The sequence below is a fragment of the Sparus aurata genome, chromosome 2 (genome assembly GCF_900880675.1).
Source record: "Sparus aurata chromosome 2, fSpaAur1.1, whole genome shotgun sequence".
Classification (NCBI taxonomy): Eukaryota; Metazoa; Chordata; class Actinopteri; order Spariformes; family Sparidae; genus Sparus; species Sparus aurata.
Window position 1 is genome coordinate 12,221,127 of NC_044188.1, and position 283,378 is coordinate 12,504,504.

The 283,378-nt window shown below is 41.0% G+C and overlaps 27 protein-coding genes, 1 long non-coding RNA gene and 2 pseudogenes across 28 annotated transcripts in view; 16 read left to right on the forward strand and 14 right to left on the reverse strand.

The window, feature by feature from the left end:
* Positions 1-1,222: 1,222 nt before the first annotated feature.
* LOC115571099 (extracellular calcium-sensing receptor-like) lies at positions 1,223-6,721 on the forward strand. Its single transcript, XM_030400169.1, has 8 exons — positions 1,223-1,329; positions 1,687-1,981; positions 2,082-2,371; positions 2,683-2,978; positions 3,908-4,113; positions 4,232-4,453; positions 5,607-5,730; positions 5,823-6,721. The coding sequence occupies exons 1-8, from the start codon at positions 1,223-1,225 to the stop codon at positions 6,719-6,721; spliced, it is 2,439 nt and encodes an 812-aa protein (XP_030256029.1).
* A 2,401-nt stretch (positions 6,722-9,122) lies between these two features.
* Positions 9,123-19,337, forward strand: LOC115571949 (extracellular calcium-sensing receptor-like; annotated as a pseudogene).
* A 1,842-nt stretch (positions 19,338-21,179) lies between these two features.
* On the forward strand, positions 21,180-27,771 carry LOC115571104 (extracellular calcium-sensing receptor-like). Its single transcript, XM_030400184.1, has 8 exons — positions 21,180-21,286; positions 21,805-22,099; positions 22,197-22,486; positions 22,729-23,024; positions 23,668-23,873; positions 23,990-24,211; positions 26,670-26,793; positions 26,873-27,771. The coding sequence occupies exons 1-8, from the start codon at positions 21,180-21,182 to the stop codon at positions 27,769-27,771; spliced, it is 2,439 nt and encodes an 812-aa protein (XP_030256044.1).
* A 681-nt stretch (positions 27,772-28,452) lies between these two features.
* Positions 28,453-42,456, forward strand: LOC115571126 (extracellular calcium-sensing receptor-like). The gene is made up of 8 exons (XM_030400221.1): positions 28,453-28,553; positions 28,842-29,136; positions 29,241-29,530; positions 29,798-30,093; positions 31,331-31,536; positions 31,631-31,852; positions 41,347-41,470; positions 41,558-42,456. Exons 1-8 carry the CDS (start codon positions 28,504-28,506, stop codon positions 42,454-42,456), a joined length of 2,382 nt encoding a protein of 793 aa, XP_030256081.1. The 5' UTR covers positions 28,453-28,503.
* Positions 42,457-43,362: 906 nt separating this feature from the next.
* LOC115571090 (extracellular calcium-sensing receptor-like) lies at positions 43,363-48,955 on the forward strand. Its single transcript, XM_030400158.1, has 8 exons — positions 43,363-43,469; positions 43,842-44,136; positions 44,236-44,525; positions 44,797-45,092; positions 45,679-45,884; positions 46,017-46,238; positions 47,850-47,973; positions 48,051-48,955. Exons 1-8 carry the CDS (start codon positions 43,363-43,365, stop codon positions 48,953-48,955), a joined length of 2,445 nt encoding a protein of 814 aa, XP_030256018.1.
* Positions 48,956-51,507: 2,552 nt separating this feature from the next.
* Positions 51,508-55,611, forward strand: LOC115571951 (extracellular calcium-sensing receptor-like). Its single transcript, XM_030401633.1, has 8 exons — positions 51,508-51,551; positions 51,963-52,257; positions 52,345-52,634; positions 52,950-53,245; positions 53,460-53,665; positions 53,783-54,004; positions 54,507-54,630; positions 54,707-55,611. Exons 1-8 carry the CDS (start codon positions 51,523-51,525, stop codon positions 55,609-55,611), a joined length of 2,367 nt encoding a protein of 788 aa, XP_030257493.1. The 5' UTR covers positions 51,508-51,522.
* Positions 55,612-60,419: 4,808 nt separating this feature from the next.
* Positions 60,420-64,818, forward strand: LOC115571121 (extracellular calcium-sensing receptor-like). Its single transcript, XM_030400206.1, has 8 exons — positions 60,420-60,463; positions 60,951-61,245; positions 61,346-61,635; positions 61,963-62,258; positions 62,659-62,864; positions 62,983-63,204; positions 63,714-63,837; positions 63,914-64,818. The coding sequence occupies exons 1-8, from the start codon at positions 60,435-60,437 to the stop codon at positions 64,816-64,818; spliced, it is 2,367 nt and encodes a 788-aa protein (XP_030256066.1). The 5' UTR covers positions 60,420-60,434.
* A 2,753-nt stretch (positions 64,819-67,571) lies between these two features.
* LOC115571132 (extracellular calcium-sensing receptor-like) lies at positions 67,572-72,118 on the reverse strand. Its single transcript, XM_030400231.1, has 9 exons — positions 71,997-72,118; positions 71,350-71,644; positions 70,951-71,240; positions 70,507-70,621; positions 70,326-70,389; positions 69,497-69,702; positions 69,138-69,359; positions 68,577-68,700; positions 67,572-68,476 (listed from the first exon to the last, which is right to left on the reverse strand). The coding sequence occupies exons 1-9, from the start codon at positions 72,101-72,103 to the stop codon at positions 67,572-67,574; spliced, it is 2,328 nt and encodes a 775-aa protein (XP_030256091.1). The 5' UTR covers positions 72,104-72,118.
* Positions 72,119-76,515: 4,397 nt separating this feature from the next.
* Positions 76,516-82,844, reverse strand: LOC115596716 (extracellular calcium-sensing receptor-like). The gene is made up of 8 exons (XM_030442071.1): positions 82,426-82,844; positions 81,757-82,051; positions 81,379-81,668; positions 80,761-81,056; positions 80,260-80,465; positions 78,366-78,587; positions 77,727-77,850; positions 76,516-77,649 (listed from the first exon to the last, which is right to left on the reverse strand). The coding sequence occupies exons 1-8, from the start codon at positions 82,707-82,709 to the stop codon at positions 76,745-76,747; spliced, it is 2,622 nt and encodes an 873-aa protein (XP_030297931.1). The 5' UTR covers positions 82,710-82,844; the 3' UTR covers positions 76,516-76,744.
* A 13,750-nt stretch (positions 82,845-96,594) lies between these two features.
* LOC115571953 (extracellular calcium-sensing receptor-like) lies at positions 96,595-106,938 on the reverse strand. Its single transcript, XM_030401645.1, has 9 exons — positions 106,204-106,938; positions 105,699-105,920; positions 105,156-105,306; positions 101,159-101,258; positions 99,949-100,244; positions 99,079-99,284; positions 98,729-98,950; positions 98,245-98,368; positions 96,595-98,159 (listed from the first exon to the last, which is right to left on the reverse strand). Exons 1-9 carry the CDS (start codon positions 106,936-106,938, stop codon positions 97,255-97,257), a joined length of 2,961 nt encoding a protein of 986 aa, XP_030257505.1. The 3' UTR covers positions 96,595-97,254.
* A 6,513-nt stretch (positions 106,939-113,451) lies between these two features.
* LOC115573664 (extracellular calcium-sensing receptor-like) lies at positions 113,452-117,812 on the reverse strand (annotated as a pseudogene).
* Positions 117,813-118,601: 789 nt separating this feature from the next.
* On the reverse strand, positions 118,602-125,922 carry LOC115571960 (extracellular calcium-sensing receptor-like). Its single transcript, XM_030401660.1, has 8 exons — positions 125,816-125,922; positions 125,009-125,303; positions 124,622-124,911; positions 124,090-124,385; positions 123,578-123,783; positions 123,267-123,488; positions 119,603-119,726; positions 118,602-119,506 (listed from the first exon to the last, which is right to left on the reverse strand). Exons 1-8 carry the CDS (start codon positions 125,920-125,922, stop codon positions 118,602-118,604), a joined length of 2,445 nt encoding a protein of 814 aa, XP_030257520.1.
* Positions 125,923-126,595: 673 nt separating this feature from the next.
* LOC115572902 (extracellular calcium-sensing receptor-like) lies at positions 126,596-131,473 on the reverse strand. Its single transcript, XM_030403391.1, has 8 exons — positions 131,361-131,473; positions 130,683-130,977; positions 130,297-130,586; positions 129,746-130,041; positions 128,910-129,109; positions 128,591-128,812; positions 127,743-127,866; positions 126,596-127,654 (listed from the first exon to the last, which is right to left on the reverse strand). The coding sequence occupies exons 1-8, from the start codon at positions 131,465-131,467 to the stop codon at positions 126,750-126,752; spliced, it is 2,439 nt and encodes an 812-aa protein (XP_030259251.1). The 5' UTR covers positions 131,468-131,473; the 3' UTR covers positions 126,596-126,749.
* A 1,311-nt stretch (positions 131,474-132,784) lies between these two features.
* On the forward strand, positions 132,785-138,416 carry LOC115572897 (extracellular calcium-sensing receptor-like). The gene is made up of 8 exons (XM_030403377.1): positions 132,785-132,891; positions 133,240-133,534; positions 133,646-133,935; positions 134,155-134,450; positions 134,812-135,017; positions 136,230-136,451; positions 137,312-137,435; positions 137,512-138,416. Exons 1-8 carry the CDS (start codon positions 132,785-132,787, stop codon positions 138,414-138,416), a joined length of 2,445 nt encoding a protein of 814 aa, XP_030259237.1.
* Positions 138,417-139,312: 896 nt separating this feature from the next.
* On the forward strand, positions 139,313-147,424 carry LOC115571963 (extracellular calcium-sensing receptor-like). The gene is made up of 8 exons (XM_030401674.1): positions 139,313-139,356; positions 140,251-140,545; positions 140,649-140,938; positions 141,456-141,751; positions 143,859-144,058; positions 145,240-145,461; positions 146,318-146,441; positions 146,520-147,424. The coding sequence occupies exons 1-8, from the start codon at positions 139,328-139,330 to the stop codon at positions 147,422-147,424; spliced, it is 2,361 nt and encodes a 786-aa protein (XP_030257534.1). The 5' UTR covers positions 139,313-139,327.
* Positions 147,425-148,283: 859 nt separating this feature from the next.
* Positions 148,284-155,182, forward strand: LOC115573557 (extracellular calcium-sensing receptor-like). Its single transcript, XM_030404376.1, has 8 exons — positions 148,284-148,390; positions 148,835-149,129; positions 149,233-149,522; positions 150,053-150,348; positions 150,956-151,161; positions 151,289-151,510; positions 154,083-154,206; positions 154,284-155,182. The coding sequence occupies exons 1-8, from the start codon at positions 148,284-148,286 to the stop codon at positions 155,180-155,182; spliced, it is 2,439 nt and encodes an 812-aa protein (XP_030260236.1).
* A 1,460-nt stretch (positions 155,183-156,642) lies between these two features.
* On the forward strand, positions 156,643-160,815 carry LOC115573567 (extracellular calcium-sensing receptor-like). The gene is made up of 8 exons (XM_030404388.1): positions 156,643-156,716; positions 157,173-157,467; positions 157,571-157,860; positions 158,104-158,399; positions 158,714-158,919; positions 159,012-159,233; positions 159,718-159,841; positions 159,917-160,815. Exons 1-8 carry the CDS (start codon positions 156,658-156,660, stop codon positions 160,813-160,815), a joined length of 2,391 nt encoding a protein of 796 aa, XP_030260248.1. The 5' UTR covers positions 156,643-156,657.
* Positions 160,816-162,204: 1,389 nt separating this feature from the next.
* Positions 162,205-169,411, forward strand: LOC115573162 (extracellular calcium-sensing receptor-like). The gene is made up of 8 exons (XM_030403832.1): positions 162,205-162,326; positions 162,739-163,033; positions 163,135-163,424; positions 163,701-163,996; positions 164,338-164,543; positions 164,663-164,884; positions 168,309-168,432; positions 168,507-169,411. The coding sequence occupies exons 1-8, from the start codon at positions 162,220-162,222 to the stop codon at positions 169,409-169,411; spliced, it is 2,445 nt and encodes an 814-aa protein (XP_030259692.1). The 5' UTR covers positions 162,205-162,219.
* Positions 169,412-172,231: 2,820 nt separating this feature from the next.
* Positions 172,232-176,073, reverse strand: LOC115572278 (extracellular calcium-sensing receptor-like). The gene is made up of 9 exons (XM_030402202.1): positions 175,937-176,073; positions 175,514-175,808; positions 175,289-175,375; positions 174,782-175,051; positions 174,344-174,556; positions 173,987-174,253; positions 173,531-173,758; positions 173,315-173,438; positions 172,232-173,236 (listed from the first exon to the last, which is right to left on the reverse strand). Exons 1-9 carry the CDS (start codon positions 176,044-176,046, stop codon positions 172,323-172,325), a joined length of 2,508 nt encoding a protein of 835 aa, XP_030258062.1. The 5' UTR covers positions 176,047-176,073; the 3' UTR covers positions 172,232-172,322.
* Positions 176,074-178,481: 2,408 nt separating this feature from the next.
* LOC115572269 (extracellular calcium-sensing receptor-like) lies at positions 178,482-182,402 on the forward strand. Its single transcript, XM_030402190.1, has 12 exons — positions 178,482-178,631; positions 178,830-178,979; positions 179,111-179,263; positions 179,348-179,548; positions 179,810-179,956; positions 180,101-180,310; positions 180,437-180,567; positions 180,722-180,818; positions 180,987-181,110; positions 181,217-181,689; positions 181,782-181,862; positions 182,046-182,402. Exons 1-12 carry the CDS (start codon positions 178,482-178,484, stop codon positions 182,400-182,402), a joined length of 2,274 nt encoding a protein of 757 aa, XP_030258050.1.
* Positions 182,403-183,678: 1,276 nt separating this feature from the next.
* LOC115571970 (extracellular calcium-sensing receptor-like) lies at positions 183,679-187,729 on the reverse strand. Its single transcript, XM_030401686.1, has 11 exons — positions 187,478-187,729; positions 187,147-187,299; positions 186,866-187,066; positions 186,485-186,730; positions 186,116-186,331; positions 185,859-185,989; positions 185,626-185,722; positions 185,311-185,434; positions 184,651-185,123; positions 184,469-184,549; positions 183,679-184,276 (listed from the first exon to the last, which is right to left on the reverse strand). The coding sequence occupies exons 1-11, from the start codon at positions 187,727-187,729 to the stop codon at positions 183,923-183,925; spliced, it is 2,328 nt and encodes a 775-aa protein (XP_030257546.1). The 3' UTR covers positions 183,679-183,922.
* A 4,004-nt stretch (positions 187,730-191,733) lies between these two features.
* On the reverse strand, positions 191,734-204,139 carry LOC115596379 (extracellular calcium-sensing receptor-like). Its single transcript, XM_030441441.1, has 8 exons — positions 203,820-204,139; positions 201,488-201,621; positions 200,495-200,783; positions 194,860-194,946; positions 194,437-194,628; positions 193,638-194,171; positions 193,352-193,558; positions 191,734-192,635 (listed from the first exon to the last, which is right to left on the reverse strand). Exons 1-8 carry the CDS (start codon positions 204,012-204,014, stop codon positions 191,754-191,756), a joined length of 2,520 nt encoding a protein of 839 aa, XP_030297301.1. The 5' UTR covers positions 204,015-204,139; the 3' UTR covers positions 191,734-191,753.
* Positions 204,140-205,802: 1,663 nt separating this feature from the next.
* On the forward strand, positions 205,803-212,739 carry LOC115571978 (extracellular calcium-sensing receptor-like). Its single transcript, XM_030401699.1, has 8 exons — positions 205,803-206,026; positions 206,168-206,516; positions 207,118-207,405; positions 209,738-210,289; positions 210,376-210,597; positions 210,892-211,015; positions 211,771-212,243; positions 212,317-212,739. Exons 1-8 carry the CDS (start codon positions 205,803-205,805, stop codon positions 212,737-212,739), a joined length of 2,655 nt encoding a protein of 884 aa, XP_030257559.1.
* A 2,687-nt stretch (positions 212,740-215,426) lies between these two features.
* LOC115571986 (extracellular calcium-sensing receptor-like) lies at positions 215,427-220,752 on the forward strand. Its single transcript, XM_030401709.1, has 8 exons — positions 215,427-215,653; positions 215,795-216,143; positions 216,640-216,927; positions 217,545-218,096; positions 218,183-218,404; positions 218,744-218,867; positions 219,783-220,255; positions 220,330-220,752. The coding sequence occupies exons 1-8, from the start codon at positions 215,427-215,429 to the stop codon at positions 220,750-220,752; spliced, it is 2,658 nt and encodes an 885-aa protein (XP_030257569.1).
* Positions 220,753-229,754: 9,002 nt separating this feature from the next.
* LOC115572008 (extracellular calcium-sensing receptor-like) lies at positions 229,755-232,858 on the reverse strand. Its single transcript, XM_030401742.1, has 6 exons — positions 232,770-232,858; positions 232,386-232,671; positions 231,703-232,275; positions 231,214-231,336; positions 230,868-230,991; positions 229,755-230,662 (listed from the first exon to the last, which is right to left on the reverse strand). The coding sequence occupies exons 1-6, from the start codon at positions 232,856-232,858 to the stop codon at positions 229,755-229,757; spliced, it is 2,103 nt and encodes a 700-aa protein (XP_030257602.1).
* A 1,310-nt stretch (positions 232,859-234,168) lies between these two features.
* On the reverse strand, positions 234,169-236,240 carry LOC115572012 (piggyBac transposable element-derived protein 3-like). Its single transcript, XM_030401756.1, has 4 exons — positions 236,205-236,240; positions 235,638-235,870; positions 234,705-235,429; positions 234,169-234,611 (listed from the first exon to the last, which is right to left on the reverse strand). Exons 1-4 carry the CDS (start codon positions 236,238-236,240, stop codon positions 234,169-234,171), a joined length of 1,437 nt encoding a protein of 478 aa, XP_030257616.1.
* Positions 236,241-239,964: 3,724 nt separating this feature from the next.
* Positions 239,965-243,211, reverse strand: LOC115572508 (extracellular calcium-sensing receptor-like). The gene is made up of 6 exons (XM_030402657.1): positions 242,933-243,211; positions 242,285-242,822; positions 241,998-242,212; positions 241,667-241,888; positions 241,420-241,543; positions 239,965-241,220 (listed from the first exon to the last, which is right to left on the reverse strand). The coding sequence occupies exons 1-6, from the start codon at positions 243,209-243,211 to the stop codon at positions 240,307-240,309; spliced, it is 2,292 nt and encodes a 763-aa protein (XP_030258517.1). The 3' UTR covers positions 239,965-240,306.
* Positions 243,212-244,828: 1,617 nt separating this feature from the next.
* On the reverse strand, positions 244,829-252,684 carry LOC115572021 (extracellular calcium-sensing receptor-like). The gene is made up of 8 exons (XM_030401767.1): positions 251,964-252,684; positions 251,313-251,378; positions 247,843-247,993; positions 247,460-247,745; positions 246,533-247,348; positions 246,195-246,416; positions 245,951-246,074; positions 244,829-245,751 (listed from the first exon to the last, which is right to left on the reverse strand). Exons 1-8 carry the CDS (start codon positions 252,682-252,684, stop codon positions 244,829-244,831), a joined length of 3,309 nt encoding a protein of 1,102 aa, XP_030257627.1.
* A 14,770-nt stretch (positions 252,685-267,454) lies between these two features.
* On the forward strand, positions 267,455-272,849 carry LOC115597230 (uncharacterized). Its single transcript, XR_003987047.1, has 4 exons — positions 267,455-267,783; positions 271,223-271,354; positions 271,449-271,540; positions 272,693-272,849. It is a non-coding gene; the product is annotated as an uncharacterized LOC115597230 (long non-coding RNA).
* A 4,537-nt stretch (positions 272,850-277,386) lies between these two features.
* LOC115572026 (extracellular calcium-sensing receptor-like) overlaps positions 277,387-283,378 on the reverse strand; it is a 6,661-nt gene continuing 669 nt past the window's right edge. The window contains exons 2-6 of the mRNA XM_030401781.1: positions 280,152-280,422; positions 279,195-280,007; positions 278,817-279,047; positions 278,412-278,535; positions 277,387-278,300 (exon numbers count right to left, since the gene is read on the reverse strand). Coding sequence (XP_030257641.1) covers positions 277,387-278,300; positions 278,412-278,535; positions 278,817-279,047; positions 279,195-280,007; positions 280,152-280,422 — 2,353 coding nt within the window. The remainder of the gene's footprint in view (positions 278,301-278,411; positions 278,536-278,816; positions 279,048-279,194; positions 280,008-280,151; positions 280,423-283,378) is intronic.

The following is a 283,378-nucleotide window of genomic DNA, read 5'->3' on the forward strand; positions in this document are numbered from 1 at the left end:
CGAGAGCGGCGTGGACACCGCTGTTCAGTAGCGCCGAGATCGAAAAGTGGCTAAAGGTATGTCGATTGCTGCTTAATGGCATATACCGATCCCTAGAATGGCATACCGATCCCCAGACTGACATACAGATTCTCGGAGTGGTATATACCGATCCCCAGACTGACATACAGATTCTCGGAGTGGTATGCTGCTATTATGCCGCTGTTATTCCACCGACACATGACGGTATGTGCCGCTTGAGATTGTTACGGCGCTAAGAGACTGTTGGATGGGTACCGCTCCCTAATGAATATGCAAATGTAATGCCACTGGGCTGGTTTGACAGGTACAGCCGTAAACATATACTTTTTTTTTTTTTTTTTTTGTCTTTATTGACAATGCTAACTTAACACTTTACCGCAAGTAATGTTATGTTGTTGGATTGTAGGCATATAGACAGTCATTACACGTGGGACTCTTACGATATGATAGAAAAGCAATATGTCTAAATGTCCGCCTATAAACTACTTAAAGCTAATGAAAGCGCTAAGCTTAGCTAACATGGCTAATATTAGCCCAGTTGTTTATAAGTCATATAAGTTGTTTATTTATCAAATTTAATTGTTAATGTCTGTTGCTAAGCAGAAAATTGCTGTTAAGCAGAGAGAATCAAACTGATCAAGCTAGTTCTAACATTACAAGGGACATTTTTTCCCCCTGTACCTGTGTTTATATGATGTTTTTTTTTTCAAGTTAAGAAAACATATGTAATCTGAGTTTAAACAGTAAAAACAATTAAGATTCAGACAAAATTAAGATGATATCTGGTGTTTATAGAGGGAACTTGACAAGAGGAGAAAAGAGACAATGACTTTTAACAGAGGAAATTCGACATGTCACCAACAGAAAACAAACTTCAGTTCATCAAAAACCAAGGGGAATATGCTCTATGATGTATAGCTGGCTGACGTACAGTAGAAGGAGGGATGCTTTCATCTGTAAAATCTATTTAAACTACTCAAACACACACACACACACAGTATGCTCACATGCAGACACTTGAGTGATGGAAATCTCTTCTCTCTTTATTGGCCTGATCCTGTCTCTGAGTTTGTGTGAGTTGAACTCAGGTCTGAAACAAAGCACTTGGCTTACAGAGGAAAGGTCTGGTGCTGGGGTCAGCAGTGAGACCTCATCTGTGAAATGTAAACTCCAGGGTACCATTCGTCTACCAGTATTCTCAATGGATGGTGACTACGTTATTGGTGGTGTTTTTGCCATTCACCATTACAAGCACACACCGGTGCATAATTACACAGTCATTCCTGAGCCACTAAAATGCACAGGGAGGTTAGTAAGAGGGCAGAGTGTTGGATAACATGATGTTATGCTATATGGCGTTAGAAATGTTTTGCTTTGTATGATGTTTTAAAGCTTTTGTATGAAATTTAAAATGTTTGGAAATGTATGTTTCATTACCTGAATAAGAAAAAAATTATACTATTTTCAAATTACCATATTGACTATTTTTGTGCATTATGGACAGATATCTGTTCCTGTGTTTGATTTGTGCTAGTCACTAGTTGATGCAATGCAGCCATCAGTGATAATTCCCATGAACAGCAGTTCTGCTTCACTGTGTCTTATCTGTTAAAAATGTGTCTTAATCACATGTAGATTTGAACAATGAACTCTTTCTGTGTGCAGCATTGACTCTCGTGAACTGCGCTTCTCCCGTGCAATGGTCTTTGCTATCGAGGAGATTAACAACAGCACAGAGCTGCTTCCAGGGATCAAACTTGGTTATCAGATCCACGACTCATGCACCACAGTGCCTGTGGCGATGCATGTGACATTCCAGCTTTCAAATGGCCTGGACCCGGTGTTTAACACTGGTGACAATTGCTCGCAAGCTGGTATGGTGATGGCTATTGTCGGTGAGTCTGAGTCCACGTTATCCATCAGCATGTCACGTGTCATCGGCCCCTTCAACATTCCTCAAGTAAATATCATGAGTTTATTTTAAACAATTTCGTCAGTATTGGCAAGTTCTTTTTTTTCTTTCTGTCCTGTAAATGTATTACAATGCTGAATTTCTTTAGGTGAGCTACTTTGCCACTTGTGCATGCCTGTCTGATAAGCAGCAGTACCCAAGTTTCTTCAGAACAATCCCCAGTGACCAGTTCCAGACTGAAGCACTTGCCAAGCTGATAAAACATTTTGGCTGGACATGGATAGGTGCTGTCCGGTCAGATTCAGACTATGGCAATAATGGCATGGCCTCCTTCCTGGATGCAGCACGCAAGGAGGGGATCTGTGTGGAATACTCTGAATCTTTACACCGGACCCACCCACGTAGCAGAATACAGAGAGTAGCTGACGTTATCCGCAGGTTTCTAAATCACTGTGTGTGCTTTTGTTGCCTGTGTTGTCACTGACTATGTGCACACAAAACCACAAAAAACATGTAATGTTCAAACATAAGAGTGGAAACAATTTGATTATCTTAGTGGCAAATTGGGAATGTAGGTCCACATTTCTTCATGATGAGACCAATACCCTATATTCAACACAAAAAATAATAATTTAATCTCTCATGTTTATTATTTTATTAATCAGGCAGCGTAACTCTAATTTTTCTATATCTTAAGAATCTTTATGAAGTTATGGTATAACATAATATTTACTATAATGTCCCTGCAGGTCGACTGCTGTGGTTATTGTGGCTTTTACAGCCTCTGCAGAATTAACACTCCTGCTGGGAGAGCTGTCGCTCAAGCCTTCTCCACCTCGCCAGTGGATAGGCAGTGAATCATGGGTAACAAACCGAGACATGCTGAAGTTTAATTTCTGTGCTGGAGCCATTGGATTTGGCATTCAGAAATCTGTCATCCCAGGTCTCAGAGAATACTTGCTAGATCTGTCTCCAACTAAAGTGGCTGCTTCTCCAGTGCTCACTGAGTTCTGGGAGGATGCATTCAACTGCAGGCTGGGAAAAAGTGAGAAAGTTGTACATTCCTGACATTCATAGTTGGGTCCATGTGGTTGGGTTTAAATATTTGGGTATTGATAGTCTCTTTGAGGGGGCCTCTTGTTTTAAAATGGCAGCAGCTGCTTTAAGATGAAACATCAGCTTCTGAGAGGGAAATCTATTGATTGTCCTTTATAAATGTGACTAATAGAGGTCCTACCTTCTTATATAGATTTATTAGAACAAATATTGATACACAATACACAATCTTAATAATAATGCACCACAATGGCCTTTGTGCTCTTAGTACTGTATTGTATTTTCGTTTATTTTATCTTATTTTCTAAAACTTATGGGGAGATGTGTCTGTTGTCTATTCAGATGACCGTAATATTCTTCTATTTCTATTTTGACGTTTGTAGAATAACCTTGCTAGAACAACAGCAGTTTTAATTACAATTCCATTTGAGCAGTAGTACATGAGTTTCTACAAGGCATGTTCTGCAGTTGAAATAAGTGAAAAAGAAAGCAAAAAAGAACAATACACACACAAGAAAGAATAATATCACATTCTCTGAGATACTTTATTTGCACACAACAGCTGAAGTCAGTCTGTAAGTAATTCAAAATTTGGGGAAATGTTTTGCCTTTAAAACTTCACATCATACTGATTACTGATCCATGGTAATTGCACTTGGTAAAAATCACCTCCAACACAGCATGAATCAGAAAAGTGAGGAAAGTAGATGAAAGCATGTCTGCAAAATTTTACGTAAAATAAGCATTTCTCATAAATAAATCCGAAAAATATAGATATGTGTGTTTTAAGGCGTTGTTGGCAGTTTAAATAAATAATAAATAGAAATCATAAATTAAATATAATCATAGCAAACTTGTGCATATTGTCATAAGGTGCAACATATAAAAACATGGTCTCCTTCCTTTGTGTGCTTTTAGATGTAGCCAAAGATGAAACTGTGTGTGATGGAACTGAAGACATGCAGACGCTACAGAGCCCGTACACTGACACATCTCAGCTCCGAGCCACTAACATGGTTTACAAGGCTGTTTATGCAATAGCACATGCCATTCATAATGGAGTGTGTGAGGACACAAATTCTACAGCTCACTGTGACAAATTCACTAGGATGGAGTCTAAACAGGTCAATGAAAGTGATTACATGAACATAATGTCATGTTACCACGATAATGTAGTTCATAAAATGTAGGTTAATGTGTTCCCTTCTCTACCTCCTTGTCTCACTTTACTTATCCTCACAGGTTCTTACCCAGCTCAAGAAAGTGAATTTTTCCAAAAATGGTTATGACATGTCATTTGATGTCAATGGGGATCCTGTGGCCATATACGAGCTGGTTAACTGGCAACAACGTGAGCATGGCAGCATAGAAATGGTGACAGTAGGGCTTTATGATGCATCACTGCCGGAGGGCCAGGAGTTCCGCATCAGCAGGAATCTCACTTGGATGGATGGTGGCACACATGTAAGGAGCACAACCGCAATAAACTATATAACTACTATATTAGAATTTCAAATTTGGTTATCTAAAAGAGTACAACATTTACCTTGACACTGGAAAATGCAGATTGGTCACTCCAGGGTTTGGGAAGGAGAGTCTACGAAGATGGATCCTCCTTTAGGCCAGAGACAAAGCCTGAAATGCCTCTGAAGGTCAGGTTGGTGAGAGGTGAAGTGGAACCACTCTGGAGGTCTTATCAAGGTCTGGTGATGGGTCAGCACAGGTTGCCAATGAGGGCTCAGGGAGTTTTGGTTTGCTGTTAAGAGGGGTGGTGAATAGGGGCTTTGGAGAAGGTGGCAGCTGTACCTCTTAAACGGAATCAGGAACGGGTGTTGGCCAGGTTACCAACTGGAAATCAGGAGCACAAGTTGGCTGGACTGCCAATGGGGAAACAGGAATAGGGGTCAGCCAGAAAACAAACGGGGAACCAGCAGCAGACATCAGCCGAACTGATGACTGGGAACCAGCAGCAAAAGACTCAGGAATTAAGCAGATGTCATATTCAGACTCAGGAACAGTCTTTGGACCTGATGTGTCAACCAAAACAGGAGCAGGAGAGTGTTGTCTGGCATGGGAACAGGAGAGGTGTCGACAGGAACGGACAAATGTCGATTGATACTGGGCAGTCAGGGTTCAGGGTCACTAGGTAGTAGAGGCTCAGTGATGATGGGCAGCCAGGGCACAGGCTTCTGGGTAGCTGGGACTCAAGCTCACTGGGCAGCAGGGCCTTCACAGTGCAGGGCAGTTGTGAGGACGATGAGCTGGGCAGCAGAGAGGCTGAAAGTTGGCAGGAGTCCCGTTTCTTTCTGAAGGGCTTCCCAGACAGTTGCTCCAGGGCAGTATGAGTAAGGGAACTATCTGGATCTGTGCTAGCCGGAGGTAAGCTGACTGAAAGCTAACAGACAGGAAACTGACAGGCTGTAGGTTACGATGCTGCAGGTTAGCAGACTGTGAAGCAAATGAGGCTGCAGTGACTGGCTGTTTTGGCCAGCATGCTTGTGGCCGCCACGGTGCAAATTAGCTGACTGAAGGCTTGCATACTTCATACAATCTTTTTATTCAAGGACCTGCACAGAACACTAGAATATGTGTGAATTTGTTTGTATTTATGTGCCAGGTGCCTGTGTCAGTGTGCAGTGAAAGCTGTCCTCCAGGAACTCGTAAAGTGCTTCAGAAAGGAAAACCCATATGCTGTTATGACTGTATACCTTGTCCTGAAGGAGAGATTAGCAATAGTACAGGTATGTTTTTCTTTTTTCTTTTATTTTACTTTTTTAGGGCATGTCTACGACATCAACTTTATTATTGCTAAAAGCTTTCCTTTTCATTTCAGATTCCCCCGATTGTTTCCCATGCCCCAAGAAGTTCTGGCCTAATACAGAGAGAGACACTTGTTTCCCCAAGCCTGTAGAGTTTCTTTCCTTTGACGAGGTCCTGGGAATCATCCTGGCTGCATTCTCAGTTGCTGGTGCCTGTCTTGCCATTTCAACAGCTGCTATCTTCTTTTGTCACAGAACATCTCCTATTGTCAGGGCCAACAACTCTGAGCTGAGCTTCCTGCTGCTCTTCTCCCTGACACTATGTTTCTTATGTTCATTAACTTTCATTGGAGCACCCTCTGATTGGTCCTGCAAGCTGCGACACACAGCATTTGGGATCACTTTCGTCCTCTGCATCTCTTGTGTTCTTGGGAAAACTATAGTCGTGTTAATGGCCTTCAAAGCTACACTCCCAGGTAGTAATGTCATGAAGTGGTTCGGCCCTCTACAGCAAAGGATGACTGTAGTATCATTCACATTTATTCAAGTTTTAATATGTACAATTTGGCTGTGTCTCAGTCCTCCTTTTCGATTGGAAAACCTAACTATATATAAGGAGAGAATCATCCTAGAGTGTGCATTAGGATCCGCTATTGGGTTTTGGGCTGTGCTTGGGTATATAGGCCTACTGGCTCTTTTTTGCTTAGTGTTAGCTGTTCTGGCTCGGAAACTTCCTGATAATTTTAATGAAGCCAAGTTGATCACCTTCAGTATGCTGATATTTTGTGCAGTCTGGATCACTTTTATCCCAGCATATGTCAGCTCTCCTGGGAAGTTTACTGTGGCTGTGGAGATATTTGCAATTTTGGCATCCAGTTTTGGACTGATACTGTGTATATTTGCTCCAAAGTGTTACATCATATTGTTTAAGCCAGAGAAGAACACCAAGAAACATTTAATGAACAAAAATTAATACTAGGACATCTGAGGTTTGGAAACATTTAATATTTAACATTCAGTAAAGAGCTGACCTATTTAAGTGATGGCCTGTCCCACCTGTCCCAAGAAAAACATCAAATAAACGTCCTTATCAAACTTTCAAAAGATGTCCACTGAAGAGACAATGGAAAAATGGAAAGAGTGAACATTTTTGCAGCATCTTTTTTAGATACCCATTAAAAGTTCAATATTGACCTCCAGGTAACTTTCTTATATCGTTCAAAATGAAACATTTTGCAACTTCTTTTTTTAGACGTTTTTTTAACGTTCACTCAGGGAATCCTGACATCCTTACAGGGTTCAAAATGAAAGCTGCAATGGATTCAGCTTCGGGGTCAGGCGCTTTACCATGTGAGCTGTATAGTAAGTTTCTTTAATCTATTCTTCATCGTAATAATCTATGAAGAGTAATGACTGAAGCCTAAGTGCTTAACTGTCCTTTTCGCTATAATGTCATTATTTATCTTAATTTAAACACCTATTTTAGTTTAAAATAATGGCAAAAAGATTGCTTCAGATGTTGAGCCTGCATTAGTAGACGTCCAAAACTTCTTCTGGATAGACGTCAAGATATTTAGCTTGCTTGCATGTCCACAAACATCCAAAAAGGGTCCTATCTTGACGGTAGGATATTTAACCTTTTTTGCACGTAAACAGACACCAAAAAGGGGTCCCAGTCAGACGTTCAAGTATTGAACCCATTCTGCACATAGTTGTCCAAAGGGATCCCAAGCCAGAAGTTAGGATGTTTGACCCGTGTTGCATGTCCAAAATTGTCCAAGACAGGTACAGATCAGATGTTCAGATACCAAACCTGTTTTGAACATCCATAGCAGTCTTAAATGCTCCCTAGAAAGACAATGATATTTTGTCTGTGTGCAGGTCCACAGGCGTCCAAGAAAGGACTAAGTCAGATGCCCAGATAACACACCTGTTTTGAATATCTACAGATGTCCAAGAGGTTCTGTAACCAGACGTTTAAATATTTAGCCTGTGTTGCACATCTATAAACATCTATAAACATCTATAAACAAACATATAAAAAGACAGGTTCTTGTCAGACATTCAGATACCCATTCTATGGTAAATGTCCAAAGATGTTAAAGTGGTTCCCTAGCCAGATGTTTAAATATTTAAAAACGTTTAAAAACGTCCACAGACGTCCAAAAGGGGTCCTAGTCTGACGTCAAATAATAACTTGTTCTGAACGTTTGTGAGATGTTCAAAAGTGGGCCTGGACTCACAGACATTAAAAGACATAAACATCTCCCTGACGTCACATATTTGTTGGGATCGGCTGAAAGCAGCCTTTTAACAACCTCATTCCAGCCCTTCCCTTTTTTAGTTGGCTATTTACCCAATTCATTGTTTATGTCTGTTGCCAAGCGCACAATTTCTCTTAATTCATTAGAAAGCTTTAACCCAAGCTATGTAAGCACAGAGATTTTACAAGAATCAAACAGATCAAACTAGTTCTAAGATTAAAAGGTACATTGTTTTTCCCCTGTACTTTTGTTTATATAATGCTTTTTCCACTTAGGAAAATGAGTAAAGAAAGCTGAAAAAAAAAGAAAACTGCTTAAAGTTGTTTAATTTGTTGTAACAATAACACATTTAAATTCCAACCTCTACAAGTCAGATATTGGTAAAGTAAAAATCAGACAGCCCTTCAACACAGTCTTCAGCTGAATTGACAAAATATATACATTTCGAGGATTTTTTTGTACATCATATTTTTTTGTCTTTGTGTCTTGTGCTTTTACTATCATCTTTCACAACACATGTCAAGTGCTTAACAAAGCTTAATATATTGAAAAGTCTTAGCAGAACAAAAATTCTGGTGATGTTTTAAAAATTGTGTTTAAATAACCTGTTAAAGATGTAAATGTATTAATCTCTATGTATGTAATATTAGTTCAAACAATAAAAAGGTTTAAGAGTCGGACAAAATTAAGATGATATTTGGTGTTTGTAGTGGTAACTTGACAAGAGTATTAAAGAGACAGTGACTCTTAACAGAGGAAATTCTCCATGTCACCCACAGAAAACAAACTTCAGTTCATCAAAGACCAAGGGGAATCTGCTCTCTGGTGTGTAGCTGGCTGACGCACAGTAGAAGGAGGGAAGCTTTTCTCTGAAAATCTATATAAACCTGTGCAAACGAAAGCACAGTATGCAAATATACAGACGCTTGAGTGATCGAGATCTCAGCTCTGTTTATTGATCTGGTTCTGTCTCTGAGTTTGTGTGAGTTGAGCTCAACTCTGAAACAAAGTGCTGGCCTTACAGATGAAAGGGCTGGTGCTGGAGTCAGCACTGAGGCCTCATTTCTGAAATGTAAACTCCAGGGTACCACTCGTGTACCTGTATTCTCAATGGATGGTGACTACGCTATTGGGGGTGTTTTTGGCATTCGCTACTACACGCACACGCTGGTGTATAACTACACCACCATGCCTGAGCCACTAAAGTGCACAGGGAGGTAAGTAAGCGGAAGAAGTGGTGGATGAGAAGATGTTACAGTATGTGGAGACAGAAATGATTTGATTTGTATGATGTTTAAAACGGTTTATTGTGGTATTTACAATATAGTTTAAGTTATAGTAATACGTCTTCTTTACAGGACAGAAACATCTAATCCTGTATTTAGAATTTTGCTGTCCAGTCTGATCCCAGATAGCAAAATTTGATTGAATCAACACTGAGATATTGTCAGGCTGAAGATTGTAATCAACATTGATGTCAGATATTGAAATATACATTGAAAGTGCTCGCTATGATCAACATTGGAATAACGTTGAATGTCAATCAATTCTGAAAATGAATCAACCTTTATTCAACTATGATATGATCAACTTTGAGAGAATGTAGAATTAAATCAACATTGATTCATCTTTATATATGCATTGCATTATACATTGAAACAAGGTTATTTTTAAAGGGCCATTTCAACACTTTTCAACCTTCCTTGCTGTCACTCCCTCCAGGAAATACACGGGACCACAATTCTTCAGTTACAGATTACTTTATTCTTCTCCTTCGTCATACACCACCATAAGTCAATGTCGAACTGTTAAATACATAGCGTATAATTTTAAGACAAAATTTGTATGTGACAGAAATACGGAATATAAACACATATGCACGATACAATGTGACAGAAATAAACATACCTTGCTGGCTGCACACAACTGAGAGCGAATGAGTCCACTTCAGAAATCTTGCAAAAACAAAAATGAAATGTCCACAAAACGTAATACTTAGTAGAAAACATATTTTCAATTGAGCAGTAAATACCTCTGCAAACTTAAGGTTCAAACATATTTTCGGAAGCTTGCACACTTCTCCTGCTTTTCTTCCTGAGTGACTTGTAATGATCAAATTTGTCCCACTTGCAACACAGGTTGAAAATAAGTTCCTACTCATTCTTAGACAAATAAAAATAATTATCCATGAAAATAATAGTACAAAAATAAAATATATAACAAACCATTAAATAATTACATAAATAATATTTGTGGCAGTTAAACTTTGTATGTTTTTAATATGCCTCATTAAAAACCCCATTAGATTATTTCAGTTCTTTTTAAGAAACCAACAGCTGCTTTACTGCATGCTATGAACAAAAAACCCCTGACAAAACAGACCATTATTCAATAAGTCATCTATTAAATATTCAAAAGCAATTACGCTTTTGTACTTTTTTTTTAGCACACACCTTTTCATCTTTCATCAGGTTTCCTGCCTGGCTTAGGTGGAGAATTATCTATTTGCCCCGAAACTCCAGGGGAAACAAACATGGCAAATGTCCTTCAGAAATAAGACCACAGTTCGACATGAACAAACAACTTAATGAATTACCTGGCTACCTTTGCCCTGAAAATCCAGGGGACACAAACATTACAATTAGGACCCCAGTTCAGTATGAACTGAACATAAGAGCACAGTAGCTTTAAAGCAGGCATGTCCAAACTATTCCACAAAGGGCTGGTGTGGCTGCAGGTTTTCTCTTCAACCAAGCAGCAGCACACCAGACCTGAATCATTTAATCAACTGATCTCAGTCTTCAGAAACTTGATTGTTTAAACTGTGTGCTCTTGACTGGTTGGAACAAAAACCTGCAGCAACACACTGGTTCGGTTCTCCAATAATACAGCCCTGATACTACCTCCATAGGCGGATCAGGGCCGGAGCGAAATTTCACCCCTCGCGGCCTCCGATAGATTCACACTAAGACGGAGGCGGAATTGGTGAAATAAAGCCGCACCCAAAAGCCAGTGTGAATGGGGCTACTGAAACGATGTTGATTAATTGTAGGGCATTTCAACATTGAAAAATCATCATCTATACTACATTGATTCAACAACAGTTTTTCAAACGTTGAAATGTTAACTGTGATTAAACATTGCATCCAGTGTTGGGAAGATTACTTTGGAAATGTAGTTGGTTACAATTACAAGTTACCCTGTTGAAAATGTAATAGTAGTGTCACTATTTCAATTACTTCCTCAAAGTAATGTAACTAATTACATTTGATTACATTTTGATTACTTTTCTTAATTTTGAATGAAATCTCTCAACTGCTAACCATTTTCACATTTTAAGACCTATAGTGTGATAAACCTTTCAGTTCAAAGGTTTCACCATATATTATGAGTCTGACCTTAGGCCTGACCTGCGAAGGAGGCTCACTTCCTCACTAAATGGAGCGACAACGGGCTGATTTCAGCCAAGAGGAGCAGGTTGTTTTAATGGAGAGAGTATGAGGATACAAAAAAAGCCTGATCACAGCCTGAAGCAACAGTGTTGCTGCAAATATGACAAGAGGAGGCTGATTTTAATTTCTGACAGCTCTACATTGAGCTGCTTTTAAATATGACGCTTTAGAGCAACAACAACTGTTGTTTTAAACTGTGTTTTATATTGTTTTCATATATTTCACTGATCGCAATTATAAAATGCCAGTGTGTGTTTTATTGAAAGCGAGGCTGGGTGTGCGTATGAAAATAGGTTACAGTGGGTTTTTTAGGTGCTGTAGCTACAAGCAAATCTCATGTTGTCTCTGTACAAAGACCTTTTTAAATGTGAGAAAACAGAGAAGACCTACTCAAGATTTGCGTTTGGGCAACACATAACAGGCGAAACAAATAATTTATTCATGGCCACATTAAGTTAAATTATCTGTCCTGCTGCGAGCGCACAACTTCTTTCAGTGGTGACTGACTGTATATAAAAGTAAATAGGCTATAGCCTAATAAATGACCTCCTGACGTGAGTCGGATCATCAGCTGAGCAGCGTATCCCCTCAGCTGAACATCTGTAGGCGGAGACGCGGAGAGAAAGTAAACAGCAGCGGATCAGCACGATCTCTCCCTCCGTACAAATGCTCCGCTCTGATCCAGCTCCACTGGACTTTCAAAGTAAAGGTGACGCCAGCTGTAAATGAGTTAAATCGTGAAACAGCGGCGCTTTTATAGCCGATTTAAAGCTGAAAGTCTGAACAGAACCTGGTCGGGACCAGGTTATGAGCTAACCATAAGTTACCATGGTGATCTAGCCGGGTTAAAAGAGAGCCACCTTTGTAATACAGGGATACGATTTTTCATATGTAACTTAAGTTGTAATCATTGAAATTTCCAAAAGCAACTGTAATTTAATTACATATTTTCTCCCAGTAATGTAACGGATTACAATTACGTAAATTTTGTAATTAAATTACGTAACGTCGTTACATGTAATTCGTTACTCCCCAACACTGATTGCATCAACATAGATTTTTCAACCTCAACCAAAAATAACCAGTCTGACCAAAATCCAACAATGAATTAATGTCTTTTGCTATCTGGGATGTGCATTAGGTTCACAAATTCCCATGAACTGCAGTTGTGCTTAATTTTGTTTTTTGTCCTCATCGCATGAAGATTTGAACAATGTTATGACTGTCTGTGTTCAAAATTAACTTCCTTGTGCTGCGCTTCGCACTTGCAATGGCCTTTGCCATTGAGGAAATTAACAACAGCACAGAGCTGCTGCCAGGCATCAAACTTGGTTATCAGATCCATGACTCATGCACCACAGTGTCTGTGACGATGCAAGTCGCATTTCAGTAATCAAATGGGCTGGACCTGGTGTTTAACACCGCCGACAAGTGCTCGCAATCTGGTATGGTGATGGCTATTGTTGGTGAGGCCGAGTCCACAGCATCAATTATCATGTCACGTGTCATTGGGCCGTTTAATATCCCTCAAGTAAATATTATGAATTTGTTGAAAACTGTTTCTTTAGTGCTGATCTTTTTTCTGTCCTGTCAAATATTTACACTGTTGTTTTCTATAGGTGAGCTACTTTGCCACTTGTGCATGCCTGTCTGATAAGCAGCAGTTTCCAAGCTTCTTCAGAACAATACCCAGTGACCAGTTCCAGACTGAAGCACTGGTCAAGCTGATAAAGCACTTCGGCTGGACTTGGATAGGTGCTGTCCGGTCAGATTCGGACTATGGCAATAAGGGCATGGCTTCTTTCCTGGAAGCAGCACAGAGGGAGGGGATCTGTGTGGAATACTCTGAATCTTTACACCAGACAAACCCACAAAGCAGGATCCAGAGAGTAGCTGATGTTATCTGCAGGTTTTTGTGCTCTCACACATTTGCACACAAAACCACAAAAATGTGTGTATATATATATATATATATACATATATATATATATATATATATATATATATATATATATATATTATTCACAATATTTCCTATACTGTCCCTGCAGGTCAACAGCTGTGGTTATTGTGGCATTTACAGCCTCAGCAGAATTAAAGCTCCTGCTGGAAGAGCTGTTGCTCAAGCCTTCTCCAGCTTGCCAGTGGATAGGCAGTGAGTCCTGGGTAACCAACCGAGACATGCTGAAGTTCAGCATCTGTGCTGGAGCCATCGGATTTGGCATTCAGAAATCTGTCATCCCAGGCCTGAGAGAATTCTTGCTGGATATGTCTGCCATTGGCTGCCTCTCCAGAGCTCACTGATTTGTGCAAAGTTGGCATTCAAATTCTGATCCTTGTGGTTTTGTTTCATTCATTTTTTGTTTGGGCGGGGCCTCCTGTGTTTTAAATGTCAGCAGCTGCTAAAGATCAAACCCAAGATTTCTGTTGAAAGGAAATTCTATTGTTTATAGAACAGAGTGGACATTTTTTTCTTTTACAAATGTGACTAATTGTGTGATTACATCTTTCATAAAAACTGAAAGAAGTGCTTAAAAGTTAATAGATAAAAGAATGTCTGCAAAACAGTTTGTCCCACATTTAAATGTAATGTAACATAAGTCTGTCTTATAAATTGATATGAACAATATGGATAAACACTGTGGAACCACCACATGTTTAAAAATAGATATTTACTACAATGGTCCTTTATATCATCTTTTGGGTAGGGGGGTCTGCTGTCTGTTCATATGACAGCACTATTCCTATATTTCTGTTTAAACTCTACTAGAGCAGCACACTTGTTAATTCCAAGTAACAGGCATTATTGTGCCTATTATTACCCTGAAACAGGAACTTAGATCAACCAATGCAAAGTTTCCAGTTTTTAAGTATTGACATGAGATTTCTTATATTCTTATTTTTCCGTTGCTCAGAGACATCTTTTTACTTTTCTGTCCTTTAAATCCATGTTCTGTTTTTGTGCAAGATAAAATTATTTTCTAAAAACTAAAAACTGTTTTGAATTTGTGTGGTCACTGTGATGTAAATTTGGATCACAGAAGCAGTGCAGCTATCAGTTATAATTCCCATGAGTTCTATCTAATCGTGTGTTTTCTGTTAAAACTTTGATGTGTCCTCATCACATCCAGATCTGAACAATGAAATTACTGTCCATGTGCAGAATTAACTTTCATCTAGTCCTCCCATCTACCTGACTATATTGAATCAGACTGTTGGGGTAGATAGATGATTCCTAAATTTGAAGTAGAAATGTATGGGTTTCTGTAAGGAATGTTTTGTGATTGAAATACATTAACTATACAGTTAAGAACATTTCCATAATATTGGTGAAAATCATTTATCAGATCATTTATTTATTTAAACACTGACACAGGTAAGGTCAGTATATAAGTAATGAAAACATAGTTTTTTGCCTTTTACGAAAGATCTTATTATCTGATGGCTGATTTGTGTTATCTGGACTTGGTATGCAAAAACGCCACCACAGTATGAATCAGCTTTTGTTTAATATATAATTAGTAACAATATAGATACATGAATTTAAAGGCATATGTGGCAGTTTACATAATAATAATAATAATAATAATAATGATTTTAAAAAGAATAATAATATGATATTGTTGTCAAATCTAAAAGGCCGTTTCACTATGTCTGTGAGCTTTCAGGTGCAGCCAAAGATGAAACTGTGTGTGATGGAACCGAAGACCTACAGACTCTACAGAACCAGTACACTGACACATCTCAGCTCCGAGTCACTAACATGGTTTACAAGGCTGTTTATGCAATAGCACATGCCATTCATAATGCAGTGTGCAAGGACACAAATTCTGTTACTCAATGTGACAAAAACACCAGGATTGAATTCAAACAGGTCAGTCAAAGTGATTACGCGAACAACACTGCAATTTTACCACTACATTGTTACTCATGAAATGAAGGTTAAAGTAGTCCCTTTTCTACATCATTGTCTGACTTTACTCATCAGGTTCTTGGTCAGTTGAAGAAAGTGAATTTTTCCAAAAATGGTTATGATGTGTCATTTGATGTCAACGGGGATCCTGTGGCTACGTATGAGTTGGTTAACTGGCAAAAAAGTGAGAGCGGCAGCATTGAGATGATGACAGTAGGGCTTTATGATGCATCACTGCCGAAGGGCCAACAGTTCAGCATCAACAGAAACTTCACCTGGGTAGATGGAGGCACACATGTAAGGAGCCCAACAACAATAAACATACATCATAAAAAAGTGAAAATAGATATATAAGATAAATAGAATAGATTTTAAAATAGAATTTGGTCATCCAAAAGGGTACAAAATTTGATTAGATTTCATAACGGCTGTCAGCTTTTACTCTCTAAAAGCTGTCACTATTGTGTTCACCCCCATGCATGAACAGTCATTAAGATTTTCTTTTGCAGTCCGAACCCATCATGACCTGAGCTTTTTTCATCAGTGTCTAGCAATCAGTAATTGAAGAACTGAAGAGAAAATAAAGTCTTTAAACTGATCCGAAAGCTGTCCGCTTGTGTCCCACCTGTCAAACCTGCTTCACCCTGCTGTCAGCTGTCACCCTCTCTTCCAGGCTTGTCTCTGTAGTGGGCATGCTGGGCTAGGGATAACTCAACAGGCTGCATTTCACGTGTCCCCAGAGGACCTGCAGTGGAGACTGGATGCCTTCATGGTGCTCTGGAGGGAGGCAGTGAAAACAGCTAAGCTGACCACAGTGGCATCCCTCCAGAGAACAAGATAATTTTATTTCAGTCTTTTTCCGTTGTAAATTCTGAGACATTCTAGAACAGGTCTTCAACAGCAGGCACAAGTCAGATGGGCTTCCCCTGAGTCTTCCGACTCTACTTCCTCCACAGAGAACTTCATAGCCGGGTTCAGGAGCTCCTGAACATGCTTTTTTTTCTCCAGGCCAGCCCTTCTGGCTTCCCGGTACCTGTCTGCTGCTTCAGAAGAACCCTGGGCCAACCAAGCCTAAAAGGCCTCCTTCCTCAGCGTGACAGCCTCCCTCACTGCAATTGTCCATGAGTGGGTTCTTAAGTTGCCACCACGACAGGCAACATTGACCATCGGACCATAGCTCCCAGCAGCCATCACTACAATGCAGACTATGAACATGGTCTACTCAGATTCTACGTCCTCCCTGGGATGCACGACAATATCTTCACCCTCCTAATTTGTTTGGGTTCACCAGGTCTGTCTGGCAGCCTCTCACATCTGTGCATCTATACATCTGAGATTCCAAAACATAAGGCCGCTGATCTGATGATCCAGCCACAAAGTCAATCATTGACCTTTGGCATATGGTGGCCCGGTGCCAAGTACATTTATGGATTGCTTGATGCTCGAACATGGTATTTGTTATGGCAAATACGTAACTAGCTAAGACGTCCAATAACAAAGCACCACTCAGTTTAGATCAGAAAGCCTGTTCCTTCCAATCACCCCCCTCCAGGTTTCCCTATCATTGCCCACATGAGCACTGAAGTCCCTCAGACGAGTTATGGAGTTCCCAGATGGTCAACACCCAAGGAATCCAAGAAGGCTGGGTATTTGGAGTATCCCCCTTCCCACACCTGCCTGGCGCCTCTCACCCGGGGCAACTCTGGTAAAGGATAGAGTCCAACCCCACTGTATCTACATGGTACCTCTCTACCTTAGGCACCAGCTCCAGCTCCTTTTCCACCAGAGAGTTGAAAGTCCACGTATCATGGGCCAGTCTTCGACAGTCAGGGGTTAGGATGCCAAGGTCTCCTCCCTTGCCTGACACACTGCACCACACCCCATTTCTCTCACCTGCAGGTGGTTCCTCCATGTAGTTTCTTTGGGCTGAACCCTTCAAGACGTTTGTGGGCAGGCTGCCCTCCCAAAACTGGGGGGAGGGGTCCCCAGTGTACCCACACTGGGTGACATACTCTGTGCCTGTTGGTGGCGATTTATGATATTTTCCAATGGCTTTTTGTCTGTTCCCTGCCCTGAGACCAATTTGCCTTGGGAGACCCTAACAGGAGCTTTATACACAAGGACACACAAAACCCCCTATGAGCCGGTTTTAAACAGTGTCAACAGATACAACACAGATGTGGTTGCACCTGTTGCTTATTGCAACAAAGCCTGTTGTATAGAAGTCAAAACTCGATCATCCATTTTGCAAGGATGCGACACTGTTTCCAGTTGTTGATGGGGTGACGCAAGCTACACATCAAGTTTGCATGCAGGTCTGCATCTCTGGAATGTACAATGCTTTGATGGAGAGCAGGTTTCTATGCAACCACAGCAAGAGAGTCCTAATTCGTTCCTGTGGCCAGGCTGAGTACACACCATTTTGACAGTTCCTAGCCAGAGAGAGATGCATCTTTTTACACTAATATTTGTGACCTCGCTTTCGGTGGGGGAACAGCAAAAAACAGACCCACACTTGTTTGGCACTTGTGGAACAGGTTTGGGATGGTGAATGTGAATCTGGTTCTGCACACTGTGGGTTCCCCTTTTGGGCAGATATAGCCCAAATCGCTCTCTAACTGTTACCCTTAAATCCTTAAAATCAGTGCTCCTCCTAGCTTGGACAAGATCATGCGAGTGAGTGACCTATTTGCACTTTTGGCTGACTGAAAGCTAAAAGACTGGATACAAGCATGCTTCAGGTTAGCTGTGAAGCAGATGATGCTGGAGCGACTGGTTGGTGGAAAGCATGCTTGTGGCTGCAATGGTGTAAGTTAGCTTGCTCGACTAGCATGCTGTTTTTTTGTCTACATGCCAGGTGCCCGTGTCAGTGTGCAGTGAAAGCTGTCCTCCAGGAACTCGTAAAGTGCTGCAGAAAGGAAAGCCCATCTGCTGTTATGATTGTATATCATGTCCTGAGGGGGAGATAAGCAATGCTACAGGTATGTTTTTTTTCCAATGTATGTCTACAGAATCAACAATATTACAGCTAATAGCCCTTTTCTACTTATTCTTTCAGATTCCTCTGATTGTATCCCTTGCACCAAGGAATTCTGGCCTAATGAAGAGAGAGACACTTGTTTCCCCAAGACTGTAGAGTTTCTTTCCTTTGATGAGGTTCTCGGAATCATCCTGGCTGCATTCTCAGTTGGTGGCGCCTGTCTTGCCATTACAATAGCGGCTGTGTTCTTTTGTAACAGGACATCCCCGATTGTCAGGGCCAACAACTCAGAGCTGAGCTTCCTGCTGCTCTTCTCCCTGACTATATGTTTCTTATGTTCATTAACTGTCATTGGAGCACCCTCTCATTGTTCCTGCAGGCTGCGGCACACAGCGTTTGGGATCACCTTCGTCTGTATCTCTTGTGTTCTCGGAAAAACAATAGTCGTGTTAATGGCCTTTAAAGCTACACTCCCAGGCAGTGATGTCATGAAGTGGTTTGGTCCTCTCCAACAAAGGATGACTGTAGTGTCTTTAACATGTGTTCAAGTTGTAATATGTGCTATTTGGTTGGGTCTTAATCCACCTTTTCCAATGAAAAATTTATCAACTTTTAAAGACAAAATAATCCTAGAGTGTGCATTAGGATCAGTTGTTTGGTTCTGGGTTGTACTTGGTTACATAGGCCTTCTGGCTCTCTTTTGCTTCATGTTAGCTGTCCTAGCTCGGAAACTACCTGATCATTTTAATGAAGCCAAGCTGATCACCTTCAGCATGCTGATATTTTGTGCAGTCTGGATCACCTTTATCCCGGCGTATGTCAGCTCTCCTGGAAAATTTTCTGTGGCCGTGGAGATATTTGCCATTCTGGCCTCCAGTTTCGGACTTATACTGTGTATATTTGCTCCAAAGTGTCACATCATATTGTTTAAGCCAGAGAAGAACACCAAGAAACATTTAATGAACAAAAATCAATCTTAAACATTTGAGGTTCGGAAACAGAGAGCTTATGCTGTGCACATCAACACAGTCCTCACCTCTAAAACCAGCAGCAATCCAGGCATTTCAAACAAGAAAAAGGTATATATATATATATATATATATATATATATATATATATATATATATATATATATATATATATATATATATATATACATATACATACACTACCAGTCAAAAGTTTGGACAAACCTTATCATTTATTGTTTTTTCTTTATTTTCATGACTATTTACATTTTGTAAACAAAAAAGTGTGAAATAACCCAAAACATGTTTTATATTTTAGATTCTTCAAAATAGCCACCCTTTGCTTTGATTACTGCTTTGCACACTCTTGGCATTCTCTCGATGAGCTTCATGAGGTAGTCAGCTGAAATGGTTTTCCAACAATCTTGAAGGAGTTCCCAAAGATGCTGAGCACTTGCCTTTTGCCTTCAATCTGCGGTCCATCTTATCCCAGACCATTTCGATTGGGTTTAGGTCAGGTGACTGTCGAGGCCAGGTCATCTGGTGCAGCACTACATCACTCTCCTTCTTGGTCAAATAGCCCTTACACAGCCTGGAGGTGTGTTTGGGGTCATTTTCCTGTTGAAAAATAAATGATGTTCCAACTAAACACAAACCGATGGGATGGCATGTCACTGCAGGATGCTGTGGTAGCCATGCTGGTTCAGTGTGCCTTCAATTTTTAATAAATCCCCAACAGTGTCACCAGCAAAGCAGCCCCGCACATCACACCTCCTCCTCCATGCCTCACGGTGGGAACCATGCATGTAGAGACCATCCGTTCACCTTTTCTGCGTTGCAGCAAGACATGGTGGGAGGAACCAAAGATCTCAAATTTGGACTCATCAGACCAAAGCACAAATTTCCACTGGTCTAATGTCCATTCCTTGTGTTTCTAAGCCCAAACAAATCTCTTTTGCTTGTTGCTTTTCCTTAGTAGTGTTTTTTTGTAGCAGCAAAGGCCTGATTCGCGCAGTCTCCTCTCAACAGTTGATGTAGACATGTGTCTGCTACTAGAACTCTGTGTGGCATTCATCTGGGACGCTGTTAACTTGCGATTTCTGAGGTTGGTGACTCGGATGAATTTATCCTCAGCAGCAGCAACTTCCAAGGAGGTCATGACAGTGTGAATGCCTGACAGAAAATGACATTGAATCCACATTTTTGCGCAGATTTTGGCTTTTAAAGGCTGTGGTCTTAGACTTTTGATCAGCTGATGAACAGCCTATTTCAGTTTAATAGTTGTTTTCAATAAATTGCTTACTCAAATTTTTTTTTGTGTCACTCCCATTTCTTCTTTTTGCATTTTGAAACTCTACTTAGAACCTTTTTAAGATCCAACAGTGCAAAATGTAATTCTTGCAATTTTTCAACTGGTCTTAAAAAAAATTTGATCAGGAGTGTATATATAAAGCAGTCATGGTCAAAATTTTGTATAGATTTGGAATTAATTCATAATCCTGGGTCAAAAAAACATGTACTATAATTCAGGAGTTAATCAAAGACCACTGGGAAAAGACGTTGCATCTCTACCTCTGTATAGCTGGCTGATGTGCAGTAGAAGGAGGGAAGCTGTTGTCTTAATATCTATATAAACCAATGATAACATGCAGTATGTCTTCATACGGACACTTGATGATGGAGATTTCAGCTCTCTTTTTTGGTCTGGTTCTGTTTCTGTGTTTGTGTGAATTGAACTCAGCTCTGGAACTAAGTGCTGGGCTTACAGAGGAAAAGACTGGTGCTGGGGTCAGCACTGAGGCCTCGTCTGTGAAATGTAAACTCCAGGGTACCACTCGTCTACCTGTATTCTCAATGGATGGTGACTATGCTATTGGGGGTGTTTTCTCTATACACACCTACAAACGCACAGTGATGCATAACTACATCACACTGCCTGGGCCACAAAGGTGCACAGGGAGGTTAGTAAGATGGTTGTAGTGGATATGAGAATGTTGCACAGAATTATTGGTGTGAATGATGTGTTTACAAACATGTTGCAAAGCCTTTGTGTCAAGAACTTAAAGAAACAATAAATAAACATAGGGGAAAAGTGGTTTAGACTGAAGATAACTCATGAAAATACATGTGAATATTGGACCAACATCTATTCTTTTGTTTTGGATACAGGAATGTTAGACGTGTAAATGTATGACGTATGATGTAGCTCAGCTGTAGTACTGGAAACTTAAGCATAGAATTTCCATTTTATCAACATTTTAAAAAATGATTAAACTTTAAATTATCAGTGCATGAATTTGACAAACTTCTAATTTTGTGTTTGAATTTTCCTGGTGAGATGACTATGGTGTATATTTGATTCACAAATTCCGTGCAGCTCTGACTTTTTTCCAGTATTATGAAATGGTGCTCTTGGTTATTGTGTGTCCTCATCATGTACTAATCAAATTCAACAGTGACATGATTTTTCTGTGTGCAGAATTGACTCCCGTAAACTGCGCCTCTCACGCGCAATGGTCTTTGCCATTGAGGAGATTAACAACAGCACAGAGCTGCTGCCAGGCATCAAACTTGGTTATCTGATTCATGACTCATGTGGATCAGTGCCCCTGTCGGTACATGTGACATTTCAGCTTTTAAACAGCCTGGACCCTGTGATTTACACTGGTGACAACTGCTCGCACTCCCATAAGGTGATGGCTATTGTTGGTGAGTCTTCATCCACCCGATCCATCAGTATGTCACGCATCATCGGGTCCTTTAACATTCCTCAAGTAAATATTTTTAATTTACGGCAAACTGCGTGTAATAAACTAATAGCCAGTGTTGATTTGTTGTACACCCGATTTAATCTTTTGCTAAAATCTTTAGGTGAGCCACTTTGCCACTTGTGCATGCCTGTCTGATAAGCAGCAGTTTCCAAGTTTCTTCAGAACAATCCCCAGTGACCAGTTCCAGGCTGATGCACTGGCCAAGCTGATAAAACACTTTGGCTGGACTTGGATAGGTGCTGTCCGGTCAGATTCAGACTATGGCAATAATGGCATGGCCTCTTTCCTGGACGCAGCACAGAAGGAGGGGATCTGTGTGGAATACTCTGAATCTTTCCATCGGACCCACCGGCGTAGCAGCATCCAGAGAGTAGCTAAAGTTATCTGCAGGTTTCTAGATTTGTGATTGCTTATGTAACCTACGCTGACCCTGATCTGATTATTACTGATTTTATTAATTTATATATATATAATACTTTTTTCATGACTTTTCTTTCTTTTTATTTTATTTATAATCATGTGAACAAATGTCAGACCTGTACTGAACATCCACAAACTACAAACTGCTGTATCTCTCACGTTGTTTTGTGTAAAAATTGGTAAAAATATAATGCACTATGATGTTTCCCCAGGTCAACTGCTGTGGTTATTGTGGCATTTGCAGCCTCAACAGAAATGAGACTTCTGCTGCAGGAGCTGTCGCTTCAGCCCTCTCCACCTCGCCAGTGGATAGGCAGTGAGTCCTGGGTAACTGACCCAAAATTGCTGAGCTTCAGTTTCTGTGCTGGAGCCATTGGATTTGGCATTGAGAAAGCTGTCATCCCAGGTCTGAGAGAATTCTTGCTGGATCTTTCTCCCTCTAAAGTGGCTGCCTCTCCGGTGCTTACTGAGTTCTGGGAGGATGTGTTCAACTGCAGCTTTGGAAAAAGTGAGAAAGTTGATCAGATTTTTAAACAAAAATGACATTCATAGTTGAGTTCTTGTTGTTGTGTTTTCATGTTGTCATTCCAAATGGAGCTTCTTAAAAGTCAAGATCAAACCCCAGATTACAGACTACTGAGAAGGAAATCTATTAATACTGAACAAAGACGTGGACTTAAGGTGTATTCCTGTAAATAATCTCACTTAATGATTTCAGGTCAACTTTTGGCTTCAGTGGTTTCAAAATATCAACACTGTAGCCCTGAACACAAGCACGCATTCTCCAGTCCACCAAGCTAAATTTGTATAAATATAATTTGGCAGTAAAACTAACAGTGTCTTCATAAAATGTACGTATGTTAGACATGTTATAACAGATGAAGTCAGAATGTAATTAAGGGAAAAGTTGTGGACATTTCTGTCTTTTTTGAATGTGTCTGATCATCTGGAAATAGATCAAGGTGTTTCTTGGTAACTGTCTTTAAAATAAGTATGTTTTATAATGAATGTGAACCATAAAGATAAGTGAGTATCAAGACACTCTTATCAATCTAAATACAACAAAAATATTTCAAAAAGAATAATAGTATTAGAAAGAATTATTATGTTATGTCAAAAACATAGAGTTCCTCTATCGTTGTTCATTTTAGGTGCAACCATAGATGAGAGAGTGTGTGATGGAACTGAAGACATTCAGACACTCAACAGCCCGTATGCTGACACATCTCAGCTCCGAATCACTAACATGGTTTACAAGGCTGTTTATGCAATAGCACATGCCATTCATAATGCAGTGTGTCAGGACACAAATTCTACAACTCAGTGTGACAAATTCACCAGGATAGAGTCCAAACAGGTAAGTAGAATTGAATAGGTCAACAGTCCAATGCCCCCTTTTCACTATAATGTTATAAAAGAAAACTATAAATGACTCAATTGATTTGACATATTTTCTCTTCTTCATCCTCACAGGTTCTTACTCAGCTGAAGGAAGTGAAGTTTTCCAGAAATGGTTATGATGTGTCATTTGATGCTAACGGGGATCCTGTGGCCAAATATGAGCTGGTTAACTGGCAAAAAAGTGAGAGTGGCAGCATTGAGATGGTGACAGTAGGGCACTATGATGCATCACTGCCGGAGGGTCAGGAGTTCCACATCAGCAAAAACCTTACCTGGTTGCAGGGTGGCACACAGGTGAGGACCTCAATTAAAATTTAGTGTACAAAACAGTAAAGATATGTGTTTTTGGTTCCTTTTACTCTGCTCCAATTTGCCTACAAGACACCTAGTGACTCAGTCACCGTGAGGAGAGACGTCTCTGTGGAGTGAGCAGTCCTGAAGCCTGACTGATTAGGATCAAGGAGATGGTTTTGTGAAAAATAGGAGGACAATTGGTTGGTTTGGTGCTGGTTTGGAGATGAGGGGACAGAGAGCTTCTAAAGAGGAGGAGAGGGAGGATTACATAGTGTAGCAAGCTTCCTCAGTGGACATTAGAAAGAATTGATCTGTGGATGGTAGTTAGCAAAGAACAGTTGAGAGAGCGGAGGGAGAGAGGGATTTCAGATTGCAGTGGGTTCTAACTGTGGGAGGTGTAGGGGCGAGGGTGGTGGTGGACTTCAAGGGGAGTGAGAGACAGAGAGAGAGAGAGCGACAGCGTGATGGGTGGACGCAATGAGCAGGGTAACGGAGAGTGCCGAGGTACTACGGGACCATGTGAAGACAAGGTCAAGTTGGTTACCGGTGGGTCGAGAGGGGGGAGAGTGTGAGGTCAAATGTGAAGAAGAAGTCGATTAATTCAGATGAGTGCAGCTTCTCTGGGTGGATGTTGAAGTCACCCAGGACAACGAGTGGTGTGCCATCGTCAGGGGAAGCAGCTTAAGAAGGCATCTATCGCATCAAAGAAGTCACAGAGAGGACCAGGAGGGCAATAGATCACCACAATGTGAGCTTGAAAGGAAAGGTGACATTCAAATGCAGATCTGGGTAGGTGGTCCAGGGGAAGGACCTGGTAGGACAAAGTGGGGGAGGTGAGAAGACAAGTTCATTTGTGAAAATGAGTAGGCAGTTTAGAGGCCAACATGAGTGGCAGTGTTTTCTGGGGTGATCCTGGTCTCCGAAAGGGTCAGGAAGCAGAGAGTCTGCAGAGCCAACAGTGAAATTGACCTTTGACCTTTCAGATTTGAAATGTCTTCAGTTCAACGTTTAATTCTATGAGTGTAAAAGTATAATCAAGAAGAACAATGGTACCAAGAACACTTACAAAACACATACTGGAACATGAATATTGTTTTAAGACTTTAAGCCTTAAAATCTACCTAGCACCCCAAAATACATTTAAAAGGTCCCATATTATGAAAAACACGTTTTCTCTGGTCTCTACATATATAATAGTCCTCCCTGAGCCTGCCAACTCCCAGAATGAGGAAAGCAAACAATTCCTGCATGGTCTATGCAGCCCACCCACTGGTAAAACGGCGCTCCTACAGGCTGTTCAGAATCAGCTCCTTTCGTAACGTAACAAAAGGAGTCATTTTCCGATATCCGAGAGGGGGGCGTTCATCCTCAGGGTGAAGTTCGGTGTGTCCAGCAGTAAGACAGCAGTGTTTCGCAATGTCATCGCTCAGAGTTAGACATGCAACTTGCTCTGTTGTTGGTTGTAAAAATCAACACCAGTGCCTTTATTCTGTCCCAGCTACAGAAGAACAGGAGATGATTTTTAATGACAAAAATGGCTGCGGTTCGTGTTAGCTTGTATATGTGTGCTAACCACTTCACATCGGACTGCTTCAGTAACGAGAGTCAGTACAAAGCTGGCTTTGCCTCGACACTGACCCTCGTAAAAGGATCAGTCCCACCCATACGGGACCCAGCAACTGCACCCGAGCCACAGGTAAGTGTCGCCACATTTTGCCTACGAGTATGGTGAAGTCAGCTGGAAATTGGCTAACTAGTTAACTCCGCTTCGGTCTGCTATGCAATGGCGCTTGAAGCGAGTCTAATGTTAATAATATTATGAGGGAGCTTGGTTGTCACAGTAACAAGTCTGGAAACATGTGCAGACTGGAGACAGAGATGATGCGAACAGTGTCCAAGAGTTTAGAGATTGTGTTGGAGACAAACACAGCTTTCGCTAGCTCGTAGCCATTAGCTACATGGTAGTAACTGTAACAACACATAGAACAAACTAACATTATTCAGACACCCTAACCATTCTGAAACGTCCTGCTGCAGCTGCAGAGTCTGTACTTCTTCAGGAGCCTCTCCTTCTGGGTCCGATTCTGGGTCAAACCGGTATGGTTGAACGACAGCCATAGCGTTACATCCACCATAAAACATTAGCGCATGCTACCGCTAGCGCAAGCGGCATCCTCTCCCTGAGAGGAGCGTGTAGCAGGCAAGGCAGGCATTGACAGATGGAGCTCATTAGCCTTTAAAGGTGCAGGCACAGAAACAGCCTGCTCTCGTTAGAGCTCAGGAGAGCTCAGGAGAGCTCACTTGAGCGACTTTTAGAGAACTGAAATTCAGGAGCACAGATGGGTTTGGGGCAATGCATTTCGAATAGAGTGTTGTTGGACCTCTGACAGCTGTGTGAAATTGATGAAAAACAGTATAATATGGGACCTTTAAGTTTGTCAATAATCTTATGTACCAGGTGCCTGTGTCAGTGTGCAGTGACAGCTGTCCTCCAGGAACTCGTAAAGTGCTGCAGAAAGGAAAACCCATCTGCTGTTATGATTGCTTACCATGTCCTGAGGGGGAGATAAGCAATACCACAGGTATTTTTTTTTCTTCTCATTTATATCTACAACACCAACTGAGTTATTACTAAAAGCCCTTTTTGATTAATTTTTTCAGATTCCCCTGATTGTTTCCCTTGTCCCCAGGAGTTCTGGCCTAATGCAGAGAGAGACACTTGTTTCTCCAAGCCTGTAGAGTTTCTGTCCTTTGACGAGGTCCTAGGAATCATCATGGCTGCATTCTCAGTTGTTGGTGCCTGTCTTGCCATCATAACAGCGGCTGTATTCTTTCATCACAGGACATCCCCAATTGTCAGGGCCAACAACTCTGAGCTGAGCTTCCTGCTGCTCTTCTCCCTGACTTTATGTTTCTTATGTTCATTGACTTTCATTGGAGCACCCTCTGATTGGTCCTGCAGGCTGCGGCACACAGCTTTTGGGATCACCTTCGTCCTCTGCATCTCCTGTGTTCTTGGAAAAACAATAGTCGTGCTAATGGCCTTCAGAGCTACACTCCCAGGTAGTAATGTCATGAAATGGTTTGGTCCTCCACAGCAAAGGATGACTGTAGTGTCCTTCACATTTATTCAAGTTTTAATATGTACTATTTGGTTGGGTCTTAGTCCCCCCTTTCCAATGAAAAACCTGACTATATATAAGGACAGAATCATCCTGGAGTGTGCGCTAGGCTCAGCTATTGGGTTCTGGGTTGTTCTCGGGTACATAGGTCTACTGGCTCTCTTTTGCTTCGCATTAGCTGTCCTAGCTCGGAAACTACCTGATCATTTTAATGAAGCCAAGCTGATCACCTTCAGCATGCTGATATTCTGTGCAGTGTGGATCACCTTTATCCCAGCGTATGTCAGCTCTCCTGGAAAATTTACTGTGGCTGTGGAGATATTTGCAATTCTAGCCTCCAGTTTTGGACTGATACTGTGTATATTTGCTCCAAAGTGTTACATCATATTGTTTAAGCCAGAGAAGAACACAAAGAAACATTTAATGAACAAAAATTAATCCTTAGACGTCTGAGGTTTGGACATTTTTTAAATGGAACACAGAGTATAGAGCTTCAGCTTTATATATTTAACGCTGCCTTCATTTAGTTAATTAAAATATTTGTATTTACATTTCTCTTAACTGAGATGTCATTTGGAATGTTCTTTTAATATTTTTTTTTCATTTGTTCAGTAACTAAAATATATATTCATAAACAGTGTGATACTGATTTCTGTGTCGAGTTTTTGAAATTATTTGCAGTATATGAAAGATGCATTTTTGGGGCTTAATTTTAGTATGAGCTAAAACAAAGCAATGATGGGTTGCAGTTAGAACAAAATAAGGACATTAGCTAGTGTTTACAATGTTTCATAGCAATTCATGAAAGACCAACATCTAATGCTGTACTCTCCCTGATGAATAGTAAGTGATGCACAGTAGGAGGGACGCCTTTGTCTGAAAATCTTTTAAATTCAGCGCAAAGACACACACACACACACAATATGCTCACATGCAGACACTTCAGGGATGGAGATCTCAGCTCTCCTTATTGGCCTGATCCTGTCACTGAGTTTGTGTCAGCTGAACTCAGCTCTGAAGCTAAGTGCTGGGCTTACAGCTGAAAAGACTGGTGCTAAGGCATCATCTGTGAAATGTAAACTCCAGGGTACCACTCGTCTACCTGTGTTCTCATTGGATGGTGACTTCATTATAGGGGGTGTTTTCTCCATACACCACTACAAACAGACAATGATGCATAACTACACCACCATGCCTGAGTCACAAAAGTGCACAGGAAGGTCAGTAAGATGGATAATCATGCTGCAAAGCTTTTGAAAAACTTACAGCATGAAAGAAAATGTACTTTTTTGATTTAGCTGAATATGTTTAAATATGTGCACTATGAACTGATTTCTTCTCATATGATGTTTTGAATTTTGCTGCTCAGATAATTCTGTGAGGTAAATTCAGCAAAACAGATGTAGTGCTGTTCAGTTATATGACTGCAATTGTATGTTTTCTGTCAAACCTGTGATTTGTGATCATCACATTTGGAGTTGGACAGTGACATGATTGTCTGTGTGCAGCATTGACTCTCGTGAACTGCGTTTTGCGCGTGCCATGGTCTTCACCATTGAGGAAATTAACAACAGCACAGAGCTGCTGCCAGGCATCAAACTCGGTTATCAGATCCATGACTCATGCACCTCAGTGCCCGTGATGATGCATGTGACATTCCAGCTTACAAACAGCCTAGACCCTGTGTTTTACACGGGTGCCAATTGCTCACAATCTGGTATGGTGAAGGCTATTGTTGGTGAGTCTGGATCAACGCCATCCATCAGCATGTCGCGCATCATCGGGTCCTTTAACATTCCTCAAGTAAATATAACAGACTACATTTCTGACAACTATGTCTTCAGTGTAGGCCGGCACTGATTATTTTTTCTGTCCTGTTAAATAATTACAATGCTGAATTCCTTTAGGTGAGCCACTTTGCCACTTGTGCATGCCTGTCTGATAAGCAGCAGTTTCCGAGTTTCTTCAGAACAATACCCAGTGACCAGTTCCAGGCTGACGCACTGGCCAAGCTGGTGAAACACTTTGGTTGGACTTGGATAGGTGCTGTCCGGTCAGATACAGACTATGGCAATAATGGTATGGCCTCTTTCCTTGATGCAGCACAGAAGGAGGGGATCTGTGTGGAATATTCTGAATCTTTCCATCGGGCCCACCCACATAGCAGGATCCAGAGAGTAGCTGATGTTATCCGCAGGTTTCTCAATCAATGATTGTGCTGTTCTTATTATTATTATTTTTTTCTGTGCTGATACCAAGCTTCTGCACACAAAAAACCCAAACAACTTTAATTTAAAATGAAAAAGACGCATGATTTATATCTTGGAAAATAAGAAGTCACTTAAGTATAATCAATGTTAGAAACAGAAATAAAGAGTGCAATACATTTTAATCAAGACCAAAAAGTAGCTTCTCTCTCATTTTTCCTTGATACTTGTATTGGTCTACTATAATGTCCCTGCAGGTCAACAGCTGTGGTTATTGTGGCATTTACAGCCTCTGCAGAATTAAAGCTCCTGCTGGAAGAGCTGTCGCTCAAGCCTTCTCCACCTCGCCAGTGGATAGGCAGTGAGGCCTGGGTAACCAACCAGGACATGCTAAAGTTCAGCTTCTGTGCCGGAGCCATTGGATTTGGCATTCAGAAATCTGTCATCCCAGGTCTGAGAGAATTCTTGCTGGATCTATCAGCCACTAAAGTGGCTTCCTCTCCATTGCTTACTGAGTTCTGGGAGGATGCGTTCAACTGCAGGATGGGAAAAAGTGAGAAAGTTGTGTTGATTTTTAACATAGCAGAAATTCATAATGGAGCCCTTGTGGTTGTGTTGTTTTGCTTAATGTCTGTCGGAGTGAGGCATCCTGTGGTAAATAGTCATCAGCTGCTCTAACACCTTGATGATTGAATCCATCCCATTGGAGATTTTGATATTGAACAGACATGAGATGCATCTCTGTGAATTCCAGGTCAAGCTTAGGGCCTCTGCTCTCTGAGATTATTAAATGGCAACTCTTATTACATGAATCAAATGCACCCATTATTAGGATGGGTCCATGCCATGGAGCAAAATAAAGACAATAAATATACTAAAAATGTTCAGATAATGTCTTTAACACACATAAACCTTAAAAAAGTAAAGTTTGTCATTAATTGAAAGTTGTAAAGATTTTTTGTCTTTTACGAATGACATCACACATCACAGAAACAGTGTGGTATATCATAGAATATATATATATATATATATATATATATATATATATATATATATATATATATATATATATATATGTATGGAATATGATAATTTGAAATGTAATGTAAATAAGTCAACAATATCAAGAACAATACATAATACACACCAATCCATTATTCTTTTGTTTCCATGTGGGAGTGGGAAGGCATCTACAGACTATTCAGTAGGGTTCAATGGGTTTAGGCTGGGATTACTCAAACCATAGTTTGTTCATATGAAATTCCAAATCCAATTTCAATAGTGAAAACCCTAAAATAATAATCCATTTCTATCCATTTGAAAAAGCTTTGCTGAGCAACATCCTGGCTCATTCCAGTTTGTCAAAAGCATTATTGTGCGCTTGTCACTGGAACAAAGAGGAACAGATATATTTTAATTTTAGTTTATTTATCCAGTGATTGGAGATTTCTTATGGTATTTGACTGATGCTCAGAAGTATCTTTTTCTCTTTTTCCACTTTCAATTGTCAGTCTGGTTGACCCTTTGTGTGTTTTGTTGTCCCTGTAAAAACATTTATAAAATGTTTCTACTTTCCAGAAGTCATTGAAGATCATTGAAAAACTAGTGTCAGCCAGTGTAACAAATCAAACTTTTGAAGGAGGTAAATACAGACATTCGAATAGTCGTGTGCATTTCTGCAGGGCATGTTTGGTGGTAGAAATTAAAAAAAAGGAAAAGACACACATATTGATAATGCACCATTAATGTCAAAGCTAAAAACATGTTTCACTGTCTCTGTGTCTTTTTAGGTGCAGCCAGAGATGACAGTGTGTGTGATGGAACTGAAGACATAAAGACGCTCCAGGACCCATACACTGACACATCTCAGCTCCGAGTCACAAACACGGTGTACAAGGCTGTTTATGCGATAGCACATGCTATTCATAATACAGTGTGTCAAGATACACAGTATAAAACTCAGTGTGACAAGCTCACTAGAATAGAGTCCAAACAGGTCAGTCAAAGTGTCTTTTCGTTTTGTATTGTATTTTTTTTCATGAATTTAAAGTTAAATATTTCCTAATTGTCATACTTCATTTCATCCTCAGGTTTTTACTCAGCTGAAGAAAGTGAATTTTTCCAAAAATGGTTATAATGTGTCCTTTGATGCCAACGGAGATCCTGTGGCCAGATACGAGCTGGTTAACTGGCAGAAAAGGGACAGTGGCGGCATTGAGATGGTGACAGTAGGGTACTATGATTCATCACTGCCAGAAGGCCAAGAATTTCGTATTAACAAGAACCTCACCTGGGTGGAGGGTAGCACACAAGTAAGTAGACCAGAAGTCATAATCTATCATTTTCATGTTTCAGATCTTCCAGATTCTCCCAGATTTTGTCAATATGTGAAAAACAGGAGAGAAAATAAAGGAGTTCCACTCAAATCAAATCAAAACAATCTTTATTTGTATGGCGCTTTTTATACAGAAGAGTAGCTCAAAGTGCCTTACAGAGGTTAAAAACAACTCAGAAAAGAGAAACAGCAAATACAATCAAGAGAAGAAAATTAAAAGAACCCAGCCCTCCCACCCCCACAGACATGCACAGAGACATACACAAATACATACACACTCAAACACACACTCACACATACGCACACAGACACACAGACTCACACACTCACACCCACACATACACTAGCTGTCACTAGAGACATGGCTGGACAGCAAGACCTGAGGTGTGGAGGAAGCCACCTTTGGGGGGGCCAACCACACTGAGAGCGATCCCGGTCCAAGGCCGCAGAGAGTGCCGCCACAGGGACCACCCCAACCCGGGCAGACAGGAGGCCCCACACCACGGTGCGGAGCCCTCTAGCTACCCGGGCCGAAACCGCCCATGGGACAGCACCCCCAACGGCCAGACCAGAGACAACTTCCAGTCTGGCAGGCCCCCATGAGGAAACACAGGAGATTAAAAACTGACAGTCTAAAAACACGAGGGACTAAAACATAAAAGCATAGAGGCTAAAAACACAAGGGACTAAAACCTAAAAGCATAACGGCTAAAAACACAAGAGACTAAAACATAAAAGCATAGAGGCTAAAAACACAAGAGACTAAAATTTAGAAGCAAAGAGGCGAAAAACGTGAGAGATTAAATCAGTAAAAAAGGATAAAGGATACAAGTGCTCTGATTAGCACAGCATAAAAGGAATTAAAAATAATTAAAAAATCAATTAAAAGCCTGGTTAAAAAGGTGGGTCTTGAGCCTCTTTTTAAAACCCTCAACAGTCTTAACGACCCTGAGGTGCTCCGGCAGGCTGTTCCACAGTCGGGGCACATAATAACTGAAAGCCGCCTCCCCGTGCTTTTTTGAACTAACCTGTGGTATGGTCAAAAGGCCGGTGCCAGAGGACCTCAGGGTCCGCAGGGGCTGATAGAGTAAAAGCAGGTCAGATTGGTAAGAAGGCCCGAGACCATTAAGATCTGCGAAGATCTGCGAAGACAGTGGACTGTTAACCTGGAGGTCCGGCTGGTTGGTGGGGATAGTCAACTGAGGCTTTGGAGTTGGAGTTGAGTGCCACCACAGACTGTAAACCAGTGGTTGGTTGGGCCACCAATTGGGAATCGCAAACAAAGTCTGCTGGGCTGCCATCTGGAAACCATAAGTAGGAACCGGCTGTACTGTTGGCAGGGAACCAAGAACGCATTTTGGTCAGGCTGCTGACTGGGGACAAGGAACAGGTTGTGACCAGGCTGCCAATTGAGAATTAGGGGCAGGTTTTGGTCAGAATGTCAATGGGGAACCAAAAGCAGATGACAGCCAAATTACAGATGGGAAACCCAGAACAGATGTCAGCTGGACTGACTGGGCTCCAGAAGCAGGAGTTGGCAGGAGCACTGATGGGGTACCAGGAACTGGAGTCAGCCAGACCACCAATGGAAGAGCAGGAACAGTTGTTGACCAGGCTACTAACTGGAGACCAGGAACAGGTGTCAGCCTGACTGTTGACGGGGAACCAGGAGCAGGTGTGTTGGCAAGAACAGTTATGGGGAACTAGAGTTAGCAAATGTTGACCAGTCGATGACAAAGAACCTGTAACAATTTTGGTATCAGCCAATCCGGATTCAGGAACAAGAGAGACATAAGGACTTAGGAACTGAGCAGATGTTGGACTCAGACCCAAGAAGAGCCCCTGGACTGCACAAGGTGTCAGCCGAACCGGGAATGGACAGGTATTGGATGGGTGAATAACTAGAGAGGTATTGACCAACCTAATTATAGAAGAGATGTCATGAGGAACCCTCGACTCAGAAACAGAGTGTAGATCATGGTACTGAGCAGCGGAGACTCTTGGTTGCTGGACAACAGTGGCCCAAGGTCACAGGGCTGCAGAACCTCCACAGCATGGGGTAGTAACAAGGAAGAGGTGCAAAGCAGCAGAGAAGCTGGACATTGGCAGGAGCTCCACTTATTCTGGAGGGTTTCAGAGAAGTTTGCTTCAGTACATGTGATCAGACAGAACACTGGCTGGTTCTGTGCTAGCTGACAGATCAGCTGACTGGAGGCTAGCAGCCCAGTGGCTAGCAAATTCAGGAGATCAGGTTGACCAGAGGATGGCAGCTGGTAAGAGGCAAGCAGGCTGAGGGCTACCTGACTTAAAGCTGGCAGACCTGATTGAAGCAGGCTGGTGGCTAGCAAACTGCAAGTTCCCTGACCTTCAAGCAAAGGAGGCTAAACTGACTGGCTGGTGTCTGTCTGGCTGCAAGTTAGCTGACTGGAGACTGGCATACTTTGATAGAGTCCTTTGCCATCTCAGATTGCAAATTCCTCAGCAAAGGCTGAGAGGACACCTCCTTTCTGTTCTCATTGGAAAGGGCCCTCCTCCAACATGGACAAAGTGAGAGAGGAACAAAAGACCTGGGCTTGCCTATGAATGAGTGACTGATGATGGTAATGAGGTCCAGGTGTGGAAATGGATGGTGAAGCTCATGGGGAATGAGGTGATTACATGACAGATGATGGCAGGGCAGCCCACGGGCGCACATCTGGTGGCAGGGCCTAAGGGCCATTGAGCCTGGATGGGCTCAAGTCTGAAGAAACAACATGGAGCTGACCCATGTTGACTCACCACCTGTAGGGCAGAGAAATGGGTTTGGGTGCAGTGTGTGAATGGCAGCAGGTCGGGGTGGAGACCTGGCTGTCCTGACCCCTGGTTTGCATACTAGCCCTTTGCATGTGTAATGTTGACTCTGGTGGACTAGGAGCCAGAGCTAGTGCGGGAGGTGGACCGATGCCAGCTAGATATGTGTCCTCTGTAGAAAAGGCAGAGTCTGAAGAATCAGGGGAAGACCCGTCCATATATTGTTGTCAAGAAGCTCCTTGGTGGCAAGGTGAGATTAGCTGTGAGATGCATCTTCGATATTGCGTGGGACAATTCCTTTGAGTGACTGTGTGGCAAAGTTCTCAATTTTCCGGTCCATCTATGTTTCAACCCTCACCTATGGTCACGAACACTCGGTAATGACCAAAAGAACGAGATTGCAGATACATTCGTAGGGTGGCTGTGCTCAGCCTTAGAGGTAGGGTGAGGAGCTTAGACATCCTTGAGGAGCTTGGAGTAGAGCAAGCTGAGGTGTTTCAAGCATCTGGTTAGGATGCCTCCTGGGCATCTCCCATTGGATGTTTTCAAGGCATGGCCAACTGGGAGGAGATCATAGGGCAGACCCAGAGCCTGTGGGTGGAATTATGTTTCTCTATCGTCTTGAGACTATCTCTCCACTCCGTTACATATTCCATATGTACGGGATATGACCCCCGCTGCTTGTCAGGGCACTTGGATATTTCTTTAAGACACACCGGCTTGCCCGGCCACGCCCCATTGCGTAGCTATAAAGCACCTGCGCCGGCGTGTAATCACTGATTGTTTGATCTCCACTTGTGCGTCAGGGTGCAGTGTCACACAATCTACATAAAACAAAGAAAGGAAAGTAAGAAAAAGAGGAAAGTAAGGAAGGAGAGGAGACTGTACAGCTGTGTATCCGCTTACCGGAGTAAGTCGGGGCGTCTGTCTCTGGCAGCCTCCCTGGATTGCTGTGCAGAACTCTTTCTGTCCTCTCTCAGCGGAGCCATCATCCTGCCCGGTCAAGCCGGAGGGTCTCAGGCTCCCGGCAGTGGTGGCTGTTGGTTCTTCCCGGCGTATTGCTCGCAGTTCGTGAGCTGACGCGCTCGGTGGATAGAGCCGAGTACTGACAGTGTCGGACCAAGGTCCTCTCCCCGACGTATTGCTCGCGGCTCGTGAGCTGACGCGCTCGGTGGGGTTATTACACATCGTGCACCTGGTCTGGGCCAGCCGGAGGTCTTCGGCCCCCGGCCTTGGCGGCGTCCTCTCCCTGGCGTATTGCCCGCGGCTCGCGGGCTGACGCGCTCGGCGGCGAACGTCTCTCCCAGTTCAAGCACTCTCCCTCTCCCCAGCGTATTGCTCGCGGCTCGTGAGCTAACGCGATCGGGGGATACGCGCTGAGTACTGGCAGTGTCCCCTCTCCGGCGTATTGCTCGCGGCTCGTGAGCTGACGCGCTAGTGGGGTAAACACCGCGCACCTGGTCTGGGAGCCGGAGGTCTCTGGCTCCCGGCCTCTGGGCGTCCTCTCCCTGGCGTATTGCCCGCGGCTTGCGGGCTGACGCGCTCGGCGGCGAACGTCTCTCTCCCACTCTCCCCCATCCCCTCGTGAGCGTACGGCCCTCTCAGCGGCAGGCACGAGTACACACACAAAAAAAAAAACAAATAACTAGCAAGAGAGCTGCGGTGCGGCCGGCTAGCAGATAAACAGGAAGTGGCGAAGCACTTCCGGTTTCGGCCCCTGGCAGTATGGCAGACCAGGAGGGGCATTGCTGTGTGGGCTGCGGGGTGGCCATGCCCCTAGAGGATGGGCATGATAACTGCGTGCTGTGTTTGGGACACGAGCATGCTCTGGTCTCTAAGGAAAATCCTCAGTCGTGCATGGATTGCTTTATCCTGCCTGCACGTACTAGGGAGGCTCGCTGTCGCTTCTTTGCTGCAAAGCGTACAGGCTCCCAGGGGCCGAGACAGAAAATCGGGAGAATGGCGACAGCCTCGGAAGGGAGGAGGGAGTATCCAGGAGCCTGGCAGGCTCCATTGCCCCCTCTTCAGCCTATGGTGGTCCGGCCTCCGCTTAGCTCTTTCCCGCCCCCGGCTTCAGGGTCAGGCAGGGAGGAAGAAGAAGCCGAGGAGGAGGACGTGGATGTGGAAACCGTTTTTTCCTCGGATGACAATGACCTCTCTTGTGCACAGCACACAGTGGGCGAGGTGACAAGAGGGGAGTTGGCCCACCGGTTTGAGGAGGTGATGAACAGGGCTTCCAGGGTTCTGGGCGTTGCCCTCCCTGAGAACCCTGGGACCGCACCTTCTAGGTTCGAGGAGGGTATGGAGGTGCGCCCTGCATCAACCCAGGTGCCCCTCCTACCTGACTTTAAAGAGCTGCTGTGTCAGCAGTTCCAGTCTCCAGCTGCTACCCACAGGTGGTCTGCGGCATGTCGCCGTTTCTCCAACGTGCATGATAGGGACCAGATCGCTTGTGGGCTACTTCCCGCAGTGGACCGAACCCTCACTCCACTATTCTCTCCCTCCAGCTCCATCCTCGGCAATGCCACCTGCCCTAGCAAGAACTGCAGGGTTATGGATAGTCTGCTCGCTAAGCTACACAAGGCTATGGCAGTGCAGACTCGGTTGGCCAATACTGGGGCCATTTTGTCACTCTACCTCCGCGACTTGTCTCATCAAGTTCAGGCGGACACAAGTGTAGGCGAGGAGCTGCGGATGGCCTCCTCATGCCTCTCCTCAGTGATAAAGGAGCAGGCTGAGGCAGCAGGCTGTGCCTTGGCTTCTTTCTGGGTGGCCAGGCGCCACTTGTGGCTGTCTCAGTCCCAGCTTCAGCAGGGGGATAGAGACTGCCTGCTTAAGGTGCCAGTGGAACCCACCGCAATGTTTGGGCCCCACGCTACTGCCTTGATACAGCAGGCTCAGGAGAGCCGTCGCTGTGCGAAGGAGGTCTCAGGTGGCCTGGCCAGGCGTGCCACGGGCCCTGGGAGGCCAAGACTGTCTCGGCCTCAGCCGGCACCAGAAGCCTCAACATGGGGTCAAGGGGACCTTAGACTCCAGTTGGAGGCTTCCCGGCAGCGCGGGTACCGCCGACAGGGCAGAGGGAGAGGACCACCTGCTAAGGCTCAGGGCTCCTCTAGGCGCCCCCCGCCCTCCTGACGGCCAACGGGCCCCGGCTGGGGGCCCGGTGGCCGTTGGGAGGGCGGCCTGGGCGGCCCTGGGGGCAGACCCGTGGGTGGTCTCAACCATGACCCGCGGATACCGTATCCAGTTTCTACGACGGCCACCAGTAACAAGGACACCCACCTTTACAACAGTGGGCGATCCTCAACAGAGAGCAGTCTTGCAGGCGGAGCTGTCCACCCTCCTGGAGAAGGAGGCTATAAGGGAGGTGCCCGCTGGAGATCACCAGGCCGGGTTCTTCTCCCGCTATTTTCTGGCTCCGAAGAGAGACGGGGGACTCCGCCCAATTCTAGACCTCAGGGGGCTCAACAGGTATCTCCGGCCCCTGCGATGCCGGTTCACGACAGTCCCCAGGGTGAGGCAGGCAGTCACTGCAGGAGACTGGTTCGCCACCATAGACCTCAAAGATGCGTATTTCCAGATACCCATCTGGAGGGGCCACTGGTGGTTCCTGCGGTTCGGATTTGCAGACAGGGTGTACGAGTTCCAGGTGCTGCCATTCGGCATTTCTCTAGCACCACGGACCTTCACTCGCTGTATGGATGCGGCCCTCTCCCCCCTGAGGCAGGGAGGGGTCAGGATCCTAAACTACCTCGACGACTGGCTGGTCTGTGCAGGCTCGGAGGAGCAGTGTCGCCACCACGTAGCCCGGCTGTTGAACCACGTTCAGGGCCTAGGTCTGCGCCTGAACTACAAGAAGAGCAGGCTCGAGCCTTCCCAGGTGACCACCTTCCTGGGCATGGTCCTGGACTCGAGGAGTGCGACGGTTGCTCTGACCCTCGAGAGGCGGCGGGCTTTCAGGACTTGCCTCGCCCTCTTCCAGCTGCAGGCTCTGGTCAACTGGGGACTCTGCCTTCGCCTCATGGGCCTCATGGCAGCCATGGTGCAGGTGGTCCCCCTTGCCCTCCTACACATGCGGCCCGTGCAGAGATGTCTGCTGGGCTTGGGGCTGTGCCCTCAGAGATCCCACAAGACCAAAGTGGTGGTCTCTCGGAGGCTTCACCGGGCCCTCCAGTGGTGGAAGGTCCCAGCAAACATCAAGCTGGGCCGAGCCCTGGGTCCAGTGATCTATCGCCAGCTGGTGTACACGGACGCATCCTCCTCAGGGTGGGGCGCCGTACACGAAGGCTGTGGTGTCAACGGGGTCTGGACCGGCCGGTGGCTGTGCCAGCACATAAACCTCCTAGAGCTGAGGGCGGTTCTCCTCGCACCCACACTTCCTCTCGCTCAGAGCCGTGCACGTGCCAGGGGCACTGAACTCCGCGGCGGACATCATGTCGAGGGGAGGGCCCCAGCCGGGGGAGTGGAGACTCCACCCTCAGGTGGTCTCCGAGATATGGCGCCGCCTAGGCAGGGCAGAGGTCGACCTGTTTGCGTCCAGGGAGTCGGCACATTGCCCGCTCTTTTTCTCCCTGAGGAACGACGATCCCCCCATGGGTTGGGACGCTCTGGCGCACCCGTGGCCCCGGGTCCTGCTCTACGCCTTTCCCCCCTTCACTCTTCTCCAGCCTCTTCTCCGAAGAGTTCTGGTGGAGCGCGTGCGGCTTATACTGGTGGCTCCTCTGTGGCCCCATATGCTGTGGTTCTCAGCGATTCCACCCCTGCTAGACGGGTTGCCTTAGGAGCTCCCGCACCGGAGGGACCTGCTCTCCCAGGCGAACGGAGCCCTGTTCCACCCCTTTCCAGAGGGGCTCAGGCTGGTGGCCTGGCCCCTGAGAGGGACAGGCTCCTGGCCTTAGGGTTGCCGGAGCCCGTGGTGGCAACAATCCAGCATGCCCGGGCTCCTTCCATGAGGGCTGCCTATTCATATCGTTGGCAGGTGTTTACCACCTGGTGTGTGTCTCACCAGGTGGACCCATATTGTGCCTCGGCTCAGGAGATCCTGCGGTTCCTGCAGTCCCAGCTTGAGGCACAGAAGGCCGCCGTAACACTGCGAGGGTTGGTGGCAGCAATCAAGGCAGTGCGCATCGGGGAAGTTGCACTGAGTACGGAGGACTGCGTGCTCATTTCCCAGTTCCTTCGAGGGGCCCAGCGACTCACGGTGCGTACCGACGGCCCTGCAGTTCCCCCCTGGGATTTGGATATCGTCCTTGGAGCCCTTCAGCGTCCCCCCTTCGAACCTCTAGGGGGTGCTGACCTCAAATGGCTTTCCATGAAAACCGCCCTTCTGCTCGCCGTCACCTCGGCCAGAAGGGTGAGTGAACTCCATGCCCTGTCGGTGCATGGTGACTGCTGTCGGTTTTCCCCAGACGGCTCGAGTGTGGTTCTCCGCCCCAACCCTGCCTTCCTGCCTAAGGTCCTGACTGAGTTCCACCTGGCTCAGTCGGTCGAGCTCCAGTCTCTCTCCTCGCCCAGCGCAGGCGAGGAGGTTGAGCAGAGCCAGTCCACACTATGCCCGGTCAGGGCCCTGACAGCGTACATTCGTCGTACCCAGGCGGTCCGGAAGTCCGACCAGCTTTTTGTGTGTTACGACCATGGGCGTTTGGGCAGGCCTCTGTCAAAATCCAGGCTGTCGCACTGGGTTGTGGACACGATCCGCCAGGCCTATGCACTGTCAGGTGCGCCTGTTCCACCAGGGGTCAGGGCACACTCCACTCGGGGCGTGGCAGCCTCATGGGCCTTGTGGCGGGGGGCTTCCCTTGCTTCCATATGCTCCGCCACCACGTTGTCGTCCCAGTCAACCTTTACCAGGTTCTACCGGGTGAATGTGGCCGCCAGCCCCTCCTTTGGGGAGTGTGTGCTGGGCGTGGCCCGATGGTAGGCATTTTTGTCTCCCCCTCAGCCTTGCGTCTTGCGGGCTGATTGAGCGGTTGCTCCGTGAACAGGCTGGCCCCTGCGTCTTGCGGGGCCCTTGCCTGTCCCCTTTGGGTCAGTCTTGCGGCTTGCGGGCTCCCCCGGCAGCCCTTCCCTCCCAGGGCCGGCCCTAGTGACTTGCAGGGCCTGCTCCGGGGAGTTGTATATAGTGTACATTTGTAAATAGTTCGTTTGTTGCACATGGGATTGTGGGTTGCACCGTCTCCTCACGGGGTGTCTTAAAGATCTACCCCGTACATATGGAATATGTAACGGAGTGGAGAGATAGTCTCAAGACGATAGAGAACGTATGGTTACGTTGTAACCTTGGTTCTCTGAGTGAAGAGACTATCTCTCCAGCCCCTAGGCCGCTCGGAGACACGTTTCGCTCAAACTATCAGTGATTACACGCCGGCGCAGGTGCTTTATAGCTACGCAATGGGGCGTGGCCGGGAAAGCCGGTGTGTCTTAAAGAAATATCCAAGTTCCCTGACAAGCAGCGGGGGTCATATCCCGTACATATGGAATATGTAACGGAGTGGAGAGATAGTCTCTTCACTCAGAGAACCAAGGTTACAACGTAACCATACGATCTAATCTGGCCTGGGAATGGCTCATGATCCCTCAGAAGGAGCTGGAAAGCATGAATCGAACTTGACAAAATGTTCTAAACAGATCCAAGGTGTTCACATATGAATATATGTGAGTCTGTTTTTATCTTTCTACCAGGTGCCTTTGTCAGTGTGCAGTGACAGCTGTCCTCCAGGAACTCGTAAAATGCTGCAGAAAGGAAAACCCATCTGCTGTTATGATTGTATACCATGTCCGGAGGGAGAGATAAGCAATGCTATAGGTATGTTTATTTTATTTTTTTTCCAAGTCCATATTTACAACATCACCATTATTACTGTTAAAAGCCCTTTTTTATTTCTTGTTTCAGATTCCCTTGATTGTTTCCCTTGCCCCAAGGAATTCTGGCCTAATGCAGATGGAGACACTTGTCTCCCCAAGCCTGTAGAGTTTCTTTCCTTTGATGAGGTCCTAGGAATCATCCTGGCTGCGTTCTCAGGGGCTGGTGCCTGTCTTGCCATTGTAACAGCAGCTGTGTTCTTTCATCACAGAACATCCCCGATTGTCAGGGCCAACAATTCTGAGCTCAGCTTCTTGCTGCTCTTCTCCCTGACTCTTTGTTTCTTATGTTCATTGACTTTCATTGGAGCACCTTCTGATTGGTCCTGCAGGCTGCGCCACACAGCATTTGGGATCACCTTTGTCCTCTGCATCTCTTGTGTTCTTGGAAAAACTATAGTTGTGTTAATGGCCTTCAAAGCTACACTCCCAGGTAGTAATGTCATGAAATGGTTTGGCCCTCCACAGCAAAGAATGACTGTAGTGTCGTTCACATTTATTCAAGTTTTAATATGTACTATTTGGTTGGGTCTTAGTCCCCCATTTCCTATGAAAAACCTAAGAATATACAAGAAGCGAATCATCCTGGAGTGTGCATTAGGCTCAGCTATTGGGTTCTGGGCTGTTCTTGGGTACATAGGCCTACTGGCTGTCTTTTGCTTAGTCTTAGCTCTCCTCGCCCGAAAACTGCCTGATAATTTTAATGAAGCCAAGCTGATCACTTTCAGCATGCTGATATTCTGTGCAGTCTGGATCACCTTCATCCCAGCATATGTCAGCTCTCCTGGAAAATTTACTGTGGCTGTGGAGATATTTGCAATTCTAGCCTCCAGTTTTGGACTAATACTGTGTATATTTGCTCCAAAGTGTTACATCATATTGTTTAAGCCAGACAAGAACACCAAGAAACATTTAATGAATAAAAATTAATCCAACGACATCTGAGGTTCTAAAATTGTTAAAATGGCAACATACAGTCTAGAGCATACATATTCAACTGGTCGCTCGTGGGCCAATGGTAGCCCTTTAACCACCTCATTCTGGCCCTTTGATCATACTGTGGCGATGCCTCTTGCTCATCGAAAGAAATTACAAGGAGTTCACTGATAACCTACTTCTAGGAATAAAAGATGCATGTTATCAATAAACTAAGGTGGAGGACATTTATCGTAGAAAATGCTAAAAACAGTGCATGTGCAGTGCAGTGCATATTCAGCACAGTCTTCAGTAAAAGGAATCAAATATTTACATTTGAAGGTTTTAAAAAAAAAAATGTTTTACATTAAATGCTTGTCTTTATTTCAGCGTTGTGTTTTTAAAATCCTTTTAGTCATTTTTCACAAAAATGTTCAAATAGCTCAATAAAGTCTTAATTATCTTAAAATGTGCTGGTGATTTATTTAAAATATGATTGAATCACACCACATCAAAGGTGTGAATGTATTCAAGTTAATATACATATATATATATATATATATATATATATATATATATGTATATATATATATATATACACCCCGAATATAAGTTTATATAAGTTTCAGTAAGAGTCGCCAATAGCATTTTATTTTAGTTTTTTGTCTTGTTGTCTTGTTTTGTAAGTTGACGTGCAGGAGAAGGAGGCCAGCTCCTGTCTGAGAATCTATATAAACCAGTGCAAACACAAACAAAGCTTGCAAACATACAAACACTTGAGTGATGGAGATCTCAGCTCTCTTTATTGGCCTGATCCTGTCTCTGAGTTTGTGTGAGTTGAACACTGAGCTTACGGGCAGGAGTGAGATCTCATCTGTGAAATGTAAGCTCCAGGGTTCCACTCGTCTACCTGTATTCTCAATGGATGGTGACTATGTTATTGGTGGTGTTTTCTCCATACGCTACTACGAACAAACAGAGATGCATAACTACACCACCATGCCTGAGTCACAAAAATGCACAGGGAGGTCAGTAGGAGGGAGAAGTAGTGGATAAGAGGATGTTACATTGCATGGAGACAGATATGTTTTTACTTTGTATGACGTGCTAATAATCATTTTACAAAGATGTTGTGTAGTAAAACTTAAGAATAATAATATATGTTTTATAAAGAAGATAAGAACAAATAGTGATTTAACTACCAGTTTTTGAAAATATGCATTATTGAATTCTGTCTTATCTTGTGTTTTGAATTTTGCTGGTCAGAAAATTATGTGATATAAATTTGGTCCGCAGATGATGTGCAGTGCCAGTTAGAAAACTGCAATGTTTTCTGTTAAAACTGTGACTTTTGCTCATCATATGTAGATTTGAGCAGTGATTTGATTGTCTGTGTGTAGAATTGACTCTTGTGAACTGCGCTTTTCACGAGCAATGGTCTTCGCCATTGAGGAGATTAACAACAGCACAGAGCTGCTGCCAGGCATCAGACTTGGTTATCAGATCTATGACTCATGCAGCTCAGTGCCCTTGACTATTCAAGTGGCTGTCCAGCTTTTAAACGGCCTGGACCAGGTGTTTTACACCAGGGACAACTGCTCGCAATCTGGTATGGTGACAGCTGTTGTTGGTGAGTCTGGGTCCACGCCATCAATCAGCATGTCGCGCATCGTCGGGTCCTTTAACATTCCTCAAGTAAGTATTCTACATTTCTAAAAAACTATGTCTTTAATGTAGGCCAGTTCTGATTTTTGGTCTGCCCTTTTGAATAACTACAATCCTGAATTATTTTAGGTGAGTCACCTTGCCACTTGTGCATGCCTGTCTGATAAGCAGCAGTACCCAAATTTTTTTAGAACAATACCCAGTGACCAGTTCCAGGCTGATGCGCTGGCAAAGCTGTTGAAAAACTTTGGCTGGACTTGGATAGGTGCAGTCCGGTCAGATTCAGTCTATGGCAATAATGGCATGGCATCTTTCCTGCTGGCAGCACAGAAAGAGGGGATCTGTGTGGAATACTCTGAATCGTTGCATCGGACCCACCCACGTAGCAGGATCCAGAGAGTAGCTGAAGTTATCCGCAGGTTTCTACATTAATTATTTCTTATGTTCCCTGTGCTGACACTGACCTGATTATTACTGACTTTATCATTTTGGTTGCAAATTGGAATACCATATACTAATACTTTTCATGATGTTTATTTCTTTCTAATTTATGATCATGAAAACAGAAGTTGTAAGACCTTTACTGAACATTTACCAAATCACGAACTACTGTATCTCTCACATTGTTTTGTGTTAAGTTATCTTTATACTTTTATTAATCAAATATAATGCAATATCATGTTTCCCCAGGTCAACTGCTGTGGTTATTGTGGCATTTGCAGCCGCATCAGAAATGAGGCTTCTGCTGCAAGAGCTGTCACTTCAGCCCTCTCCACCTCGCCAGTGGATAGGCAGTGAGTCCTGGATAACTAACCCAAAACTGCTGAAGTTCAGCTTCTGTGCTGGAGCCATTGGATTTGGCATTGAACAAGCTGTCATCCCGGGTCTGAAAGAATTCTTGCTGGATCTCTCTCCCTCTAAAGTGGCTGCCTCTCCAGTGCTTACTGAGTTCTGGGAGAAGGCGTTTAACTGCAGGCTGGGAAAAAGTGAGAAAGTTGATCAGATTAAAAAAAAAGAAAATTACATTCATGGTTGAGTCCTTGTGGTTGTGTTAATATGTTGTCAGTTCAAGTGGTGCTTCCTAAAAGTGAAGATCAAACCCAAGATTATAGACTACTGAGAAGGAAATATATTAATACTGAACAAATACATGAGGTGTATATAAGGTGTATTCCTGTAAATAATCTCACTTAAAGATTTCAAGTTAAAGGCCACCAAGCTAAATGTATATACATCTAATTTGGCAATCAAACTAACAGTGTTTTCAGATAATGTACGTATGTTAAATATGTTATAACAGGTAACGTTAGAATGTAATTCATGGAAAAGTTGTGGATATTTCTGTCTTTTTTGAATGTGTCTGATCATCCGTAAATAGATCAAGGTGTTTCTACGGAACTGTCTGTAAAAAAGAACATTTTATAAATTAATGAGAACAACAATGATAATTGAGTTTCAAGACACTTTTATCAATATAAATACAACAAAAATATCAAAAAAGAAAAATAATATCAGAAAGAATTATTATGTTGTGTCAAAAACATCGAGATCCTCTGTCTCTGTTGTTTTTAGGTGCAGCCATATATGAGAGAGTGTGTGATGGAACTGAAAACATTCAGACACTCAACAGCCCGTATGCTGACACATCTCAGCTCCGAATCACTAACATGGTTTACAAGGCTGTTTATGCAATAGCACATGCCATTCATAATGCAGTGTGTCAGGACACAAATTCTACAACTCAGTGTGACAAATTCACCCGAATAGAGTCCAAACAGGTCAGTCAAAATGATTACGTGAATACCCTAATGCTCACTTTGTCACTATAATATTGTAAAATGTAATATTAATTTTATCTAATATTTTCCACTTTCTGTCCCTCATTGTCTTACTAAACTTCAACCTCACAGGTTTTTACTCAGCTGAAGAAAGTTAATTTTTCAAAAAATGGTTACAATGTGTCATTTGATGCCAATGGGGATCCCGTGGCCAGATATGAGCTGGTTAACTGGCAAAAAAGTGAGAGTGGCAGCACTGAGATGGTGGCAGTAGGGCACTATGATGCATCACTGCCTGTGGGCCAAGAGTTCATTATCAACAGAAACCTCACCTTTCTGGGGGGTGACAAACAGGTAAGGACCCCAATGGCAACAATTCAAATTTGATGTACAAAGCAAGAGATGTGTTTTTGGTCCCTGTTCCTTTGGCCTTTACTTCCTGTGAAGATATCCATCACTGTGTCAGAGACAGTTCTCATTCTGTGCATTGATAGCATCCTAAATTCAATCAGAGATGATTCAAGACTTCAATAGTAGTCAGGCAGACACATCAAGTGGGTTTCTTTCGTTGAATACATTTTAGTTCAACCAATCCCTATATGTTTCCACAAAGCTGTTCCCTTGCTGTGCTGTGGAAAACAAAATGTAACTAGAATTGCCAGCTTGCAGTTGTATGCCTTTGTGCACCAGTCAGGCTGCAGTTTTCATCCATTTCTCTTCAGACTTTTTTAATGTAGTCAAGAAGTGAAGACCCTGACAGCTTTGATAAAAGATAGTAACTGTAGTTCTTCTAGAACTCTAAGTTTCAGTTATTTATGATTCCAGTGAAAAATTTCCAGTGAGAATCATGCTGTCTTCATGGAGAGTATGTTTACAGAGATGTTCAGGGGACTGATAGACAGCTTTGTCCCATGGTGCAATGACAGTTACCTAAAAGGTCACACTTTATTTTAGATTACACTTATAAAATGTAATAATGAAAAAATAGACACAAAATAGAAATATTATGCATACAACAGTCATACCCTAAGTAGGATAATAACATGTAACGAGCTGAAGTTTATAACAAAAAGGTGAAGAAGTAGCAATAAGAAATAACAGGTATAGTTCATAGACTAATCATAAACCATACACAATATATAATGCCTTATTAGGTCTAAAATATAATATAAAGACCATTAACCTGAATTATCCTATAATTATAAACCAAGAGATCTAAATAAACCATTACACACTATTGTACAAGATCATGCAGTTACAAATCAAATGCAATTCCATATCAGGTCCAAAATATATCAATCAGACACTATTTTAGCCTTTCTACCAAATAGCCCTGTAGACACCACACACTTTATGCAGTGGTCATAAATGTAAATGTAAATGTACTTTATTTATACAGCCCTTTACAACAATCCTTTCGGTGTACCAAAGTGCTTTACAGCAGGTAATAAGATAAGATGTCTTAATTAGACATCACAGACTGTAATTTGACAAATATAGTGGCATATTAATAATTGTCAGACAAAACACAATGCTTAGAGAATTATCAATTTATTTGGGCTTTATTTAACATAGTTTCAGTTCCTTACAAGTTAATTAGTTAGTAGTGACAACCTTGTTAGCAGCTTGTAAGCTTTTTAGAAGTTAATTTGTGCCACATTACTGTACTCACTGTGTATAATCACAATCTCCCCTTCTGTTCCTAAAATAAAAGTGTTTTTGCAGAACATTCTGATGTTACAGTGAAGCTTATCTTTAACCTTTCAGATTTTAAAATGTCTTCACTTCATCATTTAATCCTTTAAGAATAAAATTATAATCAAGAGGAATGGGTACAATGACCGATAACACTTTCAAAACACACACTGGCACATTAGTATATTCAAATGTGGACCTAACTATTAATCCTAAAATCTACCTAGCACATCAATTACATTTCAAGTTTGTTTATATCTTTTGTACCAGGTGCCTGTGTCTGTGTGCAGTGGAAGCTGTCCTCCAGGAACTCGTAAAGTGCTGCAGAAAGGAAAACCCATCTGCTGTTATGATTGTATACCATGTCCTGAGGGAGAGATTAGCAATACTACAGGTATATTTTGTTCTAATATATATATCTCAATCACCAACTGTATTACTACTAAAAGCTCTTTTTGATACATTTTTCAGATTCCCTCGATTGTTTCCCTTGCCCCAAGGAGTTCTGGCCTAATGCAGAGAGAGACACTTGTTTCCCCAAGCCTGTAGAGTTTCTGTCCTTTGATGAGGTCCTAGGAATCATCCTGGCTGCATTCTCAGTTGCTGGTGCCTGTTTTGCCATTATAACAGCAGCTATCTTCTATCATCACAGGACATCCCCGATTGTGAGAGCCAACAACTCTGAGCTGAGCTTCTTGCTGCTATTCTCCCTGACTCTATGTTTCTTATGTCCATTAACTTTCATTGGAGCACCCTCTGATTGGTCCTGCAGGCTGCGCCACACAGCATTTGGGATCACCTTCGTCCTCTGCATCTCTTGTGTTCTTGGAAAAACTATAGTTGTATTAATGGCCTTCAGAGCCACACTCCCAGGTAGTAATGTTATGAAATGGTTTGGTCCTACACAGCAAAGAATGACTGTAGTATTTTTCACATTCATTCAAGTTTTAATATGTGCTATTTGGTTGTGTCTTAGGCCCCCCTTTCCAATGAAAAACCTAACCACTTTTAAGGAGAGAATCATCCTGGAGTGTGCATTAGGATCAGCTATTGGGTTCTGGGTTGTTCTCGGGTACATAGGCCTATTGGCTGTCTTGTGCTTTGTGTTAGCTGTCCTAGCTCGGAAACTACCTGATAGTTTCAATGAGGCCAAGATGATCACCTTCAGCATGCTGATATTCTGTGCAGTCTGGATCACCTTTATTCCAGCATATGTCAGCTCTCCTGGGAAATTTACTGTGGCTGTGGAGATTTTTGCCATTCTGGCCTCCAGTTTTGGACTAATCCTTTGTATATTTGCTCCAAAGTGTTACATTATATTGTTTAAGCCAGAGAAGAACACCAAGAAACATTTAATGAACAAAAATGAATCCTAAGACATCTGAGGTTTGGAAATTGTCAGGATTTCAATACATATAACTGAGCTTATGCTCTGCACATTCAAAACAGTCCTCACTTCAAAAACCAGACACTCCAAACAAGCAAAAGTTGCAAACGATGCTGGAAATATTGATAGGCTTACATTTCACTGGCTTTACCATCAAAAGTGCAACTAGTAACAAACCGACAGGTTTTGACCATTAGAGGGTAGGTCTTCATCTGGGCTACAATCAACAAACAGCAAGATGTGGCCCCACCTATAGAGTAGCCCCAGCAAAAAGGAGGTATTCTCATGGCCCAGATCATGACATACCAGGTGAAAAAACACAAATACATGACACAAAAGTTTACATGCTTTACAACAAACGAAAATTAGACACCCATTCATATGATACCCCAAATGTCTGTGAGAAAAATGGCCTCATACATTCTTTTTATTTTTTGTGTTCTTAAAGATTTTTTTATATAGTTTTTCACAAATATTTTGTGTTCTTTATTTTCTAAATAAAAACTAAATTTGTGACCAAAAAAAGTGTTACTGAGTTCTGTCTTGACTTTTTGATTTAACAACTGTAACGCCCGCCAATGTAATAATGTCCACAAACGTAATAAACCACAAACATGAAATGAAAATCTGGAGCATTTAATGTAATAAATCAACAAATGTAATACATTTTCCACAAACACAATAGCCGCTACCTACTGCCAACACGTGATATCCCACAAATGTAGTAACTGTTACGTTTGCAGGGATTTATTACGTTTGTGGGGACGTGAAAATCTTTATTGTAATAACTTCTGTAAAATAATTTCTTTGAGGAAAACATCAACTTTAAATTCCCACTGGCAATACAAATCTGAATTTATTGCTCATTTGTAAACACAACACTTATCAGTCTATAGGCAAGAATCTAAATCTAAAGGTTTAAATTCAATTCAATTCAAACTTGCTGTATTGGCATGAATGCCACAACAACAGTATTGCTAAAGCACCAATTACCATGCAAAGAGTACATAGCACAGTACTGTTATACTTTCTGCGTGTGTGTGTTTTTATGTGTAATAATAATAATAATAATAATAATAATAATAATAATAATAATAACAATAATAATAATAATAATAATAATAATAATAACCTTTCAATTTGTGATGGAAATAAATAAATAAATAAATAACAAAATGCAATCATTAAAGACTTCTAGAGATGTTTCAAGGTGTAGCTTATGAATTCTTTTCTTTGGATAATAATGTGACTGATATAGTTTTCACACACAAAAAGTAAAAGTAGGCCCCTATCTTGTTAAAATCCTTTTCCCTCATTAAGAATTCCTGAATCAAGAAATATGCAAATATGCAGCATCCCAAAAGCTTGAAACTCAAACATTCAAGTGTTGGAACAATATGAAAAACACATTTCTGAGTGGAGGGGGAAAATCAATAGACTTGACAGGTAGGACTTGATGCGTGGGTCAGGGCTTCTTTGGTTCAGCACTGTGGACAGTGGTGAGAGAGAGAAATACATCTATTTAAACTAGATATTCATACACCACAAAACAATTAAAAAGGGGGGGGGGGGATCCATTGTGTGATAGCAGAGCGGAGAGTCAGTAGCGGGATTTTGCACCTACGGTCACTAGTATTAGTAGGTGTATAGGCAAACAAACCACAAGGACCATTATTCATTGTATTATTGCATTTGTGGGAAGTTATTACAATAAAGATTTTCACCTCCCCACAAATGTAATAAATCCCTGCAGACTTAATAGTTATAGATTTGTGGGAAATCATGTGTTACGTTTGTAGTGGGCAGCAGCTATTACGTTTGTGGAAAATGTATTACATTTGTGCATTTATTACATTAAATGCTGCAGATTTTTATTAGTTTGTGGACATTATTACATTGGAGGACGTTACAAAGAACTGTTCATACATATAGGGGAACAATAAATCCTGTAATTTATTTGAGACCGGATTGAACCATACAAACAAAACGCCTGAAGTCGTGCATGTGCTGAGATTCATGCTTTTTCTTATGTAAACAAGCATGAAAGGTACAGGACAAAATTAGATATCTGGTGTTCTCTGTTTTCAAGTGACAAGGACAGTTACTGGAGGTTACAATGCAACCAAACAAAAAAAAATGCTAGTTAAGGGCGTACCCTCTCTGATGTACACTACGCTTACACACAGTAGCAGGAGGGACGCTTTTTTCTGAAAATCTACTCTATATAATCATAAAAGCACACATACAATCGGCCGACAAACAGACACTTGAGAGATGAAGATCTCAGCTCTCCTAATTAGCTTGATCTCATCTCTGAGTTTGTGTGAAGTGAACTCAGCTTTTGCCTTGAAAGGTTCTTGGGATGGTCTAAAACAAAGGGCTTGGCTCACAGAGGATAAGATTGGTGCTGGGGTCAGCACTGAGGTCTCATCTGTGAGATGTAAACTCCAGAGTTCTACTCGTCTACCTGCATTCTCATTGGATGGTGACTATGTTATCGGGGGTGTTCTCTCAATACACTCCTTCATGCAGACAGTGAAGCATAACTACACCAGCATGCCTGAGCCACAAAAGTGCACAGGGAGGTTAGTAAAAGGGAGATGTGATGTCTATGGGGCTGTAACAGTGTGTGCAGACAAATGTGAAGATTTGTATCATGCACTTGCAATCATGTTGCAAAGACACCGTCAAATCTATTTTTTAATTGAAAAATGTATACAATTAACAAGAAAAACAAAGAATTCATTTTTGATCAAGTTCATTATAAATCTGCGCACTAAAATTAGTGTGATTTTGGACTGATAATAACTTGTTTCAAATCTTGTTGGTCAGGTATATCTGTGATGTACTTTTTCTTTCACATTTGTAGTGTAGCTGTCAGTAATGGTCCTTAATAACTATGAAAAACTCTTCTCCTTTGTTGTGTTTTCCGATAAACTTGTGAATTTTCCTCAACTTCTGTAAATTTCAACAGCACCATGATTGTCTTTGTGCAGCATTGACCCTCGTGAACTCCGCTTTTCACGCTCAATGGTCTTTGCCATCGAGGAGATTAACAACAGCACGGAGCTGCTGCCGGGCGTCAAACTCGGTTATCAGATCCACGACTCCTGTGCCTCAGCACCCCTGGCAATGCATGTGACATTCCAGCTTTCAAATGGCCTGGACCCTGTTTTTTATGCCAATAACAATTGCTCACAGTCTGGTATGGTGATGGCTATTGTCGGGGAGTCTGGGTCAACACAGTCAATCAGCATGTCACGCATCATCGGGGCTTTTAACATCCCTCAAGTAAATTTCTGGCAAATTATGTGTTTCAGTGCTGATTTTCTGTTTGTACTGCAAAAGTTTTACATTAAGCCCACTTTTTTTCTCCAGGTGAGCCATTTTTCAACTTGTGCATGCCTGTCTGATAAGCAGCAGTACCCCAGTTTCTTCAGAACAATCCCCAGTGACCAGTTTCAGTCTGATGCACTGGCAAAGCTGGTGAAACACTTTGGCTGGACTTGGATAGGTGCTGTCCGGTCAGATTCAGACTATGGCAATAATGGCATGGCATCTTTCCTCGACGCAGCACAGAAGGAGGGGATCTGTGTGGAATACTCTGAATCTTTCTATCGGACCCACCCACGAAGCAGGATCCAGAGAGTAGCTGACGTTATTCGCAGGTTTCTTAATCACTGATTGTATTTTAGTTTTATTTGCTGACCCTGACCTTCTGCACACAAAAACAACCCCACAAAAAATGCAGGGTCGAATATTGAAGTGAAGATTGTTTCTTTTATCTTAGTGGGATATTACTTTTTTTCATGACTTTTAGTGCTGTCATATTTATTCCTGATATTGTTATACAAAATGGAAATAGTTCAACCATTACTGTCTTTTATACACACACCAAAAAAAAGAATCTCTCCTGTTTATTTGCATCAGTTATCTTGATTCCTCATATTGTTATAATTTGATGCACTGTAATGTCTCTGTAGGTCGACAGCCATGGTTGTTTTGGCATTTTTGGCCTCAACAGAAATGAAGCTCCTGCTTGACGAGCTGTTACTTGAGCCTTCACCACCTCGCCAATGGATCAGCAGTGAGTCCTGGATAACTAACCCAGACTTGCTGAAGTTCAGCATCTGTGCTGGAGCCATCGGATATGGCATTCAGAAATCTGTCATCCCAGGTCTGAGAGAATTCTTGCTGGATCTCTCTCCCTCTAATGTGGCTGCCTCTCCAGTGCTTACAGAATTCTGGGAGGGTGCGTTCAACTGCAGGCTGGGAAAAAGTGAGAAACTTGTTTAAAAGTCATCAGATGTTTTTTTATTTTTTTTTTTATTTTTTACATACTAACATTTATCGGAAACCGTTTTAGTCGAATTAGGCTATTATTCTCTCAGTGATTTCAGGCCGTCTTTAATCAAAATTAAATAAGAAAGAATTGTTATTTATAATTATTGCAGAGGCTAACATTAAATGTTTCTCTGTCTGTGTGTTTTAAGGTGCAGCCATAGATGAGCGTGTGTGTGATGGAACTGAAGACATTCAGACGCTCACCAGCCAGTACACTGACACATCTCAGCTCCGAATCACTAACATGGTTTACAAGGCTGTTTATGCAATAGCTCATGCCATTCATAATGAAGTGTGTCAGGACACAAATTCTACAGCTCAGTGTGACAAATTCACAAGAATAGAGTCCAAACAGGTCAGGTAAAATACATAAGATAACACCCAAATGTTATTTTTTAACCACAATGTACATAATAAAATATAAAGTTTTAATTGCTCTCCTTCACTGTCTCATCTTACCTCATCCTCACAGGTTCTTACTCAGCTGAAAAAAGTAAATTTTTCTCAAAATGGTTTTGATGTGTCATTTGATGCCAATGGGGATTCTGTGGCCAGATATGAGCTGCTTAACTGGCAACAAAGGGAGAGTGGCAGCATTGAGATTGTGACAGTAGGGCATTATGATGCATCACTGCCGGAGGGCCAGAAGTTCCGCATCAACAGAAACCTCACTTGGGTGGATGGCAACAAACATGTAAGAGGCTGCACAGCAATAATAGAAACATAATTCAAAATGTGGTGCTCTCAAAGGTCAGCCCTGTTCCCCCTATCCATATGTTGCTAAACTGTGGCAGAGAGATAGTAACAAAAAGGGAGGCATGTGCTGAAACAAATTTAACTTTAGAACATAACCAGCTGCTTGATGCCTCATTTTGGCTTAACTGAACTTATCAGTGCATTTATTACACAAAACAGGGCGTGATTAGAGTGAGGGGGTCCTTCCCCAGAAAAGAACAAGATAATGATTCAATTTGACATACATTTAGAAAAGCTTTGTGGGTATCATTTTGAAATCATGTACTTTAGTAATCTGACACTTTCTATCAGAGAAAATAGTGTTCATAAATTGAGGGTTTATTTTTTTTGTCGAGCTTTCATCCCAAACAGAACAGACAAAAGTGTTAACTTTTGCTTTAATCATAAAATCCGTATAACAACCTGAATATGTTTGAGACTGTTTATATCTTATGTACCAGGTGCCTGTATCAGTGTGCAGTGACAGCTGTCCTCCAGGAACTCGTAAAATGCTTCAGAAAGGAAAACCCATCTGCTGTTATGATTGTATACCATGTCCTGAGGGAGAGATTAGCAATGCTACAGGTAATGTTTTTCATAATCAATGTCTAAAACACCAAATATATGACTGCTAAAAGCCCTTTTTCATTAATTTTTTCAGATTCCACTGATTGTTTCCCTTGCCCGAAGGAGTTCTGGCCTAATGCAGAGAGAGACACTTGTTTCCCTAAGCCTGTAGAGTTTCTTTCCTTTGATGAGGTCCTAGGAATCATCCTGGCTGCATTCTCGGTTGGTGGTGCCTGTCTTGCCATCATAACAGCGGCTGTATTCTTTCATCACAGGACATCCCCGATTGTCAGGGCCAACAACTCTGAGCTGAGCTTCCTTCTGCTCTTCTCCCTGACTTTATGTTTCTTATGTTCATTGACTTTCATTGGAGCACCCTCTGATTGGTCCTGCATGCTGCGCCACACAGCATTTGGGATCACCTTTGTCCTCTGCATCTCTTGTGTTCTCGGAAAAACTATAGTAGTGTTAATGGCCTTCAAAGCAACACTCCCAGGTAGTAATGTCATGAAATGGTTTGGTCCTACACAGCAAAGGATGACTGTAGTGACTTTCACATTCATTCAAGTTTTTATATGTACTATTTGGTTGCTTCTTCATCCTCCCTTTCCAATGGAAAACTTAACCACATTTAAGGAGAGAATTATCCTGGAGTGTGCATTAGGATCAGCTATTGGGTTTTGGGTTGTGCTTGGGTACATAGGCCTACTGGCTCTCTTTTGCTTACTGTTAGCTGTCCTAGCTCGGAAACTACCTGATAATTTTAATGAAGCCAAGCTGATCACCTTCAGCATGCTGATATTCTGCGCAGTCTGGATCACCTTTATCCCAGCGTATGTCAGCTCTCCTGGGAAATTTACTGTGGCTGTGGAGATATTTGCCATTCTGGCCTCCAGTTTTGGACTCATACTGTGTATATTTGCTCCAAAGTGTTACATCATATTGTTTAAGCCAGAGAAGAACACTAAGAAACATTTGATGAACAAATATCAATCTTAAGACATTCCAGATTTCGGAATAGTTAAAATATAAAATAAAAATTAGAGCTCATGCTGTGTGCATTCACCAGAGTCCTCACGCAGTTGAATTAAATATTGAGTGTGTTTGACTGTTTGTTCAGTGTAATTTTCAAAAATATTTTTGTCTTCTTATGCAAATTGTTTTTCATCATGTGTTACATGAGAGTATACAGGTGCAACACATTTTTTTATTAGGTTCTGTCTTTTTGTGAAATTTTAAATATATCAGCATCATACTATAAAATCTTGAGATGTATTTAAAATGGGATTAAATCAAATAAAAGTATACGTGGTGTTCACAATGGTTACTTTAGAAGAGAAGGAAGAGATCGTGACAGGAGATTATATTGTCCATGCAGCCCATAGAACGAGAACTGGTCAGCAGTTCATCAAAGACCGTTGGGTAAGGGAAGGAGGGGAATGAACTAAATAAACAAGCACACAGTGAAGCATGACTGCATATACCATGATGCCTGAGCCACTTAGATGCACAGGGATGTTTGCTAGGTAATGCTAAGGTATAATCTTAAACATACTACATTTAACTTTTAACTGGTTATAAAACAGACCAACATAAGGGATAATGCCCCACGAGGTCTCCATAAACATGAATTAATGGACGACGCGGAGGCCTGCGCGTCGGACGGTTGCCTCCACGATGTCCATTAATTCCTGTTTATGGACACCTTGAAGGGCATTATCGCGCTTATACCATGGTCACTTGCCAAAGAAAATAAATTAAGACCATTAATTTATATTTTCATGCGTTCAACAATCAAAATGTAAAGTTTTTTACAAGCCATAACTAAGTTTCCCTGGTAACGCCTGAGGGTTTGACTAATACCTGGAACAATCATTACTCTCCCGTAAGGTTCTTATGCAATGGAAGTGTTGTTCACTCCTCCAGTAAATAATAATAATAATAATAATAATAATATATTTAATTTGTAAAGCACTTTACATTTAGATAAATCTCAAAGTGCTACAGGAAAAGCACCAATACAAGAAAAACATTAGTAGAAGAAAAAAAAGAAAAACAAAACACCTGAAAGTCAATAGCAACTTAGTGATCATAGGCTCTACTAAAAAGGAAAGTTTTAAGTCCTTTTTTAAAGCATTCAACAGTCTGTGGTGCCCTCAGGTATTCAGGGAGGCTGTTCCATAGACGAGGGGCAGCAGAACAGAATGCTCGGTCCCCTAAGGTGCGGAACTTAGTCCTGGGGGGCTGGAGACGGTGAGAGTTGGTCGAGCGGAGGGGTCGAGATGAGGTTTGTGGGGTTAGCAGTTCTTTAAGATAGGAGGGGGCGTTGCCATGGACGCACTGGTGGGTGAGGAGGGAGACCTTGTAATCAATCCTGGCGGAGATAGGAAGCCAATGAAGTGAATGGAGGATGGGTGTGATGTGTTCATACTTTCGCACTCTCATCAGGATCCTAGCAGCACTATTTTGCACATACTGAAGCCTTTGGATGCTCTTGCTGGGGGTTCCAATCAGTAGTGCATTGCAGTAATCCAGCCTGGAGGAGACAAAGGCATGGATGAGCTTTTCGGCATCAGGAAAGGAGAGTGAGGGTCGGAGTTTGGCAATATTTCTGAGGTGATGGAAGGAGTTTTTGCAGAGACGTTTGATGTGAGCCTCAAAGGTGAGGTGAGGGTCAAATATGACCCCAAGGTTAGTGACAGATGTGGAGAGGGGGGTGACCTGCCCGGAAAACGTGATGCTGGTTATGGAGGATGACTGGATCTGGTGAGGGGTGCAAACAAGTATGACTTCTGTTTTGGAGCTGTTTAACTGCAGGAAGTTGTGCTTCATCCACACCTTTATCTCCTCCAGACAGGTGGTTATAGTAGAAAATGGTGATGGTGAAAGCAAAGTTGCAGAGGGGCTTGAGTCCATTTTAATATACAGTTGAGTGTCATCTGCATAACAGTGAAATGAGACTCCAAAGCGACTAATGATCTGGCCAAGGGGGAGCATGTAGAGTGTGAAAAGGGTGGGGCCCATGACAGACCCTTGAGGGACCCCACAGGTGACAGTGTGTGTCCCTGATCTTGCACCTCCAATGGAGACGTACTCTGTCCTGTCGGTGAGATACGAGTGGAACCAGTCGAGAGCGGTGTCAGTGAGTCCGATGGTGTGATGTAGACGGTTTAGAAGTATACAGTGGTCTACAGTATCGAATGCTGCAGACAAGTCAAGGAGGATGAGGAGAGAGGGTGAGCCAGCATCAGCCGTCATCAGCAAGTCGTTTGTGACCCTCATCAGAGCTGTTTCAGTGCTGTGGGCGGAGCAGAAACCAGACTGAAACCTTTCGAAGAGGTTGTTTTGTTTCAGGTGATCCTGTAGGCGGGCAGAAACGGCTTTTTCTAGTACCTTGGAGAGAAATGGAAGGTTGGAAATGGGCCTGTAGTTGGCAAGGATTTCAGGGTCCAATGAGGGTTTTTTAAGGATTGGTCTGATTATGGCAGTTTTTAGGGCAGGTGGAACATGGCCAGCTTGGATGGAGTAGTTTATCACTGTGGTGATCAGAGGACTTATGATAGAGATGTTTGTTTTCACCTGGGCTGTAGGAAAGGGGTCGAGGGCACAAGTAGAGGGTTTCATCTTCCTGATGATGTCCTCAACCTCTTGCTGTGAGACTTCTGGGAAGCAGTGGAGAGGCTGGGAGATTGCAGACTGTGGGTCAACAGTCAGGATAGGTAGAGTGGAGAGACAGCCAGATAGGATGGCACGGATGGAGTCAATTTTGGAGCTGAAAAAGGCCATGAAAATAGGACGGACCATAGATACAGCTTGGCAACGGGAGATATTCTAGTCCGCTCAGCAAAGAGCCAGAAAGCTAACGCTATGCTAGCAAGATTCAAAGTCAATAACATTGCGTACGGTTGACAAACAGTAAATATATTTTGACAGTATGTTTGACAACAACACTAGCTAGCTTACCAGTCATGTCATTGTCCCCAAATCAATATCAAGATTTTCACGAACAAATGATCGGCTGTGTGTAACGTTACTGTGGCCGCAGCCTGAAGTAGAGAGCTGAACAGCGAATGGGATGCGAGATTATTCACGTCTCAGGAAGTTTAGAGGGGAAGTGTACTTTCTGCAGCTTGTGTGTTACAGTCGCCACCCTGTGGTGTTCAGAGGATAAGACACTGAAGGAGTGACGGACTGAACTCAGTGTGGGAAATAATATATTCAGATTTGAAACTGCAGCTAGTGCATTAATTTACAGTGGTGAACAGTCAATTTGATCGGAACTACTTAGTAGGTGTCCATATATCAGGGGTTAATGAACGACCTGCAGCCAGTCAGAATCGAGTATTCCCCCAGACCATGGTATAAAAGCAAATAAGACCATCAGAAAAATTGACTGGCAATTTCTGAATAGCTCAGCTGACTGGCCAGAGAGCTGCTGCTGCTGCTAATTCGGGGTGAGGACACGCTGGAAAAATTTGATCACATGGCCCAGGTAATGACATACCAGATGAAAAAATACAAATACATAACTCAAAGGTTTACATGCTTTACAACAAATGAAAATAAGACACCCATACATAATGATACCCCAAATGCCTGTGAGCAAAATGGCCTCATCCATTCTTTTTTTTTCATGTTCTTAAAGATTTTCTTCACAAAGATGTTTTTTTACTTTATTTTCTAAATGAAAGCTAAATTTGTGACCAAAAAATGTGATACTGAGTTCTGTCTCGACTTTCTGATTGAACAACTGGTCTTACATATAGGGAAACAATAAATCCTGTAATTTATTTGAGACCGGATTGAACCATACAAAAAAAAAACGTTGAAGTAGTGCATGTGCTAAGATTCATGCGTTCTGGTGTTTTCTGTTTAAGAGTGACAGGAACATTTACTGGATATCAGAGCATGTGAGCGGAGCTGAGCGGCAAGAATTTCCGCTCCCCGCTTACGTGGGTGTTCGCTCCTTCACTCCATCGCTCAAAGTTATACCAGATAGCTCCGCTCAAAGACCGCTCCCCGCTCACCTAAAATCTCATTCAGCTACGGTGAAATCGCCCCACGCTCGCTCAAATTTAAAAGAGGGAGCAATTCCTGACGTTGCACCTATATGACCTATCTGCTTGCTTTTCGAAATATTTTACAAACTCCATCTCTCAACGAATGACCTCTGATGTAGGCTAACCCTTGAAGGCACACCTGAGTCTGGACTTGTGCATGCCCTAGACTTGTGGAGAGCGGTATCGGAACGGAACTGGAGCGAAACGGAACCATCGCTCTGGCCTTTGGATTAGAACCCGCTCTGCGCTCCGACTATATTTCGCACGCTCCGCTCCCTGCTCACTCCGCACTCCGCTCCGCTCACATGCCCTGCTGGAGATTATAATGCAACCAAAAAAAAAAGCTAGAAAAGGGCGTACCCGCTCTGATGTACACTACGCTGACACACAGTAGCAGGAGGGACGCTTTTCTCTGAAAATCTGCTCTATATAAATCATAAAAGCACACATACAGTCAGCCGACAAACAGACACTTGAGAGATGAAGATCTCAGCTCTCCTAATTAGCTTGATCTTGTCTCGGAGTTTGTGTGGAGTGAACTCAGCTTTTGCCTTAAAAGGTTCTTGGGATGGTCTAAAACAAAGGGCTTGGCTCACAGAGGATAAGATTGGTGCTGGGGTCAGCACTGAGGTCTCATCTGTGAAATGTAAACTAAAGGGTTCTACTCGTCTACCTGCATTCTCATTGGATGGTGACTATGTTATTGGGGGTGTTTTCTCAATACACTCCTTCATGCAGACAGTGAAGCATAACTACACCAGCATGCCTGAGCCACAAAAGTGCACAGGGAGGTTAGTAAGAGGAAGATGTGATGTCTATGGGGCTGTAACAGTGTGTGCAGACAAATGTGAAGATTTGTATGATGTGCTTACGATCATGTTGCAAAGACACTGTTTAGTGTTGAAATACAGAAGACACAGACACTGCTATATTTGGCAAATTAAATTGCAGGTACAAGTGTGAAAGAGTGTGAAAAAAATCATTTTTTTTAACTGAAATTTATACAATTAACAGGAAAACCAAATAATTAACTTTTGATCAAGTTAACTATAAATCTAATTAAAATTAGAGTGATTTTAGACTGGTGATAACTCGTTTCAAATCTTGTTGGAAAGGCAGATCTGTGATGTACTTTTCTTTCACATTTGCAGTGCAGCTGTCAGTAATGGTCCTTAATAACTATGAAAAACTCTTCTCCTTTGTTGTGTTTTCTGATCTAATTATTAGTTGTCCTCAATGTATGTAAATTTCAACAGTGACACGATTATCTTTGTGCAGCATTGACTCTCGTGAACTCCGCTTTTCACACGCAATGGTCTTTGCCATTGAGGAGATTAACAACAGCACAGAGCTGCTGCCAGGCATCACACTCGGTTATGACATCCAAGACTCGTGCACCTCGGTGCCTCTTGCGATGCAAGTTACATTCCAGCTTTCAAATGGCATTGACCCTATGTTTTACAGCGGTGGAAATTGTTCACAATCTGGTATGGTAATGGCTATTGTCGGTGAGTCTTCATCCACCCGATCCATCAGCATGTCGCGCGTCATCGGGTCCTTTGACATTCCTCAAGTAAATATAAATGTCTGGCAAACTGTATGTTTAACATTGTCCAGGGCTGATTTTTCTGTCCTGTAAACTATTTACACAGTTTTTTTGTTTTTTTTTTAAGGTGAGCTACTTTGCCACTTGTGCATGCCTGTCTGATAAGCAGCAGTACCCAAGCTTCTTCAGAACAATCCCCAGTGACCAGTTTCAGTCTGATGCACTGGCAAAGCTGGTGAAACACTTTGGCTGGACTTGGATAGGTGCGGTCCGGTCAGATTCAGACTATGGCAATAATGGCATGGCCTCTTTCCTGGATGCAGCACAGAAGGAGGGAATATGTGTGGAATACTCTGAATCTTTCTATCGGACCCACCCACGAAGCAGGATCCAGAGAGTAGCTGACGTTATCCGCAGGTTCCTAAATAACTGATTGTATTTTAGTTCCATTTGCTGACCCTGGCCTTCTGCACAAGAGAAAAAAAAAAAAAAAACACACACAAAAAAATGCGGGGTCAAATATTGAATGGAGGATTGTTTCTTTTATCTCAGTGGAATCTTACTTTTTTCATGACTTTTACTGCTGTCATATTTGTTCCTGACATTGCTGGGCAAAATGTAAATAGTTTGACCATTACTGTTCATTATACATACAGCCAAAAAAAGTGTCTCTCCTGTTTATTTGCATCAGTTATCTTGATTCCTCATATTGTTATAATTTGATGCACTGTAATGTCTCTCCAGGTCGACAGCTATGGTTGTTTTGGCATTTTTGGCCTCAACAGAAATGAGGCTCCTTCTTGACGAGCTGTCACGTGAGCCTTCTCCACCTCGCCAATGGATAGGCAGCGAGTCCTGGGTAACTAACCCAGACTTGCTGAAGTTCAGCTTCTGTGCTGGAGCCATCGGATTTGGCATTCAGCAATCTGTCATCCCAGGTCTGAGAGAATTCTTGCTGGATCTCTCTCCCTCTAAAGTGGCTGCCTCTCCAGTGCTTACTGAGTTCTGGGAGGATGCGTTCAACTGCAGGCTGGGAAAAAGTGAGAAAGTTGTTGAAAAGTTATCAGATGTTTTTTTTTTTTTTTTACTTACTGACATTTATCAGAAACAGAATTAGTCTAATTAGGCTATTATTCTGTCAGTGATTTCAGACCGTCTTCGTTTTAAACACATTAAATCAGTAGAAGTCAGATGGTCGCTAATGAAAAGATTGTGGTCATTTTCTGTCTCCTGTAAATCAATTCAAGTCAAATGTATATATAAAGCAGATTTAAAACCAACTCATGTTGACCAAAGCGCTGTACAGAGGAGAGTAGGTACAAGAGGCTTGTCATCTGTAGAGTCATAAATAATAGGGTCTGACAAAATAAGAGGGAATAGTAATTTATTGTTATTGCAGAGGCTAATATGTCATGGTCCTCTGTCTCTGTGTGTTTTAAGGTGCAGCCATAGATGAGCGTGTGTGTGATGGAACTGAAGACATTCAGACGCTCACCAGCCAGTACACTGACACATCTCAGCTCCGAATCACTAACATGGTTTACAAGGCTGTTTATGCAATAGCTCATGCGATTCATAATGAAGTGTGTCAGGACACAAATTCTAAAACTCAGTGTGACAAATTCACAAGAATAGAGTCCAAACAGGTCATACCAAATACATAAGATAACACCCAAATGTTATTTTTTTAACCACAATGTACATTTCAAAATATAAAGTTGTAATTGCTCTCCTTCACTGTCTTATCTTACTTCATCCTCACAGGTTCTTACTCAACTGAAAAAAGTCAATTTTTCCCAAAATGGTTATGATGTGTCATTTGATGCCAATGGGGAACCTGTGGCCAGATATGAGCTGGTTAACTGGCAAAAAAGTGAGAGTGGCAGCATTGAGATGGTGACAGTAGGGCTCTATGATGCATCACTGCCAGAGGGCCAGAAGTTCCGCATCAACAGAAACCTCACTTGGGCGGATGGCAACAAACATGTAAGAAGCTGCACAGCAATAATAGAAACATAATCAAAATGTGGTGCTCTCAAAGGTCAGCCCTGTTCCTCTTATCCATATGTTGCTGAACTGTGGCAGAGAGATAGTAACAAAAAGGGAGGCATGTGCTAAAGCAAATTTAACTTCAGAACATAACCAGCTGGTTGATGCCTCAGTTTTGCTTTAACTGAAGAACTTCTCAGTGCATTTATTACACAAAACGGGGCGTGATTAGAGTGAGGACATGGGGGTCATTCCCCAGAAAATAATAAGATAATGATTCAATTTGACATACATTTAGGTAAGCTTTTTGGATATCATTTGGAAATCATGTAGTTCAGTAATCTGACACTTTCTATCAGAGAAAATAGTGTTCATTAATTGAGGGTTTATTTTTTTTGTCCCTTTAATCCCAAACAGAACAGACAAAAATGTTAACGTCTGCTTCAATCCTAAAATCTGTATAGCAACCTGAATATGTGTGAGATTGTTTATATCTTATGTACCAGGTGCCTGTGTCAGTGTGCAGTGACAGCTGTCCTCCAGGAACTCGTAAAGTGCTGCAGAAAGGAAAACCCATCTGCTGTTATGATTGTATACCATGTCCTGAGGGAGAGATTAGCAATGCTACAGGTAATTACTTTCCAAATGAATGTCTAAAACATCAAATATATGACTGCTCAAAGTCCCTTTTCATTCCTTTTTTCAGATTCCCTCAATTGTTTCCCTTGCCCGAAGGAGTTCTGGCCTAACACAGAGAGAGACACTTGTCTCCCCAAGCCTGTAGAGTTTATTTCCTTTGATGAGGTCCTAGGAATCATCCTGGCTGCATTCTCGGTTGGTGGTGCCTGTCTTGCCATCATAACAGCGGCTGTGTTCTTTCATCACAGGACATCCCCGATTGTCAGGGCCAACAACTCTGAGCTGAGCTTCCTGCTACTCTTCTCCCTGACTCTATGTTTCTTATGTTCATTAACTTTCATTGGAGCACCTTCTGATTGGTCCTGCATGCTGCGGCACACAGCATTTGGCATCACCTTCGTCCTCTGCATCTCTTGTGTCCTTGGGAAAACCATAGTAGTGTTAATGGCCTTCAAAGCTACACTTCCAGGTAGTAATGTCATGAAATGGTTTGGTCCTACACAGCAAAGGATGACTGTAGTGACTTTCACATTCATTCAAGTTTTAATATGTACTATTTGGCTGCTTAGTCGTCCTCCTTTTCCAATGGAAAACCTAACCACATTTAAAGAGAGAATCATACTTGAGTGTGCATTAGGATCAGCTATTGGGTTCTGGATCGTACTTGGTTACATCGGTCTACTGGCTCTCTTTTGCTTTGTGTTAGCTGTCCTAGCTCGGAAATTACCTAATAATTTCAATGAAGCCAAGCTGATCACCTTCAGCATGCTGATATTCTGTGCAGTGTGGATCACCTTTATCCCAGCGTACGTCAGCTCTCCTGGGAAATTTACTGTGGCTGTGGAGATATTTGCCATTCTGGCCTCCAGTTTTGGACTGATACTGTGTATATTTGCTCCAAAGTGTTACATCATATTGTTTAAGCCAGAGAAGAACACCAAGAAATATTTAATGAACAAAAATCAATCTTAAGACATTCCAGGTTTTGGAATAGTTAAAATATAAAATTAAAATAGAGCTCATAGAGCTGTTCTCATTCACCAGAGTCTTCACGTAGTTCAAATATCAAGTGACTGTTTGTTCAGTGCATTTTTTAGTATGTTTGACAAGTCATTGTCTTTTTGTGCAAATTATTTTTCATCATGTGTTATATTAAGTATGAATGTGCAACAATGTATTTATTGGGTTCTGTCTTTTTATTAATTTTCAAATATATCATCATCATACTATAAAATCTTGAAATTAATTTAAATGAGATGAATTCAAATAAAAGTGTATGTGGTGTTCACAATGGTTACTTTATGAGAGAAGGAAGAGATCGTGACAGGAGATTATATTGTCCATGCTGCCCATAGAAAGAGACCTGGTCAGCAGCTCATCAAAGACCATTGGGTAAGGGAAAGGGGGGAATAAACTACATAAACAAGCACACAGTGAAGCATGACTACATACACCATGCCTGAGCCACTTAGATGCACGGGGATGTTTGCTGGGTAATGCTAAGGTATAATCTTAAACATACTACATTTAACTTTTAACTGGTTATAAAACAGACCAACATAAGCAAATAAGACTATCAGAAAAATTGACTGGCAATTTCTAAATAGTTCAGCTGACTGGCCAGAGAGCTGCTGCTGCTAATTCAGGTTGAGGACACGGTGGAATAATTTGATTAAATGTGTAAGAAGATCACTGCCCAGCAACTATCTGCATACACACCGCCTGCAGATATACTGTGGCTTTGTCTTTGCTTGGTTTCAAAAAGGCACAGCACACTGATGCACCTAGCAGTGTAGGATGAACTGCAATACTTCAGATACCAGCAGTATTCCCATCAAAAGATGTTGTTGGGGTGCAACGGTGTTCTTGGAACAACCAGAATTAAACTCTTATTTACACAGGGTGTTGCTGTGTTAACATGTAGAGCTCAGTTATGTAGGGAGTTAGGGTATTAGGAGATTTAGGCATTTTAATGGGTCTCGTGACAAAAGCAGGAAGTTTATCTTCAGCATATGTTTCAAAATCTGAACGATATAGGATCAAATTTTCCTGGCCTTCAATTTTGTTCTAATGCCATCACATCAACATTTTCTCTGCAAAGGAGGTTTAAACCTCATCTAAGATTACATTTGCTTTTGTGGAATTTATATTTAATTAAAGATTGTTATGACTGGATATGCTAGAGAACAGTAGATGCAGGTTTTATAGGAGATTGGTGTGTCAGTGCTTCAGTCTGTAGGCTATCATGCGTCATCAAAGTGAAAGCGAGCCTCCTCAGGTTTACCTAATTGACAACCATTACATCAGTGAAGGGCAATTACATGTATTTTATTTGCAAAGATAACAGAAGAAAGTTTGCAGGCTTTTAAACTCTGTGTTGGTGAGTCCTTACAGAGTTGTTAAGGACACGTGAGCTCTGACTTCAAAAAACGGGTCAAAGCAGGAATTTTCAGAGTGGGACCTCCTCCTGCAGGGATGAGAGACTCGGTTGCTTATCTCTTTTCTGGATCAGGAATGTATTTGGTAAACACGGGGCAATCTTAGCTCATCCAGTGAGGTTAAAGACTGCGGCCTAGGTGGGTAAGATCGAAACGTTTGTGTGCTCTCTTTTAGTAACAGCAACTGTTGGGACTGCAATGAAACAGGCATGCAGCTGTTTTTGACTCTGTGTATACGGTCACTGCGGAACTGATAATGCGTTCAGGTGCACTCTCAGACAATGGGAGGTGGGAGTTTTCAAACCCAGGGGACTGTGACATTCTACTTGACATTAGAATAGGTGCATTTTCCAGTGGTGCAGTGCAGTAGGTGCACTCGATTGTCAGAACCACGTGGTGAGGGTCCCAACAGTAATATGGTATCTCGGGGTATTTAAAAATACAGTGTCCCTTACATTATCCTTGCACCTATATAATGAATGCCTTAAGAGTGAACTTTTTGTAAATAATGTGATTTCTCAAACAAAGAACCGATCAAAAAAGACCGTTTATCCTCAGAAGGGAAGATTTTTTGGTTTGTCCTGTTGCAATCTACCTGCCTGCCTTGCTGCTGCTCTTCCTGGGTTACACCTGTACAGAGTCTCTTTAAAATAATAATTATGATACTTATATTCTAATTGAAGAAATGCAGCTCAGCATACTTTCCAACAAATAAATTGTATACAGTGAGTGCTTCCCACAAAGTTGGATGTTAAAATCACCATAAAACATGTAAAAAATGTACATGATACATACGATGGAAAAATTATAGTTGGAAACCATATAGCAGTGTTTGGCGGCTCCCTCAAAAGTCCAACAATGTGATTTGTAATCAGCTGGTGGTAATACCATATGCTGTGGGAGCATTTGGGGAAGGTTCAACAGTATGAAAAATGTGATATTGCCCAATCATATACTGCATGTAATATGCTGTGTTTATCGCCCTCATTCTGCATCAAACGTTCTCACTATTCTCGTCATTTGAACAGTTTTGTAGGGGGTCAGGGTCAAATGGCAAATATTCTATCAAGAAGTCAAGAAATATCTCAGTATCCTGATTTTTAAATGTATGTTTACTTTATTTGGGACATTATTTATATAATGAGGGAATATATTGTGAGGACAATCAAAACTCACAACATTTGGAATAAATTAAGCATTGTAATTAAATAGACCTAAGCTCTGTGAAGTTTGTGTTGAATGTACACAGCATGACTTTACTGAAAAAAATCCCAAACCTGGAATGTCTTAAGATTGATTTTTGTTCATTACATGTTTCTTGGTGTTCTTCTCTGGCTTAAATAAAATTATGTAACACTTTGGAGCAAATATACACAGTATGAGTCCAAAACTGGAGGCCAGAATGGCAAATATCTCCACAGCCACAGTAAATTTCCCAGGAGAGCTGACATACGCTGGGATAAAGGTGATCCAGACTGCACAGAATATCAGCATGCTGAAGGTGATCAGTTTGGCTTCATTGAAATTATCAGGTAGTTTTCTGGCAAGGACAGCTAACACAAAGCAAAAGAGAGCCAGTAGACCGATGTAACCAAGTACAACCCAGAACCCAATAGCTGATCCTAATGCACACTCCAAGATAATTCTCTCCTTAAATGTGGTTAAGTTCTTCATTGGAAAAGGAGGATGAAGAACTAACCAAATAGTACATATTAAAACTTGAATAAATGTGAAAGACACTACAGTCATCCTTTGCTGTGTAGGACCAAACCATTTCATAACATTACTGCCTGGAAGGTTTGCCTTAAAGGCCATTAACACTACTATTGTTTTTCCAAGAACACAGGAGATACAGAGGACGAAGGTGATCCCAAATGCTGTGTGGCGCAGCATGCAGGACCAATCAGAGGGTGCTCCAATGAAAGTCAATGAACATAAGAAACACAGAGTCAGGGAGAAGAGTAGCAGGAAGCTCAGCTCAGAGTTGTTGGCCCTGACAATCGGAGATGTTCTGTGACGAAAGAACACAGCTGCTGTTATGACGGCAAGACAGGCACCACCAACTGAGAATGCAGCCAGGATGATTCCTAGGACCTCGTCAAAGGACAGAAACTCTACAGGCTTTGGGAAACAAGTGTCTCTCTCTGCGTTTGGCCAGAACTCTTTGGGACACGGGAAACATTCTGGAGAATCTGACAATATAATGAAAAGGGCTATAAGCAGTAATACACCCAATGTGTTGTAAAACAAATAATAAAATTACAAATACATAATTTAGAAATACATAAATACCTGTAGCATTGCTGAACTTTCCCTCAGGACATGGTATACAATCATAACAGCACATGGGTTTTCCCTTCTGTAGCACTTTACGAGTTCCCGGAGGACAACTATCACTGCACACTGACACAGGCACCTGGTACATAGATAAATCCAACTCACACATATTCAGAAGTGCCATGCATCTCTTATGGATATGATATAGGTTAACATTTTTTTTTTCTTATTAAATATCCAAATGCAAATATGTGTATTTAGAGTGTTATTAATCTTTGGAACAATTACATTTGTTTATTCTAGCTGTGAGGATATCCCTTCCCAAAACTACAATGTAGCTGTTGGGTGACAAAACCTTCAGTAATCATTTCCTCTTTTTCTTACTCTTACCTGGCTGCAGCTCACACTGAAAATACTCTGTTTTTTCACCCACATATCTTGCATTAAATTGTATTTGGGATACATCTCTTCAAGGCCAATATGGACAGGGAAAATGGATACCAAAAATAAATATCAAACCCTCTGAGATCCCCTCTAAAATGTTGATATGTGAATTATTACTTGTGTGCTCCTTACTTGTGTGAGGCCCTCCACCCACGTTAGGTTCCTGATGATCCGGAACTCCTGGCCTGTCGGCAGCGATGCATCATAATGCCCTACTGTCACCATCTCAATGTTGCCACTGTCACTTTTTTGCCAGTTAACCAGCTCATACCTGGCCACAGGATCCCCGTTGGCATCAAATGACACATCATAACCATTTTGGGAAAAAGTCACTTTCTTCAGTTGAGTAAGAACCTGTGAGGATCAAGTTAATTAAACCAATGAAGGAGAGAAAAGAAACCACAAATTTAAATGGATATTTCAACTTCTTATAGTTACATTATAGTGGAAAATATGGCATTATGGAAATCACTTATTCATCTTTGTCTGACCTGCTTAGACTCTATCCTGGTGAATTTGTCACACTGAGCTGTTGAATTTGTGTCCTGGCACACTGCATTATGAATGGCATGAGCTATTGCATAAACGGCCTTGTACACCATGTTACTGATTCGGAGCTGAGATGTATCAGTGTACGGGTCCTGAAGCGTCTTTATGTTTTCAGTTCCATCACACACATTTTCATCTATGGCTGAACCTAAAACACACACAAGTAACAATGCTATTAGATTAGTATTCCAACTTGTGTGTTCATTATTATTTTTTAAATTTTTTTTAGGTTTAATTTAACTCGGCAAACCTGTCTTGCAGAAACAAATTAATTCAAATTAATCAAACAAATTAATAAAACAGGCTTCTCGAACCTCAAAGTAATGATTTTAAGACATGGCTTTGTCAATTTTGTTGTAGCTGCTGTTTCAGTTTGTGTCAGGCCCCACTTCTCCTTCCATGTCAGGACAGGCATTAAAATTAGTCAGTCAAATTCAAAAATAGCTAAATAACTGAAAATCTTTTACATGAATCCCCAAGTGACTTTACCTGTTTTAATGTGTACACAATCATAGTAGGAGCCCTAAACCTGATCTGACATCATCAATCGAGATTATTGACAGAGAAGCACCTTTTGTCCACCCCTTGTCTTGTTCAATATCAATAGATTTCCTTCTCAACATAAATCTGCGTTTTGGTCTTAAAGTTGATACTGACATTTTAATGTGGGATGCTCCCCTCAGAAAGACAGTCAAAAACATCAACAACTCAACCACAAGGAGCCTATTGTAAATGTCAGCTACATGAAAAAAATCAGATCAACTTTCTCACTTTTTCCCAGTCTGCAACTGAACGCATCCTCCCAGAACTCAGTAAGTATTGGAGAGGCAGCCACCTTAGGAGGAGAGAGATTCAGCAAAAATTCTCTCAGACCTGGGATGACAGATTGCTCAATGCCAAATCCGACGGCTCCAGCACAGAAGCTGAACCTAAGCATATCTGGGTCAGTTACCCAGGCCTCACTGCCTATCCACTGGCGAGGTGGAGAAGGTTCAAGTGACAGCTCCTGCAGTAGGATCCTCAGGTCTCCAGAGGCTGCAAATGCCACAATAATCATAGATGTTGACCTGAAGAAACATTATATTGCATTGTATTAAAACCAAAGGAAACATAAAATTATGATTTTTAAATAGATATAGATAATATAGATACAATAAATGAAAACTGAAATTTGTTTTTTGATATGTTGGAGGTACAATGTTGTTCTCACTAATTCTATTTTTATGACAATATCAGAAATAAACATACAGTAATTAAACATAAGACAAATTATAAGCATGTTAAGATATCTAGATGTATGTTATTATATCAATATATATTAAGATAACAATATTGTGTTTTTGGGTCCTGAAGGTCAGTGTCAGTGCAGGGGAAAAACTATCAGTGATGCAGACACCTGCGGATAACGTCAGCAACTCTCTGGATCCTGCTACGTGGGTGGGTCCTGTAAAAAGATTCAGAGTATTCAACACAGATTCCCTCCTTCTGTGCTGCATCCAGGAAAGAGGCCATACCATTATTGCCATAGTCTGAATCTGACCGGACAGCACCTATCCAAGTCCAGCCAAAGTGTTTAATCAGCTTCGCCAGTGCGTCAGCCTGGAACTGGTCACTGGGGATTGTTCTGAAGAAGCTTGGGTACTGCTGCTTATCAGACAGACATGCACAAGTGGCAAAGTGGCTCACCTGAAGAAGATTTGGGTTACTCTTAATGGGACAAACATACTGTCAGTACTGTCTTTTATATATATAGATATATAGATATATATATGCCAGAAAGTCAAAAAATATTTACCTGAGGAATGTCAAATGAACCGATGATGCGCGACATGCTGATTGATGGCGTGGATCCAGACTCACCAATGATAGCCATCACCGTACCAGATTGTGAACACTCTTCTCTGGTGTTAAACACCGGGTCCAGCCCATTTGAAAGCTGGAATGTCACATGCATTGCCAGAGGCACTGAAGCACAGGAGTCGTGGATCTGATAACCGAGTTTGATGCCCGGAAGCAGCTCCGTGCTGTTGTTAATCTCTTCAATGGCAAAAACCATTGTGTGTGAGAGGCGCAGTTCACGGGAGTCAATGCTGCACACAAACAATCATGTCACTGTCTGAATTAACACATGATTTTCTTAAACAGAAATGAACAAAAGGACCAGCTGCAAGTATTTGTTGTAGACAGTAACTGATAGAGATCCCCTGCCCATCAAAATTCAAAACAAATATAAGTCTAGATTAAACATGAAATTGAATCTATAAATTAACAATCTTTCTTTGTTTTTATACTGCAAAAATAAATAAAGTACGTTATTTCAAGTTGTCAATGCTACAAACACTGCAGTAATACAACTGCAAACACTAACAACATGTTTCTACACACATCATTCAAATAAAAAGATTTCTGTCCTCTCGTCCATCACCTCACCCTTTAACTTACCTCCCTGTGCACCTTGGTGACTCAGGCATGATGGTGTAATTATGCATCACTGTGTGCAAGTAGTGGTGTATGGAGAAAACACCCCCAATAACGTAGTCACCATCCATTGAGAATGCCGGTAAAGCGAGTGGTACCCTGGAGCTTACATTTAACAGATGAGGCCTCAGTGCTGACCCCAGCATCAGTCCTATCCTCTGTGGGCCCAACATTTTGTTTCAGAGCTATGTTCAGTTGAGACAGAATCAGACCAATAAGTAAAGCTGAGATCTCCATTGTAAAGCATGTGTATGTGGGAATACTGAATGTGTTTTCACTGGTTTATATAGATTTTCAGACAAAAGCTTCCATCCTTCTGTACGTCAGCTCAGTATACATCAGAGACGGACCTCGTTACCTATGGGTCCTTCATGAGCTCATGTCCAAGCTCTAAGTCTTTCCATAGGTTACACGCAAAACACACCATTACATCTCCCTATCTCTTTTCTCATCTTATTCTTATATATATATATATATATATATATATATATATATATATATATATATATATATATATATATATATATAACCCTGTTAAAAAGATAAATTAAAAAGTAGTGGAATAAGAAACACTCATTTTATTTATTTTTGTTATTTGTTTCGTTTTCTTTAATAAGTGTATATTTGTGTTTAAGAAGAATATAAGAGTAATATTTAAAAGTGAAAATATGTATTGGTTTAAGTTTTGTCACCTGAGGAAATCCCATGAGAGAGCGGGGTGAGAGGTCAGACGGGGGCGGAAGTGAAAGGAGGAGAGACCAGCGAGGAGCTGCATGGCAGAGTCGACTGAACGGGAGTGAGAGATGCTTTGCTGAAGCTGCAGCGCAAAACACAAGTTACAGATTTTTTCGGCTCACTCTGAGACTGTGGCGGGACAAATTAGACCATGGCGGGCCGCCAGAGTCTAACTAATTAATGGGAAACATTGCATTGAAGAGACAAATTTTGGTTTATTATAACAGTCACAGACATTTTTTGTTTTGGGTTGTTGACTGAAACTTACCTGAAATATCAGGACTTGGAAGTGCTTTATTATTTTTTTGTTTATTTTTCCATGGTTTAAATATTGTTTCATTGCCAAGCATACTAAAGTAAATAACGAAATATTTACCTGTGGTTATTTCTTCATCTTTGAATGGGGGGGGGGGGGGCTACAGTGCATCAAAATGTTTGACCGAAAACAGTACTGTAAACATATACTATCAAATTCTTGCTAAATACATTTTCAATCTTCCTGAAAAAAATTGAGAATATTTTGGAGTCATGGTTGATGAAGTTATATCAGAATTTTATCTCAAAAACTGAATTTTTGAGAACATTTTGAATTCTCATGGGAACAACTGGAGTCAATGAGACTGGCATTTTTAAACATCAGAATTTCTCTTATGAAGCAAAACACTTAGAGTTAAAAACAAATCGCCAACATTTCCATGCTGTCAAGATGCAATTTATGTAACCTATTATCAGATTTTTTTTGGACATTATGACCATTTTTGAAATCTTCCTTGACAACAGCTGCCTGGACAGTGAGTCCCTGAGTCGACAAATGCAGCTACACAGCTGGTCTCACTTCCAGCCAATTAGCTCAGCGAGTTAGGAGCTGGTTCTTGGTGTCAAGGGTTGTGTGTTCGAGACCCAGCAAGGGCGATGATGGTGATGATGAAAGATCAAAATGTCAGATGTCCTCAATATGAAACACAACACAATTGTCCTGATGGTGGCATCACAGCAAGCCTCTAAATTAAATAAAAACAAATAGCTTGGACTGGACCATGGGTGAAAGCTAACCGAATTTTGCATAAAGGTCCAGTCTCATGCCAGATTGCTGTGCTGTGTGTGTATGTATATATATATATATGCGTATATGTATATATATATATATGTGTATGTATATGTATATATATGTGTGTATATATATATGCATATATATGTATATATATGTGTATATATATATATGTATATATATGTGTGTATATATATATATATATATATATATATATATATATATATATATATATATATATATATATATATATATATATATATATATATATATATACATATATATATATATATATATACATACATATATATTAAAATGGAATCTATTGTTAAACGTTGAATATCGCAGAATTTGACATAATTTCACTGAAATGCTGTTTTCATGTGGAGGAGGAACGTATGTCTGAGGAAAACTGCACGGAGGAAAGCAAATCTGGGTGACACAACAAGTCCCCACCCCCCACCCCCCCTTCAAAACAATGTACGCATGGCGAAGCGACTGCCCACGGCTCCGTCTTCATCTGCGAAAAAACTGAGAGACTCGACATTAACACCTCGGTGCAGAGCCGAGCAGCTCCCGAACGACTTGTATGTGTCAGGTGAACTGTTGTTTTGCAAAGAAGCAGACCTGAGAAATCATAATTAAAGTTGTAATGCGAGAGAGTTAGCCACCTCCGATTCATATTATCGGCATATCACCAGAGTGACTGTTAACTGCTGCCAACAGTAACTGCTGCTAGCTAGCTAGCCCCGTTAGCCACAGCCCTCTTAGCTGACTTTGCCTGGGCTGGGAGCTCAGAGGACAGGGGGAGGGTTGGTGTTTTCACTGTATAATTCACAGTATAATTTCTCATTTCGTTGGTCATCTTTGCTAATTTTTTGAATATTTACAACTTAAAGTCAGAACAATTTTGTATGCAATTATTTACTGGATCTGCCTGAGAGCTGACCATGTTTTTATCCAATGAAACCCAAATGAAACCCATAAAAACACAAAATATACTACTGTATGAAGACATGATGAAATCAGATGTTTTTGATGCACTTTAGTGTACTCTACGGTACAGTATTGAGGAAATGTGTTTATCACCTCAATACATTTAAGGTAATTTCTATTTAATTTGTGTACATCTTGTCATTTACATTAAAGAAACACTGTTTTAGTGGTAAAATAAGAGTGAAAGGTAAAAAAAAAAAAACTGGATTCCCCAGATTTAAATGGAAAAAACGGAATTCCCAAAAATTAAAACGGAAAAAACGGAATTTGGGAAAAAATAAAATGGATTTTATAGGACCCTACAATTACATTGAATTTAAGAGTAATTAAGAAAAACTTGAATATTTTAAACATTTCAATCAACTAGGTGAGGACTGTGTTAAATGAGCAGAGCTTAAGCTCTTTATGATACCATTTTAATATAAGGCATTCAAGGTAACAAAATCCTCATCCCTTTTTTGTGGCACAGTCGGAGCACTGAATCCATCCACCTGGAATTAATAAATTGTATTTCGGTGCCACCTCAACATTGACTTGAATATGCTTTAGGTTGATGTTGGTGAACCTTGCCCGGCTTAACTAGTTCCAGCAACTACTTGATGGCTAGCAACTGAGATTTATGTCATGGGGCCAGGCCATGGAGTTGCCCAGGATGAGAGGTGCCAGGCAGGTGTGGGGATACTAGCAAGCCCCTGGTTGAGTGCATCGGTGTTGGAGTTCAAGAGGGTCGCCTCTTTAGATTGGAATACCTGGCCTTTCTTAGCGTCCTTGAGTGGTTGGAGGAGCTGGGACATATGGAGGAGCTCTGAGTAGAGCTGTTGCTCCTTCGTGCCTAAAGGAGCCAACTAAAGTGGTTTGGGCATCCAATACGGATGCCTCCCTTTGGAGGTTTTCTAAGCACAACCAACTTGGAGAAGACCCTGGTGCAGAAAACAGAACTCACTGGAGGGATTATGAATTTCATATGCCCTGGGGACGCCTCTAGATCACCCAAGTAGAGATAGGCTATAAAGTGTTGCTGTGGAAAAGGACTTCTGGAGAATCCCACAAAGCCTGACCGCTGGAATACAATGGATGGTTGGTTGTGTCCACAAAATAATTTACATTAAAAGTCACTGTCTCCTTTCTCATATTATAAAGTTATCACTGTAAACACCAGATATCTCTTATTGATTATGTTCTACCCACAGTCCTTTATTGCTATTCTTTAGCTGATATAACTGTTAAAGGTCCAGTGTTTGGGTTTAGTAGCAGTTAGCAGTGACATTGCAGATTTCAGTGAGCTTTCAACACCTTGTCTCAAGCTTCCCCAAGGTGGCCACTGAAAATCTGAAAAACACAAAAGTCTCTCTGGAGAGCAAGTGTTTGGTTTATCCTCTCTGGGCTACTGTTGAAACATTGCCGTGCAACATGTAGAATTCTGTGGAGGAGGGCCCACACCCTCTGTGGATATGAAAGTGTTATTCTAAGGTAACGAGAAGACAACAATTCTTAGTTTCAGGTGATTAATTACTGATAAGAACATAATAATGAATATTAAATCCCATTAATGTCCATTCATCCCCCTAAATTGCACTAACTAGACCCTTTACCCTAAAAAAATGAACACAACAATGGGTTGTCTATGTAATTGAATCACTTCCTGAATAAATCACAATATTTATTATTCCACATATAGTTGAAGTTTCATCAACATGTTGAGACAGAACTCAGTATCACACATTTTTGTGATGAATTTAGATATTAGCACAAAGAAAATTATTTTGTAGAATAGATATATTAAATACACATCAAATAATGACACTGAAACAAAAAAAAAACAATGTAAAGAAAAACTAACATGTTGAAACAAGCTTTAGACTGTGTGAAATGAGAATAACTCAAACTATTTACTGTCTGTGGTGATCATGCCTTTTTTGAAACCTCAAATGTCTCAGGATTGATATTTGTTCATTAAATGTTTCTTGGTGTTCTTCTCTGGCTTAAACAATATAATGAAACACTTTGGAGCAAATATACACAGTATCAGTCCAAAACTGGAGGCCAGAATGGCAAATATCTCTACAGCCACAGTAAATTTCCCAGGAGAGCTCACATAGGCTGGGATAAAGGTGATCCAGACTGCGCAGAATATCAGCATGCTGAAAGTGATCAGCTTGGCTTCGTTAAAATTATCAGGTAATTTCCGGGCTAGGACAGCTAACACAAAGCAAAAGAGAGCCAGTAGGCCTATGTACCCAAGAACAGCCCAAAACCCAATAGCTGATCCTAATGCACACTCCAGGATGATTCTCTCCTTAAAAATGGTTAAGTTTTTCATTGGAAAAGGGGGACGAAGAAGCAACCAAATAGTACATATAAGTACTTGAATGAATGTGAAAAATACTACAGTCATCCTTTGCTGTGGAGGACCAAACCATTTCATAACATTACTACCTGGGAGTGTAGCTTTGAAGGCCATTAACACCACTATTGTTTTTCCAAGAACACAAGAGATACAGAGGACAAAGGTGATCCCAAACGCTGTGTGGCGCAACATGCAGGACCAATCAGAGGGTGCTCCAATGAAAGTCAATGAACATAAGAAACATAGAGTCAGGGAGAAGAGCAGAAGGAAGCTCAGCTCAGAGTTGTTGGCCCTGACAATCGGGGATGTTCTGTGATGAAAGAACACAGCCGCTGTTATGATAGCAAAACCGGCACCAGCAACTGAGAATGCAGCCAGGATGATTCCTAGGACCTCGTCAAAGGAAAGAAACTCTACAGGCTTGGGGAGACAAGTGTCTCTCTCTGCATTAGGCCAGAACTCCTTGGGACAAGGGGAACAGTCAGGGGAATCTGGAAAAAAATGAAATAAAAATCAGCTGTTAGCATTCATGTATTTGATCTTGTGAAATTGTGAAAGAAAAACATACCTGTAGCATTGCTGATCTCTCCCTCAGGACATGGTATACAATCATAACAGCAGATGGGTTTTCCTTTCTGTAGCACTTTACGAGTTCCTGGAGAACAGCTGTTACTGCACACTGACACAGGCACCTGGCACAAAATAGATACAAGCAAACATATACATATTCTGGTGTGCTACACGGATTTTGGGATTTAAGCAGAAAATTATTTTTTGCTGTTTAGTCTGTCTTAAAACAGTACTCAGGTGCCAGTATGTGTGTTGAAAGCATTAATCATTTTTGCATAAAATGCATTTATGAATTCAGCTGAAGTTAAAATGAGGCTTCAGAGTTAGACAAATGAAATGGTTATGTATCTTACAATGTTTGAGTTGTTTTAGTTCAAATTATCCCTTTTTGTTAGAATCCCAATTTACTGCAGCTATGCAAGGGAACACGTTTTCATACTGAAAAAAATACTAGTAATACCCACTTGATTTGTCAATCTGTTCCAAATTCTTAAAGCTATTTTTGAACAGAATGACAACTCTGAATTTTGTCTCACACCGCTTACACTGGAATGCACTTGTATATCTTTATCTTTACCAATTTTGCACATCAACTTTTAAAATAAATAAGGTAAATTGTTGCCTTTGGTCCACTTACTTCTGTACGACCTTCCACCCAGGTGAGCTTCCTGTTGATGTGGAACTCCTGGCCATCTGTCAGTGATGCATCATAGCGCCCTACTGTCACCATCTCAATACTGCCACTCTCACTTTTTTGCCAGTTAACCAGCTCATATCTGGCAACAGGATCTCCATTGGCATCAAATGACACATCATAACCATTTTGGGAAAAATTTACTTTCTTCAGCTGAGAAACAACCTGTGACGTGAAGTTAACCAAGACAGTGAGGATAGTTACACAGTGTTGGGGAGTAACGAATTACATGTAACGACGTTTCGTAATTTAATTACAAAATGTACGTAATTGTAATCCGTTACATTACTGGGAGAAAATATGTAATTAAATTACAGTTGCTTTTGGAAATTTCAATGATTACGACTTAAGTTACATTTGAAAAATCGCCGCCAAAGCTCGGATTTATTAAATAGTTTTTCGCCCCCCTGGATTCATGTTTGTTTTTAGTTTTTTTCATATCAACATCCTCCTTCCAAAACTGACGCTTATGATTGGCTCTCTCTGGTCATGTGCCATTTGACTCAACCGACAAACCGTACGGCGGCAGTCAGACTCAGCAGCAACAGTGCCGGCGGCGCACAAGATGTTCCTGGGCTGGAAATACAAAAAACACTTAATACAGACAGAAGCCAGGCTTCCCTGTATTACAAAGGTGACTCTCTTTTGACCCGGCTAGATCACCATGGTAACTTATGCTTAGCTCATAACCTGGTCCCGACCAGGATCTGTTCAGAGTTTAATCATAAAATCGGTTATAAAAGCGCCGCTATTTCACTATTCAACTCATTTACAGCTGACGTCACCTTTACTTTGAAAGTCCAGTCGAGCTGGATCAGAACGGAGCATTTGTGCGGAGGGAGAGATCGCGCTGATCCGCTGCTGTTTACTTTCTCTCTGAGCGTCTCCGCCTACAGATGTTCAGCTGAGGGGATACGCTGCTCAGCTGTTGATCCGACTCGCGTCAGAAGGTCATTTATTTACTTTTATATACAGTCAGTCACCACTGAAAGAAGTTGTGCGCTCGCAGCGGGACAGATACTTTAACTTAATGTCGTGGCGATGAATAAATTAATTGTTTCGCCTGTTATGTGTTGCCCAAACGCAAATCTTGAGTAGTCTACTCTGTTTTCTCACATTTAAGAAGGTCTTTGTACAGAGACAACATGAGATTTGCTTGTAGCTACAGCACCTAAAAAACCCACTGTAACCTATTTTCATACGCACACCCAGCCTCGCTTTCAATAAAACACACACTGGCATTTTATAATTGCGATCAGTGAAATATATGAAAACAATATAAAACACAGTTCAAAACAACAGTTGTTGTTGCTCTAAAGCTTCATATTTAAAAGCAGCTCAATGTAGAGCTGTCAGAAATTAAAATCAGCCTCCTCTTGTCATATTTGGAGCAACACTGTTGCTTCAGGCTGTGATCAGGCTTTTTTGTATCGCTCATACTCTCTCCATTAAAACAACCTGCGCCTCTTGGCTGAAATCAGCCTGTTGTCGCTCCACTTAGTGAGGAAGTGAGCCTCCTTCAGTACAGGCCTGAGGTCAGACTCATAATATATGGTTAAACCTTTGAACTGAAAGGCTTATCACACTATAGGTCTTAAAATGTGAAAATGGTTAGCAGTTGAGAGATTTCATTCAAAATTAAGAAAAGAAATCAAAATGTAATCAAATGTAATTAGTTACATTACTTTGAGAAAGTAATTGAAATAGTTACACTACTATTACATTTTCAACAGGGTAACTTGTAATTGTAACCAACTACATTTCCAAAGTAATCTTCCCAACACTGTAGTTACATTATAACGAAGGGCATTGAGGTGACTTATTCATTTCACCTGACCTGTTTTGACTCTATCCTGGTAAATTTGTCACACTGAGCTGTAGAATTTGTGTCCTGACACACTTCATTATGAATCGCATGAGCTATTGCATAAACAGCCTTGTAAACCATGTTAGTGATTCGGAGCTGAGATGTGTCAGTGTACGGGTCCTGAAGCGTCTTTATGTCCTCAGTTCCATCACACACACTCTCATCTATGGCTGCACCTAAAAGACACACAGACAAAAGAAGGTGTTTTATCAGCACTGGCACTGATTTGACATTATCAATCATTTCTATGTGTGTATTTTGCTTTTTGCTTTCTTTTTATCTTAATTAACAACACATGCTAGTAAGTATTAAGCTAGTAAGATTATTTTTAATCTGTCATTTAATTTATTCCCCTTGAGATTGGCTGTAGCCAAGTTGAGTTCATTCAGAGAGAGAATCAATAATAACACAACCACAGGGATCCAACTGTGAATGTGATTATATTTCAAAAAATTAACACAACTTTCTCACTTTTTGCAAGCCTGCAGTTGAATGCATCCTCCCAGAACTCAGTAAGCACTGGAGAGGCAGTCACTTTAGTGGGAGAAAGATCCAGCAAGAATTCTGTCAGACCTGGGATGACAGATTTCTGAATGCCAAATCCAATGGCTCCAGCACAGGCGCTGAACCTCAGCATGTCTGGGTTGGTTACCCAGGACTCACTGCCTATCCACTGGCGAGATGGAGAGGGCCATCGTGAGAGCTCCTCTAGCAAGATCTTTAGGTCTCCAGAGGCTGCAAATGCCACAATAACCAAAGATGTCGACCTGGAGAGACATTATGTTGCATCAAATTAAACTAATAAAAACACAAAATATATTTTCTTAATAGAAAACATATTGAGAGAGATGACACTAAAAGACAAGAGGAAATCAGTTTTGGATGAGGTTGATGGTACAGTGTTGGTCTCACTATATTTTATGAAAGCATCAGAAATGAACATAAATTAACTGAACATCAGATAAAGAAACTTCAAATTAAAGATTTGGAACTAATCCTTCATCCTATGTTTCAGTTATCAATGTTGTGGTTTTGTGTGCAGAAGATCAGTGTCAGTAGAAGGAAAAAAACAATCAGTGATGCAGAAACCTGCGGATAACTTCAGCTATTCTCTGAATCCTGCTATGTGGGTGGGTTCTGTAGAAAGATTCAGAGTATTCCACACAGATCCCCTCCCTCTGTGCTGTGTCCAGGAAAGATGCCATGCCATTATTGCCATAGTCTGAATCTGACCGGACAGCACCTATCCAAGTCCAGCCAAAGTGTTTAATCAGCTTGGCCAGTGCGTCAGCCTGGAACTGGTCACTGGGGATTGTTCTGAAGAAACTTGGGTACTGCTGCTTATCAGACAGGCATGCGCAAGTGGCAAAGTGGCTCACCTGAAGAAAAGGATAGGTCTCAGTGTAATTCTTTTGCAGTACAAACAGAAAATCAGCACTGAAACACATAATTTACCACAAAATTTACTTGAGGGATGTTAAAAGCCCCGATGATACGTGACATACTGATTGACTGTGTTGACCCAGACTCCCCAACGATAGCCATCACCATACCAGACTGTGAGCACTCTTCTCTTGTGTAAAACACTGGGTCCAGCCCATTTGAAAGCTGGAATGTCACATGCATTGCCAGAGGCACTGAGGCACAGGAGTCATGAATCTCATAACCGAGTTTGATGCCTGGCAGCAGCTCCGTGCTGTTGTTAATCTCCTCGATGGCAAAGACCATTGTGTGTGAGAGGCGCAGTTCACGTGAGTCAATTCTGCACACAGACAATCATGTCACTGTTAAAATTTACATATGAAACACAATAAATTATCTGTAATGGATTGTAACTGAAAGTTGCACTGCATCTGTAAGCCATAGACATCAAAGAATTTCCTGACCACCAAAATTCAAAACACAAGATTAGATATTAGTGCAAAACTCTCTAATTCAGCCTAGAATTTTACTTTGTTTTGATAATGCTAAAAAAGACACTTTTTTTTTTTAATTGTCAATATTGCAAAAAACCAAGAAGAAGAAAACAAATGCTAACAATTTCAACATGATTGTAAACACACGATATACATCAAAACATTTATATGCCTCCACAGTGTAACATCCTCTTATCCACCACACTACCCTTTTACTTACCTCCCTGTGCACCTTAGAGGCTCAGGCATCATGGTGTAGTTATGCATCACTGCATGCATATAACGGTGTATGGAGAAAACACCCCCAATAGCGTAGTCACCATCCATTGAGAATGCAGGTAGACGAGTGGTACCCTGGAGTTTACATTTCACAGATGGGGCCTCAGTGTTGACCCCAGCACTAGTCTTTTCCTCTGTAAACTCAGCCCTTTGTTTCAGAGCTGAGTTCAGCTCACGCAAACTCAGACACAGGATCAGGCCAATAAAGAGAGCCGGGATCTCCATCCTCAAGTGCCTGTATCTGGGAATCCTGAATGTGTTTTCACTTTTTTATATAGATTTTCGGACACAAGCTTCCCTTCTTTGCCTCAACAAGTCATCCCTAGACCATTTTCAATTAGCTCAAGATGCTACTGCTAGGCTGTTGACCAGGTCCAGCAGGATGACACACATCAGGCCACTTTTACATTCTTTACATTGGCTCTCTGACAATTTCTGGAATCATTATAAAGTTTTTGGCTTCACATACAGAGCCATATATGGTCAAGCACCTACCTATATTTCTAAGCTGCTTTATCCCTATCTCCCTAATAGGTCACTGAGCTTTAATCCAGGATTTATTGGTTGTCTCCCTCTCCTGTCGGGGGGGAAAGGTGACCTTGCCTTTGAAGTAGAGGCCCCAACAGAATGCTCTTTCTATAGACTTTCGCTCTGCAGCCTCTGTTGAGGTTTTTAAAAAGTAACTGAAGACGTAGCTATTTATTCAAACTGGCTTTTGTCTCACCTGCTGCTATTTAGTGTTATAATCTGTTTGTTTTTATTTTTCATTATTTTTTTTTCTCCCTTTAGTTGTTTTTTTATGTTTTGGTTGTTATTGTACTTGTTTGAGACATTGTGACTGTGCTCTGTGAAAGATGCTATATTAAATAAACTTTACTTCTACTGTACATTAGCTTACTATACATCAGAGAGAATATTGCTCTGACCCTAGTGTGTCCATGACTTTTCAAGGGGTTGCATGGAAAATATTATCTACACCCCTGTCATTTTAATCCGCTTGCATAATAAACACCAGATATTTTCCTAATTTAAATCCTCCTTATTCCTTTTGGCTTTGTTTTAACTCATATCATAGATTACCCTTACAAATGCACACCTCTTAAACACAGTCTACACCTGGTTGATTTGAATGTCAAAATGTGTTTTTGGAAAATTATATGTAGCCACTTGAACAAGAGACCAAGACTGTTTTCAGACTGTTAAGACAGTGTTTTATTATTTTTTAGGACATTTTTACTGTGTTATTAGTTTCTGTTTGTTTAGGTGACACTGTCACTTTGAGGGTATCGGATCGATAGGTTTCGTGAGATCGCAGGAGATCATGGGAGATCACTGCGTTCTCGGGCAGAGTTACACCGAAGTAGCAGTGGTGGGAATGAAAGATGGACTGCTGAGGTGTGTATTTTGATGTTGCATGTGATAAATATCCCTATTGACATTGATAAAGCACAAGAATGGTTACAAGTATCAGCAAATAAGATGATGATTAAGCTAACCGACTAAGGTTCATAAAGAACGTTTATGTATTTTTTTCAATTCCTGTAGACTGGCACTGCGCAAAAAGCCCAAGAATCCCTGCCCGAATATTACAAGATATGAATCAAATATGGTGATATCCATATGGGATACTCTCCGAACAGCAACTGAAATACATTTCATGTTCGGAGCATGTCAAACTCCGGCTATGGGAACACTTTTATTCTTGCCATGTTCCGGAGTTCATTTCTTCCCGGATACTCTACAAGATCCACCTGCCATATTCGGACAGCAGCTCTAATCAACGTCTAAAATATCTCATCAGACATGGCCTGCTGTCATATGTTGAGATGATCCATTACTCATATCCAGTGTCAAGATATTACCACTACCCATATTTCAAGTCCCAACACTAGTTCTGTCTTCATCGGGATATTGTATTGATACCACTTTTAACCATATTTCAAGTCCTAACACCAGTTGTACTTTAATTCCGAATATTGTACTGATACTCCCTACAACCATATATTGAGCCCTGACACTACTTGTGTTTTGATTCCGAATACTGCATTGATACTCCCTGCAACCATATTTCAAGTCCTAACACCATTTGTATTATGATTCCGAATACTGCATTTATACTCCCTGCAACTATATTTCAAGTCCTAACACCATTTGTATTTTGATTCCGAATACTGCATTTATACTCCCTGCAACCATATTTCAAGTCCTAACACCATTTGTATTTTGATTCCAAATACTGCATTTATACTCCCTGCAACCATATTTCAATTCCTAAAACTATTTGTATTTTGATTCTAAATATTGTACTGGTACTCCCTGCTAAAAAAATCAATAGAATACCATAATATTTGGTACCATTTGGAACCATTAGAATAAACCATTAGGAACCTACTGGTTCCATTAGGATGTTAAACCATGAGAAACCTACTGGTCCCATTAGAATGTAATACCATTAGTAAGCTAAAACCATTAGTGCTGCAACAGACATTAAAGCAGAGTCCTAACAACACTGGGCACCAGAGACATTTCTATACATATGTGTAATTGTGTATGTATTCGGATATTTTCCCCTCCGAATTGGGAACAGGACATATGGCGCTTGGCAAATCATTGCAGTTTGTTATTTCAATTAAATTTTTTCAGAACATGAGCCATCATAAACCAAGTAAAAACCTTAAAACACATTAATCAAACATAAACAGACAAACATGGGAGGGAGACAGGGACAAGGGAAGTGGGGTGTAGACAGCATGACAGCACTAAAACAAGCATCACGACCCCCACTTAAAAAAAACTTCCAGCGTCCCTGAAATGAGATGAAGTCGAGGATATGCAGGGATAGCAGTTTACCCCAAGTGCTGAGAATCTCCTGGTTTTCCCTGGAGAGGAATAGAAAAAAAAAAGAAAAATATAATAATATTCATATTTTAGTCACAACCTGACTTTCAAGACATAGGAATTTCAAAAACACTTCAAGACTTAAAGGGCTTACATTTAATGATAGTTTAATTTCCAATAAATGCCAATCTTCAAAATTCCAATCTGCAGCACATTCATGTACAAGCCTCTAGGTATCTGATGATTTTCCAACTTTGACGGAATCATTAATAATTAGATGCTAAAATCATAATGTTCCATCCATTTCTACATAGGCACTCTTTAAAAAAAACAAACAATTTAATTTAAATACCACTGAGCCATCAGCTATTCTGGATTGCACAACCTCATCTCAAACAGGCTGGGCTTTGAAACAGTTCTCTTTACCTTGTAGGCCTTGATTAGCTCCTCTGTCTTTTCAACAAGGTAGAGAATGAGGTGTCTGATCACAGCCTCTCTTCTGGACTCAATGCTGTTGTCCTATAAAAAAAGAAATGAGATCATGCTTAGTAACATCAAACATCAGAAAGCTAATACATAACTAAACAATTTAATTGCAATAAATACATGCCTCATTTAACATCAGTGTCCAACATAATATTTTTTTCTTACTGGCCCGCTTGGCCAGTAGATTCGAGTTTTACTGGCCCCATGTGTAATTTCAGTGACCCAGCCACAAAAAACGAAAATAACAATTTTTGGGGGGGGAAAAAAAAAAGGGAAAAAGACTTGTTTATTTATTGAAATTGTTCCCATTTAATTGTTTAGAGAGTCTGTCCCTGAAAAATCAGTATGATCTGGTAATGATGGCAAAAAGTAACAGGGGTTTGCGTAATAACAAGTGTTAAAATTTCAAAATTGAAATTACAACATATTTAATATTTTGAGATGTATCATTTGTCTCACTCCTATAATTCTGTTATCATTTTCCAGGTGATTGATGTTCTGAAAGCACTGTACAAACAGTACCATTATTTCTCCCGAAGTGGAGGGATCAGTATACCTGGCTGAACCACCGCGACGGCATATGTAACGCTGTTACTGTGATGATAAATGACACTTAAATATTGAATCTGTGTCTATAATAACCACACCCTGACATGTAAATGTGACATCTGTCTTGATTCATTTAATTTAACTTAAAATATGGACAACTGACTGCATAATATATGAATCAGCAGATCCCATTCAAAGTCAAGATTATGCAGAAAAAAAATAAAATAATAATAAACGATTTATATGCTGCATATTTATAATAGAAGCCTACTGCAACTGTACTGTACTTACCATTAAATGTTATTTTATACATTATCATATTCTATAATGTTCTGTCATGGAGAACATCACTTCACTGCAAACAGAAAAGAAAGCAGCTCACTGCCAGTTGCAGCTTCTTATCGTTACAGTTATATGTCAGGATGTGGTTATTATAGACATATTCAATATTTAACTGTCATGCATCCTCACAGTAACAGCGTTACATACATTAGCAGCTGTAAACACATAAAAACATTGTAAAATCACATCATGTGGTCCCCTTTAAATGCTGGGTGGAGGTGTATATTTTGGTAAATAACTGCCGGTTACAAATAAATGCCGAGTCTAATTTATTTTGAAAAAACATCAAGGAAGAAGACGTGACCACTGACACTGCACGTTTTTCTTCTTCGCCTTTTTCACATGTTGTGCCCAGAAGGGTGCCACAGAATTCACAGAGAAGCTGGGGAAGTTTGTGACATTTTCATCCCGGATTTTTGTGAGGAGGGAATTAAACGCCTGTCCCAAATAAACGGCTGGTCTATTAAGTGATTGAAACAAATACACGCTACGGCTATTATTTGATATTTTACGGTAGATCCCGTCTCTCCGGCACGAGCTGAACAATAAATCTAACACAGCAAGAGAGGCGGGACTTAAGGCAGAACAGCCAATCATCAGCCGGTCAGACCCAAAGCCGGTGTCATGTTTGAAGCAGCAACAGGAGAGGGAGGAGAGAGGAGGCAGCTGCAGCGAGCACAGCACAGAGCGAGAGGTGCACAGAGCGGCCAGAGAAACTAAGCGACTGTAGTGAGGCGTTTGTGCAAAACTGCGGATAAACGGCAGAAAATGTGTGGGTGTTGAACCCTCTAACCGGGAAAAGTGTGGTAAAACACCCACATCCCCCACGGGCGCGACACACCTGACCTCGGTCAGCCTTCGCCGGAAACTGCCGACATACTTCACAATACATTACGCCGCTGCGGTGGTTCAGCCAGGTATACTGATCCCTCCACAGCGGGAGAAATCCCCTTATTCTCCTCTCGGACTCGTAGCACTGCTTCGCCGCCGTCACTCTAAGCATTTCCCGCATGCATTCTAGCGAATCACGATTGTCGTACCGGCAGTGACTGGCCAATTAGTGTAATCAGCGATTGGTCAGTCGACATGTCCTGCACCTACTTTTACTGGCCCCGGGTTATGTCGAACCCTGAACATGTTATGGGTCTCATCAAGTTTATTCCCATCAGCGACTCCCTTCCTCCTGTAGAGGCTCAACAGTCTGGGCGTGTATTGGTCCAACTTCCCCAGGAATGTGGACTGTAGTGGCTTTAGCGTGATCCTCCATAATTCCTCCTCAATCTGCAAAAGAGTTCAGAAGAAAGATGGAGAAATATCATGAGATAGAGAAAAAAAGAATTACTGAGACACAGAGCAACAAAAACAGAACAGAGTCATGCATTTTATTCTGACAGCCTCATCAGGCTAACTTTTGCTCCATTTTAGATTGGGCTGTCACGACATTTCTTTCAATTTCTGCCCCCCCAAAATGATAACTTTTTGTCTGGTCCATAAACCAACTGAAATAATCTAACATTTGTCCACTTTTCCCACAACAATTGCAATTGTTTTTACATACCTTCATCCAGTGTGCTCGACACGATAAATCACCTGATAAGGATACAATGACATAGTTAGTAACTGACCACTAAAGAGATCGTCTATGCAGCACGCATCTCACTCTGCCCCCTGTACAGTGGGCTCTCGTATTTGATAACTCTGAAGTCGGCGCGGTGTAACTTATTACCTGCAGCGTGGCTCGCCCTGCCCTCTGCTGCGGTTCGCGGCTAACAAGCAGAGCTAACTTAACAGCCTAGATGTAGGTTACCTGCTTGTTAGCAGCCACCGCTGCGACCAGAAACCACACAAACCACACAAACCCAAACACACACGGCCGACTTACAGCTAACACCCCTCGCTAACGGTGTTAGCTAAACGGCTAACCCCTCACTAACAGCTAACACCGTCAGCGAGGGGTAGCCCCGTACACCGGCCGTTAACGGTTAGCTGTTAGTGAGGAGTTAAGGTTAGCTGTTACCGAGGGGTGCTGCGAACGCCCCTCTCTAACGGCTAGCCCCCCGGTGTTAGCCGTTAGAGAGGGATTCTGCACAGTGCCATAGATAGAAATGTATACGACATAGTTTACTCTATCACTCTGGTTCTGCATGCAGCCATAAACCGGCACCCAGCGCTGTCTGATTAACGTAATGTTAAAGAAAAAACACATCCCTGCTTACTTTAAATTATAGTCACTTGCAAACGTCAGGTTTAAATTACATTTGAAGCAAGTATTTTATAACTTGCTAACATTAGTTTCAAGTTACACAGAAGTCTGTTGAAGCCAATACTGTTAATTACAAATTACATCAAGAGCCTCCAGTTATTTTCCTTATTTCTACAACAAAGTAAAATCTGAAAGACTGTAGTAATTAACCAACTATATCACTAACATTAACTTAATTCTTATCTTAATGGTTCAGTCAGAGACGTTCTACTGGTTCAGTCTCCCATTTTTCAAATTTCTCCTTTTGTCCTTTGGCACGAATACCCAGAAGTACCCAGAATGCACAACGAGCAAATTGTGTGTGTGTGGATCTGCATAAGAAAATTTGTTGAGCCACTTACATACAGCTTGTTAGGGAAAACGATCAAAATGACTTGTGTTTTGAACAAATGCAGACTAATTCACAACATGACATACATATATATATATATATGTGTCTTACATGTAATTATGTTACAATTAGAGATAGATAGATAGATAGATAGATAGATAGATAGATAGATATACTTTATTGATCCCAAGCTGGGAAATTCCGGTGTAGCAGCAGCATTATACACGGAGACAATAACAACACAATGAAATAAGAGGAACACCCTAGACATATTAAATAGCAATAGAAAAAAGTAATATACAAAATGTACAAAATGTATAAAAAAGAATAAATAAGCAGAGTAATTGTAGTGCAAGATAAAATATAAGGTGCAGTAAACAGATTTTATAAACCAAAGTGCGTAGAGACTTGTTGTTATGACCGGAGATTTAGCTGTTATTATTGTACAGTGTGATGGCGTGTGGTAGGGCAGATTTCCTGTATCTGTCCCTTCGACAGTGGAGCTGCAGCAGTCTGTGAGAGAAGGAGCTCCGCTGTCTGTCTACTGTGTGATGGACAGGGTGCTGATCATTGTCCATGATGGATAACAGTTTGTTCAGCGTTCTCCTCTCCACCACGGTCTCAAAAGACTCCAACCTGAGACCAAGTACAGAGCCAGCCTTCTGTTAGTGTCGCTGGCTCTGATGCTGCTGCTCCAACACACAGCAGCAAAGAAAATGGCGCTGGAAACAACAGACTGGTGAAAGATCTCCAACATCTTGCTGCACATGGTGAAGGATCTCAGCTTCCTCAGGAAATGAGTCTGCTCATCCCCTTCTTGTACACAGCCTCGGTATTAGATTTCCAGTCCAGTCTGTTGTCGATCACCACTCCAAGGTATTTGTAGTCCTCCACCTCTTCCACCACCTCCCCTCTGATCTGTAGTGGCTGTGAAGGCATCTTCTTCTTCCTGAAGTCGTCCACCATCTCTCTGGTCTTGTCGACATTCAGCCTCAGGTGATTCTGTTCGGACCACTCTACAAAGCCATCTACCAGTGTCCTGTACTCACCCTCCTCTCCCTCTCTTATACACCCGACAACAACTGAGTGGTCAGAACATTTCTGCAGGTGACATGACTCAGAGTTCTACTGAAAGTCAGTGGTGTATAAGGTGAAGAGGAAGGGCGAAAGCACAGTTCCCTGTGGAGCTCCTGTATCACTGACCACCACATCAGACAGAACACTGCCCATACGGACAAACTGTGGCCTGCTTGTCAGGTAATCAGTAATCCAGGAGATCATTGTGTCATCAACTCCCATCACCTGCAGCTTCTCACCCAGTAGCGGAGGTTGGATGGTGTTAAAAGCACTAGAGAAATCAAAGAATGTGAATCCTCACCGTGCCTCCTCCATCATCCAGATGCATATGGGCTCGTTGCAGCAGGTAGATGACAGCGTCAACAACTCCTAAATGGGGCTGATAGGCAAATTGCAAAGGGTCCAGAAATGTCCTCACCTGTGGCCTCAGCTGGGCTAAGACCAGTCTCTCCAGGACCTTCATTACATGAGATGTGAGGGCGACTGGTCTGTAGTCTGCCGGGTCAGATGGTCGCGACTTTTTGGGGACTAGAACCAGGCAGGACTTGCGTCATATTCATACTTTGTATATGACAAGGAGATGTATACTTCATCCATATCTGATTAGATATGGTTCATGTTCAACAAAACCTTAAATATGCATTGGAAATGGTCTCTATTCTATAGCAGTTCCAGAGTTAATATATGGCTTTGAGTGATATATCAACTTAATATAGACTGTATATGTAATACATTCAGATATGCCATATTCCAGAAAAAGTGTTGTGATCAGTCAGATATGTCCAGATATGATATGAGGCGATACTTGGAACACAAACACTACACAAATAAGATGTTGCTGGTATCCTAATATAAGATATGTTCCCATGATGTATATTGGGGTCATATTTTACCAAATATGGGATATCAATAAACTCAGGATATAGATCAGAAATTTTCTGTATTGTACAGAAAATTCAGTGACATATCTAATGAGATATTCTGGTATTCTGGCAATTTTTGCCCAGTATAAATCACCAGATTCCATCCATTGTCATGACCTATCAATATCAGTTAAATATTTCACCTAAAACAGGGCTGATGGCAAAATCTGTAATATATATGTTTTATATGAGAAAAGGTGATGATATATACTACAGATATTGGCATTATTCTACTCAAAGTAGGGTGTCATTAATTTCCTATATTCTGCATTGCGTCATATTTATACTTTGTATATGACTAGGAGATGTATACTTCATCCATATTTGATTAGATATGGTTCATGTTCAACAAAACCTTAAATATGCATTGGAAATGGTCTCTATTCTATAGCAGTTCCAGAGTTAATATATGGCTTTGAGTGATATATCAACTTAATATAGACTGTATATGTAATACATTCAGATATGCCATATTCCAGAAAAAATGTTGTGATCAGTCAGATATGTCCAGATATGATATGAGGCGATACTTGGAACACAAATACTACACAAATAAGATGTTGCTGGTATCCTAATATAAGATATGTTCCCATGATTTATATTGGGGTCATATTTTACCAAATATGGGATATCAATAGACTCAGGATATAGATCAGAAATGTTCTGTATTGTACAGAAAATTCAGTGACATATATCAAATGAGATATTCTGGGATTCTGGCCCTTTTTGCCCAGTATAAATCACAAGATTCCATCCATTGTCATGACCTATCAATATCAGTTAAATATTTCACCTAAAACAGGCCTGATGTCAAAATCTGTGATATATATGTTTTATATGAGAAAAGATGATGATATATACTACAGATATTGGCATTATTCTACTCAAAGTTGGGTGTCATGAATTTCCTATATTCTGCATTGCATCATATTCATACTTTGTATATGACAAGAAGATGTATACTTCATCCATATTTGATTAGATATGGTTCATGTTAACAAAACCTTAAATATGCATTGGAAATTGTCTGTATTATCTAGCGGTTCTAGAGTCAAGATATGGCTTTGAGGGATATATGCAATAAATATACATCACATCCCGAAATGCCATAGACTTAATCAGTATTCTAGAAAAAATATTGTGATCAGATATGACCTAATGTCATATATAGAATACATACATGACAAAATTTAAAATGTTGCTCGTATCCCAATACAATATTTTGTCTTCATGTTGCATACTGGGTTCATATTTGACTAGATATGGTGCATATCAACAAAACTCAGGATATGCATCAGAGATGTCTGTATTCTAGACAGAATTCAAAAACGGATATTTAGGGATTCTGGGTATTTTCGCCCAGAGGACATATACGGAACACATACATGACAAAATCCAAATATTGTTCGTATCCTAGTACAATATATTGTCTTCATGATGTATATTGGCTTAATATTTGACCAGATATTGTGCATATCAACAAAACTCAGTATATGCATCAGAAAAGTCCGCATTCTAGACAGAATTAAAAACCAGATATTTGGGATTCTTGCTCTTTTCGCGCAGTGTGGTAACACGGATAAGGTGTGCGATAACTTTGACACACTGTGGACAAAACTGAACAGCGGGGTCAGCGTGAGTGGCAATTATTACATTGATGAACAGTATCATCACTGTGTATGTTGTTTACATAACTGTTTGCATAAACTGTGTACATTTTTATGTTTGATGAATTTAGAGGGGAGATAGAGTGCATTGAAGTCAAGGTGTGTGAATTGGCACAAGAGCTGCACACTGGAGTGAGAGTGAGTTTAAGACTATTCACAAAATGTGTTTTAAGCTCGTGCAGGAATGTTTACTTGAAAATATATTTTGTTCATGAGTGTAATTTACAGTATGTTTTCTGTGAACTAAAGAATATGCTGCAATGTGACTTTGAGTTATGTGGCTGGGAAAATGTATGTATTTGTGTTTCTGTTTTATTTTATTTGTTCAGAAAGAGCCACTACAGTCGAGTATTGAGTGTCTAGAGTGTCTGGTCAAGTCTTAAGTGACTTATAACTAGAGCAAAAGTCTAGGACACCAAGATAAGTGTTTGGAGTTCATTAGCTAACTGAGGTTTACCGTCAGTGTGACTTACAGTGAGGAAAAGTCTTGTTTGTTTTATACTGTTTATCTCAAATCCTCAAAATTGCAGTGTTAATGCTGTTTCTTTTATAAGCTGCGGTCGGGGAATAAAAGACCCACAATAATTATTCTATTGTGTCCGGTCTCCTCATTTAAGATCATACCACAAATATATTGTACTATTTATATGTCATTGTTTTAGTTTGATTAATCATTAATTAATCTATTAATTTATATACTTGACATCAACATAACAGCAACATTGGTGGTGCAACATACACGCTTGCTCAAGGGCCAGCTGCACTGTACTAGGTGTTGGTGCTGTACACTTGTCCACAGGAAAAAGTTAAAGTAGAAAAAGAAAAGAAGAAAAAATAATAAAAGGTACAAATACAATATAGGTAAGTGTTGTAAAAGCACAACAGTTTAAAAAATATATTTAAATGACCTTTGAATATATGCCACAGAAAAGAAGAAGAAGAAGAAAAACAACAAGACAAGAAAGAAGATGAAGAAGAGGGAGAAGGAGACGACGACTACGTAAGTCCAATTTGTGTTACATGGTCTGCAAGACTTCTACAGTTCAAAGCATCTACTGGACTTGACTGGTATAGCTCTCATTTAATCACACCTTGTGTGCAACCAAGGAACATGTACATATGCATAGACAGTCAATCAGGTCTTGGCTACCAAATGTGTGTCTCACACTATATAAAGCAGCCTGCTAGTTTCCCCTGGAAGACAAGGACCACCTATATAGCGCTCGCCTGGCAGTTGCCTGGCTGAATCACTCCCAGTATTTGCTTGACATTTAGCATGCTGAAGGATGTGGAGGCATGTACTGATTAATAAGGTTTACACTCTCCCCTCTTGTTTGGGACCAGGAAGAACACAGCTACACAGCCTATTTCTGTAGCAGATCCTTGGTATCTTTAAATATAACTATCTCTTTTCTCATCTTATAAACATATAGTGGTTAACATCATTGGAGGCTGTAGCTCAGGAGGTAGAGCAGGTTGTCCAGTAATCAAAGGTCAGTGGTTCAATTCTCCAGCTCCCATCCATGCATGTTGAAGTGTCCTGGTACAAGATATTTGGACCCCAAATTGCCCCTGATGAGCAGTTGGCACCTTTCATGGCAGCCTCTGCCATGAGTGTATGAATGTGACAAGTGTAGTAAAGCTCTATGAGCAGTCAGCAGCAGCGTTGGTAATAACGGCGTTAGAATAAACGCGTTACTACCGGCGTTACTTTTTTTCAGTAACGGGTAATCTAACTAATTACTATTTCCACCGTTACAACACCGTTACCGTTACCGTTACGACTATTAAATGTGGCGTGTTACAAACTGAAGCTGCTCATTGAAGCTGTTGTCATCCGACTCTGCTCTCAGCCACCGAAGCTGCAAAGCTGTTTTTTTTTTCTTCCGGTGAGGGAGGAGGGAGGGGCGAGACAACCGCATAAGTGATGATGATTGGCTCTCTGACGTTGAGTGAGAGTTTGTAAGCCAATCAGAGGCACACACACAAACTAGCAGAGGTGAACTGCGGCAATGGCGAGTCTGGAGGGAAAGTTAAGGTTTTCAAAGTGGAAGTACAGACACTACTTTAATCTCCTTTGCCTAGTCCATTGTAAGCATCTCTGATCCAATGAAGCATCTCTCAGTGGCACACACTTCTACAAAACTAACACTGGCCAAAAACTCAGTTGCTGACGCTGTTGATGATGATAGCAGGCCAGGTGTGGCTAACGTGAGCTCCGCTAACAGCTTCACAAAAACTTGTTACATAGACTGAACTGAATGCAATGATAGACAGGTATGTTGTTGAGAACATGCTCCTGTTATTAACAGTTGACTCAGACTCCTTCATTGCACTCACTGGTAAAATATTGGGGAGAGCAGGTGCCGGTCCGCCATGCAGGAAGACATTTTCTAAATACATATATAGATGCATGCTGACTACACTAAAATGACTGCCGAGCTCAAAAGGGGGAAGAAATAAAAGTAACGCAATAGTTACTTTTCCTGGTAACTAATTACTTTTATACTGGAGTAATTCCGTTACTTACTCAGTTACTTTTTGGGAGAAGTAACTAGTAACTATAACTAATTACTTTTTAAAAGTAACGTGCCCAACACTGGTCAGCAGAGTGGAAAAAGTGCCTGTTGTTTCTGGGTTGTCTTCATCAAAGGTGTCGGCATGTACTTTGGTGAAAATAAGAATCGGTGGAGGCAAGGCTAGGTGGAATGGTAGAGCAATCTTTATTGAAATTATTTTCAGAATTTTTTGAGATCAATTTATTGATCTCAAGCCTTTGTCCAAACCAGTGTGGCCGCAGCCGGTGTATATTTGACAAAGGTCTGCCTAAGGCTTTGCCATCTGCTCTACCAGAAATACTCTCGAACCTTCGATGTAGGAAATCTACAAGTATCCACCCCACGTTCTCTGCCTGTGCAGTCCATTCGCCCACACCTACCTACTTCTTTTAATTGGTTATGTTGGTGGACTGAGGGTTCATCTATCCAATAGGAGAAAGAGGAGTTGATCTGCCTTCACTCCATCTGAAATAGCTCATCCTCTGTTCAGTGTAGAACCCTGTATGGGCCTCTTACTCTAACTAACTTTTAATACACACACAGAGCTGATTAATGACTCTGGTGCCCCTGGACATGTAACCCAACATCCACCACATTCCTTAATTCCTAGAAACAGAAGGAACCTGTCACAGTTAAATCATAGCTCATAATGTGTAGCTGCAGACATCTCATGCTATAGAAATGCAAGTTGGTCAACATAACCCACCTCATAATTATGCTCCACCCGTAACCTTTGTTGCTGTTTTTAGCTTGTATGCACCACGTCTCACTCTCCCTGAAGGTGGCCACTAAAAACCTGAAAAAGGCCCTTTCGAGAGCATGTGTTTCATTTAGCCTCACTCTGCTATTGTAGAAATAAGGCAGTGCAACATGTCAAGCTCTGTGGAGGAGGACCTGCTCCCTCTCTAAATATAAAAGGCTCAATCTAAGGTAACAAGAACACAACCTATTCTTGGTTTTGGGTGATCAATCACTAAAAGAAACATATGTATGAATATTAAGTTTAATTTCTTTCAATAGATGATCCTACAATGTACTTACTGGATCTTTGACCTTAATAAGTGAACACAACTATGTAATATATTCCTGAATAAAGCACAATATTTATTGTTCCACAAGTAATTCCATCAAAATGGTGATACAGAACAACAGGACATTCTGATAATGACACTGAAATCGCTACATATGTAGCCACAACATGAAAACCAGTGATAGTTGAATGACTAACATGGGTCATCTTATTACAATGACATGTTCTGCTCTGAACTGGCATTCAACTGGATGACACGCACCACCCAGCCAAACATTGTTGTAGACTACCACTGGCAATTGCACTTCCCAATGGCAGTGCCCCCTAAAATGACAATGGATCGTGCCTTACTGCAAAAATTGCTCAGGAATGGCCAGAGGAGTGTGACAAAGAGTGAGATGTTTCCAAACAAGACCCATCCATGGAGGCCCAATCATGGGCACAGGTCCTCTGGGGCTGTCCTATGGTGTCTGGCATCAGGGTGTTAGAGGCAAATCCTTTGAGTTACGTTGGCTGTGAGATGGGGTTTACATTGATTCGACTCATCCAGCATGTCCCACGATTGGTCTGCGATGGCGTTAGAGTGGGTGGTTCGTATCAAGTGGAATCCACATGATGGCCAGGGCCCAAAGTTTTCTTGCAGAGCAGTGCATTGTAATGGCATGATCATTGTTATCCACCTAACTTGTCAGTCCAAACCTTTAGGTTAGGATTGATGTTTGCTCATTAAATGTTTCTTGGTGTTCTTCTCTGGCTTAAACAATATGATGAAACACTTTGGAGCAAATATGCACAGTATTAGTCCAAAACTGGAGGCCAGAATGGCAAATATCTCCACAGCCACAGTAAATTTCCCAGGAGAGCTGACATAGGCTGGGATAAAGGTGATCCAGACTGCGCAGAATATCAGCATGCTGAAGGTGATCAGCTTGGCCTCGTTAAAATTATCAGGTAGTTTTCTGGCAAGGACGGCTAACACTAAACAAAAGACAGCCAGTAGGCCTATGTACCCAAGCACAGCCCAGAACCCAATAGCTGAGCCTAATGCACACTCCAAGATAATTCTCTTTTTGTATATGGCTATGTTTTTCATTGGAAATGGGGGACTAAGACCTAACCAAATAGCACATATTAAAACTTGAATGAATGTGAACGCTACTACAGTCATTCTTTGCTGTGTAGGACCAAACCATTTCATGACATTACTACCTGGGAGTGTAGCTTTGAAGGCCATTAACACTACTATAGTTTTTCCAAGGATACAAGAGATGCAGAGGACGAAGGTGATGCCAAATGCTGTGTGGCGCAGCATGCAGGACCAATCAGAAGGTGCTCCAATAAAAGTTAATGAACATAAGAAACATAGAGTCAGGGAAAAGAGCAGCAGGAAGCTCAGCTCAGAGTTGTTGGCCCTGACTATCGGGGATGTTCTGTGACAAAAGAACACAGCCGCAATTACAATTGCAAGACAGGCACCACCAACTGAGAATGCAGCCAGGATGATTCCTAGGACCTCGTCAAAGGAAAGAAACTCTACAGGCTTTGGGAAACAAGTGTCTCTCTCTTCATTCGGCCAGAACTCCTTGGGGCAAGGGAAACAATCAGTGGAATCTGAAACAATAAATGAAAAAGGGCTGCTAGAAGTCATGTATTTAATTTTGTAAATATGTTACCAAAAATAAATAAAAGAAATTACCTGTAGCATTGCTAATCTCTCCTTCAGGACATGGTATGCAATCATAACAGCAGATTGGTTTTCCTTTCTGCAGGACTTTACGAGTTCCTGGAGGACAGCTGTCACTGCACACTGACAGAGGCACCTGGTACAAAGATACAAGAAAATTAACACGTATTCAGGTGTGCCTCAGAGATCTTGGGATTTAAGAAGAGGGTAACATCTTGAAGCAGTTCTTACATACTAATGCTTTTGGTCATCATAATGATTCCTCTTTTTTGCACTGGCTGTCAAGAAAAATTGCATTACAATCTGTGCAAATTATTTGGGACCAAATCCACAGAAATCCTACTCATTTGTGTTAAATTGCGTTGTGAAGTTAAGGTGAAGTTAAAATGAGACTGTTTCATTGTCACTATGTCTTGAACACAGCTCAATGAGGGATCATGTCCGACATCAATTTTTGCACAGATTGTGTGTTGTGTCCCACATTTCTTACTCTTACTTGTGTGACACCCCTCACAAAGGTGAGGTTTCCATTGATGTGGAACTCCTGACCTGCCGGCAGTGATGCATCATAGCGCCCTACTGTCACCATTTCAATGCTGCCACTCTCACTTTTTTGCCAGTTAACCAGCTCATATCTGGCAACAGGATCTCCATTGGCATCAAATGACACATCGTAACCATTTTGGGAAAAATTTACTTTTTTCAGCTGAGAGAGAACCTGTGATTAATTAGGTAAAATAGCAATGGAGAGAAAGGGGAACATCTGGATTAAATATTAAGTTTTTATATAGTTAAATTATCATGAAAATTGGGCAACAGGACCTACACTTATTCATTTCACCTGACCTGTTTGGAATCTATTCTGGTGAATTTGTCACACTGAGTTTTAGAATGTGTGTCCTGACACACTTCATTATGAATGGCATGAGCTATTGCATAAACAGCCTTGTACACCATGTTGCTAAAGCGGAGCTGAGATGTGTCAGTGTACGGGCTCTGGAGCATCTGAATGTCTTCAGTTCCATCACACACTCTCTCGTGTATGGCTGCACCTGAAAACACACACGGACAGAAGAAGACGTTTTATAAACACTGGCATTGAGTTTACATTATCAGTCATTTCAATGTGTTTATTTTGCTTTTTGCTTTCTTTTTATCTTATTTAACAACACATGCTAGTAAGTAATTATTCTTAATCTATCATTCATCTTACTCCCCTTGAGACTGTCTATAGCCATGTTGGGTTCACTCAGAGAGAGAATCAAAAATAACACAACCACAGGGAATCAACTGTGAATGTGATTGTATTTTTTTAAAAAAAGGGACAGAGAAAGTGACTTTTTGTTTATATACTTGGTTTACTTGATTAGTGTATCCTGTGGAATATGCTCTAGTTTATTCAAAGTCATTATTAAAACGTGCTTATTTTACATCACAATTCAAAGTATTGTGTTGCCCATTTATTATTTTAGTCAAAGTCAAAGCAGTCAACATTTGTTTCCATTAATCATCACTTAACCACACCAGTTTAAATGTTATTAAAAAAATAAAGGACTGGAAAGCAGTGTCAGTATAATAGCCAAATTAGACCTTTGTGTACTGTTACTGATACATGCAAGTAGGTATGACTATTAATTTGGCTTAGTGGAGACGCTGTGTACACAATACACTCTATACACATTGTTTACAGTGTCAAAATCATCAAAATGTTCTCACTTTTTCCCAGCCTGCAGTTGAATGCATCTTCCCAGAACTCAGTAAACACTGGAGAGGCAGTCACTTTGGCTGGAGGGAGATCCAACAAGAATTCTCTTAGACGTGGGATGACAGATTGCTCAATGCCAAATCCAAAGGCTCCAGCACAAAAGCTGAACCTCAGCATTTCTGGGTCAGTTACCCAGGCCTCAGCACCTATCCACTGGCGAGGTGGAGAAGGCTCAAGCGACAGCTCTTCCAGTAGGATCCTTAGGTCCCCAGGGGCCACAAATGCCACAATAACCATAGCTGTTGAGCTGGAGACACACAATAGTGCATTTTATTATACCAACAAAAACTTAGAACTTATTATTTTTAAATAAATATCAAGATAACAAAAAGAAACATGATAAATACTTAAGTGAAGATACAGTACTGTTCTCACTTAACCTATCTTGATAACAATGGGCCTTATTCATGAACCGTTCTTACGAACAAATTTGTTCTTAAGTCCCACTTACGAAGATTTTACGAAGATTGTGGCATTCATGAATTTTTTCTTATCTAGGATTTTTTCTTAGGCAAGAACAAATCCTACGAACACTCAGGAGTACTCTTACGCACATTTCAGTGCCGAAATGTTGGCATGGTTGTGTTTTCTTCTCTTGTGTAGTTCAATAAAATGCAATATTACAGTGATAATTCTGTCATATTTATTCATTTATTTATTCATTTCATATTTTTGGTAATTTACAAAGAATTTAAATTCTAAAATTAATTAAATGTGCCAATGATTTAAGATAAATCAAGTAAATTGGAAATATGCCATCAATTAGTAACCCCCCCCCCCCTATTTATATGTGGCATTTCTCCATCCAAGGCCCGCAAAACAATGGCATATATATTGCTCCTGCGGCTTTCATCAATGTAAGAACACAGCTGCGAACAATTCTGAGGCTTACAAACGAGTTGGTGAATCTGACGTAGGGTTTTCTTAAGGAACCTCTTAAGAACAACTTAAGAAAGAGCCTAAGAAGATTCTTAAGAAGATATTGGTGAATGAGGCCCAATATTTGCATAAAATCAGAGAGAAATAAAAAATTATGAGGACAAGATAGTACATGCCAATTTTCAAAAAATATTGGTTGATCATATATTTTAATAAACATTTGGTTTGTGTGCATGTCAGGGTGAGCAAAGGCAACAAAAGTACAATCAGTGATTTAGAAACCTGCGAATAACGTCAGCTACTCTCTGGATCCTGCTACGTGGGTGGGCCCGATGGAACGATTCAGAGTATTCCACACAGATCCCCTCCTTCTGTGCTGCGTCTAGGAAAGACGCCATGCCATTATTGCCATAGTCTGAATCTGAATGGACAGCACCTATCCAAGTCCAGCCAAAGTGTTTCACCAGCTTGGCCAGTGCATCAGCCTGAAACTGGTCACTGGGGATTGTTCTGAAGAAACTGGGGTACTGCTGCTTATCAGACAGGCATGCACAAGTGGCAAAGTGACTCACCTAAAGGCATTCAGCATAATTATTATTTAGTGGTAAGGATAAAAATAAAAATAAAAATAAATAAAAAATCACTGGCCTATATCAAATAAGAGTTTCCCAGAAATTAAAAATGTTTACTTGAGGAATGTCAAAAGACCCAACAATGCGTGACATGCTGATCGATGGCGTGGACCCGGTTTCACCAACAATAGCCATCACCATACCAGATTGTGAACAATTTTCACTTGTGTAAAACACAGGGTCCAGGCCGTTTGAAAGCTGGAATGTCACATGCATTGCCAAGGCCACTGAGGCGCAGGAGTCATGGATCTGATAACCAAGGTTGATGCCTGGCAGCAGCTCTGTGCTGTTGTTAATCTCCTCGATGGCAAAGACCATTGTGTGTGAGAGGCGCAGTTCACGGGAGTCAATGCTGCACACAGACAATCATGTCAAAATTTCAATTTAGATAATTGTGATATGGACAATTCCAAAATCCTAACAGAAAATACACAATAAAGGAGCATTGCAACTCATAGTTATGGACAAAAATCTGATAGCTTCACTGCATCTGTGAAACAAATGCTTAATTCAATTGCATAATCACGAAAAATTAAAAACAGAGGATTAGGTATCGGTCCAAAATTCACAGAAATTGTTAATTGTGAATTAATAATTAACAAATACATCTCAAATCTTTCATAATTTTCACCCTATTAAAGCTTTACAGTGTCATACAAATAGAAAGATTTCTGTCCCCACACAGTGTAAAGTCCTCTGATCCAACCAATCTGCCTCTTACTGACCTCCTCTTGCACCTTTGTGGCTCAGGCATGGTGGTGTAGTTATGCTTCACTGTGTGCGTATAGTGGTGTATGGAGAAAACACCCCCAATAACATAGTCACCATCCATTGAGAATACAGGTAGACGAGCGGTACCCTGGAGTTTACATTTCACAGATGAGGCCTCAGTGCTGACCCCAGCATCAGACCTTTCCTCTGTAAGCCAAGCCTCTTGTTTCAGATCATCCCCAGAACGAGTAAAGGCAATAACTGAGTTCAGCTCACACACACTGAGGTACAGGATCAGGCCAGTAAAGAGAATTGAGACATCCATCTCTCAAGTGTCTGTGAGAGATGGAGTGTATTTGGGTTTTCACTGGCTTATGTACATTTTCAGACCAAAGCCTCCCTCCTCCTACTGTTTGTCATTCTCAGAGAGAAGAAACCTTTACCTAGTGGTGTTTCATAAACTTTTAGTCTTTGTTTTAGACAAAGTCGAAATTGTGTCAACACAATTTAATCTCCATTAAATGTCACTGTCTCCTTTCTCATCTTACATTGTTACCACTGTAAACACCATAGATCTCTGTAAATTTGTTCCACTCAAAACATTTTGCAAATTGTTCATCTTATGATCTGATAAGCCTCATAAATGCACACCTTTGAATGGTTGTTGATTTGATTTGATACCTTTTTGAACAAATAATTGTTATTGTTGGATTGTAATATACTTATTGGGACAGCACTCATTACACTTTTCTGTTTTGATTTTAGAATTAATGTAGCACATGTCAAAACATGTTCATTTAAAAAATGATGTTGTCAAATTAAAAGGATATTTAGATAATGATAAATGAAAAGTCAACCCAACCCCTAACCCAAAAGTAGTTAAATAACAAAAAAATAATCCCCAAAATATATAATGTAAAAACAAAACCCAGAATGCCCTTGCAGAAAACCCCCCCCACAAATGTACCACACATGTATGCGACCACATGTGTCCATGTGATTGTGCATTGTGTGTGATTGTACTTGTGCATGGAAAATCTTGAAATTGAAAAAAAACAAAATGGGATAATATGAGAACAGGGTTTCTGTAGGCTTGAACAAGTTAAATTTAAGACTTTTTAAGACCTTTTTAAGACCACTTTCAACGAAATTTAAGACCTACACGAAGTACGAAAAAGCAAGGAAAAATGAAGTTCCCGAATTACTTTCAAAAATAACTACATCTATTGCCATTCACAGAGCAACTCAAGCAATTAAGAATGGAGTGAGTGTGTCAGTTATTATAGTTTTTAAATTTAATTAGTTTTTATTTCAAATTGTTTTTTCCATTTGCTTTTTATTTTAGTTTAGTTTGAATTAGTTTAACACGTGATTAAGTAGCTTTAGTTTAGTTTTTATCTGGGAATTCAATTTATTAACTTTAATAACCCTGGTTTTTTCTTTATATATTCATTTATTATTTAATTTGTACTCAAACACCAGGATTATTATGCGCGCGCGCGCACACACACACACAGACACCTACACACAAACTGTACACACACACACGGTGTTCAAAATCCAAAGCACCTCCGATTTCAACGTCAGAGTTGAGATGAAGAAGGTTTGAATGTCGCTTGACTACAAGACATCGGAGTTTGGGTCGAGCAGAAGTGGACAAACTTAGACCGGGAACTGGTGACAAAGGCATACAGAAGTGTGTGATAGCATGACTTCGCCGGAGACTTTTAGAAGCTAACCGGTGTTTTTCCGATTTTGTGTGTGACACCAGCACTTTCACACCGAGTGTGCCCAGAGCGTGCACTGCGCTTCAGATTCATTATTAAGTAAGTAATGAACTGAATTCTGGATGTTCAAGCCAACACTTGTTAAATATAAACTTTCACATAGTAGTGACAGATTCCGCAGTCGAAGTCTTTCTGGAACTGGTGAAGGGTACGGCCATAAATTCCGACCAGTCTGTTGGCAAAATGCCACTTACGTTCCTGATACTTCAGACAGAAGTACAACACACGGAGCTGACTGTGAATCTCACCAACACATTTCTCCGAAACAAGAACAAAAAAACAAAAAAGGCGACGAAGGAAGCGGTAAATGAATGTACATATTTAAGACCTAACTAAATGTAATTTAAGACAAAATGTTCAAAATATAAGACACAATGTGCAAAATGTGGACGTATTTAAGACTTTTTAAGGCCTAAAATTGAGATTGTCAAATTTTAGACTTTTTAATACTTTTTAAGACCCTGCGGAAACCCTGTGTGAAGCCTCATTCTGCTATTGTAGAAACATGGAGGTGCAAGATATCAAGCTCTGTGAAGGAGGACCTGCTCCCTCTCTGAATATAAAAGGTTCATTCTAATGTAACAAGAACACAACCAATACTTAGTTTCAGGTGATGAATCAGTAATCGAAACGTACTTATGAATATTAAATTTGGTTTCTTTCAATAGATCAACCGAAAATGTAATAATTTTGACCTTAATAAATGAACAGAACTATTTAATCTAATATTGAATAAACAATATTTATTGTTCTACATCTATTTGAAATATGTCCATCAAAATGTTGATACAAAACTACAGGACATTCTAATAATGACAATGTTGGACATCGATTTGATGCATGTGTATATATATAACAATCAGCCACAACAGTGATAGTTAGTTGAATGACTAACATTGGTCATCTTGTAACAATGAAATGTTCTGCTCTGAACTGTCGTTCAATTGGATGACACACACCACCCTGCCAAACATTGTTGTAGACCACCATTGGCAATGGCACTTCCCAATGGCAGTGCCCCCCTAAAATGGGTCATGCCTTACTGTAAAAACTGCTCAGGAATGGCCCGAGGAGTGTGACAAAGGACAAGATGTCCCAGAAAAAGACCCATCCATGGAGGCCCAATCATAGATCAGACCTGGCTCTGACCTGTCAAGCCATGGGCACAGGACCTCTGGGGCTGTCCTGTGGTGTCTGGCACCAGGATGCTAGCTGCAAATCCTTTGAGTTCTGTTGACTGTGAGTTTGGGCTTCCATTGATTGGACTTGCTCCAGCATGTCCCAAGATTGGTTTGCGATGGTGTTAGAGCGGGTGGTTCATGTCAAGTGGAATCCACATGATGGCCAGGACCCAAGGTTTTCTTGCAGAACAGTGCATTGTAATGACATGATCATTGTTATTCACTTCACTTGTCATTCCAAACCTTTAAGTTTAGGAGGGATTTTTGTTCATTAAATGTTTCTCTATATGATCTTGTATTGGTCAAGTCCCCTATCATCTCCGATTTAATTTTGGACGCCATTTTTTAGACAGATTATGGATTGTGTCACACATCTCCCACACTGCTATTGTATTTGCATCTTTTAATAACCAGCATGGACAGGGTTTTCCCTGACTAAACATATATCTTAACCGGTTTTCAACATCAAATTTCAAATTCAATGTTAAATTATTGCCTTTTGGCTTCTTACTTGTGTGACACCCCTGACAAAGGTGAGGTTTCCATTGATGTGGAACTCCTGACCTGCTGGCAGTGATGCATCATAGCGCCCTACTGCCACCATCTCAATGCTGCCGCTCCCACTTTTTTGCCAGTTAACCAGCTCATATCTGGCAACAGGATCTCCATTGGCATCAAATGATACATCGTAACCATTTTGGGAAAAGTTTACTTTTTTCAGCTGAGAAAGAACCTGTGATTAAGTGAAGAAAAAACGGATGGAAAGATGAACTTCTGAAATAAATATAATATATATATATATATATATATATATATATATATATATATATATATATATATATACATACATACATACATACATACATACACATACATATATATATATATATATATATATATATATATATATATATATATATATATATATAAATTCAGTGAATGAACAGAAGAGAAATCTAAATCAAATCAATATTTGGTGTGACCACCCTTCAAACAGCATCAATTCTTCTAGGTACACTTGCACACAGTCTTTGAAGGAACTCGGCTGGTAGGTTGTTCCAAACATCTTGGAGAACGAACCACAGATCTTCTGTGGATGTAGGCTTCCTCAAATCCTTCTGTCTCTTCATGTAATCCCAGACACACTTGATGATGTTGAGATCAGGGCTCTGTGGGGGCCATACCATCACTTCCAGGACTTCTTGTTCTTCTTTACGCTGAAGATAGTTCTTAATGACATTGGCTGTATGTTTGGGGTCGTTGTCCTGCTGCAGAATAAATTTGGGGCCAATCATATGCCTCCCTGATGGTATTGCATGATGGATAAGTATCTGCCTGTATTTCTCAGCATTGAGGACACCATTAATCCTGACCAAATCTCCAACTCCATTTGCAGAAATGCAGCCCCAAACTTGCAAGGAACCTCCACCATGCTTCACTGTTGCCTGCAGACACTCATTATTGTACCGCTCTCCAGCCCTTCGGCGAACAAACTGCCTTCTGCTACAGCCAAATATTTCAAATTTTGACTCATCAGTCCAGAGCACCTGCTGCCATTTTTCTGCACCCCAGTTCCTATGTTTTCGTGCATACTTGAGTCGCTTGGCCTTGTTTCCATGTCGGAGGTATGGCTTTTTGGCTGCAACTCTTCCATGAAGACCACTTCTGACCAGACTTCTCCGGACAGTCGATGGGTGTACATGGGTCCCACTGGTTTCTGCCAGTTCTGAGCTGATGGCACTGCTGGACATTTTCCGATTTCGAAGGGAAATAAGCTTGATGTGTTTTTCATCTGCTGCACTAAGTTTCCTTGGCCGACCACTGCGTCTAAGATCCTCAACGTTGCCTGTTTCTTTGTGCTTCTTCAAAAGAGCTTGAACAGCACATCTTGAAACCCCAGTCTGCTTTGAAATCTTTGTCTGGGAGAGACCTTGCTGAAGCAGTATCACTACCTTGTGTCTTGTTGCTGTGCTCAGTCTTACCATGGTCTATGACCTGTGACATGAAACTGTCTTCCACAACCTCACCTTGGTAGCAGAGTTTGGCTGTTCCTCACCCAGTTTTAAGCTTCCTACACAGCTGTTTCTGTTTCAGTTAATGACTGTGTTTCAACCTACATGTGACATTGGTGATCTTTAGCACCTGTTTGGTATGATTGGTTGATCATACACCTGATTATAATCCTACAAAATCCCTGACTTTGTGCAAGTGTACCTTTAAGAACTGGTGCTGGTTTGAAGGCAAAGGGTAGTAACACCAAATATTGATTTGATTTAGATTTTTCTTACTCAGTTGTCACACTGAGTTTTAGAATGTGTGTCCTGACACACTTCATTATGAATGGCATGAGCTATTGCATAAACAGCCTGATACACCAAGTTACTAAAGCGGAGCTGAGATGTGTCAGTGTACAGGCTCTGGAGCGTCTGTATGTCTTCAGTTCCATCATACACTCTCTCGTGTATGGCTGCACCTAAAAACACACAGGGACAGAGAAAGTGACTTTTTGTTTATTTAACTTGGTCACTGTGGCCCCTTCCAGACGACAACGCTCTTTTGTGAAAACGCACACGTATTGCATCGTTTTGGCCGATCGTCGATACGGATCCTGAAAACGCACTTTTTTGAAAATGGGTCTCAGGGTGGAGAAATCCGAAAACGCAGCCCTCCCGTTTTCATGTGGTTAGCGAATCCACATACTTTCCCAAACGATGACGCCATCGCCCCACCCCTCGACCTCTTGCCTCCGACCTCTGAACCCCGCGACATGTCATAACAACAACAACAACAACAACAATAGTGGACTACATGCTCGTCTTCGTGCCACAGAAGATAATGAGCCTTTCTTGCAACTTACATGCCTTGTAGTTGAGTGTGGGTCGCAGCAGCAGTTCGACCTCATTAACGTTCCACGCAAATTATTCTGGTTTCCTTGCACTAGCCACTAGTCATCAGCTTCTTGTCGTGTTCGGTTTCTCCGTCTACTGTCTGTTTGTTTACAGCGCGCAAGCTTACTGCGCACGCTCCGTGTCTTCTTCTCCGTTTTGGTGAATGTCAAGCGCCACTTATAGGCCTGGAATATGAACTACAGCGTTTTCGGTCGTTTTCAATGGATCCGTGTGGACACAAATATTCTTGAAACGATGCCGAGGAAGACGGACAAAAAAAATATCGTTTTCGCCCATCTGGACGGCCCCTGTATCTTGTGGAATATGCTCTAGGTTGTTCAAAGTCATGCAAAAACATGCTTATTTTACATTGTAATTCAATGTTTAGTGTTGCAGGAATGCCCCCATCTATTTTCTGAAAAAGGGGACTGTTATTCTTTGGACTGGAGCGCAACAAATCGATCATCAAATGATTAATCACATTCATAAAAGGCAGAACAGTCAAAAACTTTTCCATTAATCACCACCTAATCTCACCTCACCTGTTTAAATGTGTTTAAAAGAAATTAAGAACTGAAAAGCACTGTCAGTATAATAGCCAAATTAAGCCTACATGTACTGTTACTGATGCATGCAAGCAGGTAGTAGGGTTTCATAGAATTGTGAAAACAGTGCATCAAATATCATAACCTCAAAGACAGCAGAGGGCCTAAACTTGACCTGAAATCAAGTGAGATTTTTCAGAGAGATGCACTGATAACCATCCCATATTTTGGTTGAATATCATCAAATTTCCTCTCAATCGAAATCTGGGATTTGATCCGTTCTTGAAGCAGCTGCCAACTTTTTAACACTGAAAGCTCAACTCAGACATACAATCAATGAGATGACAAAAACCACCTGTGAGTGTTGACAATGTAAAAATCATGAACATGTTCTCAATTTTTCCCAACCTGCAGTTGAATGCATCCTCCCAGAACTCAGTAAACACTGGAGAGGCAGCCACCTTGGCTGTAGGGAGATCCAACAAGAATTCTCTCAGACGTAGGATGACAGATTGCTCAATGCCGAATCCACAAAAGCTGAACCTCAGCATTTCTGGGTCAGTTACCCAGTCCTCACTGCCAATCCACTGGCGAGGTGGAGGAGGTTTGTGCGAAAGCTCCTCCAGCAGGATCTTCATGTCTCCAGAGGCTACAAATGCCACAACAACCATAGCTGTTGAGCTGGAGAGAAATTATTGTGCATTTTATTGTACCAACACAAACTTAGAATGAATTCTTTTTAAATAACTGTCAAGATAGAAAAAAGAACCACGATAAATACCTAAGTGAAGATACAGTATTGTTCTCACTTAACCTATCTTGACAACAATATTCGCATAAAACTGGAGAGAAATAAAAAATTATGAGTACGAGATAGTACATGCCAATTTTCAAAAATTATTAGTTGATCATATATTTTAATAAACATTTGGTTTGTGTGCATGTCAGTGTCAGCAAAGGGAACAAAAGTACAATCAGTGATTTAGAAACCTGCGGATAACGTCAGCTACTCTCTGGATCCTGCTACGTGGGTGGGCCCGATGGAAAGATTCAGAGTATTCCACACAGATCCCCTCCTTCTGTGCTGCGTCCAGGAAAGACGCCATGCCATTATTGCCATAGTCTGAATCTGAATGAACAGCACCTATCCAAGTCCAGCCCAAAGTGTTTCACCAGCTTGGCCAGTGCGTCAGCCTGAAACTGGTCACTGGGGATTGTTCTGAAGAAACTGGGGTACTGCTGCTTATCAGACAGGCATGCACAAGTGGCAAAGTGGCTCACCTAAAGGCATTCAGCATTGTAATTATTCAGTCTTACAGACAAAAAATTAATAAAAAAATCACTGGCCTGTATCAAACAGAGTTTCCCAGAAATTAAAAATGTTTACTTGAGGAATGTCAAAAGACCCAACAATGCGTGACATGCTCATTGATGGTGTGGACCCGGTTTCACCAACAATAGCCATCACCATACCAGGCCGTTTGAAAGCTGGAATGTCACATGCATTGCCAAGGCCACTGAGGCGCAGGAGTCGTGGATCTGATAACCAAATTTGATGCCTGGCAGCAGCTCCGTGCTGTTGTTAATCTCCTCGATGGTGAAGACCATTGTGTGTGAGAGGCGCAGTTCACGGGAGTCAATGCTGCACACAGAAAATTATATCAATGTTGAAATTTAGATTATTTTGCTATGGACAATTCCTGAATCCTAAAAGAAAATACACAATAAAAGAGAATTGCAATTCATAGTTATGGACAAAAAACTGATAGCTGCACTGCATCTGTGAACCAAATACTTAATTCAACTGCATTACAATAATCAAAACAGAGAATTAGATATCAGTCCCAAATTCACAGAACCTCATCTTTCACTGTTCATGCTTTTAAAAAAAATCCTGGTTTTGTAATAATTCTCAAAACTACAAAAAAGCTTCTGCCACATCATACATATAGAAACATTTCTATCCCCACACAGTGCAAAGTTCTCTGATGCACCGCTTCCCCCCTCTTACTGACCTCCTCTTGCACCTTTGTGGCTCAGGCATGGTGGTGTAGTTATGCTTTTCTGTATACGTATAGCGGTGTATGGAGAAAACACCCCCAATAATGTAGTCACCATCCACTGAGAATACAGGCATACGAGCGGCACCCTGGCGTTTACATTTCACAGATGAGGCCTTAGTGCTGACCCCAGCATCAAACCTTTTCTCTGTAAGCCAAGCCTCTTGTTTCAGATCATCCCCAGAACCAGTAAAGGCAAGAACTGAGTTCAGCTCACACACACTGAGGTACAGAATCAGGCGAGTAAAGACAGCTGAGACCTTCATCTCTCAAGTGTCTCTGAGAGATGGAGTGTATTATGGTTTTCACTGTCTTATGTAGAAATTAGGCCAAAGCCTCCCTCCTTCTACCGTACGTCATTCCCAGAAAGAAAACACCTTTACCTAGTGGCATTTCATAAACTATCATCTTAGTATTTGTTATAGACTGTCAACACAATTTAACCTCCATTAAATATCACCGTCTCTTTTCTTATCTTACATTGCCTCACAAATGAACACATTTGAATGGTTGTTGATTTGATTTAATATATTTTTTAATGAAAATTTTCAAATGTACCACAAATATACACGTGACATGTGATTGTCCACATGAAACATTTTGAAATTGAACACATGTTAAAATCATATGTGAAATTTGTGGATTATTGGGCTTTGCCCAAGTGAAACATGAGTTTTTGCACGCTGGAAATGGGATGATATGTGAAGCCCATGTAATTTACCATGTGAAACCTATGATGATAGATGCAAAAATCCATAAAAATGTCCATGTGAAACTTTAGTGATTACCAGCGAATCCAATGTAAATACCCCTTTAAAACCCATGCAAATGCCCATGTGAAACCTATGAGATCATATGTGAAACCTACTGGATTACATGTGAAACACATGGGATTAAATGTGAAACCCATATAATATTAAACTTGAACCCAAACAGAGTGAATTGTATAGGATTGCATGTGAAACCAATCAAAATCCTACATCTTTAAGTTTTTAAGTTGAGTTTTATGCAATAATTTGGATGAAACTGCATCATAGTTTAATGGATAAAGGTTTTCTGGTTTTCCATTTCATGTTCTCCAGCTGGTCTGCCTGAACCCTCAGTGATCTGCAGTGTGTCCATTAAATTCCCATGTGAAACCAATGAGATTACATGTAAAACCTACTGGGTTAAATGTAAAACCCCTATAAAAGACTCATGTTAAACACATTAAAATGTCCATGTGAAACCTATGGGATTACATGCATAACATGCTCCCCCCCTGCTGGCCAGGACGAACAACTGTGACCGCTGCTTGGCGTCTTGTCTTCCCAGGTGAAAGCAGTCTTGGTGATTGAGGATAACCTATAAGAGGGGGAAGGGAACTAGGCCCTTTCACTTTAGTCCACGATCTGACTGGAGCAGCACCAGTTAGTCAGCCCGGAGGCTGGGGTGTTTTGTGTTGTTTTATCTGATGAGTTCTGTAGTCTAGTTAGCCTGTTTTGGTGTGCTTCCTGTAGGGGGTAACATAAATTGGGGGCTCGTCTGGGATCCATCCATCCATCCATCCATCCATCCATCCATCCACCCACTAAGCCAACATCTAGAGGATACAGCTTAATTTAGTTAGGACAAGCCCCCATTTATGTTATGACCCCCTACAGGAAGTACACCAACAAAGGTCAAAGAGAAAACCCCCAAACAATCAAGCTGGCCAAAATAAACAAAAGAAGGGCGGCCTCCCAGACCAACCCACCAAGACCGTTGGAGCCGGGACTAACCCTCTACCCTAACGTAAAGTAACTACTTAACCTGACTGAAACAAAGCCACAAAAACTAGACTACCGAACCCATCAGATAATTATAGAACAAGACATACCACTTCAGTCAGCCTCCATGATGACTGCTGCTCTGATCAGATGGTGGAATGAACAGAGATACAGCCTAGATTTCACTGTAGTCTATGTGTTAACTTCCACCAGGTCCGGTGCGCTGCATATCTGCTCTGTCCCAGCTCCGGCAATCTGGACTCCTCTGGAGCACATACGCAGAACTTATATTTCTGACAGATGCCGGAGCCACAACGCAGCAATTCAGCCGAATTTAGCAGAGTGCAGACAGGGAGTCACGCACCTAAACAACAACATAACAGCCGGTTACTTTTCAAAATAAAACAATGGTTTTGACACCAGTGCAAAAATCTCAAGCTCTGCTACTAATCCTTCATTTGGGATCACTTCGTGTTGTTGTGTTTAAAACACATACCTATAACTGTGGTTGCAAGTGATTAAGTGAATATGTGATTATTGCGGGAACTCCTCGGCCTCGTGACGCCAGTTGTCCGACAGCACTGCAGCGTGGCAGACTCAAAACGCATCCAGTGGCGGTTGCTGGATAGCAGAGGGCAGAGCAAAATCGCACTGGAGCTGGAACTCAGCGGACATGTATCTGGTAGAATTTCATGGGTAATGTGGTAATCAGGGTACCACATTACTTCAGGTTGAAGTAATGCACCAATCGTACCTAGTGCCTAACAAACGAGCCTGTGGGGGCAGTGTTCTGATCTGGGGTTGCCTCAGTTGGTCCGGTCAGGTCTAAGTTCAGCAATGTTATGTGAGGTCAGCTGACTACCTGAATGTAATTAATGACCAGTTCTTTTTCTACCCTGATGGCATGGGCATATTCTAAGGTGACAATGCCATGTCATTCATTGCTCAAATTGTGAAAGAGTATGGAGCAAACGATTGTTACACATGGATTGGCCACCACAGTCCAGATCTAACCCGACCATTTTAGGATTGATTTTTGTTCATTAAATGTTTCTTGGTGTTCTTCTCTGGCTTCAACAGTATGATGAAACATTTTGGAGCAAATATACAGAGTATCAGTCCAAAACTGGAAGCCAGAATGGCAAAAATCTCCACAGCCACAGTAAATTTCCCTGGAGAGCTGACATAGGCTGGGATAAAGGTGATCCAGACTGCACAGAATATCAACATACTGAAGGTGATCAGCTTGGCTTCATTAAAATTGTCAGGTAGTTTACGAGCTAGGACAGCTAACACCAAGCAAAAGATGGCCAGTAGGCCTATGTACCCAAGCACAGCCCAAAACCCAAAAGCTGAGCCTAATGCACACTCCAGGATGATTTTCTCCTTGTATGTGGTTAGACTTTCCATTGGAAATGGGGGACTAAGACCCAACCAAATAGTACATATTAAAACCTGAATGAATGTGAATGACACTACAGTCATCCTTTGCTGTGGAGGACCAAACCATTTCATAACATTACTACCTGGGAGTGTAGCTCTGAAGGCCATAAGGACGACTATAGTTTTTCCAAGAACACAAGAGATGCAGAGGACGAAGGTGATCCCAAACGCTGTGTGGCGCAGCATGCAGGACCAATCAGAAGGTGCTCCAATGAAAGTCAATGAACATAAGAAACATAGAGTCAGGGAGAAGAGCAGAAGGAAGCTCAGCTCAGAGTTGTTGGCCCTGACAATTGGGGATGTTCTGTGACGAAAGAACACAGCCGCTGTTACGATGGAAAGACAGGCACCAGCAACTGAGAATGCAGCCAGGATGATTCCTAGGACCTCGACAAAGGAAAGAAACTCTACAGGCTTGGGGAAACAAGTGTCTCTCTCTGTATTAGGCCAGAACTCCTTAGGGCAAGGAAAACAATCAGGGGAATCTGAAAACAAAAAAATAAAAACACGCTGTCAGCAGTCATATGTTTAATTTTGTAAATCTGCCTCATAAAAAGAAAGAAAGAAAAAAAGAAAAACCTCTAGCATTGCTAATCTCTCCTTCAGGACATGGTATACAATCATAACAGCAGATGGGTTTTCCTTTCTGCAGCATTTTACGAGTTCCTGGAGGACAGCTTTCACTGCACACTGACACAGGCACCTAGTACAAGATATATACAAACACAGTGAGACATCTTCAGGTGTGCTACAGACATCTTAGGATTAAAGGAGAAAGTAACATATTTTTGAGTCTGTCTTAAAAAAAATACTCACATAGCCATCTGAATGTTTTTGAAAGTCTTACTTAAACAAGACTTCAGCTGTCAGAATTATTTAAATCAACTGGTTATCTTCCAAATAGTTGTTTAAGTACAAATTCTCCTTTCCCAGATGGCAAAATTGTTGCTCTCCAGATCTGGCTCACATACCACGTAGAATGATGGCACTTGAGTGTTCTGCTTCTGTTTGCCAGATGTAGGCTACAAGCAGTCCATAGCATAGCCAGATATCAGCCAAGGGTACACTGAAGTCATCATTCCATTTGGTTTCCGAGGCAGAAGAGGGTGGCTGGTACAATTTTGCTATCTGGTTTTGGTAACTATCCCTTTTCTGCAGCTCTGCAAGGGACAACTCTTTTGTTCTGGAAATACTTTGGAAGATACTCACCTGATTGGTCAACTTAAGACACCTGAAGTCTCATATATTCAGAATTTTGAGGACTGTGGATTTTACCCTACTTTAAATTTGTTTGGATTTCTTCAAGCCTTATTGGCAGGTGAACATATGTACACATAATAGGAAATTTGAATATGTTTAATTATTGCCTTTATCCTTACATGTGTGCCACCTTCCACCCAGGTCAGGTTCTTGTTGATTAGGAATTCCTGGCCGTCTGGCAGTGATGCATCATAAAGCCCGACAGTCACCATTTCAATGCTGCCACTATGACCTTTTTGCCAGTTAACCAGCTCATATCTGGCAACAGGATCTCCATTGGTATCAAATGACACATCATAACCATTTTGGGAAAAGTTGACTTCTTTCAGCAGAGTAAGAACCTGTGAGGATCAAGTTATGTAAGACAGTAAGGAAGAGCGAGGAAGAGATGGAAAATATGAGGTCTTCACATAATAATTTCACCTGACCTGTTTGGACTCTATTCTGGTGAATTTGTTACACTGAGCTGTAGAATTTTTATCTTGACACACTGCATTATGAATGGCATGAGCTATTGCATACACAGCCTTGTACACCATGTTAGTGATTCAGAGCTGAGATGTATCAGTGTACGGGTCCTGAAGTGTCTGTATATCTTCAGTTCCATCACACACAATTCCATCTATGGCTGCACCTAAAACACACAGAGACAGAGGAAGGTGGTATTTGAGCATTGATATTGATATTACATTATCATTCATTCTTATGTGTTTATTATTTTTTCTACTTCCTTCATATCTTATTAAACATGCCAAAATGGCCTTTTCAGAAACTTATATCTATAGTACATTGTTTAAATTAAATCATAACACACCGTTATTTTACATGCCATTTAAAAGTACTGTTTTGCATACATTACTCCATCTTTTTGCCGCTTTAATTTGTTACAGGCCCTGACACAACTCTGGAATCAACAATTTTAAAAATCAGCAAAAATGACTCCCTTTTTCTCAGCCTGCAGTTGAATGCATCCTCCCAGAACTCAGTAAGCACTGGAGAGGCAGCCACTTTAGAGGGAGGAAGATCCAGCAAGAATTCTCTCAGACCCGGGATGACAGATTTCTGAATGCCAAATCCAACGGCTCCAGCACATATGCTGAACCGCAGCAGGTCTTTGTTGGTTACCCAGGACTCACTGCCTATCCACTGGCGAGGTGGAGAAGGTTCACGTGACAGCTCCTCCAGCAGAAGCCTCAGTTCTGTAGAGGCTGTAAATGCCACAATAACCACAGCTGTTGACCTGGAGAGACATTAGAGTGCATTATAATACACCAATGTGGACTGAGTTTCACCAATTTGCACCTAATACAATTTGACTAAACCTTTTTTTTGTGGTTTGCAGAGGTTCAGTGTAAGCACAGGAAATAAAAGTACAAGTAGCAATATAACCTGCGGATGATGTCAGCTACTCTCTGGATCCTGCTACGCGGGTGGGTCCTGTAGAAAGATTCAGAGTATTCCACACAGATTCCCTCCTTCTGTGCTGCATGCAGGAAAGACGCCATGCCATTATTGCCATAGTCTGAATCTGACCGCACAGCACCTATCCAAGTCCAGCCAAAGTGTTTCACCAGCTTGGCCAAAGCGTCAGCCTGGAATTGGTCACTGGGGATTGTTCTGAAGAAACTGGGGTACTGCTGCTTATCAGAGAGGCATGCACAAGTGGCAAAGTGGCTCACCTAATGTAATACAGCAATAATATTATTCAACGTAAAGACAGAAAAAAACTGGCCTATATTAAACACATGGTTTGTCAAATATTAAAAATATTTACTTGAGGAATGTTAAAGGACCCAATGACGCGTGACATGCTGATGGATGGCGTGGAGGCAGACTCACCGATGATAGCCATCACCATACCAGATTGCGAACAATTGTCACCAGTGTAAAACACCGGGTCCAGCCCATTGGAAAGTTGAAATGCCACATCCACTGCCACAGGCACCGAGGTGCACGAGTCATGGATCTGATAACCAAGTTCAATACCCGGCAGCAGCTCCAAGCTGTTGTTAATCTCCTCGATGGTGAAGACCATTGCACGTGAGAAGCGCAGTTCTCGAGAGTCAACTCTGCACACAGAAACTTAAAATGTACTTAGGATGAAGGCAATAAAAAACAGACAACAAAGCAGAACTGTAACTCAAAGTTATGGACCATGACTGAGAGCTGCACTGCCTCTGTGAACCAGATACACATCACAGTTATTAGTAACTGGACACGAAAATTTAACCTAAATGATAATCGGTCTAAAATTCACAAGGATATTAATGCACTGATATAAAAAACGTTTTTTTATTTTTACTTTTTATCCTGTTTAATCAAAAAAATATATATTACAAGACATTTTTAGTCCAGAACACAAACAGCTTCTTCTTCATACAGTCACACTCTGGGTATTTGTGAAAATAATATGTTGTTTAAGTGGTCAAATACTGATTTGACACAACATATAAGAAACAGAAATATTTTGCATCAAAGCTTTGGATCATGACTGTAAGCGCATCAGACAATAAAACATTTCCATCCCCACACAGTGTAACATAATCTAATGCAACACTTCAACCTCTTACTGACCTTCCTGTGCATTTCTGTGGCTCAGGCATGGTGGTGTAGTTATACATGGCTGTCTGTTTGTAGTGGTGTATGGAGAAAACACCCCCAATAACATAGTCACCATGCATTGAGAATGCAGGTCGACGAGTGTTAGCCTGGAGGTTACATTTCACAGAGGAGACCTCGCTGCTGATCCTACCACTGGCATTTTCCTCTGTAAGCCTAACGTTTTGTTTCTGACCATCCCCAGAATCAGCGAAGGCAAGAGCTGGGTTCAGCTCACACACACCCACAGCCAACGTCAGGCCAATAAAGAGAGCTAAGATCATCATCGCTCAAGTGTCTGTATGTTAGCATATGTTTGTTTTCAGTAGTTTATATAGATTTCTGACAAAAGCTTCCCTCCTTCATCTGTAAGTCAGCCTGCTACACATTGGAGAGTAGACACACCCATAACTACTGGTGTTTTGATGAGTCCAAGGTTGCTATCTGTCTGTTTCCTCCTCTTTTAAAGTTACCATGATAAACACCAAACATCCTCGTAATTACATCCGACCTTATACCTTTGCTGCTTTATTTTAACTGATACTATAATTAATCCAGACAAATGCACACCTTTAATAGGTTAACAAGATTTATGATTTGACTTGAACAGTATTTAGAATAGTTCAATCAAAATGTTTAGATAGAACGCAGGACCACTAATTTTTGTCATTAATTTGTATTTTATTGAGCACATTGGAGAAAACATGAATTGCAAAGCAGGACTATATTGCATTTACATCCAACACTGGCATTTAAAATAAGAGAAACATTTATTATGAATTAACCTGTAAATGTAAATATTCAAATCAACTCAGTGGAGCTCTATACTATTGTAAAGGTTACCATCTTTACTATTTCCAACCCCATATGTCTTAGAATTGATTTTTGCTCATTACATGTTTCTTAGTGTTCTTTTCTGGCTTGAGCAATATGATGTAACACTTTGGAGCAAATATACACAGTATCAGTCCAAAACTGGAAGCCAGAATGGCAAATATCTCCACAGCCACAGTAAATTTCCCAGGAGAGCTGACATACGCTGGGATAAAGGTGATCCAGACTGCACAGAATATCAACATACTGAAGGTGATAAGCTTAGCTTCATTGAAATTATCAGGTAGTTTCCGGGCTAAGACAGCTAACACCAAGCAAAAAACAGCTAGTAGGCCTATGTACCCAAGCACAGCCCAGAACCCAATAGCGGATCCTAATGCACACTCCAAGATGATTCTCTCCTTGTATATGGTTAGATTTTCCATTGGAAATGGGGGACTAAGACCCAACCAAATCGTACATATTAAAACTTGTATGAATGTGAATGATACTACAGTCATCCTTTGCTGTGGAGGACCAAACCATTTCATAACATTACTACCTGGGAGTGTAGCTCTGAAGGCCATAAGGACGACTATTGTTTTTCCAAGAACACAAGAGATGCAGAGGACAAAGGTGATCCCAAACGCTGTGTGGCGCAGCCTGCAGGACCAATCAGAGGGCACTCCAATGAACGTCAATGAACATAAGAAACATAGAGTCAGGGAGAAGAGCAGAAGGAAGCTCAGCTCAGAGTTGTTGGCCCTGACAATTGGGGATGTCCTGTGACGAAAGAGCACAGCTGCTGTTACGATGGCAAGACAGGCGCCAGCAACTGAGAATGCAGTCAGGATGATTCCCAGGACCTCATCAAAGGAAAGAAACTCTACAGGCTTGGGGAAACAAGTGTCTCTATCTTTATTAGGCCAGAACTTCTTGGGGCAAGGGAAACAATCAGGGGAATCTGAAAAAAAATAAAAATAAAAACATGCTGTTAGCAGTCGTCTGTTTAATTTTGTAAATCTGCATCATAAAAAGAAACAAAGAAAAAAAGAAAAACCTGTAGCATTGCTAATCTCTCCTTCAGGACATGGTATACAATCATAACAGCACATGGGTTTTCCTTTCTGCAGCACTTTACGAGTTCCTGGAGGACAGCTGTCACTGCACACTGACACAGGCACCTGGTACAAGATACATACAAACACACTGACACATCTTCAGGTGTGCTACACACATTTGGGGATCAAAGGAGAAAGTAACATTTTTTTGAGTCCTCTCTTAAAAAAATACTAACATAGCGATCTGAATCTAGTGTAACTAAAACAAGGCTTCAGCTGTCAGAATTAGATAAATCAATCGGTTATCTACCAAATAGTTGTTTAAGTATAAATTCTCATTTCCCAGATAGCAACATTGTTGCTGCCCAGATCTGGCTCACAGACCACATAGAATGATGGCACTTGAGTGGTCTGCTTCTGTTTACCAGATGCGGGCTACAAACAGGCCATAGCATAGCCAGGAGGGTTGTAAAGACCCACCGATACTAATCGGTAACCGGGTTTAACGTTACAGATGCCACTAGATCGATACGCGGACCCCTGTATTGATTTAAATTTACCATTAACAGGTCGATGGCCTGATTTTAAAGTTTTGTATTGGTTGACAGAAGCTTTGCTGCTAATTCTGCAAACCGTCTCTCAACTCTCGTGAAAGGTTAAAGGTCAATGCGAGATTCTCGCAAGAGTAACGTTAGCATATCTGAGGTAAAAAACCACAACAACAACAACATGTCCAACAACTCCGACACTGTTAACAATGCACTAGCTAATCTGAAATCTAAAGTTTGGAAGAGATTTGGATTTTATAAGAAGGAGGGACATTTGGACAAAAGTCTGGCCATATGAAAGGTCTGTAGAACAGCTATTAAGTACAGCGGTAGCACGACAAATATGAAAACTTATCTGGTGTGACAGCATTGAGAAAACTACACAGGCGACAAGGAGTCTGTAGGTGCTAACATTAGTAACGTTACAGCTAGCACAAGCAAGAAAGTGCAAGACAACATCATGGCTATTAAAGACTTTTTCCGGCAACAACTTAGCCACAGCTCGGCTAAGTTCAAGGTAACTTTAGCCCATTTTATTGCGAAGGACTTGCAACCTTACAGTGTGGTTGAGCGTGATGGCTTTCAAGACATGGTAAATACGTTAGAGCCAAGGTACAAGATACCAAGTAGACAGCATTTCACTGACAAATGCGTGCCAGAGTTGTACCACAAAGCAAAGAAAGAAGTTAAACAAGAACTGTCAAATGCAGAGCAAGTGGAAATAACAACTGATGCCTGGACATCATGTGCAACCGATTCCTATGGGACGATCACAGCTCACCTCATCTCTCCGGGCTGGGAGCTAAGGAGTCATGTCTTACAGACCAGAGTATCTCTATTTGAAGGTAAGCAATGGCACTTGAACTAGAATTGCTTATTTTAATTTATAATGGAAAATGAATGTCTACATTAAACAGATGTTAAGAACTTTATCAGACTGCACTGTATCGCATCGAATCGCATCGAATCGCACATAATTGTTCCGTATTTAAAATGTATCGTCCCTGAATCATATCGTAGCCCATGTATCTAGATGTGTATTAAATCGTCTTACGAGGAAGAGATGCACACCCTTAATAGCCAGATATCAGCCAATAATACACTGAAGTGCCATCATTCCATTTTGTTTTTGAGCCAGAAGAGAGTGGCTGGTACAATTTTGCTATCTGTTTTTTGTAACTTTCCCTTTTCTGCAGCTCTGCAAGGGATAGCACTTTTATACTTAAAATACATTGGAAGATACTCACCTGGGCCCATATTCACAAAGAATCTTAAGGCTAAAAGTAGCTCCTAACAGGCGAATTTAGGAGCAACTCCTAAAAATAATGGGCGTGTCAGTCGTAACTTTAGGACTCCTAATTTTTGAAAATAAGAGTTATTCACAAAACATTTTAAGCCTAAAAGTAGCCCCTAAGTCTGGGAGACCTTAGAAGTAGTCCAGAGGACTCCTAACTCGCTAAGACCTGGTCACAGCCAAATGTTTTGGAGACGCTAAATGACAGGGAATTATTAAAACGATGTCAAATGGACCGTGAAGGGACTTAAGTTGTGGTTGAGTTGGTGAGGGACGCAATAACGTTCCCAACCAACCGAAACAATCCAATAACGCCAGAGTTAAAATACACACCGGTATTTGGCTACGGGGAAAATGCAGCTCTTCGCACGGGACTAGTATTACCTGGGGACCTCAAGTGATTTAGAATTTATCCCACTACGTCCGTGTTTCGTGCGGCGCATTCGCACAGGATAAGCAAAGTCTGTGTTTTACTGACATTATCATCCGGGTCGATCGCACCGAAGCCCCTGCTGGAGCAGCACAACTGTTATATATGGATATTTTTAATATAATGACTGGTGAGCCTGTTGAAAGATGGAAAAATGTTCCTTACCGCATGCTACCATGCATGTAATCCATCTAATCATCTTTCGAAATTTCGCTCTTCTGATGAGCCTCCTGAATTTGCACCCAAAATGCTGTCAAAACTTTCATTTATAATTCCCAACGCAGCCTCCATAATTCTCGACCGGGAAAAAGGTGGAAAACACAAAAAACCTTAAGAAAAACAAAAAACGATCCCAAATCACAGAGATGCCGATTCGCACGGGACTGATATTATCACATGACCTCTGTGTTTGGTGAAATATGATAGGTAATTTGCGGTGGAATTTTTACTTTACAAATTATGGACATGGCAGATTCACACGGGATTAAGATCACAGACGACCTCCGCAATTATTAGAAATTACTGGAGGTCCCCAGGTTATACTAGTCCCGTGTGAATAGGGCTTTTGTCAATCGGAAAAAGTTGCATTCCATCAATACACAAATTGTCTTTGATGCATGTTACAATATACTGGACATTGTTGCGAAATGGCCCGGATCAACACACGATTCCCGAATTTTAATGGAGAGTGGTTTGACGCAGCTTTTCGAGCAAATGCCGCTTTTATTGACAATTCACGTTTTTCATCGGAATCTTCTAATTTGTAGTTTTTGTCCGAAGCGTTTTTGTTGTGGGGGGGGGGGGGGGGGGGGGGGGCACTTAATTCTCATCATAAACACATTTCTTTATCCAATATCTTTCTATAGGCTTTGTCATGGGCTTGCAGGCAACTTCCTTATTTTCACTTCATGCATTGCGTAGCCTAAATGACTTTTCAATGGGCTGCCATGTCACTCAACAGCCAATCACCGTTGTCACCGCTTCTAAGTGCGTCCTTATAAAATGACGTCATCCATAGCAACGGAGAGTTACTTCTAGTTTAGGAGTTCACTGTTTTCATAACTAAAAGTAGGTCTCAGCGGGTTTGTGAATTACTTTTAAGAAACGACTCCTACATAAAAACTTTTAGTCCGATTTAGGAGTACTCCTAACGTTAAGATAAAAGTCTTTGTGAATACGGGCCCTGATTGGTCAACCTAAGACAGATGAAGTCTCATATATATTGTGAATTTTCAAACCAATTTTTGAACAGATTTAGGACTGTGGATTTTACCCTACTTTAAATTTATTTGGATCTCGTCAAGCCTTATGGACCAAAAACACACTTTAACCCTTATTTACACCAAATATGAAATTTGAATATGTTTAATTATTGCCTTTGGGATCCTTACATGTGTGCCACCATCCATCCATGTTAAGTTCTTGTTGATTAGGAACTCCTGGCCGTCCGGCAGTGATGATTCATAAAGCCCTACTGTCACCATCTCAATGCTGCCACTCTCACTTTTTTGCCAGTTAACCAGCTCGTATGTTGCAACAGGATCTCCATTGGCATCAAATGACACATCATAACCATTTTGGGAAAAGTTGACTTCTTTCAGCAGAGTAAGAACCTGTGAGGATCAAGTTATGTTAGACAGTTAGGAAGAGAGAGGAAGAAATGGAAAAAAAAATAGGTCTTCACATAATAATTTCACCTGACCTGTTTGGACTCTATTCTGGTGAATTTGTTACACTGAGCTGTAAAATTTTTATCTTGACACACTGCATTATGAATGGCATGAGCTATTGCATACACAGCCTTGTACACCATGTTAGTGATTCGGAGCTGAGATGTATCAGTGTACGGGTCCTGAAGTGTCTGTATATCTTCAGATCCATCACACACACTCTCATATACGGCTGCACCTAAAACACACAGAGACAGAGGGAGGTGGTATTTGAGCATCAACAATGATACTATATTATCATTCTTTCTTATGTGTTTATTATTCTTACTATTTCCTTTTTGTCTTATTAAACACGCCAAACAGGCCTTTAAGAAACTCATATCTCCAGTACATTGTTCTAATTAAGTCATAAAACAACCTTATTTTACATGACATTTAAAAGTACTGTTTTGCAGACATTACTCCATTTGTTGTTTCAATTTGTGTCAGGCCCTGACCCAACTGTTGAGTCAACAATGTTAAAAATCAGCAAAATATGACTCACTTTTTCCCAGCCTGCAGTTGAATGCATCCTCCCAGAACTCAGTAAGCACTGGAGAGGCCGCCACTTTAGAGGGAGGAAGATCCAGCAAGAATTCTCTCAGACCTGGGATGACAGATTTCTGAATGCCAAATCCGATGGCTCCGGCACAGAAGCTGAACTTTAGCATGTCCTGGTTCGTTACCCAGGCCTCACTACCTATCCATTGGCGAGGTGGAGAAGGCTCACGCGACAGCTCCTCCAGCAGAAGCCTCAGTTCTGCAGAGGTTGTAAATGCTACAATAACCACAGCTGTTGACCTGGAGGGATATTAAAGTACATTATATTATACTGATGTGGACTGAATGTGGCTAAAGTAAGCCTAGGCCTTTTTGTTTCATGGAATCTATTTGACATAAAAAGTACATATGACAGAGATCGTTATGATGAATATAGATACAACACCAATTTGCACCCAATGCAATTTGACTAAACATTTTTTTTGTGGTTTGCAGAGGTTAAGCGCAGGAAACAAAAGTACAAGTAGTTATGTAACCTGCGGATAACTTCAGCTACTCTCTGGATCCTGCTACGTGGGTGGGTCCTGTAGAAAGATTCAGAGTATTCCACACAGATTCCCTCCTTCTGTGCTGCATCCAGGAAAGACGCCATGCCATTATTGCCATAGTCTGTATCCGACCGGACAGCACCTATCCAAGTCCAGCCAAAGTGTTTCACCAGCTTGGCCAACGCGTCAGCCTGGAACTGGTCACTGGGGATTGTTCTGAAGAAACTGGGGTACTGCTGCTTATCAGAGAGGCATGCACAAGTGGCAAAGTAGCTCACCTAACGTAACACAGCAATGGTATTATTCAACGTATATACAGAAAAAAGCTGGCCTATATTAAACACATGGTTTGTCAAATATTAAAAAAATATTTACTTGAGGAATGTTGAAGGACCCGATGATGCGTGACATGCTGATGGATGGTGTAGAGGCAGACTCACCCACAATAGCCATCACCATACCAGATTGCGAGCAATTGTCACCAGTGTAAAACACTGGGTCCAGCCCATTGGTAAGCTGGAATGTCACATGCATCGCCAAAGGCACTGTGCTGCATGAGTCGTGGATCTGATAACCAAGTTTGATGCCCGGCAGCAGCTCTGTGCTGTTGTTAATCTCCTCGATGGTGAAGACCATTGCACGTGAGAAGCGCAGTTGACGAGAGTCAATGCTGTACACAGAAACTTAAAATGTACTTAGGTTGAATGCAATAAAAAACAGACAACAAAGCAGAACTGTAACTTAAAGTTATGGACCATGACTGAGAGCTGCACTGCCTCTGTGAACCAGATATACATCACAGTTATTAGTATCTGGACACGAAAATTCAACATAACGGATAATCGGTCCAAAATTCACACGGATATTAATGCACTGATATAACAAATTCTTTTTTTTTTCATTTTTGCTTTTTATCCTGTTGAATTAAAACAACATTTTTACAAGACATATTTTTAGTCCAGAACACAAATGGCTTCTTTTTCATATGGTCACACTCTGGGTATTTGTGAAAATCATATGTTGTTTGATCGGTCAAATGTTGATTTGACCCATCATATAAGAAACAGAAATGTTTTACATCAAAGCTTTGCATCATGACTGTAAGCACATCAGATAAATAAAACATTTTCATCCCCACACAGTGTAACATAATCTAATCCAACACTTCACCCTCTTACTCACCTCCCTGTGCATTTCTGTGGCTCAGGCATGGTGGTGTAGTTATACATCGCTGTCTGTTTGTAGTGGTGTATGGAGAAAACACCCCCAATAACATAATCACCATGCATTGAGAATGCAGGTCGACGAGTTGTAGCCTGGAGCATACAATTCACAGAGGAGGCCTCGCTGCTGATCCTACCACTGGTATTTTCCTCGGTCAGCCCAATGCTTTGTTTCTGACCATCCCCAGAATCATTCAAGGTGAGAGCTGAGTTCAGCTCACACACACCCACAGCAAATGTCAGGCCAATAAAGAGAGCTAAGATCATCATCGCTCAAGTGTCTGTGAGCTTATGTTTGTTTTCAGTAGTTTATATAGATTTCTGACAAAAGCTTCCCTCCTTCATCTGTAAGTCAGCCTGCTACACATTGGAGAGTGGACACACCCATAACTACTGGTCTTTGATGAGCTCTTGTCCAATGGGCCAAGTTTTTAATCGGGCTGCATGTACAGTAAAATATCTGTCTGTTTCCTCCTCTTTTAAAGTTACCATGATAAACACCAAACATCCTCATGATTACATCCTACCTTATACCGTTGCTGCTTTATTTTAACCCATGCTACAATAAAACCAGACATATGCACACCTTTGATAGGTTAACAAGATTCATGATTTAACTTCAACAGTATTTAAAATAGTTTAATCAAAATGTTTAGATAGAACGCAGGACCACTCATTTTTGTCATTAATTTATACTTTATTGAGCACATTGGAGAAAACATTAATTACAAAGCAGGACTTCATTGCATTGACATAAAAAACACTTGCATTTCAAATAAGAAAAAAAACATTTAATATAAATTAACCTGTAAACATAAATATTCAGATGAACTCAGTGGAGCTCTATACTATTGTAAATGTTGCCATCTTTACTATTTCCAAACTCAGATGTCTTAGAATTGATTTTTGTTCATTAAATGTTTTTTGGTGTTCTTCTCTGGCTTGAGCAATATGATCAAACACTTTGGAGCAAATATACACAGTATCAGTCCAAAACTGGAGGCCAGAATAGCAAATATCTCCACAGCCACAGTAATTTTCCCAGGAGAGCTGACATATGCTGGGATAAAGGTGATCCAGACTGCACAGAATATCAGCATACTGAAGGTGATCAGCTTGGCTTCATTAAAATTATCAGGCAGTTTTCGAGCTAGGACAGCTAACACAAAGCAAAAGACAGCCAGTAGGCCTATGTACCCAAGTACAACCCAGAACCCAAAAGCTGAGCCTAATGCACACTCCAGGATGATTCTCTCCTTGTACATGGTAAGGTTTTTCATTGGAAAAGGGGGACTAAGACCCAACCAAATAGTACATATTAAAACCTGAATAAATGTAAAAGACACTACAGTCATCCTTTGCTGTGCAGGACCAAACCATTTCATGACATTACTACCTGGGAGTGTAGCTTTAAAGGCCATTAACACTACTATAGTTTTTCCAAGAACACAAGAGATGCAGAGCACAAAGGTGATCCCAAATGCTGTGTGGCGCAGCAAGCAGGACCAATCAGAAGGTGCTCCAATGAATGTCAATGAACATAAGAAACATAAAGTCAGGGAGAAGAGCAGCAGGAAGCTCAGCTCAGAGTTGTTGGCCCTGACAATTGGGGATGTCCTGTGACGAAAGAACACAGCCGCTGTTATCATGGCAAGACAGGCACCACCAACTGAGAATGCAGCCAAGGTGATTCCTAGGACCTCGTCAAAGGAAAGAAACTCTACAGGCTTGGGGAAACAAGTGTCTCTCTCTGCATTGGGCCAGAACTCCTTGGGGCAAGGGAAACAATCAGGGGAATCTGAAACAAAGTAGAAAAGGGGCTTTTAGTGGTGCTATATTTGTTGTTGAAGATGTGCATTTGAAAAAAATAAAAATACAAAAAATACCTGTTGCATTGCTAATTTCTCCCTCAGGACACGATAAACAATCATAACAGCAGATTGGTTTTCCTTTCTGCAGCACTTTACGAGTTCCTGGAGGACAGCTTTCACTGCACATCGACACAGGCACCTGGTTCGTAGACACATGTTTTCACTTTTACTTTAGAGCTCTAATGCCTATGGACTTTGTTTCCAATTTCTTCTTCAAACATTACTGAATTCAAATATGTTCGCATGTCACTACTTCCCAGGATACATTAAAGTTGCTAACCTCTCCTCAGTACCACCATCCTCGTAAATAATTAGTTGAAGTACATATATGAGACATTAAATTCAAGAAACTTCTGGGGGTCCCACTATCTGAAGAAACAACACAGTGTCCTCCACATGTCTTGAACTCTTCTGAATTACACTTGACAGAAAAGTTGTTTTGGGGCTTAACTCCAGACTCCAACTATTGGGCTTAACTAAGAGACAGAGAAATTATAGTAGGTTGTGGTTTTCTTGTTTGTTGTGCTTGCTTTGTAAAACAGAGACACTTTGGAAGCAAATAGCTGCTTCAAAGGATAAGTGTGTGTTTGTGACTCAGAAGAGCAGCAGAAGACAGGGAAAGACAGGCCAGAGATGTTGGTGTGTTCACTGCGTTCATCCTGAAAATACTGTATTTTTGAAAAGAAATCATTTGATTTGTCTATCTCAGATTGCTTTATTCTTATATCATCCGAGTATTCAGCATACATAATAAGGAAAGTGGATTTACTCACAGCTATTAACAAGGACCAAAAACATATTGTTGCTGATGAAATCACCAAATTTGAAGTTGGATGTCAAACTATTGCCTTAGAACTCCTCACCTGTGTGCCACCATCCACCCAGGTAAGGTTCCTGATGATCTGGAACTCCTGGCCTGCCGGCAGCGATGCATCATAGAGCCCTACTGTTACCATCTCAATGCTGCCACTCTCACTTTTTTGCCAGTTAACCAGCTCATATCTGGCCACAGGATCCCCATTGGCATCAAATGACACATCATAACCATTTTGCGAAAAATATACTCTCTTCAGCTGAGTAAGAACCTGCAGATATGCAAGATAGTATTAATAATTCATATCAAAAATGGGACGTTTTTTTTCTTTTACTGTGTTCACTTCTACATTCTTTTTTTTACCTGACCTTTTTGGACTCTATCCTTGTGAATTTGTCACACTGAGCTGTAGCATTTGTGTCCTGACATACTGCATTATGAATGGCATGAGCTATTGCATAAACAGCCTTATATACCATGTTAGTGATGCGGAGCTGAGATGTGTCAGTGTATGGGTTTTGGACAGTCTGTATGTCTTCTGTTCCATCACACACACTCTCATCCATGGCTGCCCGTAAAAACACAGAGACAGGGAAGCTGTTATTGTTTTCTTTGCTTTGACAAATTCTACATTGTAATGCTTTCTCATCTTTCTAACTCAAGTGTTTTTAACATTGCATTTCAAAGTTCTATTTTTCAGATGAGCCATTGTTTAGGGTCTGTGCTCTGTTTTTGTCAGACTTTGCCTGTATTATTTTAACTTCAGGTACCCCGACTTATGTTTACACCAATCAGTAATTAGATGATTAGTCACATTTCCGAGAGACAAGAAATGTCCATAATTTTTCTGTTACTCACCATCTGATTTGATGCGTTTTATGGGTTTCAACTAAATAAATCATGAGCAATCTACATATTATGATTAAACATACACGAAAGTAAAAATGATTTTGATTTTAGCTTGCTGGCTGAGAGCATGCCTATATAATGTGTGCTTATATTAATCAGTGTTGGTATTGTGATACCACTGCAATTAAGTTGCGCACAGAATCTTCTCAAAGACAGCAGGGCTGAAACTTGTTTTTGTTCAATAGTACTTGATTTCCCTCTTATTAGAAAAATTATGGTTGAAGAAGCATGATCACTTTTCAACACAGAAAGCAATGACCATGACAATGTAAAGCAAGGACATCAACTTTCTCACTTTTTTCCAGCCTGCAGTTGAATGCATCCTCCCAGAAGTCAGTAAGCAATGGAGAGGCAGCCACTTTAGTGGGAGGGAGATCCAGCAAGAATTCTCTCAGACCTGGGATGACAGATTTCTGAATGCCAAATCCAATGGCTCCAGCACAGAAACTGAACCTCAGCATATCATGGTTAGTTATCCAGGACTCTCTGCCTATCCATTGGCGAGGTGGAGAAGGCTCAAGTGACAGCTCCTCCAACAGGATGGTCAGTTCTGTAACAGCTACAAATGCTACAACAACCATAGCTGTTGACCTGGAGAGACATAACCTATCAAATTGTATGTCAAATGTCAAGCTACACAGAAAAAACATCGATGACACTGTAGTTTTTTGATGTTTTGCACAGCTGCCTATTTGTCTCATTATAAATATGAAAGAAAGAACTGTGCTGAAAAAAGATACATTTTCAAATAGCAAGAAAAAATAAAAGAACTGCCATCCCAAATTTGTCCTAACATTTTATGTGATTTTGTGTGCATGTCAAAAGTAAAATCTGTGATGTAGAAACCTGCGGATAACGCCAGCAACTCTCTGGATCTTACTACGTGGGTGGGTCCGATAGAAAGATTCCGAGTATTCCACACAGATCCCCTCCTTCTGTGCTGCGTTCAGGAAAGACGCCATGCCATTATTGCCATAGTCTGAATATGACCGGACAGCACCTATCCAAGTCCAACCAAAATGTTTCACCAGCTTGGCCAGTGCGTCAGCCTGGAACTGGTCACTGGGGATTGTTCTGAAGAAACTTGGGTACTGCTGCTTATTAGACAGGCATGCACAAGTGGCAAAGTGACTAACCTAAAGAAAACAAACAGAGTAATCTTAAACAAGACCGACAAAAAATCAGCACTGTGCTTACAGGTTTTCCAGAAATTATGAGAAATTTTGCCCTACTTGAGGAATGTCAAAGGACCCAAAGATGCGCGACATGCTGATTGATGGTGTAGACCAAGACTCACCGATGATAGCCATCACCTTACCAACTTGTGAACATTTGTGACCGGTATAAAACACTGGATCCAGACTATTTGAAAGTTGGAATGCAGCATCTACTGCAATGGGCACTGAGGCACATGAGTCGTGGATCTGATAACCAAGTGTGATGCCCGGCAGCAGCTTTGTGCTGTTGTTTATCTCCTCGATGGCAAAGACCATTGTGCATGAGTAGCGCAATTCACTGTAGTCAATGCTGCACACAGATAATGATGTTACTGTTTTACAAACGTTGAGGACAATTTGAAGATTTTAAGTGAAAATACACAAAAACAACTGCACTTCATAGTTATTGACCAAAACTGATGCATTCACTCCACATGAATCAAATATATACCACAGAATTGCCTGACCATCAGCAATCAAAACTGCAAAATTTGATTGCGCCATTGAAAAGTAAAAAAATGTAAAGTCATAACTTCATTTTTTTTCCCCTGCTAAAACATAAAATTATTTTTAGGTTTTGAATATAACACAAATTCTTTGCAAAATGACTGTCAGCACATCATACAAATCAAGACATTTTTATCCCCACACAGTCTAACATCCTTTTATCCACCACTTCTCTCACTTACTCACCTCCCTTTGCACCTTTGTGGCTCAGGCTTGGTGGTGTAGTTATGATTCACTGTGTGCATGTAGGTGTGTATTGAGAAAACACCCCCAATTACATAGTCACCATCCATTGAGAATGCAGGTTGACGATTGGTAGCTTGGAGTTTACATTTTACAGATGAGGCCTCAGTGCTGACCTCAGCACCAGTTCTTTCCTTTGTAAGGTCAGTGCTTTGTTTCAGACCATCCCCAGAACTATTTTGGGCAAGAGCTGAGTTCACCACCCACAAACTCAGAGACAGGATCAGGCAAACTATGACAGATGAGATCTTCATTCTCTTTGTCTGTACAGCATGTTGACATGCTCTATGTGTGTTTGCACTGGCTTATATGGATTTACAGACAAGAACTCCCTCCTTCTACTGTGCGTCATCAATACATCAGATAGAGGATGCCATTACCCAAAGTTATTTGATTAAATCTATCCAAGTCTTTTCTATAGGCTGTATATAAAAACAATCATTTCATTAAGTGTCCCTGTCTGTACCTGTATGACGTTTTTGGTTTCCTGTAGGTCATATTACAGTAAAGCCTTAAAAAAATCTAAACAAAACCGCACTTTTTTGTGAATGTCTACTTTATTTGGCACATAACACAATATATTAGTGAAATTATAATGTTAAAAGGACATTCAAATGAAATCTAGAAATTAGATAATGTAAATAAAACTTGAAAATATTTAAGCCAAGTTGGTGTTACATCTTTTTACTTAAGCTTTCTTACAAGTTGGACCTTTATCTTTGACCCTCTTTTCCAACTCATCAAATACTGGTGTTTTGGGATGGCGGCCGACCTGACCTACAATCCCAAAGCATCAAAATCTCCTTTCTTTCTTTGTGGACCTTAAAAAAATGTTACATGTTGGACTTTCACTTATAACATTTTTACAGTGTTATCAGAATAGAGTGCTTTTTAATGTAGAGTTCTCTCGGATTCCTTTGGGAATATAATATTTGTCATAACGATTTTCCTACGTTTAACTGACTCAAAGCAAAAACAAAGGGAAAAAGGTGTAAGGGTCAGACAAGATTAGAAATATATGGTATTTACAATTATTAATTTACAAAGGGAGGAAAAAGACTGGGAATCTTAATGGTTATTATATTGTACATGTAGACCATAGAAAAACCTTGGACAAGAGATAAATAAAGACAACTAAGGACATCCTTTCTCTGATGTATATCAGGCTGACGTGAAGTAGGAGGAGAGAAGCTATTGATTGAACATCTATATCAACCAGTGGAAATGCACATACAGTATGCTTACAGACAGGCACTTCAGGGATGAAGACCTCAGCTCTCTTTATTGGCCTGATCCTTCTGAGTTTGTATGATGCCTCACCTGTGAAATGTAAACTCCAGGGTACAGCTTGTCAACCAGTATTCTCAATGGATGGCGACTTTGTTATTGGAGGTGTTTTCTCCATACACACCTACATGCATACTGTCAAACATAACTACACCATCATGCCAGAGCCACTAAAGTGCACAGGGAGGTTGGTACAGGGGACAAGTGCTGGATAAAAGAACGTTACACTGTGTGGAGTGGAAATGTTTTGATTTGTATGATGTGCTGCAAAGATGTCTAATATGAAACATGTGAAAGTTTCTCTCTCTCTAGTATATAAAAAAACTAACCATGATTTTAAACTTAGTGACTGTGTCTCGTTTTGATGGTTAGGTAACTGTGATGTATATTTGGTTCACAGAAGCAATGCATCTAGAGGTTACTGTATTGTCCATAACTATGAAATACAGGTCTGCTTTATTGTGTGTTTTCTGTTAAAATTGTGAATTGTCCTCATCATGTAAATTTGAACAGTGACACGGTTGTCTGTGTGCAGAATTGAGTCCCGTGAGCTGCGATTCTCGCGTGCAATGGTCTTTGCCATCGACGAGATTAACAACAGCACAGAGCTGCTGCCAAGCATCAAACTTGGTTATTCGATACACGACTCCTGCGCTTCGGTGCCTCGGACAATGCAGGTGGCATTTCAACTTTCAAATGGCCTGGATCCAGTGTTTTACACAGGCAACAATTGCTCACAATCTGGTATGGTGATGGCTATCATCGGTGAGTCTGGTTCAACACCATCAATCAGCATGGCGCGTATAATCGGGTCCTTTAACATTCCTCAAGTACGCCTAAATATTTTTTTTCATTTCTATCACTCTTTGGTTTTAATACAAGCCAATGCTGATGTTTTATGTCTGTGCCTATTAAACAATGACAATGCTAAATTCCTTTAGGTAAGCTACTTTGCCACTTGTGCATGCCTGTCTGATAAGCAGCAGTACCCAAGTTTCTTCAGAACAATCCCCAGTGACCAGTTCCAGGCTGACGCACTGGCCAAGCTGGTGAAACATTTTGGTTGGACTTGGATAGGTGCTGTCCGGTCAGATTCAGACTATGGCAATAATGGCATGGCCTCTTTCCTGGACGCAGCACAGAAGGAGGGGATCTGTGTGGAATACTCGGAGTCTTTCCATCGGGCCCACCCACACAGCAGGATCCAGAGAGTAGCTGACATTATCCGCAGGTTTCTAAATCACTGATTTTACTTTTGCCAACATGTGTTGACACTGATATTCTGCACACAAAACATTTTTTGTCTAAATTACAGTACTGGCAAATTGGAAATGCATCTTTTTTATTATATTTCTGTCATATTTGGCTGTGTGTGTGTGTGTGTGTGTGTGTGTTATCTGTCTTGGTACTTGCATTTATTTAATATAACTATAGAGAAATGTCTCTTCAGGTCAACAGCTGTGGTAATTGTGGCATTTGTAGCCTCTGGAGACATGCGGATCCTGCTGGAAGAGCTTTCGCACAAACCGCCTCCACCTCGCCAGTGGATAGGCAGTGAGTCCTGGGTAACTAACAAAGACATGCTGAGGTTCAGCTTCTGTACTGGAGCCGTTGGATTTGGCATTCAGAAATCTCTCATCCCAGGTCTGAGAGAATTCTTGCTGGATCTCTCTCCCTCTAAAGTGGCTGCCTCTCCGTTGCTTACTGAGTTCTGGGAGGATGTGTTCAACTGCAGGCTGGGAAAAAGTGAGAATATTGCGTCAATGTTCATAGTTAGATTCTTTGGGGCTATGTTGCTATGTTGATTGTCTCTGTGAGTTTAGCCTTCCACCTTAAAAAGCCAGCAGCTGCAGTGGGATCATACCTAAGATTTCTATTGAGAGGGAAATCTATTGGAATCTATTCATATGAAAATAGATGAGTGCAAAACAGTGCTATTAAATGCAATGCAAAATGGAACAATATAGATAAACAAGCTTCTTTGAATCACATTTGCTGTGATAAATGGGACAAGGCTAAAACAAAATAATAATGATAATAATAACCACTTATATTAAGCATAATTCTCAAAGCTGAAAAAAACTCATTCTCTGTCTGTGTGTTTTAGGTGCAGTCATGGATGAGAGTGTGTGTGATGGAACTGAAGACATACAGACACTCAACAGCCGGTACACTGACACATCTCAGCTCAGAATCACCAACATGGTCTATAAGGCTGTTTATGCAATAGCACATGCCATTCATAATGCAGTGTGTCAGGACACAAATTCTACAGCTCAGTGTGACAAATTCACCAAGATAAGGTCAAAACAGGTTAGTCGAAATGAATTAGCAAATACCCCAGACCCCCCTTTTCCACGATAATGTGAAGGAGATACAAGATTAATTTATTATCATTTATAACACAAGTTTGTATATATATATTAAAAAAAAAATTTTATGCTACTACTAATGGCAAATGTCATTGACGGATTGATACTTAATGGCTCCCTAAACATTAAAACACACATTTGTGTTAGAGTGCAGGGGATTGATTGAGTCTCCCAGTAGTCCAGCAGTGTCAGCAAGCTGAACACCTGCTGCACCTCAGCTGTATTGATTTAAACCTAAGTGTGTGTCTTTGCCTCCATGTTTTTTTTCTAAAATCAAGAATCAACTCCTTGGTTTTGTTGACGTCGAGCAGTAGATTGTTATCTGTGTACCACTTTGCATGATTGCTGATTGTTGCTTTACTCCTAATATGAACAGTCATTCATTTGTCTGACTGATAATGGTGGTGTTGTCTGCAAGCTTTGCAACAAAGCTCTCTAGTAAATGAATTGTGACTGTCTGTCAGGATCTCTTGTGGATACTGACCGTGACCAGCCTACTGGAGCTGATTTACAGGAGAGCAAAGCAAGCATAAATTATTTTAACCCTGACACATGATAGCAGCACCCCTGTTTATGTCATGTTTAATATCCCCTACTACATTTTAATTTTGTATTTATTTTTTTGGTGTTGATGATGTCTCCTCTTTAGATCCTTGATGCCAGCTTTCAGTCTTGCTCTGGCAAGGTTGAATGCCCCCTTGTCACATGACTCAAAGTCAACTTTTTTGTCTCTGGATAGGGCCCTCACCTCTCCATTCATCCAGGCTTTTTAGTTGTTTTCATTGTCTTTGTGATCACTTGTGAGCACGTTTGCTGATGGATGATGTCACTGGTAATGTATATTCATCAAGAATGCAGTAACATTTTGATTATCCTAGGTGGCAGCATATGTGAACATGTGACAGTCCTTGCACTCAAAACACATAAAAAATGTTTTTTTTTTTTTTTAATTATTATTATTATTATTATTATTATTATTATCATCAGCTGAGAGTAAGTAGGCAGGAGAAGCAAGGCAATATGTTCAGACCAAAATTAGGATGGGGTAAGTTTTTTTTTTTAAATAACTTTAAAGGTGTGTTTAATTAAAATCACCAGCAACAACAACAACAACAACAACAAAACAACTAAATATATCACTTCATATTCACAGGTTCTTACCCAGCTGAAGAAAGTACATTTTTCCCAAAATGGTTATGATGTGTCATTTGATGCAAATGGGGATCCTGTGGCTGCATATGAACTGGTGAACTGGCAAAAAAGTGAGAGTGCCGGTATCCAGATGGTGACAGTTGGGCACTATGATGCATCACAGCCGGTGGGCCAAGAATTCCTTATCAACAGGGACCTCACCTGGATGTTGGGTAGCACACATGTAAAGAGCCAAACATTTCAGATCTGTTGCTCTCAAAGGACACTATATGCGTACTGAAAGAGTTTTTGGTTGCTGTTAATATTCCAAAAGTCCATTTTGGCTCTGAGGGATCTATCCCTCATACAAGTTCAAGGCAATGGATGCAGGACAACACAGTCCTCCTTCTGTGTAAAATGTTATCCAAAATTCAGTCACATAAAAAATCAATAAGACACTAAAGCGGTCTGAGACTGGCAAATAAAGTGGGTCTCTTCCAAAGCTATAATATTTTTCATATGAAATGCCCCCCTTGTATTTTTCTAAGAACATGTTCTCTCATTGACCTAACCAAAACAGTGAATTTTTCCTAAAACAACTTTAACTTTGAAAGATAATCATGTGACTTATCTAACTCTGACTGTGGAAACTCATGACTGAATGGGTCAATTGGCAGCGACTCTCAAAAAGACATTCATCACCATTTCCTCAAAACAACATGTTTGTTGCAGCATACCAATGAACAGCATACTGGGTCATTGTTGTATGGTCACAGTTTGATTTAGTTTACTTGGTTTAGCACTAAAAATGATTTTTAGGTCAAGAAATGTATCATGCGTTGGGTTAAAATAAGGCAGTGCTGATGTAACATCAGTTACAAACATATGTGTGTAATTACTTGGGCCACAGCTGTGGGATTTTGTACCCCAGCAGTTACAATGACAAGGCTTTGGGAATGGATTTATCACATCCACATGAAACAAGAGGAATAGTAACAATGACCAAAAAGACATTCAATACACAAAAACTATTGTTCATAGAGGTACCACACGAGCAGCATAGCCCACCTGAATTTTTCAAGTTTGGTTGTATCTATGTACCAGGTGCCTGTGTCAGTGTGCAGTGACAGCTGTCCTCCAGGAACTCGTAAAGTGCTGCAGAAAGGAAAACCCACCTGCTGTTATGATTGTATTCTGTGTCCTGAGGGAGAGATTAGCAATGATACAGGTAATAAGTTTTCTTCTGAATATCTGTAACATCTTCAAATATATCACTGCTAAAAGCCCTTTCTTATGTGTTTCAGATTCCCCTGATTGTTTCCCTTGTCCCAATGAGTTCTGGCCTAATACAGAGAGAGACACTTGTTTCCCCAAGCCTATAGAGTTCCTTTCCTTTGATGAGGTCCTAGGAATCATCCTGGCTGCTTTCTCAGTTGGTGGTGCCTGTCTTGCCATCATAACAGCAGCTGTATTCTTTCATCACAGGACATCCCCGATTGTCAGGGCCAACAACTCTGAGCTGAGCTTCCTGCTGCTTTTCTCCCTGAGTCTATGTTTCTTATGTTCATTAACTTTCATTGGAGCACCCTCTGATTGGTCCTGCATGCTGCGCCACACAGCTTTTGGGATCACCTTTGTCCTCTGTATCTCTTGTGTTCTTGGAAAAACTATAGTAGTGTTAATGGCTTTCAAAGCTACACTCCCAGGTAGTAATGTCATGAAATGGTTTGGCCCTCTACAGCAAAGGATGACTGTAGTGTCTTTCACATTTATTCAAGTTTTAATATGCACTATTTGGTTGGGTCTTAGTCCCCCTTTTCCAATGAAAAACCTTACCATGTACAAGGAGAGAATCATCCTGGAGTGTGCATTAGGCTCAGCTATAGGGTTCTGGGTTGTACTTGGGTACATAGGCCTACTGGCTTTCTTTTGCTTTGTGTTAGCTGCCTTAGCCCGGAAACTACCTGATAACTTTAATGAGGCCAAGCTGATCACCTTCAGCATGCTGATATTCTGCGCAGTCTGGATCACTTTTATCCCAGCGTATGTCAGCTCTCCTGGGAAATTTACTGTGGCTGTTGAGATATTTGCTATTCTGGCCTCTAGTTTTGGACTAATACTGTGTATATTTGCTCCAAAGTGTTTCATCATATTGTTTAAGCCAGAGAAGAATACCAAGAAACGTTTAATGAACAAAAATGATATCTAAACCATTTGAGCTGAATGAGCGGAATGTCCTTTTTTTGTTTAATTTACAATAATGTTTCATCATATTCTCAGTAAACATTCATAACAAAATGCGTGGTAGACTTCTCTCTCAGCTTTTTGATAAAACCATTGTTATATTAAATCTTTTTGCATGAAAAGTAGTTCATTGGTGAGAATCAAGTGAGATATAGAATGAGAGAGCAAATATAAAACATATAATGAGAAAAGTCGATTACTTTACCACAAATCCTAACCCTTTTGGAATTATGTTTGCCACCTCTTGTCCTTCCGTGTCACCAAAGTACATTTCCATCATACAGCAAGTGTGAAATAAAATTAGTCTTTAAGACTAAACTGTTCACAATATAAAATGGATGTATTTTGGTTTACTTATAATCTAGTATAAAACTTGTATCTATCAAGAACACCGCTTCAGTTTCATTACACTCCATGAAATGTGATGGGCAGTCGAGGAGGATAGGATGATAGAGAATTTATGAAGACATCTGGTGCTTAAAACTTAAGAAGATTACATTTTACACTTTTGTTAAGTCTTTTCTTTTACCAAAGAAAAGACTTAAACAAAAGTTAATTAAAGTTGATTGGGTCGGGGCATCGCCTCTCTGATGTATAATGAGCTGTCGCACGATAGGAGGGAAGCTTTTATCTGAAAATCTATATAAACCATTGAAAACACAAACTCAGTGTGCCCACATACAGACAGGCATGAAGATCTCAGCTCTCTTTATTGGCCTGATCCTGTCTCTGAGTTTGTATGAGGCCTCTCCTGTGGAGTGTAAACTCCAGGGTACCACTCGTCTACCTGCATTCTCAGTGGATGGTGACTACATTGTTGGGGGTGTTTTCTCTATACACAACTACTTGTACACATTGAAGCATAACTACACCACCATGCCTGAGCAACAAAGGTGCACAGGGAGGTTAGTGAGAGGGAGAACTGGTGGATATGAGGCTATTACACTGTGTGGGAATAGAAATGTTTTGATTTGTATGATATGCTTATAGTTATTTTTCAAAACCTTTGTGTACATTGCAAAAATTGGAATTTCAAGAAAGTAAAAATGTTTCTTTTGAAATTAGTCTTATTGTTATCTGAAAAGAAAAATAATCTTGTCAAGCATGTTTTGCACCAGAAACGAAAACTTTTCAAGACAAAACATCTAACTTTGGCTCAGTAAATGCCCGCTATATTCGAGCTAATCTGAACCAGTAACAAGCTATACATTTGTTTTACATAATATTCCAGCAGAGGTGATGATTGATTGATTGAGTGAGACCACTTGGACAACTTCTCAATTTAAGTGTCTCGTGAAAAAACAACAACAATTAAAGCTTGCTGACCATTGTTATTCATTGCCAAAGCTTTCAGAGCCTGGTGCTGCACATTTCACATAATAAGATAACCACAGTCTACACAACCCACTCTGCACACTACAAATGACCATGCTGAACTAAAACTGCAGTATTGTAAACTTTAAAAATGCATTTCTCTTTGTTGACACACGAGATGCCAAAAATTAGTATTTGACCATATTGATTTCAGTTGTAACAGTCACAAAACTACTAGAGTCAGTAGAAATCTGTGTTTGGCCATAAATTACAGACATTTTATTTGGAATACATGATAAAGAAGGATTTCTGTCTTTTTCAACTTTAAATGTAAGTGTGTTAAACATCAGCCTTCTGAATATTTAAGAGGGTAATAATTAAAGACTTCAGATTAAGTTGAATACCTATTGGTCAGGTGAGGTGTTTTTTCTGTTAAAACTGTCATTTGTGATGTACATTTAAACAGTGTGATTGTGTTTTTGCAGCATTGACTCCCGTGAACTGCGCTTCTCACGTGCAATGGTCTTTGCCATTGAGGAGATTAATCAGAGTACAGAGCTGCTGCCGGGCATCAAACTCGGTTATCAGATCCATGACTCGTGTGCCTCAGTGCCCCTGGCAATGCATGTGACATTCCAGCTTTCAAATGGCCTGGATCAGGTCTTTTATGCCAACAACAATTGCTCACAGTCTGGTATGGTGATGGCTATTGTCGGTGAATCTGGGTCGACACCATCCATCAGCATGTCTCGAATCATTGGATCCTTTAATATTCCTCAAGTAAATAACTTTAATTTCTGCCAAACTAGTTCTTTAGTTTAGGTCAATGAAACATTTCTGATGATTGCTGATGGAAAATGTTTTACTGTGTTTTGTCGTTTAGGTGAGCCACTTTGCCACATGTGCATGTCTGTCTGATAAACAGCAGTTTCCAAGTTTCTTCAGAACAATCCCCAGTGACCAGTTCCAATCAGATGCACTGGCCAAGCTGATAAAACACTTTGGCTGGACTTGGATAGGTGCTGTCCGGTCAGATTCAGACTATGGCAATAATGGCATGGCGTCTTTCCTGGATGCAGCACAGAAGGAGGGGATCTGTGTGGAATACTCTGAATCTTTCTACCGGACCCACCCACGTAGCAGGATCCAGAGAGTAGCTGATGTTATCCGCAGGTTTCTAAATCACTGATTTTTGTCTCTTTACTGACGCTGACATGCACACAAAACCGCATAAAATGCGTAGTTTAGGATGGAAGATTTTTATTCATTTTTTGGTTAAAAAACTATTCATATTGAGACATGTAAGCAACTATACAGCACATCACAAACTCAATTATTATCCATAATTACCTGTGTATCTTGACACCAGTATTGTTGTAAATTGATGGAACTAATGTCTCTCAACGTGATGAGCTGTTGCGTGTTGAGTGACTATCTGCACACAAAACCACAAAAAAATTGTGAAATACAAGACAAAAGATTATTATTATCATTATCTTTGTGACGGGCTGAAAATTCTTCTTTTATTCTTCTTCTTTTTTTCTCTTTTTAGATATTGTTAAACACACCTAAACACTAAAGCATGTTAGTGTTTTGCATGTTTGATGGTGTTCACTATCTTTGTGCTAATTTAAAATGGTAATTTTATGATCATATTGGCATAATATATTGCACTCTATATAATGCACAGGTCGACTGCTATGGTTGTTGTGGCATTTCTAGCCTCTGGAGACATGAGGATCCTGCTCAAGGAGTTGGTTCGGGAGCCTTCCCCACCTCGCCAGTGGATAGGCAGTGAGTCCTGGGTAACTGATCCAGACTTGCTGAGCTTCAGCATCTGTGCTGGAGCCATTGGATTTGGCATTCAGCAATCTGTCATCCCAGGTCTAAAAGAATTCTTGCTGGATCTCTCTCTCACTAAGGTGGCTGCCTCTCCATTGCTTACTGAGTTCTGGGAGGATGTGTTTAACTGCAGGCTGGAAAAAGGTAAGGAAGTTGTGCTGAGTTTTTGGTGACATTTACAATGGGGTCCACTGGACCCTCCCGTCCTCTGTAACTGTAGATTTCTAGAGGGAATCTCAGGTTATTGAACAACAACATGAAGTGGACATGTATCTAGATAGATAGATCGATAGATAGATAGATAGATTGATGTTGATGTGATGCCTTCCAGCTCCATGCCAACAACAGAGCCAGCTTTCCAGCCACCCAGTGTCCCTCTTGTTAGTGCTTCCTCCCCAACCCACAACAGCATAAAAGAGTACACTTGCAATGCCAGACTGGTAAAACATCCGGAGGAGCTTGCTGCAGACATTGAAGGACCTCAGCCTCCTCAGGAAGTAAAGCCGACTTTGCCCTTTCTTATGGATTGCATCTGTATTGGCTGACCAGTCCAGTTTATTGTCTAAGTGTGGTATTTGTATGTGGTGACCACCTCCACCTGTCTCCTTCAACAGAGACTGGCAGCAAAGGTGGTTTTGTCCTCCTGTTATCCACAACCATTTCTTTTGTCTTTGAAGTGTTCAGTTGCCGATGGTTGAGTCTGCACCATTGCACAAAGTCATCCACCAGGTTCCTGTACTCACCCTCCTTCCCATTCCTGATACACCCCAAAATTGCAGTGTTGTCCGAAAACTTCTGCATGTGACATGACTCTGTGTTGTAGCGGAAGTCAGACGTGTACAGGGTGAACAGGGCTGGTGCAAGCATAGTTCCCTGTGGTGCACCGGTGCTGCTGACCACAGTGTCAGAGAACCAGTCCAGCTTACTAGGTGGGCATCCACACCCATCTGCAAGAACTTGTCTCTCAGTCTGAGGGGCTGGATGGTGTTCAAGGTAATGGAGAAGTCAAAGAATATGATTCTCACTGCACCTTTCCCCTTGTCCAATTGAGAGTGCGCTCTGTGCAGTAGGTATGTGACTGCATCCTCCACACCCACCTTCTTCTGGTGCGCAAACTGTAGTGGGTCGAGTGCATGGTGGACCTGGGGTCTGAGGCGGAGAAGTACCAGTCGTTCCATGGTTTTCATTATGTGAGATGTTAGAGCAACTGGCATGAAGTCATTTAGCTCCCTTGGATGTGGCTTCTTAGGAACGGGGATGAGGCATGAAGTTTTCCATAGTGCTGGAACTTTTCCCTGTCGGCGGCTCGGGTTACATATGTGTTAAAGAGGCTCTCCCAGTTCCACCTTACCAGGTCCGGCCGCATTCCGAGTTCTTATTCTCTTAAACTCTGCTCTAACCTGGTCTGCTGTGATGGTCGGAGGGAGGGGGGTCTCATTGTCTTTGACTCCTGAAGCACATTCAGGGCCTCCTCCGCTTCTGGGGACCACTTCCTGAAGGAGGAAAACCAGGTTATGACCTGATTCCCCAAGTGGTCGAAGTGGGTTTGCAGTGTAAGCGTCCTTTGTATTGGCATACATAAGGTGAATTGTTTTGTTTTTCTGTGTTGGACAGTTCACAAACTGATAAAAGCCAGTCAGTGATGAGTTCAGTGTGACGTGATTGAAGTCGCCTGAGATCGCAATGAAGGCATCAGGGTGCTGAGTCTGAAGCCTCACGATAGTAGAGTTGGTGGAATGGAGTGCGAGAACTCTCTCGGCATGTAGTATGGTCTGAGACTAAGAGCTATCAGTTCGATGTCTGGGCAGCATGTATCTCCTTTACAGTCACATGTCCTGGGTTACACAATCTGTTTTTTATATAAAGTATGAGGCCCCATTCCGCCCATACAGTTGTAAAGCCGGGTAGTTCCACGTTAGCATCAGCAATGTTGCTAGTGAGCCGTGTCTCACAGTAGGCTGCGCAGTAGGCTGCACTCCTTGTACAGCTTCATGTTCTTCACAAGGGGTGCTAACTTGTCCTTCTTGTTGGCTAGAGAGTTCACGTTCCTCATCACACATGAAGGAATGGTCAGTCTAAACCTCCACCGCTTCTCCAAGAGCCTAGTCTTGATCAAACACTCCAGCTCTGCTTTCGTGTAGCGTAGCTTCAAAAGCACAAGAAAATTATAAATACGTAAAGTAGAATAACAAAGTAATATTATTGTCAAGGCTATAAAATACCACCTTCTTCTGTCTTCTCGTATTTTTAGGTACAGCCATGGATGAGAATGTGTGTGATGGAACTGAAGAGATAAAGACCATCCAGAACCCATACACTGACACATCTCAGCTCCGCATCACTAACATGGTATATAAGGCTGTTTATGCAATAGCCCATGCCATTCATAATGCGGTGTGTCAGGACATGAATGCATCAACCCGGTGTGACAAATACCCCGAGACCAAACAGGTTGGTCAAAAATGAATGCTTGAACAGCCATAGTCCCTTTTGTTGGCTAAAATGTACATTTTGTGTAACCAAATATTCATTTTATTTCACATTATTTCCTGTCTTCCCATTACTCAAATAATGGAAAACAATGAAATTTGCTACCATAGTTATGCAGATGACACACAAATTTACATAACCATATCACCAGGGGACTATAATCCCATACATACCCTGAGTAGATGCATCGAACAAATCAATGATTGGATGTGTCAGAGTTTTCTTCAGTTAAACAAAGATAATTGTTTTTGGATCCAAGGAAGAACGACTTAAAGTCTCTGCTCAGCTTCAGTCTGTAATGTTGAAAACTACAGACCAAGTCAGAAACCTTGGTGTGACTATGGACTCAGACATGAATTTCAGCAGCCATATTAAGACAGTTACAAAGTCAGCCTACTATCACCTTAAGAATATATCCAGGATAAGAGGGCTTATGTCTCGGCAGGATTTGGAGAAACTTGCTCACGCATTTATCTTCAGCAGACTCGACTACTGTAATGGTGTCCTTACAGGACTCCCTAAAAACTCCATCAGACAGTTGCAGCTGATTCAGAACGCTGCTGCTCGAGTCCTAACAAGAACCAAAAAAGTAGATCACATCACTCCAGTTCTTAGACTTTTACACTGGCTTCCTGTCTATCAAAGAATAGATTTCAAAGTCCTGTTGTTGGTTTATAAAGCATTGAATGGTTTCGGGCCAAAATACATTTCTGATCTGCTGCCGCGTTATGAACCATCCAGACCTCTGATATCGTCAGGTACCGGTCTGCTTTCAGTCCCCAGAGTCAGAAGTAAACATGGAGAAGCAGCTTTCAGTTACTATGCGCCACATATTTGGAACAAACTCCCTGAAAATTGCAGGTCTGCTCCAACACTCACCTCTTTTAAATCAAGACTTAAAACATTTCTTTTTGCCACTGCTTTTAACTGAAGCAATTCAAGTCTTTGAACTGCATTATTACTCTGAGTTTTTTTTTTTTTATAATGCAATTTTTAATGTCTTTTAAATTAAATGTTTACGTCTTTTAATGTAATTTGTGTGTGCCTGTAAAGCACTTTGAGTTGCCTTGTGTCTGAATTGTGCTATACAAATAAACTTGCCTTGCCTTGCCTTACTTGCTTAATTGACTCCATTGTCACAGGTTCTTACTCAGCTGAAGAAAGTACATTTTTCCAAAAATGGTTACGATGTGTCATTTGATGCCAATGGAGATCCTGTGGCAAGATATGAGTTGGTTAACTGGCAAAGAAGTAAGAGTGGCAGTATTGAGATGGTGACAGTTGGACTGTACGATGCATCACTGCCGGAGGGCCAGGAGTTTATTATCAACAGAAACCTCACCTGGGTGGATGGTGACACACAAGTAAGAAGCCTAAAAGAAGTATTTTAATTTGTTATCTTCAAGTGGATAGTATGTGTATATTGAAATAGGTTTTGGTACTGTAACTGTTGATGTAATATGGTGTGGAGATGTGGAGATGTAAGGAGCCCTACCCATGCACCTGCAACTGGGTGGGACTGGGTGGGACCTTTACTGTTACTCAAAGAAATACAACATTCACCCTGCATAAATACAGGGTGTCTGTCTGCACCCTCTGAGTAACAGACCTCGCCAAATCCAAGGAGAGGCTGTGACAGAGACAACATTCACCCTATTACAAGACATATACATATATTTTAAATGCTATTCCAGTCACGGATGAGATGTCATAACCCTCTGCACTCAGGGGAGCAGGCATCATCTTAGCAAAGGAACCAGGGGTGGAGATAGTGATGAGTCATCTGCCAGCATTGAGAGCTAGTCCCCCATCAGGACGTTGGCGAGCATCCCACCATTGCTGGAGTATGATCATGGAAAATGCGTTCCATGCAGGGTGGGGACTGATGAACACCTTCCTTCGTGTGGTCTTGTCTGAGGCACTCAAATAGAAAATGATATGGGTCGGCTTCAGCAATAAGGGTGGGGTTTGAGGGGCAATGGCAAACTTCTTAAAGTGGTGATGCCATCCCAGGATAAATAAAAACAGTGGGTAGTCATTTTTGACCAAAAAAGAATGGCAGACAGTGGACTCTTTGCCTAATATGAGTGCATGTGATTAGAGGACAGTGATAGATATTAAAGCGATAGATAGACATTATAACAATAAACCCATCATTCTCTCCTCAGAGCTGCATAGCACACATGAATATTTGTCGGTTTGTTTGTATTTATGTGCCAGGTTCCTGTGTCAGTGTGCACTAACAGCTGTCCTCCAGGAACTCGTAAAGTGCTGCAGAAAGGAAAACCCATCTGCTGTTATGATTGTATACCATGTCCGGAAGGAGAAATTAGCAAAGTTACAGGTATTTCCTTATGTTTTGAATTATATGTACAATGATAAATATGTGATTGCTGAAAGCCCTGTTTAATTTTTCTTTCAGATTCTCCTGATTGTTTCCCTTGCCCTGAGGAGCTATGGCCAAATGCAGAGAGATACACTTGTTTTCCCAAGCCTGTGGAGTTTCTCTCTTTTGATGATGTCCTCGGAATCATCCTGGCTGCGTTCTCAGTTGGTGGTGCCTGTCTTGCTATTATAATAGCAGCTGTGTTTTTTCATCACAGGACATCCCCGATTGTCAAGGCCAACAACTCTGAGCTGAGTTTCCTGCTGCTCTTCTCCCTGACTCTATGTTTCTTATGTTCATTAACTTTCATCGGTGCACCATCTGATTGGTCCTGCATGCTGCGGCACACAGCTTTTGGGATCACCTTCGTCCTCTGCATCTCCTGTGTTCTTGGAAAAACTATAGTAGTGTTAATGGCCTTCAAAGCCACACTCCCAGGTAGTAATGTCATGAAATGGTTTGGTCCTACACAGCAAAGGATGACTGTAGTGTCTTTCACATTTATTCAAGTTTTAATATGTGCTATTTGGTTGGGTCTTAGTCCCCCCTTTCCAATGAAAAACCTAATTTTGTACAAGAAAAGAATCATCCTGGAGTGTGCATTAGGCTCAGCTTTTGGGTTCTGGGTTGTACTTGGGTACATAGGCCTACTGGCTGTCTTTTGCTTTGTGTTAGCTGTCCTAGCCCGGAAATTGCCTGATCATTTTAATGAAGCCAAGCTGATCACCTTCAGCATGCTGATATTCTGTGCAGTCTGGATCACCTTTATCCCAGCGTATGTCAGCTCTCCGGGGAAATTTACTGTGGCTGTGGAGATATTTGCTATTCTGGCCTCCAGTTTTGGACTGATACTGTGTATATTTGCTCCAAAGTGTTACATCATATTGTTTAAGCCAGAGAAGAACAGCAAGAAACATTTAATGAGCAAAAATGATTCCTAAACAATTTGAACTTTGGAAATAGAGCTTATGCTATGCAATTAGCACAGTTTGTTGGAATGTCCTTTATGTGTTGTACAAGAATTTATAATATTTTTTCATCATATTCTCATTAAAGTAAACATTCATACCAAAAATGCATGGCAGACTTTTCTCTCAGCTTTTTGATAAAACCATTGTTTTCTTAAGAATATTTTTGTATGGAAAGCAGTTAAATGGTGAGAATGCAAGTGAGATATAGAATGAGTGAGCAAACATCAAACATATTATAAGCAGTCAGTAAAACAAACGTTGATTGCTTTACCACAAATCCAATCCCCTCAGCGACAATGTTTACCAACTCCTGACCTGCCATGTCACTGAAGTACATTTCCATCAGACAGCAAATGTGAAATAAAATGAGGATTTAAGATTAAACTGTTTACAACTTAAAAAATATGTAAGTTGGTTCACTGTTAATAGTTCTTAATCAAGAACACTGTTTTATTTTCATTACACTCCATGAAATGTAATGAGCAGTCGAGGAGGAACGAATGATTTATGAAGATCTGGTGCCTACAGTAGCAACTTCATGAGGTTATTTTGCAGACCTAAGAAAAGACTTGGAAAAGAGTTCATTAAAGCTCATTGGGTAAGGGCATCCTCTCTCCAATGTATAGTGAGGTGGCATACAGTAGAAGGAGGGAGGTCCTTATCTGAAAATCTATATAAACAAGTGAAAACACAAATGCAGTGTGCCCACATATAGACAGGCATGAAGATCTCAGCTCTCTTTATTGGCCTGATCCTGTCTCTGTGTTTGTATGAGGCCTCTCCTATGAAGTGTAAACTCCAGGGTACCGCACGCCTACCTGCATTCTCAATGGATGGTGACTACATTGTTGGGGGTGTTTTCTCTATACACAACTATTTGTACACAGTGGAACATAACTTCACCACCATGCCTGAGCCACCAAGGTGCACAGGGAGGTTAGTAAGAGGGAGAAGTGGTGGATATGAGACTATTACACTGTGTGGGAATAGAAATGTTTTGATTTTTATGGTGTGCTTACAGTTATGTTTCAAAGCTTTTGTTCTTTGTTGTTTTATGAGATGCCAAATGAGTATTTGGCCATTTTGATTGCAATTATTATATTCTGAAACTACAAGTGTCAGTAGGAATCAGTCTTTGGCCATATATGCGTTTTATTCATAAAAGCGCAATTTTGAATACACGATAAAGAAGGATTTTTGTCTTTCTCAACTGTAAATGTAAGCGTGTTAAACATCAGTTTGATGAATATTGTACAGGATAACAATTTAAGACTTTAGATTAAGTTGAAAAGCTATTTGTTGGTAAGTTGAGGTGTTTTTCTGTTAAAACTGTCATTTGTCCCCATCACATGTAAATTCGAACAGTGTGTGTTTTTGTAGCATTGACTCCCGTGAACTGCGCTTCTCGCGTGCAATGGTCTTCGCCATTGAGGAGATTAATCAGAGTACAGAGCTGCTGCCGGGCATCAAACTCGGTTATCAGATCCATGACTCGTGTGCCTCAGTGCCCCTGGCAATGCATGTGACATTCCAGCTTTCAAATGGCCTGGACCCTGTTTTTTATGCCAATAACAATTGCTCACAGTCTGGTATGGTGATGGCTATCGTCGGTGAATCTGGGTCGACACCATCCATCAGCATGTCACGTATCATTGGATCCTTTAATATTCCTCAAGTAAATACCTTGAATTTCTGCTTAACTAGTTCTTCATTTTAGGTCAATGCAACTTTTTTGATGATTGCTGATTGAAAAAATTGGACTGGGTTTTGTACTTTAGGTGAGCCACTTTTCCACTTGTGCATGCCTGTCTGATAAGCAGCAGTACCCCAGTTTCTTCAGAACAATCCCCAGTGACCAGTTCCAATCAGATGCACTGGCCAAGCTGATAAAACACTTTGGCTGGACTTGGATAGGTGCTGTCCGGTCAGATTCAGACTATGGCAATAATGGCATGGCTTCTTTCCTGGACGCAGCACAGAAGGAGGGGATCTGTGTGGAATACTCTGAATCTTTCCATCGGACCCACACACGCAGCAGGATCCAGAGAGTAGCTGACGTTATCCGCAGGTTTCTTAATCACTGATTGTACTTTTGTTGACACTGACATGTACACAAAACCAATAAGATGTAAGGTTCAAATTAAGGATGAATTATTACTTTTTTTAGCACTTTTCTGTATTTCATATTCATAGCAAGACAAACAGGTGACAGTACAATACATCCCAAACTGATGTGTCATCTGTGTTTCTCTGTGAATATTGCTACCTGTATTGTTATAATTTGATGGAAGTAATGTCTCTCCAGGTGATGCATTGTTGCCTATCCTGACAGTAAACATCTGTACATAAAATCACAGAAAAATGTTTTGTGAAATATAAGACAAAAGGTTATTTTATTATCTTCATAATAAGTTGAAAATTATTTTCTTTACCATGTTTATAACCATTAATGACATGTTATAAAAACTATTTTACTAACATTCCAAAAAACTAAAGCATTTTCCATGTTTATTTGTTTTAACTATCTTCATACTATTTAAAATAGTATATTATTATTGCTCATATTGGTGTAATATGATGCACTGAATGTCTCCCCAGGTCGACTGCCGTGGTTGTTTTGGCATTTGTAGCCTCTGGAGACATGAAGATCCTGCTCAAAGAGTTGTCGCGCAAGCCTTCTCCAGCTCGCCAGTGGATAGGCAGTGAGGCCTGGGTAACTAACCCAGATATGCTGAGTTTCAGTATCTGTGCTGGAGCCATTGGATTTGGCATTCAACAATCTGTCATCCCAGGTCTGAGAGAGTTCTTGCTTGATCTTTCTCCCCCCAAGGTGGCTGCCTCTCCATTGCTTACTGAGTTCTGGGAGGATGTGTTCAAATGCAGGCTGGGAAAAGGTTAGGAAGTTGTGCTGAGTTTTCGGTGACATTTACAATTAAGTCATTAGGCTCTGCAGCTGTTTTAGTGTCAAACCCTTGAGAGGGAAAGCGCAGGTTATTGAACAACAAAATGATGTGGACTCATAGCATATCTGTAAATGATCTTACTTGATGATTTCAGGTCAAGTTTAGGCCCTCTGTTGTCTTGGAGAAGATTGTTTGCAAGAACTTAACTGTAGTGGTTTCACAATACAAAGACACACAGTAGAACTTCTTCACAGCACCAAGCTAAATAGCAATAAAAACTGTTTCTGAAGGTCTGATGAGCCTGTTGTACTGACAGTGATTTCAGGACATGAAAATGGGTCAAGTCAGTTGGTGATGAAAGAAACAATTTAACAAATCTTTTTTTTTTTTTTCCTTTCATACATGAGAGTAATGATCTGATGACTCACTTTACTTAACTTGTGTGGGTATAAATATAGAAAAAATAACAAAATAGGTAAGTTTCTGCAAGGCATGTTTAGCTAAATATTGTAATGTTAAATTAAATAATGGAAAGCACAAGAGAATGATAAATACATTAGGAAGAATACCACCTTTCTCTGTCTTTGTGTATGTTTAGGTGCAGCCAAAGGTGAAAGTGTGTGTAATGGAACTGAAAACATAGAGATGATCCAGGACCTGTACACCGACACATCCCAGCTCCGCATCACCAACATGGTGTATAAGGCTGTTTATGCAATAGCACATGCCATTCATAATGTGTTGTGTCAGGACAGGAATGCTAAAACTCAATGTGACAAATTCACCAGGATAGAGTCCAAACAGGTTGGTCAAAAAGTAGTGTGTGAATAACCATAATCCTTTTGCTAAAATGTACATTTTGTTAAACCAACATTCAATAGTTTACATTATACCCTTTCTATAACTTGCTTCATTGACTCCATCCTCATAGGTTCTTTCTCAGCTTAAAAAAGTTAATTTTTCCAAAAATGGTTATGACGTGTCATTTGATGCCAATGGAGATCCTGTGGCAAGATATGAGCTGGTTAACTGGCACAAAAGCAAGAGTGGCAGCATTCAGATGGTACCAGTAGGGCATTATGATGGGTCACTACCAGAGGGTCAGGAGTTTCTTATCAACAGAAACCTCACCTGGGTCGATGGTGACACACAAGTAAGAAGCCTAAACAAAGTATTTTAATTCATCTTCAAGTGAACTGAATGTGTATATACTGAAAGCGGTTTTGGATGCTGTAACTGTTGATATAATGGATTATAGTAGACTGAGATAGAAACATTAAGTGTTTGTTTGATGTTTTGTAGGTTAATATTTTCAAATGAAGTTTTACATGCTTTGGCAGAGGGATACTAACATAAGCAGCACAGGTGAAGCCCTCTACTGGACCCTATTGGAATAGCTCTCCTCCAATCACACACACCTATTTGCCCATTTATTAAACTATGGTTACGTCTTAACCATTTCCCATCTCACACAGGCTCACCCCTCCCTCCATTGGAATCTGTGCGTACAATGGGTGGAGTCCTCATCAGACATACTCCCCTGATCCTAACCAGCAATAGTCTAAGAGCCTCAGCCCTCCTATGTCTTGTAACCAAGAACGCTTCTGTGGAGTAATAAGGAGCCCGACCCACAAACCTTGAACTGGGTGGGACGTTTCTCTAACCCTGCAGTGATCAAACACATACAACATTCACCCTGCAGAAAAACAGGCACAGTTAGCTGTATGAACAGGCTGGTCTTTGTATTTCTGTACAAAAGAACCATGTGGGCGGAGCGAGTCATTGCCATCTCCTCTCGAAAGACAAGCTTTCTCCCCAGGTCCACCTAGTGAAATGGAGGATGGACATTTGGCAGCTGTTTTTGCTTTTGGGGTTTTATCACCTTGCCTTCGGAAATGGACAGCTTCAGGTGGTGGTGCCTGTTGTTTGTTGGCAGTGTTGGGGAGACGTAAACTACATGTTGTTGAACTACTTAGCTTAACTACAATTTGCTGTAATTTGCTGGTAGTTGAAATACATTCATATTTTGTGCTGCGTCAAGTAATTCAACTACTTTTTGGGTCATTATTTGTAGTTTAACTACTCAGTTTACAAACTACAATTTTGACCAATAACATGAAATATGTTTTATTTAAAAAAGAACTATATAACATACATTTTATTTTATTTTTCTTTGAAACAAGGCATGAAACATGTCGTGACATGCCAAGCCAACACTGCCTCTGATTGGCTTGCCCTGGCAGCACTCAAATGCTTCACAGAGTGGGTGGGTCTTTGCGCCAAGGAAGGCAGTGCTCATATGGCACAAGCACGCCATGGACAACCCTCCTGCTACCCCGGATGTGCCCCTGAACGCACCAGCCCAACCACAGCCATATTTGAGCATGTACATGTTGGATATAGATGCATCTACAGACACCTACGTGTTCACATGTGAGCCCTGAAAGCTGAAAACAACAATAATTTTGACTTTTTTTTAACTTTTCCTCTCGAGTTGAGGGGCATATTTCTTCTGGCATGTGAATTTTTTGTAGGCTATTATATTTTGTTTCACGTACACCATATGTTGATTTATTTAACACTGAGTATAATGAGTATAAGTAGTTGCTAAAGCTACTTTTTTTAGCAGTAGTTTTACAAATTACATTTCTCCAGGGGTAGAAATTTAGTTTGTTCAAACTATTGCCAGGCTGAACTACATGTAGTTTTACAAGTTACACTTGCAAAGTAGTTTCCCCAACACTGTTTGTTGGTCTCAGAAGATATGTCCATTTGACAGTTTCTGTGAGCCCCGTGTCATGCCTGCACCTGTAGGCTATCTACCTTCTGTAAGTGCCTTGTGGTATCCTGTCAAGATGTGGTTTAGGGTGCACTGAGTTGCTCCACGTTGTTTGCAGGATGGTCTTATTCCTTGCTCCATATCTGTAGATTATTTGAGGTTGCTAAGAGGCCTGCTATTCAAAAATCATTTTGCTAGTGCAGTGAGTGTTGCCCTGCTGCCATGAGTCCAAATACCTGCATGAAAGCCAACACTGTCATCATTACATCTCATTGTTTGTGGACTGCCTCCAGAAGGGCTCTATGTCTTGACGTTGATGTTTTGACAGAAAAGCCTGGAACCTTGAGGAATCGAACGCCAAACCCAGATACTCTTCAACTGGGCTGTGTGGAACATGACCCATTCTTCACACATTGCCATGACAGGGCATAGAGAACAAGCAATATCCAGGATAACACAGTGGACTGAGCACAGCATCCTCACATGTGCTTGCTGTTGCCTAGAAGTACAACAGACTGCAGTCTGGCAACTCCATGGCTCCTCTCACTTGCTGCAGAATGGGAGGCAGACATTGTTTTTAAAGTTTATATGCCACACAAGGTCTGTTTTCTGACATCATTAAACTGGGCATATAGTTACAGTACCATAATATGATTGTCATTCCTGCACATAGAACCATGGTTATGCTGGCCATCTAACTTTACTTTGAGAGAGGAGGCAGGGATATAGGGTGCTTTGTGATACAAAGACTCCTTAACACACAGTCCATAGGATATTTCTGGAGACATTTTGGCATTAATGGCTGTCATGCCATTGTTGGGTGTTGCTCATGTGTTGTGTATGTGGACCGATGACAACCTCTTGGTCTTGTGGTATATCTGCAGGTTATGATGCAGGGGTATTGTACACCTGAATATGTGTTTCATTTTTTGTATTCATGTACCAGGTGCCTGTGTCAGTGTGCAGTAACAGCTGTCCTCCAGGAACTCGTAAAGTGCTGCAGAAAGGAAAACCCATCTGCTGTTATGATTGTATACCATGTCCTGAAGGAGAGATTAGCAATGATACAGGTATTTCTTTACTTTTAAAAGCATATGTACAACATTAAATATGTGACTACCGATACCCTTCTTAATTTTTGTTTCAGATTCCCCTGATTGTTTCCCTTGCCCTGAGGAGCTATGGCCAAATGCACAGAGGGATGCTTGTTTCCCTAAGCTTATAGAATTTCTCTCCTTTGACGAGGTCCTAGGAATCATCCTGGCTGCATTCTCAGTCGGTGGTGCCTGTCTTGCCATTATAACAGCGGCTATATTCTTTCGTCACAGGGCATCCCCGATTGTCAGGGCCAACAACTCTGAGTTGAGCTTCCTGTTGCTCTTCTCCTTGACTCTTTGTTTCTTATGTTCATTAACTTTCATTGGAACACCTTCTGATTGGTCCTGCATGCTGCGCCACACAGCGTTTGGCATCACCTTCGTCCTCTGCATTTCTTGTGTTCTTGGAAAAACTATAGTTGTGTTACTAGCCTTTAAAGCTACACTCCCAGGTAGTAATGTCATGAAATGGTTTGGCCCTCTACAGCAAAGGATGACTGTAGTGTCTTTCACATTTATTCAAGTTTTAATATGTGCTATTTGGTTGGGTCTTAGTCCCCCTTTTCCAATGAAAAACTTAAGTATATATAAGGAGAGAATCATCCTGGAGTGTGCATTAGGCTCAGCTATTGGGTTCTGGGTTGTTCTTGGGTACATAGGCCTACTGGCTGTCTTTTGCTTTGTGTTAGCTGTCCTAGCCCGGAAACTCCCCGATAATTTTAATGAAGCTAAGCTGATCACCTTCAGCATGCTGATATTCTGTGCAGTCTGGATCACCTTTATTCCAGCATATGTCAGCTCTCCTGAGAAATTTACTGTGGCTGTGGAAATATTTGCCATTCTGGCCTCCAGTTTTGGACTAATAGTGTGTATATTTGCTCCAAAATGTTTCATCATATTGTTTAAGCCAGAGAAGAACACCAAGAAACATTTGATGAACAAAAATTAATCCTAAACAATTTGAGCTTTCAAAATAGTTAAGATGGGCACATAAGCTTATGCTATGCAGTCAACACAGTCTTCGCTTAGTTCATTTTCATTTTTGACTGTCTTAAAATGTACTTAAATGTTGTAATCATATTCGAAATAATGTAAATATCCCTAACAAAAATGCATGGTACTGAGTCCTCGGCAGCGTGATTAAATAATTGCCATTTTAAGAATGTTTTTTGCACAACTGAAATGCATTTTAAATGGTGAGAATGCTAGTTTGACACAAAATAAGGATGCAAATAAAAAAGTATATTAAATCAAAAATACACACAACCATGAATCCAACAAAAACACTCAACCTAACACCTCATTTGACCTGACAGACGTTTCTGTGCCCTCCCTACAGCTCTCAACAACCTATGAGTGATCATGAATGCATTCATGTAGCTATTTAAATTTAAAATCTAACAGTTTACAGTTTTAAGGGTTTTGCTCTTTGTATTGGCTATTTGTTTTTTTATGTTTTTACAGCTAAGCACTTTTATGACTATTTGAAATACATGAGGTTAGTGTAAATAAGGAAATAAAGAATAATCATGAGTTTAATGCTTCTTTTAATCTATGCTGGCAGCTATTTTATTAATAGTTTAAGACGCTGACAATGCTTCAGTCATCCATAGCATATATTGCAGTCAGGGCAGAATAAAACAATAGGCATTAATACAGTGGTTAGTTAGAATCCGATTATAAATCAAATAATTTTAGTTGTAGCATACTGAACAGTGATACACTGCTCAGTATATGATACTTCCAAAATAATTCTCTCCTATCCTCAGCATGTAGATTTGAGCCTATGACATTTATCTGAACACTTGTCCTCTTTTTCTTAGACTCCATCGGATGAATCAGTGTATTACAGAGCAACTGAACTTCAAAGGGGATCTCACAGGACAGTTTTGTGATTGCTTTCCAGTGTATTTTATGGGATAAATACATGTATTTAAAACTGGATTAAACCAAAGAAATGGTTTTATCATTCATGAGGTAAAACTGAAATATGAGCAGAAAGACAGCAAGATACAGATAGCTTGTGTTTACTATTGTAACTTTACATGAAGAGAAATGAGACAGGGAATTGGGTAAGAGCATCTTCCTTCTGATCTCTTATAGGCTGATGTACAGGAGAAGGAGGAATCTCTTGTCTGATAATCTATATAAACCAGTGGAAACACACATACATTTGTTCTACATACAGACATTTGAGAAATGAAGGTCTCAGCCCTCCTTGTTGGCCTGATCCTGTCTCTGAGTTCTTGTGAGCTGAACTCACATCTGAAACAAAGGGTTGAGCTCACAGAAGAAAGGACTGGTGCTGGAGTCAGCACTGAGGCATCACCTGTTAAATGTAAACTCCAGGGTACCACTCGTCTACCTGCATTCTCATTGGATGGTGACTACGTTATCGGGGGTGTTTTCTCCATACACACCTACATGCACACAGTCAAACATAACTACACCACCGAGCCTGAGCCACTAAAGTGCATAGGGAGGTTAGTAAGTGGGACAAAAGTTGGATGAGTGGATGTTAGATGGTGTGAGGATATAAATGTATTGATTTATATGCTGTGCTTACAATTGTGTAAAACTGTTATGCAATGTTAAAAGCTTTCTCTTTTGTGTTACATTAGATGCCACATGAGTATTTGGCCATATAAATTACGTAGAGCATTATGATCTGAAAAAAATAAGCATTTTTGTGTTTCTTGCCTGAAAATATAGATGTGCTTAAAGATTTTATAAATGTTTGTGGGTTTTAAGCAATTAAGACTTTCAATTTAGTGGACTTTTGTTATCCCATGCATTGAAATTCCCGTGAATACAGCAGTGCAGCTGTCAGTTACGGTCTGTAACTCTGAGTTGAACTTCTTTATTATGTGTTCTCTGTTGAAATGGTGACCTGTCTTTATCATGTAAATTTGAACACTGTCGAGATATTCTGTGTGCAGAATTGAGTCTCGTGAACTGCGCTTCTCACGTGCAATGGTCTTCGCCATCGAGGAGATTAACAACAGCACAGAGCTGCTGCCTGGCATCAAACTCGGTTATCAGATCCATGACTCGTGTGCCTCAGTGCCTCTGACAATGCTTGTAGCATTCCAGCTTTCAAATGGGCTGGAACCGGTGTTTTACACAGGCAACAACTGCTCACAATCTGGTGTGGTGATGGCTATCGTTGGTGAGTCCGGGTCCACGCCATCAATCAGCATGGCACGCATCATCGGGTCCTTCAACATTCCTCAGGTAAATATTTGTATTTTTTGTCAGACTTTGTGTGTTTAATATGGACTAATGCTTGTTTTCTATGTCTGTGCCATTAATCAATTACACTGTTGTACTGTCTTAGGTGAGCCACTTTGCCACTTGTGCATGCCTGTCTGATAAGCAGCAGTACCCGAGTTTCTTCAGAACAATCCCCAGTGACCAGTTTCAGGCTGACGCGCTGGCCAAGCTGGTCAAACACTTTGGCTGGACTTGGATAGGTGCTGTTCGTTCGGATTCAGACTATGGCAATAATGGCATGGCGTCTTTCCTGCAGGCGGCACAGAAGGAGGGGATCTGTGTAGAATACTCTGAATCTTTCTATCGGACCCACCCACGTAACAGGATCCAGAGAGTAGCTGACATTATCCGCAGGTTTCTAAATAACTGATTGATGTACTTTTGCTCATAAAACACAAAGAAACACTGCACAAACAATCTTCAATTAAATGTGCATATAAATATGTGTCTGTATATATATACTATATATCTTTATACTTATTTAAAAGGTAAATTTCATGTTTGTGTCACTGATACTGTTTATTTTGTTTGTGTGTGTGCGTCATCTGTCTGGGTTTTTCTATTGGTGTAATATCATGCACTATAATGTCTCTCCAGGTCGACCGCTATGGTTGTTGTAGCATTTGTAGCCTCTGGAGACATGAGGATCCTGCTCAAGGAGTTGTCACACAGGCCTTCTCCACCTCGCCAGTGGATAGGCAGTGAGGACTGGGTAACTAACCCAGATATGCTGAGCTTCAGGATCTGTACTGGAGCCATTGGATTTGGCATTCAGCAATCTGTCATCCCAGGTCTGAGAGAATTCTTGCTGGATCTCTCTCCCACTAAAGTGGCTGCCTCACCAGTGCTTACTGAGTTCTGGGAGAATGCATTCAGCTGCAGGCTGGGAAACGGTAAGTTGTACTTATTTTTAGATGACATTTACAATTGAATCCAATGGAACCTCCCAGCCTTTAAAGGGAAATGTAAGGGTTAAACAATATGATAAGGCATTTACAGAGATGCAGAAAGAAGGTCTTTCTCTGTAAAGGATCTAATGCGATGATGTCAGTTTAGGTTTTGGGGCAAGATTTCATATTAACTTGTCTGTAGTGGTTTCATGACACGTAAGTCCTGAACACAAGTATGTGAATTACTAGCATGTATCTGGACAGTACTATTTTACTAACAGTGACTTCACTGTATTTATCTTTTCCGTGTTTTCTAGGTGCAACCATAAACAAGAGTGTGTGCAATGGAACTGAAGACATAAAGATTCTCCAGGATCCGTACACTGACACATCTCAGCTCCGCATCACTAATATGGTATATAAAGCTGTTTATGCAATAGCACATGCCATTCATAATGCAATGTGTAAGGACACAAATTCTACAGCTCAGTGTGACAAATTAACCAGGATTAAGTCAAAACAGGTCAGTGAAAGTGATTCCTTTCGCTAAGATACACCTTTTGTGAATTATTTATGTTCTCTCCATCATTCTGGTACTTTCATGCATCCTCATAGGTTCTGACTCAGCTGAAGAAATTAAATTTTTCCAAAAATGGTGATGATGTGTCATTTGATGCCAATGGGGATCCTGTGGCCAAATATGAGCTGGTTAACTGGAAAAAAAGTGAGAGTGACAGCATTGAAATGGTGACAGTAGGGCATTATGATGCATCACTGCCGGAGGGTCAGGAGTTCAGCATCAACAGAAACCTCATGTGGGTCGAAGGAGGCACTCAGGTAAGTAGCCTAAATGCCAACCATTTAAAATATTCCGATTTCACATTTGTAATCACCAAGTTAATCAGTGTTTCCCATTAATTAACGAGACTCTGCTGGCCCTCCATAGTCTAATTTGCTGCACCATAGTCTCCTTCTAAGAAAACGTTTTTCACCTCATAATAACGCTGAAAATATATAACGTTTCATACCGTTGCTGTATACGCAAATGCTTTCTCACTGACATACACATGCACATATATACTCCAGTCTGAGGCCCTGCAAATTAAAAGCATTGACACCATGTGTTGCTTTGGATACTGTAATACACATACTTGGTAGTCATCCCTCATAGAAGTAAGCATGCACAATTTCTCCTGGCAAACTGGTGTGCGTGATTGAAGGACTGCGATAGATATTTAAGAGAGAGATACAAATAATGAACCCATCCTTTACTCCTCAGAGCTGTATAGTATGTGTGAGTTTGTTTGTTTCTATGGATCAGGTGCCTGTGTCAGTGTGCAGTGACAGCTGTCCTCCAGGAACTCGTAAAGTCCTACAGAAAGGAAAACCAATCTGCTGTTATGATTGTATTTCGTGTCCAGAAGGAGAGATTAGCAATGCTACAGGTATTCATTTTCTCCAATGCATATGTACAACATCAAATATGTGACTGCTGAAAGCCATATTCTATTTTGTTTCAGATTCTCCTGATTGTTTCCCTTGTCCCGAGGAGCTATGGTCAAATGCAGAGAGAGATACTTGTTTATCAAAGCCTGTAGAGTTTCTTTCCTTTGATGAGATCCTAGGAATCATACTGGCTGTGTTCTCAGTTGCTGGTGCCTGTCTTGCCATTTTTATTGCGGCTGTGTTCTTTCATCACAGATCATCCCCGATTGTCAGGGCCAACAACTCTGAGCTGAGCTTCCTGCTGCTCTTTTCCCTGACTCTATGTTTCTTATGTTCATTAACTTTCATTGGAGTTCCCTCCAAGTGGTCCTGCATGCTGCGCCACACAGCATTTGGCATCACATTTGTCCTCTGCATCTCTTGTGTTCTTGGAAAAACTATAGTTGTATTAATGGCCTTTAAGGCAACACTTCCAGGTAGTAATGTCATGAAGTGGTTTGGTCCTGCACAGCAAAGGATGACTGTAGTGTCTTTCACATTTATTCAAGTTTTAATATGTACTATTTGGTTGGGTCTTAGTCCCCCTTTTCCAATGAAAAACCTCATTTTATACAAGGAAAGAATCATCCTGGAGTGTGCATTAGGCTCAGCTATTGGGTTCTGGGTTGTTCTCGGGTACATTGGCCTACTGGCTCTCTTTTGCTTTGTGTTAGCTGTCCTAGCTCGGAAACTTCCTGATAATTTTAATGAAGCCAAGCTGATCACCTTCAGCATGCTGATATTCTGTGCAGTCTGGATCACCTTTATCCCAGCGTATGTCAGCTCTCCTGGGAAATTTACTGTGGCTGTGGAAATATTTGCCATTCTGGCCTCCAGTTTTGGACTGATACTGTGTATATTTGCTCCAAAGTGTTATATCATATTGTTTAAGCCAAAGAAAAACACAAAAAAAAAAATAATGAACAAAAATTAATGTTTCAACGCTTGAGCTTTGGAAATAGTTAAGATGGCCACATATACGGCTTATGCTGTGCAGTCAGCACAGTCTCTAACTAGCTTGTTTTCATTGAAGGTCCTTTTAATGCTTTTGTCTTACAATTTAGTATACTTTTCATCCTATTCTAAATAAATATTCCAAACAAAAATGCATGATATTGAGTCCTCACCATTGTGATTAAATCATTGCCTTTTTAAGAATGTTTTTGTATGACTGAATAGCATTTTAAATAATGAGAATGCTAGTTTGGTAAAGAATAACTGAGCTAATAGAAAGCATATTAACATGAAAGTATACATTAGCTTTACCACAACACATAACATCTCATTTTACCTGATAAAATCTTCTGTGACCGCCCTGGAGCCCACAATAACCAGTGAGTGCTTTCATAGATATCCATACAGAGAATGAAATTTCAAACCCAGCAATTAACTATTTCTAAAGGTTTTCTCAGGCCTTCACTTGGAAATTATGCCATTTTATACAGTGTTATGCATTTAGCTCTTTGTATAGGCTGTCTTAATCTTAATTTCGAGTATGTATGGCTATATGTGTGGACCAATTGTGTATTCCAGCAACTAAGGGACGTTAGATAATATTTTCAAGTTTTTATTAAAAGAGACACTTTAAACACTTGCAAAAAGAAGCTTTTTTAATAATACGATTTTAAAATATAGTAGTTAGTTTAGGAAGCTAAAAATACTTTACTCATCCATAGTGAATGGCAGAATGAAACAATAGGCTTCCATACAGTGGTCAACTTAAATCAGGTGTATTACTGCTCTGTATATGCTACAACCAAAATAATTGTTGTTGGCATAGGCACCAACGGCCATTCTCAGTTTCCATACATTTGAGCTTATGGCATTTATCTGAACACTTTTCATCTTTGCCAGACTCCAGTGTGTATTCATGAGGTCTAAATATAATATGAGCTGCAGGAAAGCAAGGATGGTGTAGACAATATTAGGATGATACCTGGTGTTCACAATGGTAACTTGATGAAAAGAAACAAGACAGAAACCCATAGAAACTATAGAAAAGACTTGGATAAAAGTTAATCAGAGACCATTGGGTAAGGGCATCTTCCTTCTGATCTATAATAGGCTGATGTACAGGAGAAGGAGGGAATATCTTGTCTGATAATGTATATATACCAGTGGAAACACACATACAGTTGGTCTCCCTACAGACACTTGAGAGATGAAGGTCTCAGCTCTCCTTGTTGGCCTGATCCTGTCTCTGAGTTTGTGTGACCTGAACTCAGCTCTGAAACAAAGGGTTGAACTTACAGAAGAAATGACTGGTGCTGGAGTCAGCACTGAGGTCTTATCTGTGAACTGTAAACTTCAGGGTACCACTCATCTACCTGCATTCTCAATGGATGGTGACTACGCTATCGGGGGTGTTTTCTCCATACACACCTATATGCATCCAGTAAAAAATAACTACACCACCGAGCCTGAGCCACTAAAGTGCACAGGGAGGTTAGTAAGAGGGAGAAGTGTTGGATAAGTGGATGTTGGTGATGTGGAGGATAGAATTTTTTGAGTTGTATGATGTGCTCACAATTGTGCAAACCTTTTGTGCAATGTTTCTCTTTTTGTTACATTAGATGCCAAATGGGTATTTGGCCATGTAAATCAAAATCAATATAGTCACATCATAGTGTATTTCTTAACTGAAAATATCTGCTTCATAAAGCGTTTATGAATATTAATAGGGTTTAAGCAAATTGAGACTTTTAACTGAATTGACTAATGTTCCATGTATTCACATTCCTATGAATAGAGCAGTATGAGTTATCATCCATAACTTAAAGTTCTACTTTATTGTGTATTTTCAGTTGCAAACATAAACAATGTAAATTTGAACAGTGATAGGATTTTGTGTGTGCAGAATTGAGTCCCGTGAGCTGCGCTTCTCACGTGCAATGGTTTTTGCCATTGAGGAGATTAACAACAGCACAGAGCTGCTGCCAGGCATCAAACTTGGTTATCAGATCCATGACTCCTGTGCCTCAGTGCCTCTGACAATGCATGTGGCATTCCAGCTTTCAAATGGGCTGGAACCAGTGTTTTACACAGGCAACAACTGCTCGCAATCTGGTGTGGTGATGGCTATCGTTGGTGAGTCCGGGTCCACGCCATCAATCAGCATGGCACGCATCATCGGGTCCTTTAACATTCCTCAGGTATATATTTTTAATTCTGGCAAACTTTGTGTGTTTAATATGGGCCAATGCTGATTTTTTTGTCTGTGCCATTAAACAATTACACTGTCATATTGCCTTAGGTGAGCCACTTTGCCACTTGTGCATGCTTGTCTGATAAGCAACAGTACCCGAGTTTCTTCAGAACAATCCCCAGTGACCAGTTCCAGGCTGACGCACTGGCCAAGCTGGTAAAACATTTTGGCTGGACTTGGATAGGTGCTGTTTGTTCAGATTCAGACTACGGCAATAATGGCATGGCCTCTTTCCTGGATGCAGCACAGAAGGAGGGAATATGTGTGGAATACTCTGAATCTTTCTATCGGACCCACCCACTTAGCAGGATCCAGAGAGTAGCTGACATTATCCGCAGGTTTCTAAATAACTGATTGAATGTGCATCTTGTGCTCACAATAAAAACATATATATATATATATAAAAAAAAAAAAATAATATATATATATATATATATATATATATATATATATATATATATATATATATATATATATATATAGCATGTTAAGTTCTCCCATGTTCATTAATGTGTATATTCATACCTATTTAAAAGGATAATTTCATGTTTGTGTCAATGATTGTTTATTTGGTGCTTGTGTTGGTAATATAATGCACTGTAATGTCTCCATAGATCAACTGCTATGGTTGTTGTGGCATTTGCAGCCTCAGGCGACATGAGGATCCTGCTCAAGGAGTTGTCACGCAAGCGTTCTCCACCTCGCCAGTGGATAGGCAGCGAGGCCTGGGTAACTAACCCAGATATGCTGAGCTTTAGGATCTGTGCTGGAGCCATTGGATTTGGCATTCAGCAATCTGTAATCCCAGGTCTGAGAGAATTCTTGCTGGATCTCTCTCCCACTAAAGTGGCTGCCTCTCCAGTGCTTACTGAGTTCTGGGAGGATGCTTTCAACTGCAGGCTGGGAAAAGGTTAGAAAGTTATATTGATATTTATATAACATTAAGTCCACTGGATCCTCCCATCCCCTGCAACTTCTTTAAAGTCAATCCCTAGATTTTCAGAGAGGGAAATACAATGATTGAATGAACAATGTGGTGGACATAAATTGTAACTCTGTAAATGCGCTCATTAGATGACGTCAGGTCAAGTTTAGGCCTTCTGCTGTTTTATTGAAAATTTAGCTGAGCTTAGCTGCAGGGGTTCCAAAACACCACCATTTAACAGAAGAATGTAAATTATTAGAATGTAGCTGTACAGTACTACTACACTGATAAGGCTTTCGGAATGTATGTTTATTTCATGTTTTCAGGTCCAACCATGAACAAGAGTGTGTGTGATGGAACTGAAGACATACAAACTCTCCAAGACCCATACACTGACATATCTCAGTTACGAATCACCAACATGGTATATAAGGCTGTTTATGCAATAGCTCATGCCATTCATAATGCAGTGTGTCAGGACACAAATTCTACAACTCATTGTGACAAATATGCCAAGATAGAGTCCAAACAGGTCAGTAAAAGTCATTTAGTCATCTTAATGGTGTTAATTCACATTTTTTGCTTAAAATTTACATTTTGTGAATTATTTATTTTTACTCTATAATTCTTTTACTTAATGCATCATCACAGGTTCTTACTCAACTGAAGAAGTTAAATTTTTCCAAAAATGGTTATGATGTGACATTTGATGCCAACGGGGATCCTGTGGCTACATACGAGCTGGTTAACTGGCAAAAAAGTGAGAGTGGCAGCAATGAGTTGGTGACAGTAGGGCGCTATGATGCATCACTCCTGGTGGGCCAGGAGTTCCTTATCAACAGGAACCTGACCTTGGTCGAGGGTAGCACACAAGTAAGTAGCATAAATAAAATAATTTAACTTTTAAATTTGTGATCTTAAAGGGAATGATATGTGTGCACTCAACAAGGTTTTTGTTGTGTAATTGTATTGCAAAACAGTTCAGCGGAAGGAGAAAAAAAGATCAAATCGGTGTCTTGCAAAGTTACAGTAGTTTTTGTATGTTTATACAAGTATACAGCATATTGTATACAGTATATTCAAAAAAAAATTAATTTTGCCGTGGTAGAGGGATCACATATTTGTACAATATGGTAACACTAGGTCTATTAGCACAGGTGGAGCCCTCAACTGGGCTGTGGTGCACGCATAGTTGTCAGCAAAAATAGACCCGTAAACACCACCCCTATCTTTTCCCCTCTTACTTTCTTGCTCTTTCAACTGGGCTAAAGGAAAATCACCTCATCAGTTATTGATAATAATCAAATGCAGACCACATAAACAGGTTTGGTAGGCAGGAGCTGGGCTGCAGTAGCAAAGCAGCCTATGTGAAGACAAACATGTGAGTAGGCAGCAACAACTCAGCAACACAGCTGGCATGCACTAAACAAGCATCCTGTTAGGCCAGCCTGTAACACACACATACTGTATATGCCCACTGAAAATTTGCCTCTGCACAGCAAATTAGGGTTTTGCTCTCAAGTATGTATTTATGGCTATCTATCTATCTATCTATCTATCTATCTATCTATCTATCTATCTATCTATCTATCTAGTATGTATCTATCGATGGCTCCTCCTGTGCTTACAGAACTATGTCCACCATATGTCAACCTTCATTCCATCTCACACAGGCTCAGCCCTCTACTGGACTCTTTGGGGCAGCAGGTGGGGTCGTCATCAGACAATACCTGCTTAACCTGATTTGCTATAGGTTAGGTCCCTAGAACCAAGAATGCTTAAGTGAAGGAGTAAGGGACCCAACCCAGTTTACACCATACCTGGGATTGGGTGCAACTGTGGCCGTATCCAACGAATACCCTACAAATACAGGGTTTCTGTGTGCACCCTGTGTAGACCTGATCTCTCCAAATGTCCAAAGAGAAATCCGGTGCACACAACTCACACTTTCATGCATCTATTGGCCAACAGATCCACCTTTCTGAACAGGTCATCTGCCTCCACTCGTATGGCAGGTGCTTGCCTCTCGACATGACATAGCTGTTCCTGTTTTCCAGGCCTGATATGTTCAGAGCCTTCAGAGACAGCAGGTGCTCTGAGTCCCATAACCACAGGTCCTGCAACAACTTCATCAGTGTGCAGACTGGACTCTGTTGATGAAGGCCACTGGTGCAGTTGCCAGCCCTCACTAACACATCTCCCCTGTACCCCCCACCCGCCCATCCAGGGATGCATCCGAGAAAACCCTGAGAAGCAAAAGGTCATTTAACCCAGCAGTGTTCCTATCAACAGATGCACTAGGGGCCCCCAATATCGCAGGTCCTCTGACACTGATGGGGAAATGGTCACCATGCAGTGATTGTGTCTCAAGTGCAGGCTGGTGAACCACCTCTGTACTGCAGCCCCAGTGGAACAATTTGTTGCCGCTGCCGCCATGAGGCCAAACTCCTGCATGACAACAAGCGCTGTCAATTTTGGAGGCAGTTGTTTGTGATCTGCCTCCAAGTTTTGACCCCCCTGTCTAAGTTTTGAGAGAAAAGCCTGTAACATTGTTGAATTGAGCACCACACCCAGCTACTCCACCTGTTGATGTGGCTGGGAGTGCTTTTCTCCCAGTGAAACATGACTCATTCTTTGGACCTGGCCATGAAGATAAAGTCATAAAGGTCACATCAGCTGAAAGTGCAGGGAGCCAGGGAATAGCCAAACTGCAGTGTGCTGTACTTGTAAGCATCACCAAGCATAAAGGAGGGGCAGATATACTTTTAATGTAATGGATGCAATGTGTTTTCTGGCATTATGCTCATTGACAGTTTAGTGCCATAATGTAATCATAATTACTATAGTTGCATGGATATGTTGGCTATCTAAATCTACTTTGGGAGAGGAGGCAAGGGTATAGGCTGTATGTGGGCTGTATGTGCAGGCCTTGCTGTCACTTTGGCACCGATAGCACTCAAGGGGTCTTAGCGCTGTTCTGTGCATGAGTCCTTCAAGAACCCCTTCAGCAATGGTGTGAGCCGTCCCGGACTTCTGTGAGCCTTCTTTTCTTCCAGCCATTTGTCTGTCACATGCTAAGTGACAGACAAGATGGAGCATAAGATTCCCTTCAAGGTGACAGGAGCTACAACAGGTCATTTCAGTCATCTGATAAATGGTTTGGTTGATGCGATTGGTCTGATCCGATATTCAGATTGTTGGCCATGGTGGCTACCTGCTCACACATTGAAGTATTTTGTCAAAATATTGTGTCCTTATCCTGCATTATCCTTTACCATCAGGCTGGGTGATGAATGAGGAGGGCAGCAAGTGCCTGATTGAAGGGGCCTATGCCCCTGGCAATTGCCTCTGTGCATCCTTTCACCCTTAGAAAATCCACAAATCCCACAGTCTACAGCTGCTCACCCCACAATGCTTCAGTGGACTGCTAGATCACTGGGAGAAGAAGGGGGGTAAAGGTGGCCTGGGTCTTGTGAGCCAGGCCAAAAGAACCTTGATGGAGCTGGTTTTCCGGCTTCATGGGAGTGGTGGAAGCAGAGACAGCCCAATTCACTTGCGGTGGCTTTCCGGAAGTCTTGGCGAACAGATGGTAGCACTGGGTTACTGCCAGTAGCTGATGTTCCTTATGCTGATAAGATGTTGTCATCCTCTGCAAACAGAGGAGCTGGCATCATCTCAGCAGAGGTAACCAGGGGTTGAAACAGTGAAGAGTCATTAGCTAGTGTCAAGGGCTAGGGTTTTTATCATATCAAATGTTGAAACTACTTCTACACCTACTGGTAGCTGATCCTGGAATGTACTCTGCAGTCCACACAGTTAAGTGGCTGTTGGACACCTTCCTCCATGTGGTCCCTTCCCAGGCATTCGAAGCGAGATGAAATTAGTTTAGCAATGGTGATGTGGGTGAGGTACAACGAGCAAAGAAGAACCTACCTGACGTGGCGACGGCATCCGAGGAGAAAGAAAATTGGTGGGCAAACTTTGCTGTTGCTGAGGGAAAAAATGACTGACAACATACACATTGCCTGCTATACTGTTGGTAGCCAATTACTCATTGGCTAGGTACGCACTTGCAAATTTAATGTGGGATACGTGTGCGCTATACCCATAGAGACAAGTAGAAGGCAAAACACCTGTGTCAGATAGCACAAATAATAGGAAATTTGTTTTCAAACAACTATACATTTAGAAGATGATTTTAGAAGACAGGCTTGAAAAAATCTGAAGATCTTTGTTATTCCCTAAGAGCCTCATAGCACACCTGACTATATGTGAGATTTTTGTATCTATGTACCAGGTGCCTGTGTCAGTGTGCAGTGACAGCTGTCCTCCAGGAACTCGTAAAGTGCTGCAAAAAGGAAAACCCATCTGCTGTTATGATTGTTTAACATGTCCTGAGGGAGAAATCAGCAATGCTACAGGTATTTCTTTCTAATGCATATCTACAACATCATGTATATGACTGCTAAAAGCCTTTTTTGATGTATTGTTTCAGATACCACTGATTGTTTCCCTTGCCCCAAGGAGTTCTGGCCTAATGCAGAGAGAGACACTTGTTTTCCCAAGCCTGTAGAGTTTCTTTCCTTTGACGAGGTCCTAGGAATCATCCTGGCTGCATTCTCAGTTGGTGGTGCCTGTCTTGCCATCATAACAGCGGCTGTATTCTTTCATCACAGGACATCCCCAATTGTCAGGGCCAACAACTCTGAGCTGAGCTTCCTGCTACTCTTCTCCCTGACTCTATGTTTCTTATGTTCATTGACTTTCATTGGAGCACCTTCTGATTGGTCCTGCATGCTGCGCCACACAGCATTTGGCATAACCTTCGTCCTCTGCATCTCTTGTGTTCTTGGGAAAACTATAGTAGTGTTAATGGCCTTCAAAGCTACACTTCCAGGTAGTAATGTTATGAAATGGTTTGGCCCTCTACAGCAAAAGATGACTGTAGTTTCTTTTACATTTATTCAAGTTTTAATATGTACTATTTGGTTGGGTCTTAGTCCCCCTTTTCCAATTAAAAACCTAACTTTATACAAGGAAAGAATTATCCTGGAGTGTGCATTGGGCTCAGCCATTGGGTTCTGGGTTGTGCTTGGGTACATAGGCCTACTGGCTGTCTTTTGCTTTGCATTAGCTGTCCTTGCTCGGAAACTACCTGATAATTTTAATGAAGCCAAGCTAATCACCTTCAGTATGTTGATATTCTGTGCAGTCTGGATCACCTTTATCCCAGCATATGTCAGCTCTCCTGGGAAATTTACTGTGGCTGTGGAGATATTTGCCATTCTGGCCTCTAGTTTTGGACTGATCCTGTGTATATTTGCTCCAAAGTGTTACATCATATTGTTTAAGCCAGAGAAGAACACCAAGAAACATGTAATGAATAAAAATCAAGCCTAAGACATCTGAATTTTGGACGAAGTTAAAATGGCACACTCTCACAATGTTTTTTTACTTTTAAATCTTTGCTTGGTAACACTTTCTATGAAGCCCATTCTTATAATGCATTATGATGCAATCATAATACAGTTATAATGATTTATAATTGGTGTTATAATTACTTATACATGTTCATGATGTGTTATAATAACAATTATAAACAGATTACACATTTTTTGAAATAATGTTTTATAAGGGTTCAAGCATCATAATGTATCATAAAGTATCATAACTAATCTCTCATGAACGCATTATAATCACTATTATTATACTTTATAACGTGATTATAATTTATCATAAGTGTTATGTCAAATAATGGCTGTATGAGAGGGTATAATGCTTAAACAGTGGTTATAAACCATTATAAGCGGTCATTGGATGTTTTAAGTAAAGTGAGGACCTTATAGAAAGTCATAATACATTATAAGTTGTTTATAAGCGGTCATTGGGTGCTTTAAAGGAGAACTTCGGTCGATTTAAACATGCAGCTTCATTGCTCAAGCTACCCTTGACTTGCCAGTACCAAAGACGCGAACACATTTGGTTCAACCATTACAGAGCTCCGTGAACGGAGACTTAGCATTGACAGCTAACAGCATGGGGTCAGAACTTTACACTGTGTTTTAAGCGTCTTAACATGCTCCACATCTCACACCAAAAGTTATGCAATAACAGCAGACACCTTAGCACACAGCACTGTAGCGTGTATGACTCAAAATGAATAAAAAAGTAGTAAAAACAGTGTGTTTGTGCAAGGAGCTACTTACCTGTTTGTTGACAACAGACAGACCAAACTAGCATATCCATCGAGTGTGCACTTAACAGGCTTAACAGGCTATTGTAAGGCTCATGGCTCATGACAGGCTGTAACATGGACATGTACATCATGAACATAAACACGAAAATGCTGGATTACGTTTCCGTCTCCGGCAGTGAGGGAGTAAGTGCACGCTCGACGGATTGACTAGTTTGGTCTAGCTACCGGAAGACACGGATGTCAACAAACAGGTAAGTAGCTCCTTGCACAAACACACTGTTTTAACTACTGTTTTATTCATTTTGAGTCATACACGCTACAGTGCTGTGTGCTAAGGTGTCTGCTGATGTTGCATAACTTTTGGTGTGAGATGTGGAGCATGTTAAGACGCAAGTCAAGGGTAGCTTGAGCAATGAAGCTGCATGTTTAAATCGACCGAAGTTCTCCTTTAAAGCATCCAATGACCGCTTATAAACAACTTATAATGTATTATGACTTTCTATAACCCACCAGAGGGTCCTCACTTTACTTAAAACATCCAACGACCACTTATAATGGTTTATAACCACTGTTTAAGCATTATACCCTCTCATACGGCCATTATTTGACGTAACACTTATAATAAATTATAATCACGTTATAAAGTATATTAATAGTGATTATAATGCGTTCATGAGAGATTGGTTATAATACTTTATGATACATTATGATGCTTGAACCCTTATAAAACATCATAAAAAAAATTATAATCTGTTTATAATTGTTATTATAACACATCATGAACATGCATAAGTAATTATAACACCAATTATAAATCATTATAACCGTATTATGATCGCATCATAATGTGTTATAAGAATGGGCTTCATAGAAAGTGTTACCCTTTGCTTCTTAAATCTCGTTTTGTGAATATAATTTAAATACAATAGTTGTTGTCTCATTTTACAAGTGCTTTTCATAATGTGCTGAAAATATATGAAACATTAAGTTGATAAATAAAGTCAAAATTCACAACAAAAATATGCAGCACTGAATTTCTCTCAACATTTTGATAAAACAGTTCAAATTTGAAAATGTCTTTCTGACTGAAAACAATATGCACCAAATGGTGCAATGGATGCAAGTGTGATCAAGAATCATGACATCAGTGATAGTATATTACTGACAGTGTAGTCTAAAGATAAGCTTGTTATTCTATCAAAAAAACATACTGCCATGAACTGTGTAAGCGTCTGTCCTGGCATGCCACTCAAAAACATTTTAAAGTATGCAACAATTGTAGAAAAGTCAATGTTTACTTTCCAGCATGGAACAATATATAATGACACTCATTATACTTTGATTAAGTGTGATGGCACGTAGACTGAAAGATTGATACTTCACTCCACTAGTGTGTGCTCTGCTATAGCATAGCTATCTAATTATTACAATCTGGACAATGACACTAGAGAAATAAAAGTAGATTTTAAAGTTCAAGGCTTTAATATAATTTACAGAGAAATTGTCAGTATGATAGCAGGCCAACATGAAAGGGAGCCAGCAAATTGTAACCCTGTATCCATACAGTAAGAAGCTTGAGACTATCATGATTTCAGATTCCTGTTTAAATATTTTGAAATGTGTTGAAGGTACACCTCCAACAGCATCTATGATTTTTAAAAGAGACAATGTTGAAACATTGTAATCTCAATTTAAGCTATTTTTACTTTCACATTTTCCAATTACTATTCATGTCAATATTTTACACTGTGAACATGAAAACAGTCTGACAGGGAAAATAAAATTATAAATGTACAGTAAATATCAATAGTTCCAATACACAGACACAGAGCTATGTTAAACACACAGAATTGATAACCCCTCAATAAAAACGATGAAAACAAAAAATGGAGTTTGATGACGTTCAAAAGTAGCATAGGTTCATGAGAGTTGTTGTGTTGTTTGTTAAACAAAAAAGATTGCTGTTTATAAATGTGTTCAGACATTTGGTGTAGTTGGTCTTACTACGGTCAATGGCATACCTGAGGTGTTTTGTCTCATGTTTTCCCATAAGTGTGATTGCATGTAAATATGTGCTCATGGGCAAATCAGTGCTGCATTAAAGTAAGTGATGTTTTATGACTTTGTGGTGCTTCGACCCATGATTGCTTTCTTTGTGTTCTTCTCTGGTCTCAACAGGATTATGAAACACTTGGGTCCAAACAGTGCCAACAAGAGGCCAAAACTGGAGGCCAGGATGGCAAACACCTCTACTGCATCTGCATATTTGCCTGGTGAGTTGACATAAGCAGGGACAAAGGCCACCCACACAGCACAGAAGATCAGCATGCTGAAAGTGATGAGTTTGGCCTCATTAAAGTTGTCTGGAAGATTCCTAGCCAGAAACGCTAACAGGAAGCTTAGGATAGCTAGTGAGCCAATGTAGCCCAGTAACACTGCAAAACCAACTGTGGATCCAACTACACACTCATAAACTATCTTGTCATTGTGGTATTGAGTGTTTTTATAAGGGGCTGGTGAGGCAGAGACAATCCACGCAGTGCAAATTGCTGCCTGAATAGAAGTGAGAACAATAACTGTTCCTCTCTGCTGCATTGCACCAAACCACTTCAGGCTAGCTGTACCTCCTGGCTTGGAGGCCTTAAACACAGCCAGAACCACCATGGTTTTTACCAGAATACATGAGACACAAAGCACAAAGCTGATCCCAAATGCTGCATGTCTCAGCTGGCATGTCCACAGTCTGGGACGGCCGATAAATAGCAGTGAGCACAGGAAACAAAGCTTGAGTGAAGCTAAGAGCAGGAAACTGAGTTCTGAATTGTTGGCACGTACCATTGGTGTGCTGCGATAACATATGAAGATACCCAGAACAAGAGCACAAATACATGTCCCCAGCAATGATGTAGTTGTTAAGCAGATACCCAGAGGCTCATAGTAGGAGAGAAACTCTGTTTTCTTAGGAACACAGTGGTCACGCTGGGGGCTGGACCAGAAGTCCTCTAGACAACTGGTGCACTCCATGGAGTCTATGAAAATAAGAGAGTTGTGGAGATGCATGTTTGTATTATATCTCCAAATAAGAAACTTTAAAGTTTAATACTAACCAGTCTCATTACTGATCTTCCCCTCAGAACAGGGGATGCAGTCAAAACAGCACACAGGCTCCCCTTTCTTTCTGGCCATGCGCGTACCTGGAGGACAACTTTCACTGCACACTGAGCGGGGTGGCTATAGGGAGAAAAATACATATTTGTTATTACACACAACTTGACAATGCTATAATGAGTTAACCATGAGGTATCTAAAAAATCAGAAATAACCTTTTTTGAGTCAAAGTTCCAGAAGATTTTGTCTTCATCAATTGTGAGTTCTTCACCTTTGGAGGCCGACCTCTTGAACTCACCTACATTCTGAACTTCAGTTCTTCCATCAGGGAACCACTGCCAGCTCATGATATCATAGATTGGTAAAGCGTCCCCATTGGCATCAAATGATACTTGATCACCAAATGATGTGGTGAAATTGACCTTTTGCAAATAATGTACTAGCTAAAAATAGATAAGACAAAACAGATAGACGAAAATGGTAGAAACAGACTCTGGAAAAAGTGTAATGATTGTTATACAATTATTTCGTGTCATACTTATCAAATAGGGAGCAGTTGTGTCCTGTATTTGTACCATTTTGTTTTGAAAACAAAAACACTTTGTTGGCACCTCATGATGTAGTACAGGGTTTAAACAAATAAACAGATGGAGTGTAAGGTGATATCACACCTGCCATGGCTCCAGTTCTTTCAAATTGCCACAGCTGTGCCCACTGAAAGGCCCTCTCCCTGGCTCACACTGCAGCATATCATTAAGGGCATAGGCCAGAGCATACACAGCCTTGTACACATTATACTCTGGCCTGAGATTGGAAACATCCAACAACTCAGTCTCCACATCCTCTAGCTTTTCCTCACCAGTGCACAATGCTCCCCCAGCCTCCACCCAACCTGCTGGAGGTGGTGCAAATCTACACTGAAATGTGTATTCCCAAAACTGGTTCAGCTGAGGAAAGAAAATTATGATTTCAAGAATGACAACAACGTGACATTACAATGCTGATCAGACAGTGAGATAACAAAAGGCCATCACAAGGCTATTTCCATAGCTGCTGTTGTAGTTTTGCTCAGGAAGTATTCGTAAGAGGAATTCCCTGTAGCCTGGTATTTCTCCTCGACGGATGGCAATGCCTATTGTGCCAGCCAAGTACGGCATGAGGTCAGGGGTCTGGAGGACAGAAACTGATGCCCAAGCTTCACTGGCCATCCACTGCAGGCCTATCACATTCTGTCTCACCACCTGTGCATTGCATTGTACTAAATATGTTAGTTCACACTTCAGTGTCACTCAGTTGAATACAACACATTTGTCATTTAAACTTTTGGAAAACTATTTTTATTCTAAGGTGATTAAGTATAACATTTACAAATAATATCAAATCATCTGCTGCAAATACAGAAATTGATGGAATGAATTCCAGGAACATAATTTAACACAGTCATCACTTTATTTTAAGTGACTTACCTCCTCCATGAGGTGAATCATGTGAGTCTCGTGTGCAAACACAATGACCACACGGGCTGTGGATATTTTTATCAAATCCACAATCCTCCTTAGTTCAGCTGGGTCATTTCCCCAGGGTAGAACCTCTGAGTAGGACAGACATCCTCCACCGGACAAAGCCAGGTCAAATTGGAAGGTACGGGCGGCGTGGAGTCCATAGTCATCATCACTGACCAGCAGACCTGCCCAAGTCCAGCCAAAACGCTTCATTATCTGAATCATAGCACGCACCTAAGTGAACAGAGCATGAAAAAAAATGCTGTGCATGCTAAAATGTACAAATGAAACTCTTGAAGACAATTCTTCACATTGATCAAATCCACATAGCTTGACCAATGGCATGTATAGCACATATACTGTACTGTACTTGAGAGTGAGCGGAACTACACTGCTGCATTCCTTGCAGGGTAGTAGTATATGATGCAGCTAAACATATTTAACATTTCTTGTTATGCTGCTTTAGATTACCTGAAAAGTATCACTTGGGATGGTTCTGAAGAAAGATGGAAAGCTTTGCCGATCACTCAGACAGGGACATGTGGCGAAGTAACTCACCTGTGAACACATTCCACACCTTGAACAGGTTTGTAGAACCTTTCGACCAACTATAAACAATTAAATATGCAAAAGATAGATCACATTAGAAGCACTCTCTATTGGCATGTGGAAAAGGATAAAATGCAAGGAACTTACAAGTGGCAATCTGTATAAACCTATCACGCTTGACACGGCAATTGTAAAAGTTGAGTATGAATCACCCACAATCCCCAGGACTGGAGGACTCCCTGCACAGGTCCCATCCAAAATAACCTGCTCCTCTTGACCACTGACCAGTGACAATGAAGCACGAAACGCAATGCCAAGTGTGCCACAGTTGTCATAAAGAGTGTATCCCAGAGTCACATTAGGTAGTAGGTTGGAGTTTCTGTTGATCTCCTCAATAGCAAAGACCATGGTGTTTGCATGCCTGAACCCTTGAATATCAAAGCTAACACACAAAGTATAACCATTAACAATTAACAAATAGTATTTCACAAACCAATGCTCTTAGTTTCACAAACCAATGCCCTATATGCTTTTCAGCACACTTTTCTTCCCAATCTTTGCGAAACTCACCCTTGGCACTTTGGCTGATGTGGCTCAGAAGTGAACGAAAGCTCAGGGAAGATAGATGAGTAGTGTACCTCAAACAGCCCACCTAGGACCACATCACCAGACTTGCGCATAGCATTTAGATGGAACGTTCTCTGTAATTTACAAAATGTGGAAAAAGAGGAAAACACAGGCAGTAAGACATAGGAGGAGAACAGGACCAAGACACACAGGTGTCTGTCAATGAATGGCACCATGATTGCCCTCAAACATCTGTTTTCTAAACCGTCTGCACTTAATTTTATATTCAGGACTATGGCACCCCCCTCCCTGATTTACGTCACAATTTGTTTAATATGTTACACTACCCACTTTTCTTGGTGATTTAGAGGCATGACCTAATAAACATTCTCCAACTGTTAGGATAACACACAAATAATGCTCTTTAAATTATTATTACCGTAAATACTGCACCTTATCCTCTTGCACCTTATGTACCATTAAGCCAGAGGTGTGCTTGCAACTTCATAATATATTGAGTATGACCAGTAGGTGGTAGCAGTATACTAAGATTTTTCCTTTTAGTCTTTCATTTAGCAATTACTGGCAGTTTAAAGAATAGATAAAAATAAAATTGTAAATATATATACATGTACTTATGCCAGTTAGTATTATATGTCCTATTTCTTAACATTCCCTCTTCATTCTCTACTTGGTTTAAGAGTCTGAGCATTATGAGAAAGCAACAGTAAAAAATGTAATGTGAAACTAAAATTAAATTGCTGATTTTCCCAGGAAATTATCCCACATAGTAATGACAAATCACTGGGGTTTCATCCTGTCATTAAAATTCTCCATTATAGTCTGGATTGTTTCAGTAGCTTTGCCTTTCAGTTTTTCTAAAACCTAACGAAAGTGTCATCACACTTAAGACTAAACAAATCAAACATCTTCTGTTTCCCTTAGACCAGGGGTCGCAACCTTTATTATCAAATGAGCCATTCTTACCTCGATCCCTTGGCGAAAAAATCCGTCTGGAGCCACAAATCCTATTTGTGTCTTATAATGAAGGTAACACAACCTAGAAAGTCTAAATTAGCCCATTAAGATTATCAACAGGCTTAAGTGAGTAATTTATATTTTCACTTCAAGTGACAACTCTGCAGTAGGCTATAAGGTACTTGAACTTTGCATTTCCGTTTGAATGATGCCATGTTTTGCTGCATTTATGAAATAAAAGAACTAGCCAAAAAATAAATAGAAATACAGTAGCCATACAGGACTATTTTTGCATGCCTACTTTAGACCTCCCTGTTAAAAATAAAAAGTTGCCTCATTATATCATAAATCATATAGTGGCAGGCTACGTTTAAAAACAGCAAAAAATAAAATAAAAACACAGTACAATCTAAATTGTATTTGAGTCCATTTCAGTGTGAGTTGATTCCTTCTTTGTTTATCCTCAGCCACATACAGCAATCAACCCTTGGGCTTGAGAATAAAACACAATGATATTAACTCAGGATCAGTCAATGAATCACAACTTTATAGAACAGAAACAATTATGTGTGTAGGCTGCACATGTAATGTCAGAGAATGCAAGAGTCACTGTAGGCCTTAAACATTGATGATGATATAAAAAAATATATATATTATTTCCATGTAAAATGTCAAAGCCACAGGGAGCTACTGCAGAGGGGCAAAAGAACCACATGTGACTCCACAGCCACAGGTTGCAGACCCCTGCCTTAGACCTAAGTGTTGCTAGACATGATTCTTTAAAAAAGATCATGTCTAGCAGGACTCATAGTTCATGTGAGCCACAGCTCATCCTGTCTCTTGTGACATTGCCTTTCACTGTGATTGGTCGATCCAACAGTGACTCGTATGACCTATGGTATGAGCAAGCAACACCGTTTTTATATAGTCTACTTCATTAGACTTTGAAAGACTATGTTGGAGGACCACTTTCTCCAGCACACACACAGTCTTTATGGGTTCAGTATGGACACTGCATTCAATGCATGTTGGGGTTTTGTCCTGGCTGCTTCTTTGGGCATTATTTAGCCTTCTTTCTTCAGTGTTCTCTGATGTTCTGAAAAGTGCACAGGAAAGGAAAGAACAAAGTTTAGAGGGAGGTGTAGTGAAAGATGAAAAGATTATAACAGAGAGGCTGAGTGGTTTGGGGATAGAGGGAGTGAGTGTTGTTGGTTCTAGTTTACCTAAGTGTGTGAAACTGGCAGACAGCGTGCCTCTGGCCCTGCAGTCTGGAGGGGATGTTGTGATTGGAGGTCTTTTTCCTTTGCATTATGTGGCCCCAAAGCCCCAACACAGCTATCGAAGCAAGCCTCAGCTCACACCTTGCAGCGGGTGAGGAAACTCTTGAATACAGTCCCACGTTGCAAATCTTACATTTTTACACAAATAAGTGACTGAAATAATTTGAGCCTCAACAGTGTTTTTATGTTGTGATTTATATTGTGCTCAGATGCTGTGCATTTTCTGTTACGTAGACTGCATGCAATTGTATTTAATTTTCCACAGCTTTGACCACAGAGCCTTCCGCTGGATGATGACCATGGTGTTTGCAGTGGAGGAAATTAACCATAATTCAAGCCTGTTGCCAGGTGTTAAGCTAGGCTACCAGATCATGGACAGCTGTGATCATGTCCACAGCAGCCTGCAAGCTCTTTTCTCTTTAGTCAGTCACTCCAAAGCTGTGATTAGTGAAGTGGAACCAACTGATGAAACCGAAACAAGATCACACATGCTCAGAGGTAGGGGTAACAGAATAGAGGGGGTAAAGACAGAAGAAAAAACAAGAAAGACAAAGATGCTGAAAACAGTAGAAAAGAGAGGGGGTGAAATAAGTTCAACACTGTCTCACAGTTTTGAAAACAATGGAAACTACATAAAGGACAATGTAACACAAGTGGATATCAGTACACAATCTGAAAATGTGCCCTCATGTCTGGCTGATTCTCCTGTGCCTGCTGTCATCGGCCTTGCATCCTCTTCTCCTACAAGAGCTGTAGCTCACACTCTGGGCCCTTTCAACCTCCCACTGGTGAGAGAGGAATGACAGGGCAGGATCATGCACAGTATTCATACTTCATATGCTATCATTCCTCAATTATGTTTTATATTGTGCCTCTGTCTTATCTCAGTAAGGGTAAAGCTAATTTTATCTCCCTGTAGGTCAGCTATTTTGCCACTTGTACCTGTCTTACTGACAAGCACATGTACCCGTCATTCTTGCGAACTGTGCCGAGTGATCTCTTTCAAGTTAGAGGTCTTGTTCAGATGGTCACCTTCTTAGGCTGGCTCTGGGTGGGCACATTAGGAACCACGGTGAGATAAAGACTTTTTTATTGGCACCATAAGTCATTTAAAGACACCATTATTACTTGCCATATCGTTCTTTACATGTTTCAGGATGACTACAGTCACTATGGCATCCAAGCATTCTCTAATCAGTTCAGACAACAAGGTGGATGTCTGGCATTTCATCTGACTATCCCCAAATCACCCAGAGCAACAGAGATACAAGAAATGGCAGACAGGCTGCAGAATTCAACTGCAAAGGTAGTAGTGGTTTTTGCCACAGAGGGACAGCTGTTGGATCTGCTCTTAGAGGTTAGCACCCTCCATCTCACTTAATGCATAAAACTAAACGGTATTTAAATTATATTTAATTATATATGAGAATCAGGAATAAACAAAAATGTTGGTGCTCACATGTATCTATTTGCTTTCTAATTATCATCAATTCTTTGTATGTGTTGTATTATTCTTTAGCTGGCTCAAAGAAATGTGACAGGGATCCAGTGGGTAGCTAGTGAAGCTTGGGTGACCGCAAGCCTTCTGACATCACCCCACTTCCACCCTCTCCTAGAGGGTACTCTGGGCTTCTCCTTCCCCGGAGTTAGGATCCCTGGCTTGAAAGAGTTCCTGTTGAATGTCCGTCCATCTCCCAAACCTGGGATGGAATTTGTTAACATGTTCTGGGAAGAGCTTTTTGGCTGTGAGCTTGAATTTAAAGGAGCCAGATCCAAGGACAATGAAACAATGAATACGTTTACACGGGTGTATGCTTTTGATTACAAATCAGACAACTCAAAGTCTTTGGTAAAGCCTGTTGTTGGAAAAACAAGCATATTCAACAGATCGGCTGATGAAATCTATAAGGGTGCTAACAAAAAGCCTGTATGCACTGGTTCAGAGGATCTGAGGTACACTGACAGCAGTTATACTGACGTATCTCAGGTCAGAATATCCTATAATGTTTATAAAGCTGTTTATGCCATTGCCCATGCTCTGCACACATTACTGAACTGTGATTCTGCAGAATACAACAATGGAATGTGTGAGAGACATAAAATATTTACTTCCAGGCATGTAAGTTGAAAAACTACTAAATATATGTATACATCAAATATTAAATATGTTTTTGTGTTTCTGCATAATTCTTTGACCTGCTGGTCTTTTCCCTGCACTGTGTTCTTTCTTCCTCATTTCATACAGTTACTGCATCATCTGAAGATGGTGAATTTCACCAACCAGTTTGAGGAGAAGGTATATTTTGACTCCAACGGAGAGCCAGTCCCTCTCTATGACATCATTAACTGGCAGAAGGACAGCAAGAGTGAAATTAGGTTGAATATTATTCATTCAGACACAACGACAAACCAAATAATGATAGAGAAACTTGATTTGAACTTATTGTGGCTATTTTAGCATTTGGCCAGCTATCATATAGACTGTCACACATAGTGTTTAGCCTGATTGCAGGAATTCTATGCTGTTTAGATTTGTCAAGGTTGGAAGCTATGATGGCTCAGCTCCATTAACATCAAAGTTGCAGATGGAGAAGAGCACCATTGTATGGACTAAAGGAGAATCACAGGTGGGTCACATGTCCCCGAAACTGATTTCATATGTGTCTTAGTAATGAGTTCCTTTACAGGATACTAAATTTGACCTGGGACAGTCAACAGTAAAAAAGCCTTTTTCCACCAAGCATTTCGTGTGCAGCAAATGAAATATTGGTAATTTTACACCTTTATTTGTTCAGGTGCCTGTATCTCAGTGTACTGCTCCATGTCCCCCTGGCAGCAGGCAGGCCAGACGTCCAGGAGAGCCACACTGCTGCTTCGATTGTTTGCCCTGTGCAGACGGAGAGATCAGCAACCAGACTGGTAGCCCAAACATGTTTTGTTCAAGTATATATGTTCATAAATTCTCTAAAAATTCTGAGTTTGTATGTGTTTAGACATGATATGTTGACTGTTTATGCCCCCAAAGGTTCCACAGAGTGCACAAAATGTCCTGAGTACTACTGGTCAGACAAAGACAAGGTAAAATGTGTGGCTGGGGTCGAAGAATTCTTGTCTTTCTATGACTCAATGGGCATCATCCTGGTCACACTCACACTGCTGGGTGTCATCCTGACGACCATCATCACAACCGTCTTTCACCATTTCCGATCAACACCGATCGTCAAGGCCAACAACTCAGAAATAAGTTTTTTGCTTCTTCTGTCACTCAAGCTCTGCTTCTTGTGTTCCCTGGTTTTTATTGGCCAGCCATCTGTGTGGACATGTAGGGTCCGCCAGGCAGCATTCGGTATCAGCTTTGTCCTCTGTCTGTCCTGCCTCCTTGTTAAGACCATTGTGGTTCTTTTGGCTTTCCGGGCTAATGCACCTGGTTCCAGGGCTCTGAAACTGTTTGGTCCCTCTCAACAGAGGACTCTGATCCTCTGCACCACAGCTCCTCAGGTGGGAGGGCTAAAGAACAGCTTCTTCTTCTTAACTTCTTGCATTTGTTAATATTTTGTAAATATTTGGCAATCCTCCTACTTTGCTGTCAGGTATGTCTCTGTGCTGGTTGGCTGTTGGGTGCGCCTCCCTTCCCATTCAGGAATCCAACCTACCAAGCCTCAACTGGAAAAGTAAGAACGACAGTGTCCCACAGCGTTGTTTCTGACACTACAATTAGTAATTGGCAAGATGGAAATGTTAAATCCTGCACATAAGGCTTTAATGTTTATTAATAGTTGTAGAATGGATCTTAACACAAAATTACAAATTGTGCTATATGCATTTATCAATCTGTTTTTGTTGGAAATTATTAGATTGTTGTGGAATGTAAGGAGCCATGGCCTCCTGGATTTTATCTGGTCCTGGGCTATATTGGTCTACTGGCCTTCTTCTGCCTCCTCCTGGCGTTCCTCGGACGCAAGCTTCCAGATACATTCAATGAAGCCAAGCTTATCACCTTCAGCATGCTGATCTTCTGGGCCGTGTGGATCTCTTTCATCCCAGCTCATGTCAGCTCTCCTGGGAAGTTCACTGTGGCCGTGGAAGTATTTGCTATATTAGCCTCCAGTTTTGGACTGTTACTATGCATTTTTGTGCCCAAATGTTACATAATATTACTGCGGCCTGAGCAAAACATTAAGAAAGGCATGACTGGTAAATTTGTCAGATGAGCATTTATGTTTTGGGTTATGTAAGTCTGCAAACAGAAGTACAATTTTTTAAAAATTTTTTATTCGACCAATTAAAATATATTTTCGTGGTCAAACTTGAAAGTTGAAATATTTGAATGTGAAAAAAAATAAAAGTGCCACATAAAAAATACTTCCATGTTTTGTTTTTAATATATATGCATCAAGTGGTGACCTGACCGAAATAACATTACTGTAAATAGGTGTGACATTTCCTAGAACCTGCAGAATTAGGTATTTATAGCCAGCCCCTGTTAGTCCATTACAAAGCAGCATGGTTGGCTTCAGGGGCAGTCCAGTCGGTAGTGTTCACCATTACCCATGGCTTCCAGTAACACTTGTCACAGAGCCCCTGTCATGATCTAAGTCACTTTTAGAAAAGGGGTGAAGCAAGCCATCACTGCAGGGAACCATTAGTAATCTCCAACCATTATCAGCCTCAAGGATGCATGCTTTCAGATATCCAGCTGGCAGGGGACACTGGCCGTCCAGTGGTCAGGGTTAGGGTTAGTGGCCATTCCCAGCTCAAAAATAAGAGCAAGCTTCAGCTTTCCATGTAACAACATCCAGACCGTGGTTCTGGACTCCAGAAGGGCGACCACTGTTCTAATTCCAGTGAGACAGCAGACCTATGAAGCCTGAATCTGCAATATCTAGCTAAATGTTTTTGTTTGAGTGGTGACACTGCTTTCTGCTTGTGGGTTTAATCACAGCCATTTTACAAGTGACCTTCCTGTCCCTCCTTTAGATGCGACCTGTCCCTGCTGATCTTGGAGTCCTTTTCCACAGACATCTCACAAGACCAATGTTATGGTTTCTCTGAGTCTTCACAGAACCTTTTGCTGATGGAGGACCTGTATAAGGACCCGTGGTTTATTGCAGAGCTGTGCATGAGAAATGTGGATGTCTTGGACGGAATGCCGTTGGAGCTTTCAATTAGGAGGGACCAGCAAACATTGTTCTGCAAATTCTCAGTGGGACTCAAATTTGTGGCATGGTTCCTTAAGAGGACTGACTCGTGAGTCTTGGCTTTCCAGAGCCCGTAGACTATGGAACTTGCTTAGGCACCTTACTCTAAGGCTGCCTTCTCATACCATTGCGGGGTATTTACCACATGTTGTTTACTCCCCAGATGTAATCCAACTCAACTAAAGCCTAGGACATCCTGTCAGTTCGAGACATGAGAGTCTGCCATGTGATAGATGGTGACAGCAATAAAGGTACTCAATGACAATGGCTTCTTCTTTATTTCCTCCATTGGACTACAGCATTGTGACCAGTGCACTTCAGCAACAATAATCATGAAGCCTCTAAAGATTAAATACAGTATTTGCCTAAAGAAAATGTAATCAAAACATGGAAGCTTTTTACATGAGGCATTTTTTTGTTTCACATTCTACTATATAAACTTATAGTTTGGAAATGTGCTTTCATTGTTAAAATGAAAAAGAATGTGTTTGTTTAATGATCATTTAAGAATTAAATGAAACATAAATATTGGCTCATCTGACAAATCCGGTCATGCCTTTCTTAATGTTTTGCTCAGGCCGGAGTAATATTATGTAACATTTGGGCACAAAAATGCATAGTAACAGTCCAAAACTGGAGGCTAATATAGCAAATACTTCCACGGCCACAGTGAACTTCCCAGGAGAGCTGACATGAGCTGGGATGAAAGAGATCCACACGGCCCAGAAGATCAGCATGCTGAAGGTGATAAGCTTGGCTTCATTGAATGTATCTGGAAGCTTGCGTCCGAGGAACGCCAGGAGGAGGCAGAAGAAGGCCAGTAGACCAATATAGCCCAGGACCAGATAAAATCCAGGAGGCCATGGCTCCTTACATTCCACAACAATCTAATAATGTCCAACAAAACATGAAAACTTGATAATGATAATGCATATAGCACAATTTGTAATTTTGTGTTGAGATCCAGTCTACAACTAATAATAAGCATTAAAGCCTTATGTGCAGGATTTAACATCTCAGTCTTGCCAATATCTAATTGTAGTATCAGAAACAACACTGTGGGACACTGTCATTCTTACTTTTCCAGTTGAGGCTTGGTAGGTTGGATTCCTGAATGGGAAGGGAGGCGCACTCAACAGCCAACCAGAACAGAGACATACCTGACAGCAAGATAGGAGGAATGCCAAATATTTTTTTTTAACAAATGCAAAAAATTGATCAAGTTTATTTAAAAGAAGAAGCTGCTCTTTAGCCCTCCCACCTGAGGAGCTGTGGTGCAGAGGATCAGAGTCCTCTGTTGAGAGGGACCAAACAGTTTCAGAGCCCTGGAACCAGGTGCATTAGCCCGGAAAGCCAAAAGAACCACAATGGTCTTAACAAGGAGGCAGGACAGACAGAGGACAAAGCTGATACCGAATGCTGCCTGGCGGACCCTACATGTCCACACAGATGGCTGGCCAATAAAAACCAGGGAACACAAGAAGCAGAGCTTGAGTGACAGAAGAAGCAAAAAACTTATTTCTGAGTTGTTGGCCTTGACGATCGGTGTTGATCGGAAATGGTGAAAGACGGTTGTGATGATGGTCGTCAGGATGATACCCAGCAGTGTGAGTGTGACCAGGATGATGCCCATGGAGTCATAGAAAGACAAGAATTCTTCGACCCCAGCCACACATTTTACCTTGTCTTTGTCTGACCAGTGGTACTCAGGACATTTTGTGCACTCTGTGGAACCTTTGGGGGCATAAACAGCCAACATATCATGTCTAAACACACACACTCAAACTCTACACAAACACAGTTGGCATCTGCACAAGCCTTGATGACTATACAGTTGTTTGGATATCTGTGATTTTAATGGCCTTCTGGTTTTTAGAGAATTTATGAACATATATAATTGAGCATAACATGTTTGGGCTACCAGTCTGGTTGCTGATCTCTCCATCGGCACAGGGCAAACAATCAAAGCAGCAGTGTGGCTCTCCTGGACGTCTGGCCTGCCTGCTGCCAGGGGGGCATGGAGCAGTACACTGAGATACAGGCACCTGAACAAATAAAGGTGTACAATTAGCAATATTTTGTTGGCTGCACACGAATTGCTTGGTGGAAAAAGACTTTTTTAGTGTTGAAAAATTACAGGAATTTTAATGATGTATCCCAGGTCAAATTTAGCACCCTGTAAAGCAAATCATTACTAAGACACATATGAAATCATTTTCGGGAACATGTGACCCACCCGTGATTCTCCTTTGCTCCATACAACAGTGCTCTGTTTAATCTGCAATTGTTGTCTCAATGGAGCTGAACCATCAAAGCTTCCAACTTTAACAAATCTAAAAACAACACAACATTTTTGCAGTCAGGGTAAACAATTTTGAATGACAGTTATAGCCACAAAAACCATTAACTTGGCTTCTCAAGAATATCAGTATTCATTGTATTCATGCGTCTTGAAGAATAATATTCCACCTAAATTCACTCTTGCTGTCTTTCTGCCAGTTAATGATGTCATAGAGAGGAACTGGCTCTCCATTGGAGTCAAAATATACCTTCTCCTCAAACTGGTTGGTGAAATTCACCATCTTCAGATGATGCAGTAACTGTATGAAAGAAGGAAGAAAGAACATAGTGCAGGGACAAGACCAGCAGGCCAAAGAATTATGCAGAAACACAAAAACATATTTAATATTTGATTTATACATATATTTAGTAGTTTTTCAACTCACGTGCCTGGAGGTGAATGTTTTATGTCTCTCACACATTCCATTGTTGTATTCTGCAGAATCACAGTTCAATAATGTGTGCAGAGTATGGGCAATGGCATAAACAGCTTTATACACATTATAGGATATTCTGACCTGAGATACATCAGTATAACTGCTGTCAGTGTACCTCAGATCCTCTGAACCAGTGCATACAGGCTTTTCGTTAGCACCCTTATAGTTTTCATCAGCCGATCTGTTGAATATGCTTGTTTTTTCAACAATAGGCTTCACCAAAGACTTAGAGTTGTTTGGCAAGTCTGAATTGAAATTAACAGCTGTCGTTTCTGATAATTCATCTTCAGTATCTGCATTACTGTTTTTGGATCTGATTCCTCTAAAGTCAAGCTTACAGCCAAAAAGCTTTTCCCAGAACATGTTGACGAATTCCATCCCGGGTCTGGGAGATGGACGGACATTCAACAGGAATTCTTTCAATCCAGAAATCCTAACTCCAGGGAAGGAGAAGCCCAGAGTGCCCTCTAGGAGAGGGTGGAAGTGAGGTGAGGTCAGCAGGCTAGCGGCCACCCAGGATTCACTAGCTACCCACTGGATTCCTGTTGCATTTCTCTTAGCCAGCTGGAAAATTAAGCATGAATAAAAAAAAAAGAATAACTATAGATTACCAACATACTTTGGATATTCCTAATCCACACATTATTTATTCAAACACGGCATGTTTTCATATACATATACATTTACTGAGATTTTTACCTCTAAGAACAGATCCAGCAGCTGTACCTCTGAGGCAAATACCACCACTACCTTTGCAGTTGAACTCTGCAGCCGCTCTGCCATTTCTTGTATATCCGTGGCCCTGGGTGATTTGGGGATAGTCAGATGAAATGCCAGACACCCACCTTGTTGTCGGAACTGATTAGAGAATTCTTGGATGCCATAGTGACTATAGTCATCCTGAAATATATAAAGAAACATTTCGTAAATCATTTTTAATGGACTAATGGCGGGTTGAAAAAAAAAAGTCTTTATCTCACCGTGGTTCCTAATGTGCCCACCCAGAGCCAGCCTAAGAAGGTGACCATCTGAACAAGACCTCTAACTTGAAAGAGATCACTCGGCACAGTTCGCAAGAATGATGGGTACATGTGCTTGTCAGTAAGACAGGAACAAGTGGCAAAGTAACTCACCTATGGGGAGGTAATATTAACTTTATCCTTTTTGAGGTAAGACAAAAGACAAATATAATACAAATATTAAATACTTTTAGATTATTTTTATGTGATTTATTGCAAAACTCAAATAGTGGAAGGAAGGACAGGATATTAAGTAGGAATACTGTGCGTGCCTTATTTATTGCTTTCTTACCAGTGGGAGGTCAAAAGGGCCAAAAGTTTGTGCTACAGCTCTTGTAGGGGAAGAGGATGCAAGGCCGATGACAGCAGGCACAGGAGAATCAGCCAGACATGAGGGAACATTTTTAGCTTGTGTACTGCTATCCACTTTCTCCTCTGTTACATTTGCCGTCATGTCATTTCCATTGTTTTCAAGACTGTGAGGCATTGCTACATAAACTTCAGTGGTTCTCAGAATATTTGTCTTTCCAGTTTCTCCTCCCATGGTTACCCCCTTCATTCTGTACCCCACATGTTTTGAGGGACTGACTAAAGAGAAGAGTGCTTGCAAACTGGTGTGGATATGGTCACAGCTGTCCATGATCCGGTAGCCTAATTTAAGACCTGGTAACAGGCTTGAATTACGGTTAATTTCATCTACTGCAAATGCCATGGTCATCATCCAGCGGAATGCTCTGTGGTCAAAGCTGCAGAAAATGAAATAAAGCTGTATCGCTCTAGGTAATTCATTATGAGACGGAAAACAGTATCACAGCACAATATAAATCATGACACATAAGCAATGTCGAAGCAACATGGAGATCTAATCAGAGCAAGAGGAAATGATTTCAGTCATTTATTTTTTTTAAATGTGATATTTTATAATGGGGGACTATATTAGATATCAAGAGTTTCCTCACCTGCTGCAAGGTGTGAGCTGAGGTTTGCTTTGGTAGCTATGTTGTGGCATAGGGGCCACATAATGCAGAGGGAAAAGACCTCCAATCACAACATCCCCTCCAGACTGCAGGGCCAGAGGCTCACTGTCTGCTATTTTCACACACTGAGGTAAGCTAAAACCAAAACCACGCACTCCCTCTACCCCAAAACCATTCCGTCTCACTGTAAAAGCATCTTCTTCTTTCGCCACACCATTTTCTGAACTTAGTTCTTTTCTTTCCTTTGCACTTTTGAGAACATCAGACATAACTGGAAAAAGCAGGCTAAATATGCTCAAAGAGGCAGCCAGCGTGAAGCTCCAACAAGCTTTGAATGCAGTATCCATACTGACCCATAAAAATAGCGTGTGCTGCAGCCAATTGTTGTCCAGCATAGCCTCTATACAGCTGATGAAGTAGACTATATAATGAGACTAATGCTTGCACTATGTCATAGGTCTATGAGTCATTTCGGGATCAACCAATCAAAATGAAACAGCAGTCTTGGTGCTAAGATTTAAAGAATCCTTATGAGCTGTATGCTCAGTACCTCAGCTGTGTGGCAAATTTCAGAATTTAAATATTATTTATGAAGCATATACATTTCTCATGTGCTAATACTTTGAATCAAAAGTGGAATGATGATTGCAACTAAATCAATTAAATCCTGGAAAAATGGTGGCCATTGCTTCACCATTGCATTAATGATAGCATCAGATCATGCAGTTGTATCCTCAACCACATCAATTTTACTATTCACAAGTGTCTACATGAGTTCAAGAGGAACACATTATATAGTCTGACCTGAAAGGACCATCCTGCAAATGCATGATTTACAGTTTGGTATAAGAATCTAACATTTTCAGTTTACTCAGTCCCACCTGTAGGCCTAATCATGATTATCTTTGCGTAACTTTCCCTGGTGATTGTACTGTGTTGTGCTCTGTGCTCCACTCTCCCTGTGTATTTTATTTCCGGATCAGGATCTGAAAACCTTATTTATTGATTTATGGCAATCCACGTTTCTTGACAAGCAAATGAGTAATAACTGAATCTCCACACGTTACGGTGTTTAGTTTATTGTGTTTTAGGATGAAAGCGTAACCATTTTACATTAGCACAGAGGGCTTTGCAAATGTGTTTTTATTTTTACCATGTAATCATTTATTAATAATTGTCATTGGTTTTCTTGTGTGTACCATTTCTAAAGCCATTAACCTTTGATCTAGGCCTGGGTGATCACAAAGTTTTGATCACACTAGTGAAGTTTTATCTTGGCTGATATCAATAATTCTTAATTTTTTAAACACAGTTTCCTCTCCATCAGCACTGGTTTACACACTCTGGTGTTAAAGAGTTGTGCTTGAGTTATTCCTCACAGTTGGTGTCAAAATACTTGGCCAGCAGCGGAGCTGGTGTGGTGGATATTGAGCTGTTGTTGCCCCGGTAGTCACATCGACCACAATGGCTTGCAGCTGCAGTGTCTCTGGGCTTGTCAGTAGAACAAACAGGCCGGATGGTGGAGAAGTGGCGGGCAGAGCTGGCCTGTCCATAAGCAGCCATATTAGACAGTAAAAAAAGATATTTATATATGCTGTGCAAGTTTACAGTTTTATAGGCAGAGCACGGCTGGCCTTGTCAAGACTGTGACTGGGTCCATCATAGCGCTTCTGATACGCTTCTTTGTTGTTGTCAGCTACCTGGTGCAAACAAACTACACACCTGTTAAATAATTGGCTGTTTGCGTGTCACTTAGCACAGAAGCACGGTCCAAATTCAAGGGATATCATAGGCTGTTCTAATCCAGGACATATATACCCATTTTATCAAACTATTTTCTTATTGCTATCAATGACGTGTCTATCTTGATACATATTGCTATTGGTTTATCACCAAGTCCTACTTGGATCAATCCAAAAAAAAAAACTCACATGTGTAGCAAGAGCATCAGAGCATCATTCTTTTCTCAATAAATGAGCCAACGCTTAACGCCAAAGAACATGTATTTCTTCAAAATATACATTTAGTAATAAGCGTTTAATAAATACACCTATTCGTTGTACACTGTACTACAGTTGCAGTCCTGCAATATAAGTTGCATAGAACTGTCACTATCCAATACATACAAACAGGGACGTGCACATGATTATAAAGGGGCAGGGGCTCAAAGTCAGAAAAGGGCAGTATGTGCGCGTGCATAGCGTGTGCGAAAAAATGTTTCAGGCCTTAATAACACAATATGTAGATTAATTAATGTAAAATGTTATAAACAAAGTACTTATAGAAAGCTAACTTCTTAGCTTTGTATCCTGTGTAGCTGTGAGTGACATAGAATTGCCATTTCTTTTGTGTCAAGAAGTTATTGTCAACATGAGTTTATTCACATTATCATAATACTGAGGTTTAGAAGACATGCAATTCAGCTGCAATTCTTAAAAAGCAATAAAACACTGGTTTGTTATTAGGCTATTTATTGGAGGGCAAGTGCAAACTAGAAATACAGGCTACAAATCTAAAAATGTGACAAAACCAAGAAATTACTACTGTGACTGCTACTGTGAATGTTAGTAGGAACAGCAATGTTTACAACAGCAAAGTCACAACAAGCTCAATATCTGGAAGAAGCTGAAGATTTGTGGCAAGATAAACAGCCGACACAGACAGCTGTCAGAATATTGTCAGATTATTCTTAACTCTCATTAACAAGCAGTTAGCTTAACAAGGACAAATGGACACTCTTCTGAAATATTACTCATATTTAAGCACGCTGAATAAGTGGAAGGCGAGTTGTTAGCCCCCACAAGGAAGTTATGTTAATGCATTTATAACTCACAAAGGTTCAAGTCGCTCCACTGTCACGTCTCATCTACGTGTGTGGTGGAGTTCTGATGAAGCAGCGGCTTCTCTCTCTCTCTCTCTCTCTCTCTCTCTCTCTCTCTCTCTCTCTCTTTGTCTTCAAAATAAGAGCTTTACATTGCACCCCATTGGAGTGTAGAACTGGGTTCTTGGCGGGGGGCTTTTAATTTGAAAGTAGCGACCATTCGTAGAGGGAGAGAGAGCGGAGCCGCAGCGGACAGAGAAGCGGCTTTAGGCTCAACACACTCACAACACCATATTACGTACGAAATGCGTACGGTAGATAACAGTGGCGTTTTTAAACCACCTTTTTTTGACATCCCTTTGCACAACAGGATTTTATTTATTCATTTAAAAAACACACAAAAAGGGCACTTTTTAATAGGAAGTAAAAAGGGCAGGGGCTCAAGCACCCCTTGGGCCTTATGTGTGCATGTGCCTGAAGGTAAAATAAATTTGAATAATTTGTCAAGACTATTTTTAAATAACATTGACCATTAAATATAATTCTCAAACATTTTCAGAAGATTAAAGGTCCACTTTGTAAGACAGTTGATTTTTGAGTCTTATTGCCAACTTGTCAAACACTGATGACCCACCTGACCAACAATCCTTAGGTGTTGATCTTTGACAAGTTGCGAAATTCAGAGCATCACTATTTGACGAGTTGGGAATGAGATTTCAAAATCAACTTTACTCTAAAGTAGCCCCTTAACTAACGACATGTTACTTAATTTATTTTCCCATTAGGTGCTGTTTTGTATTCTTCTCTGGCTTTAGTAAAATAATGTAACACTTTGGAGCAAACATACAGAACAACAAGCCAAAGCTGGAGGCCAGAATGGCAAATGACTCCACTGCATCTGCATAATTTCCAGGGGAGCTGATATAAGCAGGAATGAATGCCAGCCACACAGCACAGAAAATAAGCATGCTAAAAGTGATAAACTTGGCTTCGTTGAAGTTGCCTGGCAATTTACGGGCTAAAAAAGCTAGACCAAAGCACAGACAGGCCTGTAGACCTATGTATCCAAGAACACACCAGAATGCGAGGCTGGAGCCCACATTACATTCCAGTATGATCTTTGAGCGTTCATATTGTGCATTTTGGGATGGAAAAGGGGGGGAATCAATGAGCCAGGCAGCACAGATAACCACCTGAACTACAGTACAACCAAAGATGATGACCCTCTGCTGCTTGGGTCCCAACCACTTCATGATGTTGTCTCCTGGCCTGGTGGCAGTGAAAGCAGCCAACACTACCAGAGTCTTCCCCAGGATGCAGGAGAAGCACAGTGAAAATGTGATGCTAAAGGCAGTGTGGCGCAGCATGCAAGACCAAGATGTTGGCTCTCCAATGAACACCAGGGAGCACAGGAAACAAAGAGTCAGTGCAAACAGAATGAAGAAACTGAGTTCAGAGTTATTTACACGGACAATGGCTGTATTTCTATGATAGACAAAGATTGCAAAAACAGCTATAGTGAGGCAGGCACCCACCACAGAGGTCACTGTCAGAGCTATACCCAAGGAATCATAGGCCAAGAACTCCACCTTCTTGGGAATGCAGGCTGTTCTGCCTTTGTTTGACCAGAAGTCCTCAGGACAAAATGTGCACTCTATTGAATCTAAAGGGAAAAGAGTCAAAAGAAGAGTAGCTAAAATATTCAGTATTCAAATATTCCTTGACTAGGAATATACATTTGAAATGTTGTGATTGTTATTGCTTATTGGCTTGAAGCTCACTTGTCTGATTGCTAAATTTGCCACTCTCACATGGTACACAGTCAAAGCAGCAAACGGGCTCCCTATGACGGACAGCCCTACGGGACCCTGGATGACAGCTGGTACTGCATACAGACACTGGCACCTAGAGAGCAGATCATATCATTCAGCTCTGCAGTGTTAAATACATGTGCTGGAATAAGTGGTAAAGTACTTAATTTGTCCAATCCCAAATAGCAAAACTATACCAGACACCCTCATCGGTCCACATTCCATTTGGAATGATGGCACTTGCAGTGATACTGTTGACCAGGTCTGGCACTGTACAGAGTGTGCCTGTTTGCCAGATCTGAGCCACAAGCAGGTCATACCAATATAACAAAAAATACCATTTTAAACATTGATTGGGCCATATATAAATTGCTTTAAATTGGATGGCTTTTTGTGCAGTTGATTAAACATAAACAATTTACAGCAGTCAATTTAGACTCTAAGAAACTGTGCTGAGAATTTGACAATCTGACATTATATATGCATTTTGTGCATTTGTACTGTTGAAAAAAAACAAAAAAACAATGTGAGCAGCTTGCCTCACTCTGATGGCCTGCCCATATTATCCTGTCCTCCTGGATCACCAGCTCCTCTCCAGCAGGCTTGGTTCCATCAAACAACCCCACATTGACAAACTCAATGTTCCTGCCTGTGCCTCTCTGCCAGTTTATGATATCATAATAGGGTATGGAGTCGCCTTTCAGGTCAAAGTTCACCTCCTCCACAGCAATGTTAAATGTCACTTCCTGTAGGTAGTACTGAAGCTTGAACACCAACAGATAACATTAATCACTCTTTCAAATGAGATTCTCAACATAATACTATGAGAATACTGGATCATACCTGCCAGGGTTGTATGTTATTGCTTGAAGAACAGGAGTTGTTTTGGAAGGGCCCACTGCCTGGTTGACAGAGAAGAAGGTTGTGGAGGGAATGAGCAATTGCATATACAGCCTTATAGACATTGTATGCAACTCTAGGGCTGGATGTATTCATGTAGGCTGAATGCTGCTCCAACAGGGACTCCTGCCCTGAGCAGGGAGGCAACTGGGAGCCTGAGGACAGAGAAGGACTGCAACCATACAGAGCCTCCCACAGCTCCTTAACCAGGAGGTTACTGGGATACGTCTGAGGGTTTACTGTCTGCAGGTAGTCACTGAGTCTTGATATATGTCCTTTCCTGATGCCAAAACCAATGGTGCCACCCATGTAAGGGAAATACTCGCTGCCTGTAAATACAGATGCCGTGACCCAGGCCTCACTAGCCACCCACTGGATTCCAGTGATGTTCTGCATCATGTAATCTCTCAAGAAAGGTGCCATCTCCCCCTCGGATGAAAATACCACCACCACTTTTGCCAAAGAACTTTGCATCACCTTCTCATAAAAAACAGATAATGGAGTAGGACAGAGTTTCACAAGAAAAAGAGAGGGAAAAAACATGACAGGGTAAAAATATGTGACTTTTAGTAAGACTGTTAGATAATATTAAATAACTGCACTGTTTAAAGATTAAAATAAACAAAGATTGTGATAGACAGCATTGTGATCTATGAACCCCTTCAGATTGGGTCCATGGAAGTATAAGATTAAATGAATATTTATTGCTATAAAACTGACTTCAGTGTGTCTTTGTTTCTACCTGGATGATCTCCAACATCCTCTGGCGATTGTACAGCAAAGGGATGATTACTTGGTATGCTACACATACATTGGTACCCTGTAATTCTCTCAGTAAACCTTCCACAGCAAAGCGCCCATATTCACGGTCCCCTCGCACCAGGCCAACCCAAGTCCAGTTGAAGTGTACCAGCAGCTGAGCAATGGCCTTCACCTGTTTTCAACAGAAACAAGACTGGATCTGAAATCAGATATATACAAAAAAGGAAAAACAAGATATGTACAATTGTTCATTCTGGTGCAAAATGTATTTAATAATAATAATAATAATAATAATTTAATTTAGGAGGTATGAGGTTTACAATTTAACACCAAACATGTCATTTTACTCATACAGCACTAAAAGGTTATCAAACCCTTCCAAATTCTAAAGCCAAACAATCACCTGATAGTCATCATTAGGGATTACCCTGAAGAACGTAGGATATTGTCTTCTGTCCGACAGACATGCGCATGAAGAAAAGTAGCTAATCTGTGTATAGAAGGGAAAACAGAGTAAAGTAAAAAAGATTAAAGAGACACAAAAAAATTAAATCATGTTGAGTGAATTTTTAGTTTGAAGCGATTTTATGTAACTCTTAAATAAAAAAAGCTTTTAAAAAATTGTTAGTGACTTATAATTCAGAGAATAGTCTCTCTTTCAATTGTATATGAAACGTCTGTTCATGTAAATTTTAACTTGGTTTGATTGCCCATGGGGAGTACGTAGTGCTTTACGGTGTTGTCCACAAATTTCACAATAGAGTTCTCTCCATGTCTGAGATTACAGTTGTGGGTGTACAGCATGAACATGAGAGTGCTCTGCACAAAACCCTGGGCTACTTCAGAGTGGAGCACCTGGGAAGAAGGTGTGACTGCCAATCAGAAATGCCTATGTGTCCAATATCCCATGGCGAAGTGTGTTACCCAAGCCCAGAGTGCTATATTTGCAACATTCTGATGCAGTTGTTATTTTCAAGGTGCGTGAAGACTGAGTGGAGGGCAGTGGTGATACCATCTATGTAGAACTATCAGCTCTGAATGCAAACTGGTGAGGTTTAAGGCTGGCAGGGATGTTGTCTTTGATGAGAACCAGTTTTTTAAAGCAGTTCATCAGGTTGGGGCCAGAGGGTTGTAATAGTTTCCACTAGACAGACTGTAGACCAGGGGTACTCAAATACAAATCTTAAAGGGCCACAAAGATTTTTTTGAATGACTCAGAGGTCCATGTATTGAGGTCGGTCAGGCCACATGCATTAATACTGTAATATTCAAAACAAAATGTCCTTTTCATTCTAAACAACAAAATACAAACTAAAATAAAATGTAATTTCCATTTTAACATAAATTAAAATACGTAGTTGAATATTTCCTCTTTTGGTTTGTCTTCAAACATTGTGTCCATCACTTCAGTCATGCATTATTTTATTTCATTGTGACATAGATGTGACAAGAATCCTGCTTGCAGCTTGATATGACGATTTCAGTGCATTTATTTGTGTTTTGCTTATCTCTGAATTTTAAGGAAATGTCTCTTCAAAATTCCTATGCTTCGTCTCGTAATGCCGTCAAATTGGAAATCTTCATCACAGCTTCTCCTGGCATATTGTAACGCCACTTGTTGACTGTGGCACAATGGATCTTGGGTATTCTGTTGTTGTTGGTGTAATTATGGTTCGTGAATGTGTTTGTGAATAAGATGATATGTAAGATGGTTGTGGGTTATTTCACGTCATCTGTTCTGTGATTAAATGGTGTTTTAACAAGGATGATACAAATTTTCGCACCGTGAGTGAAAGGGTGTTTGCCGGGAGAAACTCCCCATCCGTTACACTTTTTGCAACATTGAATATACATGAGGTCGCTAATGTTAGCTAAAACTTGTCAAACTGCGCAAGGCGGTAAAGTAAGACGAATTATTTAAAACCGCTGCATTGTCAGATACGTGGAGATTGTCGCGGTTGGAGGCAGAATAAACGCAACTTTGGAGATCCTATTTCTGCGAGTTGCCGAGTATCACTGTCCACTTTGTCATAACAGTTTACTTGGAAACACGCCATATTCAATCTCTTACCACCAGCAAAATGTGAATACACGAAGTGCTCCGAAAACGAAAGTGAAAGTTGCGCTCTGTCTGTGTATCGTTGGCATGGAGACAAGTCCCGGTATACACGTGCTGACCCAACCAAAACACATAGTGAAGGAATAATAGTTCGGGGGCCACAAACAGGAGGCCGGCGGGCCGGATGCGGCCCGGGGGCCGCCTATTGAGGACCGCTGCTGTAGACTTTTTCGGTTGAGGGATGATGGTGGCTGTCTTGAAGCATTTGGGGACTGTCTCCTTTGACAGTGATATGTTAAACATGTCAGTAATGACAGAAAAGAGCTGGTTGGCATATGTTGTTTGTTCATGGCCTGGGTTGTTGTCAGGCCCAGCAGCATTAGCTTACATTTACTCAACTATTGATACTTAGAGTCTGGAGAGATACTGGTCTGGAGACAGAGTAAACTTCAGAGTTCTATGTTAAGTGTATCTTGTAATGTGGCCTCACACATGATGGAGGTGCTCCTGCTTTTGCAGTTTGTGGTGATCTGGATTGCCTGCTATGTCTTCATTTTTGAAATGTCTCTTCAATGTTTCCTGATGTGCACAGGCTGGTGGAATGTAGATGAAAATGTTCTAAGGACTGTTAAAGACTGTCCATTAAAATCAATACCTACACTGTTATTTCGTCATGTGACTCCAGATGACATCGTAAAGTTCTTGTTTAAATGTTTACATTTGGGGTAATGTAAATAGCAGCGACAAAAACACTGGTGAATCTCTTAGTATATATATAGACAGCAGACAATATGGTTGGCATTTTAATATCAAAAATGTGTGTCCTCCTGGTTAATAATGTTTTTTTTTTCATCAATTGTATTTTAAAATTTCTTCTTAAACTCTTGCAAACCACATTCAAAAACTCACTTCAGTACTACATTGGAAAATATGGAAAATACAACTGATACTGAAAAGAACAAATTCTCCGCATTTGAAATTCTATGGGGTGACATATTACAAGCATCAGCCCTGATCGTATTGATGAAGTGTCAAGTAATGAAGACAACTGTGTGTACTTGATAGAGATTGATTGTGCCCACTCCGCTGATTCTATCATATATATATATATATTAGGGCCGGGACTCGATTAAAAAAATTATTTGAATTAATCAGAGGCTTTGTAATTAATTAATCGAAATTAATCGCATTTTAATCGCATATAAATATTTGACCTGAGAACAGTGAGAAGCAATTTTTTTCACATGGATTTTAGTATACCATTGAATAATGACTGAATACATAAGCTTAAGCAACAAAACATTGTTTGGGTTTTTTTTTTCAAGACCAACAGACCAGTGCAATTTTTGCCATAAAGTTTAGCAATAGCTTATTTAGGAATACATTTCAGAGATGCAGGTAGCCTATAGGTAGGTAGACCTTCTGTAAACTATAACACTTTGTTTTTTAAGTAAAACACAATACTTTCAAGTACATTCAGAACATTGGAAACCCTGACTATTAGAAAACATCTATCTTCAGAGGCCATAACAGACTTTACCAACAGTTGATCTAAACAAATCAATTTCAGTCCAACTCTCTGTAAATAACCTTGGCCAAAACAATAAACAGTTCAACATAAAGTGCCAGTTGCAACAACAACATAATAAATAGTTGCTTAGCATTTAGGTGATATCTGAGGCTTGATATGCTGCGGTGATACGCGAACTCCTTCTTGCATAATTTGCACACAACCGTGCTCTTATCTACGCTGCCATCCGTCCGCTTTTTAAAACAAAATTTCCCATCCACGGGGCCAACCAGGGCAGTCTCATCTGCTTCTTCGTTCATTGTTGTTGTCTGAAGTCATGAACGCAGTGTTGGGCAAGCTACTCGAAAAAAGTAGTGAGCTAAGCTACAAGTTACTCTACATTAAATTAAGCTTCACTACACCAAAGCTACTCCCCAGAGAAATGTAGCAAGCTAAGCTACAGCAAAATGGCAAAAGTAGCTCAACTACATCAAGGGAACTTCATTCCAAGTCAAAGCTATCTCAGTGATCAATAAAATTATCAATCAGACAGATAAGCAGGCAAAAATGTTACATTCAATTGTTTATTAAACAATAATTTGTGCTTTCACTATTTTGTATATTTTATTATTCAACTATCAATGCACACTTAATTCTAACATCCATGGACAGACATTCACCTTGCTACCACAGCAATATCCACCTGACTTACACTAATGGACAGTTTCCTACACTGTAGCATATTAACATAATTAAACAGCAAATAGTATATTATAGTTGTAGTTTTCGTTAAGGTTCTCTAGTCTTCTAGTTTCAGCTTTATAATTTATATTTGATATTTGAGTTAGTCTATTTAGTTATTGTATATAATTCAGCCTTTAATTGTTTTTGTTTCTTTTACCTACCTCATTGTTTTTGTATTTTGATTTATGTCAAGTGGCTGTAACACTTTAATTTCCCTTTGAGATTAATAAATTACTCTATCCATCAACCAGTGTCTCATATAACTGGCAGTTTCAAAAGTGGTATTTTTATTAAGCCCACTTTGTAGTAGTAGCTGTATCTACATACATTTTAAGCTAATCATTTTGACTAATCACCATACTTTGGTTTTGTAGAAAATGCATTTTTGCTGTACCCTGTGCTGGTTAAAAATTACAAAAGTAATAATTCAGAGTAATGTAAACTTTTCATATGTTTCTCTATTCTCTTATTTCCCCATCTCTTACCTCCTATATGTAACGTTACTGTATTTGTTTATTATTCAAGTTATTCTTTTGCATCCCTCGGGATCAACTCGTCTCCGTCCTCCTCACCCTCTGCCATCTTTCCATCAAGTAACGTAACTCACTCAAGCTAACCTGTCTGTGCAGCAGACACGTTGTAGGCAAGGATTAGTCCGTGGTGTCACCGTCATACGGAAGTGCTTCTGTCGGCTCCACACGGCCATGTGTAGCGGTGGCATCACCGACTTATCCTTTCATTTCAGACCGCGACAGACAGCTCCGCTGCGCTGAACTTCAGAGGTGTTCATAAAAATGTAGCTTGTGTGGACGCTACCGCGCTACTTGGTCAATAAAAGAGCAAAGCTACTGAAAAGCTATTTTATTCAGAAAGTAGCGACGCTACCACCACGCTACTGAGAAATGTAGTTAAACTAGTGCCCAACACTGCATGAACGCTATGCATGAACGTTTGTTGGTGCTCCAGTATAATCGGTACCCCTGAAATTCATCCAGTGAGAAATGTTCCGCGGTGCAAAAATTAATGCAATTAAAATGTGTTAATTTTTTTAACGCGTTATTTTTTGTGTAATTAATTAATCGTAATTAACGCGTTAAAGTCCCGGCCCTAATATATATATGTATATATATATACAGGGTTCGTATGGGTGCTTGAAATCCTTGAAAGTGCTTGAATTTCAATGTTGTGTTTTCAAGGTCTGAAAAGTGCTTGGATTTTTGTTTAAGTGCTTGAAAGTACTTGACATTATAACTCTGTGTCTTTCACAAAATTGGGATCAGACTGGATAATTAAATTCTGAAGTTTTTGCTATTATGAAATATAATTTTAGATGTTTACAGCATAATACAATGTACATAATTGTGATAAAAAGTGAAGGAAAAAATCACGAGTATATATATTCCTGTAGATATGTATTTTACTCCAGCAATAAGGTGCTGGAAAATCTTAATAATGACCCTTAAAAGTGCTTGAAAAGTGCTTGAATTTGACCTTGAAAAATGTGTACGAACTCTGTATATATATATATATATATATATATATATATATATATATATATATATACATATATATTCATATGTATAATAATAATAATAATAATAATAATAATTATGATGATGATGATGATGATGATTATTATTATTACATATAAAAAAAGAAAATTATAAAACATCAAATTATAGGGGAACTTTTTAGGGGATAACAAAAGAAACGATTCATAATTACCAACGGGATTCTGAATGGCTGTAGGATTCTTGACAACACAATAGACAGTGCAGAACCAGACTCCCCAACCACAGCGAGGAGTGGAGAGGCCCCGCTACACATGGGAGAGTCGTCCTCACTCAGCCCATTCAGCATAGCAAGAGCAGCCCTCTGGCCAGTCAGTGGATATGCACACGAATCAAAGATTTTGTATCCAAGGGTGTAATTGGGCAGTAGCTCTTCACTATGGTTTATCTCCTCCACTGCCAGCCTCATAGTCTGTGCCCAGCGGAAAGCTCTGGGATCAAAGCTGTAGCCCAACAGACAAAGATACACACACACAGATCAATCAATCAATCAAATTTTATTTGTATAGCCCTTTACAATATCCAGACGGTACCCAAAGTGCTTTACACACATCTGTGCTTTTACAGATGAATACAGTGAGTCTGGAGAAAAGGTTAAATTAAAGGCAGAGATTATGTTTTTGATCTGAAGTGAGTAGAAATTGCACTGTTGCATCACAGTTGTGATTAAGTAACTGAATTGTTTGCTTTTGATATGTTCATATTACATTTTATCGTTTGTTTCTACTGTGCTGCAAAGATATCTTTGGTAATGCTTTATTTCACAGTCTTAATAGCAAGTAATTCCCTAATAGTGTCATCCTGAAAGACCCATTTAATTGAAACAAATTCTAGGAAAAGTGTATACAATGTTTAGCTGGTCCACTTCCTAGTATGAATTTGAGTTATTTGCTTGTGCAAGCCAGAGGAATTTTCAGAAATATTAATTGTACCAAATTAAACAGTTCATAGAAGAACATTTTTTGTAAATCATTCAGAAAACATGAGGAAATTACACATCCATAAAATAAAGTATTACAATTGTATATATACCCAATACATTTCCAATATATTTGGATTATACTATAAATCAAAGTGCAAGTTAGTTCAAGCCATCAATATTCATGAGACACCATATGTTTTTACAATCTGCATGTATTAAACTCACCCATTGCACTTTACCGGCGGGGGTCTATAGGTGCTGTTGAGGTCTGGCATCTCCTGGTTATAGTGAATTGGGAAGACTCCCCCAATTATATAGTCACCCTTAGCGACAAAACCCGGCTGATAGTTGTTTTGAAGCTTGCACACACGGGCTGCAGATGGGGGTAAAGAGATGAAGCTGGAAATCGGGTTATAAGTTATAGTGAAAACAGAGTAAAGTATGGGGAATAAGACATGTGGACTCATATTGTAACACAGTCACAAAGAGAGAGAGAGCGAGAAAAAGGGAGAGAGCAAGGTAATAGGCAAGTTATATAGTGTTTGTGACCTTATTATTACGTCATCAAGATATCAAGACACTGGACACCAGCAGCCCAGCCTGATTTACTAAAGTGAGTATATATATATATATATATATATATATATATATATATATATATATATATATATATATATATATATATACATACATACATGTATACATATACACATACAGGCAAGTCTGAAATTATTCATACCCCTGGCAAATTTTGACTTAAAGTTACTTTTATTCAACCAGCAATGTTTTTTTTTTTATCCAGAAATGACACAGGCTTCTCCCAAAACATAATAAGACAATGTACAAGAGGCATCATTGTGGAAAAACAAATCCTAAGCTCTTATTTATATATGAACAAAAAGTGGCATGTCCAAAATTATTCGTACCCTTCTCAAAAAATAAATAAAAAGCCTTTATTGGCTATTACAGCAATCAAACGCTTCCTATAATTGCTGACCAGCTTTTTGCATGTCTCCACTGGTATTTCTGCTCATTCATCTTCAGCGATGAGCTCCAACTCTTTCAGGTTGGAGGGTTTCCTTGCCATCACCCTGATTTGGCTCCCTCCACAGATTCTCAAAGGATTCAAGTCAGGACTCTGGCTGGGCCACTGCAAAACATTAATGTTTTTGTCTGCTAACCATTTCTTCACCGCTTCTGCTGTGTGCTTTGGGTCGTTGTCGTGCTGAAATGTCCACTGGTGCATGTCCACTGGTGCCCAAGTCCAAGTGTCTCTGCAGACTGCCTGATGTTGTTGTTGAGAATCTTGATGTATTGCTCTATATTCATGGTGCCGTTTACTGTGATTAGGTTCCCTGGTCTATTGGCTGAAAAACACCCCCAAAGCATTAGGTTCCCACCACCATGTTTGACAATGGGGATAGTGCTCATATTGTTGAAGGCTTCTCCTTTTTTACGCCAAATAAAGGATACATCATTTTGGCCAAACAATTCAATTTTGTTTCATCTGACCATAAAACAGAAGAACAGAAGTCTTCTTCTTTGTCCAGATGAGCATTTGCAAAAGTCAAGCGGGCTTTTGTGTGCTTGATCTGGAGAAGTGGCGTCCTCCTTGGTCTGCGTCCATGGAACCCAGCAGTTTGCAGTGTCCGTTGGACTGTCTGCCTTGAAATGTTGCCACCAGCAGAGCCCATATTCACCATGGTGGCCTTGGTGGTGATCCTTGGACTCTTTTTTGACTTTCTCACTATCCTCCTGGCCAGCACAGGTGTCACTTTTGGCTTCCGACCACGTCCTTTGAGATTTTCCACAGTGAGGAACGTCTTTTAATAATACTTTGCACTATAGCCACTGGAAATTGAAAACATTTGGATACGGCCTTATAGCCTTTTCCTGACTTGTGAACAGCCACAATGCACAGCTGCAGGTCCTCAATGAACTCCTTTGTCATAGCCATGACTGTCCATAGACCAATTGCAGAGAGCTGCTGTTTTCCACCTGTTGAGTTGATGAAAACAGCTGTTCCCAATGATGCTTTAGAACAGCCTGGACTATTTGGAATGGTATGGAACTTTGAATTTTCCCATAGACTGTGATAGTTTGCAAAGGGTATGAATCATTTTTGGACATGCCGCTTTTTGTTCAAATGTAAATAAAACCTATTATGTTTTGGGAGAAGCTTGTGTCATTTCCGTATAAACCCTAACCCTAAAACCCTATCAAAAATATATATATATATATACACTACTCACAATAAGTTAGGGATATTGTTATTTACATGAGTGCTTTTCCTATTTGTTCTGAATTTTAATGAAATAAGTAAAAGTTCCCTTTGATATTACTAATAATGAATGAGAAGAAACACCATTTTTATTAGTTTAATATTTATCACCCCAAAAATTTAGACAATAACAAGGAATACCCCAAATAACAAAAATTGACAATGTCAGTAGCGGGTGTTTCCACCATTTGCCGCAATGACAGCTTGACAGCAACGTCTCATGCTCCTCACTAGCCTCATGATGTTGTTCTGAGGCAATGCGTTCCACTCCTCCACAAGTGCTACATGCAGTTCTGCCAGGTCACGTGGGGGTGGGGTACGATCATCCAGTCTCTGCTTCAGCTGGTCCCAGACGTGCTCTATGGGGTTCAGGTCAGGGGACATTGCTGGCCATACCATATGAGGCACTCCGACTTCCTGAAGTCGAGCTGTGACAATTCTGGCACGATGTTGTGGAGCATTATCGTCCATGAACGGAAAGTTGGGGGTGTGCTGGCGGAATTGGGGGATGATGATGGGTTCTATGATGTCTCTGAGGTAAGAACGTGCAGTGACTGAGCCATCTACAATAACCAAATCTGTTTTGCGCTGACTGGTGATGCCTGCCCAGACTGTTGCACCTCCTCCACCAAAGGGAACCTTGAGGACCATGTTGACCTCGGCATATCGCTCACCTCGCCTTCTCCAGCAACGCTGACAACCATCATTTCTGTGCAAGGTGACCCGACACTCATCAGGGAACAGGACGGTAGACCACTGCTGCATTGTCCAGGTCACATGGTCTTGTGCAAACGTTCACGGCGGTGTCTTGGTGTCAGTGGAGTCACCTGCAACGGTCGTCTGGCATTCAAGCCAAAGCAGTGGAGTCGGTTTCGAATGGTTTGTCTGGAAACCCTAGTACCCCTCACATCTCGTAACTGGGCCTGCAGCTGTGTGGCAGTTGCATAACGATGTCTGAGTGCATAGGTCCTTAGGTACTGGTCATCGTTGCGGTCTGTCACTCGTGGGGCTCCACTCCTGGGTCTGTCACGAACTCTGCCAGTAGTTCTGTGTCTTGATGCAAGTCTGCTGATGACACTTTGAGACACACCAAGTTCACGAGCAACATCTGACTGCCTGCCACCGACCCGAAGGCGCGCTATGGCCAGGTGGCGCTGCTCGTCCGTTAAGTGACGTCGTGTGTTCATGGCTGTTTGAATGATGAACTTGGAATGACTTACTGACAACACCAGCTTTTTATACCCACAGAATGTTGAAATTGATGCCACATTGAAAAGGGTTGTCTTTTAGTTTTTGGTATTGGCCCCAATATGTAAGGCACACTGTACACAGTGAGACCATTACATGGAAAACACAAAATGAGGTGTGTCTATCACCCCAATTCAATTGCCTCCCTATCCCAAAACTCTCTGAAGTGAAACAAACACCGTATGTATGAAATCCACTGAGTTTCTCACAATATCCCTAACTTATTGTGAGTAGTGTATATATATATATATATATATATATATATATATATATATATATATATATATATATATATATATAATATACATATATATACATATATATATATATATATATATATACATATATATATATATATATATATATATATATATATATCTATATATATATATATACATATATATACATATATATATATATATATATATATATACATATATATATATATATATATATATATATATATATATATATATATATATATATACATACAGAAAGCAAGCTAGCAAGTCAGATCAGCTAGTTTAGTAGAAAAGTGGTAAACCGAATAGTCAGCCTCAATGTATCCACATTTTTTAGATAGCACATGTGGACACACTGTGGGGACTGCCTAATGAGAAAAAGGAAACTCAGTTTACAGTTCACAACATCTTAGCTGTAGCAGAGATTGCCATAAGCTAATTTACATCTGTAGTTCCTGTTCAGAAAACATGAGTATAAAATATACTACAAGACAATACATAATCGTGTGTGTGTGTGTGTGTGTGTGTGTGTGTGTGTTTTAGTACTGTATATTTACCCTAACCAATGAAGGTGTTATTTTTGGTGATGTCACAACTATTGTATCTGGGCGGTCCCCTCAGCTTTATCAATGCGATCTAAAGTAGTAAAGTCCACTGCGACCTGAAAAATCAGTATTCTTTGTATGTAACCAGAAGAGTAGACACAGTCATATATTCAACCAATAGAATAATTAACATAAGTGAGCAGAAGGTCTCCTTCGAATAGGTTATGGGAGTGCCAGCTACAAAGTTTCTTATGTTTCTTTTTCTCATTTGGGGCAAACCTGGTTTAACTGCTGCTCTGGATAACTGTGTTTTCTTGGGGGAAGAGGAGGAAAACAGTCTGTACGAAGATGGAGATGTAGTTATCGGGGGCTTATTCCCTCTACACTACAGCCCTGTGTCTTCTCTTCCAACATACAAAACTAAACCAACTCCTAATACGTATAAATAGTAAGTGACTATTTAAGTATGAAGGTAATTGGCTTTTCTGGAGCACAGCAGATTACATTTTATTGGATTTGCATTAATGGTGTGGTAGTATTGTTACATATTTGTGTTGTGAGAATGATTCTGAATTTCACTTCTGCACAGTTTCAATTCTCGAGCTTTGCGCTGGATGCAGACAATGACTTTTGCAATCAAAGAGATCAACCAGCGCAGTGACCTCTTGCCACAGCTCAAGCTGGGTTTCCACATCCTTGACAGTTCTGATGACATACCTGTGTCTCTGAGAGCATCTTTGCTGTTGGTGAATGGCCAGCCAGAGAGAGGCTACAGAGCTGAAATCATGAACAGAGACAAAGGTCAACAAAGAAACACTGGTTCTGATTTAGGCTGTGCTGCCATACAAAGGACTGTGTCCTCAGTAATCATAGGTGGTGCTGCCTCTGGAGTGTCTATGGCTCTGCTAAGAAGCCTGGGTTCTTTCCATATACCCCTGGTGAGACTAATTGACTATATGAGCAGTTTCATTATGAAAATAAATACAGTAAATGTGTGACCATTTGAGATCAGTCGTAACCAGTTTCTTCATGTTAATGAGGAGCCATAGCGTTGCAAATCATTGCTTTCCTGAGAAAATGTGTTTCTCCAAATGTTAAAAGATCAGTTTGAGCTTTCATTTCCTCTTTAATTTTTAGATGATAAAATGGTCTCAATCCATCGATAAACACTTGATAAATCACATCCATTGATTTATTTGAAAAATTCAGAATCAGCTAAATTTGTACAGGGATAAAATAATTGCTTTCTCTGGACTTTGAACTTTACAGTGCATTGTCTGTAAATGCACCACTGTTAAGCTTATGGTATAAAAGAGAGCAAAATTATGTTTTCAGGTTTTTATCAAACTTTTCAAATGCGGTTTGTGGAAAATCAGCTAAATCACCTTACGACTACCTTCAATACTTAGTGTGGGTAAAATTCTGCACCACTGAATGCTTGAAAAGGGGTATTGTTCTGTGAAATATGATGCTTGTTCAACAGCCTTTTCAGTGAGCCAAATGGTGCAGAAGGTTAACTATTGTTTGCTGTAATAACAGGTGAGCTATTTTGCATCCTGCAGCTGTCTGAGTAGCCAAAAGGACTTCCCCACATTCATGCGCACAATGCCAAGTGACACCTTCCAGGTCAGAGCCCTGGCCCGTCTGGTTAGTTATTTTGGCTGGACCTGGGTAGGAGTCATCGGTCTGGAATCTGATTATGCCCGCTTCGCCATCCAGCTCTTTCTGCAAGAGTCAGAGCAATATGGTGTGTGTGCTGCCTACACACACTTCTACCCTGTAGTCCTGACTCAGCAGGCTCTAGATGAGCTACTGGATGTTATTCAGGTACCGGTCAACATCAGTTTTTTGTAAATGCAGGAGGTAGACGTAATGACACCGTCAAAAAGTTGTTAAATGAAAGTGTTGATTAATTCAAGCATATCTGTGTATTTGTGTTTTCCATAAGTTTCAGAAAAATCCTAAAAATCATAGTTTATTGTTTTCTTTAATTGAAAGTATAAATTCTTTATTTACAAAAAAGTACATTCAAGTTTGATAATGCATGTCACTAAAAATCAATTATTGGTTAAGGAACCTCCTCTGCTGCTTAAGCTTTGATTGATGGTCCTTGTATTAAAGGAGAACTTCGGTCGATTTAAACATGCAGCTTAATTGCTCAAGCTACCCTTGACTTGCCAGTACCGAAGACGCGAACACATTTGGTCCAACCATTACAGAGCTCCGTGAACGGAGATTTAGCATAGACAGCTAACAGCATGGGGTCAGAACTTTACACTGTGTTTTAAGCATCTTAACATGCTCCACATCTCACACCAAAAGTTATGCAACATCAGCAGACACCTTACAACACAGCACTGTAGCGTGTATGACTCAAAATGAATAAAAAAAGTAGTTAAAACAGTGTTTTTGTGCAAGCAGCTACATACTGGTTTGTTGACATCCGTATCTTCCGGTAGCTAGACCAAACTAGTCAATCCGTCGAGCATGCGCTCAACAGGCTTAACAGGCTATTGTAAGGCTCATGGCTCATGACAGGCTGTAACATGGACATGTACATTATGAACAGAAACACGAAAATGCTGGAATACGTTTCCGTCTCCGCCAGTGAGGGAGTAAGTGCACGCTCGACGGATTGACTAGTTTGGTCCAGCTACCGGAAGGCACGGATGTCAACAAACCGATATGTAGCTGCTTGCACAAACACACTGTTGTAACTACTTTTTTATTCATTTTGAGTCATACACGCTACAGTGCTGTGTTGTAAGGTGCCTGCTGATGTTGCATAACTTTTGGTGTGAGATGTGGAGCATGTTAAAGGAGAACTTCGGTCGATTTAAACATGCAGCTTCATTGCTCAAGCTACCCTTGACTTGCCAGTACCGAAGACGCAAACACATTTGGTCAAACCATTACAGAGCTCCGTGAACGCAGATTTAGCATTGAACGCTAACAGCATGGGGTCAGAACTTTACACTGTGTTTTAAGCATCTTAACATGCTCCACATCTCACACCAAAAGTTATGCAACATCAGCAGACACCTTAGCACACAGCACTGTAGCGTGTATGACTCAAAATGAATAAAAAACTAGTTAAAACAGTGTGTTTGTGCAAGGAGCTACTTACCTATTTGTTGACATCCGTGTCTTCCGGTAGCTAGACCAAACTAGTCAATCCGTCGAGCATGCGCTTACTCCCTCACTGGCGGAGACGGAAACGTATTCCAGCATTTTCGTGTTTCTGTTCATAATGTACATGTCCATGTTACAGCCTGTCATGAGCCATGAGCCTTACAATAGCCTGTTAAGCCTGTTAAGTGCACACTCGGTGGATATACTAGTTTGGTCTAGCTACTGGAAGACGCGGATGTCAACAAACAGGTAAGTAGCTGCTTGCACAAACACACTGTTTTAACTACTTTTTTATTCATTGTGAGTCATAAACGCTACAGTGCTGTGTTGTAAGGTGTCTGCTGATGTTGCATACCTTTTGGTGTGAGATGTGGAGCACGTTAAGATGCTTAAAACACAGTGTAAAGTTCTGACCCCATGCTGTTAGCGTTCAATGCTAAGTCTCCATTCACGGAGCTCTGTAATGGCTGGACCAAATGTTTTCGCGTCTTCGGTACTGGCAAGTCAAGGGTAGCTTGAGCAATGAAGCTGCATGTTTAAATCGACCGAAGTTCTCCTTTAAGATGCTTAAAACACAGTGTAAAATTCTGAACCCATGCTGATAGCTGTAAACGCTAAATCTCCGTTCACGGAGCTCTGTAATGGTTGGACCAAATGTGTTCGCGTCATTGGTACTGGCAATTCAAGGGTAGCTTGAGCAATGAAGCTGCATGTTTAAATCGACCGAAGTTCTCCTTTAAAATAATAAATAAAAAAAAACTTGTCTATCACCAATAAGACTCCATTTGAAGTGTGTCAGCCTGATTAATTGGACTGCATTATTCTGTAATGTGTTGTACTTATTTAAATAATTTGCATTTATTTATATTTGCAAGCCCTTCCTTTTTATGAAAATTTCACCACTGCAGTATTTTAAAGTGCTATGATCAATATGATTAGAAGTAGAGGAGCCCCAACACGCCGTCTCTTTCATAAAACAGTATTTATTTAAATACATATTGACTATATGTACATTTTCACTCTTTAGATGGCGTCCTCAAAGGTCATCATTAACTTTTGTAGTGATTCAGAGATGAAGGGTATTTTGAGGGAAATCCGACGTCGGAACATAACCGGTCTGCAGTGGATCGCCAGTGAAGCTTGGGCCACTGCGAAATCACTCTGGGACAAGTTTGGAGATCTCCTGACAGGAACACTTGGATTTGCCATCCGGAGAGCTGATGTGATTCCAGGGCTGAAACAACACCTGACTAGTCTCAGGCCATCCGATATTCATGAATCAGCTTTCTTGGCAGAATACTGGGAAGAGTTGTTAAACTGTCGACTGAATGGGTCAGTGAATAGCCACTCTCATGGGGGTGACAACTACCAAGACAGATTGCCATGTAAAGGGACAGAGGACTTAAATGATGTTTACTCGCCGTATTCTGATGTGACACAGCTAAGAGTGTCCTATAATGTCTACAAGGCTGTGTATCTGGTTGCTCATGCCTTGCAAGATATGAGTAACTGCATAGTTGGCCTGGGACCTTTTCTTAATGGCACCTGCGCAGACCCAAAGAAATTTGAACCTTGGCAGGTGAGACTAATTGTATGTTAAATGTTGTTTTTAAGAAAACCAATATATTGAGAAAGAAGTAAACCATATTTTGCTCCCTCCCTCAGCTAATCTATTACATGAAGCATGCTAATTTCTCAGCACTGGGGGCGAAAGTCAGCTTTGACCAAAACGGTGACCCGATTGCATATTATGATCTCTTGAACTGGCAAAGGAGGCCTGATAGGTCACTGCATTTGGTAAAAGTTGGTTTCTATGACGCCTCTTTGCCTGCTGGACACAGCCTGGTCATAAATGGCTCAGTGATTCAGTGGCCTGATGGGAAGCAGGTGTGTTTACTTTAAACAGGCTTGAGACCATGCTTACCTCTTAGACTATTAAGTAGACCACTAGTATGTTATCAATGGTGTTACATATTGATAAAAGCATTTCCATGTGCATTTCCTCAGTTTTAGTTTTAACAAAGCTCTTATATATCAGACCAAATTTGTTTTACACACTTTACTCCTTTCATCTGGATCTGAAAGAGTCCGTAGACAGTACTCTTGTATAACAAAGTGGATAAACTGGTGAATATCAATCTAAGTCAGTGTCTTTCTGAGTGGCTGAGTCTTTCCTCTCAGGGTTTCCGGTCTGTATGCAGTGAAAGCTGTCCTCCAGGTTCCCGCATCGGAAGGAGAAAAGGAGAACCAATCTGCTGTTTTGATTGTGTCCCCTGTGCAGAGGGAGAGGTCAGCAATAAGACTGGTGTGTTATGTCTTGTCTTGTATCAGACTTTCACCTATTTTATCCAAATATACACAGACAAGTGAAGTGATTAACATTCATCAGTTTGTTACAATGCAGTGTCCTGTAGTGAAACCTATTGTCCTGGCATTCATGTGAATGCCACCTTCCACATACATCATTGCAGGCAAAGTTCAACCAGTCACGGTAACTTCACTCACAGTGGCAATGCACCCTGACACGCCACAAAAACTGATAAGGAATGGCCCCAGGAAAACATGTCAAAGATCTTAAGGCATCAAACTGCTCTTCATAATCCCCAGTTCCCAATCCAATTGAACATCCGAAGGACATGCCGGAGCCAGTCTGATCCATGGCGGCCTCAGCTCATAACCCACTGGACACTGGTGCCAGACACTACAGGACACTCCCGGAGGTCCTGCTTCCTTGTGTCAATGGCTCAGAGACAAGTTTAATCCACAGTGGGGCCTCCACTGATTGGTTTTGTTCAGGTAAATGCCACAGATGCTTGATCTGACCATGAGGGGGTGGACCTGGTCTGCACCAGTGTTTGGGTGGGTGCTGCATGTCAAAAGAATCCACATGAATGCCAAGACTCAAGTTTTCCTAGCAGAATATTGCATTGTTACAAGATGATCAAGGCTATTCACATCACCTGACAGTCGTTTTAATGTTGTGGCTGATTGATTAATGTATATTGAACTGATTGAATCTACACTTGGCTTCTCTAAACACTCTTGTCTGCCCATCTTCAGATTCTTTAGAGTGCCTACGCTGCTCAGAGGACTCATGGCCCAATGAAGACAGAGAACTCTGCATCCCAAAGACTATTGAGTTTCTGTCTTACAATGACTTAATGGGTATTGTGCTATGTGTTGTATCAATTTTTGGGGCTTGTATGTCCCTCTCCATCCTTGCCATATTCTTTACATGCAAAGACACACCACTTGTTCGGGCCAACAACATGGAATTGAGCTTCCTCCTCTTGGTGTTTCTTGCTGTATGTTTTCTTGTCGGCCTGTTGTTCATTGGCGAGCCTTCAGACTGGCTTTGTCGCATTAGGTACCCAGCATTTGGAATTAGTTTTGCCCTCTGCATCTCATGCCTCCTAGCCAAGACAGCAGTTGTGCTAATGGCGTTTAAGTCCACACTGCCAGGAAGTAATGCCATGAAGTGGTTTGGACCCAACCAGCAGAGAGCCAGCGCACTTTTAGGAACGTCTGTTCAGGTAGAACACTTTCTGTAGGTTTTTTCAATGGTGTCAATATAAAATGAAAATTCTGACTTTTTTTTCCACTCAGGTAATAATCTCTCTCATCTGGCTGTTCACCAGTCCGCCTCATGCCACCAATAACATACATTACCACAGTGCTACCATCATCATTGAGTGTGTTCCTGGTTCAGAGGTTGGCTTCTGGTGTGTTCTTGGATACATCGGGATCCTGGCCTGCATGTGCTTCCTAATGGCTTTTTTGGCACGGAAGCTGCCAGATAATTTTAATGAGGCAAAGTTTATCACCTTCAGCATGCTGATATTCTTTGCAGTGTGGATTACTTTTATCCCAGTTTATGTGAGCTCAGCTGGGAAATACACAGTGGCTGTCCATATTTTTGCTATTTTAGCCTCAGCTTTTGGTCTCCTCTTTTGCATTTTTGCCCCAAAGTGCTATATCATAATTCTGAAACCTGAAAAAAACAGCAAGAAAAACATGATGAAAAGATGAAAACGAGTCAGTAAAGAATGTATTTATACGTAAAAGGAAGTCATTTAAAATATATTAATGTTGTCATCTTAAAGAATCATCATGGAAATACAATAAAGCAAACAAATGAATAATTTCAATTGGTCATTCCATACCAACTCACGTAGGCCCTCCCAGTTCATCTTGTGTTTTTTTCTTTAAAAGGAATCGTATATAGAAAAGATGGGAAGCAAAGGGATGCCTCACCGTATAACAGGAAGAGTGGGACAGGATCTGCAAACAGCAATGACAAGCTCCCCCTCCTGGAGAGAATTCAGTCTGAAGAATGTGACTTGTTCTCCAGCACTCAGTGCAAAAGACTAACTATTCAAATCAGACTGCCTGCTAGAGGTACTGTGGAAACACATTAGCAAATCACTATCATATTTTTGGGGGCTGTCCCTCAATGGCTCCATTTTGGAAAGACGTCCACGGGGTCCTGGAGGCTGTTTTTAAAAAGAAAATGTACTTTAGACTTTAAAATTGTATATCTCGGTGATCTGAACTGTCTAGACTACAAAAAGCAGGATAAGTACCTGTTAAGAGTTAGTGGGATGCAAAAAGGCCTTTACCATAAAATGGCTTAAGAAGGACAAACCAACAATAAACGAATGGATTGACATTATTTATAATATATACGTGATGCAGAGGATCACATTTAAACTGAGACACCAAGTTGATATCTTTGAAGAAAATTGGCTCACTTATGGGTCAAGTATAAGACCGGATTTTGTATAATTGGTCCAAGGTCATACCCTCTAAATTTAAAAGGATTTTCCCCTTTCCCAAGAGCAGAATTATTGTGTTTTTTAGTTTAGATATATGTGCCTATGCAACAACAAAGATGTAGTATACAGAGATGCATGTTTTACAAGTAGGAGTGGGTATGGTGTGTCTATATGTGAATATGTATCTATACACGAATACTATGGGTAAACTGACTGAGCCGTCGAGATAGGTAGGGGTGTGGTTACATGTGTCTATGTATGTATATTATATTTATGTTGATTCTGCTGTCTTATTTAACACTCAGATTCTCCCCATGTTAGGGTAATTGAATTAATGATACATTGCAACATTGTTTAGCTGTACTTCAAATACTTTTGAAGGTATACATTTGGACCCTTCAAGCCATTGCTGGGGCAATAGAGACTCAGACAACCAAAGTCACAATCTTGCTCCTCCAGCGTCTGACCTTGACTATATCTCATACGAGAAATGGACTGGCACCATGATAGACCAAACTCTATATACTCCTTTTAATTACAACATGACTTAAGCTATGCCTGAACCCAAAATATATCCTACCCGCTACTGAATACTCTGTGTGCTTACCTAATATGGCTACTGTTTGTTATGTTTTAAATAGTCACCGACCCAGCCTTTCAGAACTGGCATGACATTACACTGTTTTACTACATGTACTGTTGAGCCTGTTCTCCTCAACCCAGCTTCATTAAATATTTCAACATAAGGCAGTGCATCTCCTAAATCTCCCTTTTCACCTGGGTTGATCAGATGAATGAAAACAGATATGTGCTGTGTTGACTTCAAGGTTTTATATCTTTGTTTAATAGCCTGGTCTTCATTGGGTCTAGGAGACTTACAAGTTGTAGCTTGAAAAGGCTTGAGTTTATGCGTACTAGACAATGTAATTTTGTTTACTGTGGAAAAAATGATCTTGATCTTAGTATCACATCAAACTTCTATTGATTAAATGCACACCTTAAATAGTTCTGGTTATATTGCAATCCATTTTGCACTGTTAAAGATAATAGAGAAAAACAATGTAAATGTTCACATATGAACCAAAACAATCAGCTTATTATATCAAACAGTAAAAATGGTAATTTGATTGGAAAATGTTAGGGAAATTCTCTATAGTCTCTTTTTTATATGTTATGCTTGCATTTAAAACTTAACAAATGTGTAGGGTGAAAACTTGTTTCTGTGGGCCTCCTGCATGTTTTCTGTCAATTGAAAAGTATATGTTGCAGGACATATATAGTATAAGGCTGTGAAAACTAACCTAAATGAGAACTCAGTTAAGGAGTTCAACCTCAAGAGTGTTTGTGTGACCTCTTCTATGGATATGTGTTCTCACAATGGTATGTCAGAACACAGGGACAGTTCACAACGAATTAGCTGTAGCAGAGATTGCTCTAAGCTAATTTACATCTGCAGTTCCTGTTAAGAAAACCAGAGTATAAAAAATACTACAAGACAATACATAATACTATACAACAACATCAGCAACCCCAACAACATCGATGGGTACGCGTGATGAGTACATGAGTGGGTCAAAATAAATTATTTCATTAATTATTCTCAAATCAGGTCCTTGTGACAACTTACTTTACCAGACATCCAAAAATGTATTATTGAACTATATACTGTATATATTCAATATACAGTATATGTGTATGTGTGTGAATGTGTTTTAGTACAGTATATTTACTCTAACCCATGAAGGTGTTATTTTTGGTGATGTCACAACTATTGTATCTGGGCGGTCCCCTCAGCTTTATCTATGCGAACTACAGTAGAAAAATCCACTGCGACCTGAAAATCAGTAATCTTTGTATGTGACCAGAAGGGTAGACACAGTCATATGTTCAAACATTAGAATTATTAACATAAGTGAGCAGAAGGTCTCCTTCGAATAGGTTATGGGAGTGCCAGCTGCAAAGTTTCTTATGTTTCTTTTTCTCATTTGGGGCAAACCTGGTTTAACTGCTGCTCTGGATAACTGTGTTTTCTTGGGGGAAGAAGAGGAGGAAAACAGTCTGTACGAAGATGGAGATATAGTACTCGGGGGCTTATTCCCTCTACACTACAGCCCTGTGTCTTCTCTTCCAACATACAAAACTAAACCAACTCCTAATACGTATAAATAGTAAGTGACTATTTAAGTATGATAGTAATTGCCTTGTGTCGAGCACAGCAGATTAGGTTTTCTTGAATTTGCATTTATGATATTGTAATATTGTTAGATATTTGTGTTGTGAGAATGATTCTGAATTTCACTTCTGTACAGTTTCAATTCTCGAACTTTACGCTGGATGCAGACAATGACTTTTGCAATCAAAGAGATCAACCAGTGCAGTGACATCTTGCCACAGCTCAAGCTGGGTTTCCACATCCTTGACAGTTCTGCTTACATTCCTGAGGCTCTGAGAGCATCTTTGCTATTGGTGAATGGCCAGCCAGACAGAGGCTACAGAACGGAAATCTTGAACCGAGACAAAGGTCAAAAAAGAAACACTGGTTCTAATTTAGGCTGTGCTGCCATACAAAGGACTGTGTCCTCAGTAATCATAGGGGGTGCTGCCTCTGGAGTGTCTATGGCTCTGCTAAGAAGCCTGGGTTCTTTCCATATCCCAATGGTGAGACTGGCTGACTGTAGGAGCAGTTTTGTTGTGAAAATGTAAACAGTAAATGTGTTTTTGCCATTTCAGATCAGTCGTAAAAAGTGTCCTCATGTTAATGAGGAGCCATACAGTTGCAAACCATTGCTATCCTGTAAAAAAAGTGTTTCTCCAAATCTCTTTTCATTTTTCATTTTCAGATGAAGACATATAATAAATAAAGATAGAGAGATACAGTCAGTTTACTTTGAGCTATAGAGTGCATTGTTTATAAATGTGCCACTCTTAAGCTTACAGTATAAAGTATAATGTATATCATGTTTTCGTGTCTTTATAAAACTTTTTAAATGTGCATTGTTGAAAATCACCTAAATCCCCTTAGGACTACCTTAAATTCTGCACCACCGAATGCTTCAAAGGTGGTATTGTTCTTTGGAATTTGATGCTTGTTCAACAGCCTTTTTCAGTGAGCCAAATGGTGCAGAAGGTTAACTATTGTTTGCTATAATAACAGGTGAGCTATTTTGCATCCTGCAGCTGTCTGAGCAACCAAAAGGACTTTCCCACATTCATGCGCACAATGCCAAGTGACGCCTTCCAGGTCAGAGCCCTGGCCCGTCTGGTTAGTTATTTTGGCTGGACCTGGGTGGGAGTCATTGGTCTGGAATCTGATTATGCTCACTTTGCCATCCAACTCTTTCTGCAAGAATCAGAGCAATATGGTGTGTGTGCTGCCTACACACACTTCTACCCTGTAGTCCTGAATCAGCAGGCTCTAGATGAGCTACTGGATATTATTCAGGTACCAATCGGTCAACATCAGTTTTTCATGAATGCAGGAGGTAGACGTAATGACATGAACACCATCAGTAAATTGTTCAGGAAAAGTGTTGATTAAGTTCAAGGTCATCTGAGGGTGTTTGTGTATTTCATAAGTATTGGAAAATAATCATATTGGTGACCAGAATCCTAATAATCATAGTTTGTTGTTCTTTTTATTGAACATTAAAAAAACTTTATTTACAAAAAAGTACATTAAAGTTTGATAATGCATGTCACTTAAATTAAGTTCTTGTTAAAGGAACATCATCCGCTGCTTTAAGTTTTATTGATGGTCTTATATTGAATAGATATACTTAAAAAAACTCGTCCTATCACCAATGAGACCTTTAGCCTATCTGAAGCGTGTCAGGCTGATTAATTAGACTGCAATACTATATCATGTGTTGTGCTTATTTAATTCATCTGCATTTTTTTAATTTGCAAACCCTTTCCTTTTTATGGACCTATACCACTGCAGTATTTTATAGTGTGATGATCAGTATGATTAGAAGTAGAGCAGCCCAAACACACAATCTCTTTCATAAAACAGTTTGAAATCAATCAAATATTGACTATATGTAAATTTTCACTCTTTAGATGGCATCCTCAAAAGTCATCATTAACTTTTGTAGTGATTCAGAGATGAAGGGTATTCTTACAGAGATCAGACGACGGAACATAAGTGGTCTGCAGTGGATCGCCAGTGAAGCTTGGGCGTCTGCCAAATTACTCGGGGAAAAGTTTGGAGATCTCCTGACAGGAACACTTGGATTTGCCATCCGGAGAGCTGATGTGATTCCAGGGCTGAAACAACACCTCACTAGACTCAGACCATCTTATATTCATGAATCACCTTTCTTGGCAGAATACTGGGAAGAACTGTTTAACTGTCGACTGAACGGGTCAGTGAATAGCCACTCGCATGGGGCCGACAACTACCAAGACAGATTGCCATGTAAAGGGACAGAGGACTTAAATGATGTTTACTCGCCGTATGCTGATGTGACACAGCTAAGAGTGTCCTATAATGTCTACAAGGCTGTGTATCTAGTTGCACATGCCTTGCAAGATATGAGTAACTGCATAGTTGGCCTTGGACCTTTTCTTAATGGCACCTGCGCAGACCCAAAGAAATATGAACCTTGGCAGGTGAGACTAATTGTATGTTAAATGTTGTTTTTAAGAAAAACAATATATTGAGAAAGAAGTAAACCATATTTTGCTCCCTCCCTCAGCTAATCTATTACATGAAGCATGCTAATTTCTCAGCACTGGGGGCGAAAGTCAGCTTTGACCAAAACGGTGACCCAATTGCATATTATGATCTCTTGAACTGGCAAAGGAGGCCTGATGGGTCGCTGCATTTGGTAAAAGTTGGCTTCTATGACGCTTCTTTGCCTGCTGGACGCAGCCTGGTCATAAATGACTCAGTGATTCAGTGGCCTGATGGGAAGCAGGTGTGTTTACTGTTAACAGGCTTGAGACCATGCTTACCTCTTAGACTATTAAGTAGACCACTAGAATGTTGTTATCAGTGGTGTTACATATTGATAAAAGTGTTTCATTTGTACTTCCTTACAATTCTATTAATTATTCATCATAGTTCACAGAATTGTGATCAGTTTTAGTTTCAACAAAGCTCTTATAGGTCAGACTAAATATGTTTTACATACTTTACCCGTTTCATCTGGATCTTAAAGAGTCCGTAGAGACTATTATTGCATAACAGAGCGGACATGCTTGTGAATATCAACTGAAGTCAGTGTCTTTCTGAATGTCTGAATCTTTCCTCACAGAGTTTCCGGTCTGTATGCAGTGAAAGCTGTCCTCCAGGTTCCCGGATCGCAAGGAGAAAAGGGGAACCGATCTGCTGTTTTGATTGTGTCCCCTGTGCAGAGGGTGAAGTCAGCAATAAGACTGGTGTGTTATGGCTTTTTTTTTTATCAGACTTTCACCTAATATACACAGATCAGCCACAACATTAACACCCCGGCCAGGTGAAGTGATTAACCTTCATCATTTTGTTATTTGCAGCATTGTGTAGTGAAACCTATTGTCCTGGTATTCATGTGAATGCCACTTGCCACAAACATCATTGCTAGCAAAGTTTAACCCGTCATGGCATCTTCAGTCCCCAGTGGCAATACACCCTGACACACCACACAAATTGATAAGGAATGGCCCCAGGAACATGTCAAAGAGCTTAAGGCATCAACCTGCACTTTATAATCCCCAGATCCCGAACAATTGAACATTCATAGGTCATGCCAGAACAATTCTGATCCATGGCGGCCCGGCCTCATAACCCACTGAACTAAAAGGATCCACTGCTACACAATGATACACTGGCGCCAGACAATACAGGACACTCACAGAGGTTCTGCCTTTTTGCATGAAAGGTTCAGAGACAAGTCTAATCCATGGTCTTGTTCAGATAAATGCCACAGATGCTTGATCGGATTATCATTTGGTAAAATTTAAAAACTGGTTGATGTTTTGAGCACTTTGTCTTATTCCTCAGGCCATTTGTTGGCAGTTTTTTGGTGTTGCAATGCATATTGTCTTACTGGTTGGCCGCTCCCATCAAGGGGTACGATTACCATTAGGGGCTGGACCTGGTATGCACCTGTGTTTGGGTTGGTGCTGCATATCAACAGAATTCACATGAAAGCCAGGTCTCAAGTTTTCCTAGTAGAAGACTGTAATGTTATAAGATAATCAAGGATATTCACATCACCTGACAGTCGTTTTAATGTTGTGGCTGATCGGTTGGTGTATATTGAACTGATTGTATCTAAACGTGGCTTCTCAAAACACTCGTCTCCCCATCTTCAGATTCTTTAGAGTGCCTACGCTGCTCAGAGGACACATGGCCCAATGATGACAAAGAACTCTGCATCCCAAAGACTATTGAGTTTCTGTCTTACCATGACTTAATGGGTATTGTGCTATGTGTTGTATCCATTTTTGGGGCTTGTATGTCCCTCTCCATCCTCGCCATATTCTTTGCATGCAAAGACACACCACTTGTTCGGGCCAACAACATGGAATTGAGCTTCCTCCTCTTGGTGTTTCTTGCTGTATGTTTTCTTGTCGGCCTGTTGTTCATTGGAGAGCCTTCAGACTGGCTTTGTCGCATTAGGTACCCAGCATTTGGAATTAGTTTTGCCCTCTGCATCTCATGCCTCCTAGCCAAGACAGCAGTTGTCCTAGTGGCCTTTAAGTCCACACTGCCAGGAAGTAATGCCATGAAGTGGTTTGGACCCAACCAGCAGAGAGCCAGCACACTTTTAGGAACGTCTGTTCAGGTAGAAACACTTTCTGTAGGTTTTTTCAACGGTGTCAATTGCAAATGAAAATGGTGCCTTTTGTTTTCACTCAGGTAATAATCTCTCTCATCTGGCTGCTCACCAGTCCGCCTCATGCCAACAACAACACAAATTACCACAGTGCTACCATCATCATTGAGTGTGTTACTGGTTCAGAGGTTGGCTTCTGGTGTGTTCTTGGATACATCGGGATCCTGGCCTGTATGTGCTTCCTGATGGCTTTTTTGGCTCGGAGGCTGCCAGATAATTTTAATGAGGCAAAGTTTATCACCTTCAGCATGCTGATATTTTTTGCAGTGTGGATTACTTTTATACCAGTTTATGTGAGTTCAGCTGGGAAATACACAGTGGCTGTCCATATTTTTGCTATTCTAGCCTCAGCTTTTGGTCTCCTCTTTTGCATTTTTGCCCCAAAGTGCTATATCATAATTCTGAAACCTGAAATAAACTGCAAAAAAAACATAATGAAAAGATGAAAATGAGAACATATTACATCTGTCAATGAAGAATTGATTTGTATGTAAAAGGAAGTAATTTAAATCAAATATATTAATGTTGTCATATTTAAAAATCATCATGGAAAAGCAAACAGATAAATAAATAAATAAATAAATGACATGGGTCATTCCATAACAACTCACACAGGCCTTCCCAGTTCATCTTTTGTTTTTCCTTAAAAAAGAATCACACAAGCAATGTTTTTTAAATAAATTATAAATTGCAAAATGGTATAGCTGTACTTCAAATACTTTCATTTTTATTTTACTTTTGAGTTATAAATATGAATCCTTTGAGCTATCGCCTGGGTAAAAAATTACCAGACAACCAAGGTCACATTCTGGTTCATCCAGCGTCTGACCTTGACTATATCTCACACAAGAGATGGACTGGCACCACGATAGACCAAACTCCATATACTCCCATTAATTACAACATGACAGCAAGTACACAGAGTATTCACTAGCGGGTAGTATATATTTTGGGTTCGGGCAGAGCCTAATGTGGCTACTGTTTGTTATATTTAAATAGTCACTGAGCCTTTTAGAACTGACATGACATTACACTGTTTTACTACATGTACTGTTGGGCCTGTTTCCTCAATCCAGCTTCATTAAATACTTCAACATAAGGCATTACCTCTTGTTACGCCCCTGATCTAGGGGAATCAGAGACATAACATGATATGCTGCTCCCCATTCTTCCCACTCCCAAGAAGGCCAGTGTGTCAGGAACTTTTAAATTAAAGGTAGCATTTTATTTGTCTTCAGAGGGAGAGAAGGCCAAAACAACAAACAAAATCTGCTAACTCCCTACCTTCCCTATACAAATCCAAAATATTAACAAAAAGACAAAAGCTTACTTAACTCCTAAACAATGAAAACAGGAGAAAAGGTTAAAGAAAAGGCATCTCCCTCCTACTAGGCTACACAGTTTACTAAACATACAAAGTTTACAATGTGACAATTTACACCATCTTTCACAAAACACAACAAAATCCTTATCAGGCTAGACACTGGTCCCAGTTGGATGTGGGTGAATGGTTGGAGAGAGGGAGAGTGCAGTCAGCCAGTGATTTAAAAAAGGCTCCTCTCCTGCCTCTGGCCAATCCGGCAGCAGCAATCAGGCGGGCTCCAGCCAATCAGCATGTCCAACCTGCTATCAATCATCTGAAACACACTCAAAGCAGACTGCTCACACACTTGGAGGAGGAGGAACAGGGCAGCATCACATCTCGACACACACCCACACACACACACAACAATAATGACCTAGGGTCATAACACCTCCCCACCTGAAAATCAAACATTCATCCCCTAATGAATGTTTGATTCACTAAACACGTGACAGAGCATCAGCCAAAATGTTGTCCAGCCCCTTTTTATAACGGATCTCAATGTTAAAATCCTGCACTAATAACGACCAGCGCATCAAACGCTGATTACTGTTCTGCATCTGTGTCAAAAACACTAACGGGTTGTGGTCAGAGAACACGACAGTCGGCATCGAGCTGGACCCGAGGTACACTTCAAAGTGCTGAAGCGCCAAGAGAAGGGCTAAGGCCTCTTTCTCAATTGTGCTATAATGTAGCTGATGTTTTTTGAATTTCTTCGAGAAATAACCAACTGGGTGTTCAACGCCACACTCATCCTCCTGCAGGAGCACCGCGCCCGCACCGAGAGCGCTTGCGTCTACCTCCAGCTTAAAGGGACGCGCAAAGTTTGGAGCGGCCAGCACCGGAGCGCTGCAGAGGAGAGCTTTGGCTGCCTCGAATGCCGCTTGACATTTCTCTGACCACTGAAACGGAATTTTGGGGCTTGCCAAGCTCGTGAGCGGAGCTACTACCTCAGAGAAATTTTTACAGAAGGCCCTGTAGTACCCCGCCATCCCCAGAAATCGACGGAGCTCACGACGCATTTTTGGAGCAGGAAAATCAACAATAGCTTGGACTTTTACTCTCACTGGGCAAACCTGACCTTGCCCCACCTGTTTGCCCAGGTATGTGACGACGGCCTTTCCAAATTCACATTTCGACAGATTAAGGGTTAAGGAGGCGGCACATAACCGTTTGAAAATCGTCCGAAGTGTTAATATGTGTTTAGTCCATGTAGATGAGTATGCCACAACATCATCCAAATAAACTTCACAGTCACCTACACCACACAGGACAGTACTCATCAGCCGTTGGAAGGTGGCAGGTGCATTTCTCAGCCCAAACGGCATGACGGTGTACTGTAAAAAGTGATCGGGCGTGACGAAGGCGCTAATTTCAGACGCCCGGCGAGTTAGTGGGACCTGCCAGTACCCTTTTAGGAGGTCTAATTTTGTCACGTATTTGGCAGATCCGACACGATCAATAAGGTCATCCATCAGCGGTAACGGGAAGGAGTCGGGTTTCGTTATGGCGTTAACCTTACGGTAGTCATTACAAAACCGTTGGGTCTGGTCAGATTTCGGTACCAGTATTGAAGGTGAGCTCCAAGGGCTACTGCTTGGGATGGCGAATCCATGATCAAGAAGGTACTGTACTTCTTTCTGCATCATGGCACGTTTATTGGGATGGACACGATAAGCGCGCTGCTTGATGGGCTTGTGATTTTCCACCTCAATATCATGTTTGATTACATTAGTTTGGGTTGGAATGTCACCAAAAAGTTTTGGGAAGTCTTGGATGAGACGACAAATATCGGACTGGGCGGAGTCAGACAGATGATCGAGGTAAACATCTAAATTACTCATAATCTCAGAATTTCGGAGGCGCGCACAGGGGACAGAGTTATGTCTGTCATTCAGCCCATCGTCCATGGAGTTATATGGGGGCTGTATGACAGACATCGAGACAATAGGCACGACAACGGGCGCGACAACAGGCGGCAGGTCGGCACAATCCTCACGACCAACATACTTTTTTAGCATGTTGATGTGGCATACGCGAGTTTTCTTTCTACGGTCAGGTGTTCGAATGACATAATCTGTCTCACTGAGTTGCCGATCAACCAAGTACGGTCCTGAAAATTTGGCTTGCAGAGCAGAACCAACGACGGGCAGCAAAACCAATACACGGTCACCTGACTGAAAGGCCCGTGCAACAGATTTTTTATCGTAACGCACTTTCATTTTGCTTTGCGCGGCTGAGAGCGAGGCATGGGACAAATCACACGCATGGTGCAATCGCTCTCGAAACGAACTAACATAGTCCAGAACGTTTTCTCTGGAGCCGGATTTCTCCGAGAGCCACTTCTCCCGGAGCAGACGTAATGGACCGCGCACAGTGTGCCCAAAAACTAGGTCGGCCGGACTAAAACCAAGGGATTCTTGTATCGTTTCCCTCACTGCAAAGAGTAGTAGTGGTAACCCCTCATCCCACTCTCGGTTTGTCTCAGTGCAGAATTTTCGAAGCAGACTTTTGAGTGTCTGGTGAAATCTCTCCAACGCACCTTGGCTCTCTGGGTGGTAAGCACTGGAGGTACGGTGCTTAACATTTAACTCAGCCATGACCTGAGCAAAGATTTTGGACATAAAGTTTGAGCCCTGGTCGCTTTGGATACGTTTGGGAAGGCCGAATGTGGAAAAAAACTTGACTAGTGCCTTCACGATACCTCGGACTTTCAACGAACGCAGTGGGACTGCTTCAGGATAACGGGTGGCCGCACACATTATGGTGAGGATGTACTGATTACCGGACTTTGTTTTTGGCAGGGGCCCAACGCAGTCAACAATGACATGCTCAAACGGTTCTCCGATGACAGGGATTGGTTTTAATGGAGCTGCTGGAATCACCTGGTTGGGTTTACCGGAGATTTGGCAAGTGTGGCATGAACGACAGAATTTCACAACGTCAGATTTAAGACCAGGCCAAAAGAAGTAGCGGAGGATACGCTGATATGTTTTTCTGACACCCAAGTGGCCGGACATATTGTGATCATGAGCCAGACTCAAGACCTGCGGACGGAATGGCTGTGGGACTACAATTTGGCGCACAGATTGGTGCGTAAAACCGGAGCCAGGAGACCAGTGGCGCATTAACACACCATCATCCACTAGGTAAGACACAGACTTTTCACATTTAGTTTTATGTTCAAGAGAAAAACAAGGAGACAAAGTAGAGTCATTTTCTTGAGCCTTAATTAGCTGTTCTTTGCCCACAGTCAACATGAGGGTTGTGTCGTCAGGCTGAAGCTCTGCAACAGGTGCATTTATTTCACACTCGATAGGTGAGCTTGGTGGATCAGAGGGACTCATGAAAGAGTCACTCAGATCCACCACGTCTCCAAATTTACGTGCCTGAGCACGGGTTATGGCACACACGGGAAATAGGGGCAATGAGTCTGGCCCAGCCGGGTCAGAAACACTTGTATTCACCATCGGGTTTTCAATTACCTCGGGGGATGGGAAAACTTTCCCACTGGCCAAATCATTGCCGAGAATAAAATCTACACCCGCTATCGGTAGCTCGGGACGCACGGCAATCTGAAATTCCCCTGAAACAAATTGTGAACGTATTTGCACAAGGTGCAAGGGTGCACGAATAACGCTCATTTTTACCCCCCATACCAACACATCTGTCCCACAATAAGACTGCGCAGAAAAAGGAAGAACGCTGCCACGAATGAGTGACTGCATAGCGCCGGTATCCCGCAGGATAGTGATCGGAACGCTCTTTTCGTTACCGACAATAGAGCACGAACCGTCAGAAATGAATGGCCTGAAAACAGAGTCAATCTGCGCTTTTTTAGATTCCACCACCTTCGTGCTTTTGTCCGAGAGTGGTTGGATTTGGATTAGGTTTATCGGAGCTGGTGTTTTGGTTTGTTTGATTTGCCCTTTTCTTTTCAGAGTGGGACACGCACCGATAAGATGTCCCTGCTCGTGACAATAAAAACATTCACGAGTTTCACGGGCCGAAGCTGAGGCAGTTACATTTCGACGGGCACCATTAGGGGATCTTACTCTGCGGTCCGTGGAGACCGGTTCCCGACGGACTGGGGAAGAAAAAACACTTACATGCGTTAGTGTGAATTCATCTGCCAGCACAGCGGCATCAGCAATGGTCACAACTTTTTGTTCATTTAAATAGATTACAATCTTATCAGGAAGTTGATTTTTAAACTCTTCCATTAGCAAGAGCTCACGCAGTCCATCAAATGTTTCCACTTTACATGCTTGACACCATTTATCAAAGAGCGCACCTTTTTCTCTTGCAAATTCCCCATATGTTTGGGTGGCAGTCTTTTCACATTTTCTGAATTTTTGCCTGTATGCTTCTGGCACTAACTGGTATGCACGAAGTACGGTGGCTTTTATAACATCATATTTTAAACTGTCCTCAATTGACAGAGACGTGCACACCTCTTGGGCTTTACCCACTAGCTTACATTGTAAAAGCAGAGACCACACATTTTTTGGCCACTTCAAGGTAGCGGCGATGCGTTCAAATGCATTGAAATACGAGTCCACTTCAGACTCTCTAAATGGTGGAACTAATGCAATGTGCCTGCTAACATCAAAACTATCATGGGGGGACTGGGAGGGTGACTGTGTGGCTGAGGGACTGGCTGCAACAGCAGCTCCCCGCTCCATCTCAATAGCCTTCAACCTGAGATGCATGGCCTCCACCTCCAACTCCCGGTTTCGCACCTCCACCTCCCTTATGCGTAGGGTCAGTTTTAATTCCTCTGCAGACATACCAGTCTGCGTGGGGAGGGCCTGGAGTGGGGCAGGAGTGCCAGCTAGAGCACCCAGCTCAGCTTCCACTGCAGGAGCTGGCTCCTTAAACAAGCCCTTTTCAGTCAGTTTATCAATGAGAAGCTCCATTAACCCCTGTTTATTGATATTAACTGGCACATCCACATCAAAAGACTCTGCAATCACAACTAAATCAGCTTTTTTACATTTTTTTAATGTGTCAATCGACGGGCCTAACGTAAATTCTTCCAACTTAAACTCCATTTTTGCCACCTACAACAAAAGAAACAACTACCAAACAAACATACAGAGATTAGGAAAAAGGATCAACTCACCAGATTCACGTCGACGATTTGCAAAGAAAAGAACGGACGAGCCCCCAAATCATGTTACGCCCCTGATCTAGGGGAATCAGAGACATAACATGATATGCTGCTCCCCATTCTTCCCACTCCCAAGAAGGCCAGTGTGTCAGGAACTTTTAAATTAAAGGTAGCATTTTATTTGTCTTCAGAGGGAGAGAAGGCCAAAACAACAAACAAAATCTGCTAACTCCCTACCTTCCCTATACAAATCCAAAATATTAACAAAAAGACAAAAGCTTACTTAACTCCTAAACAATGAAAACAGGAGAAAAGGTTAAAGAAAAGGCATCTCCCTCCTACTAGGCTACACAGTTTACTAAACATACAAAGTTTACAATGTGACAATTTACACCATCTTTCACAAAACACAAGAAAATCCTTATCAGGCTAGACACTGGTCCCAGTTGGATGTGGGTGAATGGTTGGAGAGAGGGAGAGTGCAGTCAGCCAGTGATTTAAAAAAGGCTCCTCTCCTGCCTCTGGCCAATCCGGCAGCAGCAATCAGGCGGGCTCCAGCCAATCAGCATGTCCAACCTGCTATCAATCATCTGAAACACACTCAAAGCAGACTGCTCACACACTTGGAGGAGGAGGAACAGGGCAGCATCACATCTCGACACACACCCACACACACACACAACAATAATGACCTAGGGTCATAACACTCTCCTGAATCTCCTTTCCCACCTGGGTTGATCAGATGAATAAAATAAGATATATGTACCTTTTTAACTTCAAGGTTTTATATATTTATTTGATAGCCATGTCTTCATTGGGTCCAGGAAACTTACAAGTTGTAAAGGCTTGATTTGTTGCATACTAGACAATTTAATTTGCTGTACTTTGGAAAAAATCCAAATCTTTGTCCCTTAGCTCAATACAAATATATTATTTCAGAATTTCAAACTTGTCTGAAGAAATATCTGACATCATGGCTGTTTCTTCTAGGCTTTTTCCAATTGAGCAGGGCTCCATGACCTTAGTATCACATCAAACTTCTAATAATGAAATTAATTATGATTGCACACTTTAAATTGTTCTGATTATATTGCAATACATTTTGCAATATTCCATTGTTAATATAAGCTTATAATTCATATGGGTTGATCAGGCATTACTATGTTTATTATTCATTGGATAACTGTTATAGAACATCTCTTGAACATTAGATCAACGTTTTTGATCACACGTTATGTAAACTTGAATGAATACAGTTAGGTCAATTACCCAATGAGGATTTTTCTTCTTTATGTGGATAATGACATTTTACTCAGGTGGTATGTGTCAAAAGAACATTATTTGTATGAATTAAGCAGAGTACCTGCTCAATTCTAATTTTTAAGGAAGGTAAAGGAAACGAAAATCGGAAATGAGATCTCAGTAGTGTCTCATTCATTTCTCCTAGACAACTATGAGATCTATGTGAGCCCAAAGTGAGGTTGTGGCTGATTTCTCCTGTTTCTCAATTGTTTCTCCTGAGAAACAGGTGCAGAAAATCTCAACTTGGGCTCCCTGTAAGTTTCAAAGGAGATCTCATCAAGCTCTCAATGAAGTTTCAGAATGTCTCCCCAGTGCTGGAAAGGAGCAAGGTTTAGGGGCCGTCCAGACAACACTCTTTTGCGAAAAAACACATGTATTGCATCGTTTTGGCCGACCGTCCATACGGATCCTGAAAACGCTGCGCCTGAAAACGCACTTTTTTGAAAATGGGGTCTCAGGGTGGAGAAATCTGAAAACGCAGCCCTCCCGTTCTCATGTGGACGGCGAATCCGCATACTTTCCAAAACAATGACGCCGTCGCCACACCCCGCGACGTCTCATAACAACAACAACAACAATAGCGGACTAAATGCTTGTGTTTGTGCCGCAGAAGATATTGAGCCTTTCTTGCAATTTACATGCCTTGTAGTTGAGTGTGTGTCGCAGCAGCAGTTCGACCTCATTAACGGTCCACACAAACGATTCTGGTTTCCTTGTAGTAGCCATTTTCATCTTCTTCTTGTTGTGTTCGGTTTCTCCGTCTACTGTCTGTTTGTCTACAGCGTGCAAGCTTAATGTGCATGCTCCGTGTCTTCTTCTCCATTTTTGGTGAATGTGAAGCGCCACCTATAGGCCTGGAATATAAACTACAGCGTTTTTGGTCGTTTTCAGCGGATCCGTGTGGACGCAAATATTCTTGAAACGATGCCGTGGAAGACGGAGGAAAAAAAGATTGTTTTCACCCGTCTGGACGGCCCCTTAAGTGGTAAAGTCTCAAGTCTCACCTATTGCACCTTTACGGCTCCATAGTCATAAAGGAGCAAGCTTTGAGCAGTAAAATTTTCCTCTGGGGATATATCACCAGTATACTGAAAGTTTTACATTGAATATTTAAAAAAGTGAAAAACATCTGAAACATCTTTGAAACAGGTTTTGCTTTGTGTATTATTTCAGTGTGAAATGTATTCATTACAGTAAATGATCATTACAAAATAATAAACATTCAGGGACAGAGACAGTTTGTTTTGAAAATGAAAATGATGAATGCAGTTTCTATCAACAAAAAGCACTTGATGAAATGGCATTGTGAAACTGTAAAAGACAATATAGAAAAACAATTTCAAAAGGTAAAAAAGAAAGTGAATAGTATTTAGGGGAAAATGTTCCAATAGCAACAATCAACTTATTATACTGAACAGTCGAAATGGTCATTTGATTGGAAAATGATGAATATATTTGTGTTAAATGTATGTATTTCAGTGTCACCCCAAATATAACCAACTAGTATTCTTATCACACTGTTTTTTCTGTATATGGCCAGCAGCTAGAACTTGGTATTTCATAACACCGTCATGCAAAAAGTAAAATATTTTCTCATTAGATAATAATCAAGGTGTGATGATATGTATCAATTCTAAGTAACAATAGCATAATCCTTTAAAATTAATTGATCATATTTTTTTGTTAAGAGTTTTTCCCATGACATGTTTCTTGGTATTTTTCTCTGGCTTGATCAATATTATGAAACATTTAGGTGCAAAAATGCTAAGTAATAAACCAATTGCTGAAGACAAAATTGCAAATATTTCAACAGCTACAGTGAACTTTCCAGGGGAGCTGACATATGCTGGGATAAAAGTAATCCAAACAGCACAGAATATCAGCATACTGAATGTTATAAATTTGGCTTCATTAAAGTTATCAGGCAACTTTCTTCCTAGAAATGCCAGGACCAAACATATTATTGCAAGGATTCCTATGTACCCAAGAACTGCATAGAAAGCAGCTTCTGAGCCTGTGTTACATTCTAAAATTATCTTCTTATTGCTGTATTTGAAAACCATATCTGGGAAAGGAGGTTTTAAATTGAGCCACAACACACATATCACTATCTGAATCAAAGTGCAGAAGCAAACTATGATCCTTTGCTGTGCAGGACCAAACTGTCCTGCAAATTTGTTGCCAGGAATTGTGGCTTTGAAAGCCGTAACAACAATAATAGTTTTTCCCAAAACACAGGAAATGCAAAGCGCAAATGTCACACCGAAAGCTGTGTGGCGCAGCATGCATGTCCAGAGTGTAGGTCTGCCGAGGAAAGTGAGGGGACAGAGAAAACACAAAAACAGTGAAAACAAAAGGAAACAGCTGAGCTCAGAGTTGCTGGCCTTGATCACAGGAGTTTCTCTGTAGTGAAGAAATACAATCATTGTAGCCAGAGTCAGAGAGGCCCCTAGCAGGGATACAATTGTGATAGCTATTCCCATCGGCTCGTGATATGTTAGGAATTCAGTCATTTTAGGAATGCACTCATCTTTACTTTCATTGGACCAGTATTCCCGTGGACAGGGTGTGCAGTCAGCTGAACCTGTTAAACATGAAGGGAAATTGTAAGATCAGTGTCTGACATTCTGAGGGAAATATGTGCTGTTGAGACATGGAAATTAAATTGACTGTATTTAAAGTAACATTGACAGTAATTGTTTAACATGTATGTAATGACTAAATACACGGTATGATATTGGATCAACTATGTTTGCTAAATATGACATACATGCTTCTTATACCTGTTGAGTTGGCTATAGTTCCATCAGCACATGTGATACAGTCAAAACAGCAGGAGGGTTTTCCCTTTATTTGAGCTTTTCTGGTTCCTGCTGGACAATAATTAGAGCACACCGATGTTGGAACCTGAGAAAAAAAAATCATGAATCTAACAATTGTGCAGCTATGTTCAGTTAATCTGACATTCAAACAGGACACAGGAATCAAAGTCTACAAGCTAATTGTATGGAAAAAAGCCTCCACAATTACCGTTTTCCCTGTCCTCCACACAATTTCTTCCTCCTGAATGCTGAGCCTATAATTGCCGATAGCATCAGACGCAAAATGACCCAATGTGACATGTTGCACTTGCCCGTCTGTCAGCTGCCAGTTAATAATATCATAAGAGGCAGGAGGGTCACCATTGACATCAAAAAACACATCATCACCAAACTGATTCCTGAAATTCACCCTTTGTAGTTGATCAGTGACCTTAGAAAAAAACAAAAACACGTTATGTTTCTTCCGTATCAATGTTATATAATAGAATGACTTTGATATATTTTGTTTGTTACCAAACTACCTGAGCTATTTGGGACTTCTCACCAGTTTGGGCTGAATTTCAGATGTATTCAAACATGGCCTCACCATCTTTTCTCCAACTGGTTGGCAGAATAACAGCTGATGGAGGGCATGTGCTATAGCATGAACTCCTTTAAACACATTATAGGACACTCTGAGATCCATGACATTGAAGAATGCATCTTGGAAATTCGTTATTGTCTCATTGCCTTTACATATTTCATTTGTTAGTGCAGTGCTTTTATTATCCTCTTGTGAAACGGGTCTACAGCCGACCATAATCTCCCAAAAATCCCTCACAAAGACTGCACTTGGATCAGTATAAGGGCTAATGTTTGTAAGAAATGGTTTTAAATTTGGAATAGCCATTTTCTGCACCACAAATCCTAGGGCTCCACCAAAAGCTTGGTAGATCTCAGGTGTAGAGGATTGACTTCCTGTTATCCAGGCCTCACTGCCAATCCACTGAATTCCTGTAATGTTCTGTTTCACCACCTCTTCCATCAAAGGATAAAAGTCACCCTCTGGAATAAAAGCCAGGATGACTCTGACAGTCGACTTCTTGATCATTTCCACAACATCCAGGATCTTATCCTTAGAGTATGTACGTAGAACTGTCCCAACAAATGCGACACAAACCCCCAGCTTTTTAACCTCCTGAATAAACGCCAGGATCCCATTTCGCCCATAATCATTGTCTGACTGTATGGCCCCAATCCACTGCCAACCAAAACGCTTGACAAGTGCTGCCAAAGCTTTTGCCTGAAAGTAGTCACTGGGGATTGTCCGAAAAAATGAAGGATATTTAGCTCTGTTACTCAGGCAGGCACATGTTGAGAAGTAACTTACCTGAAAAGAGAACACCAAAAGAGGTCTGAAAAGAAAGACTTAAAACAAGCATTGAAAAGCAGAAAATATCACAGAACAATTATGAGTAGAACCTCTAATTAATCTCTTACTATTGGCACATGAAATGGTCCAAGAGCTCCAGCCACTGCTAAAGACTGAGATGATCCTCCCTCTGCTATCAGGGCAGACATAGCCGGAGGACATGGGGAATCCAAATCTATCTCCTCTGGTCTACTAGCCAGTGTTAGTGCAGCACGAACAGCGTTTGTAGGAGATGCACACGAGTTAAGGATCCTATAGCCAAGAGATATGTTTGGCAAGACAGCAGGATCATTGTTGATTTCTTCAATTGCAAATATCATCACCTGGGTCCACCGAAAAGCTCTCATGTAAAATCTAAAAATAATTTGTTAATTTGAAACAGGTCATAAGATTACAAATCCTATGCTGTACATATATAGACATGATATAGGAAAAAAAAACAGATACTTTACCCTTCACACTTAACTCGGGTCGGCTCAGTCTCGAAAGTCCAAGTTGCACTTAAATCCTTTTTGGAAACTGGGAAAATCCCCCCAATCATAATGTCTCCCTGCTTAAACAAACCTGGCATGTTAAATCTACCTAGCAGGTCACAGCCTGAAACTGTATTCAGGCAGAGAACAAACAGAGATAAGTTAATAGCTCCTTTCAGCTCCTGCATGTTTGTTAGGCATTTTTTTTAGAAGTGATTAGGACACAGCCCTTAAATAACTGTATGTACAGATACAGGTACTCATGCTGTTTTCATAAAAGGGTGATTTATTTCCCACAGGGCACCGAGCTCTAAGATGGGTAGACAAGGGATGGGCTAAGGAATGTGCTTTCCTGCTTGAAAACATAATAAAAAAGCACTGCTGTAAACATATTGCAACCCTGGTGCTGCTTGCCACTGACATTCACTTGAATAGCAAGTAACTTCAAAAATAAAATAAAAAAACAAGTGAAAAAAGACTAAATAAAAACAAAAAAAACATGCAAATTACTGTCTTTCATATGATGTGGATATGACACAAATGATTTCAATCACAAATTATCTTTTTAGTTAAAACCGGAGAAGTGAATATACACCTTTGTCCATCCATTTTTTGTCCAAAGTGCTATATTGTAAGTCTGAAACCCAAAAGAACACAACAAAGACAACATGTTGAAAAGATTAACATCCAAGTACATTACATCTGTTGATGAAGACATCATATGTGTAGTTAGAAAGCAATCTAAATTAAATGTGTATTTGTGTTGTTGTATTAACTCTAAAATGGGCAAGCACATATAAACATTTTGGAAAAATAATTAATTGCTATTTTCTGATGTTTCTAGGCTAAAATAACATAATTTCATGATTTTTTTCAAAATATAACCTTTATTTTTCGTTTTACATTTTCTATCTCCCAAAATACATTGCTCGTTTAGGGTATAAATTTACCAGTTTCAAATTTTTCTAATATTTCATTCGTAAACTATTAAAACATATTATAAGCAATTCATGTCTTGTATACAAAGTTTAAAAAAGTGAGGGAAAAACTGAACACAAGTTATTGGAAACAAATGTAGCTTTGAATAAACAACGAGCTACTAACATTACACAAAACGTCTTATTCCTGTTCTTATGCAAACATCTCCCCTGTGGAGCTCCTACACTAGAAATAGCCTATTTGCAGTGGAAGCTGTGGAAACATTTGCAAGGGTTTTGGCCAGTGATAATGCAAAGCCTCACTTTGCACTTCTGACACACGATGGAGGTCTGTCCATCCTGGCACATCCCGCATCGGCCTTTCACTGACACGATAGGGAAGTGGTCAATCCCGTCATATCTCATATCATCCACAGGCCTGGGGACTTTTGGCTGTTTGATTACTCTTGGTGGTGTGTTGTTTCGTTTCCTTTGGAGGGGCGACCCCTTTTTTGCTTTTCAGGGTAGATGAGTCCTTTGGCAACATCCAACCTAAAGTTCTTCAGACAATGGCGTTTCTGACCCAGTGGGGCTGCATCACGACGATGGAGAAGCCAGGCATTATTGACAGCAATGTCAACCATCTGCCAAAATATGGCCAGGTACCATCGATGGGATTTGGCTGGAGTGCGATACAGGGCAATCATCGTATCAGCCAAATCTACTCCTCCCATGTGAGTGTTGTACTCAGATACAATCTTCGGGCATGGCACACTTATTTTCTTCTTTTCCTCTTTGGAGTAGCGTCTCACTTGGCCAACAGGGTTGACAGAAGCGCAGGAGCTCACCAAGGTGACAGTTTTGCTGTCTGCCCATTTGACCACAGCAAGCTTTGCATCGTTGTCTACACAAAAGTCAAAGCTGCCTCTTCCTCTTCATAGGAGGTCTCGATCTTCTTCCAGTGTACAACCCATCAAGCGGTTCATTCGAATGGTACCCAAACTTCTGAGTCCCATAGACTCCTTTAGATGAGTTATCAGTCTCAGGGATGTGAAAAAGTTGTCAAAGTAGACAACGCAGTTGGAGGGGTTTCTGATAGTTCTGCACAGCTGCAGAACAACATTTCCACCTAACCCAAACTCTTTGTCTGGAGTAGAACCATCAAATGTAGACTTCCCTGTGTAAACCATGAAGTCATACACAAAGCCAGACACACCAGCTCGCACAGAGATCTTGAAACCCCATTTCTTGGGTTTGCTGCGTAGATACTGCCGCAGACTTCCAGCTTTTTTGCCTTTGTAAGGAACCATCATTTCATCAGTTGAGAATTGGTTTTCACTCTCAATGTCCATACACTTCCCCCTCATGTGGTCAAGTACAGGCCTTACTTTGACCAGGCGATCTTCACTGGAATCAGAGCTCATGTTGTCTTGAAAGTGGAGCATCCTGGACAAACATTTATACCTCTTGAGTGGCATGACATCTGCTATTTTGTCATATCTAGTATCTGTTGCCCAGTAGTTTTCTACTGCAGGCATTTTCACGACACCCATCATCAACTTCATTCCAATGAATGCTTTGATTTCAGAGGCATTAGTGTTGATGCTGCCTTCAATGAGCTGACATGAATACAAGTTCGTCTGGTGAGCAATGGCCTCAAAGACGTCCTCGTCAAAGAATTTGGAGAAGTATGTTAGTGGAGTGGATAGCTCATCTGGTGCACTGAAGCAATTTGGTGTAGTAGTAGACTGGTGCTCAAATTTTGTTTTTCTCCACTTGTTGAAAAGGAAAAAAAATATCTATATATTATATATGATATAAAATAAATAATATAATATAATATAAAAAATATCTGTGAAAAAACAGGTACCCCCTTCCCCCAATCACCAATACAAACCACCAAACTATTTCTAATTTTAAACTGAATTACCTGAACATCCTCCCACTTTTACTCTGGTTTGCTCCCTCTTCTGCCTCATCATCACTTGAGCTATCACTGAACTGGTCACTGCTGCTGCTGCTGTCCTGACACTGGCCCTCTGTGTACAAATCATCTTCCTCATCTTCACTGGTTCCCTCATTTGAATATGAACCATCAGGTGGCAACACAACAGATGCCACCTCTCTCTTTCTTGTACCATAGAAAGTACTGGTAGAAATTTCCTGAAAACATATGTACACTGGTGAATTAATCAGTAATACATATTTAAGAGTAAAATGAAGAGTAATCAATATTTAACACCTTTATTTATTGATTATCTGTAGAGTATAGGCTTCAAAACACAAGTATATCTGAGAGTGATTATGCCTGTTTATATACCCCTATCTGGATAACGTATCACCCAGGATACAGACATTCAATACCTGTTTATCAAAGTTGTGTGAATGTAATTCATTATTTTTCAACAAGAATACATAAAATGATCCTTAAAGAAAAATATTTTCAAAAACAAATCCCCCCCAAAACATAATTAACAAGAAAAATAACAACACTTACCTCGTGGCCAGTGTCTCTGTCCACGTAGGCTGCCATTTTGGTGTGTGACATAAAAGTATCAATTTAGTTTTTGAATTCTGCATAAAGTCACATGACCTGGGTACTTGACCCATAAGACTTTTTCATGATATTCAGTGCAGATATTTAATGCCCCCCCCCCCCCCTGGAATGGCCCCCACCTCGGCCATTCCAGCTCACCTCATGGATTTTCTTGAAAAAAAATCAAGTTAAAATTGCGAGATTATTTACAGGAAGTTACAAAATCCTAGCTGTGCTTAAAATATTTTTTGTGAGGAATTATTTTAATTTTGTGTCTTTTTTTTTCAAACAGGGAAGCACATTCCTCAACCCATCCCTTGTCTACCTATCTAGAATCTTCATACCCTGTGGGAAATATATCACAAATTTTTCCGGAACGCTTGAAAACCCCAAAGGATAATTTGCAACACATATTAATTTAGATATTTGTAGAAGAATGCTCACAGTATTCAAATCAATAACGATGAATCATATATTACCTGCACGAAAGATGTTCATGTATCGCATGAGTTTCCCAACTAATCCCATAGGATTCAGATATGCATCTCCATGACTTGAACATGGGTATTTGAAATTTTGATTTCAGAGGTGGGGGGACAGAAGTATTTTTAATAAAACTCCAACTCTTTCAGTTCACTGTGTTTTCTAGTAGTTCTTCTAGTTTTCTATTGCTACTTTTAAGTTTACTGTTCCCTTTTTTGGTTTGACTGGTTGTGAAGCATGTAGCAAAACATTATCACCCAATTCTGTGTTTCACCTTGTTAGTCAACTTCACTCCAACTCAGTACCACCAATTTTACACTTATTTTTGGAATATATGGTCAACAGACCTCATTTTATAGAGGAAAAAACTTAGTTTCAGAATTCTCATGAGTTTGGATGTATAAAATCACATTTGTAATCTGAGGTTTTACTGTATTTTCCCCTAAATCTTTCATTGTTGGTGTTTTTTTAAACAGTTGCAGCCTTTCAACATAAAAATAATACATGAAAATAAGTGTATCTTTTCGGCATTAAATATAAGCTTTTTTAAAATCTTTGCATTGTTGAGGCTCTACAGTTAGTTCTGTTTTAGGACTAGGTCGTATAATCCCTTATTGGGGATTATACGACCTAGTCCTAAAAGGACTTTCAGCACTTTCAATAAAACTCAAAGACACTTTACAAGATCATTGAAAGCTTTGTAATTGATGTGGAGGATCTTGAAGTGGATATGCTGCTTTATTGGGAGCCAGTGAAGGTGTTGCAGGATGGGTATAACGCATTTCTTTGAGTACCGTAAATTACCAAATAATAGCCAGGTTTCAATTAACCACAGGTTCCCCTTTGAACACCGGGTGCTGGTGTATATTTTGATAAATAACCACCGGTTCCAAATAAATGCCGAGTCTAATTTAAAAAAATAATAATTTAAATCAAGGAAGAAGACGTGTCCACTGACAGTGCACGTTTTTCTTCTTCGCCTTTTTCATGTATTGTGCTTGCTTTCTGTCAGTCTGTATCACTTTGATGATCGCCATGGCTCCGGTACAGTAAAAAAATAACAAGTACGACCTGAATTTCAAACTTTCTGTCGTAAAATATGCAGAGGAAAACTCGGGAGAAGAAGCCGCTAGACGTTTCTCTGTCGACCCCAAGAGAGTGAGAGAATGGCGAAAAAAATCAAACTGAGCCTCAGCGTCTGTCCGAGGAGGACAGCAACAGGACCAGGCTGCCTGGTGGAGGGAGGAAGAAGGCTAGCGAGGAGCTTGAGATAAACATGCGGGGATGGGTTATCAGCAAACGGGCATGCCACAAGAGGGTTTCCCGCAAAATGATCAGGGCGATGGCTAAACAAATGTACGCCACCGTGAGTGACAGCAGAGATGAGTCGTTTCCTCCACCTCAACAACTTCACTTGCAGAAGACGCACAACTATTGAATTAAACGCCTGGTCCCAAATAAACGCCTGGTCTGTTAAGTGATTGAAACAAATAAACGCCCCGGCAATTATTTGGTAATTTACATCCTGACTGCGCCTAATTACCAAACACACATACACACATGGACACCGATTCAAACGTTAATGTAAATGAAATCTCTGATATTACAATCCTTCTAGCGGATGTGACCCAGGCAGAACAAACGCCCAACTTACAATGGCAGATTAATGAGGACTGAGCAACAAGCAGACCAGTGTGCAAGCAAGATGGAGTGACAACGGGGACGGCAAATCACACAAGAGACGGCAGAGCCAATCGAGGAGCTTGTGGGTGGGTCTAAACTCAGGGAAACAGGCTCCAGCTTGAGCGGCCATTTTCCGCTTGGTCCTAGTGCTTGACGTGTCTCTGTTAAATATAGCGTAACATGGTTTTTGGACGGTAAAAACTGCAGGGGACATAAGCGGCCTTTTGAAAAAGTGCAGGGGACATGTCCCCTGTGTCCTCCCCCAAAATTACGTCCATGGGTTCCACATGGGTAGTTATATGGGCTTCACATGCAATCCTGGGGGTTTCACATCCAATCCCATGGATTTCACATGTAATCTCACAGGTTTCAAATGTAATCACATATCTTTTACTTGGAGATTAACATGGTCTTCACATATTGTACCATGAAAATGTTTCAAAACTATGTTTCCCATGTGGAAAGCACATGTTTCAGTTGTGTAAAATACATGTACCTAATCTACATATTTCATGTGTAATTTTAAAATGTTTTCACCTTTTCCGTGTGCAAAATCAAACAAACACATAATCGCGAGACCACGTGTATTTTTGCAAATGGGAAATTGTTTGTTTGAAACTTATGTTTTTGTTTCTGTAAGGACATTCAGTTCAATCCAGTTGTAACTTTGATATTTTAAATGTTTAGATATAGTTTTTATTTTGTTTTTTTTTGTTTGTTTTGCATTTTCATATATATATATATATATATATATATATATATATATATATATATATATATATGTATAAATATATATATATATATATATATATATATATATATATATATATATATATATATATATATATATATGTATAAATATTTGATACCTATTTAGCCTGATTTTCATTGGGTTCAGCGATTCTCTAGTTACAGCTTGTAATGGCTTGGTTTGTTGCATAATAATTAATGTCAAAATAATGATCTTGGTTCCTAAGAACAATACACCTATATCATTTCAGAATTTCAAACTTATCTGAGGTCATTTCTGATATCATCAATTCAGCCAAAATATGAAAATAAACTTCTTCATTCATGTCGACAGTCTGTTAGAACTGGTCAAAATAAGGGTCAATCTTTTTTTCCAATCAATGGGGGCTAAACATTTCAAGATCAAATCAAACTGCTTGATGATTAAATTCATTTTGATTGCACACTCTAACTACTTTTGGTTATACTGCAATCCATTTAGCAACCTTCTGTTGTAAATTTAGGCCTGAAATTAGGTCTAATCAGACATTGCTAACTTACTAAACACTATTTTAAAGAACAACCCTTAATAATAACACGATAATGATAATACCTGGATGATGATGGGATTGCATTTTTGGGGAAAATTTTCACATATGAAAGCAAGTTTTTTAATAAAAAAACACAAATATTCTCAGGTCTTGATGTTTGATTTTATTTATATCGACAAATATATCAAGTTATTATACTAAAATGTTCTAATGGTACATTCTCAATTTGTATATGTTAAATATAATACACATTTCATTATTTGAAGTGTCTCCCCCAAATATAACCAACTCAATCTCGATTTTTTCTGTACATGGCCTCATTAACAGCTACAGCTTAGATGTTTCACAACAACCTCATGCAAACAGTAATAAGTACGTTATGAAATATCAAGTAATTATTTCCATCTATGGTTTTCACCTACAGTGTAGTATATCTTGTGCATTTTAATGTCATATTATGATATTTACAACATTTATAAATGATCAGACTTGGAGATGCAACTCTGAATGTTTTTCATGTTTTCCCCCAAAATGTGCTATTCTCATGTAATACTACACAATATTTTATCTTAATGTTTTAGATACAAATAAAATGATCTCTTTTTAAAATTATGGGATCATATTTTTTTGTTCACAGTTTTTCCCATGACATGTTTCTTGGTATTTTTCTCTGGCTTGATCAATATGATGAAACATTTAAGTGCAAAAATGCTAAGTAATAAACCAAATGCTGAAGACAAAATTGCAAATATTTCAACAGCTACAGTGAACTTTCCAGGAGAGCTGACATATGCTGGGATAAAAGTGATCCAGACAGCACAGAATATCAGCATGCTGAATGTTATAAATTTGGCTTCATTAAAGTTATCAGGCAACTTTCTTCCTAGAAATGCCAGGACCAAACATATTATTGCAAGGATTCCTATGTACCCAAGAACTGCATAGAAAGCAGCTTCTGAGCCTGTGTTACATTCTAAAATGATCTTCTTATTGCTGTATTTGAAAACCATGTCTGGGAAAGGAGGTTTTAAGGTGAGCCACAACACACATATCACTATCTGAATCAAAGTGCAGAAGCAAACTATGATCCTTTGCTGTGCAGGACCAAACTTTCCTCCAACTTTGTTGCCAGGAATTGTGGCTTTGAAAGCTGTAACAACAACAATAGTTTTTCCCAGAACACAGGAAATGCAAAGCGCAAATGTCACACCGAAAGCCGTGTGGCGCAGCATGCATGTCCAGACTGTAGGTCTGCCGAGGAAAGTGAGGGGACAGAGAAAACACAAAAAAAGTGAAAACAAAAGGAAACAGCTGAGCTCAGAGTTGCTGGCCTTGATCACAGGAGTTTCTCTGTAGTGAAGAAACACAATCATTGTGGCCAGAGTCAGGGAGGCCCCTAGCAGGGATACAATTGTGATAGCTATTCCCATCGGCTCGTGATATGTTAGGAATTCAATCATTTTAGGAATGCACTCATCTTTACTTTCATTGGACCAGTATTCCTGTGGACAGGGTGTGCAGTCAGCTGAACCTGTTAAACATGAAGGGAAAGCATATCACCCCTGTCTGCCCTTCTAAGGAAAATATGTGCTGCTGAGACATGGAAATTAAATTGACTGTATTTAAAGTAACACTGACAGTAATTGTTTAACATGTATGTAATGACTAAATACACGGTATGATATTGGATCAACTATCTTTGTTAAATATGACATACATGCTTCTTATACCTGTTGAGTTGGCTATAGTTCCATCAGCACATGTGATACAGTCAAAACAGCAGGTTGGTTTTCCCTTTATTTGAGCTTTTCTGGTTCCTGCTGGACAAATATTAGAGCACACCGATGTCGGAACCTGAGAAAAAAAAAATCATGAATCTAACAATTGTGCAGCTATATTCAGTTAATCTGATATTCAAATGGACACAGGGCTCAAAGTCTACAAGCTAATTGTATGGAAAAAAGCCTCCACAATTACCATTTTCCCTGTCCTCCACACAATTTCTTCCTCCTGGATGCTGAGCCTATAATTGCCGTTAGCATCAGAGGAAAAATGGCCCAGTGTGACATGTTGCACTTGCCCGTCTATCAGCTGCCAGTTAATAATATCATAAGAAGCAGGAGGGTCACCATTGACATCAAAAAACACATCATCACCAAACTGATTCCTGAAATTCACTTTTTGTAGTTGATCAGTGACCTGAGAAAAAGAAATGCATCATGTTTCTTCTGAATCAGTTTTATATCAAATAAATCACTTACATATATTGTTTATTACCATACAACCTGAGGTATCAGGGATTTCTCACCAGTTTGGGCTGAATTTCAGATGTATTCAAACATGGCCTCACCATCTTTTCTCCAACTGGTTGGCAGAATAACAGCTGATGGAGGGCATGTGCAATGGCATAAACTCCTTTAAACACATTGTAGGACACTCTGAGATCCATGACATTGAAGAACGCATCTTGGAAATTCATTATTGTTTCATTGCCTTTGCATATTTCATTTGTTGCCTCAGTGCCTGTTTTTTCCTCTTGAGAAACAGGTCTGCAGCCGACCATGAACTCCCAAAAATCTCTCACAAAGACTGCACTTGGATCAGTGTAAGGATTTATGCCTGTAAGAAATGGTTTTAAATTTGGAATAGCCATTCTCTGCACCACAAATCCTAGGGCTCCACCAAAAGCTTGGTAGACTTCAGGTGTGGAAGGTCGAGGAGCCGTTATCCAGGCCTCACTGCCAAGCCACTGAATTCCTGTAATGTTCTGTTTCACAACCTCTTCCATCAAAGGATAAAAGTCACCCTCTGGAACAAAAGCCAGGATGACCCTGACAGTTGACTTCTTGATCATTTCCACAACATCCAGGATCTTATCCTTAGAGTATGTACGTAGAATTTTCCCAACAAATGCGACACAAACTCCTAGCTTTTTAACCTCCTCAGTAAAAGCCAGTATCCCATTACGCCCATAATCATTGTCTGACTGTATGGCCCCAATCCACTGCCAACCAAAACGCTTGACAAGTGCTGCCAAAGCTTTTGCCTGAAAGTAGTCACTGGGGATTGTCCGAAAGAATGAAGGATATTTAGCTCTGTCACTCAGGCAGGCACATGTTGAGAAGTAACTTACCTGAAAAGAGAACACCAAAAGAGGTCTGAAAAGAAAGACTTAAAACAAGCACTGACAAGCAGAAAGTATCACAGAACAATTATGAGTATAACCTCTAATTATTCTCTTACTATTGGTACTTGAAATGGTCCGAGAGTTCCAGCCACGGCTAAAGACTGAGATGATCCTGACTCTGCTATCAGGGCAGATATAGCTGGAGGACAAGGGGAAGTCAAATCGATCTCCTGTGGTCTACTAGCCAGTGTTAGTGCAGCACGTACAGCATTTGTAGGAGATGAACAAGAGCTAAGGATCTTATAGCCAAGAGATATGTTTGGCAAGACAGCAGGATCATTGTTGATTTCTTCAATTGCAAATATCATCACCTGGGTCCACCGAAAAGCTCTCATGTAAAATCTAAAAAGGATTTGTTGATTTGAAACGTGTTGTAAGATTACAAAGCTGTAGCTGTACATGTATAAACATGATAAAGGAAAAAGCAGATACATTACCCTGCACACTTCACTCGAGTCGGCTCGCTCTCGAATGTCCAAGTTGCACTTAAATCCTTTTTGAAAACTGGGAAAATCCCCCCAATCATAATGTCTCCCTGCTTAAATAAACTTGGCATGTTAAATCTACCTAGCAGTTCACACCCGGAAACTGTGTTCAGGTAGAGAAGAAACAGAGATAAGATAATAGCTCTCTTCAGCTCCTGCATGTTTGCTGGGTATTTTAGAAGTGATTAGGATACAGCTCTTAAATATCTGTTCAGATACAGGTACACATGCTCTCTTCATGAAATGCTGATTTATTTCCCACAAGGCACAGAGATCTAAAATGGGTAGACAAGGGATTGGCTATGGAAACATGGGAAGGGTATGTTTTTGTTTCTGTAAAGGCATACATTCAATACAGTTGTGACCTTGATGATTTAAATGTTTACATGTGCAAGTTTTTATTTTGTATATTTTGTGTTTTTTTAATTTACATTTTCATTCATATGAATATTTAACACTTATTGAGCTTGCATTTCAGTGATTTCAGCCAATCTCTAGTTACAACTTGTAATGGATTGGTTTGTTGCATAATGATTAATGTCAAAATAATAGGCTTGGTTCCTAAGAACAATACACACACATTATTTCAGAATTTCAAACTTATCTGATGTAAATTCTGACATCATCAACTCAGCCAAAACATGAAAATTAACTTTTTAATTCATGTCGACAGTCTGTTCCAGTTAGGCTGCATTAAATGTGGGTTAATTCTTTTTCCAATCAATGGGGGCAAACATTTCACTATCAAATCAAACTGCTTAATGATTAAATTAATTTTGTTTGCACTCATGCCTCTGGTTATACTGCAATCCATTTAGCAACATTCTGTTGTAAATTTAGGCCTGAAATTCATAGGGGTTGATCAGATATTGCTAACTTACTAAATACCATTTTAGAGAACAACCCCTAATAATATCATGATAATGATAATACTTGGATGATGATGGGATTTAGTTTTTGGGCAAAATGTTCACATATGCAAGCAAGTTTTTTAATTGAAAAACACAAATATTCTCAGATCCAGTTGTTTGATTTTATTTATATCGGCAAATGTATTTAACACAAAACAATCAAGCTATTATACCAAACAGTTCTAATGGTAAGTTATCAATTTGTAAATGTTGAATATAATGTACATTTAATTATTTGAAGTCGCTCCCCCAAATATAATGAACTAATCTTTTTATCACATTTTTTTTCTGTACATGGCCTAATTAACAGCTACGGCTTAAATGTTTCACAATACCATCATGCAAACAGTAATATGCACATTGTGAAATATCAAGTTATAATTTCCATCTATGGTTTTTGCCTACAGTACAATATATTTTGGGCATCTTAATGTGATATTATGATGTTTACAACGTTTACTAATTATCAGACTTGGAGGTGCAACTCTGAATGATATAAAATCCATAGAATCTTGCTATACTCATATACCGCTACACTAGTGATCTATTCTAAAGATTATGGGATCATATTTTTTTTTTTCACAGTTTTTCCCATGACATGTTTCTTGGTATTTTTCTCTGGCTTGATCAATATTATGAAACATTTAGGTGCAAAAATGCTAAGTAATAAACCAATTGCTGAAGACAAAATTGCAAATATTTCAACAGCTACGGTGAACTTTCCAGGAGAGCTGACATATGCTGGGATAAAAGTAATCCAGACAGCACAGAATATCAGCATGCTGAATGTTATAAATTTGGCTTCATTAAAGTTATCAGGCAACTTTCTTCCTAGAAATGCCAGGACCAAACATATTATTGCAAGGATTCCTATGTACCCAAGAACTGCATAGAAAGCAGCTTCTGAGCCTGTGTTACATTCTAAAATGATCTTCTTATTGCTGTATTTGAAAACCATGTCTGGGAAAGGAGGTTTTAAGGTGAGCCACAACACACATATCACTATCTGAATCAAAGTGCAGAAGCAAACTATGATCCTTTGCTGTGCAGGACCAAACTTTTCTGCAACTTTGTTGCCAGGAATTGTGGCTTTGAAAGCCGTAATAACAACAATAGTTTTTCCCAAAACACAGGAAATACAAAGCGCAAATGTCACACCGAAAGCCGTGTGGCGCAGCATGCATGTCCAGACTGTAGGTCTGCCGAGGAAAGTGAGGGGACAGAGAAAACACAAAAAAAGTGAAAACAAAAGGAAACAGCTGAGCTCAGAGTTGCTGGCCTTGATCACAGGAGTTTCTCTGTAGTGAAGAAATACCATCATTGTGGCCAGAGTCAGAGAGGCCCCTAGCAGGGATACAATTGTGATAGCTATTCCCATCGGCTCGTGATATGTAAGGAACTCAATCGTTTTAGGAATACACTCATCTTTACTTTCATTGGACCAGTATTCCTGTGGACAGGGTGTGCAGTCAGCTGAACCTGTGAAACATGAAAGTTAAGTGTACAATCAGTGTCTGACCTTCTGAGGGTAATATGTGCTGTTAAGACATGGAAATTAAATTAACTGTACTTAAAGTAACACTGACAATAATTGTTTAACATGCATGTAATGACTAAATACACGGCATGATATGGGATCAACCATATTTACTAAATATGAAATACATGCTTCTTATACCTGTTGAGTTGGCTATAGTTCCATCAGCACATGTGATACAGTCAAAACAGCAGGAGGGTTTTCCCTTTATTTGAGCTTTTCTGGTTCCTGCTGGACAAACATTAGAGCACACCGATGTCGGGACCTGAGACAAAAGAAATTATGAATGTAACAATTGTGCAACTATATTCAGTTAATCTTACATCACACAGGGCTCAAAGTCTCCAAGGTAATTGTATCGAAAAAAAAAAGCCTCCACAATTACCATTTTCCCTGTCCTCCACACAATTTCTTCCTCCTGAATGCTGAGCCTATAATTGCCGTTGGCATCAGAGGAAAAATGACCCAATGTGACATGTTGCACTTGCCCGTCTATCAGCTGCCAGTTAATAATATCATAGGAAGCAGGAGGGTCACCATTGACATCAAAAAACACACTATCGCCAAACTGATTCCTGAAATTCACCTTTTGTAGTTGATCAGTGACCTGAAAAAAAGAAAAACATTATGTTTCTTCTATATCAGTGTTATATAACTTTCATACACTTTGATTTTTTCTAAACCATAGGAGGCACTGGAGATTTCACTTGCACTATTTCTCACCTGTTTGGGCTGAACTTCAGATGTAATCAAACATGGCCTCACCATCTTTTCTCCAACTGGTTGGCAGAATAGCAGCTGATGGAGGGCATGTGCAATGGCATAAACTGCTTTATACACATTATAGGACACTCTGAGCTCTCTGACATTGAAGAACACATCCTGGTTATCCATTAATGTCTCATTGCCTGTGCATATTTTATTCATCGCCTCAGTCGCCGTGAGTTCTCCTTTTGAAACAGGTCTACAACCGACCATGATCTCCCAAAAGTCTCTCACAAAGGCTGCACTTGGGTCAGTATAAGGACTTATGCCTGTGAGAAATGGTTTTAAATTTGGAATAGCCATTTTCTGCACCACAAATCCAAGGGCTCCACCAAAAGCTTGGTAGATCTCAGGTGTAGAGGGTTGAATTGCTGTTATCCAGGCCTCACTGGCAATCCACTGAATGCCTGTTATGTTCTGTTTCACAACTTCTTTCATCAAAGGGTAAAAGTCCCCCTCTGGAACAAAAGCCAGGATGACTCTGACAGTTGACTTCTTGATCACATCCAGGATCTTATCCTTAGAGTATGTACGTAAAACTGTCCCAACAAATGCGACACAAACCCCCAACTTTTTAACCTCCTCAGTAAAAGCCAGTATCCCATTTCGCCCATAATCATTGTCTGACTGTATGGCCCCAATCCACTGCCAACCAAAATGCTTGACAAGTGCTGCCAAAGCTTTTGCCTGGAAGTAGTCACTGGGGATTGTCCGGAAAAATGTAGGATATTTAGCTCTGTCACTCAGGCAGGCACATGTTGAGAAGTAACTTACCTAAAAAGAGAAAACCAAAACAAGTCTGAAAAGAAAGCCTCAAAACAAGCACTGAAAAGCATCAAATATCAAGGAACACTTGTGCCATAGAACTTCCAATTATTATCTTACTACTGGTACTTGAAACGGTCCGAGAGTTCCAGCCACTGCTAAAGACTGAGATGATCCTGCCTCTGCTATCAGGGCAGATATAGCCGGAGGACAAGGGGAAGTCAAATCGATCTCCTCTGGTCTACTAGCCAGTGTTAGTGCAGCACGTAACGTATTTGTAGGAGATGAACACGAGTTAAGGATCCTATAGCCAAGAGATATGTTTGGCAAGACAGCAGGATCATTGTTGACTTCTTCAATTGCAAATATCATCACCTGGGTCCACCGAAAAGCTCGCACATCAAATCTAAAAAGGTTTTGTTGATTTGAAACAGGTTGTAAGATTACAAAGCTGCTGCTGTACATGTATAGACATCACAAGGGAAAAAGAAGATATATATTACCGTGCACACTTCACTCCAGGTGGCTCACCCTCAAACGTCCAAGTTGCACTTATATCTTTGTTGAAAACTGGGAAAATCCCCCCAATCATAATGTCTCCCTGTTTGAACAAACTTGGCATGTTAAATCTACCCAATAGTTCACAGCCTAAAACTGTGTTCAAGTAGAGAACAAACAGTGATAAGATAATAGCTCTCTGTGGCTCATGCATGTTTGTGAAGCATTTTTGTAGAGAGATGGAGAACATAGTTCTTAAAACAACTATGTCAGAAACAGCTGCACATGCTCTTTTCATAAAAGGTTGATTTATTTCCCACAGGGCACTGCAATCTCAGATGGATAGGTAAGGGATGGGTTAAGGCAATGTGCTTCCCTTTTTGAAAAAAGAAAAATAAACTGGGGTAAACCATTTTCAAAACCTGTGTTGCTTGCCACAAAGTTAATTATAGCAGTCAAATTAACATGCCTGAGCTCATGGTCATTGGTTGACACCAGTGTGTCAGAGGTTAGGCCTACAGTTATTTAAAAAATAGTCATCGTAATCATTGCTTGAGATAGAATTCCTATTAAGCTTCAGATATAAATTAACAAGGAAAACATGAGCACCCTACTTTTGTTTATTTGATGTGAGTATGACTGGAATTTTTTCAATGACAGGTGATCTTCCTCAGATTAACATAGAGAGATGGAACACCTGTATACATTTTCCCACATTGGCTTTTACTACCTTTTTTCCACCTGATACAATTACCATTGTTGGCTGATTTGAAATGGCACCTTTGAACATTTCCAAAGTTTCTCTATAGTGTTTGAAAAAATGGTTATCCATATGTAGCCAAGTGGAAACAAGAGTTCACACTAAAGCCACTAGATGGCACTGTGCCCCAGACTGTGAGATGTTCTGTAGGAGATCACGTGAGAGAGAGTCCGAATCGTGGAACAGAAACAGGAAGTGATGAGCAGCGTCCGCTTAGAGAGAGACTCACCTGTTCACCAGGAGGGATATTTGCTGTTTTTCGAGTAGGTAAATGTGTTTAAAATGTTTTCTGTATGAAACGCTTTACAGATAATCACTTTTGAGTTCGTATAGAAGTAAAACATGTATTGTTTACCGCAGATAGCGACGTAGTTATTCGTATGTTTTGAGTGTTTTTACAGATTTTGAGTACATGTGCTCTGTCGTGGAGTAATTAATTAAGAGGTCTGCAAGGTTAATACACACTCAAAGTATTGTAAATTCAGTTTACAGAGTTACATTTTGCCATTGTTCATGCTGAAAAACGTTCACTAGTTGTGCATTTTACTGAAAATGATGTTTATTTTCATGTGTAGAGGCGCATGAGTTTGACGGCCTGTTGCCACATGATGTGCATCTGAGTTAGCACAGAGATAAAGTGTTGTAAATATAGTAATGAGTTGCATGATTTCATTTCATATTAATGTACTCATCTTTCTTTCATATTCTGTGGAAATAACTATGTGGATTTTGTTTATTTCTTTTATTCCGGTTAACAGTTATTCATACATTTCCATATAGTTGTTCATAAGTTGTTAATGCACTGGCATTGATGCACTTTCAGTCAGAGATATTGTTTACCAAGATAGGTGAAATCATTTGAGTTTTGAAGAGTAAGATATTACTCTTTGTTTGTGAATGAAATCTTTCTTAAAACCTAAACCAAATTGAACTCTCCAAGATAATTTAATACTAAGCTCCTTTTTTAAAGAGTATTCAGAGAAATAAAGATCCCATAAATTAGTTTGTGTCCTGCGTTATTTTAAATTTGACCAGGCTACACATATTGACTGCAAATGGTTTAAAAAAGACAGATGGATACATTTCTTTGAGAGAACATTTGTCAATTATTTTTTCGCATTAAAGCCTTTTAGGCATATAATATTTGATAGCCAGCCCAGCAATAGAAATGATTGGTTAAGTACTTACTCTACAGGTGAACATGGTTTTGAACAAGCAGGGAAGAGGAAGGAGCCACATTCATAATTGTATTCATAACCCTTGTCTAGAATTTGCAACTCATGCCTGTGGATATGTAAACCATGTGCACATATATGCAGTTCATGCACATTCAGTGTTTACAAATCCATGTTTTAGGACTATTTACTTTGCCCTCAATAATCCATAGTAACAGTCATATAGAGAATAAAGAGAGCTTAACTAAAATAAGGTAATTGTATTAAATGGTAATTCAGACTACTTTTTGAGATGTTTTGTAGTATTCTCATCACATATATAAAATATATTAAGCACTTGTTAAAAGGGGCACCACCTCCAATGATTAATTAATTGATTGATTAAATAATTAGGAGGAAAATGAATGACTTAAAATGAATCAGTCTTATATCTGAAAGTTGTTAATTCTGTTTACATTGACCTCCAACTCTATCATAAATGCACCAAAACAATGACTCAGTTCAATATATTTATTTGGGATTGAATATGAGTCGAACCTTCGCGTAAAAGCATAATTACGGCGAAAGAGGCACTTTTAAGATTTACCGTAATTTCGGTTTTGGGCACGTTAATTTTGAACAGGAGAGCTAGGGGCATGACACGCTAGCATCAAAATCACATTAACACTAAGAAGGCTCGACACAACATGAAACGTTGCTCGTAGCATCACTAGGGTCTCTACTCATGAACAAGAGCATTGAGAACATTGTTTGTGTACACAGAGTTTATGAAAAAGAAGGTTTTTGAACTACTCACCTTGGCCGCGTTTCCCAGATTCGTTAAGAAGCTCTTAAGTGCTAAGATCTTCTTAGGAGCGCTCTTAAGAACGCTGTGAAAGGATGTGTTTGCCAGAGTCACTCTTAGCTTAAGAAGATCTTTCACTAAGAAGGAAATGTAAGATCGAGCTGACCCACTCTTAACAGCCTTCTTAGCGACCAAATGCTCAGTGATCAAGCTGCGTCAGGGAAATTTATATCCTCCACTTTTCGAAATAATAAAACAATGCTCAATGTTGAAATGCGCTCATAGCTGCGGACCACTGGCGCAAGAAACATAGGCTAATAGTAGAGACGAAAAAAAAAACTTTTTGATGAATTACACGTTTAAGTTTTCCACACACATCTGCATATATGAGTTTATAGTACTACACATAAAAAAAACATCAACAACCCTGTGGCATTTCACAGATATCAAGCAAACAGATGTAACTGAACTCAGCTGAACCTCATCCAGAGAGGCTCCACCTGCTATTCTATATAAAAGCGTTGCCAAAGTCCGCGCGTGTGAGAAACCATGGCTGCAATACAGCTCATTCTCGCTGCGAACCAACACCGTCGCTGTGCGCGAAGCCAGACGGTTTACATAAATGCATACGTGCGTCAGCACTTCTCCCCAATGGACGTGCTGCCCCGTGCAGAGATCCAACGGCTGATCACTCTGGTGTCTCCACACATCCAGAGAGCAACCTGCTGCAATTTTGCCCTCAGCCCGGAGGTGCACCCGCGATGTGCGAGCAGTACTCCATCAGGCCGGTGCCCAGACCAGACAGGAACTTATCAACCTCTTCTGAAGTTGATAAGGTTGATATGGTCTTCACAACCACCACACCATCCATAACAACTGTGAGGCCTGAAGGCTGAAATAAATAAACAGAACCAGCATGTAGGCTACATGTAACGTCCTGCACACTATAATTTATTGCTGCAGTGTCCGGGTGCTTTACCTGAAAGTCTGGCACTGGAATGTTAAGGAAGTATTGTTGCATACAGTATGTGGGAGTATAGTGTCCACTTTTTCAAGGTGACCAGATAACAAGTGGGAAATTAGCGGCAAAACATGCTGTGCTGAAAGTAGTGAGAAGCATGTGCGTCAGGGCGCACATTACGCACACGTCATGAACCTACGCTTAGATAAATTACAAATTGCCTGGGACTTTTTGTTGCTAGGTTTGACACCCTCATTTCAATGCAAAATGATCCACACAATACATGATTGAAAAGGAAACCAAAGTAGTTTATTGAAACCATATGGGGGGTGGCTCTGCGCTGTCTTTACTGGGCGTCTGCATCACCTGCAATGAAGGGAGACTGATAAGCGAAATTGAACGGGATACATTGCGTAATGCAGATAAAAAATAGAAATGCCCCATACCTGAATCCTGGGGAAGGATGATTGGAACCGAGATGGAGGGACAGTTGAACTGCGCCTCGGCAAGCGCCAGCTGTCTCCAGTGCAGCTCCAACCTCTTCTGATTTATCCGGACCATCTCTTCCTGCAGGGCAGTTTGTCGTTCGAGTTGGCCCTCTATCCCCCGCAGCACCATCAGCTTCTCCCTCTCCAGGCGCACCAGCGTCTCGCTGCAGGTGCAGATCATTATTGCGGGCCGCCCTGTTAAGCCTCCCCGCATGCGGACACCGGGCCCTGCTGGTTGGCGTGCGGGAACAGGGCACGGTTGTGGGGGGTCGTCCTCTCCTGGGGGCGTGCACGTCCCTGCTCCGCTCCCAGATGGCTCCTCTTCATCCTCACTTTCTGAGAGCCCCTCGTCCCACTGAACACCGATGCCCCCACTAATGCCTTCAGAGGCCGTCTTCCCGATGATGGAGAGGACTTTCTCCTCGTCGGGAGTGAGGGTCGTCCCACCCGGTGCTCCACCACCCGTGCCCATGGATTCTCTCCTCACCTTCGCACTCTTCTTTTTTGTTTGGCTCTGGAACTCCTGCCACTTCTTCCTCACAGCACCCCAGTCACGCAGGCCACATGGGCTGGAGGGGGACATCTTTTCGTGCTGCCAGACCTCGTCCACTAAGACACCCATCTCCTCCGCGGTAAACGACGGTGCCCGCTTGTTTCTTTTGCTGCCGGTTTCTTCCATTCTCACATGTGTGTGTCAGCATATCCATGGGGGTATATATGCGCTAATGGGCTTGATAACTACTTGGATACACCTGTTGGCACACACACACACACCCGCACACACCCCCCCCCCACACACACGATACATGCGTAGCCTAATTTCACCTGTGTGGGGGGACCACGGTGCCCTGTGTGTGACTTATGCGCTGATAAAGAGGTGAGTGATCGATTTGCCTGGCATCGATCGATTCAGTTTCAGCACCACCGTGGTGGACAGCTCCCACTAAGAGCTACTCACGTTAGCTGCTGTACCTCCTGCGTGTCCCCGTCATGCCAGACAAAAAGTGTCGATCCCTGAGTGCGACCTGACAGGCACGCTTGAGGAGCGGTTCACCATTACTCTCCTGCCTGTCAGGTCGGACTCGGAGATCAACACTTTTTGTCTGGCATGACGGGGACGCGCATGAGGTGCAGCAGCTAACGTGAGTAGTTCAAAAACCTTCTTTTTCATAAACTGTGTACACAAACAATGTTCTCAATGCTCTTGTTCATGAATAGAGACCCTGGTGATGCTATGAGCAAAGTTTCATGTTGTGTCGAGCCTTCTTAGTGTTATAAAAATAGCGATTTTGATGCTAGCGTGTCATGCACTCCCGTCCAAAATTAACGTGCCCAAAACCGAAACTACGGTAAATCTTAAAAGCGCCTCTTTCGTTGTAATTATGCTTTTACGAGAAAGGTTTGACTCATATTCAATCCCAAATAAAGCCTTGGTTGCTTTTTGGCGAGAGTTTCGCTTTAAGTGACATCCCATTCTTATTTCATAGGGTTTAATATGACGTCGGTCCACCCTTTGCAGCTGTAACAGCTTCAACTCTTCTGGGAAGGCTTTTCACAAGGTTTAGGAGTGTGTTTATGGGAATTTTTGACTATTCTTTCAGAAGTGCATTTGTGAGGTCACACGCTGATGTTGGATGGGAAGGCTTAGCTCTCAGTCTCCGCTCTTATTTATACCAAAGGTATTCTATCGAGTTGAGGTCAGGACTCTGTGCAGGCCAGTCAAGTTCATCCACACCAAACTCTCTCATCTATGTCTTTATGGACCTTGCTTTGTGCACTGGTGCTCAGTCATGTTGGAATAGGATGGGGCCATCTCCGAAATGTTCCCACAAAGTTGGAAGCATGGAATTGTCCAAAATCTCTTTGTATGCTGAAGCATTCATAGTTCCTTTCACTGGAACTAAGGGGCCAAGCCCAGCTCCTGAAAAATAACCCCACACCATAATCCCCCTTCCACCAGACTTTAGACTTGGCACAGTGCAGTCAGACAAGTACCGTTCTCCTGGCAACCGCCAAACCTAGACTCGTCCATCAGATTGCCAAAATGAGAAACACGATTTGGTCACTCCAGAGAACGCGCCTCCACTGCTCTAGAGTCCAGTGGTGGCGTGCTTTACACCACTGCATCCGACGCTTTGCATTGCACTTGCTGATGTATGGCCTTTGAGCTAATCTGAAGGCTACATGAAGTTTGGAGGTCTGTAGCGATTGACTCTGTAGAAAGTTGGCGACCTCTGCGCACTATGCGCCTCAGCATCCGCTGACCCACTCCGCAGTTCTGGATGATGAAGGCATTGTTGCCATTAATTGCCCCTCTTCTTCCCATGACCTTAATCCAATTGGGCGCCTATGGGACATTACACCATACACACTACTGAGTCACATTATGAGTTGTTGTGATAAAATTCCACACGTTGGGTCAGTGTGGGATTTCAACTTTGTTACTTTAATTTTCGGTGTAATTTTAATTCCAGCCCTCAATGGGTTAATGATTTTGGTTTAAACTTACTGTTGTTACATCATTTTATTCTCAACAAATGATACAATGTACATCAGTAAAAATGTTCAACTTGAATCATTTGTTCATCAAGATTTGATGTGTGATTCCCTTATTTTTTTTGAGCAGTGTATATATGTATACACACACACACACACACACACACACACACACCTATATACACACAAACATTTAAGTAGATTCTGTAGTTCTGACACGCAAGGTGAGGAAAGGAGAGGAGCAGGGTGTTACTTGATAAGAATACAAACTTTTACTGTAGTTAAATGTCAAACCCACCCGACATTGCCAGTGTTTCACCTGCTAGTGTACTGTGAACAGCCCTCTTGACTCTCTTTGACTGCCAAGCAAGAGGTGAGAACGTTCCATTTTCCCCATTAGGATGATAAGGTGTCCTCCCTGAGTGCCTCCATCTCCATCAAACATTACATCTGGCCTGCTCTGTCTTGCAAACCAAATAATTTGGCCAATCATGGATGTGAGCTGATCCTTTTCTTTCTCTCTGAGGGGTGAGTCTTGTTCCACAGCTCGTGAATGATTCATATGTATGGGCTGCAAATGCTAAATGTAGTTGTCCTAGTGTATTTTCACTCATTTGTTAAGTCCCAAAGTCCATCCCCACATAACAGAACTCCCTATGCTCCTCATATCCCACTTGGAATGCGGATTTGAGCTGAGGTATCACTGTTGAGGAGACACTTTGTGTGCCTCCCCATATGAAGTCATCCACATGGCAGGCCAGAACCCAACTAACAGTACAGTCCTGATCTAGCCAATAAAAAACAGCTGAAACAACTTGAGAGACTTTTCCTACTGCTGTGAGTACTATATCTTGTACTCTGTTGTGCCAGTAAAGGGAGGCATCAGCCAGACCATACACAAACTTGTTGAGTTTCCATAATGTCCCTTTGCTCTCAGTTTCAGGTGGATGCCTGATATAAATGTCACGTGATAGCTGCATTCCCTGTAAAAATGCTGACTTTATGTCCACAGAGTTAAGTGTCCACTGTCTTTGACAGATCACTGCCACAAGCAGCTGAAGAGACTCAGTGGCACATGTGGGAGAGTCCTTTTGTAGCTCTGACACTACTGTTGGGCCTCATGCCCTCATGTACATGTCTCAAACAAAGAGACCAAGAGAGGCCTGTAGTTGAAACCAGAAGCCTAACTACTAGGGCCTCACACGAGGAATTACCAAACAAAGAACATGGAAAAAGACCGACCAGGTGTGAAAAACCTGACCAGATTGACCTGCCCCAAGACGTCACCCGGCCCCTATTGGCTGTGAGCCCGGAAGCTCCGCCAGGATCACAATGACGTCATCCCCACGTTAAAAGGTCACGCACCCCTCCTGCTCTTTCTACTCGGCAGCGTCCGTTGTGAAGAGAATAGGTTTCACGCAACTGCTGCCATAAGGGTACAACTCCGAGAAACGTTTTCCATTTTTCCCCCTTTCTTTTGCTTGAGCTAATTTCAGTTCCCTCCTCGCTGGACGAGACAGAGACTGTTTTTGTTTCACTTTCACTTTTGTTCGGACGTTCGTCATAATCGTTGGATCCAGGAACGCGGCACCCAGCCGTCTCCTCATTACCTGCAGAAGGAAGAAAGAATCTTCAGAGGGGACAAAACTGTCCCCTTTACGAGTCGACCTATCGCTGTGACACAGCCTGCCATCAGTCGCTAGGACGCTAACGCTGATTCCGCGCCCGCGCTCCCGAACAAGTTGGAGCTTCGGGTCAGACGGACCCCACGCTACCGCAAAAAGCGGCATCCAAGTAAAAGGCTTTTGTTTGGGCAGAAACAGATAGTATATAGCGTGTTTTTTCTTTGTTGTGCTTTTATTCTGTTGTGAAAGGACCGCCGAGTCCGATTTATGGTTACCCGCACTGTGTGCTAACTGTGTTTGCTACGCTCGCTAGGAGCTCATTCAGGCTAATCCAGCCTGTACGGTCTTGCCGCCGTGTGTGACCACAAGACGTCGTATTCCGGCTCGATCAGCGGACGCCAAACGAACCTCGATTCGCTTGCCGGCCACTGTTCGAGGGAGAGACGACCGCTGTGCGCCACATGGTTGTTGTGTTTGTTTCTTTGTCGTCTGCTAAGCCCGCTTAGCTTCTTCGCTCTTTTACTAACACACACACACACACACACACACACACACACACACCGAGATACACGTACTCTTTGGCGATCTGTTGTGAACTCATAGTTAACAACCCCGCTATAACATAAGACGTATGTCCAGCATATTCCCTTTATTGACTGAAAAGACGGACTCCCCCGGTAGCACGGCTACCTTTTTGGGACAGTGGCTATCATCCTTGTAAATTCACCCCTTGTGTGACCAAACCGCACACGAGATCAAAGACGGCGCAACCGCTGACTTTGTTCAAACCTCGCGCGCACGTGTAGTGATCACCTTTGGTCGATACAGTTACAGCCGCCATTTTGAGTTCCAGGTATATGAATCAGTGAATCTGAATTCATCATCTCGGAATTCGCGCTCTCGCGTGACACTAAGTCACGTCCGGTGTTTCCCTGTAGTCTCTCAGACGAGACTTCCCAAGTCACGCCCACCAATTTGTAGTCCGGCGAACGTGACTTTCCAAGCCACGTTCGGCCATCTTTGTAGTCTTTATTGGGGACTTCCTGACACACACATACACACACACACACACGCCTCCACCCAGGTACCTGTTTGGCTTGCGTATGCTTCGATGTTGTTAGCTTTGTGAAGGAAATTGTTGTTTGTTAAAGTAAGTGGTTTGTTCTGTGGAGAAAGCTTTAATAAACACTGTTGACTTTAACTGAGCAGCATCTGTGATTATTTTGCACAATCCCATATTGTAATAACTGCTGGTTGAGATGGCCAGTGCTCGGATTCACGCCTTCCCTCTTGTCTAATTATTGATAAGTCCATAATATTGACAAGTTGACTATCTTTCAGGCTATGAGACTCAAAGGTAAATCATTTGATTATTGATCCCTGATTTCAGGGTGGTGCCCCGTGTTCATTAATGACTCATAGTTACCTAGGTTTCATTAATCAACTATAATAAATGCGATTAATTAATAACAGCATATTAATTAATAATTAATAATCAATAACGATTCCCAACACTTCTAACTCTTCAAAACCCAGAGCCACAAGTCGTGCTTTGGGTACTGGATACACACCCATCTGGTGGAAATGCACGTATGTCCCTCATCTCTAACTTCCTCAAACACATTTTATTTATTTTGTTTATTCGGACATGTTAAAGACAAAATAAGACAATAAAATAAGTTTAAAAAAAAAAAAATACTACTACTACTACTAATACTAATAATAATAATACCAAAACAAACAAGCTTTGAAAACATCAGGCATACAGCAAATCATTAAATCCCACCAGAAAAAAGCAAACAAATATTTCATTGTTATCGCATCAGTTTTTTTTATCTCTTTGCATTTTGCTGAGTCAAATGATACATCTTTAATTACAAATATGTCCTCATACATCTGGGGTAGTGGTCTCAGTAACATGGCGTTCTACCTGCAGATCCTCTTCTCTCGACATATTGGCTGACTCAGTAGTCCCTGCAACATCAGTAGGTTCAATATACTTGAAATTGTACTAGTACTAGCTTTTCCTGCACGCCCTAGAACTTTAGAGGTGTGTAAAATACCACTGTCTTTGTATTTCACAGTTTGTCCTGCCTTTAGACTGAAATCTGTCCTTTGCTCTGTCATTTGTGAGCTTTTCTGCTTTATTCTACTCCCTTGTGGTCATGTCTGTGGGGTATATTTGCATGAACCTTTGCTGCACCTGAGAAACAGTGTGTTCTGTGTTCTCCATATTATTTTCAGCAATATCCTGTCCTTGTTTAAAGTCTGTGTCATTTTCAGCATCATCCTCTGTGACATGTTGCTCCACGTTTGCTGCATTCACTTTTCTCAGTCTGAGATGATGTATGGGAATGCAGGTACCTCCATGTGTGGCAAAGACCAGCACTATCCTGACCGATGACTCCTGGCCCTTTCCACTCAGGGCAGTCCATTCGCTTATAGTACACTTTGTCTCCAGCTTCATATTTCTCTTCTGTATGACATGTTTGTCTCCTCAGTGCTCTACGTATTATTTCTGAACACTCTGCTTCTGTGAAAGCCTTTCTTGACGCATGTAAAGCAAAGATGTGTTTTGCTACCCATTCACTTTTTGTTGTGCCCTCTAAAGCTGGGGGTTTATAAGTGAGCTAAAAAAACAACTGATGAGGACATGGACATTTTGCATGGTATTCTTCACCATGAGGGCCCAGTCCATAACAGTGCTCCAGTCACAACCATTACTTGCCTTCACTTTCATTATGGTCTCAGTAAGCGTTTGATTGTGTCGCTCCAGAAGTACAATTTTCCATGGGCGGTATCTAGCTGTTGTCTTAACCTCTATGTTAAATTTCACTGCCATATCTCTCACTTCATCATTGTTAAACTCTCCTCTGTTGCAGTTTCAGCAAGATTCTTTGTTTTGTTGCTGAGCTCATTTGCTGTGAGATCACAGCCCCTTTTTTCATACTCATCTTTCTTTCCTGATGAAGTGTGTTATTTTCTGCCATTGTCAAACACCTGTTCATCACATTGAACGTTCTTGCTTTTGTTGTTTACAATGTTCACACAATAATGACCAGAGCTTGTAAAGTCAAGTTTTACAGGTTTGTTGAACATCACTGCGCTGTCATTTTCCATATCTAGTACTGTCCCTGCTCTTTTCATTGAGGCTTTACTTAAAAGTAATGAAATTTCATCTGGGACAACAGTTTCAGTTTCAATGTGACATTCAGTCTCTCCGATTTTTGCAGGAATTTTCAACTGTTTTGTGAATCACTTCTCCATCTCCCAACCTGAAGGGTCTGTAACTGTGTGTTTCTGTTTTCTTTACTTAATTTAACTCTCTCTCAGTTAGCTCAGTGATGTAGCTATCCAGCCACTGCTGTCCACACACAGTCCGTGTGCATGCAGTGTCAATAATAGCTGAACTAAAACACTCTGTCAAAAAGATTTCTGCTGCAGTAGGTGACTCTTTTGTGTACAGAGTGATATTGCACTCCTCAACTTGATCCTTTGACAGTCCTTGGCCCAGTGAAGTGTGGACTGACACACAGCACACTTTGATCTCCTGCCATACCTGTCCAGTGGGTTTGTGCCAGGCACCGGCGTTCTCTGTTGATCCTTTTGTGGCCATGACTTGCCTCTCTGTCATCTCTGCTCCGTGTATACTGTTTCTTGGTTAATTCCCATGTCGGATGCAGCGGCTGGATTTCCTCAGCCGAAGATCTGTGCATGCTGTGAGAGCTAACTGTCGGTCTTTCGTGTCCAAACATGCAGTATCCAACAGTTTAAAAAGCCAAACAGCATCAGAATGTTCCATCTTGTACTTGCGCATCCAAGAGTAACGTTGTTCAAAGTCGATGATTTAGTCCGCCATAGATATACTGCCGTCTTTCATAACCAGGTCAAGGTCAGCTTGAATAAGCGTCATATGCTCAGTCTTTTTCTTCTTTAAGAAATAAATTGCCAAGTTTGGCTAGTAAAGTGTCCATACCGGTATCTCTATTCAAGTCATCTGCCGGTATTTCCATCCTCATTTCTCTCGCTCTCCCGGACAATGCCAAAATGACTGCAAGCACTTGCTTGTCTTTGTCGAGCTCCGTGACTCTGGTCCAGATAGCAACTTAATTCTTCCAGCTTTCATATGGCTTTCCCTCATCAAAGCCTGGAGGCACTCTGTAGTTGCTAACCATCCTCTGCTACCAATGTTACTCGATAAGAATACAAACTTTTACTGAAGTTCAACAACTCCTTTATTAACAAACATCGTCAGTCACACAATCTGAAGCGCCAGCTAACAACATCCTGTTCCTTCACAATAAAAGTTCCCACTTACTTCTAATACACAATAAAAGGTATCTTTTTCATACAGGCTTGAGATATTTGGCTAAGTGAATATATTAGAACAGTACAACAGTATACTGTAAGCTAACACAGGGAAACACTCTCAAAGAGGAATGTTGGTCATCCCCAGAACTTATGGCCGCAGAGATGTCTAATGGTCCATCTACGTAGTTCAAGTCTCTGTCTGAAGAACAAACAAAGTCATTACTCTTCCAAAATTTGTGGGATGAGGTATATCTCAGGACTATCTATCCCTTGTTAGTCCGGCAGATTAGTGAGATAATCGTTCACTTTGTGATACAAGCATCAAACTTGGCACAACTATTCTTTGGGAACCACTTTTTCCAAAAAGCCTGTTAGCCACGCAAAAAATCCAATATGACCGCCAATTTCCAATATGGCCGCCATTGAAAGCCATTAGACTCGGTATTTGACATGGATTGAGATTGGATAATCACATTTTGATGATCTCGATATTTAAATATAGGTGAAAAGGATCTGAGCTTTTCAACTCTTGATAAAAAGTCCAAAAATGTGTTAAATTGTGAAGATAGACGGCAATGAATGGCAAAAATAACACCTTTTTGTACACATTTTTCGTTAGTTTAGTTAATTGTTTCTCACTGTTTTTGGTATTTTTTTGTTTGTTTGTTTTGTTACATTTGATACATTTTATATCAGTAGAATATTTAAAATGAATGGGAAATGATCACTGGTTTGAACTGAACTTCACCAGGGCACACCTTCCAGGTCAAGTAAGTGCATGTTGTTGTTTTTTTTCATTTTGTTGTCTTTTTTTTTTCTATAGATTTTTTAATTTCAATAGAACAGTGAGGTTTGACAGAAGGACAGCTTTGGTGATAATTCGCACTGTTCCTTCTCAGTGTTTTTGCAATGCCCCCTCCATCATTCAACCGGGACATGTCTAACCTGACTGGCAACTGGTTGATTGCTTGAAAGAGTGGTATGTTTGTGGCAATCGTTGGAATAACCATTGCTCTCAGGACTACATGGATAATGAGTTGGAGGAGATTTCAACTCTTCCTTTAAATCTGTCTGACAAAGACAACACTTTCTCCAGTCAGTTTGAGATGCAGAACTCAGTGGATTAGAAGCAGCCATTATGTGTAATAGTTGAGGCTGAGGGAGGGGCTATCCTTTTACCACCTAACCATACAAAATACAAAAGCACATTCAGATATGGGACACAACTAGGTTCAAACATCAAAGTGCCCTACACCTAGCCCGATCATTCATCTAATGCGATCTGTACACCATCCAGGTAATTAAAGCCCCCATTACTGACTGTATTATGCTGGCACATCCTGTCAATTCAGGTGCAGCCAACTATATTACAACTTACTAAACTACTACCCACATAGCAAGCGGGTCCGGGCCAGATCCGGCATCAAGCCGGCACCTCTGGCCTACATCTGGCATGGCAAATAGTATGTTAGCCAGATGTGGGCCAGGTCTGGCAGTGATGGCACCGTTTATGATATGGCATGCCAAATGTGGGCCAATTGTGGTTAGGTGTATGTGGCCCAGGACTGTAACAGACAGGTCTGGGCCAGGTTTGGCAGTGATGGCACTGTCTATGAAATGGCATGCCAAATGTGGGCCGATTGTGGTCAGGTGTATGTGGCCCAGATCTGTAACAGACAGGTCTGGGCCAGATCTGACATCAAGCCGGCACTTTTGGCCTATTTCTGACCTGGTAAATAGAATGTTAGCCAGATGTGGGCCAGGTCTGGCAATGATGGCACCGTTTATGTAATGGCATGCCAAATGTGGGCTATTTGTGGTTAGTTGTATGTGGCCCAGATATGTACCCTGCTGAAAAAAGTCAGACAAACCATTAGGCATATTCTATTGGTTTCTAATGGTTCCTGGTGGTTTCTAATGGTTTCTAATGGCTACTTATGTTGTCCTAATGGTTTGGTTTGATTTTCTAAGGTTCTAATATCTCCTACACAAATCTACAGGACTTCAACGGTCCCTACTACATTTCCTACGGGAGTCTAATGGTTCCTACAGGAGTCTTCTATAGGAGTCTTAATGGTTCCCACATAAGTCTAAAGGCCCCCACACACCGCCCAGACGTCCAACTGCCTTATCTGACCACTCTCCGACCACTCTGTTGCCTCTCGTCTGACCCGTTCGGCAGAAAAGTGGCATTGAACACACCGCTTCGACGTGCTGCCTACTCCGCTGTCGCGTGTACATTCTGCGCCTGCGCAAGATGCAATAAACCTCCTTAACAGCGGGTGGCGCTAGTCTCGTGCCAGTAATCCAAAACACGAAAACAGGAAATGACGGAACAAAGTGAGGAACGGAGTGCATAGAAAAACAAAGCGCACACAGTATTGATTCAGTATTCGTCCGACCTGAAAAGACATTTGTGGACTAAATATTTGATATACGAGAAAGATGGCCATGGTTAGGCTGACACTCGCGTTGTGTGCTCTCGGGCTCCTAATGATAAGAAGACGTCGTCTCAGGAGGGAAAGGGAAATCAGGAGAAACCGCACTAAATGGGTGAAGTCCTGGATCCAACAGCGACAGGCACAAGGAGCGTATCCGAATTTGTGTCGGGAACTGGAGATGAACGAACCTGCTGATTTCCGCAATTTTGCACGTATGTTCCCTGCCCAGTTCCAGATGTTGGGGGAATTGGTCAGACCCATTATTCAGCGCAAAAATACGAACTACCGGGATTCAATATCTGGCGGAGAACGTCTGATGGTCACCCTGCGCTTCCTTGCAACAGGTAATCAAACCTCAGTTTACGTGGTTTGTAATGTCAATAAATTTACTGAGGAATCATTTGCCTTTGTGGCTTGTGCATGAAGAATTGTACAAACTAACCGAGATGTTCGTTTCTTTTGCAGGGGAAAGCTTCCAGAGCCTTTCCTACCAGTTCAGAATGGGAGTATCCACAATTCGGCAGTTTGTTCCTGAGACCTGTCAAGCCATCTACCAAGTGTTGAAGGACAAATATGTAAAGGTATGCATATGCGCTTTATTTCATGACGTTAACGTAATGTGTTATTAGACTACATTTATTTTAGTTATTACATGCACGTATGCCGCTGTTTATGGCTGGTATTCAAACTTCCGCCTTAATGTATCATCCAAACCTATTATGTCTCTGTTTTATTCTGTTTATTTTATGATATGTATATAATAGTCACTGTTTGTTTATTGTCTTTAATGCATGCACCTTATTCTCCAAGAGAAATTGCTAATTGGTGTAAAACTGTTCCTGGGAATAAATCTGTTTCTGATTCTGATTCTGGTAGTGACCTTTAATTTTAATTGGCCTTTTGTTCACTTTTGTTTTCCTTGTTTTTCAGTGCCCAGACACAGCACTCGAGTGGCAGCAGGTGGCCACTGGATTCTTGTCGCAGTGGAACTTCCCAAACTGCATTGGAGCTCTTGACGGAAAACACATAAACATTCGCCCTCCACCAGGATCTGGATCAACATTCTACAACTATAAGCACCACTTTTCCATAGTCTTGATGGCAATGGTGGACAGCTACTACAGGTTCCTGTATGTAGATGTTGGGTGCCAAGGAAGGGTGTCCGATGGTGGGGTGTTTGCTGGGTGCACCTTAGCAGATGCCCTGGAGAACCGTACCACAAACATACCTGACCCTGCCCCACTTCCTGGTTCTGACCAGCTCTCACCGTATTGCATTGTTGCAGATGAGGCATTTCCTTTGAAGGAGTACCTCATGAAACCATATCCACACCGCGGGCTCCCCCCAGCACAGCGTGTGTTCAACTACAGGCTTTCAAGAGCTCGGAGGGTAGTTGAAAATGCCTTTGGCATCCTGGCCAGCCGGTTCAGAGTTTTGCAAACCACGATCAACATTCAGGACACTGCCAAAGTGGAGAACATTGTTTTGGCTTGCTGTGCTTTGCACAACTTTCTAAGAACTGAAAGCTGTGAGGTGTATATGGCGGACATGGTGGATCGAGAAGGACCAGATGATGCCATTTTAGCTGGAAGATGGCGAGAAGACCCTGCACTACAGCAGGCCTCCCTGCCACGGGCGACTAATGCAACTACAAGAGCCAAACTAACTAGGGATAACCTGTGTCAGTATTTCATGTCTGACTGTGGGGCTGTGCCTTTTCAGTGGGGCAAAGATTAGGATGTATTGACTGTGCTGTGCATGACAGGAATATGTGTGCTTGAAACAAATTGGCCAATAAAGAGGGCAAAATTCGATGATGTTGTCTTTATTTTTTCTCTCACTTCACACTAGTGCCACAGATGCAGTGAACATGAGAAAAACAATGAGAGCTATATAGCTCTTTTATATGAGACAAAGAGACCGCAGTTACTTTTCAACGGCAGACAGACAGATGTAGCCAATGTTCATATTTAGCATACACATTACCACCTGTACAGGAAGACAATGACAAGGATTGCTATTTCAGAAAAGGACCAGACAGTGTTCACCTCATTGAAATGTAAACAGCACATTACACAGACAACACCAAGTGTCCTTCATTCAGATGCCAAATGAGAGCTATATAGCCCTTTTTATATGAGACAAAGAGACCGCAGTTACTTTGCAGGGAAGACAGATGTAGCCGATGTTCATATTTAGCATACACATTAGCACCTGTACAGGAAGACAATGACAAGGATTTGCTTTTTCAGAAAAGGACCAGACAGCCATTCCGCTAATTGTTCACCTCATTGAAATGTAAACATACCACATTACACAGACAACACCAATTGTCCTTCATTCAGATGCCAAATGAGAGCTATATAGCCCTTTTATATGAGACAAAGAGACCGCAGTTACTTTGCAACGGCAGACAGATGTAGCCAATGTTCATTTTTAGCAATGTAGTATTTATCACCACTGTCTGTGTCAACCCAGATGAGGCTTTATTCAGATGCTAAGTGTAGCCTGAAAAGACTATCTCCATTAAGCAAGTTAATAAGAGTGTACCCAGCGATCAATATTCATCAGATAAACAATTTTGGCATCAAATGTAACTTCCAACATATCAAAATAAAACAACATCACCTATGTGTACAAGTGTGCACCCCAGGGCCATTGAATTGTAATGGTTATTATTAGACATGTTCTAAATGTCTTTTTCAAACATCAGTGAAATATATCTTACCCTGACCACCAAATTCATAGTTTTCCCACATCTTTTTTTTCCCGCTACACCCCTGCATATAACCCATGTATAAATGTAGAACAAAGGAGCCAAGAAGACAGCAGCTTATCACAAAAAAGTATTTATTCGTCCAAGTGTCGTACCATGTGTACAAGAGCAGTGAATAAATAAAAAGTGTATAAATGTAAAGTGTTACAAGGGAAAAGGCACAAATACAGGACTTACGTCCTTTCACAAACAGGATTTGCTTTCACAAGCAGGACTTATGTCCTTTCACAAACAGGATTTGCTTTCACAAACAGGACTTATGTCCTTTTAGTCAGTGTTCATCTGTGAATGTTTGTAGAGCAGGCTGTCGACATCAAACTCAAACTGGATGAGTCGATGCGGCAGGAGCATGTGTATCCGGTTCTCTATGCGCTTGCAGCACACTGAAATATGGTCTTCACCTTGTGTTTCAACAATTTTCCCGAGAGTTTCTCGGATCTGTTGCATGAGCCCATCTTCTGCTGCGGGCACACCCTGACCCTTCTTTCTTCTTTTTGCTGGTGGACACTGGCTTTGGCTAGTACTACTGGCACTCGAAGTGGACCTCAAAACATCTGTGAGCATGCTCTCACAGATGGTCGACTCTGCAACCGGGGAGCAAGCCAGTGAGCTGTCCAACTCTGGCTCCAAAGATGTACCAGTCAACATGCCGACCCCCTCAGGTGACTCAGGTGTCGACGGCAGTGCAGCATCAAACAATTCCTAAACAAGGGAACAAGGATGGATTTAATACCACGTTATCCCCATATTAATTCAAAGGTGTTTATTGTCATATACACAGTGGAAACATAGTTTGCACCGGGCAATGAAATTCAGTATTCAATTTTCAAGACCATATTTTCGCATAGGCAGAGATGATAAATTACCTGGTGAGTGAGGTTGGACGTGCTCTCCTTCCTCTTGGTGTGTGGCTCAATGAAGTGAAGCCGACTGAGGATCCATTGTTGTCTCGCCGTCCTCTGTGCCCCGGAGCTTCCCGATGGAGCCGGTTTTTTGTACCTATTGTAGGTGGTACGGAGGTTGTCCCACTTCCTCCGAATGTCCTTGGCTGAAAAAAGGCACCAAGAAACAGTTTACATGACATGTCCCTTTTCACATGTCCGATGGTCAAGCAAGTAGACTAGCAAAATCAAACTGAATGTCAACAACAAAACACCCGTATGCTGTGTACATAGCACTGACTACCTATCTTTTTTATCGACTATTTTCCGACAATTTCTTATCTGCTATAGCTGTCTTGTCTTGTCCTGCTAATAAATTGATGCAAGTTGTGCAGAAGTAGGAGACATACCTGATAAACGGAGCTCGCTTTCGATCTCACGCCACAGTTGATCTTTTTTATTCCGGTTTGAGTAGCACTGTAGCGTGATATTGTACAGAGGTGGTCTCTCCTCCACCAGTGTAATGAGCTGCTCCTCCGTCTCTTCGGTCCAAGTGGACATCGCTTCCAGAAATGTTTAGGAATAGTAAAGAGAAAATGCGATACAACGAGGAAGTGTAGTCCATACTCTCCGCCATGTCTGTTTATGTGGTTTGTTTACCATCGTCACTTCCGCCCCTCCCACACACCGCGCCGATTTGCTAGCACACCGCCAATCAGAGGATCCAATGGCTCAGACGTCCGACGGCCCTCCTCCTCAGACTTTGCATGCTCAGTCGGATCCGACAACGTCCGCGCGGCTCCGAAAGCTTCCAACAGAGCTGAACACACCAAACAGAAATGTTCCCGACCTCGTCCGAGCCTCTCCAAACGCTTCAGACGTCCAACGGTTGGGCCGGTGTGTTCCTGCCTTTATTGGTTCCTACAGGCGTTTCTATACACTGAAACAAGTCAATCTAAGAATAAATAATTGTAACATAATTAATCCTGTGATAATAACAATACAAAACAAAGTTTGTCTCTAGACATGAATATATCAAGTTGTGAATTATTCTACATTTGTTCAAAACACAAGTCATTTTGATTGTTTTCCCTAACAAGCTGTATGTAAGCGGATCAACAAATCTTCTACACTTTGTATTTACTCCGACTGCCCTTCCCCCCCTGTGGTGCATTCTGGGTATTCGCGCCAAACGCCTGAGCAAAGACAGAAGGAGAAATTTGAAAAATGGGAGACTGAACTGTTAAGGTGAGAATTTAGTTAATATTAGTGATATAGTTGGTTACTTACTACAATCTTTCAGGTTTTACATTGTTGTAGAAATAAGTAAAATAACTGGAGGCACTAGATGTAATTTGTAATTAACAATAGTGGCTTCAACAGACTTCTGTGTAACTTGAAACTAATGTTAGCAAGTTTTAAAATACTTGCTTCAAATGTAATTTGAACCTGACGTTTGCAAGCGACTATAATATAAAGTAAGCATGGATGTGTTTTTTCTTTCACATTACGTTAATCAGACAGCGCTGGGTGCCGGTTTATGGCTGCATGCAGAACCAGAGTGATAGAGTAAACTAACGTTAGTATGCATTTCTATCTATGGCACTGTGCAGAATCCCTCTCTATCGGCTAACACCGGGGGGGGTTAGCCGTTAGCCAGGGGTGTTCGCGACACACGGCGCCCCTCGGTAACTGCTAACTCCTCACTAACGGCTAACCGTTAATGGCTAACACCGTTAGCGAGGCAGTAGCCGTTAGCGTGGGGCGCCTGGTGCCGCGAACACCCCTCGCTAACGGCTAACACCCCGGTGTACGGGGCCACCCCTTGCTAACGGTGTTAGCTGTTAATGAGGGGTTAGCCGTTAGCTAACACCGTTAGCGAGGAGTGTTAGCTGTGGTTACACCCCGCCTTTCCGAAACCCCGCTGTTCCGAACATAGACTTCAATTCATCGTAATGGCGGGGTTTCCCTTTTTTTCAAAGACCCCGCCATTCCGAAAAGTCTATTGGGGAAACCCTTCCATTCCGAAACCCCCCCACTCCGAACGGACTCAATCAGAAAGGAAACGGAGGCTGCGCATTTATCCTTTTTTTCTTTGTGGGTTCAAACGGATCAGGTGGCTGATTAACCGCAAAACAAGCCTACTTCATATAAATGACATAATGCTCATTATGCTACAGCTGGAAAAATGGCTATGTTGAATTGATATTACTTTATCATGCTAAATATCCGAAATTGTATGAAAATTGCTCCAATGCGTTATACCGATCTTCGGACATATTCAGACACAGCCTGATATGGGTTCTGAGCAAAGGAATGTCTGTTTTCTCCCCCGGTCTGTTGTCAGCAGGAGCGGGGGCTGCAGGCTCGCGCCTGGGTGAAGTGGGCTCAGGCCAGAGTTCAGCCGGGCTCGAGCCGAGCGGGGAGAGAAAAAATGTGTATTACTTTTGCTCTGTGGGAGATCTCCCACAACAGAGTGGATGAGAAACCAAGGGGGACAGATCTGCCCAGCAAACATCAGAACGCAGAGTGCAGCCTTTGTCTGTGACCTGGTTCAGCACCCTGGACAGCTGCCTGCGTAACTGGATGTGGGAATTTGATGCATTTGAAGCCGCGACATTTGGTCAGAAACGTCATATATAATAACATTGTTTCGAGTCGTAAACAGTTCTGTAAGTGTAAGAAATAACAATCAATTAGGCTATTAGTGTTAGTCCTTCTTCATATAAAGTTGCGTTACAGTCGCACAGCTGGAGACCGCTAACAAAGTTAGAGACGAGAGAGACAATGTATGAAATCCCGCAAAATGATGTGCGGTCAATATGACCGCTTATGGCTGAAATAGGTAAAACAAATCATATTTTTTTTTCCTTTTGTGTAATTTATATAAAAACTATTCTCAATTAAAATACAGACACTTTTAGAAAAATGGTTAGAAGTCTGTAATGTTTGCATTTTGTTTACATCGCAGATTGATAACTTAATTGTGATAATGTTCAAAGTTACCATTATTATTATTATTATTATTATTATTATTATTATTATTATTTACTGTGCTAGGTATTCTTTTCGTGGTTCTTGGTGCTTGGAGCAATATTGTTGTTGTGGCATTCATGCCAATAAAGCGAATTTGAAATGAATTGCATTAATAAACCTTTAGATTCTTGCCTATAGACTGATAAGTGTTGTGTTTACAAATGAGCAATACATCCAGATTTCTTGAGATTTGTACTTTCAATGGGAATTTAAATTTAAATGTCAGGCGATGTTTTCTTCATGGAAATTATTTTTCGGGCAAGAGAGAGGGAGCGCGGACGGGGGATCCGTTGTGTGACAGCGGAGCGGAGGGTCAGCAGTTGAATTTTGCACGCACGGTCAGTATTATTAGTAGGTGTTTGAGGTTTATTACGTTTGCGGACATTATTACATTCAATGTAATTATGTAACAGCCTTTGCGCCCTTGCCTTACAGCGCCTTTGCGTGCGCACAGTTTGCGTGTGTAGGCCCGTGGTCATGATAGTCTATGGCTATAAGAGATGGATACACAATCAATTTCATGTAATGTTCATTGAATGCTTTTTTGAATTGCTTTTTTTTTTTCAAAGACAAACTGAGCAGCAGTGCTCAATCCACTCATACATTTTTAACCTTCCACAAAGACAAGTTATGTTAAAACGGACGACCAGAGGGGTCATTCCCCAGCAGATCGCACCCATGGGCCACAGTTTATTTCAGAATTGTGCGAGTGCGGCTGGAAGTGGGGATTTCAGCACCACGGATAGTGCGTGTAAAAAGATTAGAAAAACGTTTAAATGTGTTTGCTGCAAGCGAAAATATACTATATAATAAATGAAGATAGTGACATAGGCCTATTAGCAATAAAAAGCAATGAGTTGTGTGAGTGCGGCCGGTGAGCGGACGGCAGTGTTTGATGTAGGAAGTAATGTAAACTTGAAAATCAATTTCGGAACAGCGGTGTTTAATTTCGGAACGGCGGTGTTTTGAGGGGAGGGTCGGAACAGCGGTGTTTCGGAGTGGGGGTGTTTCGGAAGGGTGGTGTTTCGCAATGGAGGTGTGTCGGAATGTCACGGCGCCCCCGTTAGCTGTAAGTCGGCCGTGTGTGTTTGGGTTTGTGTGGCCGGTTTTTGGTCGCAGCGGTGGCTGCTAACTAGCAGGTAACTTAGCCTACATCTAGGTTGTTAAGTTAGGTCTGCTTGTTAGCCACGAACCGCAGCAGAGGGCAGAGCGAGCCACGCTGCAGGTGATACACCGCGCCGAGTTCTCAAATAGAGAGCCCACTGTACAGGGGGCAGAGTGAGATGCGTGCTGCATAGACGATCTCTTTAGTGGTCAGTTACTATGTCATTGTGTGCTTATCAGATGATTTATCGTGTCAAGCACACTGGTGAAGGTATGCAAAAACAATTGTTGTGGGGAAAGTGGACACATGTTAGATTATTTCAGTTTATGGACCAGACAAAAAGTAATTTTTGGGGGCAGAGATTCTGGTCTTTCACTGAAAAAAATGTCGTGACAGCCCAGTCTAAAATGTAGCAAAAGTAAGCCTGATGAGGCTGTCAGAATAAAATGCATGACTCTGTTCTGTTTTTGTTGCTCTGTGTCTCTGTTATTCTTTTTTTCTGTATCTCAAGATGTTTCTCTATCTCACTTCTGACCTCTTTTGCAGATCAAGGATGAATTATGGAGGATCACACTAAAGCCACTACAGTTCACATTACTGGGGAAGTTGGACCAATACACACCCAGGCTGTTGAGCCTCTAAGCTGTTGGGAAGAAACTTGATGAGACCCGTGACATGGTAATTGAGGCATGTACTTATTGCAGTTAAATAGTTAGTTATATATTAGCATTCTGATGTTTGTACTTAGCATGATCTCCTTTCTTTTTTATAGCACAACAGCATTGAGTCCAGAAGAGAGGCTGTGATCAAAGGCCTCATTCTCTATCTTGGTGAAAAACAGAGGAGCTAATCAAGGCCTACAAGGTAAAGAAAACTGTTTCAAAGCCCAGCCTGTTTGAGATGAGGTTGTGCAATCCAGAATAGCTGGTGGCTCAGTGGTATTTTAATTCTTTTTTTCTTTTTTTTTTAAAGAGTGCCTATGTAGAAATGGATGGAATGTTATGATTTTAGCAACTAATTATTAATGATTTAGTAAAAATTGGAAAATCATCAAATGTGGATGTTATCCTGCACAGAGAGCAGGCTGCTGCTAGCACTGCTAACGGTAGCCACACAGCATGTCAGCGGTCAGAGAAGATGACACATTTCATTAACATAGTTCAGTTCATTAATGTGTGCCACTAAGTGCCAACTATATCAGCATTTGGTTGTTGAACAGTGGGATCAATGGTATCTATCAAACAGCTCCTCATTTAAATAAAAACGGAGTTCAGTTGTGTTCAGTGATGATGGAGAAGCTGCTGCTGCCGAGCTAAATGCCATCCCAATGTCTGACAATGCATGGAACATGACGTATAGCAACAGCAAAAATATTAACAGTAATGATAGCAATAATAATTATTTGGGGGGATGCAGCTGTTATTTTCTTCTCTGAGGGGGGGATGTTGTAGAAATTTGTTTGGCAAGATCTGCAAGCAGGCTGATGTGAATGTGTGTGTGATGTAGGTACTGAATGTGGTTATGCATTGCTCCGGTCAAGCACTTATACCGTTATGCCAGTTTACTCTGACACAGGCTACATCCTTATTTTCATTTTCTATGTCGAGATACTGCCGGACTCGCTGCCACCTTTTACACTAGATTACACTATTTCTGGTGACAACAAGCGATGTTTGAAACATTTACATGACCAGTCGTTTAATCAGGAACATCCCTAGTGCTTTATATGTGTATTCTAACAACTTAAATTGCAGCAATGTGATTGCATTCGTCGTCACAAAATTTAAATAAAGTAAAAAAACTGTTAAATAGTTTCATGAATTTCTTTTCCATTCAATGCGGGGGGGGGGGGGGGGGGGGGGGGGCATGTAAATGGCCAAACACACTGATGGCTGTTGGAATGTAGTGCCAATCATATTTATTGAGCTAGTCATCAGATGTGTCACTTGTGAACTGTACTGTGATATTCATTAATTTGTGTGTTTGTATGTGTGTGTCTGACTTCTGATGCCACAGACCAAGAAATCGAGACCAGGATTACAAAATGGTTGCAGAAAGCACCTGATGGGAACAGCGGAGGAAGTGAGTAAATGAGAATGATGGACAGTGAGAGAAGCTCTCATGCGTAATGCATTTTAGACTTTTGATCTGAACTCTCGTCACCTTTTGTAAGGTGCTACTGTTGGTGGAACACATGGAGACGTGATGTTCCTATGCATGGTGTGAAAGTCTATGCCAAGTTGTTTTGTCTAAAATGTTCAGTGTTGGTTTTTAAACTGTAGATATGGCAGTGAATGTTTAATTCGTAATAATGTTCTGTAGACTCTTGACATGCTGTGTTTGCTGACAGATATGTTGTAAGTATATGTTAAGGTATTATGCAACATTCCGCTGCATTTTATGTTTTTGAACAATCTATGCCAGTGGCTCTCAACTGATGGGTCAGGACCCAAGTGGGTCGTACATGTGAATAGAAAAATCTCAGAGTTTTATTTTGAAGTCTATAATTTCTGATACTGTGCTTTTATTATGAAGGATGTGTGTTTATCATGAATGCAGCATGGCTGCAGTCATATACTGCCAACTATACAACTTTTCAGTGTTAAAATGTTGCCGCTTTTTGAATTGTGAAAAAAGTACTGAATGTTCCAATGCATATTGCACTTATCTGATAACACTTTGCAATCATTATTCAATATTGGAAATGTATTTTGGCAATTAGCTGTGAAAATAAAGTCATTTGTATAATTGTACCTCTGTTGTTTTTTAATCCGGGCCAGATGCAGCATGGATTAGACTGACGTCTGGCCCAGCTCTGGTCCACATGGGGCACTTGCACTTGGCTGACATACTGCAAAGAATGACGCCCCCCCAGTGGCCCAGATCTGGTTAGCCAGAGCTGGCTCACACATGGGCCAGCTCTGGGCCAGCTGAGGTACTTGCATTCGGGTGACATACCGCAAAGAATGACGGCCCCCCAGTGGCCCGGATCTGGTTCTCCAGAGCTGGCTTACACATGGGCCAGCTCTGGACCAACTGAGGCACTTGCATTCGGGTGACATACCGCAAAGAATGACGGCCCCCCAGTGGCCCGGATCTGGTTTGCCAGAGCTGGCTTACACATGGGCCAGCTCTGGACCAACTGAGGCACTTGCATTCGGGTGACATACCGCAAAGAATGACGGCCCCCCAGTGGCCCAGATGTGGTTTGCCAGAGCTGGCTTACACATGGGCCAGTTCTGGACCAACTGAGGCACTTGCATTCGGGTGACATACCGCAAAGAATGACGGCCCCCCAGTGGCCCAGATCTGGTTTGCCAGAGCTGGCTTACACATGGGCCAGTTCTGGACCAACTGTGTGTGTTAGCAGTTGGCCCAGAGCTGGCCCATGTGTGAGCCAGCTCTGGCAAACCATATCCGGGCCACTGGGGGGCCGTCATTCTTTGCGGTATTTCGGCCGAGTGCAAGTGCCTTATGTGGGCCGGAGCTGGGCCAGACCAATTTTGCTATGTGGGTAGTTGGTGTATATAAAGGGCTAATTAGATAGCATTTGGGACACTAAGCTATACTTGCTATAACTACAGTTAGTACTCTAATTAGCTGACACTGTACCTCATGCTGAGTCTCACAGCAGTGATGCCACCAGTGTGCCCTGGTTGTGCTTTGACATCACGCCGTTGGCACAATAAACTTAATCACCAGTGACACTGGCCATTTCTGATGTTTTGTCTGAGGTGTATTGTGGTGTTCTGGGATGCATATCAGCAGAAATAACGCCATGGATTGTCATGGAATAACTCCGCTAGCAACCATGCTAAATAATCAATTATGTGCAATGTAATAGATAGCAGCTAGCGAACTAACACCAAATATATTACAGCCTTATCTTTGAGTTGATCCAAGCTAACAAACAGTATTTCTGGTATGTGACAAATGTATTGCACTTCCTTTTCAGCTCACTACATGGGCTGCATTATCTAGATATTCAACATTGAACCAAGTGTCCCAAATTTGACTAGTCAGAGCTATATTTTCCAATAGCGGGAGCTAGCTTGGAATAAGATGGATAAGCGCTGTCTGTATTTATTTATGTTGTTTATTTCGGGCATGTCAATTCATAAGCATCACATTTCATCATTGTTCAATGTATGGAGACTTATTATGATTCATGTAAATGCAGAACGTATGGTCAGGTCGGTGGTTGTTCAGGTGTGTTAGAGACACTTTTTTGACTGCCTCAGGGAGACAGGAGCCGACTGATCAGTCTGACTTCCTTTTCTGACGACGGTTGGAAGTCAGATAGGTGTGTGAAGGCCTTTATGAAGACAATCTTTCAAAAGATTCTGGATAATTGAAACTTCATGTGTGATAAAAGTTTACAGAAAACTGCGAATTTGAGTCGAAAAATGGCTGCCATCTTGAAAACTAGCCTTGAAACAGTTTTTTTATTTGCATCATTGGATTTGTCTACTCAAAATACATACAATTCGATGTCTAGATCTTTTAAATATGCCCAGCCATTACCATTCTACAATAAAAAGGGGTTTGGGTACATTTTATGTGGCCGCCATCTTGAAAAATGGCCACCATGTTGGATTTTCAGGTGGCTAACGGGCTTTTCTCAAAAAGTAGGGTCTAGGCATTATTCATGCCAAATTTGGTGCTTGTATCACAAAGTGAACAATTGTCCTGGAATTTGGACTTAATCTGTCAGACTATTGTCCCCCTTGACATCCTTCCTTCTCACGGTCAGGGATCATTGGGTCTCTGTGTCTCTCTGCACTCAACACAGGCACAGAGAACCTTTCAATTAAACCATCAAAATGTTTTTAAAAGAATTTGGTTTCTTCATAGATTCCTGTGTTCGGTCAGCTATAGTTTATAAACCATATATACATATTTGGAAACTGAGTACAGATTTACACATGACTTTGTTTTTTTTTTCTCTCCTTAAACTCCATAGTTTTATATTATGTACTCTCGTCATATGTGTAGTCAATCTGAAAGTATAATAATATCTAAGAAATGATAACATGGATACGCATGATATTTCAAACCTGTTCTAAAAGGTGACTAGGAAGAGGGCTAAGAATGGAGATTGTGTAAATAGTGAATTAGTGAATAGTGTCTGAGGTCAGATTCATTAAGAAGAGGGCATGCTAAAATGACTAATACATGACCTTAATTATAACTAAAGACTGTTCAGTACCTGTAATTATAACTAACACAGTGGTTGTGATCTGAACAGAGTGTTTGATTGGTCAGATGTAACTTTTCAAGACTTGCAGGGAGAGTGTGCCTATGTTCCCACATTTCTAAGATTTTTTTTCAAAATTAGGCCCTCAGTTCCTTTTTCATACATTTGAATCAGATTGTATCCCCCTTTCTCCCAATTTGGTAGCCAATTACATCCAACCTATTATCCAGTAGCAATGGACTACAGATGGAATTTAGCTTCCAACCCTAGCTAACACTAACCCTCACCCTAACACAAGACCTAATTTTGAAAATGTCCTGGAAATGTGGGAACATAGGGCTGTGGGAACATAGGGTGTAATTTTCAGTAAAAAAAACAAAAAAAAAAAACAATTCTTAGAAATGTGGGAACATAGGGCTGTGGGAACATAGGGATGATCCCCTTACAGGGGTATATACAGAGAGCTGCATATCCCACCCCTGAAATCCTATTGGTCACCTCAGCCACCATAGCCATTATGCAAAAACTATGATTGGCTATGTGCCTGGCCAGAAGCGTGACTTTACTTATAACAAAGTATTTGATGAGGATTTTTGAATCTACATAGTTTTCTCTTGTATTTAAATTACCTTTGGAGGTACAACTTCTTTAAAAAAGTAAAGTAAGTTTGATGTTACATGTTAATGCCGTCTCTCTGTTATGTTGATTGTTAGGTGTATTTGTCTTTTAAAAGAGAAAAAAAAAATCTGTGTGTGTGTGTGCGTTGCCATGTGCACATGCACATACATTGCTGGTGATTTTCTTGACTTCCCAGTCACATAGACACTACACTGAAGAACTGAACACAGGACTTCTGTATCCACTTCTTCTGCCTTTATGTGTATGCAGAAGTGATTGCAAAACAAACTTATAGATCACTCGACCATTTTGAGGGAACTACTGTAAAGGGTTAATTGTTTTGAAGTCCTTGATACTGTTAACACACGGTGACATCTGCTGGGCACCACTTCATTCTACATTTAGGAAAGTATTCAAACAGACCCAGTGAAACAGTGATTCATAATATGAATCATCTCATCCCGGTCATCTATCATGTTCAAAATAATGTTTTTTAAAGATGCTATCACGTTTTCAATTTTAGAAACATGATGACACATTACATCAAACCACATGTGCCTTAATGTCTTCCTTTAATGTCTCAATAAAATTCATGCAATTAAGCTTCTTACCATTAGCTAGATAGGTAGATCTGAGAAAAGGTAGGCTTATTTAATTAACTAGGCTTGCTTCAGCTCCATCTAAGCTCCACCACTTTTCCCATTTTTCATTAGCAGAGAGTGAAGTTCAGTCCTGTACTGTCATGATGGCAACAGCCAGAAGCTGTCAACATAAGCTTTATTTTGGCTCCTCAGAAACCAATGGGTGATGTCAAAGTGACTCTGTCTCCTATTTTTACAGTCAATAGTTGTCACACTGAGGCCATTAGTATCAGAGGACACTTCTTGATAACATATTAGATATTTCTTGGTGGTATTTTTCCCATCATATGTTTTTTTGAGTTTTGTTCTGGTCTGAAGATAATGATGACACATTTTGGGAAAAAAATGCATGCTAGCAAACCAAAACTGGATGCCAGGATGGCAAATATCTCCACAGCAACAGTGAACTTGCCAGGAGAGCTGACATATGCTGGGATGAATGTGATCCAGACTGCACAGAAGATCAGCATGCTGAAGGTTATCAGTTTGGCTTCATTAAAGCTGCCTGGCAGCTTCCTGGCAAGAAAAGCAAGTATAAAACACAAGACAGCAAGAAGTCCAATATAACTCAGCACAGCCCAGAATCCAACAACTGAACCCAGTGCACACTCTAAGATTATCTTTTCTTTATAGTACTTCAGGTTCATCTTTGGAAATGGAGGGCTGATTGTCAGCCAAAGGATGCAAATCACAACCTGAATGAGGGTGAAAGTCAGAACACTAAGCCTCTGCTGTGTAGGACCAAACCATTTCATCACACTGCTGCCTGGGAGTGTTGCTCTAAAGGCCATTAAAACCACTATAGTTTTGCAGAGAACACAAGAGATACAGAGGACAAAAGTGATGCCGAATGCTGTGTGTCGCAGCATGCAGGACCACTCAGATGGCCGGCTAATGAAGGTCAGAGAACACAGGAAACACAGAGTCAAGGAGAAGAGCAGCAGGAAGCTCAGCTCAGAGTTGTTGGCTTTTACAATGGGAGTCTCTTTATGAGCCAAGAAAATGATCAATGTCAGAAGGGATAAAAATACACCGACACAGCCAAATCCAGTTAAAAGGGCCCCCATGACCTCTTTGTAGGAAAGGTATTCAATAGGTTTTGGACAACACCGATCTTTCTTTTCATTTGGCCAGAATTCGGGGGGACAGATCAAACAGTCTGGAGAATCTGTAAAAGGGAAATCATGCAGAAATACAACATTTTTGATATTCTGTATGCCATTTCAGTTCTCCTTAATACAGTGCACAGCAATTAATTCAATTTGAAGCCCTTACTCACTTGTCTGATTACTTATTGTTCCCACTGGGCATTCAAAGCAGTCGAAACAGCACACTGGCTTAAACTTGTTTATGGCCTTACGGGTCCCTAGTGGGCACGGTTCTCTGCAGACAGACCTTGGCACCTGATAAGGCAAAACACAGCATGCAAAAGTCAATATTACAACCAAATGTGTTGTACATCACTGACATTGTAATGTTTGCAAAGGTCCTATGATTCTCGTTCAGCTGTGAAAGGACTAAGACGATATAACATTACATTCTCTACCATTATGAGACCACCTCTCCACCTTCTGCATTCCATAAATGGAACTGACAGCCACCAGTTCAGCTAAAGCTGATTAAAATATGTCACATGCAAGTTACTCTCAGGGCACCTAGGTTACACATACAAACTTTCATTCACCTCATTACTGTTTGCTCCCCAAACTATTTTGATGTTCTCTTTTAGTTTGAATGTTTTCCCTGCTGGAAAAGAAGTATCATAATGACCAATATTCACAATCTCAACAGAGCCATCTCCTTTCATCTGCCAGTTAACTAAGTCATACTGGGCAACTGAGTCTCCATTTTCGTCAAAGAAAACTTTGGCCCCATTCTGTGTGGTGAAGTTCACATACTTGATATGTTCCAACACCTACAAACAATTTCAAGCATTATTCAAATGGAATCCTGGAATCCTGAACGAATACCTAACATTTATTCTCTTTGAGGCAAACACAAAAAATAGAAACCCTAAATACAGCAGAAATATACTGTGCCAGAATAATTTAGTAGAACTTACTAGCTTTGGCTGAACATCATTTTTGTTCACACAGGGCTTTCCTGTGGTAGGATTAGACCCATTTCTACACTCCAGTAGTGTATGAAGAGCATATGCCACCAAGTACACAGCTTTGTACACATTATTCTCAGGCCTGAAATGTGTCACGTCTGTGTAGTCACTGGAGACTGTCTTTAGATCTTCTGTACCACTGCACATAGCAGATGTATTTGATGGAGAGAAGCTGCAGTCAAAGAACTTCTCCCAGTAAGCTTTAATGATATCACTCTGTGGTTCATCAGAAGGTTTCAAGCTAAGTAAGAATTCACCAAGACCTGGTATGGATGCCTGAGGGAGAGCAAAGCCCATTGCCCCCTGTAAAATGTATTTTCTCTCAACAGAAGCCAGGTCTGCTTGTGTGATCCAAGACTCACTGCCAAGCCACTGCTTTCCAGTTATGTTGTAATTCTCCATTTCAGACAGGAACAATTTAGTGAAAGACAATGACATAAACAGCAGGACCACCTTTGACGAAGATTTCCTTAGTGTCTGTACAATAGCATCCAACTTGGATTGGATGAGTGGAGATGTCATAGAGAAAGGTAATCTGTATTCTACACATATGCCCATTTTCATTGCTTCCTTGGTGAATTCAGCCGTACCTTGGTCTGCGTACAAGTCTTCAGAAAATATAATCCCCAACCAGCGCCAGTCAAAGAATTTCAAAAACTGCACCAGAGCAGTGATTTGGAAACGGTCACTCGGCACAGTTCTGAAGAATGTGGGATATAGTCTTTTGTCACTCAAACAAGCACAGGTTGAAAAATGGCTTACCTTTAAAGAACAGAACATATGTTAAATACCATACATCTGTATTCCCTAAAGAAGTAAATACAAATAAACCAATACAACAATGAAAACTGGACAATTTACATCAACAATACACTTTTTTTTTTTTTCTGAATCAGATCTTGTCACCTGTGGAATGGATAACGGGCTTAGTATGATGTTTATGTCTTTACTCAGTCCAGAGGATGAATGGCCTAAGAGAGCCTGAATCCGACCAGTGCAGTCCCTTGAATCTCCCCCATTTACAGCTTCTACTGCTGCTCTTATCAGATTTTCATCCCCACAGCCATCGTACAGCTTATAGCCCAGAGTCACTCCGGGAAGGAGCTTTGTATCTCTATTGATCTCCTCCACAGTAAAAATCACTGTCCGGGCAAACTTTAATTCTCTGTCATGCCAACTGCAAAGACAGTGTCTGTAATTACAGCTCATCATTTCAGATCACATAAAACATGCAACTTTTCTCTAACGCTAAATACAGTGTTTTCCATATTTAAAGCATAGTCACTTACTCTTTGCAGTATGTATATGGTAGCGTCTGGTAACCGTTGTCTACCAGAATGCTTGTCCTACTCAAAGAGAAAACTCCACCAATGATAAGATCACCTTCTCGCGAAAATTCCATGAACCCTGTCTGTCCAATTACTTTGCAGGTTTGGTTCTCTGCATTTGTCCTTGCCAGCAGAGCGAAAAACATAATAGTGATCCAACCCATCATGAGCACCCTCCCCTTCACTTAAGCAATTCTGACCTGGGAGCTGATCTTTATAACTTTTTCTGCCACAAAAAAATCACCAGCACCAAAGATTACTTTTGTATGCATCACTGCACTTCTAAGAAATGAGTCCCGGTAACTTACATGTTGCGAACAAAGTGCCTTTTAAGGCGGTTAATCACAGAAACTCTTGTTGAGACATTCTGTATGTTTCAGTTTTTTGGGGATATGGTATAACCAGTATCAATCTTACAATTAAATTACTACATACATGAAGAAAATGTATTTATTTATGGAGTACCTCATTAACTAAAAGGAATGCTGGATTAAATGCAACCCCAAAACTATTAGTCATGCAAATTAGACCAACTATATGATATATGAAATATTTCAAGTGTTATTTGGAATTAATGACATCTAGAGAATAATTTTCAGTCCAAATGTGTTCCAAATGTATGGAGTTTCCGCTGTCCTGGTGTCAATGGGTAGCTACTGCCACCATTGTGACCAGAAAAAAATCATAATTTTGTTTAGCAACAGATGGGCCACTCTCAGAGGATATTTTAGACCATATACCTTCCTTACCCACTCCCTTGCTACATCTTTGAAAATTTGTCGTTTTCCTATTTTTTAAGCAAGAGTGAGCCCTCCTTTGAAGAAACTCATCCTTTCTGATGGAGAGAATTACTGAATTTTCTCTGTTCATCCATTTTTTCCTAAAACACAATACTGTCTTTACTCAACTTTGTGAATATGTCCAATAGAACAAACTTCTTGGGCCCCATTGGTCTGGCTTGAAGGAATGTCACTCAACTGAGATTGCCCTCCTTGCTGTCTCCGTCATAATTTCATGCTTTTCCCAGGGTTGGTTTGGGACATGGAATCTGAGTGGGTCATGTTGAAAGTCTCCATTGTAGAGGATGCCTGCCAGGGGCTGTGGTCAGAAGGTCATTAGTGCCTTCTGTGGTGGAACCTATCAACCCTTTAATGGACACTGGTGGTGAGGGAAGATAGTTAAACTAAGGAAGGAGGCCTTCTGGGCGTGTTTGGCCCAGGGGTCTCCTCAAGCAGTAGATAGGTACCTGGAGGCTGAAAGGGCTGCAGTTTTGGTGGTTTCTAAACCAAAAACCCTGGTACAGGAGGAGTTTGGGGTGGCTGTGGAGACAGACTTCTGGTTGGCCTAAAAGGCGTTCAGGTTAATCATTAGGCAACTCCAGTCGGAGAAGCATGGCTAGACAAGGCTGTCTTCAGCCGGGAAGGAGAACTGCTGACCCCTACTCTGAAAATTGTTTTGGGGTAGAAATAACACTTTTAGGAACTCCTGAACCCAACTTACATGTCCTGTGTAAAGGAGTCTGAGTTTGAAGACTTGTCCATATCCCTAAGGTTGCTAGAAGCTCCTTGGTGGCAAGATGCCAGGTGTGGATGAGATTCTCCCTGAAATGCTGAAGGCTTTATACATTGTTAGACTTTCTTGGTTGACACGCCTCTTCAGTGCTATGTGAAAGTTAGGGACAGGACCTGTGAATCGGTAGGCCAGAGTAGTGGTTCTGATATCCACAAAGGGAGACCAGAGGGTGTGCTCCAATTATCTGTTAATCCCGAAGAAGGTTTATTCCAACCAAATTTTAAGCAGTTGAGGTGAGGGTCAGCGCCTCCAAGTCTGGGGCCATGATTTTCTGCCAAAAAATGGTGGATTACCCCCTGCCCCAAGCAAAGGAATTTAAGTACTTTGGGGTCCTGTTCACAGGTTATGGAAATATGTATTCATGATGCAAAATTCGTGAGGACAGATCAAACAGACAGGAGAATCTGAAAAAGGAAGGAGATCATACAGATATCAGAAGAAATACAATCATTACACTGAAAGAAAACTATTTTTTTCTGTTTCATTTAATTTCTCCTTGCTATGAATACACAATTCATGAATTCTATTCCAAAGTATTTACTCACTTGTCTGATTACTTATTGTTCCCTCTTGGCATTCAATGCAGTCAAAACAGCACACTGGCTGAAACTTGTTTATGGCCTTATGAGACACTGGCGGGCAGGGTTCTCTGCAGACAGACCTGGGCACCTGATTAGGCAAAACACAGGATGTAAAAAAACGGCCTGAAACGTGTCACATCTGTGTAGTCACTTAACACTGTCATGAGATCTATTGTGCCAGTGCACATAGCAGAGGTGTGATCAAAGACTCACTGCCAAGCCACTGCTTCAGCCACTGCTGTAGAATTAGACAGGTACCTGGAGGCAATAGGGGCTTCAGTTTAGAAGTTGCTAAACCAAAAGACCTAGTGTGGGAAGGGTTTGGAGTAGCTGTGTAGAAGGACTTCCGGTTGGTAACTCAAGTAGAAAAGTGTGGGTTGGACAAGGCTGTCATGAGCTGGGGAGGAGAACAGCTGACCCCCACCCAAGATACTGTTGGGTGGTAGAAATATATTTTTTAGAAGCTCCTGAACTGAGCGCTATACATTGCTTGGTTGTCTTGGTTAACATGCCTCTTTAATGTCTGGTGAATGGGGACTATTAAATGCATCTACATTGATGCTGTCTAACTCAGTCACATATGCACGACTGTAGCTTTCAGCCAGGAGAAGATGTCATCAGGTGGTGTCCAACTTTCACAGGGCGTTTCCAG

Bases quoted from the DNA above. Each gene is read 5' to 3' on its own strand.
- LOC115571953 (XM_030401645.1), bottom strand. From the start codon at position 106,938: ATGTCCAGCAGTGCCATCAGCTCAGAACTGGCAGAAACCAGTGGGACC. The intron at 105,921-106,203 runs GTACCTAGAAGA...ACTTAATCACAG, and splicing joins TTCAAAGACTGTGTGCAAGT to GTTCTTTCTCAGCTGAAAAA. The intron at 105,307-105,698 runs GTAAGAAGCCAA...CCGCTCTAACAC, and splicing joins TTGTCAGGGGTGTCACACAA to CATCGCAAACCAATCTTGGG.
- LOC115572008 (XM_030401742.1), bottom strand. From the start codon at position 232,858: ATGATTGGGGGGATTTTCCCAGTTTCCAAAAAGGATTTAAGTGCAACT. The intron at 232,276-232,385 runs GTAAGAGATTAA...TTCTCTTTTCAG, and splicing joins GACCATTTCATGTGCCAATA to GTAAGTTACTTCTCAACATG. The intron at 230,992-231,213 runs GTGCAACATGTC...TTTTTTTCTCAG, and splicing joins GGCAGCTGACAGACGGGCAA to GTTCCAACATCGGTGTGCTC.
- LOC115571986 (XM_030401709.1), top strand. From the start codon at position 215,427: ATGGGAGTGCCAGCTGCAAAGTTTCTTATGTTTCTTTTTCTCATTTGG. The intron at 218,405-218,743 runs GTGTGTTTACTG...CTTTCCTCACAG, and splicing joins AGTGGCCTGATGGGAAGCAG to AGTTTCCGGTCTGTATGCAG. The intron at 218,868-219,782 runs GTGTGTTATGGC...CCCCATCTTCAG, and splicing joins TGAAGTCAGCAATAAGACTG to ATTCTTTAGAGTGCCTACGC.
- LOC115571090 (XM_030400158.1), top strand. From the start codon at position 43,363: ATGGATGGTGACTATGTTATTGGTGGTGTTTTCTCCATACGCTACTAC. The intron at 44,526-44,796 runs GTTTCTACATTA...ATGTTTCCCCAG, and splicing joins GTAGCTGAAGTTATCCGCAG to GTCAACTGCTGTGGTTATTG. The intron at 45,093-45,678 runs GTGAGAAAGTTG...TGTTGTTTTTAG, and splicing joins TAACTGCAGGCTGGGAAAAA to GTGCAGCCATATATGAGAGA.
- LOC115573557 (XM_030404376.1), top strand. From the start codon at position 148,284: ATGGATGGTGACTACATTGTTGGGGGTGTTTTCTCTATACACAACTAT. The intron at 150,349-150,955 runs GTTAGGAAGTTG...GTGTATGTTTAG, and splicing joins CAAATGCAGGCTGGGAAAAG to GTGCAGCCAAAGGTGAAAGT. The intron at 151,162-151,288 runs GTTGGTCAAAAA...CCATCCTCATAG, and splicing joins CCAGGATAGAGTCCAAACAG to GTTCTTTCTCAGCTTAAAAA.
- LOC115571126 (XM_030400221.1), top strand. From the start codon at position 28,504: ATGATGCATAACTACACCACCATGCCTGAGTCACAAAAGTGCACAGGA. The intron at 28,554-28,841 runs GTCAGTAAGATG...GTCTGTGTGCAG, and splicing joins TCACAAAAGTGCACAGGAAG to CATTGACTCTCGTGAACTGC. The intron at 31,537-31,630 runs GTCAGTCAAAGT...TTTCATCCTCAG, and splicing joins CTAGAATAGAGTCCAAACAG to GTTTTTACTCAGCTGAAGAA.
- LOC115572902 (XM_030403391.1), bottom strand. From the start codon at position 131,467: ATGGATGGTGACTATGTAATTGGGGGTGTTTTCTCAATACACACCTAC. The intron at 129,110-129,745 runs GTGAGAAAGTTG...TTTTACGGGCAG, and splicing joins CAACTGCAGGCTGGAAAAAA to CCATGGATGAGAGTGTGTGT. The intron at 128,813-128,909 runs GTCAGGTAAAAA...GCATATCTGCAG, and splicing joins CAAGGATAGAGTCCAAAAAG to GTTCTTACTCAGCTGAAGAG.
- LOC115572012 (XM_030401756.1), bottom strand. From the start codon at position 236,240: ATGGCAGCCTACGTGGACAGAGACACTGGCCACGAG. The intron at 235,430-235,637 runs GTAATTCAGTTT...AAATTGCTTCAG, and splicing joins AAAAGTGGGAGGATGTTCAG to TGCACCAGATGAGCTATCCA. The intron at 234,612-234,704 runs GTACCATTCGAA...ACTTTTGTGTAG, and splicing joins TATGGGACTCAGAAGTTTGG to ACAACGATGCAAAGCTTGCT.
- LOC115572021 (XM_030401767.1), bottom strand. From the start codon at position 252,684: ATGGAAGAAACCGGCAGCAAAAGAAACAAGCGGGCACCGTCGTTTACC. The intron at 251,379-251,963 runs GTATGGGGCATT...TATCAACTTCAG, and splicing joins CATCCTTCCCCAGGATTCAG to AAGAGGTTGATAAGTTCCTG. The intron at 247,746-247,842 runs GTAATATATATC...AAACCTTTTTAG, and splicing joins CCTGGAGTGAAGTGTGCACG to ATTTGATGTGCGAGCTTTTC.
- LOC115571104 (XM_030400184.1), top strand. From the start codon at position 21,180: ATGGATGGTGACTATGCTATTGGGGGTGTTTTCTCTATACACACCTAC. The intron at 21,287-21,804 runs GTTAGTAAGATG...TTCTGTGTGCAG, and splicing joins CCACAAAGGTGCACAGGGAG to AATTGACTCCCGTAAACTGC. The intron at 23,025-23,667 runs GTGAGAAAGTTG...TGTTCATTTTAG, and splicing joins CAACTGCAGCTTTGGAAAAA to GTGCAACCATAGATGAGAGA.
- LOC115571951 (XM_030401633.1), top strand. From the start codon at position 51,523: ATGCCTGAGCCACAAAAGTGCACAGGGAG. The intron at 53,666-53,782 runs GTCAGGTAAAAT...TCATCCTCACAG, and splicing joins CAAGAATAGAGTCCAAACAG to GTTCTTACTCAGCTGAAAAA. The intron at 54,631-54,706 runs GTAATGTTTTTC...TAATTTTTTCAG, and splicing joins AGAGATTAGCAATGCTACAG to ATTCCACTGATTGTTTCCCT.
- LOC115571099 (XM_030400169.1), top strand. From the start codon at position 1,223: ATGGATGGTGACTACGTTATTGGTGGTGTTTTTGCCATTCACCATTAC. The intron at 1,982-2,081 runs GTAAATATCATG...GAATTTCTTTAG, and splicing joins GCCCCTTCAACATTCCTCAA to GTGAGCTACTTTGCCACTTG. The intron at 2,372-2,682 runs GTTTCTAAATCA...ATGTCCCTGCAG, and splicing joins GTAGCTGACGTTATCCGCAG to GTCGACTGCTGTGGTTATTG.
- LOC115571132 (XM_030400231.1), bottom strand. From the start codon at position 72,103: ATGGATGGTGACTACGTTATTGGGGGTGTTTTCTCCATACACCACTAC. The intron at 70,622-70,950 runs GTGTCTGCATCA...ATGTTTCTTCAG, and splicing joins GTTGCTGACGTTATCCGCAG to GTCAACATCTATGATTATTG. The intron at 69,360-69,496 runs GTCAGACAAAGA...TGATCCTCACAG, and splicing joins CCAGGATAGAGTCTAAGCAG to GTTCTTACTCAACTGAAGAA.
- LOC115571970 (XM_030401686.1), bottom strand. From the start codon at position 187,729: ATGGGAGGAGAAACTGGAAAGACAAATATTCTGAGAACCACTGAAGTT. The intron at 187,067-187,146 runs GTGAGATAAAGA...TATATATTTCAG, and splicing joins TGGGCACATTAGGAACCACG to GATGACTATAGTCACTATGG. The intron at 184,277-184,468 runs GTAAGAATGACA...GGACATTATTAG, and splicing joins ACCAAGCCTCAACTGGAAAA to ATTGTTGTGGAATGTAAGGA.
- LOC115573162 (XM_030403832.1), top strand. From the start codon at position 162,220: ATGGATGGTGACTACGCTATCGGGGGTGTTTTCTCCATACACACCTAT. The intron at 162,327-162,738 runs GTTAGTAAGAGG...TTGTGTGTGCAG, and splicing joins CCACTAAAGTGCACAGGGAG to AATTGAGTCCCGTGAGCTGC. The intron at 164,544-164,662 runs GTCAGTAAAAGT...GCATCATCACAG, and splicing joins CCAAGATAGAGTCCAAACAG to GTTCTTACTCAACTGAAGAA.
- LOC115573567 (XM_030404388.1), top strand. From the start codon at position 156,658: ATGCACACAGTCAAACATAACTACACCACCGAGCCTGAGCCACTAAAG. The intron at 157,861-158,103 runs GTTTCTAAATAA...ATGTCTCTCCAG, and splicing joins GTAGCTGACATTATCCGCAG to GTCGACCGCTATGGTTGTTG. The intron at 159,842-159,916 runs GTATTCATTTTC...ATTTTGTTTCAG, and splicing joins AGAGATTAGCAATGCTACAG to ATTCTCCTGATTGTTTCCCT.
- LOC115571121 (XM_030400206.1), top strand. From the start codon at position 60,435: ATGCCTGAGCCACAAAAGTGCACAGGGAG. The intron at 60,464-60,950 runs GTTAGTAAGAGG...ATCTTTGTGCAG, and splicing joins CCACAAAAGTGCACAGGGAG to CATTGACTCTCGTGAACTCC. The intron at 62,259-62,658 runs GTGAGAAAGTTG...GTGTGTTTTAAG, and splicing joins CAACTGCAGGCTGGGAAAAA to GTGCAGCCATAGATGAGCGT.
- LOC115572897 (XM_030403377.1), top strand. From the start codon at position 132,785: ATGGATGGCGACTTTGTTATTGGAGGTGTTTTCTCCATACACACCTAC. The intron at 133,535-133,645 runs GTACGCCTAAAT...AAATTCCTTTAG, and splicing joins GGTCCTTTAACATTCCTCAA to GTAAGCTACTTTGCCACTTG. The intron at 137,436-137,511 runs GTAATAAGTTTT...TATGTGTTTCAG, and splicing joins AGAGATTAGCAATGATACAG to ATTCCCCTGATTGTTTCCCT.
- LOC115571960 (XM_030401660.1), bottom strand. From the start codon at position 125,922: ATGCATGGTGATTATGTTATTGGGGGTGTTTTCTCCATACACCACTAC. The intron at 124,912-125,008 runs GTAAATATTTTT...GTGTTACGTTAG, and splicing joins GGTCCTTCAACATTCCTCAA to GTGAGCTACTTTGCCACTTG. The intron at 119,727-123,266 runs GTAAGGATCCCA...ATCTTGTACCAG, and splicing joins GGATGGATGGTGGCACACAT to GTGCCTGTGTCAGTGTGCAG.
- LOC115596379 (XM_030441441.1), bottom strand. From the start codon at position 204,014: ATGGACGATAATGCTCCACAACATCGTGCCAGAATTGTCACAGCTCGA. The intron at 194,172-194,436 runs GTAGAAACAAAG...TTTTATGAGAAG, and splicing joins GGATGTTGGAGATCATCCAG to GTGATGCAAAGTTCTTTGGC. The intron at 192,636-193,351 runs GCAGGCCATCAG...GATTCAATAGAG, and splicing joins AGGAGGACAGGATAATATGG to TGCACATTTTGTCCTGAGGA.
- LOC115571978 (XM_030401699.1), top strand. From the start codon at position 205,803: ATGGGAGTGCCAGCTACAAAGTTTCTTATGTTTCTTTTTCTCATTTGG. The intron at 206,027-206,167 runs GTAAGTGACTAT...ACTTCTGCACAG, and splicing joins ACTCCTAATACGTATAAATA to TTTCAATTCTCGAGCTTTGC. The intron at 211,016-211,770 runs GTGTGTTATGTC...GCCCATCTTCAG, and splicing joins AGAGGTCAGCAATAAGACTG to ATTCTTTAGAGTGCCTACGC.
- LOC115571963 (XM_030401674.1), top strand. From the start codon at position 139,328: ATGCCTGAGCAACAAAGGTGCACAGGGAG. The intron at 141,752-143,858 runs GTAAGGAAGTTG...TCGTATTTTTAG, and splicing joins TAACTGCAGGCTGGAAAAAG to GTACAGCCATGGATGAGAAT. The intron at 145,462-146,317 runs GTAAGAAGCCTA...TTTATGTGCCAG, and splicing joins GGGTGGATGGTGACACACAA to GTTCCTGTGTCAGTGTGCAC.
- LOC115572269 (XM_030402190.1), top strand. From the start codon at position 178,482: ATGATGACCATGGTGTTTGCAGTGGAGGAAATTAACCATAATTCAAGC. The intron at 179,264-179,347 runs GTGAGATAAAGA...TACATGTTTCAG, and splicing joins TGGGCACATTAGGAACCACG to GATGACTACAGTCACTATGG. The intron at 180,568-180,721 runs GTTGAATATTAT...TATGCTGTTTAG, and splicing joins GACAGCAAGAGTGAAATTAG to ATTTGTCAAGGTTGGAAGCT.
- LOC115596716 (XM_030442071.1), bottom strand. From the start codon at position 82,709: ATGGAGATCCCGGCTCTCTTTATTGGCCTGATCCTGTGTCTGAGTTTG. The intron at 78,588-80,259 runs GTCAGGTGAAAT...TTCACGTCACAG, and splicing joins CCAGGATAGAGTCAAAACAG to GTTGTTTCTCAGCTGAAGAA. The intron at 77,650-77,726 runs GTATGTTTTTCT...ATTTTTTTCCAG, and splicing joins AGAGATCAGCAATGCTACAG to ATTCCCCTGACTGTTCCCCT.
- LOC115572278 (XM_030402202.1), bottom strand. From the start codon at position 176,046: ATGCGCAAGTCTGGTGATGTGGTCCTAGGTGGGCTGTTTGAGGTACAC. The intron at 175,809-175,936 runs GTGAGTTTCGCA...TTTGTGTGTTAG, and splicing joins CATCAGCCAAAGTGCCAAGG to CTTTGATATTCAAGGGTTCA. The intron at 173,439-173,530 runs GTTATTTCTGAT...TTCTCCCTATAG, and splicing joins GGAACTTTGACTCAAAAAAG to CCACCCCGCTCAGTGTGCAG.
- LOC115572508 (XM_030402657.1), bottom strand. From the start codon at position 243,211: ATGAGAGCTTTTCGGTGGACCCAGGTGATGATATTTGCAATTGAAGAA. The intron at 242,823-242,932 runs GTAAGAGAATAA...TTCTCTTTTCAG, and splicing joins GACCATTTCAAGTACCAATA to GTAAGTTACTTCTCAACATG. The intron at 241,221-241,419 runs GTATAAGAAGCA...CATGTTTAACAG, and splicing joins AACTATAGCCAACTCAACAG to GTTCAGCTGACTGCACACCC.